General features: G+C 34.8%; 3 protein-coding genes across 4 annotated transcripts; all 3 read right to left on the reverse strand.

The window, feature by feature from the left end:
• Positions 1–2,240: 2,240 nt before the first annotated feature.
• Positions 2,241–12,092, reverse strand: LOC111063398 (protein pellino-like). The gene is made up of 3 exons (XM_039426896.1): positions 11,866–12,092; positions 10,798–10,916; positions 2,241–9,809 (listed from the first exon to the last, which is right to left on the reverse strand). The coding sequence occupies exons 1-3, from the start codon at positions 11,875–11,877 to the stop codon at positions 9,695–9,697; spliced, it is 246 nt and encodes an 81-aa protein (XP_039282830.1). The 5' UTR covers positions 11,878–12,092; the 3' UTR covers positions 2,241–9,694.
• A 737-nt stretch (positions 12,093–12,829) lies between these two features.
• LOC111047706 (protein pellino) lies at positions 12,830–76,205 on the reverse strand. Of its 2 annotated transcripts, none has more exons than XM_039426893.1 (10): positions 76,039–76,205; positions 49,110–49,217; positions 27,980–28,109; positions 26,471–26,572; positions 24,010–24,210; positions 21,262–21,483; positions 18,612–18,710; positions 17,206–17,421; positions 16,153–16,271; positions 12,830–15,155 (listed from the first exon to the last, which is right to left on the reverse strand). In XM_039426893.1, exons 1-10 carry the CDS (start codon positions 76,056–76,058, stop codon positions 15,041–15,043), a joined length of 1,332 nt encoding a protein of 443 aa, XP_039282827.1. In that variant the 5' UTR covers positions 76,059–76,205; the 3' UTR covers positions 12,830–15,040. The 2 variants fall into 2 exon arrangements, with proteins under 2 accessions (XP_039282827.1, XP_039282829.1); XM_039426895.1 differs by lacking the exon at positions 76,039–76,205 and adding an exon at positions 66,445–66,877.
• A 7,556-nt stretch (positions 76,206–83,761) lies between these two features.
• Positions 83,762–211,157, reverse strand: LOC111051644 (protein jagged-1b). Its single transcript, XM_039426897.1, has 20 exons — positions 210,867–211,157; positions 185,162–185,491; positions 136,351–136,405; positions 130,788–131,042; positions 129,184–129,244; positions 127,981–128,114; positions 117,078–117,311; positions 106,289–106,402; positions 104,630–104,836; positions 103,454–103,581; positions 102,344–102,494; positions 100,148–100,306; positions 99,322–99,435; positions 98,494–98,721; positions 96,278–96,490; positions 95,560–95,691; positions 94,662–94,852; positions 91,683–92,036; positions 89,570–89,726; positions 83,762–87,866 (listed from the first exon to the last, which is right to left on the reverse strand). The coding sequence occupies exons 1-20, from the start codon at positions 210,933–210,935 to the stop codon at positions 87,316–87,318; spliced, it is 3,837 nt and encodes a 1,278-aa protein (XP_039282831.1). The 5' UTR covers positions 210,936–211,157; the 3' UTR covers positions 83,762–87,315.
• Between the last annotated feature and the right edge of the window lie 77,201 nt (positions 211,158–288,358).

The raw sequence follows: 288,358 nt of genomic DNA on the forward strand, positions 1-288,358 counted from the left end.
AATGGATCAATAAAAGATAAATATTGCAATAAGTTTTATAATGTTGAGAAAATGGAAATCAGGTAGAAAAAAATGTATTAGTACTGGATGTAAGAAGAGGAGATTTTTAAAACTTGCTACAAGTTGTATTTTTCAACTCAACTTGCTCCTCTCTCACAGGCATGTGCCCATGAGAGGACCCTCCAACTTATCTATTTTATTTTGTTGTTTTTTATCTTGTGTTACTTTCTATTTATAATATTGGTTCCAAACTATTTTATTTCATTGTTATTTTTTCTCATTTCTTCTTATTAATTCAGTTTCTGTTTGTGTAACTAATCGATTTTCACTGAAGCTTGTTTAGGTATAAAGCTGTGAACCTCTATGTGTGGTAATTTTTCTATTGATGTAATAAATAAAAAATATTCCAAATGTTATAATTCATATGTAAGCCTATTTTTTCTGTGGGGGAATAAAGAATTTTAATTCTTGAGAAATTTAATCAGGAAAAAGAACAACTTTCAACAGAATTGATTGAAAAAGAAGTAGGAGGGGTAGGCCTAGGCTACTTGGCGATTATTACTGACCTTGTATATTGCTCCATTAGAATACACTAGATAAGGTGTAATGGATGAGATCTTAGCCACAAGTAAGATTACAACGAAAAATTCACTCATCCTGAAATATCAACAAAGCAAGTAAGAAAAAAACTTCGCGCAGTTCTTATAATGCAAAAACAAAAATAGAATTTATGGGAATTGTCATCATCACTAACTTATAGCTATGAAGATTGAAAAAGATTTCAAATAAGATACAATACTGTAGGTATCCAGTTTCAATGAAGAATTTATTTTTTACTTGATCTTAAATGATCTGTTTCCAAAAAAAAACTTCATGCGCTCATATCTCAAAGTAATAGCCTAACCAGATAAAAAATATAAGACTTTTTTCTGATAACTTGATAGTATCCAAATTGATATAATTTGAAAAATATCACCACATTAAAGTTTTTTTAGCCGTTCGCACAGTCTTAATTCATTGAACTGCATAAATATGAAGTACCGTACGTAGTTGCTTACAGAAGGTGTGCGTACCCAGGAATGGTCACGAAGCTTCCTTCAAAATACCAAAACAAGAAAAATTAGACTGTGTGTACAAAAAAGAATAATCCGATTTTAAATAGCTATATTTATTAGGAAGAAGGGCTTAACAAACAAACTGCATACTAAAATACTCACAAAATATTGGAGTTAACGAAAATCATCATAAAAATGTTCAATATGTCCTCCATTGGTTGCACGGTCGACATCACTAGTCTGTAGCATAATTCATCCCAAACTGAGCGTAAGATGTCTTCTTGTCACTGAGGCTACAGCCGCTGATATTCGGGGTTTCAGTTCATCAATGTCACGAGGTAAGGGAGGAACGTGATTCGTGAACATGTTGTTTAACATATCCCCACAGGAAAAAATCGCATGGTGTTATGTCAGGGTAGACTCCAATATTTTGTGAGTATTTTAGTATGCAATTTGTTAGTGTTAAACCCTTCTTCCTAATAAATATAGCTATATAAAATCGGGTATTTTTTGTACACACTGTATAATCATCAACGTATTAATAATTGAATCATTATTACTTATTTTTATCAATAAACGTTCAATCATGAAAAGTGATGAAATAAATCTGAGGTCTTAAATTTCAAGCCTACTCGATAAAGAGAAAATAACAAGCTAATTTTTAATAACGTAGTGCTTTTGTATGTAGTAAAATTTATATCAATCAATCATAATTTGTAAATCAAAAACATTATTGCTTGAATCAAAAACAGAGAGTGATTGTACTTAAAAACAAAATACACAAACAATTAAACCATTATACCACTCACTCTACACATACGATTGCATGAAAATTGAGGTCAAACTGTTGTCGCTCTTCAACAAAAATACTTTTCAAGTCAAGATTAATCGTCTAACTCTCTTTAGAATCAGCTCCTCTGAACACTAGCGAAAAATATGGGAAGTTATAATAATCACAGCTTTTCAGGATTTGAAGCTAAAATAACTGTTTTTTTAATAACATGAATTAGTATGTCGTAGGTAACTGGGAGAACAAACAAGTGCTACGGTACTCTAGTTCAAGGAAATTGTCATTCTGAATATTTGTCTTTCATTCTACTGCATTATAGGAAAATGCAAAATTTCTTAGTAGTTCACAAATGTTTTCAAGGTTTCCATCAGGAAGAATAAAAGAAAAATACTGAATATGAATAAATAAATGTATGCTGATTTATTTATACTATTACAAGATTCGTTTTCATACATGGATGATAAAACTCTCTCTCATGCACGCACACCATTGTAAATGTACATAGCCTATTGCAATAGAACTCGCTTCAATTATTATTCTACCAAATCTTTAAACCAGCAACATAATAATTGTTACACACTATAACAACAAAACACAATATAATACATGAGCTTGACTCTGTCTCAAATTTCTCATCTATAAAATCAATTCTATGAGCTTTTATTTACAAACATTCAGCTAGTCATGTTTGAAATGTTCGATCTACTTTTTTAAGTAATAAATAAATGTAACTTACGACTCTATAATTGATTTAATAAGTGACACGGATTAATTTGAACCTACTACGGTAATGATAAGAGTTGTATAAAATACATTCATATGAGATCCGTAAAAATCTGTGAGAAATCATTCAACTGATAAAATATTTTCCTATCATTTTCAAACGAGTTTATTGGCAATTTAGTAAAGAGTACTTTATCACACTGGCTAAGTAGCAAAATATGAGTGCTAGGCCTAAGGCTTAGAGGAAAAAATTGAGATTGAATTGTTATAAACGATTTTTTATTGGTTCATAATCAAATAAGTTTTTGAGCAAATTGCACAAAATAAAAAGTTAGTGTAGCTATTGCTTCCTACTTTACATCAGTGTATGAAAGACCAAAGAATATACAGTGTATTTCTGCAATTGATAAAACCTCGAGAATGAAAAGAAATGTAATACGGTAGTTCAATTTTATGAAATAGTTTATTTTATGAAATTGGGATGAAAAGAAGTTTTGGACTGTAGTCTGTTTCTTTGTCCTTAAGTTGATTGTAAATGATAAATAAATGAATTTATGTATCAAATTTGCAGTCATTAAGGAATTTTAGATTCATGTGAGATGATAGATATTAGAAATTCCCACTTTAGTAATTTTCCTCAGAAAATAAAATACGAAATGATGAAATCTTTACATCATAGCCTACCCTCAATTTAAAAGTAAATGATATAAAAAAAATTGCAAAGTTGAAATATTCTCCGATTCTTCAAGGCAAGGTAAGCTGGGTGGCCATGTAGAAAGAAAGACTGAAGAACGAATGCAAAAAGAAATGCCTCGAGTTTAAGAAATTGGAGGCTGTAAGGAGAAGAGGGAGGCAGAGGGTTCAAGGGATGCAGGATGTGGAGAGCGATGGGAGTGAGAGGTTGGAGAAGAAAGGCAGGAGACAGAGAAACTTGGAGGCAAATTGTAGAGGAGGCCAAAGCCCATTTCGGGCTGTAGCGCCAGGAAGTCAAGTAAGTACATTTAACTATAATTTCGAAAAAGAATTCTCTATTTTCTCTACAGAAATGAAAACATTATAAAAAAATGATGTATTAGAAAATTAATCAAATTTATTGCAAAAAATCTACAAAAATGCATTGATTTCACTACTTGTGGGGCAACATTAATTTGCAAGACAATACATTTTTAATAGAATCGTTGACTCTTACAATGGATTGGTCATTTTCAATGTGATTCCGTAGTTTCACAATAAATTGAATTGGACTATTTATTTTCATTGAAATTCTTCGATTGGAAAATTAGTAAGATTTAATATTTTGAATGAAATTATGTAAATGTATTTTGAAACTCAAAACTTTTTGAATGCTCAAGGATCACAGGATTCGGTTTTTTGCAGCCGGTGATGAATAACTAAATGCAAGCCTCTTTAATTAGATTTATAGTTATCGTATAATGCTTATCATTCGACTGAATTTTCTTCTATTTTCATAGAGTTGGACAGTCAAACCACACGGTTTTATTGTATTTGTATTATTCACGTTTTGTATGATTTATTAGTATCTTTAAATGCGAATATCTTTGTAACGCTTTGAGAAATCAAAATGCGGTTTTCACCATTAATTTTCTTGAAATTATAAATAGAAATCATGTATCAGAACACTACCTTCTCATTTAAAAAATGTAATTGGCTTCAATATAGCGAACCAAAATTTTGATGCCAAAGAAAAGTATTACTTTTTTATATAGTATTATTGTGGATGTTGCCCACATGAGCTTTTAGCTTGTACGTGGGTAATGGTTATGTGTGATGAAAAGTCCAAGCCTACTGCGTGATTCGAGCCTAGATCTGACATCACAGAATTTATCTTGAAATATCAAGTCTTAATGGAGACTTATTACAAAAATTGTGATTTTACTTATTGTAAGAAATCAGTTAATGTTGGATTTGCAGTAAAAAAATGAAACATTGTTTAAATGTGATTTCTCAATAGAGTAGCCTATTTTAAAGTGCGGTCAGACTGTCATACTCTACATAGATTTACTGGTACCGCCTACTCTGATAATCTAATGATATTTTTAATTATCGGTATAAATAATGGGTTTGTCTTGAAACACAAAAATTATTCCCAAACACTTTTCAGTGAATCCGAAGGCACTAGGATGTACAAGTTGGTACGTCCTTTCCAAGTAAAAATCAGGAGATTTGCAATAAAATCTATGACCTCAATTTGTACTTGAGTGAAATCTTCATAATCCATACTAATTATACTTCAACAAAACTAACGATTGGTTACAGATTCTTTACAAGCCTAAATATCTCATCATTTGCTACTTGAAAGCACACAAACGCCATATTAATCATTATTTACAATATTAAATTCTTACAAGATTCTACTTCAAGTTTATCCTTTCTTAATGACTGTACACTATAAAACATTAGATTAAGGCATGTCAATACATGCTGTCATTATTGGGAGCATATGAAATGTTGAAAATCAGAGGTAACGCCAGCATACTCATTACTCACACTCAAATTGCAACAAATCTAGAATTTATTACATAATGGAATAAACCTACAAAGAAATATCATTTGTCTAAGGTTACAATATTATAGCCAGCAGTCTTTTCTGTTCATTTTGAATGCTTGAATTTACATTGATTTTAAATCTAATCAACCTTTGTCGTTAAACATAGCCTAGGATAGAATGTAAACGCATAACTCTGAAACATAGGATTAAAATACAACAGCTTATTGACTCACACGAGTTTTCCTACTATTGTACAGAGTATTGTGAAAATTTTGTTAAATTTTTTTAGAATCAGAAATATTGAATGAATTTTAGATTACATATAAGATATATTTGAGAATGCGATTTTCTTCAAATAGTAAACTGAGAATGCATTCCGAGTAAAGTGAGAAATATTCTAGCTTCCAAGGTATGATGATAAAACTCTTAAAAGTGAAATATTTATTTTAGATATTTGATTTCACGAACATACTTTGTTAAAAATGTTGAAATGTGTTCGTTAAGGTGTTTAATAAACTCATGAGACTAGGGCATAATTCGCTTCACTACTTATAATGTAATATCAAATGGTAAAAAGTTCAATGTCAATCTACAATAAGTTCAATAAAGAATCAGACTTCAAAGAAATCAAAGTGATAATTGCTATTTAGTATATTGACAAGCACAATTTATTCTTAGATTCCAAGTTTTAATCAAGCTATGAAATATGCCATGAATTTTGAATTGAAATTGTATCTTACATTTATATCTTAGTCACTGAACTGATAGAAGTCCAAATTTAAGCATTTCTTAGGATACGAACAGAACAGTCAGATCGATATTTAGCTTTCAGTGTTGGTCGCGATAATTTATTATGCTAGCCTAGGGTACGAACAGAAGGGTCAGGTCAATTCAGCTTTCAGTGTAAGTCGGTATCGCGATCGATCTTCATGTAACACAAACACATTGCAAAGCATAGGGATGAACAGTACGGTTACGTCTCGATTTCTGTTTACCACAATGACATTCTAATGTTTTTATCATAATGAGATTTACTTTCTAGAACGTTTACAAAAAACTTTTTCCTCCACCTCCTGTCTAAAGAGCTTACTTTACTCCCTGGAACATAATACTAAAGTGTCACTTTTTCGCTCTCGGGAGGAAAAACCAGGAAAACTCCCTAGACCGTAAAAGTAACTCCATTTAAATAACATGGGAAGCATCTCTATTTTAAAAACGTACATTTGAAATAGTTTAAAAGGTCTAAGCTCAGATGAGGAAGCATATAGAGTAGTCATTAAACCAACTAAATTCAATACCTCAACCAGACATTTGATAAATATATGAAATTTATATTTGTATGCTAAAATTATTACAAGCTTCATATCACTATACTAAAAAAATGTATAATTTTTTATCCATGTTATTCAAAATACCAGCCAACGAATATTCCTCATTAACAAATCAAATTTGAAACGGAAACTTCATCATAGCTGTAGTTGTGGCGGCCATTGTTGTTACAACTTTTGCTGACAGATAGCGCATAGCGCTGTCAGCGGAGAACTGTGTTACAAGCCAGCTGTTTCTGTTTACTTTTTAGATATGTTGTAACACATTGTTTGTTTTTAAAGTACGTTTTTATAAATTTTTTTTTTTGCAGTTTTTATAAAAATGTAGGTGGAGGAAAAATGTTGTGAAAAACGTTTTTTCTCCCTCAGGAAAATTGTTGCCCTCGGCTTCGCCTCGGGCTTCAAACTTTTCCCTCAGAGAGAAAAAACAGTACTTTTCACTCTAGATATACAAATAACTATTGAGATGCATCTATTATAATAAGGTACAGAGCTTTCTGTCCCTTTGATCACCTAATCAATTCCCTTACAAAAATTTTCAATATTAGATCACTGAAAGCAAGACGTGATGTTAGATTACGTGTTTTTCTGTACAATTTGTTGAATAAAAGACTTGATTTTCCTACCTGCTTTCTAAAATTAACATATACCTACATAAACACCATTGCTCGAAGTTCTGGATCTTCATTTCATATTTCTCGTTCCAGAACGGTAAACCATTATAATTTCCCTTCAAATAGAGCTCAAAGATTTTCAATAGTTGTTCGGAGCTCTTAGACATCTTCTGGTTCTCCCCTTCCAAATTCATAATGAGTTCATATGATTTAGACGAGTAATATGTGGTCAATCATTCGTGATTTGTGATTAAATTTTTCAACTATCCTCATATAAGTGGTAGTACATCACACAGACATTCCTTTCGTTTGTCTTTAATACTAGTGATGATTATAATTTACTAAACTATTATTGTGCATTGGTTTATTATTTTTCATCTTTCATATTAAATTCAGTTACTGTTTTTCTTTTATATAATTATTATCAATGTATATTTCTTCTATTTTTCATCTGATTTTATTTTCCAAAATTGGCTCTATATTTCGTGTTATTGAACATTATTGTATTGTGTTAAGGAGGAAAAATGGGCTTCTACCTGTCATCTCCATAAATAAATAAACTTGATCGATAGTGATATCGATCGAAACCGAAATAGACACCGCGACTTACTCATTCTGTTAGTACCCTTAAGGTGCGATATGCAGATTTCAGCTCGCTATCAAAGTTCTATATCTATATCTATTATAATATAATGTCAATGACTACAAATGCTTTCATTATTGCGCAGCTGTTCACTGGCATCATTCTTCACTGCGACTTACTTGTTCTGTTCGCACCTTCAGGGTACAAACTTTCAGTTTAGGTAACGCTCGCGATCGACTTTTGTGTAACACGAACACATTGTAAAGCAAGCTAATAAACAGAACGGTCAAGTCTCCATCGATGTTCAGTTTGATGACATTATTTTCATCATTGCCAGTTGATGATCAATTACATCGATAGAAACTGAAAGCTAAACTGCTACCCAATAGTTCTGTTCGCACCCTTGGAGCTGTTTGCACAGTGAACGCTCAAACTGAATTGAATCAGCTGGTGGTTTTATCTCAAATTGAATTATAACAAATGCGATTTAATATGGATTTAATCCAGTTGGATTAGCAGAACTGGCACTGTGCAAACGGCGTTTATTGGTATGACAGGCCAAACGGTAGGATTCAAGGAGTCACAATTCTTGCTGAACGATAATTTAGTAAAGCTGTTTCCATTCCTTGAGTTTTGTGAGCAACGTCGCCATACTTCATTTATTCCGTCCTCAACTTACTCCTATAGGAAAATTGAGGTCAGAAGAAATGAACTCATTGTATGAGCAGTGATGTCCCGAAAAATCAAAAATTGGAAATTTCATTCCACAAATGGAAACAGCTTTGCAATTATCTTTATGTTTCATTATTTTAATTACTATTCAACAAGAAATATGATTCATTGAATCCTACAGTTTAGCATGCGATACCATTGTAAATTGAGTGTGTAACTGAAGAATGTTGAAGTGAAACATAACCTAGATACATTTGGACTGTTGTATGAATAAGAATTGGAACCGTTTTGGGAGTGAGCCTGTGGTACTATTCTGTAAGTTGTGTAATTCTGAATGATTAAATAAATAAATACCATAGAGAGATGCTTAAATTTGGACTGGTACCGTACAGTAACTAAGATATAAATGTAAGAAATAGTTCAGAGAAATCGTAGATTTCATAGATTCGAAGCTGCTTTTCAAAACAAAATAACTTTTGTACTTTGTAATCTAGAAGTGTTCAATGACTAAGTTTTTAAAGAACACGAATATAAAAATGATTTTACAATGAAACTGATGAAAGCTGCTGCTTTGAAGCTATTCTTATTAAAGTCCACATAGAAGAACATTTTTTTTTCATTTCACATTCAAGTGATAATTTATTACATAAAAATATCTGAAATTCACATCTATACAACATACGAAAGTGGAATTGACCTTCCAGTATTCATGGCAAGAAGAGAAAATATAAAACGTAAATTAGTCAAATGATAAAATAGAAGAGTTAAGTTCCATAATTTATCTTTTAAAAATCATTTTGTTTCCTCTTATTGGAACACAGAAACTTATTATTTTTCTAGTACCAATGAAAAAGAACAATTCTACAGAACCACTAAGTCAAGTTAATATGGGCTGAAAGAATCTACCTCAAATAAGGAATAATTCAGTTTTGATAGAATATTTTGAGACTAAGGTATTTCCAAGCAACGTTAAACATATTTTAAAGAGGAAAACCAAGTATTGTACAAAAGATAAAATTTTTTTGCAGCAGTCATCAAGGTAGAAGTTCATATATGTTTCAAATACTAAAATGATACAAAAAATAATGTTCATATCGATATTAAATGTTATTACTAATTAGTCAATCTGTGATTTAAGTGATCGAACTAGAAATAAATAAGTTGAAATTGAAGAATTGCATAAAGCGAATGAGATAGAGATCACATGAACAATTCATCACAGAATTCAAACACTCGCGTCTTTAGCCAACTCAGACACACACACTAAGCGTTGACCCAACACATACATAAAACCTAATAATCAGACATGTTTCAGCTGTCCAGCGCGGTACCAAAAACAATATTACATACTATATTTACACCATGTTCATTTGTTAGATTTCATAAAATTTCCTAAAGTTTCATTCAGCTCACTAACTATTCAGTTAAATATCAGACGAATATAGCCAGGATATCCTTCCAGAAGCGTGGCACAAAATGGGCAGAATATGTTGAAACCGTTCGTACCATGTGGAATCAGAACACTGGTCCAATATCTGAAAAATTAAAGCTATGTAAATATTGATGCAAAATGAATTAGGTTGGGTTCTATGTCTGATCTCAATTCATAGCAATTCGTGTAGACTAATATGATATAATACGAGGTTAAATGATATAATGTTGAGGTTTTAAACCAAAAATAGAAAGTTGAAGTTCATTTACGAACATAAAATAACCATCACTGAACAGACTCAGAGCATTTCTTTTTGAGTGAAAGAAAACTCGTTCATCATTTTATCCGCCTTGGTTCCAAGACAAAAAATTATCATTATTCATAAAATCTTAATTAATTGTGAATTTTTTATCTGTAAAGTGAGAAAATCTCAAGGGTATTTGGTGACAATACCAATTTATTTTCGTTACATGAGTTCAAAAGTAATTGAACAGCTTTCCTCTATCTTCATTTTTACCATTTACCACACTATACATGCTATTATAATTATAGAAGTGTTAAAATGTACAATATCGAATGGTTCTATTCGTATGTATTAGTGTTCATCGAATTTATTTCAGCTTTTTTCCCTGATTAATTTTAGCATTGTGGAAGTGTTCTAGGTATTTGATAGCACTAAAGATCTGAATTCCCGTTCTATCAATACAAATAATGTACGTTATCAATAATGGTTTTTAATTATTTATGTAATCATAATGTTTTTTTAGGGAATTTCCCATGGAAACGTATCATTTTCATATTATGTTTTTAGGGAATTCCCAAAGAAAACTTATCATTTTCATATAGGAATTAGAATGAAGAGTTAAAAAAATAAATGAAGTCAAATTACCGGGAAAATCCTAATTGATTCGTCGTTACGGAGAAAAGCCTATTCGTTGAAATACTGACCTATCAGGTCCACACAAAAAAACTACTGAGATTATATGGGGAGAAGTTATGGCTCTTCACTTTATATCATTTTTGACGCTTGAGCATTATCATTGAAAATACCAAATCTAGGTCAATAATTTTGCGGTGATAAAAATACTTACTTGACGGTTTTTTCAGTGGCCATGTGACCACAAGGATTGAAAGCGAAGAGCGTTGGAGGGCCTGAATCTACATAAAATGCTGGCTCCAAACCCATCGACAGTTTGGCAACTCTGCCACGCTGTAAACAAAATATAAAAATCAATTTTTATCCTATTATGATACATTACATGCAAGAGTCAATCTGATTCAAGTTTGGCCTACTCTGGTAATATAAAGTTTACCATAGTAGGGGTCAACTGCAATATCAAATTTATTTCAACATATTATTTCCAACGTAGATATGTGGAAAACTTTACCGTAATCGGGATTTAAATAAATATTTTTTATTGTTCTCTGGTACATAGTTTGCATTAGGAGATAAGTTTTCATATCAACCTTATTTATCATATTTTCCACGTAGAAACTTCACCGTAGTCCTGATATTCGATGCACCATGGTTTTGGTGTTTTTACACAACCTGCATCAAAACTGGCTCAATATTATGATCATAGTGACGTTTATTAGTTTTGAGAGTCAGTCATTCTATCTTTTATCTTGCAAGGATATTTTTCTCGGTGATGTCATTTAATGTCAGTACTATTCAAATCGATAAATACACAATGAACAGTTTTCAACTAGAGTTATTATTCATTCAAATCTTGAATCTTTCTCATTTACGAGCTTCCGCCCAAATCTCAAATAATGCTTCAGTAAAAAAATATATTTGTATTACTTTTATTGGTGGAGAGTCGCTTTCGGGGACAATTTGAGCCGTCAATGGGACTTACGACTGCCATACTTCAGCCGGGACCGACACAAATGTGCCCATTCGATAACACGCGAGTGACCAGGCTAAAAACTTCTGCTCGTATTATTTGTTTGAGCCCGTGACCTCTAGGACCTGGTTAAAAAGTTTTGCTCGTATCATTTGTTTGAACCCGGGACCTCTAGGTTGCTACGCAAGCACTAAAGTCAATTCGTAAGGCTTTTGTTGGTATATATTCTATAGACCACTATATTCACTAGACCACGGATCACTCCAATGCTCCAGTAAGATAGGTTGTCTTGCTTATGTAGTGGAGTCTGACCTTCAAGCACATGGGACAGCAACGTTCGTTGGAGTCCTTCTCCTGCCCCCAGCTGTGGTGGCCTTGCACATGGCCACAGTTCAGGTAGACGTAAGGCTGTTGCTTCTCATTGTCAAGGCCGGACTTGCGCGGTATCACCAGGGTATTCAGACCCACAGGACACACGGGACGGCCTGCGTTCACCTTATCTACCAACTCTTCTAAGTAATCTTTCGTCTGAAAACAATATTACGATTATTGAGAAGAGTAAAAAGAATTTATATCAACTAGTAATTGAACTAATTTCCAACTATAGTGAGGCCCACGTTATAATGGCAGTGGAGAAAGATTGATTGAGTACTTTATTTATGTAGATTACAATATGTACTGGCTTATACACTTATATACAATAGCTTACAATACAGCAAAATTATGGATGAATTTACAAAATAGAAATTAAGAAAATAATATTACTGAGCTGTATATAATATGAAAAAAAAAAACAATTTGTAATAACTATAGATAAAATAGATAATATTGTTATTCATCTACATAAACACCATTGCTCGAAGTTCTGGATCTCCATTTCATATTTCTCGTTCCAGAACGGTAAACCATTATAATTTCCCTTCAAATAGAGCTCAAAGAATTTTCAATAGTTGTTCGGAGCTCTTAGACATCTTCTGGTTCTCCCCTTCCAAATTCATAATGAGTTCATATGATTTAGACGAGTAATATGTGGTCAATCATTCGTGATTTGTGATTAAATTTTTCAACTATCCTCATATATGTGGTAGTACATCACACAGATTCCTTTCGTTTGTCTTTAATACTAGTGATGATTATAATTTACTAAACTATTATTGTGCATTGGTTTATTATTTTCATCTTTCATATTAAATTCAGTTACTGTTTTTCTTTTATATAATTATTATCAATTTATATTTCTTCTATTTTTCATCTGATTTTATTTTCCAAAATCAGCTCTATATTTCGTGTTATTGAACATTATTGTATTGTGTTAAGGAGGCAAAATGGGCTTCTACCTGTTATCTCCATGAATAAATAAACTTGATCGATAGTGATATCGATCGAAACCGAAATAGACACCGCGACTTACTCATTCTGTTAGTACCCTTAAGGTGCGATATGCAGATTTCAGCTCGCTATCGACGTTCTATATCTATAATAATATGATGTCAATGACTACAAGTGCTTTCATTATTACACAGCTGTTCAGTGGCATCATTCTTCACTGCGACTTACTTGTTCTGTTCGCACCTTCAGGGTACAAACAGAACAGTCAGGTCGATGTTCAACTTTCAGTTTAGGGAACGCTCGCGATCGACTTTTGTGTAACACGAACACATCGCTTGTAAAGCAAGCTGATAAACAGAACGGTCAAGTCTCCATCGATGTTCAGTTTGATGACATTATTTTCATCATTGCCAGTTGATGATCAATTACATCGATAGAAACTGAAAGACAAACAGCTACTCAATAGTTCTGTTCGCACCGCACAGTGAACTCTCAAACTGAATTGAATCAGCTGGTGGTTTAATCTCAAAATGAATTATATTATAACAAATGAGATTTAATATGGATTTAATCCAGTTGGATTAGCAGAACTGGCACTGTGCAAACGGCGTTTATTGGTATGACAGGCCAAACGGTAGGATTCAAGGAATCACAATTCTTGCTGAACGATAATTTAGTAAAGCTGTTTCCATTCCTTGAATTTTGTGAGCAGCGTCGCCATAGAACAACTTCATTTATTCCGTCCTCAACTTACTCCTATAGGAAAATTGAGGTCAGAAGAAATGAACTCATTGTATGAGCAGTGCTGTCCCGAAAAATCAAAAATTAGAAATTTCATTCCACAAAATAATGGAAACAGCTTTGCAATTATCTTTATGTTTCATTATTTTAATTACTATTCAACAAAAAATATGATTCATTGAATCCTACAGTTTAGCATGCGATAACATTGTAAATTGAGTGTGTAACTGAAGAATGTTGAAGTGAAACATAACCTAGATACATTTGGACTGTTGTATGAATAAGAATTGGAACCGTTTTGGGCGTGAGCCTGTGGTACTTTTCTGTAAGTTGTGTAATTCTGAATGAATAAATAAATAAATACCATAGAGAGATGCTTAAATTTGGACTGGTACCGTACAGTAACTAAGATATAAATGTAAGAAATATTTCAGAGAAATCGTAGATTTCATAGATTCGAAGCTGTTTTTCAAAACAAAATAAATTTTGTACTTTGTAATCTAGAAGTGTTCAATGACTAGGTTTAAAAGAACACGAATATAAAAATGATTTTACAATGAAAGCTGCTGCTTTGAAACTACTCTTATTAAAGTCCACATAGAAGAACATTTTTTTATTTCACATTCAAGTGATAATTTATTACATAAAAATATCTGAAATTCACATCTATACAACATACGAAAGTGGAATTGACCTTCCAGTATTCATGGCAAGAAGAGAAAATATAAAACGTAAATTAGTCAAATGATAAAATAGAAGAGTTAAGTTCCATAATTTATCTTTTAAAAATCATTTTGTTTCCTCTTATTGGAACACAGAAACTTATTATTTTTCTAGTACCAATGAAAAAGAACAATTCTACAGAACCACTAAGTCAAGTTAATATGGGCTGAAAGAATCTACCTCAAATAAGGAATAATTCAGTTTTGATAGAATATTTTGAGACTAAGGTATTTCCAAGCAACGTTAAACATATTTTGAAGAGGAAAACCAAGTATTGTACAAAAGATAAAATTTTTTTGCAGCAGTCATCAAGGTAGAAGTTCATATATGTTTCAAATACTAAAATGATACAAAAAATAATGTTCATATCTATATTAAATGTTATTACTAATTAGTCAATCTGTGATTTAAGTGATCGAACTAGAAATAAATAAGTTGAAATTGAAGAATTGCATAAAGCGAATGAGATAGAGATCACATGAACAATTCATCACAGAATTCAAACACTCGCGTCTTTAGCCAACTCAGACACACACACTAAGCGTTGACCCAACACATACATAAAACCTAATAATCAGACATGTTTCAGCTGTCCAGCGCGGTACCAAAAACAATATCACATACTATATTTACACCATGTTCATTTGTTAGATTTCATAAAATTTCCTAAAGTTTCATTCAGCTCACTAACTATTCAGTTAAATATCAGACGAATATAGCCAGGATATCCTTCCAGAAGCGTGGCACAAAATGGGCAGAATATGTTGAAACCGTTCGTACCATGTGGAATCAGAACACTGGTCCAATATCTGAAAAATTAAAGCTATGTAAATATTGATGCAAAATGAATTAGGTTGGGTTCTATGTCTGATCTCGATTCATAGCAATTCGTGTAGACTAATATGATATAATACGAGGTTAAATGATATAATGTTGAGGTTTTAAACCAAAAATAGAGAGTTGAAGTTCATTTACGAACATAAAATAACCATCACTGAACAGACTCAGAGCATTTCTTTGTGAGTGAAAGAAAACTCGTTCATCATTTTATCCGCCTTGGTTCCAAGACAAAACAAATTATCATTATTCATAAAATCTGAATTAATTGTGAATTTTTTATCTGTAAAGTGAGAAAATCTCAAGGGTATTTGGTGACAATACAAATTTATTTTCGTTACATGAGTTCAAAAGTAATTGAACAGCTTTCCTCTATCTTCATTTTTACCATTTACCAAACTATACATGCTACTATAATTATAGAAGTGTTAAAATGTACAATATCGAATGATTCTATTCGTATGTATTAGTGTTCATCGAATTTATTTCAGCTTTTTTCCCTGATTAATTTTAGCTTTGTGGAAGTGTTCAAGGTATTTGATAGCACTAAAGGTCTGAATTCCCGTTCTATCAATACAAATTATGTACGTTATCAATAATGGTTTTAATTATTTATGTATTAATTATTTATCATAATGTTTTTTTAGGGAATTTCCCATGGAAACGTATCATTTTCATATTATGTTTTTAGGGAATTACCCATGAAAACGTATCATTTTCATATAGGAATTAGAATGAAGAGTTAAAAAAATAAATGAAGCCAAATTACTGGGAAAATCCTAATTGATTCGTTACGGAGAAAAGCCTATTCGTTGAAATACTGACCTATCAGGTCCACACAAAAAAACTACTGAGATTATATGGGGAAAAGTTATGACTCTTCACTTTATATCATTTTTGACGCTTGAGCATTATCATTGAAAATCACCAAATCTAGGTCAATAATTTTTCGGTGATAAAAATACTTACTTGACGGTTTTTTCAGTGGCCATGTGACCACAAGGATTGAAAGCGAAGAGCGTTGGAGGGCCTGAATCAACATAAAATGCTGGCTCCAAGCCCATCGACAGTTTGGCAACTCTGCCACGCTGTAAACAAAATATCATAAAAATCAATTTTTATCCTATTATGATACATTTCATGCAAGAGTCAATCTGATTCAAGTTTGGCCTACTCTGGTAATATAAAGTTTACCATAGTAGGGGTCAACTGCAATATCAACTTTATTTCAACATACTATTTCCCACGTAGATATGTGGAAAACTTTACCGTAATCGGGATTTAAATAAATATTTTTTATTGTTCTCTGGTACATAGTTTGCATTAGGAGATAAGTTTTCATATCAACCTTATTTATCATATTTTCCACGTAGAAACTTCACCGTAGTCCTGATATTCGATGCACCATGGTTTTGGTGTTTTTACACAACCTGCATCTAAACTGGCTCAATATTATGATCACAGTGACGTTTATTAGTTTTGAGAGTCATTCTATCTTTTATCCTGCAAGGATATTTTTCTCGGTGATGTCATTTAATGTCAGTACTATTCAAATCGATAAATACACAATGAACAGTTTTCAACTGGAGTTATTATTCATTCAAGTCTTGAATCTTTCTCATTTACGAGCTTCCGCCCAAATCTCAAATAATACTTCAGTAAAAAAATATATTCGTATTACTTTCATTGGTGGAGAGTCGCTTTCGGGGACAATTTGAGCCCTCAATGGGACTTACGACTGCCATACTTCAGCCGGGACCGACACAAATGTGCCCATCCGATAGCACGCGAGTGACCTGGCTAAAAACTTCTGCTCGTATTATTTGTTTGAGCCCGGGACCTCTACCTCTAGGACCTGGCAAAAAAGTTTTGCTCGTATCATTTGTTTGAACCCGGGACCTCTAGGTTGCTACGCAAACACTCAAGTCAATTCGTAAGGCTTCTATACTATATTCACTAGACCACGGATCACTCCAATGCTCCAGTAAGATAGGTTGTCTTGCTTATGTAGTGGAGTCTGACCTTCAAGCACATGGGACAGCAACGTTCGTTGGAGTCCTTCTCCTGCCCCCAGCTGTGGTGGCCTTGCACATGGCCACAGTTCAGGTAGACGTAGGGCTGTTGCTTCTCATTGTCAAGGCCGGACTTGCGCGGTATCACCAGGGTATTCAGACCCACAGGACACACGGGACGGCCTGCGTTCACCTTATCTACCAACTCTTCTAAGTAATCTTTCGTCTGAAAACAATATTACGATTATTGAGAAGAGTAAAAAGAATTTATATCAACTAGTAATTGAACTAATTTCCAACTATTGTGAGGTCCACGTTATAATGGCAGTGGAGAAAGATAGGAGAACAGGCAGGAGAACTGCCTTGCCACTGCCTTCTATAGAGGATAGCTGATACCAGTATATCTGATGTAATATTATAATATTAACTGTTCATTCTTTGTTTCATTATTAAATTCTATTCAAGAAAATATTTTTTCCAATGATCGAATAATATATTTTCATAATTGAGATAAAATATTTTGTTATTTATATTTCTACATTGTTAAAAAACGATCTGGCAACGTTGCGGAGTTAGAAAAGGATAGCGCTATATGCTTTGTCAAATGATAGGCAATAGCAACAATGTTGAATACTTAGATACTGCCATTATAACGTGGGCCTCACTATAGAACTAGTATTGAAATTCAATGTAATTGGAACTAAAGACGATTCAGTCACGTAAAACTAGGAACTTTCTGTAATAATATTTATACATACTGTATATGTTAAATGAATATGGCTTATTGCTTATTGATGTAGATTGTACATGTTACAACATCATATGCAGTTTATGTACAGTTCCGCTGAATTTTTCTACCAAAGTGGTATTTTGATTATTTTCTAATCATCTTTCTTCCAAATCAATTTGTATCATTAGAGTTATAATGCTCTTAGAGTGAATATACTGTTTTTTGTAGTCGAATCAGCCAAAACAGAAAGACACACTCGGAATTAATGAATATCAAAAAGTGGGTATGTACTAGTATATCAGAATAATAATAGATACCGGTGATTATGAAAGAACAATTGAACATTCTGTATTTATTTTGTTTGGATTTGTATTTTTAAATTAATTAATCTGATAAATTCAAAATTGTAGTAGATATACTTTTTGGACTAAGAATAATGTGTGAATGAAGTTATTATTTTTACATAACTTCTAGACTGTGTATTCCAAATTAAGGTTTAAAGCAGGTTTGGGCGAATGCCTGTTGTTTTTACCTGAATTGTATTTGTAGATGAATAAATAAATAAATAAGATACATCAAAAGTAAAAGACACGTTACGATAGCAAAAAATATTATGAACCAGTATATAGGTTCAGTCATCATAATAAATAATAATCTTGAGCAAAGACACTGATTTTATTACTCACAGGCGATTTTGCTAGACCTTCAGCGGAGCGCCATAGTAATGTAGCTCCACAGAGATCTATCAAGGTTCCGTCCTGAAGAACATTTGTTACATTCGTTTTCTGAAAGAGAAAAACTAATTTCAAATAACCATGCATATTGAAATATTGCAAATTGAAACTTCAAATTTAATTTCACATGGTTACGAGAGTAATAAGCAAATGAAAATCGATTTGATAGAATGTATCCCTCCATAAAGTTTTATTAACTGAGTGAAATATTATGGAACAACTAGTGTTATCCCAGAAATTAAATTAAAGTAAATTTTAATTAGATTAAATTATTTCGTATACAGACTGTAGCTCAACACAAATTATTATTAATTCTTTCAGAGTGGAAAAAATAGAATCTAAGTTAGGAATAAAAAAGGAGGGCCATAGTAAATAATTCGGGTATCAAAGTCTCCTCTTTTCTGTACCTAGAAATAATATTCAAGGCGTGGTCGAATTCTTCAAATAAAATTCTCAAATTTATCAAATAAAAGTCATTCTATTCTATTCTAATATTCAAGAGAGAAATCAACTTCCTTTCTGTTTGACAAAGAAATAAATTCTCAATAATTTTGTTCATTACTTGCTACAAGTAGATAATTAGATAAATAATAATTTTAATAAAGACAATTATTTTCCTTTTGACTGAACTACCAGCGGGCCTGAATTTTGAAGTATATTTACAAAAATTGTAATTTTCAACATTTCAAACAATTTACACAATTAGCACGTGAAATAAGATCAATATTTTTTAGCCCATATACAATGGACTAACATTAAAAATATGAGTATATGCTTTACAAATTGGCAAATTATAAAAAAGCTGATTAGAAATTGTAAAAAAGTATCACAATATACAATATAAAATAACTATAAACTAAATAGAGAGTAGGTAGTATAGGCCTACTTGATGGAAAAGAGAAATGACAATCCTCTCCTAGTTATTAATACTACTGGCAATCAACTTATACTACTTGATTTAATATTTATAAGTTATATGCGATCAAATTAAAAAATAATTTCAGTTTGAAAGGCAATGAATCAACTTATAACAGGTTACTGTAGTCTGTGCAAACCTGAATTTGCAGTACGGAGCTTTATAGCCAATATAACAATAAGAACCCACTGTTGTCGTTGTTAGAACCCACTGTTGGTCGTGTAGAACGACCATATTGAAGCTATCTAGTTTATAGTTGAAGTTTGTTTACTAGTTGTTGAATCAACATAATAAGGAACAGGAAGATTAGATTGATTTTTTATTGAAGTTTTGCTCGTATTGAACAAATATATTAAATTAGCGCGAAAATAGCTTCAATCTGGCGACTCTACAACAACTGGTGTCTAGACCTCCTCTTTCTATAGACCTTGGTCATGCTAATTCTATCAAAAAGGCCTACACTCTATTTTTCGCTCTATCTCTTACCCAATAATTCGCTCACATGCTCACTGGATTCTGTGAAATCTGGCAGCAGAGTACTCCATAAGAATAATAATGCTGCGTTTAAGGTTGGCACAGAATATAGCTGTTATTCTGATCAAAAAAACTATTATGACTAGTTCACATGTTGACCCAGTAAGCTGGCCCAGCCTGGTAACCCAACGTAGGGCAATGAAGGCCAGTGAAGGCCAGTGCTGACTAACACATCCACTGCCCCCTGTGGGTTGGGGGAGCTTTGAGTCGATCATCGTACTCAACAATGTGTTGAAAACCAGAATTAACCCACAGAATCCATGCTTGTCGTAGGAGGCGACTAAAATGGACCTCAAGGCAACTCCAGAAGTTGCCTTGCCTTCAAACCCAAGGGATCCGCCCCATCAGGGCAGTTTCGGAGGGGCAAAAAGATAAACCCAAGAGACCAGAGATGGGTGAAACTCCAGGCATAAATGTGGGTCAAGAGGCTGAGTCGAGGTTGGCCGGGCGCCGGCGCCCTAGAGGCAGTTTGGAGTCCCCTCTCTCAGCGGAAGGACCTACAAAAAAGCCAGGAGTGGAACTCACATAGGTTTGTGGGTGGAGAGGCCAAAACTCACCACTGCTCAAAGAAGGGCGGCCATTCAGGCAAAACTTCTTGGGAGAGGTGAGGCTTTTGACCCTGCAGAATTTCGGAGGGGCAAAAAGAAAAACCCAAGAGACCAGAGATGGGTGAAACTCTAGGCACAAATGTGGGTCAAGAGGCTGAGTCGAAGGTGGCTGGGCGCCGGGCGCCCTAGAGGCAGTTTGGCGTCCCCTCTCTCAGCGGAAGTACCTACAAAATGACCAGGAGTGGAACTCACGTAGGTCTCGAGGACTAATCAGTCTGAAGAGACTGCCAAGCATATCACACTGGATTGCGACAAGGATTGCAAACAGGTGATGAATGGAATGTTAGTATAGGGAAAAACTCCTGGTTCTTGTAAAGGACATAGGTATTGGTTTGCCTAACTAACATACTACTTGGGAATACAAGAAGCTTCGGTTGACGTGTGGGGTTCTTTGAACCTTTGGATCCTTGAATCCGTCCCAACAATAAACAATAAACACATCCACACACTGGCCTAGGTCGACATTGGTCTTCATTGGGCCAACTTGTAGATGCGGCATAAAGTAGCCCTATGAAAAAAAAACAAAATGAATGTTTTCACTGACCGCTTCGCCCTTCTGCTGAGCAGACCTGGACTCGCGCAGCTTGAATATGCCGCCGCCGACAGAGACCTCGTTCCAGTCATGCGCCACTGGCTGGTCGGAGGCGGGGCCTAGTGGTGCGTTCTGCGAGTGAAGCGAGCTCGGACTCGCAGGATGCATTATCAGCACGCCATTCGTCGTCAGGCCATCGATCTCGCCGCTGTCCTGCCATTTCGTCGCCTTCTCCTGAAACATCCAACATCACCAACTAGATCCAAACTTTATACCCAATAATTATTGGTCGTTGATAAGCTTGACATTGTTATCATAGAGAAAATATAGCATAAGAAGATAACCCATCCCCGTGGCATAGGGTGTTCATGTTCCAAATTCACTGTTAACTCAAGCCGATATTCAAATTCAAATTTATTTATTTCCATCTTCATACAACATGCACGATACAGTATAATAAGAATGAACTATTCTAATACACAGCAAGAACAATTTAAAGAGAATAAAAATTTCCACCAGCAAAAGTAGAACTTGCTCGCTGGTGGGAGTCCATCCTAAAACTAGAATTAATAATTATTAAATACTAACAAAAAAAGGAAAAGGAAAAAAACATAAGATCAGGAAAACCTAGAAATGCTATATTCAATACAGAAAGAAAAGAAAAAACCGAAAAAACAACAGTTGCTACGAAATATCTTTGAATAGAGTAATTCATCAAAAACAAGATTAAGACAATATTTTTACATATATCGTACCATATGATAAATTGTGACACTATAAAAAACAATAGAAATACCAGAATATTGTAATCTGCTATGGTTATCTTATTTACTTTAGGCATTGACAGGAACCTTAATTCTTGGAAAAAGTTACCACATATCCATTTATTTAATACTTTACTATTTTAACAATGAGCTAGAAATTCTTCAGGTATCATGTTGATTTTGATTATCTTGGAGCTAACATAAATGAGTTGTCTCCGAACTATACTTAGGTTGCTTTAATATACTTTGTATTTTCTCACTTTTCTGAATGAATAAGATGGCCTGTCAGATTCCTCAAAATGCTGAATATAGTTATTAATTGTATAGTATACATTATTAATGTATTTTATCAGTCCATTGTGCTAGATAGTCCTAGTAGTAGTTTTTTGTGGCTATGTGACGATGGTAGTCTCTCATACTGTGCCGTTCTTACACTCTCACGTGGCCAAAATAGTAATGATAGACAGTAATCGGCTTGAGTTGACAAAAAACCGACTTCAAATTTGGAACATAAACGACGACCTATACCATGGGATTTCTTCTTATGCTAACTTTTCTCAAAACATAGCGACGTCCGCATGATGATATGAAAAATTGATATCTCCTAAATCCTAATGTGTATTCCAAGCGGACATTTTTTTCAATCACTATCGAGGTGCAGTAAAATATTTTAATAAATATATTTGAATATATTTCAAATATAATATTTAAATAAAATATATTAAATATTTTAATAAAAGCTTAGAGTTACTGTTCCTTATTGAATGACAAAACATGGTGTCTATTTTGACTAGAATGTGAATGAAAGATAAGTGTATACAAGTCATACTACATACAACACGTACTACTACGAACAGTATTATTCTTTATTGATTGATACAATAAGTACATTATCAAAATGATAGGGAGAGAAAAATGAGGTAACCTTGTGCTATTCCTCTCCCAAATTTAGATAAGGTTACACATAGTCCGAAATAGGTTACGCTTAAGATCTATACTTGAGAGTTAGGGTAAGATCGAGTTTAAATCGATTATCCTAATTATCAGTTATCCGGACACTGTCAAGCATCAATTAGTCCGGATAATCGATGCTCTACTGTTTTCAAATGTGTAAAAAACATAGTGGGGTAAACGTACAGTATAAGATAAGAGTGTTAAAAAGTAGGGTAGAAGGTAGAAGGAAGCAGAAACATCTAGATGCATGCATTATTTAAACACTCAGCTACCTTATCTGCTTCACCGCACCACTATGTTTTTACCCTCAAGCTATGAGCAAAGCCACCTTTGAAAAGGAGTTTAAATGTTTCTCGTTTCAATGTCAGTAGAAATGATAGGAAATTTTAGTATTGTTGCCACGTTTATTTTTCTACCGCCTTCTATAGTAGATAGTGCTTGTAGAACACTTGACAAAATTTTAAAATTTGGATACTAAATGATCAAGAGTATTACAGTATCTTGATTATTTAAAATGGAAAATTTTCACATTCATTTGCATAAGATAAAATAAATAATGAATTTTGTCTCCATTATAAAAATAATCACGAACGCAAATGTTCGATATTTTCAATGTGTAAAATGTTTAACAGTACCATATACTTGAAAATAAGTTACTGTACAACAAAATAAGCTTTCTTTTTCATTGGCTGGATCGGCATAGCCTAGCATTGCATACTTTTGTAGAAATTTAGAGACGACGCGACAGTCGAGGAATGCGACATTTGAGGACTGATTTTCAGTCCGCAACTGTCGGGGCTGTGCAAAAATTAGAGACCTCAACCATTGCCTGGCGCAGGCGACATTCGAGGACTCTTTATTAGAAGTTTTGGACTGTCGCAGTCCTCAACTGTCGGGGCTGTGCAAAAATAAAGAGTCCTCAACTGTCGGTGTCCTCGTATGACATCGACCCAATTTAGATTGAGATGCAATGGTAGCAGAACAACGTGTACATGTTGTACTCATTCCCAAGTAAGTAAATACTGTATTCAAGTGTACTCACCCCTAAAAATATATTGCAAGATGAATCGAATCCAGCAGCATAGATTCGCACAATATGAGGATTGGCTCGGTCCGCGAGTATCCTACAGGCAAACCTGGATATCGTGCTGGCCAACACCTTGTTTTCAGATCCCTTCTCGCCAAGCCCCGGAACTGTGTCCATTACTACAAAGTCTATTGGACTTTCTGAAGAACGTCCTATCTGTGGTGCGAAAAATACCAATATAAAGATTATTTTTTATGAAAGTTATTCACATATTCAATATTAAATTCATTATTTATTAATTATTCTTAAAAATAACAAGGCTGGTTGTTATTATAGGGTCATGAGGAAGAGGTAAAGAGAGGCGATTTGAGTGGCAAAGCTGAACTATGACTGCAGTGATAGACAACTCATCTAATGAATGCAGGGCAGCTTGGTAGAAAAGTAAACAGAACATAACTCCAATTCATCCAGATACCTTTGCACAGTTTTTGCACAATTTGTGGGGGAAATAAGAAGGGAGATTAGGCGGACTGATGTCTCTTTTGAGTAGTTTTAGTAGTAGTAGTTTGTTTTTGGGTAGTTGCCCTGCATCCAGTGCTAGCTTTAATTGGCTGTAATCATCACTCCTGAGGATGTGAGTAGATTGATAAGGAATCTAAAATCATCTACAGTAGATCTAGGTATTTCTCCAATTCTCTTATGAAGGAAATTGGTGAGTGGGTTGCTAAGCCTTTGTCGGTGAGCATTAATGCCTGCTTCAGGGAAGGAGTATTTCCAGATTTTCTCAAGATTGCACAATTTTTCAAGAAGGGAAACAGAGAGGATTCAGCAGACTACCGGCCAAACAGAGAGGACCCAGCAGACTACCAGCCACTATCACTCATCCCTGTCTTGGCTAAAGTTTTTGAGTGTATAATTTCGGAGCAGCTGAGTTCTTTTCTGGAGAACAAGGGGAACTTCACAGGCTCCCGATATGGTTTTCGTATGGGCAGATCAACAATCAATGCCATTGATGATGCTCTTGTCACGGACATACTTCATGAATTTGAGAAGAGGGGTTTTGCCTGGGGTACCTTTTGTAACTTGAGTCGGGCATTTGATTGTGTCACTCACAAAATACTAATTGAGAAACTGAATTTCTTTTGCAACATAAAGCAGACGGTTGAGGTTCATGGTAAATGGTCACCTACAGTGAGTGTTGAATGTCGAGTCCCTCAGGGCCTCAACATTCTTGGGCCTCTGGTTTTTTGATAGCTGTAAATGACTTGCCTTATAATGTAGATGCCAATACATATATTTATACAGATGACACCACTCTAATAAATACTGGTCGTAAAATTCTGACGGTTGGTGAAGGGGACAATAATGCAATGACACAGGTATCTGATTGGTTTGCAGCTAATGGTTTTCTATTGAACCAAGCCAAAAGACACAGACAGTTTTCTTCAGCTTAAGACCATACATGAGCGACCCCTTGATTTCCAATGAGGCCAAATTTATGGAATTGACGGCGGATATGGAACTGTCGTGGGCTCCTCATATTGATACGGCTTTGGATAGGTTCTCTCGAGTGAAATATCTCTTACTGCGTTTGATGTCGTGTGTTTTTTGAATATGTAAAATCTTCATACTTTGCTCTGTTCCAATCGGTTTTAGGGTATGGTCTGGTGTTCTGGGGTGTTCAGGATTGGAGAGGTATTAACTATGCAGAAGAAAGCAATCACGATAATGAGTAGAATGGCTCACTGTAAGCCAATTTTTGATGAGCTTGGCATTCTTACGGTGGTGAATCTCTATATATTCAGTAGCCTTGTTCACACTCATAAGTGTGGGCAAACGCTTCAATGTAGATCAAACGTTCATGGAATAATCGACATAGGCATGACATCAACATTCCTTTTGTCCGTCTGGAGAGGCTGAGGTTCAGTTATCTTATCAAAGGTAGACGTTTATTTAATAAATTGCCCCTCAAATTTAGAAACATGGGAACCAGAGAATTAAAAAAAAACTCTACATACGTAACTCTTCTTAAACCATTTTTATGATGTTGAAGAGTTTTTTCAGCTGCCTGAATCAAGTTTAGAACCGCTTCAATGCTCTACAACCGCTGAAACCATATAGGCATTATAACTTATTGACAATATCATTCACTAACTTATTGACTTGGACTCTATCATGTGTGTAGGGGTTCTAATCTTTGACGTGATTTTATGCATCATAAGATGTTCTTGGATCAGGAAAGATCTATCTATCTATCTATCCATCTATGTGAAATATTTTTTATCAAGCTATTTTATTTAGTCACCAACACACTACTAAAAAAACCAATAACTAAATAGCCCACACTGGACTAAAAATCAGGTAAACTGGAAATGTATGTATCACATTGAATTGCAGGATATTTTCATTTTTCGAAATTCTTATTCAATTTTCCAGCTTTTCATAAATTAACGAATGTCAAGAAGATGGAAATTACCTGGAACATATCGGTGTTCTCATCTGGCATGTACTCCACGATGATCGCCTGCGTTCTCGATAACGTGTACGAGATGGAATGCTGATTAGAATCGAGTATAGCCTGAAAAAAAACATAAAATTGATTGAGCCAGCTACAAGTGAATGAATGGGCACGAATAGGAAAAATTAGTTTATTTGCTTCAGTTGAAAAATTAGTCTTAACTAGGTGCTATGAAAATAATAAAAGAAAAAACGTTGAGAAATGCTTGTTGTTAAGCCAATTATTTTATTTGATTCAGTTGAAAACTGATAGTTGTTGAATAACGTCTTACAATTACCTCAAAACATTACGTTGGATTTAAACTGAGGAAATAAAAGTATTTTCACTGTTTGTTAGATACTAATATTGCTATATGCCTTCATTTCCTGATGAATTTTGTGAGGAATATTTGAGTTTAGTAAACTAAAAAAATAGATTTTACTGTCGTAGACCAATATAGGTCATTGACAAAGTCATGGTAATACAATTGCAAAATAATAAAGTCAAAGCAATAGTTTAAAGTCACAAAGTAGAATTACATCAAGTAGAATAAAAAACTCTGTCAAACAATGTTTCAAAATGTCTCATTGCCAATGTCTCAAAACCAGCCACTCAAAAAGTAAATTTTTTAAAAATAACAATATTTTCACAACTATTACTCAATAAAATGTATTACTGTGATGTAACAAGTGTTTAAAAACATAAGCTGAACATCTTTACAAACAGATGTTACAGTAACTTTTATCAGCCCTAAATTACAATGCACTTTGACATATCAAGCTTGAATGAACATTAACATGATAACAATAATGGAATGCATGGCGAAATAATTTATGTGAAATAAATAATTCAGCTCGATGGAATGAGTTCAGAGTAAGACTTTCTTATGAGATAGAAATTAAAATAGAATGAAATAACCCACGATATAGGGTTCATGATTTATTAGAAAATTTGAAAAATATTATCGTTTTATTAAATATAAAAACAGTTTAGCGCAACAAGCGCATTGAGTCATCAAGAACAGGAGGCAATGAGGCAATGAAATTATATTAACTTATAAAGGCATAAAAATCGATTGAACAAAACACAGGCTAAAACCTAAGGATCACATTTCAAGTTTAAATTTATTGTTTTCCATAAAAGTGCATTTTTCGATGCAGACAGTCAGATTTGAAAATTACTCAAATTTCAATAATCATGTTACTTTATTTTGATGACCAGTCAAATCTCATGATGAACTATTACATGAACAATTTCATTGTCTGGAATCGAACATGGAATATGAATGTAGAGAGAGGACTGATGTCTGAGTCTACTGAAACCAACGATCAGCATGTTTTAGAGCCCGAGAAGGCTGATGTATGCCTTTAACCAGAGACGAATAATGCAATGGTACTGCATTATTGTTTTTTCTATGCTACAACATTGCGTGAATGTATTACAATCCGATTGTCAGAGCATGATATTACTAATTTTGAATTGTCATACCTGAGAAGAATGTGGTGTTTTGACAACATAATGCTTTGAACGTTTGACTCCGTTGGCAGTTGCTCTTTTATAAAGAACAAACTTGCTTCTTCTGCGACCCCTGTCCCCTGGAGGTAAAGATCCGTTATACCTGGAAAATAAAAAAATATATTATTTATCATAGAATAAAATATATTTTTTCAGTTTGTACAAATTTATAAAGATATAAATGCGCTTGCAAATATGGGCGGTTATATAGATATATTAAATTGTACATTGGAGGAGTGCTCCTCAAATTCATTTTGTTGGACATATTACTTTGGGAATTGCTTTTTTTCTCTAGGGCTAAGTACCCTTTTTAAAATTATTTAGTCACGACATGTTTCGGCTATACAATGCCACTAAATAATTTTAAAAAGGGTACTCAGATTTATATTTTTATTTATGCTTTGGGAATTTATAAATGACCGTGAATTTTACTTCCAGAGGAACAAACCAAGGTTTCTTGTTGCGATAACATTCGTGACAGGGTATAAATAATACATCACTACATGGTATAGGTTTCTTTACAATAAAAAGAATGGAATTGCAGCAATGAAAACCAAGTTAATGGAAATAAAAGTACAGTATCAACTGAATGCCGATCAATCGCATTACCATGGAATAAATCATGGAACGAATTCGTCAACTTCCCACAATTATAATACAGTACTACTCTTATAATAGTTTCATATACGAGGAGAAACTAGGACAATCGATAAAGATCGATAAAAAGGCGGACTCTAGCTCTCTATTTATTCACATGCTGGAACTCGTACCAATCAACTCAAATGTGGAATAAATTTTGAAAGAAGATTGAAGAGAGATATCAATGGCTTGATTCAAAGTTTTCCAAGTAGGTATTCACTATTTAGAGATTCCGGTTTTGAATGTGACAAATTCTACACATTCACGATTGAAGCATCCAATAATTCAAAAATTCTTCAATTTAAATAATTTTCTGAGTGAGAACCAATATGGCTTTATTGAGAAGAAATGTACAGAGGATGCATTGATATATTTTTAAAAACTTTTCACGAAATAGTAAATAAAGCCACCATTGAGAGTAGTAAATTAAATAAAATAAATAATGTCAAGATTTTGAAACCCTGGATGACGGTTGAGCTATGTAAGAGACAGCATCATAGAAATCGGTTGTATAAAAAGTAAAGAAAAATCCACTAAATTTTAGATTGAAAAGAAATTTGACATTTTTGCATTTAAATTGAAACAGGATATGGCAAATAGGAAGAACCAATACTACCATAATTTGTTTGATATGAATAAAAATAACCCACGAAAACAATGGGATACAATTAATAAAGTTTTGGGTACAGCGAATAATAAGAAAAATGCCCTTGATTCAATTAGGACATTTGACAATCCACATTTGACTGTTCAGCAACCGCTTGAAGTGGCTGAGGAGTTTAATAAATTTTTCGTCACAATTGTAGAAAAGCTTATCGATCAAATCGATGACTCTAGCAATATGAACCCTTCTGATTTTAATAAAATGTTTCCTCCACTTTCTGTGCAAAACTCCTTTTTCTTTTTCCCAACTTGTGTAGATGAGGTAAAACGAATAATTTCTCAATTGAATCAAAATAAAGCATCTGGAATTGATGGTATATCAGCGTTTATCGTTAAACTTTCCAGTGAATTCATAAGTCCTGTGCTAGCTCATTTGATCAATCTAAGTTTTGAAAGTGGTGAATTTCCCGCATGCTTGAAGAGGGCGGTAGTCATCCCATTATTTAAAAAAGGTGATTGCATGGATTTGAATAATTATAGGCCTATTTCACTATTATCTGTGTTCTCGAAAATTATAGAAAAAATAGTTAAAGCAAGAATTCAAAAATTCTTCAATTTAAATAATTTTCTGAGTGAGAACCAATATGGCTTTATTGAGAAGAAATGTACAGAGGATGCATTGTTATCTTTCTGTTCAGGAATTTTCAATGGGCTAAACAAAAACTTAAATGTCTTGGGCCTGTTCATTGATATAACTAAAGCTTTTGACTCTGTGGACCATAACATTCTTTTGCATAGATTGAGGGAGGCTGGAATAAGAGGCATTGCTTTAAACTGGTTCAAAAGTTTCTTGGTGGGCAGAAGCCAGTGTGTTCGGGTTAAGAATGTTCTGAGCTCTTATTTGACCATCCCATGTGGGGTACCCCAGGGCTCGGTATTAGGACCAATTTTATTCCTGGTGTATATAAATAAATTATGCGCAAGTAATCTGAGTGGAACAGTTACTTGTTTTGCGGATGATACGGCTCTGCTATATTGTGAAAAAGAAATTGATACGGCAACTTCTAAGATGCAAAGTGACTTAGATTGGATAAAAATTTGGTTCTCAGTGCATAGGTTGGCTCTGAGTACTAAAACCAAATTTGTTCGTTTCTCTTTGAGATCAAAGCCCATCTTGCAGGTTCCCTTACTATTCAAGTGTGGTGTCTGCCTATCTAATCATAATGAATTCTGTACATCTTGTGTAAAGATAGATCAAGTGCAAAATATCAAATATCTTGGTTTAGAGCTTGATGAGAACTGCAATTGGAAGGTTCACATCCAATCACTCAAAAAGCACATGAATATGATGCTTCGTAAATTTTATTTATTGAAATTCATTTGCCCTAGAAAAATTCTGAGATCTGTTTATTTCGCTATTGCAAATAGCAAGCTTCAATATGGGCTAAGCTGTTGGGGGGGTGCATATAAAACTAATTTAAACTCTATACTTATTGCACAAAAAAGATTGATTAGAATGATGACATCATTACATAGGAGAGCTCATTCATTTCCCTACTTCCAGGCCTTGGATATATTGCCTTTAAGGCATTTATATATTTTCAGGGTCTTGAGAATATTCTTTTTAAGAAGTGGTCAGATTACAGGGAATGCCTTAGTTTTCTCAAACAGATTGAGAGACAGAAATTTGGTTGTTCTTGCAAACCCTTCATGTGAAGCCTTCAAACGGTTTTACGATTACAGTGCTCCAAATTCCTTTAATAAGTTACCTCTACATATTACATCCACAGGCTCACTGATAATGTTTTTGTTAGTTTTTAATTATTTTCATTTATATAAATAGAATTAGAAGATAATACTATATTATGTATTTTAGTTTTTATTTTTTCAAAATTATTGTACTGATTTGTTAATGTTAAGTTCATTTACTTTTGTTTGTAAATTGTCAGTGTTATGAATAAATTTCAATTTCAATTTTCCATTGTTTCTATTTTATTGTTTTTCTTCTCACACTCATCAATTTGACAGTTGACACTTCAAATATTCAGATTGCAAATAGTTCAAGCAGAGAAAAATTTTATCAATAATTTATCAATTCAAGAGTACCTATTACAACTAGGAAACAAAAAAGACAGAACAATAAATATTTCAGACAAGTAGGTCTTCTACTTGAGATTAAATACTATTCTGATAAACACAAGGAAGAGCCAAGTCAAGGGCTACGATGAGAGTGCAATAGCAAAATGCAATGAATGACTTTCAAGTGACAATAGAGCAATCAATACAATGCTATAAACCTAAATACAATAAACGACTCGAATGATAAAAGACTGCGATTTTTATCGTATTGAAGTGGTCCTACTGACAATACTATTCCTATACCACTTAACCAGACTAATAGAACCCAGCTCCTTTGTTTTCTTACATAATAGGTTTTCTTACATAATAATATCAATACCTTCTCCAATGCTAGAAGTGCAATAAGATTGCGCACTGAAAAAAATCAACAAACATCTATAAATGAAACACATCACTGTTTTTCTAATATACATCACAACACAAAGCTCATGAAAATTATCATAATGGTTTAGAATAAGAAAAAATATTTCCTGTTTTTTTCTAATGCTTGAGGTTGAGTGGTAGAGAGGACTTAAAAGTCCTAACTCCACCTAATAATGAATTTTTCATTTCATTTCAATGCTTAATTATTCGATAATCAAAATAACTCTTTCTCTTGAACTTGTTCTAATAATACAGTATTCAACTCAAAACAGCATACTAACAAAATACCGTTTTAAATGCCATTGATCAAGGAACAAATCACCAACATTTTAATACACAAAATATAAAAACGAACAGAATTAGTAATTTGAAAGAAAAATGTTGAGATTCACATGAGTGGTTTTTCATTCAAGAAGTAAATCTGTTAGTTAGTCATTTGAGATTTGAGAAAATAAGAGAAGAGGATAATTTTCAACATTAATGAATTTACGTCAATCATTATTACGGAATTTTTACCAATAAAACATTATAAACTTGGCAAATTTAGTAGAGGACAACAATAAGCAAATCCGAAAGTCGATGATCACAAACACTATGAGGAATGATTAGGGTACTTACAGTCGTCAATGATTTTAAAGAAAAACAAGGGAGCAGAGCCACTTTCAACTTGAATACAGTACGGTACTTGCAAATCATGAAATGCGAATCCCTATTCCTGAATCCTATCTGAGCATCCCAACTTGTTCTTCACACAATTTGCATGTGTAATCATTGAAATATTACGGTACAAGTACATTACTGATAACTGATACTACCATTAGAGTACATAATCAGAAGGATAATATTTTACATGTACGGAACTGGTATTGCGATACAAGCTACAGCGATCAAACCAGAAATAAGGTCGGATTATTATTTTTTGAAGAAATAAAGTCCTCGGGTTATTTTGTGTGCGGCCGCCTCACAATCAAGATAGAGATCAAGCATAGCAGCATAGCATAGGCCAGCGGCCGGCAGGGAATCGTGTACTTCTTGTACGTTTCGGTTTTGCTAGAAGTCCAACTCACGCACTGGCAGGGGCGACCATAATGATAACGGTGCTAAGTACGTGGTTGCCGGTCGCTACAAAGCGTTCTTATCCTTTTCCACTTTGCACACGGCCAACGTTTTCTACCCAATTCTTTTTCTATCACAATGTAGAGGGGCCTCCTTACAAGGCGTGACGTTTGGATAAAAAACGTCTCCCTCATGACGTGCAGCAAATGAGTTGATTGATTTACACACAGGATGGAGCAGCAAGCAACGAGCATTGCAAGGCGCTACAATGGTCTGTGGCGCCGTTCTTTCACTCCAAGTCAAAAGTCATGCCTTCTAATGGGATCTATGTTTCATGGCTCAGAATAGAATAGAATATTAACTATGTTTTATTGACTATGTATGGAAGGAACACATACAGAGTCTCACCTCCAAGTTGAACCGTGCATACTTTATGATTCTAAAATTGTCTCATTCGGTGGACAGAAACACTCTCATCACAGTATATTATTATACCTATGTCTATTCCCATCTATGCTATGGAAATATCTTCTGGGGTAATTCAACAGACAGTTCTAAGGTATTTTTAATGCAAAAAAGATTATTAGAGTGATTTTCGAGTTGAGACAAAGAGACTCATGCAAGTCTGTTTTTCAAAATTCTCAGATTCTCACCTTGCCTGCAATCTACATTTATCAGTTATTAATTTTCATCAAGAGTAATATCAATAAATTTCAATTTTGCACAGAGAGACATTACTCCACACGCAATCAGATTTGCTGTTGTATCCAGTCCATAGACATGCGACATATGAGAAGAATCCCTCTTATTCAGGATTAAGATTATATAATAAATTACCTGAGCCCATTCGAGAAATCGAATCTCTAAAGCTCTTCAAGAAATCTGTGAAAAGAATCTTAGTTGATAAAGCGTACTACTCGGTGGCAGAATTCAATTAACCATAAACTCTGCACTCAATGACACAAATTGAAATGCTCACATTTCCTCTATTTTTAGGACTAAGAATAATGATAGACCTAATATAGGATACACTTTGTTATATAATTTTTTATATACTGTTACTGTTTATTTTACCTGTTAGAAATCTTACTTAGTTCTAAGGATACAATTATTTGACAAATCACCTATCAAATGGGAGTATTCCCAATATTATGATGTAATGTGATGGAATAATAAATAAATAAATAAAATTGTAACCGCTTCTGAGGTCTTCAGATATACTATAGAGGTCTTCGTCACAATATACTATAAATGTCATACATACACTATATATCATGTAAAACTTTGACGAAATAAACTCAATTCAATTATGATTGAGGATTAGAAAAATGCTACTCAAAGTATTGATTTGGTGTTGAATATGTTTACTAATGACAGTGGAAAATTATTGCTCAACAAACATAGAACATAAATCAACACACATAAAACCTATTGTATTGAACAATTTCTTCCAGTCGACTGTAAGAAGTAATGAATTGTACTAGATATTTTCTCCAAGTAACTATTAGAGGATGAATACAAATTTATTCAAAAAGTAATACAGTTGATGCAGTTTATCTTGTGCTATTGAAAATCTGCCTTAGAGACATTTAATAATTGGGATACGATATTTCAATTTTCAATAGATTTTCTGAAGACCTTGGTGTAAAGGACTTTGGCTGTGCAAAGGGTAAAAATAAACTTTCTACTGGTGATATTTTTCGAAGTTTTATCATGAAGCTATCAAAATGAAAAAGGTTTCTTAGAAAAACATTTTTTTCCGATCATTACTTTTTGAGATATGAGTGCCTAAAGTTTGAATTTTTGGGACAGAACCTTCCAAGTTCGGTAAGAGATAAATCCATGAGATTCAGAGGATAGATTCTTAATGGTATTGTTGATTTAATAAAACAAAATTTTCTTGTTTTACTAGATCAACAATGCCATGGAGTATGAGATTTATCCTGTAAATCTCATGGATTTATTTTTCTCTTACCGAACTTGTAATGTGCTGTCTCAAAAATTTAAACTTTAGGCGCTTATATCTCAAAAAGTAGTCTAATGATCGGAAAAAAATGTTTTCCTGAGAAACCTTTTTCATTTTGATAGCTTCATGATATACAAATCGAAAAACTTTGTAAAATATCACTAGTAGAAAGTTTATTTTTAGCCTTTGCACAGCCTTAAAAAGACTATCTACACGAATTAATGTACGATATCTCAGTTATTCTTAACACAGTAGACAGTAATAAGCTGTCCTATATCCTGGAGTTTTTCCAGCTTTTGCAATCCAAAATTGACCTGTGGACTGTAGTATTCTAATCAATGACACCTTGAGATTACTTTCATATTGTAACAAGTATACTTGAAATTTTAGAATAATTTATTGTCTGACGCGATGGAAGGAATATCCCGTCGTAATTGACATTATTCGGCAATCGCAGTTCTATGCCTTAGAAACAAGAGTTAAGTAAAGAACATCGCTTTACTTTCAAGTGATAAACGAGCCGTTATACCGGCTAATTGAAAAATAAATATCTGATAGTGAGCACAAACAAGATAAGTGTGACAAATGCGATGAAGCATTTCTAAAGTACCGTTATCTGTTAACAACTCAACTATATTTATATGGCCATCTAATAGTTGCATAATGGGAAGAAAGTGGTTTACACCACTCTATTCGACAATCACTAATGATAATAGAAGATATGATTCAGCAGATTTAGAACAATGAAATCATCAATACAAGGAATCTAGTCCATGAGCATGAACATAATTTACATTCATATGCACGATGCACTAAATCAAGCTACTGGAATATTTTCTAGAATAATTTAGACATTTTTTTCGCTGAGGGTGATGCCCACATGAGTTTCAAGCGTGTGCGTGGGTATACTAGATTTGGCAATACTTCGAGTTTTTGAGATAATTTTCCATTTGTATAATAAAAAATATAGATCCCTCTAGGTTATTGCCTGTCTCAATTCAATCCCTGGGAGATATGTAGCTTTAAAATGACAGATACGCCTAGTGTGGAAGACGCAAATAGATGAAAAATAATAGTGTCTGGGCCTGGGCTAAAAGTGGGACACCTCCTGGAGACTGAAGTCGGCGCACACTTTAGAAATGATGATAACCAGATGAATGATGAAAGCAAGCAATATGAATAAGATGATTCATGAATCTCCTTTATGATCGTAAATCAAACATAAACTTTAATTTCAAAGTCCAAGTACTAACTTTCCAATAACCGCTTTTAATTTAGATATTGACATTCAGAATAAGTAAGAAAGTTCCGGACTTTCGATGTGAAAGAGTGGTCAGGCAGTACTACTCTCCAAGTATTTAATTGACCATTATCGTCAAATAATAATAATATTATCTACAAGCCTACTTGTACTTAAATTTTAATTATTCTGTAGCATTTGGAAATCTCCCAAACTGATTCAAGTGTCATGAATCATCATACAATCAGTACCCAGATAATATTCAGAAAAAAGTATGAGATGGTTTTAACACATACGAGCAATTCTGTGTAAAGTAGCAGATCATTAACGAATGGATTGATACGGAATGATCATGAAAATAGAATGAGAAATGCTGCAATCCCAGAATAAATTAAGCACACCTGATTGGTGATAGCATTAATAATTGATTTTAACACTGAAGTGATCACCTAGAGAAGGAAAACAGTTGTGGTCAATATAACAATATTTTTATTGACTTGATTAATGAACAACCTATGCCTCAGTAATTCCCTTTTCCATATCAGTATTTTTATTTATTCAAATAACGCTTTCTATCTATTTTTCAATCTACAATGATGTACACCTAGTTATGACAAATAATATTGGGAAGAAACAGTGGAACAAATTCATAAGCTTCATAATTTTTCCACGTTTTTTATAGAAATAACATCAATTCGATCTAAATTTTAATGGAACAAATTGATCAACACGAAAACTGGCGAAACGCTAGAAAGTTTGTACTGAGCAATTTCATGTAACAGAGTGATAAAGAGAGCGCATGCGCACCAACAGGTGACACAACACTGGTTTTGAAACAAGCGGTCGCGATCATCATAATCACAATCACAATAATCATAATCACATTTTAGGTTTGTAGGTGTAGGTCGTTGAAAAGGCGGCAGATGTGCAGCCACTGTATCTACTACAGTATATATCTATATAAGACACACTAAGCAGCCACTGTACTATTGTATATACATCTATATAAGACCAAGTTGCACCACCTTCATTGTTCTGACGGATGATAGAATTATGATCGCGGGAAACCTGCATGAGAAAGCGCAGCTCCAACAATTCAAAGTCTCCGTTTTCATTGTCAATAGTTTCTAATGCCATTGGCATATTTTCAGTTTCTTTAGAAAATAAACGGCAGTCCAGTGTTTTCCGTGTGAAAAACATCAATCACGAGCTGCACCCATCCAAACGTCAGTCACGAGATCTTCTCCTACTTCTCCACAAACGACAAACGAGAGTATTATTTTGTGTGTAGGAGACAATCAATGCGACAGCAATCACTTGACGGTCAATGACATTGATTAGAAACTAATTAAGAAAATTGTTTTAGTACAGTATCAGAATGAAGAACTTGTCTTTTGTCAGTTGGACAGGATGAAGAACTGAGTGATTTTCTTTGTCTTTGGACAGGATGAATTCTTGAGAGAAAATATTGGAAAAAACATGAATAACCAACTCTGATTAAAACTATAACACAACTTTGATACGAAAAATTCTCCTTTTCATATGAGAGCATACTAGAATATTGGTAAAATTGTAAAAATAGCTTTTTTCAAAAGTAAGATTGAAAATGTACAACGAATCACGGGATATAGATCTAGAGCAGATCTAAGGTGGATGACAACCTCAACATACCAATTTTTAAAGGAAAGAGAAAATCACCAATTTTATATAGAGAGAGAGAGAGTCAAATAGAACTTATCAAAGAGATTTATTCAAATATTGCAATGTTTCAGCTTGGTAATCGGATGCTTCTGACTTTTGATCAAGTACTCAGAGTGCACATTTTTCTACGACAAATATTAAAGTATGAAAATTCGACTGAGTCACTCGACTCAGACTTACTACTCATTCGACTGAGTAGTAAAACCGTTCCATAATGAAATAAAAACACACATATATTGTCAAATTCTACAGTTTTATTTGGTGTAGGCAGAGAGAATATAGGACTATGGTTTCGTGACCTAGTATGAATTGACAAGTTGAATGCATGATTCTATGTCCATGGATGCTTAAATTCACATAAACATGAATTTGATACATAATTAATTGGATACAATAGATTTACTAGTGAGTTAGAGAAGCGAGGAGTTGGGAGTTTCAATACTCGAGGTCACCGGAAAAAAATAGAGAGGCTTGAAGTAGTTCTATCGACCTACAAGTACACAAAGAGAATGCAAAATACTGCCAAATTACCAACCGTTCCATGGAACGATAATGCTTTTTTCTGAATAACAGAGAAAGTGTACGAAAATCGTTTGTAAAGCCTGTTGTGATCTGAAAAGAGTAGTTGAGGCGGTAAGAAAACGAAAGCAGCTCCTTGTAGTCAAGTATCGGATCCAACTCAATCATAAATTAATTGGAATCGAAAGTATTCAATGAGTAGGAAACCTATACACCAGAACATAATAGCTTGATAGCTTGAATCTCCAGTTATCGGTATTACAATAAATGGGGCGCATCTATAGTCTGAAAAATAGCGTTAAAACGTATCAACCAAGGAAGGCTGATGCTGAGAATGTGATAACATTATCCACGGCTAGCGTTATGATTTTGCAAAAATAATGAATATTCCCATATTTTTAAATTGTGGCAACAGAATCAAGCATTTGAATATGGAATTATATTATTGTCTTGGATAATGTACAATACAATATGAACAATTTAATTCAACAGTGACGTTTTCTTTTACCCAAGATTATTGATTATTATTTATAATTAATAATACCCAAGATTATAACTATGTCATATTATCAAAATTTGGGAGTAGAATAGTTTTGGGCCAAGCCTGTTCTTCAATCCCAATCATATTCATAATAATATGATCTATATTGTAGCCGCAAGTAAATAAATAAATAATTATAAAATATGTTGTAGTAAGAGTAAGGGCTTACTCTCCAAGAACATCTACCGTAATCTAATCTAATCTACCGTAATCTATAATCTAATTGCGAAAAGAAAATGTTTGATGGAAATTACAGTGTATTAGAAGATTTTTCCGGAGTTTAAAAATGTTGTTAGTTGTAATGGTAGCAACAGTATTGTTCATCCTATCATGACAATGAATGCTAGCAGATTCTTTGGAAATGCAGCTCTGTGCAAAACTTTATAGAATTATGAAATTGTCAGATGGAACAAACCAATCAGTTTGGTTTTAGCAGGCTACAGTTTGGGTAGCCTGCACTATACAGGCGCAGGTGTGTTTCACAGCTGTCTATCGACAGATGCAAGAGATGAACAAAGACAATAGAAGATCTATATGGTACAATGCTACATACGTAATAGTACGGATGAAACTGGCGAATTATTTCACAATAAAAATAAATAATATTAAAAAATAGAAATGAATTGAAAGTCGATTGTCGATGCTGTGACAATCCCGAAAGACTTCAGTTCTGACACTCACTCAAGATTATAAACTATTACCAACAATGACACAAAAATAACTGAAACTCACCTTCCTAAGATTATGATAAACTGTTTGTGAGCAACCATCCAATGGAAGAAGTGGTACTTTACAAAGATTCATTAATGTTTGACCTAGCATAAAATTGCAGAATCACTTCCTAGAAATTGCATTTATTCAATCCAGAAGCTGGAAAAATATTGAAGAGTCCAGGAAATTGCCTACCTCGAGAGATTTCAATCAGATGTTTGAAATGGAAGAGATGCATGAAATTGTATTAGTTATTTCTCATTTTTAGATGGTTATCGGATGGGATCCATTGTATTGTGCAAGGTTATTGACAAAATACCGGTATTCAACTCTGATGATAAAACCAGACAAGCAAAACGAAATTATTGCAAAATTACTCTGGATGCATAAAGCTCGGAAGTTTCAAGCCAATCGCTTCCTCTTTTCCTCCTCAAGGAAATTGCTACAATCAAGAAATATGGAAAAGTAGGCCTTATGGGTAACTATCCGCAGTATTTGAAAGTCTGAAGAGTAATAATATGAAATGACGTAGCTGGGAGTTTCAAGCCGCACTTGAATGAGTTCAGATCTATTAAGTCAGTGAGACCTTATAAGATAGACAATCTTCATAAAATCATCGATTTTCTAAGTACTATGTTAGATTGAAGTTTTTTTTAAATTGCCAGATTGACCTAGAAATGTGCAATGGCTTTATTGTCAGGCGATGATCTAATGATAAATCAGATGTTGAATTTACATACTTTAAATAAGGAAACTATAAAGAAAAAAACAGCAAATGGAAACACCGTATAGGAATATTCTTCAACTAAAATAATATGGAGTTTATTATAATACAAAAATTATGTCTTTATCATACAGGAATTTATTCTTAATTTTACTATGTACAGTACATTCTTTACGTTACAAAGCCTGAGATTTGAAAGAGAAAAACATCGTTGTACTTGATTTACAAATATTTATTCTATAAACTCCATCATCCAATATCAACAGCAAATGGAACACCGTATAGGAATATTCTTTAACTAAAATAATATGGAGTTGATTATAATACAAAAATTATGTCTTTATCATACAGGAATTTATCGAGTTATTTTTATAAAATATAAATTATAAAATTCATCATAGTGTAACAATAAAATACAGTTTAGCCCATCCAATTTGTCGACAATGATTTCGAAACGGCAGAACAGATGTAACAAAATAACACACGTGTTGTTCTAGATATTTTTGTTTCGGGGGTATTTTTAGTTTGATCGAAGTGAGGCACAACGCACCGATTACTTCCCTGGAGTCAATGCCTTCCTAATATTCGGTCGACACGCAACGCAAACGCACTGAAGAGTACGCACGAGCAAATAATACGCACCATTCGGCGTCTGCCCTGTCAGACAGAGCAAGTAGATGGAAGTGGACAGAGTGAGAGCGAATGATTGGGGTTTGTTGACTCCTTGCTCGTCATGTCTACTGCACTTATCAGACAGACCTGTACAGACATGAAACATGCGCTGCTCGAGGTTCAGTGACGCTGACGCATCCCTTGTACTGAGAAATTCCTGGTGACCTAATCCAACAGGCACTGAGAAACGTTCCGGAAACAGAAGCAAAACTAACAGGCACATACCTGAAATAACAAGTCATTCCACATGACCTGATACATATGTAAGTATACCGTATATATTAGTCGGTGACCGGCACAAAAGTTCCTAGCACCTATGAGTCTACCATGGACTTCTCCACCAAAATATTTTGACAATAGGGAGACTGATATCCGCAACCACAACGATATTGCTAATTCTGAAATCTAATTCCTACCAAGCGTATATGTGCCTTTATCTTGGAAACAGGACTTCTGGGCTGTTCCGTAGGAGTTAATGATTTCATAATGCTGAGTTGAAATCGAATAGACGATAATATAATTCAATATCTATGGCGTTAAAATAAATGAATAAGTGGATTTATTTATTTCTAAAATTCCTATATCGATGATACCAGTTATAACAACTTTTCTCAAACATGATACAGAGGCTGTTGAGACAAACTTTATTCAAGTCCTGATCATAAGAGTTTTGGACGAGCTCTCACCATATACTGCAAGAGTGAAGAAAATTAGCTTAGAATGGTAAGTAGGTTTAGCAAGGCTGCGTCTATTATTGTGGAGTGACAAAGGTCAATAAGCAATTCAATCGCACACAGTCACTCATTATCAACGAAATTGGAACACTGCTTAAATCATCTTCATCCACCATATCATCAAATGCAAAAAGGAAGACAATAGGAGTATTGTCTTACTATATTCATTAATAATTTTCATTTCGTTCTTATTTCACCACCTACATCACAAGGATGAGGGGCACGTCAAGGAAGTCACTACTTGTCAATCACACTCTTCACTGGAAATTCATTCAGTGAATAGAGTGGATTGTCTAAAAGGTATTTTCAGAGCTTGCTTAAATGGTTAAGGCTCTTATACTTTTCATATCATGTGGCAGGCAATTATAAAAGCGGAGACCCTGTATTTGTGGCTGTCTCTGTGTTTTCAGCAGTCTAATGTATGGGAGGTCGAAATAGTTTTTTCCTATTGTATTATGTTCATGTATAAATGGACAAACAGTATTATATATAATTATAAATGGAATTGAAAAAATTGACAATTCAGAGGAAGTTAATTAGAAATCTAGTGTCTTAAATTGTCAAATCTAACAATTTGAATCTCGTGTTTTCCAACAATACAAGAATTGTGAGTGGATCTACACTTATAACTAACTATAAACCATTCATTGTAGTACATTAAGGTACAGAGAAAAGTTTGCCTGTGGACTAATGCCTGTCTTCTCTTTAAAAAAATTCTGTCACTTTACGGAATAAATGAGTAATGAATATTTATACAGGAGCTTGATAATAACAAATACTGTTGTGGACAACGAAGAATTTATAAACATGGAATGGACAAGAGTGAAGGTAGAAAGAATATTTATGAGGAGTATTCTAGATAAGTATTTAAGACAAAATATTCTAGAGTAGTTTCAAAGGCGAGACTTAATTAGTTTACGTTAAACGGCACTTTGTTAGTCAGACTGACGATTGTATATATACTAATTTATAAGCACACAAGTTTCAGTTCATACGACTGAACCATGTACTGTACACAAGTACAGTACTTAGGACTTATACAAAGCCTCCACACCAGGCTCTGGTCTTGACTCAAATCTTGCTCATTAAAAGATCGGTTTTCTCCGGCAGTGCATTAAAACATCAAGAAACGACCAGGCTTAACAACCATTCACACGATATCGATGTGGGTCCATGTTCGACCCACTTTTAGATGATCTCAAGAGCACATGATCACAGGAGAATATCTTCCAAGAGGATAATGCATGATCGTCTACACGTCTACACACTCCAGAGCTTTCTGCTCTCATGATAATAATTATTTTTAATCACTTCAAATTCTAGAACAGATCAGCAGATCTTCGTTTTCTCAGGATGCTGGTCGCACATGGCATGTAATGTTAAAGTTGAGAACCAATAAAAGAAGCAAATAATGTTGTTCTGTGGGTGGTGAAGGAAATCTTCTAAGCATGAAAACAATAATAAGTTGTGTATTGATCACATGCTAGATTGGCTTTAAATGGGTTTGGAACATACAAAACTATCTGGCTAGAGAGAAATTAGATAAGAAAAGCAAATGATCGAGAGAAAGATACAGTTACGTAATAAGGTGTAGAGTTTCAGAATGTATATTTGAATAAAATGTGCGATAAGTTACTGACAACAAAAATAATCTTGTTTCTCATACTGTTATAGTTAAATATTTTAATTTTGATATTAGATTCAAGTAGAAGGGGTACTCTTAACTTGCATATAACTAAGATAGATATGAAAGGATGCTGAAGGAATTTTCAAAACGGAATACAATGATCATTCAAAGTTGCATTGAGCAGTATCCAGAGTTGCAGCATCACATTTGTGCAATAGCGCTTTACAATAAAATTACAGAATTATTATAAATTACAATATGATTTCACAAGTCTCAAATGATTCACTGTGGAACGATAACAATATACTTCTCACTGGGCTACTAAAATTGAATGCCCGTAAAATTTAATACGAACAATCATTTGGAACACAGCTTCTAGTTTAGCTAGTCATCACTGAAGTGTGATGATCATTCATAGTGAGGACGTAACGAGGCCGACTAAGCGCAAAGCTCATTCACGGTTCGAAGCTACGAAACATTTTCTGTTCAATCTAACAGGAAGAATATTGGATGGTTAACTAAGATAAGAGCTCAACATCAGCATTCAACACCTGAAATACCAAATTCACATAATGGTATTTCAATTTGCACACTTTGAAACATATCGTGAATTTAGAAATGAACAAAGAGTCTCAAAGGTAGTAGAGTAATTCAAAATCCCAGTGGTCGATAAAATTGACTTCAGAAGTTACCTACTCATTTGAATATGTACTAAGATTTTGATAAATCAACAATTACTGAGTTCCACTTGAAGAGAATCACAACTCATAATATTATTATGGGACTATTTTACACCGTACAGCTTCATGAAGATGCGAGATTCTTTATTTTTTATTGATTGATACAATAAGTACATCATCAAAATGATCGGGAGAGAAAAAATAAGGTTGAGCTATTGAAACAGTAACCTTGTGCTATTCCTCTCCCAAATTTAGATAAGATTACACTTAGTCCGAAATAGGTTAAGTCTTGTAGTTGTGTACAATTCTCAAAATTTTCAGTCCTTAATTATTTTCACAACGTAGATTTTTAAATTGAGATCTTGCAATGAAATAATTAGTGGAAATAATTGGGCATGAAGCCCTAGTCCAATGAATGGAATAAAAATCTCACTTCTAAAATAATAGCTAGCATTCAACAATTTTTAGTTTTTAGATGATAATTCAAACTAATTTTTTTCAGATTGATATCTACAAATTTGACTCCTAGTGTCGAGTGAGATTGGACTCTATTGATTAACGGTTTCAGTCGTACTAAATACATACATAAACATTCGCACTATATCCTAATTCTATTTTATAAATAAATATAAGTAGCCCTGAATTCATAAAAAAATACTATAGGCTATTTGTTTATTTGTTTACATCGATCACGATCTGAATAGTGTGACGCATGAAATTGGAACATTTCAAAATCAATATGTTTATGAATTGATGATTAACTGATACTGGATGAAGCAGAGCAGAAGTTGATAAAAACGAAAATGCAGTGACCCAAAAAGGTGGCTCTCACTCGAGTGCAGAATGAGGACACAGGACAGCCATTAGCTACCATTCAACGTTCAACGATCAACGTCAACGAGCACTAAAACAAATGCCATTATTTATGTGCCGTTAGTCCAAGACGCAGAGCAGAGCACGACTCGTTGACGGTTAAAAGCCGCTACACTAAACTATAGTCATAGACCAACCTGTATGTAAAATAGCCTCACATCTAAAAGTGTCATTAACTACAGTTACACAACTTCTAAAGCTCGCTTTGTTCTAAGTAACGCTACTTAAGCTCTTCAATATGTTTTTTCAAAGCATGCATGCTTAAAATTGATGAGACACGGTACAAAACGTCTCAATCATTCATGAAAATCACGAGAAGAAACAAATGAAAAGAGACATTAAACATTAGGAGTCTTCAGGAAAATATTCAAAATGACTAGGTCAGTAATGTTTGAACTAGATAAGATGAATACTACAAAAATAAAGTTGTCCTCTGAATATAATTAATCTTTAAAATGTAGGACTAATTGCTAATAGCAATCTTATTGAAAAGTTTTAACGAGATTGATAGCTTTCAGAAAGCAATGTATACCAATATATGGAAATAGCAATAGGTGTTGAGACAAGTTTTTATTTTTCAAATTATTTCAATTTTCCAAGTTATTAAATATTGTTTTCAAAAAAATGGAATCAAATATATTTGATTGCATTTTTAATATGCAATCAAATATTGATTGCATATTAATAATGCAAACAATATTTAGATTGATTAAAATATTAAATAAGTTTTAAATATTTAAAATGTTTAAATATCAATGTTAGGCTATTGAATAAATATTTAAAAGTTTTTAAATATTGTTTTCAAAAAATGGAATTGCTAGCAATTCAAAATAAAGAAATATTTTCCAGAGATTTAGCTTTGATGAAAATGTAGCACGAAAATGAAGAGATGAAATGATTTCGCAAGATTGATTCCGATAATTTGTTTTACAAGATCAACAACACATCTTAAAATATCTTCATCCTAGTAGAAGGCAGATGCGTACACGTCATGATATAGAATGCCAATAAACTTTTCAACTAGCCTAAATAATTGGCCACGCACGCCAATCCAGCCAAAACCACTTCAACTGTAATAGTCGACGATGAATCAAATGGAAGAAACACAAACGCAATTAGGATGGTTTTCCAACTGACACTCAAAAGCACAATTTCGAACTTCAACAAAATAATTATAACCGTAATGTATATCTATATCAATCAAATCGAGGGATTGAGAGAAACTCAATATTTATGTTAACAGAAGATTGATACAGCCAATTTATTATTATAGCCCTCAGGCTGTGATTTTCTGACAAAAATATTATTTTTTTAACAGTTATTGTGACTGTTCATATGAAGAGTGTATTCTGCAGTGATGCTAGTCACTATTTAGCAGTTTTGAAACTCTCGGGACCGTATTTACTAGTGATTCTCGAAAAAGTTCTTAACCAAGCACGCTTGGTTGTCTTAAAAACACACAAAATATTATATCAAAAATATAACCCTCAATATCATATAGAAACATATTTTCGTAGCAAATTTATTGAACATTTTTTAATAAATTCATTAAATGATATTGCCGCCTACGTGAATACGTGGTTACAGTTGGCCTGTAAGTTATTTGAAAGCAGAATCAAATCATTCATAAGGCACCTTGAGATTCGACTAGTCGACACACCTGCGGCTAACCTCAAGGCTTCACACGCCTTACAAAAAAGAGTAGCAAAAACTTGTTCAAGGGCTTGGTTACATTTTTGCAAGCGATTGAGAAGTAGTAATTACGATGGAAAGCAAGGAAGAAAAAAAGGATGATTGTTAAACTGTACTTCAAAATAGAAAACAATAGTAAAATGATCTGTCATAATAGAATAACTACATAATATAACACTCTGGTTGTCTTGTACATTATGAGAAAAACAATAGTCATCACAAAATTCTATACTTCAGTATGATCAGGGGTGTTCACAGGAGGGGGGAAGCACCCCTTTTCTGTGGAGAGACGCAGCCTGGGTCCTTGAAAGTATTGCGGGAGGGAACGTGTTCAAACCAATTTAAAAAAGGTCAGCTGCAGTGTTTACATTTTAAAATAGCGACTGACGACCTATTTTTCCGAGGATAAAGGAAGAATTATTTGGGGGAGGCTTGTATGAAATTTGGGAAATTTAGTAGAGGGGGCGCGTCCTTGCCTTGGAGGGGGGAGAGTGTTCACCCCTGGCATGAGAATATACCACAAATTATTAGTCAATACCATCAGTAAACATAAATATTTCGAGAATTTAATTATCGTAATAGGTATTTGATTAAACAAAGTTTAATAGCAGTAATGTAATGTAGAGGTTCGGTCACTGTACATGAAATCGAATACAATATTGTGGTTGATACGAGAATATAATCCTGATAGAGTATTCAAGTAAATGTATTTATCTTTGCAAGATAAATATTAATTGTCCAATTATATTAAAATATATTATACATGCAAGATAAATATTAATTGTCCAATTATATTAAAATATATTAACAATATCCCCAGTTTTGAAGTGATCGAGAAACTTCATGTTTTCATAATATTGACTTTGTACAAGACTGGAACTGTACAAAAATAGTAGAATTTTTTGTGAGCACAAAAGAACGTATTCTTTGCGCTGGGAGAAAGTGTTGTTACGATGAACTATACGGATGTAAGAAGACAATAATATCAACTACCGTACAAGGCGGAATCAAACATTTGCTTAACCTTGTTCTACAATTTCTCGCCAAAGAAAAACTGCGAGCATTCGGCACGACTTCAAAGTTCAATCAATAGTTATATGAATATTGAATTCATTCCAATAAATGGAATTGAATTTTATTACTGTATAATAATTGACTCTCCCCTCCTATCAATCACTACACTTCAAATATGATTATGAGTATAAAAGGTTTATTCATTCCATAATCTGAACAGTGCCAGATTAAAAACAGAACATAATTATTTAGTGCCATACATAAAAAACGAATGGTTTTTGTGATAGTATGCACGTCTACCATATGAAATGAAAAGCTCTCTACTACTTCACAGAAATAGAATCATAGATCATCAGAACCCAACTTTCAGATCACGGAGGAACAGGATAGCTCTAGCTAACAAATAGCTGGTACTGAATCAATGACATAGTTTTCACTTTCTCTGCTCTAGCCAACTGCTAGCATGTAGTACACATCCTTCGGACCAAAAGTAAATAATCGAGTTGCGAAATTGCTAGCAAACAGATGAGAGTCACGAAGATAAACATAGGAAATGCGACGGATATTGCCATATGAGGTTGGAATATTGCGAAACAAATCGCTGCATGTTCTATAGAGATGTCGAACAACTTTTACTTGGACCACTCACTTGAAAGGATGTTATCGTCAAGTCTAATTAGAATCTTAATCCGGATCATCAATATTTTGAGTTGCATGGCTTATGCACACCAATGAGCCTTGTGAACACCAATGCAATTCGCATGAGGACAACGTCGACGGTTTCAACCACTCAACCATGGATTGTAAATTCTTCTTATTCCGTCATCATGCGAATCATAATTGTGTGCACAATGCATGGATGAGGTTTTCATTTGTCATTCAATTCATTTTGAACAATTTCTGAAATTGTTTGCAAATACTAGTCCCAAGTAGTCGCTTTCCTTTTTATACCATGATTAGAGTTTTGATAGTTATTCAAGTTAAAAGTTATTTAAAGCGAATAAAAAGTTATTAAAACTATCTAAGGCTCCTAAGCTCGGTTTAAACGGAGAAATGTCAGCTGTTCGTTTAAACCCCTTATGAAACACATTATGATGAATGCAGCCATATCTACAAGTAAACGTGGTTTAGCGTTGAACATAGAGTTAGCATATGACCCTAACTAAGCTAAAAAGTTAGCTTAGCCAAGATTATGAAATGATATATAGCCAAGCTATCAAATGAACCATAGTTATTTATTTATTTTGAATATTTTTTATGCATTTAGTTTTGGTTATATTATGCATTATATTTTTTCCAAGTTGAGCTGAAAAACAGCATGACATTCACGTTTACTTTCAGTATAAGACAGAAGTGCAGAGCCAAGCACATCCAAGATTCTAAATCAATGACAAATTCTAGTCACGCAAAACCGTTGACAGTGACGTGAATCATTGAAAAAGGGGCCTCTACAGACACGAAAGAGGCGTGTACATGAGAAATCATTAATGAGTCAATTCATTAACAAATAAGGGTTCAATACCCTTATGATGATGTTTACTGATAGGGTAAGGTTAAGAAGGGGGTGAGTTAGAATGAGAAAAGAGAAAGTGAGAGAGTTTCAACTCACCCTAAGATGACGAGCTCCCCATATTTGACTAGAGGTGGTTTGGGTTTATCGTGGCTTGAATTGTTGTGGTGATGCTCCTCCAAAAGCGGCGACTGTGAGCCATCCGATCTGAAAAATACATCAAAATCATGAAATAAAAGTTTTCTCACCCTTATAATAATAATATTTTATTCTCAACAGAAGTATAGCAAAACAATGTAATACAGTTGAAAAACGACATAGATATAACAGAAAATATCAGTCATGAAATAAAACTCTAATAACATTTAACAATTCATGAAATTTGCAAAATTATGATAATAATTTTCTCACTCTAACAAGAATTCGACAACATCATATTTTCAAATGTAAGTCGATATTGGTAGTGAAAATAATATGCTTTTCGAAAATATTAATATCAGTTTTTAGATATAAAACCATAGAGATAGCATGGGTACTATATTTCTACAATACTACATTATTTCTTAATCCTTATTCTACAAGTAAAACTAAAACCCATTAGCATTTATGCATTTTTCTATTGGAGAAATTAAGAAACCATGAACCAATAGTGAGCTTATATTATATTATATTATTGTACAGTCTACACTGTAGAAACTTTCAACTACTAAATACATTGGATATAGGAACTATTAAAGTATTTTTAAATACTTTAAAACACTGAAATACTTTGTCACCGCTACTTAATGAAATCAAGATGTTCCCGAAATTCGTGACAAAAATAAGAACTACTATAGCCCAAGCCTAAACAGATGTACTACAATTTTCTTCAATTTGATTCAGAATTCACGGAAATTCATTCCAGAAAGTTTCGATTACTCTTTTGTAGCTTCAAAAAGAAACAAGTTTCCAGGAATTGTGGAACAAATTCCTTTACACGACTAGCTTGTCAGAAGAAAGAAAAAGGGCCAAGCTGACCTGTCACCTTTGTTTATGAAAGCACTCAATGTGTCTGCATTCCCTTCTTGGCCAAAAGAATTCTCAGAAAAGGGCTGGTCCTATAGGCAAGCTAGCCACCACAACGGCTTCAAACATGTTCGGAAGTTGGGTGATGGAGCTCAGTGATTCAGTGAAGGTTATCTGTTAGTTCTACTATGAAAGCCTAAAATGTTCCGTTTGAAGAACACAAGATAGGACTTCAAAATGCATTTCATGATTGTGATACAAGCAGTGGTGAATAAAGAATAACTCTTATAATTGAGCTGTGTTTCCACCAAAGTTGTCAACAAAATGTTGCCCACAAATAGTTTTCTACAAAAATGTTGTCAAATATTTGTATAGAACAAGTTGCTGTTCTCAAATATATAAGGCATTACTTTATGAAAATAAAACTAAAATCGAAAAGAAACATCTTCAACTGCTGATTTTAAAAATTGAGACTAATGAAATAAACACTTGTTGATACCAGTGTTCAGGAAGGTACAGTACTAAGTAGAGAGCTGTGTTTTCATTCATGTTTAAATTTGATTCCCCATAAGAGCGGAGCGAACATGAATTCAAGACCTACATTCTACACGAATTTGGATACAAAGTCATTCACAAAACACGGGCAGGTGACCACAAAATGCCAACATAAAAACAATACAGTATCAGGTTTCTCATTTTGCCTTTGTGCTGATCATCTGATAAACGTATTTTACTTCCTGCCTAATCCTATACTAGAGTTTAAAAAGAGTAAAATGATATTGGGGTTACATAACGTCCGTTCACCTGCTCATGGTATAATAATTGCCAAAAAATGTCAATCATTTTTTATATATCCAATTTATTTTTGTACCAGGAAGATGTACAAAGAAAACGTAGCATTAAACCATAAATTGACCAGTTGCCCATTGAATTACTGCCAGATGAATAATTTGTATCGAGGGACAAGAGAAACACGTTGAAGCGTAATCTTTGTTTTTACTAATTACAGTAACATAGAAAAGCAGCTCGGCGTTATATGAATACATTTTTGGGTGTTTTACGGTTTATGTAAGATGAATGTGAGGTAAAATAATATTATCGGAGTTGGAAATGCATTGAAAGCAAAACAGATTCATCCAACGGGAAGTGGAAAGAAAATATCGCAATGGAATAAAACATTTCATTCAATGGAAAGAATAGAATACATATGCAGATTCCACACATATTGAGGATCGATATCTTTTGTTGGACAACAGCTATGTGAAGAAATTGTTTCAAAGCTTCTAGAACTGGTAGGTAGAGAAATCAATCAATTTCAGTAGCAAAATGTAAACACAAAATGCTAATATATTTGTTTAGTAGTAGTTGTTTAGGAATTAGTTTCAAGACAGCAATAAACAATTCATAAACTTGAAGAACTAATAATGTAATTTTTGCATTCGTCAACTTATAACTCCCCTTCTTTCAAGATATATAATTATTAAAACTCATCTATGAATTCAAATTGTAGTCTATTTTCATTTCCATATTATGTTGCAAGTTGCGACCCAAAATTTGTCACTCTATTTCTCACCCACAACTATTGCTGTAATTGTTTTATTATTATAATCTTGACAGTTAAAATACAGTTTTCATTTTTTGTGTCGTTTTGCGATCATACTTCAAGTATTTACACGATATCAGAGAGTTTTACTTGTATTACTTGTGTTCAAGTAATACACAATCAGAGTTTTTTTTGGAGATAAGTCCCCTCTTGAGATTCAATGAGCATTTCCCATGTTCCAAAATAGACCAATTTTCCGTTGACTGTTGCAGTTGGCGTGACTGATTTCAGCTGCGTCGATTTCGATTGGACGGCGTTTGATCGATGGAGTCGGCAAGCCGTCTCGCATGCGGCTGCATCCTCTCAAGACCTATATTTCGTGCCGATTCGCCGCTATTTCTGACTGCAAATAAATTTCACCAGGCGCTCTCAATGCATTACAGTCGCCATAAATTTAGAATCCCAACAGAAACCTGCAAGGTGGCTGCTTAATCAGCACAGGCTCTCCCAAGTCCACCCATGTCAAAAACGGCCTTCAAATAATATTATAGATTTCCCAACAAAGGAGATTCAAAGCTGTAGACGTGATCATTGTAGTGGTGAAAGAAACGTAATTCGAATTAGTTTGGATTTAGACGTCTCATTTGAAAAAATTGAGAACACGTTTCTAGAATAAAACTCAAAACTAGAGCCGACATTGTTCAAAGTCTGGAAGCCAAACGAAAATCAATATGAGACCCTCTTACTAATTAGAAATGGGAATGGTTTAAACAGTAAATGTAAGGTTTCCCAGGATCCTTTGTGATTTTTACACGTGTTACTCTAATTTAAGTGAGACATGAATAGATGAATACAGTCAATCACAATGAATATCTATGTGAACTCTAAGCATAAGATATTTTTCAAAAAAATTTAAATTGAATAATACACTAATTAAATTAAATAATACACTAGTCAAAAAGATCATTGTAAGGTGATTGTTCTTCATTGAAAACATCATAGAGGAAGCCGAAAAATCCAAAAGACCGTTTTAACAGTGATACTATTTATAAACGGAGAGGACAAGAATAAAAGGTGCTTGTCACAATCTGGCGTACTTTCAAGAACTTGGATTAGAACTGCACTCTACCATAAAAATGGTGAGAGAAGACAGCCTACTAAAGTGAATCGATTAGAACACCACTGAGGCCGATTCAGACAAGTGGTTTTTTGAATGTTAATATAGATTTTTTCAAAATAACTGTTAAGTCTCATATTAGGTTATTTTGCAAACAATATCTGAACAAATAGAGAACGAAAATTTCAGGATGTAAATTTGAAATATCTGTTGTACAGCAAGAACAAAGCAGTAGGATGCACTGCACACATAAAAATTACCCTGATTATTGATTTTGATATGGTTGAGATTAGGTGATAGAAGAACAAATGAATCAATGTCTAGGTTTATTTATTTATTTATTTATTTATTTATTTATTCAAGGTGATACACATACTATAATTAGGAAAGAAAAAACAGGCAATTGCCCAAAACTTCTTCAGTTCCTGGATTTTCACATATTAAAAATAGTCCAAACAATTAGGTTAAGTTCAAATTTTGATTTCTGACAAAGTTTCCGCACCATCCGAGGAAGATAACACAGATATAAAATTGATTTTGAATTTTACAATGTTGATATAAAGCCGAAAAACAATAATCAATCCGAAATTCAATTAAATTAATTGAAATAAATTAAAAAATTTGAAGACAAAAATTAGACATTCACTTTCATTTTGGCTATTGAATTTATCAACGTGATAAATTACATTTTATCGTTTTATTGCTACAATTTATCGTTTGTAGTGATACAAGAATCCGTTACCTTGTCTTTTTTATTAATAGAATAGAATCACAATAACATTAATTTTATCAGATTGTTACAAGACCACATCCTGGCACTTTGTACCTAACTAATCAAAATACCAACACACGACACTAAATCATCACCAAATATGGAGCAATTATTATTATTATTATCATCATTCCATCCATCTAGCTTTGAAAAATTCGGTGATAATTGTGCAAGACTTTTGGTTAAATTAAACTATTAGCAAAACTCAGATGTGGTTGTAAATTGGCATAATCTGAAACTGAAAGCCAAGTTTTCATCCGCTTCCCACTCTTGCAATATAGAATATGCCAATATAACACAATTACAATGCAATACAGGAGATTTAACCGCTACTACATTCAATTATCTGCCGTCAAATTAATAACGACGTGACACAACTTCAGGTCTAGAGCCTTGGCGACCAGAATTATTGCACTGTCATGGTGAAATTGGGGACATATGAAAATGTGGAAACGCGACTACAGTGACATTCACTTCAACCGGTCAGTATTTCCTATTAATAAAATCAATGACTCTCACTCGACTAATGCTGCCTGTCCGCAGTAAATCTCACAAGTCAGTATATCCTGACTGTATCATAATTTGTCATTATTCCCAATGATAACAACAATGCCCCACATTTAACTTATGCTGTCTGTTTCAAGTGGATCTCACATAAATCAGAATACCCAGACTATATTGCAACCTGTCAGTATTCCATATGAATAACAGCAATGTCCCACATTGAAAGAATGCTGTCTGTTTCAAGTGAATGTCACCAAATTCATTGTATCCTGACTATATCTCAATTTGTCAGTATCCCGTATGGATAACATCAATGACTCTTATTTAACCAGTGCTGCCTGTTGAAGCGAATTTCACAGTGGAAAAGTGCCGATAACATCGCACCAGTATTACAAAACGAGAGCAGGTTCACTGTCATGACAGTGGTCGGTAATTACCAGCAGAGGGCCAGGACGACCGGCAATCTGTTACCAGTTCAAAGTAAGCAAAGGTCATTCACACAACAATCGCGATATGCCAGTGGAGGAGAATAAACATGTTCCCGAGAACAAGCCGGTTATGGCGCATCAGCCGTTCACTCTTCACTGTTCACCTGCGAGTATTCCGCTCACATCGCTCCTCCCTGGTGTACTGGACAACGTGTTTTATAGGTTCGCTTCACTATCTAAATACAACACACAACACCCTTTTCCTCATCATAAATCCAATAAATTATACTGGCATCTGGCAATCGAGATGTAGGTTTTGAATCATAGGTCCCCATTCATCTTGAAAGATTGCCAACTGTTGAAAACTATAACAGATTTTGAACAGGATGGAGCTTCACGTTACATTCAATATTGATTGAGTTTCTTATGGATGCTATTACCATAGAGAAAATTATAGCAAACGAAATAGCTTATGAGATATATCTTTTCTCTTTGCTATTACTCTACCAAGTAAGGCGACAAATTGGAGCACATAATTTCCAACCAAAACCGTTATAATCTGAGGTTGAACTGGATGAAATACTATAGCGATGAAAGATTCATTCTTTCTCACCTAATTCTTTCAGATTCTATATTGAATTTTTTTCTTAACTACAAATTGAAGGTAATTGAAATTCTTGTTGAAGAATTCTTATTCAACTACAATCTACATTCTTCAATTCATTCTTTCAATACCAACTCTATCTCAATGGAAATAATATTTTTCCTTGGTAATTATTGTGGTTCTTAGGTATTTTCAATTTATACTAAAGGAGTTCAGGAGTGTAATTGGAAGAGTTCAAGAATTCAAGTAAAATACAAGGGAATCTTGAAAGAAAAGAATTGAGATTTCAGTAACAAAGAGATTCTGGCCAAGAAGTTCGACCATACACAGCACAAAAGCTGTTTTGTGGGAAAGTGGTTTGTAAGTAATAATTGATTGTTAATGAAAAAAGTGTCGCATAGCGGCATACAAGACTGGGAAGAAGATCTGGGGAGAAGCCAGGTAAATGAGTACGGTCGATTTGAATTCTTGATTATTCTCTCCTGCAAGTGGGGGAGGATTACCAATGTCAAGAAAAACTGATAAAATCACTGGAGAACTAACTGTTGTCATGGTTACCAACGATTCAGGTGTCATCAGCTCGAATGTATTCTATTTCTGGATGCAACATCGCCAATCCCGACAAGCTCGAGAAGTAGCCAGGATTCAACTATTCGAAAATTTAGTACCTTCAACTTTTCCACATTCACATCAACGTCAAACTGGTCGGGAAGGACTTGGTTAGTCAAAGGTTGCTCACTAACAAATTGAGCTAACCAGTGTATATACAATGTTCTGAACAAAAGATAATTTTTATATTAGAAATAGCATTTACAGGTTTTATAAAATTTATAAAATTGTCATTTACAATCATTTTTAATGTTTTAAGAAGTTTTAAATCACGACGCGTTTCAAAATACTCACCCGAAATTTACAATGAGAAGAAGTTATAATTATAATACCAAGGTATTTTCCACAGATCATGTTGTATATAATATACTTTCTATTAAACAAACTGAAACCCCGACTTGAATTATTTTTGGGAGCATGCACAGAATGAATTCAATAGGTGGATGAAGAGCAAGTGAGCTGACATTTGAAAATCTGAATGATGACTGAGAAACAGAGGGGAGCAGAATTATGGGGAAATGCCTACGTTTATGTTTTACATGAAGCCAAGTGTAATGTGGATTTCAATTGAGAAGTGAGAGGGTTCACAGAAGAGGGTTGATAGTGACAGATTTTTTGAGAATAATTGGAAGCGTATACCAGAAAGTCATTTCTTTTTTACATTCTCAACTTTCTAGAGGGGAGAATTTTGAAAAATAAGGAACGGGTCTCATTTACACGATATCCGACAACTCAACTGATTAAAAGGATAGTGGGATCTGTCGAAAAGGGAAAATGACAATGAGATCAACATTGGAAATTCTTTACTTTACAAATAACCCAAATCTGAATAGAAATTGGAATGCGTGTAAATTTTACTAATAATTGAGACAATTTTCACCAGCCAGCCAACAATAAATTATTTGTTGAAACGTTCAAACGAATTGATCTAGTCGGAAATTTCATTAACTATAGATTAAGGCTGTTCGTTACACTTTTTTCTATGGATAATATTTATCAATATAATTTTTTAAATCATTATAAGTATGAGAAAAACTGGCAACTGAAATTTCTAAGTGGTCTAATAAGCGCGTTATGGGTTTCTGAGGTGCTAACTCCGTTTTCTTTCCAAATCATAAACGGTTTCGAGTTTACCATTGGAGTTTTTTTTAATACATTCAGTATATCATTGGCCTTGTTCTAATATGCGTTTTCGCGATTAATGCCAAAATAAACAAGTTATCGAATTTAAAAAAATTTTACTTTTTTATTAATGATCGATTTGGGGAATAAAATGTTTTAGTTTAGAAAGATAAATTTTTTGAATTTTTAAGAGAAGTTTTGTTAATATAGTCGAAACCGTTTATGATCTGGAAAGAAAACGGAGTTAGCACTTCAACAACCCATAACTCGCATATTAGACCACTTAAAAATTTCAGTTGCCACTTTTTCTCACTCTTACAATGATTCTAAAAATTATATTGAAAATGATTATCCATTTAAAAAAGTACACCGAACAGCCTTAAAAAAGCCTGAAGGTGTTCTGACCTTTTATTCCACTCAAGCATGAACATTGGACAATCTTAATGCTTTCAATCCTGCTCTGTTTTGTTCTACTCTAATGAGCCGTCTAAGACCGTATTTGTCTCACGCTAGAGGTAATTTCCCTTTTCGTAATGTGCTATGGTATATATACATTCGACGTGTATATACTTAACGTGGTGAGTGCATTAAAATACAGTTTTTGAAATACGAGACTATAGCCGCTACATGTTCCCTATCACTGTATGATAATTCATTTTTGAGGATAAGAACTTATTCAGGGAAAATATTGTTATATTGATCATCTATTTCTATGGATAAAATGGAGAAAATCTACTCTACTAGAATCGAATAAGTCTGCCTATCAATAAAAACTATGCACGTATCTTCGAGTAAAAAACAGTTCACGTCATGTAGATGTATTTTGCATGAAAAACAATTGCTGTTTTCAAAGTCCACTTTTACTCCAGCATCCTGTTCGATATTTTCCATCACGAAGTGAACAATGAGTTTTGCTGTTAATATGCACATCGTGCATGGAACAGGTTGGAATGGCGTTGACGGGCTCTCGGCCAATAGCCATGTCTGACGTCAAATAATAGTTTCGGCTCCACATTGTCGTTGTAGTGTACAAACACTGCAGGTGAAAGGGAAGTTGAAAGAACAGGAGTCATTTAGCCTCAGCCTCCGGCCTCCGATCCGATAAGAACGCGGAGCAAATGTCGCGGTGCGTTTTCTCGACGGATCGTTGGACCACGACCGATTCGGTGGCTGCTGACAGCTTCTGCCATTTTCACCAGCCTCAATTGTTCCGTCAAATTTGTCAGAATGGACTAAAACGCCCTCCACGAATCTCCAAGATCAGCAGCAGTTGAAAATTGAGAAGAAAGTTCACGCAGCTCCACAACAAATAATAACAGTTTTCAGTTCTGATCTACGGGAAATTTCACTCAGCAAACAAATTACGGGTTTCGTTTACCCCGAAGCATATTTTAGTCAGTCATTACATTTTATAGTAATAGGTTATCCTATTATATTAAGCGAGCAATTTCTGAATTTTTATATCTGGTTATTTATATTTATATCTGGTTTTATGTTCAACGGATCTCGAAAACGGTTCCAACGATTTTCACGAGATTTGGAACAAAGTAGGTTTATGATATGGAAATTCGATTGCACTAGGTCTCATCCTTGGGAAAACTCGCTGAACGACATTAAAAGGATAATTCATCCTTGGCTGAAACAGCTGAAACTTTCGTCGTCTGTGGATAGAAAAAAGTGAACGAGTGATTCTGTGGAAAATCAAAATATCGCATCCCCGAAATTCATAAGCTGACGTATAGCTAGCTGTGAAATATAAACACGATCATTTTAGAGAATTGTGTTCTGTTCATCAATAAATAAAAATAACGAGCGAAGCTCGGCGCCTCTATATTATTATTAATGCGGGAGAACGGAAGAATCCCCAAAGTTGTCATTGCTTACAAGCCAGAAGGGAGGAGAAGTATTGGCAGACCAAGAAAAAGGTTGGAGAATGTTTGAAGGCGGAACAGGTATTAGTGCCTAAACCTGTAAGAAGACGACGACGAGGTTATATTATTCGTCATAATTGACGAATGCTTAGGAATCAAGGAATTTCCCTAGTGATCAACTACTGATAACCTCTTAATACAAGTAGTCCAAAAAGGATTTAAAGTGTATAAAGTTTGGCAGAAATAATTATTAATTATTACAATTACACAGTAAAGTGAGTGAGTGAGTTACACTCATAAACATAATTTTTCTTTAGCACAACTCAATATTCATCATCAGTTTCTTGTTTCTCAATAATTGTTGTATAAGTTAAAATTCATCTAGTTATCATCAATTTATCATCAATCACATACAGGATTTTTCTTCATGTTCATTCATTATTAGTATAAAAACATAATAAAATCAAATCAGTTCAATGAACTCTACAATATTGGAAAGAAAAGTAGGCACTGGTCTACCCTTAATCTGAATTTTCCCTTATTATAAATTTAGTTCATCAAATTGTATAATGTATATCCATAACAACAAGTTTTTCATACGGGAAAAATAAACAAAATAAAATATGAGCGTTTAAGTTAGGAGAAGTAAGAAGAAACACAACAAGGAGTTGAGCCACAATCCAAGGGTCCACCATCATCCAATACGATGAATTACACAACTGTGCGTTGCGCAAGTCTGCATAAAAAGCACATACATTCTACAAGCTTAGCATGGCGAAGCTCGTATGATGCATCTGTGTAGAGTTTAGTGAAGAAGGGTGAACTGAACAGCACACTGGCAACCACATAAAACAAAGTAGGGCTCACAGGCTTCCTACTGCAAGCTGCAATACTTCCTTTCTTCGCCAATAGTATCCAACATGATTGTAAGGTTTCAGTGCTAGGCTTTGATCGCCTCTCTCAAGAGTTACAGAACTATTTTTTCTAGCTTCTGCTCCAAACTATTTCAAAGCAACTCAATCCAGTCAACAGGACGAATTATCTAATCAAAAATGAACAATATCGAGCATATCATGCACGGAAATATTACTGCAGCAGGTTCGTATAGGCTGAGCTAGTTATTGAAAAGAACTAGAAGTTTATTTCCCCTGTCAAACAGCATAGAAGTTCAATATAAGTCTCTTATTTCGAAATCAAAGAGAAGGGATATACTATACCTGAACTATTTGATTAGTTCATATTTACTTGAAGGGGTGTATTATTCCCTTTTATCTATAAGATTCAATGACTAATCAGTGTTGAGCTTGAAATCAAAGAATTGAAGTATATGCAATACTACCGAGGCACCGAACAATGTATGTGATTCCTGTCCTTCAAAGTATTATCTTTGTTGTGCTGAGACGATAGATATTGATTATGAATGTCAATTGATAGTGATTTGATATCCATGCAATATATTGATTATTGTGCCAATTCTATACTTTCCTTATTTTATCATAGACGAGATAAATCGGTTAGAGGCAACGACGAATCTGATGGAAAATTCTCAAAATTCAGCTTTTAGAATTTAGTTACAAATATTTCCAGTTTAAATCAGAAGAAATTGGACACATTGTACAGCGAAGCATGTATTTTTCATTTTTTGCACTATTGGAATTTAATTTTCTTCACAATAATAACAAAATATCATTTACTAAAGAATAACAAGGATTTATAGTTGGTAAAAATTATGTGGACTGTGCAACAACGTCTTCTCAAAAAAGAGATAATTCACTCAAATACATGTATAATACAAAAATCGCATTAAATATTCAATTTTTTGGTATCAGGCCTAATCATTTGAAAACAATATTTCGTATCAAATTCATTTCAATTTCCTCCCATACATATAATTTATACAAAATTCCCTTTTCATGAATAAGAACTGACTTGTAGATTCAAAAATACTTTTTATCTTAGTATGATAGTTTCAAGTTTTGTTAAAGTAGGCCTATCTCAGATAGTCAAATTCTAATATTACTCAATATATTGACAGATAATACATTGATTATCAGACTTTTCACAGATTGAGTAGTGAGTAACCTACATTAGTCTACTGCAGGGATGGAAACCCGTTCAATATTTTAGGCTGATCGAATAACAGAGAGTATGGACAGTGGGCCAAACAACAGAGCACAACTCAATTTTAATTAAAACGAATGCAATATCGGCAATTTTATTACAGCGTGGCATCCGCGCTGGACAGGAGTGGATCGATCATGACAATGGCAGCACATGGCTACATCTAGGCCTAACCACCAACAAAGGAAAGCAGCAAAACAAAACAGGAAATAGACGCCACTTCAAACAATACCGACCGCTTCAATAGACAAGTCGGCCTACAAGCAACAAATAAAACGCTAGAGCCACACAGCTGATTACCAAAACTGCCTACAGTTCACTAGAAGTAGGATGATCGCACAATAATACTAAACGCTAAATTTTCCTCCTATGGAAACCCCAACTGATAGACGTGAAGAGGGCATAAGTTCATAGGTCATGTGATCCTCAAGCTCGACACACAGAGAGAGTTGTTACAAAGCAATTTCAATTATATGTGGTTGATATAAAAAGAGTTTCAACAATTTTTATCAAAACCGTTTTTTGGGAGATAGATAAAGGCTAAAAAAGTGCACTATTGATAGTCTGGTGTCGTCCGATGAGTGATCAGGGAAAAAAGCCTTCCTCTGTCACTGTCTCTGATGATTAATGACATCAAAATCCTCCCATTCATAGTGTCTGCCAATCCTTATTGCTATTCTGAACAACTGATCGCTCAGTGGACTGCTAACTCCTGAAATCGCTCATCGGACGTAACCGATAATCTTGCTTGCCTCTGTATCTTTTTTCACATACTGCTTAAGCTGATCATAAATTTGTTCCAAGAGTGAAAAAACCGTATTATATACAAAATAAGATAGATCCGTATAGTAAGTGACGTTCTGCTAAGGAACCCTATACCATAGAGGAAAGAAAAGATGATATAGATATTTTATTATTCGTCTATGCCTATAATGTCTTTACACGTTAAAAAAATACTTGATCAGTAATAACACACGCATTTTCACTATGCTATCGCACGTTCTGAATAGCTGGTTGAAAAATTAGAATTTAGAAGAAGTCAAGGAGAAAAGATCAAAAATAAAGAAAACCAAAATAAATTTTCAATTGTAATTTCTGAATAATCGGAAACTGATAAAATATCAGTATTGACGATTATGACCCCAACTGTTTCTGGCAAGGCAGCCGTTATATGCAGAGAGGCAATAATTCCACGAAGTTTATAATCTCATCTGATAAAGTGAATAGATATGTGACACACTTCAGAGAACTTCTTATGTGACTTATCTCATAGTTGGATTGATCACTGCTTCTAAAATAAGCCAACGCATGACTGCAGGCACCATAATCATCAAGCCCGGATTTATTTGAGCAGTGCAATACTTTCTTGTGATGATTGATTTGCAGCAATTCATCGCCAAAAGTCTTAAGAAATCAATGGGAAATGAGGTCGATGTACGAAAGAACGCAAGAGAAACGAAGATACAGGAAAGGAACTATGGATTCGCAAAGAATTCCCTTAGGCAGGCATTTAATGTTATTGATTGTCAAGAATTGATAAAATAATAATATCATTTTTATATTATAATATAATTGATTAAGTTTACATTAATTGAAAAACTAATATTTTTCATTCAGTTTACACTAGAATGAAACTTAATATGTTTACCTTTTGAAACTAATTTATATTTTCACCTTTTGAAACATAGAGAAAAATGGAACTGAAACTGTTGGAAACAGAGGTGAAGCCACATTTTTAAATTGAATTTTTAAGTTAGAGATTTCCAAGTTATAAATCTCCATTAATATTTTTCATCAATTGAAATGATATTCATATATTTCAGCAATATAATAACTTTTAAGAAAAGCTGTGATATACAAATTTAGAGCATATTGAATTTTCTCCAGGATGGCTAAGGGAAGATTATAGGCAACACTGCAAATTAAGATAAAAGATAACAATTAGAGAATGCCAGGACAAGTGATGAAGCGCAATAAATACTGTAACTTAGGTGCTTGAATGTAGAAACCTATGTGAAGCTAATTTTCAAGAGCTCAATAATTCACCATTTCATAGAGAAATCAACAAGATACAGAACAATTTCTCCAAATCATCTATCATATAGATTCCAACGCGATTCATGATAACAGAAAAACTGGTACCACTTTATTATTTAAAATAATGAAATACTTTTAGGAAGGTTGTGATTCAATAATACTGTATTTAGCAGTTTAATGGTTAACGATGAAATTAAAAATAATGTAAAATTATTTAAGCTATAGAAATAGAAGTGAAGCTTCAAAATGAAATTCATATTTTCAAGCTGGAAGTTGTTAGAAGGAAGGCAGATGATCTGTGATCCAGTAGAAAACCTTTCAATTTTCATGTTTTTGATAAATATGACAAAGATGCAAAACAGACACGGCATAAAACTAGATAAGTACTATCATACATGAGTAGGCTAATGAATAACATCTGATTAAAATAATAAGACGTTGATGTTGTCATACAATCAAATGATTCAATTTCTTTCACCTACGGTAGCTTGGTAGGCCTACTACTAAGTACGAACAAGTGTGTGAGGTGTGAAAGCATTAGGGGTGGGCTACATTCAATGGGCCTTGATGTCACGAACAAGACAAAGATCCGTTAGATTTTCTCAACGGACTGACATTGCCAGCTGTCAATTCATATCAGCGTGAGAACTTCAGAAATAACAAGGTCAAAATTCCATATTTCTCCTAGTGTTTAAAAATAATCGTCAGCGTTTCTAGTTTTGCATTGAAAGCTGACTTCAGTAATAACAGAGGCCAAAGTTAGTTAGCCTCAGTTTGTCAACATGCATTTGACGGGACTAACGGACTGCCATGCAAGTTGAAAACGACAGCATAAAAAGCTGAATCACAGAGCGTTGCAGTCCGTCGAAGGCTGGGAACGTCAGTGAGTAAACGGTTGTTTCCCTGTTTTACAATAACAGGCGTGGCGCTTGTGAGACCGTGCTCCTTCTATAGAGGAAAAACGAAAACGTGGGATCGACTGACAATGCGAGTGAGCAGGCTACAGGCACACAACACACAATCAACGGAAACACAGCCAGGGCCACGAAACCCGATAGCCCATGGCCTCTACCTCTCATATGGAGGCAAATCTATTTTCGAACAAATTTCCGATTTCACATCCAAAACCGACTCGAGCCTAACGTTTTCAATGAGCAAAAATCGATGACGGTCCGTCAATTGAAAAACATGAAATAAAACATTTTGCTGGAAGTGAGCCTAGATGTAATCAGACATCTAATGCCAAATAGGCCTACACAGTTTCACCAAATTAAATAAAATGTATTATTCTTATTGTCCTATGCTTGTATTTTTTGTTTGACACGTGATCACCACGTTGAAACCTGAGATTTTGTCATTCTCCCTTCATTGCCATCCTAACTAGAGAAATAGTAAGTATCTAACACTAGTTTTAAGATTTCCAAGTTAATAATTGATAATATTATTCAGGGTATTTATGCGTGCCACCCCCTAAATATCTGAAATTTTAGTACCAAACCTCCCAAAAAAAACCTCAGAAACCTCATCCTCTCTAAAAAATATCGTTACATTTAACACTGCTGCCCTTTTTGGGACCCCCCAGAATTTCAAGAAGGACGCAGTCTACGTTCTCGCCCTCCTTGCGAATACTCCTGTATTATTGAAAGGAAAACTCCAAAAATGGGTATGGGATTGGGCCTTGATTGCTCTATCCAATATTGAAATTTTCTATTCCTCTCATGGGTAGGCCCTATCTATCGTTCATATTGTTTGAGAAACACAAGTGATACTGATTTGGAATTTTATTCATAACAATAAATAATTCTAATAAGTTCTAATTGTTTTCATTCGAACACAAAATTTGTTTTCATAATAGGCCTACACACAATTAGTTTTTAATCAAACGCATATATTTTCTCGTTTCCAATGAAAATCCTTCCACGTTGTTGTTGATGAGCCAGCAACGTGATAACAAAATAGTGTGATACTGGCAGGTTATGGTGACAATGCGCTGCGCATAGGCAGGGGAACAAGGAGTGAGGAGGACTGACCAAGAGACGGCGAAACGATCCAGATATGAGCCGTCGACGCACAAGGGGGTTGCCATGGTTACCAACATGAGTGGGTGCGACGCGCCATTCTCTACCTCTACACAAATTACTTTCTATTTAATCAAGACATGTCATCGATAAATATAATAATACTGGTCACCCAGACTATATGAAAACAGACATGTCACAACATGCTGTCCAACAATTAATTCCAAAATATTCTAGTCATAATGTGAGTGGACGCCACTATATCACTCTCTTTCTCTCTCTCGAAAATATTACGAAACAAGGAAGCCATATCACTTAAAACTTGAAAGGAGCCTTTCAAGTATACTGATAAGACATTTCCCAAGATAGAAGAACGCAAATTGCCATATTGGACTTTGAAATATGGTTCATGTTTGAGATCATTTCTTCATGCAGTATCTTAAGACAGCGAGATACCAAAATGAAAATTAAATGAAGAATGGATCAAAAATAAGCAAATTGGCTGAAACCAAAAAAATAAATAGCCTACATTACTGAGTAATCACATACATTTTTCAGTACGTTTTGATGTGTACCACCACAATATTTTGAAACATTTGATCTTTGTGCACTGGATTTGATCTTTGCTAGGGATCCCTCTTACCTCATATCATTAATTCATTATTAATAATTAATTTAATATTAACTCAGTCCATTTTTATGGCATCTGTTAGTAGTATTTTGATGTATGTTTAATGTTGTGTTATTTTTTTATAACATACCTTAATCAAGGATTGAACAAATAAATACTTCATTTATCAGATTATTCGATTTATGAGTACGGTAAAGTTATGAATTTTTGCCACACTTTCGACCTAGCTTATACCTATAATGAGATTTACTTAGTCAGTACATGATTTACTTTTAGTAGGCCTATTTGTATTTGGATACTACCAAGTTTTCTAAATGGAACATATTCTAAGAAAAAACTTTTATAGCTTAAATCATTTTTACTTGGTAGGATAAAGTGCCTGAAGTTGAAATCGGGAAGAGATCCATTGCCAAATTTAAGGCAGATTCATAACATTTTGAGGATACATGAATTCTCCGAGATATTGTTCATCTCATAACATATTTTATTTCTGTGTAGGGTCTATTACATAACGGTTTTATTAGACCTACTGCATTTAATTTTGAAAATTAATCTAGGCCTATTGCGGCCTCTTGGAATTTACATTTTTTAAAGAAGAAACTCGTAAATATTTTCAATTCATAAAAATAGATTTTGTTTTTCAAGAGAAATAATTCAAACTTGAATATTTTTAGGGTAGGTAACTTTCAAGTCTTGGAAAACAGTTCGTTGGATTGTAGCAATTAGGCTATTATTAGATTACTATTACACAGTCAGAAACCTGCTACAGAGAATCTGCAAAAACTAAAATATTATAAGTTTAAACGTGCCTGTAAGTTTTGGAATACAGTGGGATTGTAAAAATCTTAATAGACCTAGGCTAAATAGAGAAAACTGCTGGAGAGCATTTTAAGTATCAGTGAGATTTATTCAACCATTGTTTAGAATACATGAAACAATATATTTTACATGCCACATCACATACGATAGAGTTGATATATATTATTTAGTTATTAAATACTTATTTTATGGAGACAAAAGTCGTATGGATGGATAACAGAAAACAAACTCACCTTATAACCATATTTGCAGTTTAGAGTGAAAACTAATCAAACGACTCTTTTCCAACTGAGAATGAATAGACGTGAGGTTCGAACTCAGAACCCTTCAAACTTTTTTGTGTGAAAATCAAAAGCCCAAGAATGTACTTGTTGAAACATGATCACCATCAAGAGTATGGAGTTGGCATCATGCAGCTATTCCGTCTCAATTCTCGGAACACAACAAACAAGAAACAACTCACTAACATACGACGGACATGCAGCTTGGCTGATCACACAGGCAACTTTAGAAATGATGGCTAAATTTGAATAGCACTAAACCGATAAACATCCAACAAATAATATTTCTACAACGGAAAGGCAATACCAGGTTCAAGACCTTTGTATTTTCAATCACTTCGCACACGACCAACAATCGACAATGGCAACAACAATACAACACTGATCCAGCCAGCTGAGTTTGAGCTCAAGCTGATAGCCGAAAATAGAGCGCGCCCTGCATGCAGCGACAAAAATAGTAAGACCATACCAGCGCCATCTAGCAACCATTCAAACAAATAATTTCCCGCCACAATCTGCATTCAAAACTGCATTCACAAGAATATTGATGTGGAATCATTATAGAAATAATTCAGCAAAAAAGAACTGTTTGCACAATTTTATACTGTATAATCTAAAATCGTTGAAAGTTTTCTAAGACTGAGATCACAGAAAATTACTACCTGCAGTAATATTATTATATCCTGAAAAATAAGTATTTTTTTATTTTTCAGTATATTTTATTAAAAATAAAAATATAATTAATATAATATAAGAATAGTTATATTATCATAATATCAATTATATTTTGAATATTGGAAAGGTTTTGTTGGAAAATAAAGAGTTAACTAGTCATAAAACTGAAATAAGAAGTAAAATAATATTGTATTTTGATGAGAATAATTAAAATAAATTGTTATTCAATTAAACGTTATCATTTTTTTAATTATAATGAATCATTATTGTCAGTGAACCCTAAAAAAAGTAAGTGCCTTCAATTTGGTTTCAAATATTATGCATTTGAGCCAGTAATTAGCATTGATGACTCTATTGTGGAGAATGTGACAGAGGCGAGTCTGTTGGGACTGATTGTGGATAAGGATCTCTCATGGAATGCCCATACTGACAGACTGGCGAACAGAATCAGTAGCAGTTTATTTGTTCTGCGAAACAATCATAGTCAAGTGTGTGCCCCCTGAGACAGTAAAAACGTTATATTTCGCACTCATTTATTCACATATTGCATATGGAATTGAGCTCTAGGGTAACACGTCTCTGCAGAACATAAATAAGATATTCATTCTGCAAAAGCGTGCTATTAGGTGTTTAGTGGGATTGGGGTTCAATAATCATTGTCGAGATTATTTTAAAAGGCTGTGCATACTCACTGTACCTTGTTTTTTATTTTTAAAACTCTATTAGGCCTATATGTGGTTAAGAATATGGGCAGTTTAACGACCAACGCACAGGTACATTCACACTTTACCAGAAACAGGAACAACTTCGTTGTTCAGCCTCACAGGCTAACTCTTTTTGAGAAAAAAACTAGCTACATAGGGACAACATTTCTAAACAATTTGTCTAGTAATATAGATTTTAAAAGCATGACTTTCAAAAAAGATCTTTATAAGTTCCTTGTTGAAAGAAGTTTTCATAGTGTAAATGAATTTTTATGTGACAATTATGTGTGATATCATATAGGCTATATCTATATTTTTATTATGTTAAATATTGAAGAGATTTTTTTGTACATGACAATGTTCAATTGTATAGTTGTGATTCATAATGACTGTACTGTATTGAACAAATAAAAATATTATTATTATAGTTATGGGTTGTTGAAGTGCTAAATCCGTTTTCTTTCCATATCCTAAACGGTTTCGACTATATTAACAGAGCTTCTCTTAAAAATTCAAAAAATGTATCTTTCTAAACTAAAACATGTTATTTCCCACATCGTTCATAAATAAAAAAGTAACATTTTTGACGCATATTAGAACAAAGCCAATGATATACTGAATGTATTAAAAAAAACTCCAATGGAAAATTCGAAACCGTTTATGATCTGGAAAGAAAACGGAGTTAGCACTTCAACAACCCATAACTCGCATATTAGACCACTTGAAAATTTCAGTTGCCACTTTTTCTTACTCTTAAAATGATCTTAACAATTATATTGAAAAAGATTATCAAATTTATATAAAAAAGTGTACCGAATAGCCTTAATTGATAGATGAGTAAGAGAATGAAAATAGAAAATAAAAGAGCTCATATAGTGTAACATTCGAGATGCAAACACAAATATTTTTATATTTTAAACAGAAACCCACCAAGTTATCTTATAGTCAATCCAGGTCACAATAGCAAAACTAAACCGAAGAGTACTGTCAAGCACCCTGATATTATCTAAGAGAGAATTACTCAGTTTGGTGGCGTGGAGGTAATATGGAATGATTTATTATATAACTCGCTATAATGAGTAAGGTCCACCTCTGCCAACAACAGGAAACGACACTGTTTGAATTAATAAAAGCGAGTTCAATTAAATTATCCCCGGTTACTGGTGAAGAATTTTTATTCATAAGGGAAGAGATTTCTAGAAATAAAATTCCAGATAATTCAGACTTTCTTAAGTATTGATCTATTTAGGTACACCAATATATTATTCTGAGTACTCGATAATTCAGGAGAAAATACTTTCAAGAATCAGGCAAAGCGTCGGTATTTTCAAGGGACAGTTCATAAGTACACCAATGTGAGTAGAGTCATGCCAAGCCAAAAAGGGTAAAGGAGTGAGGAGAGAATCAGCCCTTCCAATTTCTATCAGACTATTTTCGTTCATTTGTTACGTGAAGTCACAAATCTGAGAAGAGCTCAAGTGGCATGTAACATGTCATGAACATTTTTCTATGCAAAGTGTATGCAATTGTATTAACTCAAATTGTAAAGGCACTGCAACATTCCTCCGTAGTATAGGGACGCTTTTACAAGAGCATTTTTGTAATTGAAGACAAGAATAGCCTATGACTACCACATAACCTTATTCTTTCAGGCAGACAATTGAAGAGCTTGAGTCCCGAATAATATGATCCTTTTTCCAAAAGTGTCAGTCTGTGAGCCGGGTACTGATATAATTATTACAGCTGAACTCTTTCCTCTTGTGCTACAACCATGGCAAACTAGATTTATTTCAGATATCTCCGAATTTTTGAAGACAAAATTTACAGTATACTCAACTAGCTATACTCTGAATAAAATAAGTTGAGATAAGTTGGACAGAATATCCGTGTTGCCAAATTTCAATAATTGCAGACAAGCCCATATGACTGGATATATTCAAACCAACAACACTGCATCGGCTGTGTTGTCAGACTGAATATTTTTCCAATAACTTGGTCTTGTATGAAAGGATTGATTATTGGACAATTTGGCAACACGGACTGCATCGACTGTGTTGTCAAACTGAATATTTTTCCAATCACTTGATCATGTGTCCCGTTTGAGATCTTGCTAGTCCTCCATCGGGCGCCTCCCCAGGTGGCGGATAGGGGAATGCCTCCCAGATATGGGTGGTACCGGTAAAATCAAATAGCCGGGGCGGACCAAAACTAGCAAACCGGCCAACGGTTTCGAAGGCGGATGAGGAGCAATCCCAACGGCGGAGAGGGCGGATGAGCCTAGGGAGTAAACACAAATGAAATCCATGGTAGGTTACACTCTGAAAGCTGCAGCGAAAGCAAGTGCCTAGGAGAAGGCGACTCTAAACAAACGACCCTGGTCCTCCAGGTTGGGGGTTTGACGTTGTGTTAGCTGCTCCACCCAGTAAAAATTCAAGTTTGCTGTGAATCCTTCAAACAAGCCTCGGACGTCGGACGGAATTTCGGAAAATTATGAAGGAAAAAGAAATGGACTAAGGAAAACAAAACGGAAGTATGTATTGAATGTAGCAACATGGAATGTTAGGACAATGATGCAGCCTGGTAAAATGACAGAGATAGCAAATTGGAGTGAAAAGTTTAAGATTGATGTTTTAGCACTACAAGAGACTCGGTGGTGTGGGAATGGAAGAATCGATAAGAAAGGATATTCTCTCTTCTATAGCAGTCCAGACAAGAGAACGGGGCAAGCAGGAACAGGGTTCCTCATAAATGCAAAGGTCAGAAGGAGCTCCACTTCTTTTGAGCCATGTGATGAAAGATTATGTAGAATTAAATTGAAGGGGCGCTTCAGGAATATATCTATTATATCGGCATATGCACCCACAAATGAAGCACCAGATGAAGACAAGAATGCTTTTTACGACAATATGAGCAAACTATGCGAAAGGGTATCAAGGCATGACTTGTTACTTGTAACAGGAGACTTCAATGGAAAATTAGGGAAGGAAGATTTCCTGGCAGGAATAGCAGGAAGGTGCTCAATGCATGATGAGACAAATGAAAATGGAAGATATCTAGCACAGATTGCAGCAGAACAAGATCTTTTCGTTGCAAGTACCAAGTTCCAGCACAAAGAAATACATAAAGGAACATGGAAAGTGACTGGAGCCCAAAATACTAACGAGATGGAGCACATTGTGGTGTCTAAAAGGCAAACGACATCTCTACTGGATGTGAGAACACTGATGTGGGCCCAAACTGGCAGTCAAACCACAAACACACACACAGCTATCATACTGCTACTGGAGGGGAAATCGCTAGTAGGCAATCAGAGTGCACCTACAACAGACAAATGGCACCTGCAAAAGATGGAAGATGAAGGCAAAAGGAAAAGGATATGGATATAGATGTGACATGGTCTGACATGAGTAATGTAATCAAAGATGCGGCAGAAAAAGTAATCGGAAAAAGAAAAAGGTCAAAAATGCTGAATGGTTTGATGATGAATGTCTACAAGCAGTGGAAATTAGAAATCAAGACAAATTGGTTGCAATGCAGAGAAAGACAAGACTTGCCCATGAAAAGTATAAAGAAAGCAGAAGAAAAGCAAAGAAACTCATCAGAGGTAAGAAAAGGGATTTTCTGAAGAAAGAGATGGAGAAAATTGAGAGGCTGAAAAGTCAAAATGAGGTTAGAAAATTTTACGAAGCAGTAAGAAAGTTGAGTAAGGGATTCCAGCCAAGAATCAATATATGCAAGGGTAAGAATGGCTCTCTTCTGACAGAGGAAGGTGAGGTTCTGAACAGATGGGCTGAGTTCTTTGAAGAGATTCTTCAAAGAACTGAATTCTTTGAAAGATTCACCTCGTCATCTTGTGGAGAATTGAAGTGGAAAGTCCAACGCTAGAGGAAGTGGAGCAGGCCGTTAGGAGGCAAAGTAACAATAGGGCTCCCGGTGGTGATGTCGTACCAGCTGAACTATGGAAGTATGGCGGGAAAAAATTGAACAGCATGCTCCATAAATTGATAATGATGATATGGGAAAGAGAGAGACAATGCCCTCAGAATGGAACAATGAACTTATATGCCCAATACTGGAGAAAGGGGACAAACTAGATTGTAAAAATTATCGAGGCATTACATTCTTACATGTGGCATACAAAATCTTCACCTCAGTCCTCCTGCAAAGAATAAAGCGCAGGCCACACCAAACTCGCTCCCGCGGCGGTAGCAAAGTTAAAAAACTCGCTTTCCATGTTATTAAATTGAGCAGGCCACACCGAGTTCGCTCCCGCAGAGGGAGTACCTCAGCGGTAGTTTCACTTGGCCGTGCCAGACGAACTTTTGAAACGTCTGCTGGTGGTACTACCACCGAGGTAGCGAGCTCGATTTGGCATGCACAATTCAATAACATGGAAAGCGAGTTTTAAAAGTTCGCCTTCGGTAGCTGGCCTTCCCCCACTACTAGAGAACCACACTCATCAAAACCAAACTACCGCTAGCGGACGTTTTTTGGTGTGGCCTGAACTACCACCGCGGGAGCGAGCTCGCTACCTCTAGCAGACGTTGGTGTGGCCAGTGCTTAAGTGCGTATGCGGAGAATATTATAGGAGAATACCAGTGCGGCTTTAGACCTGGAAGAAGTACAGCTGATCAGATATTCAATGTGAGACAGACAATGGAAAAAAGTTATGAATTCAACATAGATCTACACATGCTATTTATTGATTAGGCCTATAAGCAAGCATTCGACTCAATAGATAGGAATAAGCTGCTAGATGCACTTGAGAGCTATGGTTTGTCAAAGAAGCTTATAATTCTGACAAAAATGACATTTATGAGAAGTCAAGTTAGAGTTCTAGTGGCAGGAAAGTTGAGCCGAAGTCTTGACATTGTCAAGGGCGTCAAACAGGGAGATGCACTGTCAGCTATTCTCTTTAACTTGGCTTTGAACAAGGTCATGCGGGAGATGGGCCCAAGAGGCACAATAATATATAAATCAAAGCAAATTCATGCCTATGCTGACGATATCTTGTTGGTGACCCGGAATCTGGCTACACTTAAGGAGACGTTTTTAAAGATAGAGCAGGAAGGAAAGCCACTAGGACTTAAGGTGAACGAATCTAAGACCAAGTATATGCTAATGTCAAGTGCGCAGGCCCGAAGAAGAAGAAACGAACCAGTAAGGATAGGACAGTTCTTGTTTGAAAATGTGAGCAGTTTCGTTTACCTAGGCACAGAGCTGAATGTAGAAAATAAAATGTCTGAAGAAATAAACAAACGAATAATCAGTGGTAATAGAGCATATTTTGCAAATGTTAAAATAATCAAGTCCAAGCTGATAAAGCGTGACACTAAAATAAAACTCTATAAAACAGTAATCAGGCCAGTAGTTACATATGGCAGCGATGCATGGACATTCACTGTAGCCGATATATCCGCACTTAGAGTCTTTGAAAGGAAAATCATCCAAAGAATTTTTGGACCAGTTCGGCAAGATGAAACATGGAGAATAAGAAGAAACAGAGAGATAAACAATGTCCTCCAAAACCAGGACATAGTTTGTTTCATCAAATCACGTAGAATCAGCTGGCTGGGACACGTCTGGAGAATGGAGCAGAACAGACTCCAGAGACAACTGTTTGAGGGTGAAATTTTCCAAGTAAGAAGAAGAGGAAGACCCAGGAGAAGGTGGCTGCAGGATGTCGAAGGAGATCTGAATTGAATGGGGATTCGTGGATGGAGAAGGATGGCGGATGACCGGAACGAGTGGAGGCGAGTGACGGAGGAAGCCAAGGCCCACCCAGGGCTGTAGTGCTAAGAATGCTTCCAACAACAACTTGGTCTTGTATGAAAGGATTGATTATTGGAAAATTTGGCAACACGGATATTTCATTAAAGTCTCAACTTATATTTTATTCAAGTCTAAACTTATTTTTCAGATTATAGTATCAAAGCCTTCTCTAGTCCCAGTCAAGGAAAAATGGCAACGTTGCATAAGCAGGATAATCAATAGGTAATTATGAAAAAGTCAATTTGTCAGCCCGAATTGAAAACAGTTGACTCATGGAATGCAAAACTTGCTCATTTCACTCACTTATATTTTGAAACAACAATGTTTCTAGAAATGTTCATTTCAGTTTACTCTTTTTCACTGGATGGTGGGCCTTCAGAGCCTTGACCTCCTTCATAAACCATCTCCATTCGTCTCTATCGGCAGCCTTACGTCTCCATCCCCTGACACCCAGCTTCCTAATGTCGTCCTCCACATCCTCCAGCCAACGCTTTCTCGGACGTCCTCTCAGCCTTCTCCCTCCTGCGTTGTTTCTGAAGACCTTTCTTACAACTCTTGAGTCACTCATCCCCTCAACGTGTCCCAGCCAACTCAAAAGCCTCAGTTTTATCTCGTCAACAATTTGAAATTTCTGGTACAGATCACGGGTGGGGGGGTTACTACATTAGGCTTAAAATTATTGTAACATAGCTCAATTTCTTTGACTGTCCTTTTTTGGTTCTCAAATAAATTCAATAATTCACAAGAGTATTCTCTCCATTTTTCTAGTAATTTATGACTCTTAATTTGCAGGCCTAAGCCTCCTTCTTCATTATTCACTCTGGGAGTGGAATGGATCCTCTCTAAAAAATATCTTTTCTGTAAATGTATCTTGCAATATTTGCTGATTTTCTTCTTCAGCGTTGTCTAGTAGACCAAAGACCAGTAATGCAGCATCGATTTTTCTTTATTGGCAGCTTTTTGGTTTATGTATTGGACGTCTTGTACAGCTCCCGGTTTTCTATACCGTACAGGTACAGTTGCAATTATTTATCCAGGCCTTCTTCCATCTACTCCTTTTTCTTACTATTTTCTTACATTAATGGTCAAACCACCCCTTTTTGTTTCTATCTTCACTTTTGACGCCCTTTTAATGCCCTCAATTTCTTCCAGATTATCCAGCATCAGACCCAATTCCTTTGCTAATTGATTGATCACAATTTTCCCAGTGTCTATTTGTCTTTCTGGTTGTCCTGATTTCTTCTCCTGACGATTAACCTTACCTCAGATACTATTAATCATTTAGTACCCTATTATATCACTATACGTTTGATACACCAACCTGAATCATGGCAGGTTGTACACCTGTATCATATGTACGTGGTTATTTGGGGAATGTGCCAGCAGTGCTGATCCTCCCAAAAAGAGCACTATGTACCATCACTTTTTCTGGGAGTGGGAACCACTGTAAACTACTTTTCAGTGATGTGAGGATCCTTAACAACAATAGGTAAGTGTGAAAATATCCTCAGATTGACTGATGGCATCGGCGTTACGAAAATAGTCTAATTGGACATTCGGTGAGAAATCGGTGTGTGTAAAAACGGCCAATAGTTGCAAAAGTTTTAAATAAGATATAATTAAAATTAATATAAAAAATAAGAGTTGTTCAAGAAAATCTTTGAAAATTTGAAAATCCTCATTCAAAAAATGCGGTGTTTCATGGTTTTGCCCGCCGGTAGTTTGAGTTTAAATTATTATACCTACTAATTACAATTATCACGTATAGGCATACGATATAGTATAGGCCTACACTAGGCTATTTTTTTGTGATATATATCAATTGATATTCAATATTCATTATTCTGGGAAAGAGATGACACAGTGCATCAGTCGGTGTGAATACAAAAATTAGATGAAGGAAACGTTTCAATAGCATAGGTATAAGCTATCATCAGCGTTTCAATTTAACATAAATTACATCATGTACAATAAGCTCATGATAATTATTCAGTTGATTCACATTAGCAGATTTATATAAAACTGAATTATCTGAATTGATGTAGGCCTATTCAAAAGAATAAAGAACCAATTTTTTGAATCCCTCAGTGCCAAGTTCAGATTGCACAGCTGCTCATCTGCGCTTTCCAGAATAGCATACTCTCTTGATTAGCTCTCATTAATGACCAAACATTATAACAATGAAGAATTTACATAAGATAAGAGATGAACCTAAATACAAGAATTTCTACAACAGTTTACTAGATCATTGAATGTTGAGCTCTTAATTTATTTACACCAAAATAGAGTTTGACGTAAGAGGCAAACATAACCTTTGCACTTGTTATGATTGACAAAAAGAATAATAAAATCAATTTTCAACATGAATAATCTGTGTATTTATAATATTACTTACATATGTTTGGGTTTTGGCATAATCTACAATCCCTCTTCAATGAATAACACAGGGTAAACATTGTACACTAAAGAAAACATTTTGATCACAAATCTGACATTTTAAACGAATCAAGTCGGACGCGACTCGGCTGGAATCTGTAATCGAGTCCGAGTCAAGAGACGTTCGATCAAAATCAAAAGTTCCAATAAACTCCACGAGAGTGCAGCACATGCCGAATGGAGACTTATTCACAGTTCACACCGTAACAATGCTCATCTGTTCATTTCCAAGATAAAATTGCTCGAATTAATAGCAGACGTTTCTCAATTTGTTCGACACCCAATTGCCCGTTACTTATTTAACTTGAGCTACTAATTTGAAAGCGTAGCATATTTAATTGTGGTAACACTAATCTTGTAAGTTGATTATCATTGAATACTGAGTCTATTGCAGTATACACAATAAAAATAGGTACTTGGAATAATTTGAGTATTGTGATACCGATATAATGCAATAAACCATTTTTATCAGCCTCAATAGAACATCAAAATTTGGCATGAAGGCCAGTCAATTCAGTATAACACAACAAAAATCAAAATTTATACAACCCAACATACTGAGATGAATACAAAACGGTGCTTTGACATTTTTGTGATCTATCTTATAAAAAATGTTGGGCTACCACCATTTGTGACAAATGAAAAAACATGTTACATTTACCACTCAACTCCCATCACCCACGCACAATCCTAGAGCTCATAAGGGCATCAGACTTGGCAGAAGAGAAAGAAATCAAAATGGACAGTACCGTTATTGTGATACCGATATAATGCAATAAACCATTTTTATTAGCCTCAATAGAACATCAAAATTTGGCATGAAGGTACATAGGTACCTTACGTTTTTTATTCTAAATTTATGGGCTCCACCACTTTCATGATGGGAAAAACAGTTTCAATGGAGATGCATATTATATAGTAAATGGTAATGCTGTTTCTATAATAAAATGATAAGATTTCTGAGTGGCATTGCTGATTTTGTAAACTATAAAACTTTTTATACTAGTAGTTCTGTGAACAGTAGACCTCGCGCCGTTTTAAATCACAGCCTCCTCTTATACTGTCAATCAGAGTAAATCCTGTCTGTATGTCGTTTCGACGAGATATCGGTGTGAAAACGGCTAATGGCTGTTGGGGTTGGTGTATCAAAAATGCTAACATCAAAATCTAATCTCCTTCAAGACATACTGGCAACAGGACAGCCCTAGTTCAAAGCAGAGAAAGTTCGAGAGACAATACTATGTTATTTTAGTTGTTAATTGCATGAGTTTTTGCACGCAATCAATAGTTCATTTATTCACAATGAAGACAACGGGTTTCCCAAATATGTCTCCTTAACAATAAAAATTGTACAGATACAAATGAAAAAAAAATAATACGAAATTATGCAATAATAAATAATACAAACACAATAAATATTCCACCCAATTCAAAAATGAAAAATACTGTAATATTACATTTTTTCTCGATTAAAATCGAATCTTCAATTCGAGATCTATAAAACTTGATAGTAAATATCAGAGTAATCAATGTGCGGACAACTTTTAACTGAGAATCTATCATAAATAATTGTGTTTCACATTCCATGGTATCATCGAAACAGAGTTAACAGATCATTATAAACATAGAGGATAATATATAAATTTAAAATAACAGTTTCGAAATGAAGTTTTATTGAGAACAAATGTAAAATGTAAATTCTAAACTTGTAATTTATAATTTTTTGGAATTTAATATCATTGACGTGTTCATAACATCATCACTGGTTTGAGGTGTGGCTTTGCTCTGTACTTGTTAGCTTCTCTCTGAAAAATGGTGGCTGGCTATGGAAAAGTGTTTTGTGCTCTCTGAATATTTTTCTGTTTGATTGAAATTTATAATGTTTTAATTTGAGATTTGAACAGTTTTATGGTGTTCTAAGTTTGTATAATTTGATTTGTGTGTCGACAAGCCTATAGCCATTGTTTTCAACTATATAAATGGATAAGTATTTTAGCTTGTAATGATGCTAGATGTTTAAGGCCCGATTTCACCAAACACCAAACCAACAGTTTAACAAAATGAAATCTGCTGTTTGGCCGTAAACGACAGAATCGAATTTCACCACACTCGTTTAGGGTCACGTGACTCCGAAAACTCCAGTTCAAACTTACCGGCCAAGTTTGGTCGGTTAGCCTTCGAAAACGGGCGATTATAACCTATAAACAGTTTTATATCGCACTAATTTCGCGTTTTCGTGTATCCTACTGTAATCGTAAAGAGCTGAATGTTAGGTCACACACACTCATGTATTGACATTTCAAATGTTGTTCAATAGTCAGTTGATTATTTTGATATTGTTGGATTTAGTTATAAGTTTGTTAGTTAATTCATTAGGCAGTAGTTTATTAAAATTGTTGAATTCGCTTCCTATTTTTAACCAATCCAACAGTTTCAATAATTTATTTAAAGTAATAAGTCTTCTTGCATTCAATAATATTAAAATGTTTTTCTATTAGATCAATCAGAACTGTTCATATATAGATGCAGAGCCTCCCCAATCGTTTTCCCACTCAACGTTTTCTCCATGAGTTTCTTATTAAGCTACCTAATATATATAAATGACCCAATTAAAACTAATTAACAGATAAAAACGAATAAATTTTCGATTAAAAATAATACCTATAGCTAATTTACAACACCGGAAAAACTATAGAAACAAGAAAAGGCAACTTATACGTATATGTATGACTGTTTGGTTTGCAAGGGCATTTTTCCAAGTGTATTGAAAAACATTAAGGTATTACTTGTACATAAAAAAAGGCGATAAAAAAACTTCTGACCATCAATTATTGTACCTGTGATATCCAAAGTATTCAAGGCCATAATGCAAGACCAGATATCAAGTCATTTTGAAAGCTTTGGTATGTTTACTGAAAAACAATTTGGCTTCAGGCCATGTAATGAAGTTACAAGACTAGTAAATAGTGTTGTTGATTATTTGGATAAGGATCTTTCTGTTAGCTTTAGGTCATATGCTGGTATGTCTTACGATACGCTACTGGCATAACATACTTGGTAGCAAACTTTCTTATTATGGCTGCAATTCTGAATGAATCGATCTCATTATGTCATATTTAAAAGACCGCAACCAGATTGTTTACAGAGATTGTCAGTTCTCTAAGGGCAGGAAGGATCGGTATAGGGTCACTCAACGCTCCATACTTGGAACAATACTCATTAATAGCCTATATTTTAATGACATAATTTGTAACATAGAAGGTACTCATAAAGCAGGATTACTTTTTGCTGATGATTTTAATCTCAAAGTTAGTTGTAAATCCAAAACAGGAGTACAAAATTTTCTAGATGATAGCTCTGTACTCCTTAATGATTCATGTGAATAATGAAATCTCTCATTGAACCTAGAAAAAACTCTAATATTATGTCCACTTACAATAGATATTCAATCACCTATTCAGAAATAGGAATAATATCAGAGCTCAAAAGCTCAGGATCACTACTTTGCAAAATAATCTTGTGTATACATCTGTCTTTAAGTATACATCACTTGTGTATACTTGACAATTCTTTACTACTAGGAATCAAATCATTGTCTCTTGCATTCTTCAGAAGAAAATTGAAAACTACTGAAAGCCTAAATTTTATATAGCATACAAGAATTTTATGTGATTGACTAGACCAAATATTTGCAGACTAGTACTATTATGTATTATCTAGTACCTATTATTGACGTTTGTAAATGCATTGTTAACAATGTCTTTAATAATGAAGATTCTTATTCGTATTGAATGTTAGAACAACAATCTACGAGAGCACAACAAAGTTTTTAGGTTATAAAATTGACGTCAAGTGGGTTCACTGCCTTCACAATACCCCAAAACGACGGTTTCGGAATCTTTGGTCAGTTTGTGCTGGTGAAATCCGTCAGCATTCAAAACTTCTGTTCAGCCAGGAACCACAGTTTCGAAACCGGCGGTTTCAGAAACTTTGGTGAAATTGGGCCTAAGTGTGTAAGGTATTGTTTTGTGGATTTGTGTTGTATATTGCCAAAATTCTTATGAAGATTATAAGTTGATTTGCTCTGAAAACTGGATTTATTATTCATAAGCAATAGATCCATTCATAATTTATCAAGAATCTACCATTTTGGAGCCGATAACTTCCTTTAGGTTAATAGGTGAGAAATGCTATCCAACCTATTAGGATAAATTGGTAGCACAGCAATACAAAGATTTCAAATACTTATAAAAAAAGTAAAAATAAAACAAATTGAGGATTCAAAGTTCCAAAACTTATAAAAATTAAAGAATATAATAACAAATAATGAACAAAAATTTTATCAAAAGAATAAATAACGTTATTTATAACTGAACGACGTCCAAAACCATTTATGCACATCCACACTGATACACCCAAAGTTAGTAGACAGACTGTTTACTAACGTTGTGATACACCAACTATTTATTTGATCAGATTTATTTGACCCAAGATTTAATTATCATATAATGCTTTCCGGAATTTAATGCAAGAAAACAAGAAGACATCTAGGCGCCCAGACAAGCTGTTATAAGTTCTTTGCATCCTATTTAATAGTGCAGAAAAATTGCATTCAATGAGACATGCAATGAGGCATGCAATTTATAGTCTACACAGCTGCTGATTTTTTACCAAGTTACATTGAGATATTGATTACATGCGTCATGACATGCAATTTATAATCCACTCGACAGCTGATTTATGATGAATAATTCTATATTCTGATTTTTACTCTGATATTGGCGTATGAAGGAGGCTCCTTTTTCCTTTTATATTATCCTTGAAATGCAAAATTTCCAAAAACCTCGACGCGCAATTTAAAAATGAACATACCTGTCAATTTTCATGAAAATCTATTACCGCGTTTCGCCGTAAATGCGCAACATATGAACATTTAATAGTACTTTACGTCACAAGTCCGGTAACGATAATTTACCGCATAAGTATGATTGTCTCTGCCCGAAACGTAGTTGAGGGCAGAATTATCATACGAATGCTGTAAGTATATTACCGTTACGTACAATATTTTTTGTCATTTTTATATGAGAAAGAATAATATTGCTCAGAAACAGAAACCATTACCTGCTTATGCTCGAGTTACTGCATTTTATAAACATGACCTAGCCCGTAGCGCCTAGTTCATAACAGACACAGACCCATCGAGCTCAAATAAAATAATAAAGGCCTATATTATAAGATTTCAGATGAGTTCTTATAACTTGAAACTTCATAGATGAGTTCTTAAATTATTTGAGTTATTATATTAACATAGGACTATATTAACTATAAAACTAGGAAACATACTCGACTGTAAAGAAAACATATGGTCTCTTTACCTATAGTATGCTGTAATGAAAATCACAAGTTTTCTTGTTCTGCAAACAGCTGTTTACCGGCTTGATTCAATGCATGGAAAACAGCTGCAGTTGAGTAAGTATGACAAAAACATTTAGGGCCGGTTTCCGAGCTCGGGATTTAGCTAAGTCCTAGACTTTAAACAGCTAGAGTCAGAAAATTGGTTTTCCAAAACGGGGCGTAGTCGCAGTGATTGTCATAGTCACGTTTGAATTAAATTTCGAAAAACTAGAAAATTGAACACAAAAAAAAATAAAGAGAAAATAGTGTAAAGTTTCAGCTATTGTGAATTATTTAGGAATGTCTGATTTCGTCAAGGAAAACGTTTCCAATTATAGAAATGAGAAAATATTACTGTTAAAACTACGATAATGATAACTACGACTACTGTTATAAAAGCTGCGACTACGCCCCGTTTTGGAAAGCCTATTTTCTGACTCCAGCTGTTTAAAGTCTAGGACTTGGCTAAATCCCAAGCTCGGAAACCGGCCCTTAAACATTAAGAGAAATGCCAAACCGTCGACTTGAATCTTGGACCTCACTTCGCTCGGTCAATTACATACGTACACTATTTTTAAATAGAATATGTAAAAAATATAATTTTTAATTGAAATTATTATATTATTGTTGGAATGTCTAAATTAATGAATTTCTCATGATTTGAAGTAATATATTAATTTATAAATTTGAAGAGACTCATTAAGAAGTACAATCAGATTGAGAATCCGACATTTATGAAATATCTTTCAAAATATTCAGAACACTTCTATCCAGAGTTTTATAAAGGATTTCAGAATAGAATGAGATTATTCATTCTATTCGTTGGACATAGTCTTAAGTTATTTATTGAACTAATTTAATTATTGAAGGATTTCCTCTCATTGAAATAGTCCACACATTTTAATGGTCTCAAAATATAAAAAAATTCCTATGAGGAAAATAATTTTTAAAGATTCAATAATTTTGGTAGCAAACTATATACTAATCCCATTATGGTGACCATCTCACTTGTCAGCTTCAACTGGATGGTGAGGTCCAGATGAAGTTCACGGTCCTGGCCATTCAAAAAGAGTCTTCGGGAGTCAGAAGGAGCGACTCAAATAAGACTGACTCGAAAAGTAAAAAGTGGAAAAATCGTCTGTAATTGCTGGCTGGTGAGGGGGCAGGAAAGCTCTACCACTATTATTGTTGTTCACCACCTTCTCTCCTAGTCAGCACCAGTCTGGCTTTCCAATGATCTGGCCTGTAAAAAGTGACCTAGAATGACAGGTACTTTAAAAAACTCCTCAAAACAAAAGTGGGGAGGGAAAATAATGTTATTCATCATAATTGGAATTGTCAAATTTGCCATTTGAGAATTAATAAATTTTTTACATTTTTTAAAATTACTTTCTTAAGGTAGATAAGGTCTTCTTCCAAAAAGAATCTTGAAATATTTCACATACTCTTGAAATATGTGCTGCAGATCTTTATTGCTCGCTTTCCTCATATCCTCCTCATTGCGATGTTTTTTATAGAGCTTTCTCAAATCAAAAGTGTTTACAACTCGACCAATAACCTACTGTGGTTGATTTGAAACACAGAGAATTCGGTATGAAATACATAATATCACAGCGATCAATGAGTTATCTCCAACACCGTTATTCCAATACTTCATTGATGCCTTCATTCCACTTTATTGATCATAATATCTATAATGTCCATCTATCTATAATGTCTTTGCAGGAGAAATACATTTAAAGAAAGTTATTTTCAAGAAATGATAAACGCCTTTATTGCAATCTTTTGAGTTTTGATTATTATGAATGAAAATTTTTTTGCCTTCCCATTTTTATTCTATTGATTTATTTTTTAAATTCCCGTTATTTCGTGTCACTGTCACCCGTTTCTAGACATTATTATGTAATGCATTTGTATTTCAATTACCTAATGGTATTAAATTATATTTGTACTTTGCTAGTACAAAAACCATAAAAACTGCTACCAGAGTAGAGCCCAATACGGTATGTAGTTTTTTTTTAATTTGGTTCTTTTCCATCTATAAAACAACCTCTTACTGCCTTCCTTAAAGATATCTCTTTTAGTCTTTATATCACAGTATTCAACACTCAATTGGTAACTTCTTATTATTATATGTAGTAATTGTTCATTATATTGTTGTACATATTTGTTGTACACATAAATACCAAAACTATCTTCCTCTGGGTTTTGGTAAACAAAAGACCCGAGTATGAATGCTGATGATATAGAACTCATAAAAAGGTGATTACTTTGAATAAAAAACATCATTATTAAAAAGTATCAAATTTATTTCTACACTGGCAAAAATACTTAATGAACAGTTTTGCAAATAATATAGTTTTAGAGATCTCTAATAATTTTACATCACAATAATCAGCATATAAATTAGTCCTATTTTCCATTGGAGGACATATTACATGTGTCTTACGCATATTGAATATCTAATTACTTGACTTTCATATTGAACAATAAAATTGCACTGGAGTTCAACATCACTGAGAACATCTTTACACAATAATTTACCAGGAAACAAGTGCTTGTAAGGGAGCTATATTTGAGTTTATCTTTATAAATACCAAAAAAGTAGAAAAGCGGAAGTAAACACTTATCACAAGTTGTTAAAGTTCCAGTGTGAAATTTGGAAATTATCGTGTTGTGTAATAATTACGATTATCTAGTAACAGGCAGTTGAATAAATGAATTTACTGAATATATTTTGATAGGGATGTATTTATAGGTCTGAACAGTTTTAATAAATTTTTGCTTATTAAAAAATAAAAATTCAATAACTGGGGAAAAATAAATCGAACTGAGTCGAAGCATTATCACAAACTCAAAATACGGTACATCATGGGCAGTTTTATTCTGTTCAATACTGGCATAACGATACCTAGCATATTTCACATTATATGTTACAATATAATCAATTATGCCTGTATAGCTGAATGAGGTGGTTCACTACTAGAAGTTTGGTTCACCACAAGCAAAAGGAATTAAGTACATAATTAGAACACTTAATGAAAAAGCAACATTTTCTATAGAACAAAGAATAATAATTTATCAATATCATATCTTATATCTCTATAATTTACAATAATATCATAGTTTCCTTCAAATTTACATACATACATTTATCTAATTACAGACAGGTCAAAACCAATTTATTTTCCTAATAATATAGTTCTATTATTATGAACAAAAATATTTAAACTATATTTACATGTTTAATACTCAATTTGTTTAAATACACTTTACAATTAAAACATAAAAAGTTTAACACTTTCAACATAAATTAACTGAACTAAACTTAGATCACAAATTAAAATTAACCATGTTGTCAAAAGACAAAAAGAAAACAGAAGGCCTACCTTATAGCTTTATTCTGAAAAAAAATGATGAAGAATCATCTATTCACATTGATTCCATTAATAATGTATTGATGTAACTCAAGAATGACAATCGACATGAATCTTTGTCCATTTTTTATAAAACTCCAACGTTGGAACAGAATGCAAGGCAAGTATGGTAATAATTCACTCTGTAATCCACTATATGATAGTAGAGTACAACTAAATTAAATAAATCTATATTATTTACATTTTTCATAATAACTAAGTAGTTTTGATTAAAATACACACTTGAGTGAATCATACGATTTTTCTTACAATATAATTCATTGCCTGTAAACAAAAATTGCAGATAGCCTGGGCATTAAAATTTACCAGTAGAATGACGGAAAATCCTTATTGAATGAAAATAATTGAAGTTGTTTTAACTACTTACTCATCAAAAATATTTTAAAAAATCGTTTTGATTGTTACAACATTATGTATCTCTTTTGAAATCTAAGTTGTTTTATCAAAGATATTACACCATCAATGGTGTAACAACCGAAACTAGTTCTCTAACTTTTCAATGAAAGAATGAATGTGATAAATTTGTCATTTTCTTCACCACTAAATCACCTTCATTATGACAAACAAAGGAGAATTCTGCCTTAGCAGGATCACAGTTAGTAGATCGATTAAAAATGCTCCTCAACAGAGCAAATGCTTTTTATCAGATAAAAAAATTGATAGTTCATTCAATGCTCTTTATTCATATTGCATTGGAAGATTTTTTCAAGTTGAGATACAGTACATTTTTAACATACCAGTATATTATATTATAATAGTTCAAATATTTGAACATGAAATGCCCAAATCAAAGGAAAAATTATTCTAAATCGATTGAAAATTATTCAAATCCATGGTTTATAAAAACGGTCTATAAAAAAAGGTCTATTTAATAGACATTGTTCAAACCGTATTGAAAATTCATTCTGATATTGGACTTTTTAAATTCAATAGAATTACATAAGATATATAAGTGATAAGAATCTTTATTGACTTAAAAATGGCCTTCCCATTTAAAAATAGTGCTTTATTCATAATAATCTCGAAAACGTTCTTAGCCCAGCACGGTTTAGATGCCTAGCATAAAACTAATATAATATAGTTCTGATTGGATTTTGCTAGACAAACAAACCATGCTTGGCTAAGAATCGTCAATAAATAAAGTCTTAAATGCAGTCCTTAACAGACAGCAAACATTTTCAAAGTTCTGTTTAAAATGATTCGTGATTGTGATTCATTATTGTCCATTGATTATATCACTGATATTATTCTATCTTAATCATTATTCTATAATGTTTGAAAAGGATTGCAGCAGTTCTCACTAGTATAGTTGAGCCTTGGTTATACAGTGTGAATAGCTGACGAGTGGGCAGTAACTGGCCATTTCTCTCACCAGACGGTAACTGGACTAGCCTCTCCCTGTCATTCAATGTGAAAAAAATCAATTACTAATTTACTAATCCAATTTACTGGACAAAAATTAGTTACTGCATCTGTAGGAAAAGGTAATAATGGTTTGAGAGATTCGCGTGACAATAATTCAGCTATTCCGATTACACGGTGCGAGTAAAAATGGTTTATTCACCAGAAAAATGTTCAAATTAGAGCAGTAAAAGGGCAGCCAACCGTTTTCTCGTGACTATGAACCATCTATAGCTGGGGTATAGTTGAGCTGGATTCGCACATATTATCAATATCAGAGTCCGTGTCCTGGTTAGAGAAAAAGTTCTTCTCATGAGTTCTATTGGGATTATTCCCACTCAGACCAGCCGAGCGAGTATAAATGGTCCCATTAGGTCCCCAACTCATGGGAATAATATTTTCACTGAACCAGACTTGGACTCTGTTACTGATGGGTAGGAATCCCCTTTAAGGCGAACGCATACAACAGCAGACAGTATGCAGACAGACAGAGGCAATATCCCTTCTTAGGTGTTCGAATGGAGACGTACGTCTGTCTACATATGTCTGCTCACGTCTACATGCAGACGTGGTTTTACTCTGTCTGCTGCTGAGTGCGTTCGCTCGCCTTTACGATCTTTTCTACCCGCCCGTCAGCTGGCAATGTGTAACCAAGGCATTACAGAAAACTTACATAAATTACACAAAAATTACACTAGGTTGCACAGAAGTCTGTTAAATGGCCACAAGAACCAGTCAGAGAAGGGTTTTTATGAGAAGAAGGCTTCTCTGATTCGTTCTTGAGGAATTTAATCATGATTAACAGGTCTGACAACTTCTAATCCCGATAAAATGCTACAAGAACTAATCAGAGAAGTTTTTTAAAAAAAAAAACATCTCTGATTGGTTCTTGTGGAATTAATCATTATTAAAATTTAACAGGTTTCTGTGCAACTAGGACTAAGTCTTATAAATTTACAACTAATTATAATTATTTTTACAACAGTGTCACGCTCTTAAAAAGCCTACACTAAAACAGTCAACACGTCAGAACTATTGTCATTGACAGGAGGTAACGTCCTCTGCACAGGTGGCAAGACCTTCACATTTATCCTCTTACAAGAGAAGTCTTTACTGCTGGAGCTCGCCTCACACACAGTGTTCTTCTTGATGTCTGTGTTCTGTGTCTTGAGGAGGAGCAGCTGACTGGAGGTCGGACCCCCACCACCCTCACAGATCATCTCTAGCATCTCGGCGCTGGATGCGCTGGACAGAGGCCGCACCACACTGATGCGTGGCGTCAGGTCGCCGAGGCTAGCACTTGACGCGAGCACAGGCTGCGCATGCGCACTCGAAACCGACTCAGTGTCCTTGAGCGGATTGGCGTAGCGACGCAAATTCTCCTCGTTCTGCAGGTTGTTGGACTTTTCGTCGTCGTGATGTCGGTCGACGACGCCCGTCAGACCCAGGTTGTCGGGCGATCGCTGCACGCGCACCCAGTAGGCGGTGGCCGCTATGCCGCATAGCATCAGTATCACCGCCATTATTAGGAACGAGCCCTGCATGTAACTTCCACCTGAAGAAAACAACATCAACAGTGAAAACTATGCATCTACAGTGAAAAATCTACATTAACAGTGAAAAGTCTACATCAACAACGAATAATCAACATCAACTCTGGAAAATCTATATCAACACTGCAAAATCAACATCGACAACTGAAAAACAAACACTTATAAAATTTATAAAATAGAATTATAGTACTATTTAAAATAAATAAAATAATAAAACAAGAATACAAATTGTAACTACTAGTTTTTTATTTTTATAACCTGACGATGGTGTGATCAACGAAACTTGTAGTTACAATTTGTTCTCTTGTTTTATTATTTTATTAATTTTAAAGGGTACCGTACTATAATTCTATTATATAAATACAAGAAAGTAGCCCTGAACTCATACAATTTAACTTATAATTTTTTTATTATATTGTATTTTTTGATCATTAATACCTGAACTATTTGTTTTTTGAATTTATTCGAATGACATCTATGTTTGTGAATTTTAAACATAAGTTTTATGAAATTAATTATACTTAATTTTTGCTCTGACAGATATTGTAAGTGTATACGTATGACTATAAAAATAATTATTGATGATGCTAGCTGCTCTGTAGACTGAGGCATGGATAGATATTAATATTGTTATTTTCCAAGGAACACACCAATAAAAAACAGATAAGAATGGGCGCATTACATCAATGTACGGTACGGTAAAACTAATTTAAGAAAAATAGGAGAATATTATATCCATAATATCAACACTATCAATTCTTCACACATACCGTACAGTTAGTATAAGGAATCTGTTTATTTATCTTACCATGGAATTTATGAGAAAAAGTGGCATTACATAAGTAATTTAATTTAAATTGGAATACATTTTTACGGTGAAGGTCCAAGTAAGTTTTAGACTTGAGCTTGAGTGTGTGTAGGTATTATAGTGGATTGAGACTTCAGTGAATTATTATTTGGTGATCAAAGCTACACATAGTATACATTTTTTAAGAATGTTTCAATTTTTTTAATAGGTACTTAAAACACTGAATTTTTAACATTCATCCCAAGCACTCTGAGACTCATTTATACTGTAAATAAAATTTGGAAAATGATCATGAGCTTTAAAAATGTATGAATTCAGGGCTAATTTCTTGTATTCAAAAAATAGAATTATAGTTACCTCTGAATTTGTATTCTTATTCTATTATTTTATTGATTTCAAAGGGTACTATAATATTCTATTTTATAGATCATGAACTCATAGCAGGATTTATCATACCGATAATACTTGATATAATTTGAATCAATTTGAATTTAAATTTATTAAGCTTGCATGATAGAATTATAAGATCATGAGATGGGTGGTATAATATAGGGCACAGGCACTGAATTTATGGTAATGTTTCAAATTGATCAGTATCTCATCAGTATATTCTATTTCTGTAATTTCTAAAGGACTCCGATCATACAGCTTACCTTGTCAACATAATAATATGTTGTCTTTTCTACTGGTACAGTGCTGCTTTAGTTTGAAAAATGTTGTTTCTATTTTCAGGGTTTGTTTTATTGTCATATAAATAAGTGAAATTAACTTTTAAATTAATAATGTATTATTTTTAAATGCTGATATTTTTGTTGATTCTTTGAGGAAATAGATCTGATTTGATTTTTTTATCATGGAAAAATTCTTTAACATCTGTGAATACAGTATTCAACTTACCTTGTCTCTGCTGGCTAACTAATGCTGTTTCAACCTTCACTTCAACCACAGCCATGAGTGCAGCTGAAGACGTGATTCCCACTTGCTTCCTGCTTATTTGCTCGCCGATAACTCGAACTGCTTCTTTCACGGCATCTTCGTTATTATTCGAGTCAGACTGCAAAAAGACAGGATGTTATTTGCTTTGAAAAGACTGAAATTCATTATCCTAAGATACTATAAAATTGAAAAATAAATGAATGACCTGGGTGATTCAGGTGTGCTAGACCAGCCAGACATCAATTCCGGGACCATTGGATTACAAAACCTTCGTTTAGTCCACGCAGCTACACCCAACTTCCAAAGAGGGGACGCGACAGTCGAGGACTCTGACATTTGAGGATTGATTTCAGTCCTTTACCGTCGCAGTCCTCAACTGTCGGGGCAGTAAAAAAATGTATTCCCTCTTTGACATCGACCCTCCAGAGACATACCCCACATATATCTATACTATAGGATTTATAAACTCCTATGAAATTCTCTCAATAAGATATTATAATAACAGACTCTCAAAGATGACATCATTTCTACTATAAATGTCTAAAAAAATAAGTAGTGTATTATTTCCCCCTATTTATTATTACAGCTTATTATTCATGATTTTTACACTGTATTGAAAGTTAAATTTTATTTATTTATTAGGTTAGCACAAACAATACAATGATCGGGAAAGAAAAAACAGGCTATTGCCCAAAACTTTTTCAATTTCCTAATTTAGTTTCAAATGTTGAGTACGTTATTAAAACCGATGCAGTATCTAATTTCACATCGATAGAATCTTTAGACCTAGGTAGTTATATTATTGATTTTCCAACTGTTAGTGAATGGAGAGGAATGCTGTGTGCATCAAACTACGATCAATTTATTCCCCAATCTCAAGTAATGGTCCAAAATACCTACATTGAAAAATAAGAAAATCTCAGGAAATTATAACAATCCCATAGAAATTATCTACATTGAAGCTAAAAATATTCATTACCATCTTAAAAAGCAGTTTCTTATTTTAAATCCTTATTTCTATGATAAAACTATCCAACAGTCAGGCCTCTTTCAGGTATTAATAGGCCTTTTAGACTTAAAATCAACAGTTGGCACATCACATGATTCGAGTACTTTTTCTTCCCCAGGGGAACTCCTCGTCGGGTCCCAATAACTGATTGCCCGAGGGGAAGAGTTTAGTCCTAGATGAACAATAACTATTCAACAAAGTATTCTAATAGGGCTATTTAAATAAAACTTCTAAATGATGTAGGCATCGAAACTAGATGTTTTTAATTTGTGTTCTTTATAACAAAAGTTATCAAAATGGTACTATAGTGTTATTTGGACAAATTGAGTCGCTCTGAATATATACGTTTTCATTTTAATTTATATAGAAATAATGACACCCTACCCTTTTTTATAGGGCTACTTGAATAGTATATCTAGTCTAACGCTTGTTTTAAATTCATATCTTGCTCTCTTCTTTACATATATTCTCTCTCACCTCAGCTCTGGAAAGTTTCTACTCATATTTTGCTTCAAGAACGTTAGCTATATTATCAACGCGTTTGTCATTTTCTTTGTGTTTTTGTTTTTGGTATTTTTTAATAAATACCTGCGCACAGGTTTTAAACCTATGCAGGTATCATTTTCCATTAAATATTACCCTTAATTATTTATAATAGACATAGTAGTTATCCTGGCAGCTATGTTACTTTCTTTTTAGTAGGCTTATACCTACATTTAACATCAACTTGTAATATATATGCATGCAAATGCAGTAAGTAACTTAACATATTGATTTTCTTTTTCTTTGTTTGTAATGTTTTTTTTTTTGAAATAAATTCCATTCAAAATTTCACTCAGTACAATTAATATAGGAATAAAGTAAATTCGTATGGCTTTTGTTGGTGGGGAGTCCCTTGCGGGAAGGTTATATAAAATAATATAGTCTATATAATATAGGAATAATCACATACTACCTTTTTTTAAACTGATAGAAATAATTACATAGTACCTTTCCGGGGTAGTTTTAATTTCTATATAAATCGAACTATTCAACAACAATTTGGCTGAATAGAGGTCCACTCACAATAGCGACTTCGATGGTGTCGTTAGCACCCGCCTTGAGATCGCAGAGCAGCACAATATGGCTGTCTGGCCGCGATGACATGTGGTTTGCGGCGTGATGTGCGGCCAGCATGAGACGCATGTCGGCACAGAAGCTCTCCACACTGATGCCGGTTCGCGGCTGCAGTTTGCTGCGGTCGAGCAGCAGTGTGAGGCGGGCGCATGCGCCACTCAGCACTATCATGTTGGGCCAACATGTTGCGGGCGCCGGCAGTTGCGGCGGTCCCACCAGCTTGCCGCTGAGGATGTTGCGGCACTCGCCCCACGCCACGCAGCCACCCGTCACGCACCATTCGCGGCCCATCGGCACACACACCTGCTCACACATCAACAATCAGTATTCAATAAAAACATTCTAGTATTTATTATTTATGATTTATATTTTAACCATAGTTGGAAAACGCTTCCCTCCTTTTTTATCATATGCTGGACGATCCAGTCTGCTAGTAATATAATATTCCCAGGATTGAAGTAGCAGTGCCCAATCATTTTTTCGCGATAAATGCATTTAAATCTTCAACTTGGTGCCAACCTAACAAAGTCAACTCAACTTAATGCCAACCTGACAAAATTATTAATTTAGTTGCCAGTTAACAACTGTTTCGAAGAGGTACTCTATCTAGATTATAGTTCTATAGTAACATGTGATATGGAAATTTCAATTATAATTAAGAGATTGGGAGAAGAAGAATATACATGCTAAAAGACGAACTTTAAACCCTTAAAAACAACCCTTAGAGTTAAAATATTGCTAAAAGATTTCTTAGTGCGCCTCTAAAGGGCCAACTGAACATACCTACCAAATTTGAACGTTTTTGGTCCGGTAGATTTTTAGTTATGCGAGTGAGTGAGTGAGTGAGTGAGTGCCATTTCGCTTTTATATATATATAGATTTTCCAATCATTTGAAAATGGCAATAGTAGCCGAAACACATGTCATGACGAAATAATTTAAATAAGGTACTGAGAAAAGTAAGGTACTGAGATTTATATTTTTACTAGCTGGCCCGGCGAACTTCGTACCGCCAAATAGTTTAATGCATCTCATGACAAACTTTAGCTGGATGCACACCTGAGGAGGCGCGATGCGGCATTTTATATATAAATAATTTACCAACTGCACAATAAATAATTTACTAAAAATCAATTAATTTTCTAAACACCAAACACAGCACAATAATTATTCGAAACAAAGCAACCTGAGGCCGCATCGCTAGATGGTTACACACAGAACAGTCATTTTGTTTTTAGTCGGAGCGATTAGAATAAAATACATGGGCGGTTATGGAGCAGCACACACTCTTGTCTACTATCTACCGACGGCTGTTGTATGACGCAATGATTATAACAGCTGATTTCTATTTCTGTGCGTGGCCAGTTCACAAATCTTCTCCCATAAGGATTACATGTAAACTTTGAAGGATCGTGGGAAAAAGTCCTGAGGTCGGATTATAAATTTGATAGGCCATAAACCTGGTCCTGACCATATCGAACACAACTAAAAAAAAATCATCAAATTCGGTGCACATATGAAAAAGTTATTGAATGTCAAAATTTGAGGCTCGGATTTTAATTATATAGATTTAAATGATTGTTCTTATTGTTTTGCTTGAATTTATTAATTGTATCCTCAGTGTGTAAATGATTGAATAAAATAAATTTAAGTGGAAATTGAAATTTTTGTAGGGCCACACGATATTTTCTTCTATTGGAAAATCTAGTACGACGTTAATTATTTTTTATAGACACCAAATGAATAGAAGAAAGAATGAAAAATAATCATAAAATGAATATAATATTTATTTATTAAGCATAAAAAGGTACTAGTAATTCCAATAAGAAAATAGTATCTTTATAACATCAGTAAATAACTTACGGATTTTAAGAAAAATTTCACTTCAATTATATTGAAAAATAATACAAAATCATAATATTCTTCAAAAAATAATTAATAACTATGTTGATGAATAGTTTTAATAATGGTAATTTCAGATGGAGGTATTATTCACAGTTCTTATTATCTGAAATATTGATATCTATTATTTGATTCTATTTGATACTATAATTCTAGTATATAGGATAAAACTATTTTTTCAATCAATTAATGCAATCTCTCATACCTCGTTCAAGTTTACCTATAGTGAGGTCCACGTTATAATGGCAGTGGAGAAAGATAGGACAACAACATTGCCGATCCTCTGTCTTGTCAATGCCTTCTATATACGATAGCTGATACATGCTTATTGATGTGATATTAACTGTTCATTCTTGTTTAAAATAATCAGTATATTTTATGAAGCAAGAAATCATATTTTTTCACTAATTTCATAATAAATTTACATAATAAAGATGAAATATTTTGTCAATTAATTATTAATTCTACAAGAGACGATCTGGCAACAGAGCAAAGCGAGAAAGAGATAGCGCTATCCGCTTTGTTGGATGATAGACAAGGAAAGCAATACCATTGCTAATCAACACTGCCATTATAACGTGGACCTCACTATAGGCTGAAAACTTGACATGTATGACAGGTGAAGCATTGAGTGATGTGTCGGGTTGAATCAATAAATTTGATGATGATGATGATGATGAGATATTGAGGAACAAATCACAATGATATGAATATCGACTTAATGTACCGTACGGTATATTATTTATCGATAACAATTCAAAGGTATCTTCATTAATTATTAATCTCTCTCATTTCGTTAACTACTTCACCTATTCTTAGGATGAAAACATTTTACAGAACAAAGACGCAAGCGTCATGTGAATCCACATTTGTCTTAAATTTGCATTGTATAATTATCTTCAAATGTACAGAGAGCACATAGCCTAATGATTTTGCATGTCTTTATTGAACAAAATAAATAATAAACGGTGGAGCCTGGAAATGTATCAATATGGAGATGAGAAAAATAGATAATATTGTACGGTACCTGATTGTCTTGGCATATTGCTGTAGGTGTGACTTGTCCAAGGCAATTCCCTAGACCGCACCATATTTTCGTACATCGTACTTCGCCTTCATAACAGGAGCAGGTATTGCAATCAAAGGACCATTTGGAGCCACTGGCAAAGTACTGGCCTTGCCATAAGCATACCCCTTGTCTTATCGATACCTCATCAACTGTAAAACAAATAATCAGGAATTATTCTTTTGGAATAATCATTGTTCTTATATTTATTCATACGTTTAGCTTTGTTTTTGAAAACTAGATATAATTGTTATTAAACAACATAACACTACGAGTAGGTACATCATGTAAAAAATATTGTATTGAGATCGCGAATGGAAAATTCGACATATAGTTTTCAACACGAGTTTGTAGGCCTAATTTACATTATTTATATAATTCCAATACCGTATAATGTGCCATAGTCAACGATAGAGACGCGTGGAGGTTGATAGTTGCGGAGGTCAAGGCTCATCATGAGCTGTAGCGCCATACAAGAAAGAAGAAATACCGTATTGTAATCAAAGAATAAATTGTAAAATTGTTCTGAATATTATGAGTTTGTATTTTATTCCTTACAGTGCCTTTTGTATTATATTCAATGATAGAGATGTGTGGAGGTTGATAGTTACAGAGGTCAAGGCTCACCATGGGCTGTAGCGCCATACAAGAAAGAAGAAATACCGTATTGTAATCGAAGAATAAATTTTTAAATTGTTCTGAATATTATGCGTTTGTAGTCTATTCCTTAAAGTGACTTTGGTATTATAAATTTTATAACTTATATTGGCTCTCAATTGAGAACAGTTTTGGACATGATTTGGGTAAATTTTAATCAAATCAATTGACGAAACAAAAATTAACTGGAAAACAATTTTACCTTGTTGACATTGAACTCCTTTCAACCCTGGAGGACAGATACAAGAGTAAGAAGCTATGCCATCAATACACGTGGCACCAGATCCACAAGGGTTTGAAGCACATTCGTTGATGTTTATCCTACAATCTGGACCTGCAAACAAAATAATGATTCTCGTCAAACAAACCACCTAACAATAAAAATAATAAAATAGGTGGAAAAATAAAAACAGATAAATTGACACCGTATCTAAAAATATTGAACAAATAATATTTTTGAAGTATAAAACAGTTGAAGTAGAAAGGTGCTTGAAATTTAATGCACACATCAATTCACAATTGTAACACTAACATACAATGAAATGATTGAATTTGAATGTTAAAATTATGTAAATAATTGCAACAAACTGTTAAACTCATGTTTTGCCAGACAAGAAAAAAAGTGTTTGCGAGTTGGTCATCGGCAAGAAAATTAAATCCTTCATTCTTCGTGGAATAAATAAACGGTATAAATAAATTAAATGAAGTGGTTAAATGAAAATGGGGAAAAAACGTTTCATTTGGCTTCATTATGTTTTTAGATATCAACACCACAATTTAAAAAAGTTTTCGTGCAACAAGTTTTCATGTTATTTACAAGATTTAGAGACATTTATTATTAGATAGATCGCTCTGCCAATTAAATTCATAAAAAATGAGTGAGTAAATAAATTAAATAAATTAAATAAATTGTTTCATACCAGCAAAGCCAACAGCACATTCGCATCGAAACCAGTTGACACCATCAACGCATTTGCCGCCGTTGAAGCAAGGCAACGGGTTGCAGTCATTGATGTCATGCTGACAGTTTGCTCCCTCGAATCCCTCTTTGCAGATGCAAGTGTATGTGTCACCAGTGTTGATGCAAGTCGCTCCATTCTGACAAGGCCTCAGTCTGCACGCTTGCGTTTTCGCTGCAACAATGAATTCAAGTAAATTCATTAAACAAATACAATAATACATGTTGAAACTTTAAATGGTCTATTCATATGAACAATTGAGCATTTATTATTTAAAATAGGGATCTTTTCAAATGCTGTGATATGAAATATCTGTCTGATTGAGAAAAATAATGTCACATAGTGTCCACTCAATTATCGAAGTAAACTCTAATTTAGAGCTTATCCACTTGTTCATATTGCTGATATATTTTTTATAGAGTGAATTTATTCCATAAGTTTTTTAAAATGTATGAATTGAGGGCTACTTTCTTGTATTTATAAAATAGAATTATAGTACCCTTTAAAATTAATAAAATAATAAAACAAGAATACAAATTGTAACGTAACAACTAGTTTCGGTGATCACACCATCGTCAGGTTATGAAAATAAATCAATTAAATAGATAAATGAATTGAATTAAAAATAATTAATTACTTATTAATAAATAATCAAATTTATTTCATTATTTAAATTATCGAATAACCAATAATTGAAAATAAATTAATTGAAGGTGTTATTTAGAATAACAAAACTATTAGTAAACATTTATTGGAAATTTATTTTCATATCAGATGATGGCGCTTCACCGAAACTAGTATTTACGTTACAATTTGTATTCTTGTTTCATTATTTTATTCCATACGATATTTTTCATTATCGATTGATGAATGAGCTTATTTACAAACTAGCCGTCAGACTCGCTTCGCTCGCCATATCCGTCTAGCCAGGGAGCTCCGCCCCCTGGACCCCCGACTGGATCGTCCATGAATGAGATCAGCAGGCTTGCTTCGCTCGCCTGCTTTTTCATTTGAGAATTTTTATCATATGTTAGAACGATCCAGTCGGGGGCCCAGACTAAACGTCTGGCTAAACGGATATGGCGAGCGAAGCGAGCCTGACGGCTAGTAATATAATATTCCCAGGAATAGCTCTGAAGTGCCCAATCAATTTTTCCGCGATAAATGCATTTCAATCTTCAACTTGGTGCCAACCTAACAAAGTCAACTCAACTTAATGCCAACATGACAAAATTATTAATTTAGTTACCAGTTAACAACTGTTTCGAAGAGGTACTCTCTCTAGATTATAGTTCTATAATGTCCATATGGTATGGACATTTTTCAATTATAATTAAGAGAATAAGAAGAATATACATGCTAAAAGACGATCTTTAAATCCTTATGAACCACCCTTAGAGTTAAAATATTGCCAAAAGATTTCTTAGTGCGCCTCTAAAGGGCCAACTGAACATACCTACCAAATTTGAACGTTCTTGGTCCGGTAAATTTTTAGTTCTGCGAGTGAGTGAGTCAGTCAGTCAGTCAGTTAGTGAGTGAGTGCTATTTCCCTTTTATATAATAGATAGCAGTGTCTGAGTACAGATGTAGAATGGGTCATATGGATACATTTCAATGATTCTTAAATAATCTTAGAGCTTTCTGTGATCAAACTGAAGCATAACTGAGGGGGTTTGACCCAAGTTTTCTTTTACTTTCAATAATTCTAAGTAAACATTTGAAAAATTTATAATGAATAATTAAAACAAGGCACAAACGCCAACCTGGGAACGAAAAACTGAGAAACTAGAAAAGATATTGACTTTTATTGAAACATTTTACTCGCCACATTTCTTCTAATTCTCATTAAATTTATCAGTGAGGCTAACAAGTGAGTATTAATATTTCAATGAGTGACAGTATCACGTACCAAATCATATTATAGAATTATTACCGGTATCCAATAACAAATATGGAAGTAACAATGTTTCAATAGCTGAACTTGATTCCAGTTTTCAGTTAGCTTTTTCTTATTTTTTGACAAAAGATAAAATTTCACCAAATTCTAGTAATAGTATGCACTCTGAAGAGTATCACAAGTGAAATTACTCTCACTTTAAAACAATAATGTGGTCAAAGATACATAAGATTTGCTACATTCTGAATGGATGTTGTAGGATTAAATTCGCCAGTCTCACCTATATGGCAAGTTGTTCCTTCCCATTCGAAGGGACAACGGCAAAGGTAGGAATGGCCCAGATCCTGGCATGATCCTCCATTCTGGCAAGTGCCATGGTCGCAGTGACTGTGCCTCAAACTGCACGTCTTCCCCTTCCACCCACCCCGACACTCGCAGCTGAAGTCCGCATCGCCATCTATGCATGTGCCGTTGTTCTGGCAAGGATTCGGCTCGCACTCGTTCTTATCTGAAATTTGATGAAAATATAAATTTACCTCAGAAACTCAGATCAATTTCAGATAGTATTCAGTAGCCTGAATAGGTGATCAGCTCTGATGCAATGAAAATATAACATAAATAGCATAATAATATTATGTTATCTTTTTCCTATGGTGCACACTCATTAAACAACATATAATAGTTAGCGTTATTATTCGTTTCTTTCTTGAACTTTTTCTTGAACTGTGATAGACTAATGGGTTTTCAACAATGCTATGAAGTGCAGCTTTTTCTTCCAGAAATTATTTTATCAGAATTGTTTGTTAGGATAAAAAAGTGATGATTATTCTCAAATATAATCATGTATTTAAAAATAAGAGACACGCAAAGCCTTCAAGTCTTAAAAAGAAAGTAACGTGACCATGCCACCATAAGGATATATTATTGTGCTTCTCTATGATGATAATGATTTCACGTTCGCATGACAAATATTGATACAAAACGTTTTCTTGAATACTTCTGATTGCCTGAAGAGCAATATCAACAGTATTGATTACAAAATCCTCATTCATTTTTTAAATCTCATAGCTATATCTCATAATATTCGAAGAAGTACAGTCTCACTTACTTATCGTGCATGTTTCACCTTCCCAGCCTTCTCGGCAAATACATTGAAAAGAATTAACTTTGTCGACACAGGTTCCTCCATTTTGACATGGATTTAGTTTGCAGTCGTTGATATCTGAAATAAATTGACAGTAACGTTAAAACAACTCTCATATTATCTTAACAAAATAATAAGTTTACTTTTAATAACTTTATAATAAGTTTACTTATTATTCACATATTTTGAACAGTTCAAAAATAAAGTAAAATTATATCCATTTATGAATATATAATATTTAATTGAATGTGTTACTTAAAATACACCTACTTATCACTTTAATAAATTACTGTAATAGATCTTCAGTTTGTGAGACAGAAATATTTATTTATTTATTTATACATTGATACATACAGCATCATTATCAATTATGAATGATTAGGAAAGGAACAACAGGCTTTTTGCCCAAAACTGTTCCTTTCCCAAATTTAGATAGAAATTGTCCAAAAATAGGTGATGTTTACACTTCATGATTTTTGTCCATAGCAATTTTGAGTCAAAAATTGTTTGTTTGTATTTATTCATTGTTTGTTTATATATAAACTAGGAATTTAGAACTTATAAAGTTTAAGATATACCTTATTACAGGCTGATTTCCATTGTTTGTTTTGAACAATTTTCTCCAGGGGACTTTATTTTGACTCCTATATTTTAGTATTGACATGAATATTTACATGATAAAATAATATATTATCAATAATTTGCATCAACGTACATTACATTGTGATTATTCCTCACAGAATTTTAACAATCGAGAATATAGAAGTATTTCGTTAGGAAGTTTACTTACTTTCATGGCAGTATTTTCCGGTGTAGCCCGGGTCACAAACACATTGATAGCTTCCGAGCTGAGTGGCGTAACAGCGGCCATGCTCTCCGCAGGCTCCAGTCGCGAATATCTGCTGAGACATGTTGGAACTAGTTGGGAAGGAGCACGTTGTTTCCACCCCTGCAACAAACACAATCGATAATTAGCTATGAACTGATAGTCATAAGTTAGTGAATCGATAGACTTTCAGAAATGTGTTTTTGAGAGTGCTATTGTTGAATTTTCCAGGAAGTAAGATACACCGTAATGAATTTTGGTAGACGTATAGTAGGCCTACTTTGAATCTCATCAATTGAAACTGATAATTTTATTTATTTAATAAAAGATTCACAAATGATAGAATTCAATATGATTGGCAGAGGACAACAGGCTGAGTTCAACTGTCTCTCTTAGCTACTGTTTTATTATAATTGCGGTTATACTTTCAATGAAAATTATGATTACAAGGAAGAGCGATATGAAAAATAATGTCGGGTAACATTTCTCACAAATTGAAATACCTGTAATCATTGATCTCAATCATTACTTGAGGTTTTGAGAATGAAGAAAACATCATACCGAACTACATCGAGTACGATGACTGGAATCCGGATGATGATAATCATTCATTATTGTAGAATGTTGGACAATTAATTTAGTTAATTGAAAATAATTGTGAACTCCCATTGGAGGCAAACACTTTCTTGCATAGTGAAATGCAAGATATCCTTCTATCGTGAATCAATGTTAGTCTGATTGCACTTATAGATTTAAAAATAATCATAAATGAAAAAAGCAATTCAATAATAAAAAAATAAAGTACTTCAAGTATTCTACTCAAAATTTTCTTGAAAAACTAAAATTTGAATTATAATATTACACACCATACCTAAGTTCATGCAAAATAAAATTTCTAATATTACAATATTCTATGATAATTCTAATAAAAAACGCAAGCCTCAAAATATTACAAACAAAAACAAGTGCATATTTTGAATTGATTGAAAGTGTATTCCAGTTTTCTAATCAGTGAAATGTGTTGCAAATAGAGAATTACCTAAATAAAAACCAAGACAACTATATTAAGCAAACAAAAATGATTGATTAAAGAAATTTCTACTTATTTTTTACATCAATACCTCCTTCATTCAATCCTTCCTGATCACTAGAACATGAAACAAATATTTTCAAGTATACCCTGCTATACCTATAAAGGTAATACATTTTATTCAATCAGGAATATAGCCACGTGGAAAGATTATTATTGATATAGAGAGATTTACTCCAAACAGTCAGCATTGATTGATATCAATAATATGAGGAATGATGACAGTTCCAAGTGACTCTCACAATAATAACTTTTTAGAGCAGACTGAATTAACAAACATAACAATATTTCATTTGATTCAAAAATATGATAGGCATCACAATTTACTTGAATATCTCAATTGTCATTGATTAATTGTGGTATTTTGCATCGTGTTTTTGTTTAGGTCTCCAAATACTATCAATTAAATGTATTTATTTCTAATTAGAAATAAGTGAAATCATTTACAAAGTGACTTATATTCATCAACATCAAGATGATGTTGATTCATCAACATGTTGTTTCAACAACATGATTTAGACTGTTTAGGCCTACTTCAAGTTTTATCTTAACATGTCAGATTGTAGTTTTAACCCCATTGTAATCTCTCCATGAATATATTAGTGCTTTATAAGTTTTCTGAATTGTATTTTGAACTGTTTCTATGTTTCTGAATTTTTTAGTTTTGTTATTCGACATTAAATTTTTAACTCTAAATTTTGACTCCAAGTTTCGTTCTCTGTAAACAGTATTTTTCTTATAAAATTCTCATCATTGTACCGCAATGGCCGCAGATAATAATTGTTATTTATTTTATTTAGCAACTCTTACCTCTATATTATAAAATTTATATATAGAATGAATGTAAACTGGCATTGTCTATGGAAAATTGTTGCTAGTATAATTCTGAAACGATTATTGTATTTAAATGTTGTATTACTCAAAGACAGAATAAAGTTCATTTTCATTTCATTTCATATTCCTATTTCTTTTGATCAATGATGAACTTCCATGTCTCTTATTTGATATTTAATGATAATTTTTGTATTTTCCCATGTAATTATACAATAATCACACTTATGTGAACTTACAATCACAAGGAGGATTATTGCAATGAATTCGAGGCATACTGCAGTTCTTGCCCTGCCAATCTTTGGGACAATGGCAGTAATAGTCTGCTTGGGTGTTAAAGCATGGGGCCTCATTCTCACATGGGTTTGGGTTGCAGTGATCGTGGTCAACCTGGAAATATGAGGTAATTCCATTAGATAACATGCATAATCATAAACGAATTATTGGAAATTAAATAACAGGCTTAGCCCCACAAAATGAAAATAATATTGACATATTTGGTTGAGAACTACCTAATTCAATTCCCAATTAAATCGAAAGTCTTCCATTTGAAACTCTTTTGGCTTATAGGAAAGGTATTTAGAAAGGAATTTAGAATATAGGTAATAGGAGAGGCTATTGAGATTATGTAAAAATGTCAAAAAATGTATTTTTAATATAATGTGAAGAGTCGACATGAAATTACATTAGACCAACAATTCTCAATTATTGAATAGACTTAGAACGTTGTCAAAAATCCACTTTAATTAAATAAAAATTAATATTTTTTACAGGAGCATGCTTTCGTGTGTGCTCACACATCATCAGCTGTAGGTTACAGTAAAGTTACAGGAAGTAGAAAGATTCCAACTTAACAAAAACAAAAGCAAGAGCTACTTGATCTTTCTGACTAATTATCATTCCTATTTTTAATTTATATTTTAATTTTAATTCTAATTTATATTCTTAATTCTAACAATGACTTTTCAACTAATGATAATTAGTCAGAATGATCAAGTAGCTCTTGCTTTTTTTTGTTAAGTTGGAATCTTTCTACTTCCTGTAACTTTACTGTAACCTACAGCTGATGATGTGTGAGTACACACGAAAGCATGCTCCTGTAAAAAATATTAATTTTTAATTTGTATTTAATTAAAGTGGATTTTTGACAACGTTCTGAGTCTATTAAATTTGTGGAAAAGTTCCAAAACATAATATTACTACTAACATTAATACTACAAACTTAATTAAATTCTCAATTAATTCAATTTAGTTTTTGTATATTATTTATATCAACTCTCAGTATTCTCCAAAGGTGGATACATTTTAGGTGATAAATAAATTATTATTGTAGGCTATTGGCTACGTACCTCGCACAGAGTGCCCACAAAGCCTACTGGACAAATGCACCTGAATCCATTCACCTGGTCCACGCATTCTCCGCCATTCAAGCAGGGTCCACTCTCACAGTCATTGATATCTGTGTGGCAATCTCGTCCTGTGAATCCAACAATTTAATAGAAAATTACTTGAAAATTATACGAATGGTAGTTATGGATGCCATTATTATGTTATAAGATAATTTATTATCATCAATATCAATCGATAGTGTTATAATGAACAAGCTTTGATTCTGAATATTGATATGATGAATCAGTGTACCAGATTCATTGGAAATCTGAGGATAAGATATAAGATAAATTAATAAATAAGATTAAGATATAGTTTATTGAATTTATAAGATATAATATAATAAGAGATCATGTAATGGATTTTATAGAATTTATGGATTTCATGAATGGAAAATAATCAAGCATAATAATAATAATGAAGTCAAACAATGCTATAATGTTGAATTGGTAAATAATAATATAGTTTTAAACTGGGAAGAAATTATTTCTCAACAGTTTGGTAAATTAGGTACCAAACAAAACTAGCCTGCAGTATTTGAAATCTTCCTGTCTTTTATCAATATTATTGCTCATTGTTACCTATATTATACAAACTTATTGAAAACAAATAATATCAAAGACAAACTAATATTCAGAAATAATCAATCAAATATTGAAATATTGGTTCCTAACTTATAAAAAATACTATACAATTTTAATTAGGTACTTGTTTCTATCAAGATCAGAACTCGTACAAATTTAATTAATATAGCGCCTTGTAATAATCACGGAATTTTGATTACTTGTTTCTGTATAGATTAGAACTTTGTTCAAATTAAACAAATCCATAGTGTCTTTTGTAATAATTACTGTATTTTAATTATCATCTCTATCATAGTGTATTTTGGGATAATTACTGTATTTTAATTATCATTTCTATCATAGCGTATTTTGTAATAATTACTGTATTTTAATTATCATAAATTGTATAAACTGTGACTCTTCATTCAGAAACAAGTTGTATATACTGAGCACCATTAGTTTGTTTTTTCGGTGACTTATGAATGATAAATCTTCTATTAAATGAGTTTTGTTGAGAACTGTACTAAGGATATTTTAAAATAATATAAAAAAGATATGATGTAGTGCACTGACCAGTGTATCCGGGCTGACAAGCGCAATGGTAGTCGTTGACGAGGTCGATGCATGTGGCTCCATGCTGGCATTGGCCGTGACAGTCGTTGATGTTGATGTCACAGTTCTTGCCCGTCCATCCCTTCTGGCATTTGCATATGTAGTCTCCCACCACATTCTGACAGGAGTCGGCATTGATGCACGGACTGTTCAGGCACTCATTTGCATCTGACAAACACAAATTCACAGCTCAACAACTCCAAATTAATTGTCAGCATATGGATAATAAACTAAATCAACTGTACTGCACCAGCATGTTCGTGCATTCTGAATTTGAATCACACTGCTCAACAACTTCAAATTAATCGTCAGCATTTGGATCATAAACTAAATAAAAAGTGTATTCACCACCATGTTTGTGCATTCTGATTTTGAATCTTGTTGTAAGAAGCTGGTTGATATGAATTTTTACCCAGAGATCCAATTTGAAGCATGTAAAACCGCTTTACAGTCAATCATACAAGGTTTGTGTGTAATTTGGTGCATGGTTGATTTGAGATTTCCAGTTTATGCAGAGAGTTGAGTAAATTGACTATATGATTAGATACTACATATACATTTAGAATATAATAGCTTCCTGAGAAAGGAAGAAACTTGGTGAAAAGAAAGGAGAGATGTTTAATACAAGTAAAAGAACACTTTTCCTTATGTTTGGAGGTTGACGTAAATATCACAGAATCAAGTTGACTATGGCAAACTTCTAGTTTTGCAGTTTCTATAGTAGCTTTTATATGCAAGTTTCTATGGCAAGTTTTGAATTCTGCAGTTTGAAATTTGAATTTTTTTCTGGCAAGTTTCTATAGTAAGTTTTGAATTCTGCAGTTTACTATCTATGTTAAAAACGACAGATGAGGAACAACAATAAGAGTAAAGATTGAACTGCGTTGGTATGCATGATAGAATATTCAAAGAAATATTGTAATAAAACATGACGTATGTTGTACAAGAACAGGGGCGGATACAAGGAGGGCTATCAGGCTCAAGCCCCCAACTCCTCAATATGTTTTTCTTTCAAAAATTTTTGGTAGTGTTCAAACTCTAATTTAGAATATCCATAGGTGTTTTAGTTTTTCTTTCAGATTTGTTTTTCAATTTTACACACTGTATTCATAATTGGGGAGTATTGGAATATTGTTAAAATGTATAATCTTTAACTTCCTTCATGAGTAGTTGTCTACTGTTGGTCTTCTGTTGTACTTATATCAAATATCAATTTACTGAGCAATTATTTGCATGAAGATGAAATAGCTTTTGAAGAAGTCCAGTTAGTTAAGTATCGGTTGTGCGAACTCAATCGATTGAATCAAGCAGGGTGGCTCAGCTAAAATTGTTTCATGTAAAATTGCACGTCTGCAAAATGAATCATCATTCCGTACATTGTAATAATCTGCAGAAGTCTTGCATTCCTCTAGATTGAAAAGTTACTTGGAATAATGAAACGAATAATCAAGCATTTGAAATTATGGCATGACTGAACCAGTTTTGGATCTGGATCTCAACTTTGTATTTCACGGATCATGAATCCTAATATTCATGTTTGATTCTGTTATTATTACGGTAATCGGTTGAACAAACAAAAAATAATTATGAATGTTCTAGAAAAATGTTTAGAATACTCACCAAATTGGCAGTTGGGTCCTTCCCACGCTGATGAACAAGAGCAACTGTAACCATTGACCAGGTCTATGCAAGTGCCTCCGTTCTGACATGGAGATGATTGACACTCATCTATATCTGAAATTTATCAAAATAGTCCAACTTTGTTAATATTAATCTTTATTCGATTCGGTTTCTTTCACCCACCACAGTCACTTATTGGAGAGATTAGTAAGCATCCATTTCGTCCAGTTAGTGATGAAGAGACCCGGACTATCACCGCCAAAGCCAAGTCCTGTAGTACGTATTCAAAACGTCCAACTAAATATTATGCGAACTTCTTATCTCATGTAGCAAACTGGACATGCCTCCATAGTAGCATTTGCGTTGTAGGATATCATTCTATGAGCATTCACGTTACATTTCGAGTACAGTATTATGTTATATTATAAATTTCCAATAATATTGTTGTCTATAAAAATATATCTTTCTCAATTTCTGAGAAATTTGATTCTCCAGCGAACTCCAAAGTTAGTAAATATCAAGGACTTAAAAAACTCTTTATCTCTGTTACGCTCTTTTCTTTTTAGTTCTCTATCTTTTCTTCTACCTACCACCTACACTAGAGTTAGTCAATTTAGTTATCAGAAAGAATCAACGAATCTTCACGTTGGAAAGGAAATGTAACTACATATTTTCCAGTCAAGAAGATTTCAAGTTTACATTTTGAGACAATACACTCCCAATCTTATGCCCAAAACCAATATAATCTTTTCGAAAATCTCCAGCGGTTAGTCACGGAATGCAGTTGAGCAAGCGCACACTCAATCGTTCCAATTTAAATTCCGATAGCCCAAGAATGCTATGTATTTTCAATTTTTTTTCTCATCTCGGTAAAAATAAATAGATTTAAAGTCAGAGGCGATAACATCTAGTGAGGCCAGTGATGCTGGATGGAAGGCAAGTAGTTCATTTATTTTTTCCTTCATCTTCCTCTCCTTCACAATTCTTTCTCACTCAATCTTTCCTTCTTCCTCGTAATATCTTCCCCTACTCTCTGTCATGTTATTTCTTTCTTGTAACCGACCGTGTATCAACGAACTTCAATTATGAAATTTATTAGCTTGCAAAACAACAATAAGTTGAGGATGTCTACTCGCTTAATATGCAGAAACCTCCTGGAGAGCAGAGCGTCTTACTCATTCCACCGGCTTGTTGGCCTAGGCTCTTATGGCTTAGAATAATTAAATTTGAATATATGACCCCGGCCACATTTCTACCGTCTCGGCAACGTATGAATGGATACATGAATAAATAAATCGTAAAACAGTTTTCGGGATAGTCGACGAATAATTGGATGAATAAATTAATCCAGTTATCATTTTAAACTATCACACACGACTCGAACCGACGTCTTGTATACACGAATGACACGAATACAGTTTATAAGTTCATAACAATGAGGAGAAATGTAATGGATGGATGCCTGTGATGAGATTATCATGTTTTGAGTATCAAAACACTACACTCTCTCTACACATTCCAAGTTAATTGAAAAAACGTTATTCTAATTCATAACCCCCCCCCCGTTGGTTCTATCCTCTTACATCAATTTATAAGTTGATTCACATTCAATATTGAATCTGTTGAAATAGGCTGTGCAATTGAGGATTACTAACAGTAAGTTTCAATAGCTCTACTAACAAGTGAGCCTCACTTTCTGATATACAGTCCTGAACATTGAGTCCAGAAGGAATTGCAGTCTCAGCTGTGATATTTTTGTAGTAAAGCCAAATTTTGATCATCCGATAGCAATCAAAGGAGAGTTTATATGATTAATAGATTCTTGTGAAAGATTCATCTTTCATAACAGTCAACCTAGATTTTTGCATGATTTCAAACAAATTATTGGAAATTATTTCAAGCAAGAATAATGGAACGTAAACATCATAGCAGCTGCAAAATATAACCACATTATATGAGTAGAGATTCCAAGGAAGGTGTTTCATAAAATTGAGAATAAAATCTTATTTTCCTCCACCTACTATCTAAAGTGCTTACTTTACTCCCTGAATCATATCATGATACTAAAGTGTCACTCTTTCGCTCCCGGGACGAAAAAACAGAAAAACTCCCTAGGGTGTAAAAATAACTCCATTTAAATGGAGTTTACATGGGAAGCATCTCTATTTTATAAACTTGAATTTGAAATAGGTTGGGTCTAAGCTCAGATGAGAAAACATAATAGAGGTGTCTGTCATTGAGTCAACTGAATTCAATACCTCAACCAGAAATTTGATCAACTCATGAAATATATTTTTGTATGATATTACATACTTAATATTAGTGGACGATAAAAATGTATACATATTTTTAAATATTTCATTCTATTCAAAATACCAGCCAAAAATATTTTTCATCTGCGATTCAAATCTGAAATGCGCGAACTGGAGTCAGCCATTGTTGATAGCTGGCCAGCTGATAATTGTTACAACTTTTGCCGATAGATAGCGCAATCGGCAGTGCTAACCAGACGACCCGTTTTTAGGTTTTAGATTTCAGGTTTTGTTGAAGAAGAAAACATTGTCACCCCAATAACGTGGGTTATTAAAATTATCTGATTTGCAGTTTCTATAAAGAAATGTAGGTGGAGGAAAAATGTTGTGTACATCACGAGTGAAAAATGTTTTTTCTCCCTCAGGGAAATTGTTGCCCTCGGCTTCACCTCGGGCTTCAAACTTTTCCCCTCAGGGAGAAAAAATGGCACTTTCAACTCTAGATATACAAATAACTATTTCAGTTTCGAATAGCTTGTTTCTGAATTGGAAGAGAATTGAAAAATTGAGTGACATAATTTGAAAAATGTTACACTGTACTTATGATGGTTACGTTGATTTCAAGTTCAATTTCAAGAGCAAAGTTGAATAAATGATTGAAGTGAACAACAATAATTGATTTCGTATGCTTAATACCAAAATAGCTACTTAATGATTTAAAAGGTAAAAATTTTAAATCTCTCACAAAAATTGAGAAGAGTAAGTACGGAGCTGAAAAGATCATGAGTTTGCAAACCGTACAATTCATTAACAATGCAACAAATAGGAACAAGAGTAGACTTCAAAAGGTGGAACAAATGAAATAGCGCTGAGAAAAGAAGAGAAAGGTTAGGCATTTTAATGAATATACTGAGTCACGGGACTTATGCGGATACGGTAGCGGAAACCAGAAGCAACGGTTGTATTGCCTGAGGCTCTCTTGAGAAAGAATGGGTGTCTATGGTGCATAGTCTAAACGCTACTCATAGATAAATGTTGGTTGTTTTTTTTTCAAGTTACACCTTGTTGAAAATTATTCGTGAACATTTTGTTCCGCTCATAAAAGATGACTGATGATGTATTTAGCATGTTGGATGGTGCGGTGAGTGTTTAGTGGCGAAGAAAAGCTGGCAGGCATATTTTAATTGAATAGCCGAAGAAAAGTGCGGCCCGGAATTGGGCGAACGCGCGGGTGGAAGGTTGGCCGGGTTAAATGCCAGCCTCAGGCAAAAACAGAAACAGCACCAGCAAACTGTTTTGGAAGCTATTCGGGGGCGGTGGAAGCTCGAAATTAGAAAAGGACGTCCAAACAGGAGGGAGGAGGAAGAGATAAACCATACGTCTACAGGTTGGCAGGAGAGCTGATGAAACAGAGTCAAACAGGTACAGATAGAGTGTTCGCTACATCAAACCTCTTCTTCGGCTTGTCTTGCAGCCACAGCTCGAAAAGCGTACAAACACACACTGAAATAAATCGAATGCTACAGAAAGACAGACGAAACGGGCAGACAGGTAGTACAGGCAGCCTGAGACGGTTCCAAGTTACAGTTCAAGTAAAATGATGATGATGATGATGATGATGATGATGATGATAATGAAGAAGACAAAATGAAAAGGGAGGAGTAGGCGTGGTAGTGGAAGCAGAGGACGAGGATGATTCCTGAGGTGGAGGAAGACTGTAGATGTGAGAGCAAGGAGATGGACAGGAGGGCAGACCGACTTCACTGCAGTAGTGGTAGTGGTATCTCCAGCACACACTCCACCTCCCCTCCCACAATAACTTATCCTACTCTTCTTCTTCTCCTTGGTCTTCTTCAGCAGCTGGAATCCAATTAATTTAAACCACAGCGAAAATAACAGGGTCCAACGCTGGGTCGCCAATTATGTTTTATTAGTCTTATTTCTTCTACGGTCGTGACAGACTCCGCTGTAAATAGCCAGCTATCTCTTTGCGTCTTGCAACCTCGTAGAATAGGCCCCCTCCTCCTCCACCGCTTCACCCCCCTCCTACCATCAGCAACAATCACCGAGCACATCTTGGACTAGAGTCGGGGGTTTAAGCTACTTATTATACTTATGAAGAACCCCTTAATACTAAAGTGTTATTAGTGTACCGGCGAGGAACTATACCGCGTCCAAAGTGAGAGATCGCTCTCCCGCACGCACACACACGCACCCCAATACCTCCTCCTCTATCAATTGACAAACCCCTTCGATCTTCTCCAGCCATGCAACAGCATGTAGACTACCTGCTCCGACAACAGACCATCCACGTACAACGCCCAATTACCGAACACCTTTCCTATACTGTTCAATACTTCAACTTTGGTCTCGCTCTATTGGGAAAATTATAGAAATACAACCTCATGCACATATACGACTAGAAAGACCCTATATTTGAAAGGCACTGATCAACTATTATTAATTTCCAATATTGCTTCGACTGTCACTTAATTTCAACTCTCAGAGTTGGAGAAACACACTATCGTTGAACCACATGTGAATGGATTCAGTGGAGAAGGTAGTATTAGGGTCTCGCCCGGGAATTATGAAAGAAACTGGTTTTGTATGCGTCCTCAGAATACAATATTAATCAAATGCATTATGATAGCTTTTTCAACTCGAAGAAGAGACTCTATTTTGAGTATTCTATAACCAATGTAACGAAAAATGATTGAATTCTCATATTTGAAGAGACTGAATCTTCAAATAATATTCTCAAAATCAATCACTATTATTTCCTACTATTGTTGATGCGATATCATCTATTCTATCTTCAACGCAATATGATTTACTAAACGAGCATGATTTCTGTAGAAAAAATAATAGAGAAAAATGAAAATGAATAATATCAAACTTTAATAGAGCTCTTATGGAAATTAACAGTGTGATTGAAAAGTTTTATGATAAACATGATTTAGTTTCTGGAAGTGTTTAAATTCATAATTCTTGACTCTGGATGAATTCAAGACTAGTGAATGGTGTGTGTGATTATTCTATATACTAATAAATTCGTGAAAGTACGTGGTTGAATATGATAAAAGGATAAGATACACCAATAATAGAACTCATTGTGCATTAGGGTAAGTGTCCCACTACAGTTACGATTTACATCTACGCTATAAATGTTTATCAACTACAATGTTCAATATGCGGTAGTATAGAATCACATGTACAGTAATTACAACGTTTATATGATATTTCTATTATGAATTATGTCTGATTTTCTATCATACAATCATTTTCAGCATCATTTCATTATGATTATGCTGTGAATAAAGTATCTTGATCATTACTCACCGAAATCTCGATTCCACTGCAGTGAACAGAATATAGATTCGATTTTGGTCTAAACTGCGCAAAGGAAGAAGATTAGGGAAGGTTTAGTAGAATGAGAAAGACGCCCGTTCTGATTTCATCTCCCTCACATTCACAGGTATACAAGCTAATTAGTGATCGAAACGCAACGGTTACCAAGATTACCAACTGGTTTGGTGACATCAAACCGATATCTCAGGCACAGAAGGACAAAAACCGAGTAACACTTGGTCAGCTCGGCCGGTCACGTATGACTGTGTGTAGGAGAGAAAAAGAAGAGAAGCTGAAAAAATACGACCAAGATATGGGTCTATTATAAGAGAGAGAGCGCGTTATGGTCGAGCATGCTCTTACCCTAATCAACTTCATCGAGGTGGTCCCAGGAGCTTTGCTTTGGGATCAACTCTTCCGCACTTGAAGAAGAGCCCAGCATGTTGGGAAGGGGCCAATTAAATGCTATGTGAATTACTTCTGATACAACACTGACCACAGACATAATGGCTATTGAGCCGGCATAATCATTGGTCATGCAAGTGTTTAACATTCAAGTTTACACGTGAGTTTGTGTCGAGAATAGTCCATGGAAAATTCAATAAACTCAATACTCTTCAATCGTGTTACAATATTTTTTCAATTCGGTTTACACCAAAAAAATTTCTAAAAGGGTTGAGTAGGAGAGATATCTGAAAAGAACATTTCTCCTTAGTTCCAACAAAGGATATTCAGCGAACAGAAGTTAACAAATAAGAAGAGTTCATTTAGGCCTTACTCACTTTTCCAAGTAATGAAGAATATGCTAAAGAAGCATATAATTGTACACAATTTGAAGGGTTCATCAATCAACTCACTGTTTATAAGTTGATCGATTAACATTGAGCTCACTATTTGGGAAATTAAAGTACATAGTACAACCAACTCAATCAAGTAACCAAGTCGAAAATACTGAAATGCTTACTAACCAAGTAAAATAATAATTTCTCAAGATTGAAATAAATTTGAAATTGCACTTGTTCAAATGCTAATTGATGAATAATTATTATTACACGATAATCCAAATTAAATGCTGTAATTCGGGGCTATTCACAGCATTAAATTGGGATTTTCGTTTAATAATTATATTCTTAAGAGTTATGAGGTTGTCTTATGGAAAGCTTGAAAGTTGAAATTGTGATTTTTCATTTTTGGTTCTTTGTACTGAAGCTGCATGTATTGGTAGCTTCAGAAGCTTTACATTGGCTCCCCATTATTACACATTATTAAATAAGATGTTTGGCTACACATAATAATTATAATACACCATGAAGGTGATGCTGACACTTCAGATAACTAGTAGTTCTGTAAACAGTAGACCTCCCGCAGTATTCTCATCCACAAGTACCTGATTGAAACTATAGACCTTATGGAAATACAGCAATAGACTTCTCCACACATCTGTGTAATCACTTGTCAGCTGATTTATGATGAATAATTCTATAGTATGATTTTTACTTTCCTTGACCTATTACCATAGGTAAGGAAAGTATTGCTTTCCGAAAAAAAATTAAGGTACCCCAGTTTCTAAATTTCTAAACGTTTCAAGGTCCCCTGAGTCCGAAAAAGTGGTTTTTGGGTATTGGTATGTGTGTGTGTGTGTGTGTGTGTGTGTGTGTGTGTGTGTGTGTGTGTGTGTGTGTGTGTTGTGTGTGTGTGTGTGTGTGTGTGTGTATGAGTGTATGTGCGTCTGTGTACACGATATCTCATCTCCCAGTTAACGGAATGACTTGAAATTTTGAACATAAGGTCCTTACACTATAAGGATCCGACACGAACAATTTCGATCAAATGCAATCCAAGATGGCGGCTAAAATGAAGAAAATGTCAAAAACAGGGTTTTTCGCGATTTTCTCGAAAACGGCTCCAACGATTTTGATCAAATTCATACCTGAAATAGTCATTGATAAGCTCTATCAACAGCCACAAGTCTCATATCTGTAAAAATTTCAGGAGCTTTGCCCCCTCTATGCAAAGTTTGATTTTAGATTCTCAATTATTAGCCTTCATATACAATTTAAATAAAAAATTTCAAGTGGAAAAGATTGAGTATGAAAATCTCTGCAATTAATGTCCAGTAACATTTCCACCTAAAATTGAAAATAAGCTTGAAATTCAAGAAAATGTGATTATTAAATTGCAAACTGTTGGTTCTATTAAATCATTCACTACGAAGAGATAGCAGACCTCGTGTGTCTCCAGCGTTATTGACCTATCACCAGCTGTCTCATATCTTTGAATAGTAGACTTGAGATGCGCGAGAACACTAGCGTCAGGTGATCAATTTTCATAACGGCATGGAAAGTTGTGTGAGTGCGCCACACCAGATTTTTACTCTAATATTGGCGTATGAAGAAGGCTCCTTTTTCCTTTTATATTATCCTTGAAATGCAAAATTTCCAAAAACCTCGTATATACGTCGACGCGCAATTAAAAAAGGAAACCTGTCAAATTTCAAGAAAATCTATTACCGCGCTTCGCCGTAAATTAGCAACATATAAACATACAAACATTTGAACATTCAAACATTTAAACATTAAGAGAAATGCCAAACCGTCGACTTGAATCTTTGACCTCACTTCGCTCGGTCAATAAAGGAAGTTATGATAAAAGTTATTACTTCTTCAGATGATATTTTTGTTGATTAATAAATACAAATGTTGAAAGCAATTCAACTTAGCGACCTGACATTTTGTATTGGTAAATAAAATGGTCAAGGTACGCAGCAAAGTTCATGATAATATCAGACCAGATACGATTTGAGAGATCGTTGGACGTCATCACCATCTGAGAACCTCCCAAGTAAACGACGAAGGAATTACCTAGCCGTTTAATTATCATTGGAATTCGATTCGCTTAGGTCTATGGCTGTAATAGCGCATAATTGTTCCACTAAATTTAGTCACGGTATCCTATTAGCAAATCGTAAGCCGACTTCCTTCAGCGCTTCACGATAAATAAAAGTTATGTTATGGCAAATGAAAATTTCAAATCGACACTGGAACAATTTAATTCTATAAGTAGTACAAAATGTTAGACTCGTCGCATGATAAGGCGTAATAACATCACTTATAAGGGAGTGGAGCGATTCGAACCGATAGAGCAGGGAAATGGAAATTGGGCCTATAACTCCGATTTATTCGAAGACAGTCTGATTATTATCCCATATGAGCTTGAATTGCTCCCTTAATGAGTTGAAAGTAATTCTTGTTATGGAATTTATTAGAATCAGAATGGTTTTCTGATTAGCCGAGATTGAACGGAAACGAAATGATTACTTCATTTAGTTAGACATTACTATTGCGATTCAAAGGACGCGGCCTAGAAATGATATCGTAGAGCTTTCACATCTGAATTCATTCCAAGTAAATTTTACACGTTTCTCGGTATGAAATACAAATAATCTGGGGAACTCAGTATTTAGAACTGAGAGAACATAATAATGTTTCTATTTTCTAGAACTCGAGTTGAACGGAGTAGGTACGAAATTAAAATATATTTATTTTCTTGTAATCTCAAATTTTTCATTGGGAAGAGAGAAAAAACCCCTGTGTGAGAGATGGATTGGTGATTGCATCGGATGCACGTGACATTGAAGAGATTAAGTTGATGTTACACAAAAAAGAGGAAATTGAGTGATAAGGAGAAGAATGTATAAAGAAGAGAGTATTTGAGAGGTGAGTAAGGGGAATTTTAAAATGAAACTGTCTAGAACAGAGAGGCTTTCGTCAGAGAACAATGTGGTTTCGCCACACTGATGCACTGATGCTACTTCGGTGTCCTGTCATTCACATCCACCATCACCCACGTCCCCTCTTTTGTACAGGTACACAATATGCTAACGACATCTATTCAAAGTACAAAACACACAGTCATTACGCATTGTCAAAGCACTATGAGCGCGCGAGGGGAAGTAGAAAACAAGAAAAATGCTATGAAATGGAGAAGCAGACGAAAACGTGAAGGATCAGAAGACGGAGATGGAGGTGGAGGAGCAATAGGAGGAGAACGAGGAAGAGGAAGGGAACAGGGTAGAGGAGGAGAGCAGGATGAGGAAGAAGAGGGAGAGAAGGAGAATCAAGAGAAAAGAAATATTTATAGAAGAGGGAGAATCGGTAGAAGGGAAACTAGATTGAAGGAGAACGGAGAGGGAGATGAAGGAAAAGACGATTTAACAACTCATATTCGTATAAACCTCTATGGATTTACTTGAGAATGATTATGATTATTTAACATACAATCGGCAAATCGGCAATCAAACTTTATTTTTCTACTACAACCTCTCTGTCAAATTTGAATAATTAGTGGACCCAGAAGAGTTTCCGTTTATCTATCATCCAATATCAATTTTTCTAAAGTCAGATTTCTTATCGAGTCACCACATTTCTCAAACCCAATCGATATCACAAGTATACATACATTATTAGAGTACATTGTCATGTAGATTATATATGTTTTGATTACGAATACATTATATTTTATGGTTTGTGATAGTGATACAAAAGATTCAGAAAGAAATACAAGTTATATTGATACCAATCACCATCAAAAACTCCAATGACACGTCCTCACACTAGCATGCACAAAAATACACTACACAAAACTTTGAACCCAATACTGAATACCATAACTTTCCTTCTGTTCATGCAGAATAATAAAATTATTGTTTAAAAGTACGGGAGATTTTATGAAAGATTGACCAGGGTATAGTTGTCATGTAATTTTAAGGAGGGAATTAGGCTAAGAAACGATGAATCTCATTTTGAGTATCAAAAGATTTCGGGGAATAAAAAGATAAGAAGTATCAGAGAAAATCTCTTTAGATTCTCGATCATTAAAAGTTTCAGTTTCAATTATTGTGAGATTTATTTTTGCATCGTGTAGTTCTACTTCTGATTCTAATTGATTTGATTCTGATCTATTTATATTTTCAAACTATTGATCCAATCATACAAATTCATTAAACTGATTGGGGGAATAACAGGAGACAAAGCCTAAAACTGTTTCTACCCTATTATTTTATTTTTTAAACTAGGAGTATAGTATGAAGAAATTGAGATTGACTGATGGGTTTGCACCCTTAAATGATAAAGTGGGATAAGGAAATAGAAAAATCAAGAGAAAACATTATTGAAAAAGATGTGACTCACTTATTCTGCAGGTGGACCCCGTCCAGCCGGCGGCACAGACACAGTGGAACTGCCCGGCAGTCTCGAGACAAGCGCCGCCATTGGCACACGGCCCCGTCACACACGGGTTGTCCACTATCTCGCAGTTGAGGCCCGAGAAGCCTTCCGGGCAGTTGCACAGAAAACTGTCAGGAGCTGTGTTCTCACAGGTTCCTCCGTTCTGGCATGGCTCGTTTGTGCCACAGTAGTTCAAATCTGTCAAACATAATGCCATATAAGTATATATATCAAGTAATATCAATTAATTATCAATTAGCATAAGTAATATCAATGATAGAATTATTGATGATTGATAGCATTTGATTTGACATGAAGAACTGGTGAGCTCACAAGATGGGCTCTTAAATAAGATGGGTAAGCTCTTAAATAATTAATTCATCAATGATAATTTGATGTTCGATATAAATAACATTTTGATTTGAAATACTGATGAGCTTACATGATATTATGATCATGAAACACTGAATTGAGCTTCTAGTATCCGTTCTAATATCTATATGACAGTGATTGTTTTGTGATCGTTGCTCTTATTTACCTGCCGATTTACCTGCTGTATTTGTGTAAAATGCTCATGACAATAAAGAATGAATTGAATTCTGGCATGGCTTATTAGTGCTACAGTAGTCAAACATAATGAACAGGTAAGTTGATAAAAATGATAACAAATTTTATACTTCACGAACACAAAACTAATTGAGTGAAAACCATAAACAATTATGTTGAACAGCTCAGAAGCAAACAATATAATATACAGTCGTTTTGGACAATAACATTTTTGAGAATTAAGGCTGATGAATCATTTAGTAAGATTCGATAAGACATGAAGAACTAGTGACCTTACAAAATAATGAAAATATTATCTTCATGAGACACTGATTCAAGTTTTCAGTGTCAATTATTACTACCCCGTTATATTTCAATTTATAATACGTAAAAGGTGAGTTGTAATTGTCAATTGACAACCTTTTCACAGTGCAATGCATAATGATAAAGCTATTACATTGTAAAGAAGTCCATAGAGTGGCCTGTTGGGCACGAAGAAACTATTATCCCATGCTGAATAGAACATAAAAGGCTATTATGCTGGCTGTATTACAGTCTCTCCCACGCAAACGGGTAAAAACTATTGACCCGTTTATAAGGAGCTTGTTGTTGGCGCATCTACTTACCCCAAGCTAAGAAGCTTATGCTGGCTGATTCTGTTATAGCTCAAGTTGTATATTTATTCAGTGCCGCGCTGAACAAAATGCAGACATAATTCAAATGAATTTTAATAGCTGTTCTCTTTGTGTGGCTATCCGATGGTCAACAGCTTATAGTGGTGGATTGTAGCATGAGAATTGTTCCACGCCAAGAGAGAATTATGTAGGTCTACTTGTTGAAATTCCAATAAAATGAAATTTAATAGTATCTTTGTGATTTACAGCTCTCATCTACTTTCATTATTTTTTATGAAGCGAAAGCTCATACTTTATGCTGATCATGTAAAGGTTTACTAGTTGGCATTCATGCATGATAAAGTTTATGTATGATCTTCATTGTTGGTATAAATAACAAAGGTGAAGGAGAATTATGTGAAATTCTATCATCACTGGAAGTGGTAGGTATTGATGAGTTGACTCATGTTTGATAACTGGCTAGTTCTTAACATAATATTCCATTTTCGGAATTTCCCAACTTAATTCGCACATCTATATAATTTCAGGATCATACAGTTCAGCGATGACTAGACTCCGAAAACTCATTAGGCTTCAACTTGATTCTTCGATTCCCAGTCAATCTGCAAATTACTTTCTAATTTTTGGTTTTGCCTCTTACAATATAAATATTGCATTCTATCTTGCTCTCATTTGTTCCAAGATATCCCACTGCTGCATTGAGATCACTGTTATATACGTGTACACTGTGTTTTGTACTATTGTTTTTGGATAGTAGCTATCATAGAATTTCCTTGAAGCTTTTCTCCATGTTGTCAAAATTTGCGAATGAGTAATTCTCCAGGGTACTTGTGAGCATGAATTTTCGTTGAATATCATATATTATAGTTGTATGTTTTCATTGTATGAACAGTAAGTAAAATATTGGAGCTCCCATTTATTTCAAGCTATTATGGTTGGGGAAATATAATGATATAATTGAAAATCAACAATGGATTAACACAGCACAGATAAGCCCAATGCTATTGATTATTACAAATAAGTGATAATACAATGATAAATGTTGATGTTTTCCTTTCATGAAATTCACAAGTTAACTTTATCCCTTTAATCACGTTATCAAATTTTTTATGAATAGATGATTCACGAATAAAGGATATTCTGTGAGTTTTACACATAAAATACTCAGTGCAACAATTGAATTGTAATTATAATGAGAATGGTGATGTTCACCAAATAGGGATGTTCATCTCTCTTTGAAATGTACATGTGTATAAAGAGAAACTGTCAGACCAATAATAATTCCGATAAAGAAAGAAGAAATAATCAGTTATTTTCTCGATTACGGAACAAAAGCCAACATGAAATGAAACGATGGCCGCCCAGCTCAGAACACGTTCAAATGTTGTTTCTTTGTTGCACTGCAATCACGTGCCACATATTTCCAGCTTTGACTCATAAGTTTTTTTCTAGCTGGTGATCCGCCCACGCTGAGCAGCCCGATTGCCTTCCGAAATTGAAATTTTCAGGCCGGATTTCGATGTTGTTTTTGTGAAAAACGGGTGAGCAACCAGGGACAACATCGCATCTCATCATCTACACATAATAACAGGTTGTGCACGTTACTGGTGCAGGATAGATTCTTTTAATTTCCAAGAGTTAATTACAAAGTGAGGGGGCTGCGGAGATGCGAATAAACGCGCGCGCCTCTATAAAGAAGGAGGAAAGGGCGGACCAGGACCAGAGACCAGCTAAGGGCGGAACCAGAGGCACACAATTTATTGCCACTGCCACAGACTCCCCACCCCCCCTACAAACCTCCCCCCTGCCCCTCAATCTCATTAACTGCATTGGCAAATAACACTGTAAATCTTCATGACCATCGAACAGCAATTTTTTAGTTTTAAAATAACTAGAATTCCATTAAACTTCAATTATCTGTGGTTGAGAAACTGAAAATTGTGGAATTCCATAGATCACACATTTCAAATTTAATCAAATGCTATCTTCAAATTATGAAATTCGATAAATCAAACAACATTTCAAAGTTTATCAGTCGAACAATATTTGAAATGTTATCAGTGACTTTGGTTAACTTTCAGAGGTAACTTGAATTCTGTTGAAGTCGTTTTATAAGTCCATCATTGGTTTCTATTCATCAATAATTCTTATCGAAGTTCATTCTATTTAGTTCAAGTCTACTCTACATTCCATGCACTTTAAGTGTGCTCGATCCTGTACAGGAAAAATTGCAGCAAGTTAATGTAAGGTTCCAGGTACATGGAATCATTGGTATGTCTTCTCATTGGATGTTCAAGATAAGGACATACTTTATTATAAATTGAGGTTCAAATATCTGAAACCAGTAATGAACTGATCAACTGAATGAGGAGCAATCAATTAGGTACTTAGTTTTAATGTATAGAGATTAATGAAATTTGAAACAAGTACAAGATGGAACCGTAAGAATCCGTTCTCAATCACATTTCGACAGTGGAACAGAGATCCAATGTAGGATTATTGATTCGGTAAGAACACGAATAATCACTGTTATCACGAAATATAACGGTTACCGTATTGTATATAAATAGAGCAACCCTAATCAGTAGTGTAGTAGTTTGGTTGGTGATAGGGTGATGTGATGCCAGTTCGTTACTCTATCCAGGGAGATCAGTTGAGAGTTGAGTTGGATTGCTGTGCGGTGCACTCATCTGATAATGGCTGCAGCTCGTCTAGACGTGACTGACTATGTTTCCGTGGCGATTTCATTAATCCGGACGCCAATTTCATTAATCTGCACGCCAATTTCAAAAAAGCAACCACCGTCCAACGTGATTATTCATTATTGGATTACTGTGATCTGGTCTACGTGACTCAGCCAATCACCTCTTGATAGGAGCTCCGTGTTCGTTGCCCTCTTGCTGTTCTTGGGAAAGCGGCTAAACATAAGCATGTAATTACAGGAACACAGCAAAACTTACTTCGAACCTTACGCAACATTCTTGTGCAGAAAAAGGCGACATCCATGGTAAATATTTTGCGAGTATAAGTTTAGTTTTGACTCATATCTTGAAATAATGTAGATTTATAGGGATGATGTAGACAATGTAAATGATGTAGATTTATAGGGATGATGTAGACAATGTAAATAATGTAGATTTATGGGTCTTAATTTATCTTGGTTTCAGATCATCTCGGCTTCTCGATATAACCTGAAAGGTTCTGTTTAATTATGTTTCAAAGGTAAAAGGGTAGATTAGGGGGTTAGGTTTTTGCTTTTATCTAAATATTGTCAATATGCTGGTACATTAGTTAAGTTATTTTATTTTCATTTTAATGTATTGTTTTCCAAATTGTATGCTCAATGAAATTGTATGTTATGAGGGCAATAAAGGGTTTCAGTTCCTGGTGCCCCCAAATATGTAAATTTTCAAATAAATAAATAATAAATTATTCGAAATATATTACACATATCTAGTGATCAACTGAATATCGAGATGAAATGAAATCCGGGCTGATGTTATTGTCACTTGATTTTAATCCATAACTATAGCTTACGCGTACTATGACGAATATCCTTACGAAAGGGGAGAGGGGTGAAAAGAAATGCATGGAAGCGGAGAAAGTGCTCTCATTGTTTTATTAGCAAGCATGGAATGCCTATTTTGTTGTCAACTAACTTATGCTCCTTAAATTGAAGATAGAAAAATCAGTTAACAGCCAACTTACAACAAAGCCAGGAGCATGAGAAAATCAACAGACAGGAAGCAGAACAGTATTTGTAATAGCCCTTCCATGATCATATAATTCATTTCGAGTGTAAAAACAGAAGGATGCGTTTCTAGAAATTATTTCAAACCTGGAAAAAGGAACGTCCATTCGTTTGCCAAAACACGAAATTACTCTTCACTATGTTAATTTCTGTTTATGTCCAATCTCACTCAACAAGCAATGGCTGATATAAAAGTATTTGGTTGGTGGAAGGGACGAGTTTCCGTTCGTTTCTCAACCATGCTAATTAATGCAGCCAGAATTCCTGAGTAATGGACGTCGGTCGCATGAGTGGACTCTTCACTTATGCCGTCTTCAATTTTCGGTCGTTCCACAACTGAACCAACTCCGCCCAAACTTATACACTCGGAGCTCTGCTTTACAAAGTAATACCACATTACACCCAATGAATTAGAAAACGTCTCTAACAGAGAAAACTTCTATACTCTAAATGGTTTATTCTGAGGTACAAAACAACGCCATTCAGATGAAAGCATTGAGCAAGTGATTCTTATTTTTAAATATTTTGAGAATAATTGAATAATGAAGGGGTAGTTGCGATCAGTTGCTGTCTGACTCCTTCAACAAATAAGTGGATTTATCACTATTTACAGTTACATTATAATTATTTCACTGAACTTATTTAAAGTACAATATCGTAATATTAAATGAGATTCAATGCAAGAGAGCATCGATTACTCGGAGTTCTAGATCAATTGAAAGTGTCCGGATAACTTAAAATTATCAAGATAATCTATTTTTATTAAATTTTATCCTTGCTCTAAAGAGGGGAAGGAATTAAAACTTTTCATTAGAGCCTATAGTATTTAGTAGTTCGTGTTATTTGTAATATAAATTGCTTCCAGTCTTCTTTTATTCAAATTCTAGCTAAAATACACACCATGTTGTGTAATGCAATTGGGTTTTAAATTTCATTATATTATTACCCAGCAGACGTTCAGATAAACGGTCATCCGGATAACCGATCGGATAAATAATTCTTCACTATATCAAGTCCAAATAAAGATTTTAAGCAGAAGGAATTTATTTTATCATTTGATTACAATTGTGAGTGATTATAATAATTATTTAATTCCGATTGTTTTATTGATTCGTAGTATATACATTATTTTCTAGAAATAGATAAGTTGATAATAATAGGATGTTACTCTTTAAAATATTGCTTGAAAAATTGTGACTTGTGTTATATTGATACATTTTTACAATGATTCTTCAGAGATTATGGAATTGATAATTATCACAAGAGTATTAGGATCCTCATTGCTATTAAAATTTACAAAGCGACAGATTTGCCAAACTAAAAGAAACCATGTGAAACGAGAGACATTCACACGAAACAAATACAGCTTGAATTGTATGACGAGTGATTGATCGCATTTGCTTCTGCAGACAGCACGTGTACTCCACTTGATCGTTTGTTACTCCTTATTGTTAAAAAAGTAAATTGAAGAGGGTGATCAAGTGCAGCATTGTGGTTGCGCTAAGGCTAACCACACTGCTCGAAAATAGGCCAACCGCTAACCCTCTCCACTCCACATCCCATGTCATGTGTGCGGTATCTCACAGGGCTACTTCAGTGGGCCCCCTCTTTCAAGTTATTCATCCCCTTCAAAAACCCCGTCCCTAGAGATGTATTGAAACATTTATCCTTGTCAACGAACTTCATTAATGATCCATTCTTCTACAGAGAGCTTTCCGTTGTAAGCTATATTTTTTGGAAGAGTTAATACAGACGCTTCTGATGTCACAAATTCAAATTGTTGTGATAAAATGTCAAGATATTATTCGAATTAGGCATTCTAATAACGTTTTCAATATGATGAATCAAATGAATTATTTGAAAAAAGAACAAATAGGCTTTCTTGTTTTCCTAGCATTTACATTGTTTTATAATAAATTTATTGATATATGAATTTCAAAATTTTAGCTCATAGTCATATTATTTTGGACTAAATTATTTGTGAATTGGAAAATTGCCATCATGCTAGCTCTGGAATTCAGAGTTTATAACATTTCGATTTAGGGTTTATAGAGCGAATTTGGGCTAATTCCTGAATTTAATTCTTTTTATGGATGAAATAATCAATCAATCAATTACCCTATGAAATACGAAGCCCAGATCGGCCAGATCCAACACTCATGAGAATATGTATTTCCAAAGTTCATAGAATGAATGGGAAAATAGCATCATTGTCAGGGTATTCTTACTGGATGAGTCCATAAAACTTCTGAGTGAATTCAATACTTCCAAGTCAGAAATTTATTATAGAAGTGAACTTTCTTTCTTATTTTAATTTAGAATAGAATTAAAAATAGAACATTTAAAAAATGCCTTATGTTAATGGAGGTTATTAGCTTACATCTCTTAAAGTCATTTATTGCATGTATTGACATTTTCATATAATATGTATTGCATGTATATTAATATATTCATATAATACGTATTGCATATATTACGCAAAATGCTCTACAAAGTTATCAACGGTGTATTGGAGGGACTCAACATACAAGACACAGTAGTTAGACCATGTGGATTACAAGGAGATCGATTTTTCATGTATCATTTCATACGAATAGGGAGTAGCGATGATCTATATCAGTTTTTTAGTAGGTCGCGAAATAAAACGAGATAAGCGGATGAAGGGAGCGTCGAAAGCAAGAGGGTGGCGAGTGGCGTGCCTTGTGTTATCCAAGATGCGCACCCCTAAAAAGCCATAATGAAATCTAAAAAGGCTCATCCACTCGACCATCTGCAGGAGTCGCTTTTCGAAATGGGATCGTATTATACAATCTTTTGTCATCTCATTTAGCGCATGCTGTGAAGGATCATCACCCACAAAATAAAAAATTCATAATGGATCTATCTAACATCAAGCAACGTATCGACTATGAGAAAGATACGGCATAGCTGGACAACCTTTCACGTTGCTTTCATCATAAAATAATCATACAGTCAATGTACCTAGAATGTATTCTGGGAGCCTTGCATACAGTTTTTATATTCCTGATAAACTTAATAGTATTATTTGAGAGAAAGACAGAATTTTTTTAGTTTGTATCTTACTGATATAAGTGGATCAATGCTCGTGATTTGAATAGGATAGACAGACTAGAGTTGTTATTACAAGTAGTGATATGACGACTATTGCAGCTTTCACATTTATCTTCCATTTTCTCAGAAAGTCATCAATAGAAAACATATAAATTGCTTTCAAATATCTATACGAATGATGTAAAACATAGTTACGTTCCTATGTATGTATATTAATGCATAATACAAAGCAATCTACTTCATTTAGAAGATGTTAACTGTTTCAGTGCAGTTTATTGTAGTCTACCTAAAATTTCGGATTCAGTCATCAAGAGAGTGGTATATTTATTTATTGGATAGAGCAAACAATACAATAGTCGGAAAAGGAAAAACAGGCTATTGCCCAAAACTTTTTCAATTTCCTAATTTTTGTCTTGTATTGGATAATACTGAAGAGTTAATTTGAATAATGAGATTGATACAATTATTATAATTTGAAATAATATTTAAACGGTGATCAGTTGGAATTTATGTTGCAGTTACCCAAAATTTATAAGAAATGTTATAATCACCATACGAATGATAATATTATTGTAATAGGATATTGTATATAATTATTATAAATATAATATATATTATTGTATTCATTTGAATATGAACTGGAAGGTGAAGAATTGATACAATTTTTTCATTATAATATTGGCTCATCAAATTTTCTAGTTAGATAATAATCGAAAGAATGTTTGGAATATGTTTTGGATGAAGCGCCCATTGAGTAGTGTGGAGTGCTTCAGAAGCCGCCTGACGCTCGCGTGACCGAAGCCATTACATTGTTGTTCCATCATTGGACACTTATCCTAATAAAACGGCTAGGAATGGAGATGATGGGGATTTCGGCGTCTTGTATAAGTAAGATCTATTTCTTCCCTTCTCACTCTTACGTCAATTCAAATTCCATTCTTTCCTCATCAAAGCATAACCTTGGCAAAATAAAAGAAATACTCAGTTCGGGGAAAAAGGAAAGAATTTCAAACACTGATATGAGACAAAAAACATTGTCTTATTGTCAAATGTTATTTTTATCACCTTGTTTGTTTTCAAACAATATTGAGTAGGAATAAATAATATCAATAGGGAAAATCTGATTCACCCCTATCTTCAAGTATTTTAAAATACCATAGTGGAAATAAAGCGTAAGCTTATACTTATTTTGAATCGTCTGTGATTCGTGGATTCTATTGAAAAGTTCTGACTTTTCAACAGAGGTTGAAAATTAGATTTGGAAATACTTTTTACCTTTTTCTTAAACAAAATATATTAGTTAGGCATGTCATATGTTCGTAGAAATGGGACAGATTACTAATGCTTTCTTGGAACTTGGAACAATATAAGTCAAGAAATCAACTATCCAAGAATGATTGAGAGTCCAGAATAATATGATGTGGGGTAGATGGGTTAAGCATTGAGCAAGTCTCCTAATTAAGAGTTTCGCTATGTGATGAACTACAAACATTTGAAGGATAGGTGAACGATATAAGAGAGAGAATTCAGAGTTCAGTGCGACTGAAAAAATTAAGTAAAGATCTAATTGCAAGGTCAAAGCAGACTATATGCTATGACGGTTGCCTTATGACATAACTGGAACGAACAATTAGCACACTAATTCAGCTTGTTATCTGAACAGTTTCCCAAAGACCTGTAAATTATAAGAGGTCCGCCCGCTAATTGGCAACTGACAGTGGTTGAAGAAATGCTTGGTGGGAAATTGCAAAAGTAAAAGCTTTTTTTAATTATGAAATTCCACGTTCGCTCGTAATTTTTTGCCAGTTAAAATGGAAAACCTTCCTGCCAAAGGTACAAAGTGTCATTGGAGCTGTGGAGGTAACGAAAAATTGCTTCAAACTGCTCGAAAGAAAAAGACCAAGACGGTTTGGAGTGACAGAGAGAAATAGCTGATGATGATGGAGCTGTCTCTCTTCCAATAATGTAATAATTTTTAAGTGGATAGTTTAGTCTGTTTTTTGCACCATTCTGTTCAAAGTTACTAACGAACCCATTTAATTTATTTAATTGTTCATCTCCAACAACCCGGTTCATAGCACGACGTTTTTCTTCTCCAGATATTTGTCTTCTCTCGCATAGCCTGATTTCCTCTACCTTCACCTATCTATGCATTTTCCTCATTATTTGAGGTGAGTTCACTGAATCGCAATTATACCAGTGCATTAAAGCAGAAACCTATAACACAAGTATCGGTATTTTATCTTCTAACGGTATCTTTCTCGATGATTAAAGCATTACATTCAATATGTATGTATGGGTAACAATCCATAATACAAACTGGAATATGGATTTGGCATTATATGTAAGAACATGTATCTTATATAATGGTAAATCACAGTTTCACTTTTTCACCATTTTTCATCATCCCATGTTTCTCTTTCCATAGGTCTAAAGTTCGTCTAAAATTCAAGTTCAAATGATCTTTATATTTCTGTTATACAATGAATAATAAAGATTAGATGAAAAATAAATAATAACATATAAGTCAAGTCTCGAAAACCACAATAATGTTTTGAAAATCATAATCGCCTTCAATCAAATACATCAATTCAATATCAGGAAGAAAATACGTTGTTCAATCGATTTTGAAAAAAATAAATTCTGAAATCTTTCAGAAACATTTTTCCTTCACTTAACCTCTACATTATAAGTGTTTAAAAATGCTGAAGAATTATAGCCTCTCTTGAACCAATATGCATTCAAAATTCGGGAATGGAATAGTAAGGGCTATAAGCCTGTTTTTCCGTTTCCAATCATTTTATATTTGATTTGTTGTGTCATTTTCAAATAAATAATGGAATAAGTATGTATATGATCCTACCTTGATCACAGAGTATGCCACCCCAATTCGTCTCACAGATGCACTGCCACGGTATTTCTTTACAGTAGCCATGTTTGCAGCCAGGGTATGGCTCACATTCGTCACACAGCTTTCCTCGCCAACCTCGTCTACACCTGTTACAAATTCAAGATTTTCAATTTTCAAGTTCCATTACACATAAAACGGCTACAACATTTTTATAAAGACTAGATTACTTATTTGTAATGTATTTTGAGAAGAACATTATTATCATTAACACAGGAGTGATCTGTGGTCTAGTGGATAGAGAGCTTGCGTAGCAGCATAGAGATCCCGGGTTCGAACCCACTCACAACCAAAAGTTTTTTAACCAGATCACTCCCGTGTTATCGGATGGGCACGTTAAACTGTCGGTCCCGGCTGAAGTATGACAGTCGTAAGGCCCATTGACGGCTCAAATTATATATTCAGGCGGTGGGACCTTCCCGCAAGGGACTCCCCACCAACATAGCCATACGAATTCACTTTATCATTAACACAGAAACAGAATCTCAACATTTTCCACCTATTTTACTTCCGAATTCTAGCGACCCAAGATACAGGTACATCCATGTAGAGCTGTAGAGCATTATTTGGTTTTCGAATAAAGAAAAAAGGTAAACACATTAGTCGAGTAGAGACACTCACATTCTTGTCAACCTCATTTTGGTATTCAGAGTTTGTGAATGTCTTAAATTGTGCTTGACAACTGTTGACAGTCTCGTCTGGTAGATTATTTGTGTTTGACGGACTGAAGAATTTCTTTGGACGATCATCTGGTGTTTGAACTGCCAGCCGACGTACGCCGTCCTAATCAAACACTTCAACGTGTTCTTCTCTCCTCCAATGTTTTCTCGAATTTGTTTGGGCAGTTGTCATTTTTCTCTATTTATCTTCTATCTTCTATTGAATATAATGCAAGTCCTTCCTCCTTCCTATGTTAGCTGCATTATATTGCATGCCTTACGTGAAAATTCCACTTTTCAATGATCATCAATGCATGTTTTTCAATCTCATAATTAATTGACATTACTCGTACACTAAAATATTGCGAGAAATTATATTTGATGAAACTGAAAGATCCTCAATGATTTCCTCCTTAATACTGTACTATTTAATCAATGGGTGATTAACAATATTGAATTATATATAGATAATATACTAAATTTTAGATCAGAAACTTACTCGCATTCGCCAGGTTGACTGCAATGCCCATGCTCCGGATGACAACCTGCTCGACAAATTGCTGAAAAATAAAATTTATTGAGAAATTATGAAAAATATTGCTGAGATTGAAATTCAACAGACAAGTCAAACTGAAGGGTAGATATTGCTTCTTTTTTTAGCAAAGGTTTGTACGTTGAAGATAACTGGGAATAAAAATTTGTATTGCATTTGATAGTTTTTCCATGACTTACAATATTATAGAATTACAAATATGACGAGAGTTGAATACTGTATAGTGAAATGAGAGAGAACAATAATTGTCAGTGATAAGAATATATTCTTTTTTGAAAGAATAAACATGTAGCCTATAGGCTATATAGAATATAAATATCAAATAGAAATGGAGAAAACTTTTTTTGTAATACTATTTATAAGAATAAGTGAATGAATGTGCTATTTGAATCATTTTGAATTTAATCTCTATCAAATATTCCATTCTATGAGATGCGTGATGTGTTCTTATGTGAAGCATATTTATACCATCTTCCACAACTAGAAGCTCTCAATTTCAGAGTGCGCGCATAGTGAGGAAGAAAGAAATGGAGGTAGAGATAGAGATAGAGATAGAGGTAGATAGAATAGAGGTAGAGATAGAGGTCCTCATAATATGGAGTTCTCCATAAAGCCTGGTTTTAATTAGTAGAGTTAGTGGTAGAGTTCCCTGGGCAATTACTAACTATCTTGTGAACTCTCTCAATGAAAACGTTCATGGTAGAGTAGAGTTATGGTAGAGTACTAGTACTAGTTTTTAGTGGAGTAGAGTGGGATTGCACCGTGGGATAGTACTCCACCACTTGCCTTCCCCCCACCATCGCTTCTCACCCTACTTTACGTAGTGGTAAAGTAGCTAATGAAAAGAGTCTCGAACTAGTAGAGTAGAGTCGGGTAGAAAATTGTAGAGTAGTTTTTAAGGTGAGTTCTGTTCACTGGACAACACACTTCACCTATTCAATTGTAGTGAAAACAGTTACTCGACCAAGTAGAGTAGAGTTAGCTCGGTAAAGCTATAGTGAGGTCCACGTTATAATGACAGTATTAACTTTGATGTTGCTATCCTTGTCTATCATTCGACAAAGCAGGTAGTACTATCCTTTTCTAGCTCCATAACGATGCCAAATCTGTTTTTGTCGTTGTAGAAATATGATTAATTAAGGCAGATGATAGGCAACGCTGTTCTTCTATCTCTATCCACTGCCATTATAACCTGGACCTCACTATAGTATGCCAGTTAATGACCACTAACTCTACTAGTGAAAATCAGGCTTGAGACATATCGAGTAGGGTTAACTCGCTGCTTTTACTTAGGATTTTCTTTTCTTTTGAAGCTCCAGAACCACACGTTAGAACAATAATTTTCCAATACCGCGCGATTGACCGCTTGTAACATGAATTTGGTTGTCTGCAAATACGGTTACGTGAGGCCTCTTTGATGCCTCTTTACTTTACTCTCTATTGAGCCTGTTTATTATTGTTCATGATGAGATAAACGAACAAATCAATAAATAATAAAAATGGGAAATATTCTACAAATAGCCAGTTTATATGTGTGTGCGATTACTCACGTGTCTGACAGTTGTCACCCTTCCAGCCGTGAATGCACTCCTTGTCGCCGTTAGGACTGCACTTGTAATGGCCGAAGTTGTCGTCGCGCGGCCGACAGAACGTCTGGCAAGTGGCGTTGTAGTAGTTTGCCGCGCACTGCACGCGCACGCGATAAGTGATGCGCGCCACTCCACCCTCGTGGTTGAGCGTGTGCCACTCAGCCGACGGCAGGATGATGCCAGAGTAGGACGCCTCCTCTATCAGCACGTTGCTCTCTGAAATCAAACAATCAATCATTAAACCATACAAAAATGTATGCAGCAATCAATGCATGAAACGATAAGATGATATACTTGAAAGTATGCAGGTATGCATTGAACTTTATTCAGAAATTATAAGTTGTGTACAGACTGACGCGCTGCGCTACTCACAAACGAAACGCAAGAGGTACGCAAGATGAACGCAGAATGCGAATTTACGATTCGCGTGCAACAAAATGGCCAGACTCTCAGCGACAAAAATGGATCGTGGCAAGATCGCGCTCTGATCATGATCACCGTATTTGTTTGAGAAACGCGCGTTTGTCGCGCAGCGCGTCAGTCCGTATTATACGCAGCTATAGTAAGGTCTACGTTATGACAGTATTTGATTTACATTGGTGTTACTATCCTTGTTTTTCAATTAGACAAAGCAGATAGCGTTATCCCTTTGTAGCTCGAAAATGTTGCCAAATCGTTTCTGTTGTATAATAATAAATTAAAATAATATTTAATCTCATTTATGAAAATGTATTTTTTAATCATTGGAAATATATTTTCTTGACAAATAAAATGTAATTGATCTTTTGTAACAAGAAATTACAGTTAATCAAATTTGATTTGATTTAATATTACATCGGATACTTGCATACCGGAATCAGCTATCTTTTAAAGAAAGCAGTGAATCGGCAACACTACTGTCATTTCTTTCTCCACTTTCACTATAACGAGGACCTTACTATATAGACAAGCATACACCTTTCATTACCAGAGTTCTAGAACAATCTCTCTTATTCATGCCATTGGTCAGTTTGAATTCAAATGGTTGATTGTTTGGAATTCACTTGGGGATGCATTCTTTCAAGAACCCCTTTATATTTCGAAACAGAGTTCCGGACTACTGGGTTTATGTAGAGGCTATTGGGTTGAAGCTAATGATTGGGAATCCCCCGCTTACTATTCAAAATCCCAGAACAGAGCTAATGACTGGCAATGTTGACTCGAGAACGTTCCTTTTTTCAAACAGAAATATCAATGTCTTCCCCAGTTGTATTCATGAAAGTAAACGGTATTCACATACCATTAAACAGTGAGTCTCATACACAAATTCATTACTGTATTCATCGTGAATCACAGAAAATCCAAATAGTAATATCCATTTCAGTATGTCCGTATAAACCAAATTTCTCATCAACACACAATGAAATTGTCTCATGTTTTTAGATTTTTATTGAAGATTATTATACGAGTATTATAAAGGTAATTTATTTTAGCAGTTGATTTTCAACATGGCAAAGTCTTGACTCCGCCTGATATAGAGTATTCCCGTTTCATTTCAATTGTTTATTATACAAATAAGTAGTTTGTATACCTAACTATATTATAGTAATAAGTAAACTATATTTTAGTTAAGAAGACAGTTTTTTAATCTTAGAGGTAAAGGTAATTTATTTTAGCAGATGATTTTCAACATGGCAAAGTCTTGACTCCGCCTGATATAGAGTATTCCCGTTTCATTTCAATTGTTTATTATACAAATAAGTAGTTTGTATGCCTAACTATATTATAGTAATAAGTAAACTATATTGTAGTTAAGAAGACAGTTTTTTAATCTTAGAGGAATTCTCTTCTATCATTGACATTGTAACATATTGATTTTTAATTAAAACAATACAAATTAATATATAACTTCAACCCTTTCAGCTAACAAAAACGTTTTAAAGAATAAATTCCTTGGTATGTCTTGAATTCGTGCTCAGCGGAGTAGGAGTTCTGTTCTGTAATATTGTGGATACGAGCAAGGAGGATACAAAGCAAATAAAAGTGGTGGTGATACTTCACAGATGAAATGGCCGAGTAAGGAGCATTAGCAGAGGCTAGTGAAGACGAAATGATCATCGCAGAGGTAAGAGAGTGGTTCAAAAAAAGTTGTCTAAAAGGAAAATATAGAATCGGATGCTGCAGTCGTTATCATCCTTCCGAACAATGAATGCCTTTTCTGTAGTACACGGGTTTGCATCATTACAACTCCACTAATATTGATGGACGCTGCTACTCCACAGTCTCTTCAACTCGCTTCACTATTCTTCTATTGCACTTCATTCTGTCCGGCTCTAGATACAATTTATCGACCAAATAGCATAAGAATAAGGAAGGTGCGAGAGAGACGCGCTGATCGCTGATGAGCGAAAGAGTGAGAAGGGAAAACTTTTTCTAGAAACAACATCGTTTGACGAACGTCTTTTTGGTTGGTTGCTGAGCGCAAGCATGTGTCGTATTGTTTGCGTGGCTGTGGTCTCCGTCGGTATTTACAACCGATTCTACTCGGAAACAACCACCAACCACTATTTATCTATCGAACAAGCTTAGTAAAGTTTGAAGCACCTGGTAGGAGCTTCTCCTGAACGGCGTGTATTGTCACTTATCGAGCGCTATGCGAGGACTTGACGATCTATTAGCTGATATTTATTGAACGATTAAGCTATTGCTCGCTTCAACAGGACTAGAAACTAAAATATGGTCTGATGCGGTGAGAAAGTATGGTCGTGAATTCGTCAAATGGCCAATAAAGTTTGTGTCTGGGAGTCTGGAGTTTTGATTGCTCACTCTATCTTCTAAATTATTCCCAGTTATTTCTAATGCTATTTCAAACAACAGTGATAGAAGAAGGTTAATGATAGAAGTGAGTTAACGTGAGGACTATTTCAGCAGGGATATTTTCATGAGGAATAAATCGTATACTCTTCAGGGAAAATAGTCAGCCACGAATTACCCTATTCAATTGATCCAAAAATGTCGATATCAATATGTCAATAAGATTGTATACTAGATATTTTTGAATACTTTTGGCAGAATTCCAATGCTTTATTATAGTCCACCTAACATAGTAAGCTCTCTTCTTATAAGTGATATCCGAAGCAAAAATATCTCGCTAACTTGAAGATATGCAAAATTTCTCAATCAAGATTGAAAATTGTCTTGCATGTGAATCGAATCATGACCTACCCAACCAATTAAACCTTCTAAGGCCACACAAGAGGCACATTTTATTTCTTTATTTTTTCGATTCCTTATACTTTCAATTGGCCTTTACTTCTTGTCGATTCGGTTTTGCTGAATCTGTATCATTACGATAAGCGAAACCAATGAACAAACTGACTGGTTTGACGGACTTGTAGGAAAATCACACGCAAGTCGCTGGGAGAGGAGACTGAAGCCGCCGACCGAGGATAAGGACGGGTCTGGATCCCGTTTATGATCAGAATTGCAGGTATTCACCTCCTCCTGTCTACAGCGCCTGCGCTTCTCAGTCGACGCATTAGTTTGTTGCAGGGATGACATGTTTAACATGTCACAAGATTTAATGAGCTCATAAATAAGCCGTCCTGATATCTTTGCTGCCAGTAGAATGAATAAGAGCAGGCAAGAAGAGCATTCAGAATAACAACGGCAATCGTATACAGCTGGCATAATCGTTTGATGCCCAGCAAAAGAAGCAGAGGCATCTTGGTAATCATCGGATTTTGAACTTCATTCAGTCGCTAAGAAAAACAGAAAACTTTTCTTCATGTTTCACCTCATTAGGCCGGTCGGAGGGAATATTATGCTCGCTGAATTCCATCGGCTTCAACTTGGTTGTTTGATGATACGCACTAATGATGAACGATGCCATAGACAAGATATTTCACCAATTCGGCAGAATTATCAGATATCTCACATTCCAATCGAGCTGTATTGGCGAGTTGAAACGCTGTATATCCAGTCATACGTCTAGTTGGATGTCCTTCTGAATCTTCAACTCCAACAAAATTGCAATATCATAGGATTGAAAACTATGCCTATGCTGATGGTACTTTGACGTCTTTCCACGTCTTCATGGTTATCGTGGTTTCTCCACGTGAATCATTTATAAGAAAGATGATTACATAACATGAATCAGATATAGATCTAAGTAGTAGAAATAGAGTAGGTTTTATACTCTATACTTTATGGTTAAGTTTCTAAATGAAATAAAATCTAATGATCCATTTACAATTTAATTCATAAGAGAAGTAGGACGGAAAATTATTGATAGAATGTAATAGAATTAATCCAAATTGGTAGACTATGTTTTTCCGTGTTATATCATGTAATCTGAGTATTCCGCATATTGATAGCTTGGAAAGATGGGAAATTATTAATTAAATCATGTACGAGAGAAATCAAACTGATACGAATTGTATTGTAGTAGACTACTTCGTAATATAGTATTATTGTGAATATATAGTTTGATTTCGAGGATGTTTCCTTCAAAATGTTTGTAAGAACATTATATCAATAATTGAAACCAACGTCCCAAGGTTGCGGTCTAGGGTAAAAGTGGAAAATCAATTTCACGCCGAATCGCAATATCGTGCACTAAAAGTGATGTTTGAAGATTCACATTCAGATTTCGACTTCGGACTTTGAACATTTCTCAAATATGAAGACGTGCTAGTGGAGTGAGCAGCATCATTGGTAATTGAATTTCAGAATCGAATCTTACGGCTCATTGACTGTTCAGTATATCTTATCGAATAAATTGGATTTTTTGGATGAAGTAACAAGCTATAAGCTCGATGGAAATATTTAACTTCATATTTATGAGTCGACATCCTTCAAAACCGGTCCGAGACGTCAAAATGAGCCGTTTCTCTGTTAATTCCGTATAATCTGGACTGACTATACAGTAGAGATTCGTCATTATTAAAAAGAGCGTTTCAATAATTATTATATTATCAATTTTATAGACGTTGCTACAGTATTGTAATACTGGACTAATCGATTAAGATACAATTTTAAATCCAAGAAACAAAACGAAAATAAAGAAAGACATTAAATCAATAATAGCATGTCCAATAAAGTGTTTTAATACGATAATTACATATAGAAATGAACCTTGAAACAAGTTTTGAAATGATTTTCTCACAGCGCAATGATATAGTCTGGCAGCAGACTAATTACATTTCGTCTGGATTTCATGATCTCTCATAATATCCCAGCTTAGAGACGGCGTGAGTCAATGCTATTTCACTGCAATAAAACAGTAGGCCAGGTAACACAATTTTAAACGCTGGAAGTTATTAAATTTCAACACTCAGATTTGACCTTTTTATGTTTTTAATAACTTAAACATTATTGAGTGATGTGAACTGATTAGTACTATTAGAATTTGTTCACTCGATCAATGTGAATAGAGGCATATCTTTTAATGTAGTGGATCTGGTTCATTCGATTAAAAAACCATAAATATATCACTTCTTACGCATGTTTGATTGAATTCGAATAAGAAGATTATAGCTCTTACCTGAAGTGGACGTATTCACAAAATCCAAGGCTTGTAAAATCAAGGTGAATGATCTCTGTAAAAAAAAGATAATTAATTAGTTTTTTTTCATTAAATCGATGAAAATGGTATTTTTATCATTTGTAATGAAGATGAAAATGAAAATATACTGATGTAATATTCTGTCAATAATTCTTAATGTAATTTTTATTAGTTACAGTTCACTGTCCAATGAACAAGCTAAGACAAGCTATCAAATTGTTACGGTACTTATCACTAGAAATTCCACATTAATCATTTTTGTAATGAATTTACTCATTACTAGGAAACCAACATCGAATTTAAAATTCTAATTAATCAAACACATCTCCTGCAGATGAACCGATGTGAATGAATAGCATTCAATTTGGATGAATCAGGGCAGACTTTTCAGGTCTCACCCAATTAATCTCAGATCCCGACTCTAACCTTCCCTCTACATTCTGTCAATGGACCAAGAAGTATAAGAAACTGCCCAATCTGAATCATTGCTGGCTGGAATCACACTCTCGGACACTGGTGTGAGCGTATGGGTATGTGCGCGTGCATGCGTGCGCTTCGGTAGGTGCGTAAGGTAAAGGCGAGGCCACCGTTGTTATTAGAAGCTAGACCCACATCCCAGATAATTATTGGGTTTAGAACCTCTAATTTCGCTGTAAATGCCAAACGCCCCTCATCCCAAACAACTGATACTAATCACACAGTTCTCTGTTTTCGGTCTTGAGCTTTCCTGGTGCCGTAATACATTACAGACCACATTCCCATAGCTAACTGCGTTCTGCTGCTCAGCCCTATCCTGCACTTCACCCTGACTGCGCATGCGCATGCACTCGCTGCTCGTATTTATTAGACTGTAATCTTTATTACGGTCTGTTCAGATACCGACGCTCTCATCCAACAATCAACATTTTATTCACGTCCACTGAATACACGCTCAACAGCCATGAGAAGGAGCATGATACCTCTTGATACCTCACCAACAACTTTTTCAAATTTACTTTGTTCTCAACTGGCCGGTGTGAAGTTCAATTGAAACTTAGGAGAAAGGATTCCACCCCTTATTCTGAAAAATCATTGAATAATAGTTATCCCTTGACGATTTCTATGAATTTTTCCGATTGGACGCCTAGTGAGATCGAACTCTCAAAACAAATAAATGAATTAGATGTTCTGTAAGACTTGTACAAGAGTGGAAATATATTACATTAGATGATCTAATTTATGCGAGATGCAAATGATGAAAGACATCTGTTCTGCAAAAAGTTCAGGAGAAACAAGTGAACTGTTTTCATCAGTTCTATAATTCTTGTTGAGTGCAAACTTGAATTTCATGGTGCATAGCAAATGACAATATTTTCCACAAAAGTGTTCTGAGAATTTGTAATATTATGTTAGTATTCTGTTAAGATCTCTCTGAGAAACCATTGTTCGATTAGTGAGGATATGTTTATAATATATGTAGCATAAATATACAGTGATGAAAGATAAAATAAAAGCTAAATAGAGCCTCCTAAAGCCCTGATCGATTAATAGACATACTTAGAGATGATTAGTTTCAAATTAATGAGAACACAAATAACTAGTAACAAGTCAAGCGAAAGTCATGTGCAAGATAAATATAACTTGAAAATAAAAAAGGTGGGGACCACGAAATAGATAGGTAACAATGTGTTTAATTATTATTGAATGAACATACAGTATAATATTAATTGTGAAACAGATTTCATTCATATGATAGGTAATAATTGGTATTCAATCACGCATAGGCTGATTGTTTTCACAAAATACTTAGCGGCGTTAAAAATTCAATCAATAATGAATAATCTTTATAAAATGAAAAATTATTCTGTGAGAGAAAAAGAAGAAAGGCCATTAAGAGCTACACATCCTGAGTACGTAGTGCAGATTTAAACGAGATCTCTCAATCTTTGAAAGGCAGATACTACAGACAATCATATCTAATACGATCTGAGATCCAATAGAGATATCATTAGGAGTTAAAGAGCTGAAACGATGATCCAAGGGTTTGAGACACGACTTTGTAGTGGTCAATTATTCAGATTGGGGTCCTTGGGGCATAAGGGGCTGATCGGCGTGTGAGCTGAGGTGTCGGTAAATAAACAAACGGACGAATAAATCATAGTGAGGGGGCGTCGAAACGGTGTTCCTAATGGTAGCGATATTACCGTCAAACAACGCATAATTCCATCCGATTAGGGTAGTGCGCCCGCGGCGACATCGCTCGCTCCCTGTGCTGGGTGCTCAACCTCAACACTGCCACCAACTATCGTTCCAGACAGGATACTCATTCTGATACACAATCAGTTTCGAACAATGCATTATTTACAAGAGTAAAGATCTCAATGAAAATATCACTATTAAATAATTAGACTTGGAGTAGAGTATTCTGAAAGGGTGAGTGGTAGGGAGCAGGTAGGCCCTTCTATTCATCATTTCACTTCATTTTCATTTAATTATCTTTCTGAGTTGTGACTCAGTGAAGCAGCAAACCATCAATCAGCAACCAACAATCAACAACCAACAACTATTTATTTCAGTGGAGCAGCAAGCCAACAACTATTTATAATGCTAGAAGTCTCCATATCGTTATACCATAGCAAAGTTCCTAACAAAGTACACAAAATGATCTTAGTAGATTTGTTGTAATGTTATAACATTAGTGTCATTTGCATTGTATTGTTGTGAACGTCAGGAGAGAAACATGGAATAACTGAATTTATCCAATATTGCATTGTGAGATGTTAGTTTGGCTCAATCGTTTCCTAATCTTCAAGTGAATAAAGTATTTTGCAATAAGATACTATCATTTCATTTGGATGAATGAAATACAAATAAGATATTATAAACTACTCAAATTCAATTTTCAGAGTATAATAGAATCTAACCTCAAACCTCATAGTACTGCGTTTATCACAAAACCTGGTGGATAGTTTTGGAACTACTTGGGCAATATCCATGGTGCTGAACGTTTTAACAAATAGTTTATGAAACAGAATCAGTTTATGCTTCTAGAATTGAATAAAGTATTCTGCAGTAATATACTATCATTTTATTTGGATGAATGAAATAGAGGTAAGATATCTTCTTCTTCTATATAATAAGAGAGAGTGGGGTTGTGTTTGTTCGCATCAAAACATGTCAACTTGTGGATTGCATACCGGAAAAACGGGAATGATTTAGATATCCAAATTTTGAACATAGATTCTAAAAATATCAATCTCGTGCACCTGGAAGCCCAAATTTCTATTTTCCTTCTAGATTTTTCAGAATATTAATGTTCAAATTCATCTATGCTACCGTAGGCTAATTGAAGTTCCATAGCCCAAAGTGTGTAGGCTATTTTTATCAGCAGGTTATAAGACTACCATTTACTAACGTCTAAGTAGCGCAGCGGTAAGAAGCTTGCTTACGGAGCGATGGTACCTCGGTTCAAATCCCCCGATGCTTCCCATTTTTTTGTTCTTAATTTTTTCCCTCGAAACGTATTATTATCAATTATTTTTTGAAGGAATTTGTTTTCATTACTATTGAACTTGGATTTTATCAAATAATTATTTTCAATGTAAAATTTTGCCACCAGTACAAATGAATTGGACATAGTCTTCATGCTGTAGGCCTATAATTTATTGAATTTCATAAGAAAAACATGAATAGATCACAATAAAATGAGTAATAATTTTTATTCTTCAGTTATAATGTAGGCTACTATCAGACACGAATTCCCAGTGAAACGAGTATTTTAGGTATTTTTTTGGAATTGGGAAAACAAGAGGCTGCCTGATTCAAATTGAGGAGGGTCCTAATAGAACTAAAATTTATTGATGTATGGAAAAATCAATATGATTCTGTGAGGTTTCCAAGTATTATGTATTCTTCAGTTTTCTATACTTTAATAACTAGATACTAATAACTATACTAATAGCTAGAGCTATGACCTTCCACTTTTGTTTTCGGAACTGCTTAATAAACAATTATTCTCATATATATTGTTTATTTCTCTGTGTGGCGAAAAATAGCGTTCGCACCACGGGCAAAAATGTTTTTCCGGCTCTCAATCTTTTCTAGTCCTCGGCCTACGGCCTCGGACTTGAAAACCGATTTCGAGCCGGAAAAGTCTCATTTTCGGCCCTAGGTGCGAAATATACTATGACAGTTCTTTGTGTAATCGAACTGCTTCGCTTCTTAGCTGCCAAACTGACCTTGACCTTGGCCGATCCGAGGCTCGGTTAACACGGAACCTCGGTTGACCGAGACTCGGTTAATCGAGACTCTAGTGTAATATAAAACTGTAAATATAGCACAATGACTAATCCTTAATAACAGCAACAATGAGCAGAAAAAGTTACATGTGTGACAGACACAATTTGAGTGTAGAAACTAAGGAAACTTAGAAGAGGCGAAATTATGAATAACGATTTTTGAGACGAATAACCTGATATTATGTAATATCATAATATCAGAATAACTAACAGTTTGGAAACTTCAAACGTTTATTCCTTACCTCTTCGCTGATCCGCTTCAATAGTGAATTTCCAATACAAAAACAATCGAACATAGAATCTTTATCAATCAAGGACTAGATACTGTATAATATGAACATACTGTATAATACTGTATATAATTCATGAACAGTATTAATTTCTGGACATGGATTATTAGATTATAGGATGGTTTCCAAATAGTTTCATAAATCCACTTATGTATAGGTATTGCCTCTGTAAATAATGGTCTACACGATTTCTACACTTCTCAAAACTGGCATTGGCCGTCACGGAGAAAATAAAGATATATTCTGCTTTTTTGTTATCGGAAATCCATTAATTGGAAGTTTCTATTACATTATCCTTGACTTATGTTGTTACTTCTATCAAAAGTGTAGAATTGATTTGTATTTCTTTAACAAGAGCTTTGAAAGTACTCTTCAAATTGTTGTTAGGATTGATAGAGAAAATGTTGATAAGTCGGCTTTCTAGTATTGATATCCTTTAATTGGTGAGAACAGTTCAAATAATAATAATGTAAAGGCGTTGATAATTTTCTCCATTTATGGCGGTTGAATCGCTATTGTTCTATGATGAGGGACGACCGACAGCTAGAGAGTGGCATTGCCTGCAAAAGTGGTTATCGCTGCCTATTAACAGAATAGAGATATTCAGATTGTAACGTCACGAGATGTCCAAAGATACATGCACCGTTCGCTTCAGATTTCTGTTTTTCTGCCATTATTCACTGGCAGAGCAGCAGGCAAATAATACAGTAATTGAAATACAGTTACAGAGAGCATTGGATTGAAATGCCGTTGACATAAAGGAAGCGGACTGAGCTTCTTCTCTGGTCGGAGTCAGAGCTGGAACTGGCAATTTCTACGCTGCTTGTCCCGTCAACAGGTACAAGGGAGCCTTCCAGCCTGCAGTCGGAGTCTGGCTTGTTAAAGGTCAATGCTACTCTTCCGACCAATCATCACAACTGACTGGAATTGAGATGAGTTGGTGTATCGAAGATTTTCAGAAATTTGTGAGCAGCAAGAGAGTGACTGCTATTTGGGGCTCGTTATAGTTTCGATCATTGTTCGAACAAACTTACAATGGAAAGTTTTCTTATCACAGAAAGAGCATTGTATTCGGTAGGCCTGATCAACAAGGAAACATAAAAAAACATAATCCTGCTCGTTTGAAATGAGATCGGAAAGATTTAAAAAAAATAAGATTTGGAATAATCCAGCCTATCAGAAGTTTGGCATCAACTAGAAGTAGAATCTTATAGTAAAATCTAGTAGAAACTGATTTCGTAGAGAATAGTCAGTTAAAAAAGTTCACACCACTTCCGCACTCTTCAGTTTATGAGTGAAGTTTTCAGATAACTGATTTCAACACTCGTGGAATGTTGATCGGAGCTAAAATACTAGACAAATTGCTAGCTCTTTGATTCGATTAAAACTTCCAAGACGCTCAAGATTTGGTCCTGAGATTATTATCTGGAATGGGGAAAGCGTGAAATGGAGTTTGAAAATAGTCAGATAATAAGTTAGAAAGCAATCGATGGCCAACAAAACAATCTTAGACGGAAACGAAGCTGCGTGGAAGTTCTTCCCATCAATTATTGGACATTAATTATTGCCGGTAAAATCACCAGTTACCGTTTTCTGCTTGTGGTATAGTAGCCGAGCGGTGAACAAGATGATGGAACGGTAATGAAAATAGAAGAAAGCCCAGCTCTAACAAGCCACTTGAATCATCTACCCGTTAAATTATACTTTACGATCCTGGGATACACTGTACTACAATCAAAGTCTCCACAGGATGAGAGGGGCTTAATCCCGCAATGGACCGTGCTATTTCAAGCATCACTGCTTCAAGACTCAACTAGCGAAATATTAACTATAGCCGTTCCTGATGAAGTTATTCACTTCAAGACTTTCATATCCAGAAATAATAATGAAATATATGAACCTCTAACTCAAACATTTGAAGTTTCGTGGAACACTTCCTGAAAGATACACTGTTGATTACCAGGTTCGAACGGGAGTAAAACTGTCTAATAAGAACGCTCAGATCAATGAGTTCGTTTGTTCGAACAACATAAATTTCTGCATGAAAATAGAGACATAAAGTTTATGAATAATATACTGATGGTGACCAGTTCTGTTAATGAGATGAACAGTAGAACAACTAGAAGAATTATGAACAATAATTTTTAAATGAGAAACACTAGCAGACAGACTGCATATTAGTACTAGATGTGTTTGAGTTCCTTAACATAAACTTACCGGTACATAAAAGTTTCTCACAACTTCATCTCCACTCCACAATCCGGCCAACATAGAACACAGGAGTCATCATGTTATCATAGTTCATTAAACAGAACATTTCGACATTTTCGTTGATAATTACATGTAGTTTGTAGAACTAGGTATCAATATAGTATAACTTATTATACCTTTCACGAGACATCCAACAATTAGACATGAGATATGAAAAATGATTCAACCCAAATTTTATGAAGTAAGAAACCACTCAATACATTTGAATTGATCATAATTTTTTTGTCAGTCACAGAAAATGAATTGCAATCAGGGTGTTCATCAACTATCGAAGAAGCAGAGTGCTTAACAGCTTCATTATCATCATCACAGATACAAGCCTGTGTTCATACTCTTGATGTGTCAAGATTCTGGCGTCTGTGGTATTATCTATGGATTCGTAAGTTGATTTGGATTCCCATAGAATTAGCACGACTGCTGTGCTGTCCTCACGTTACTGTAACTACTTGCAGGTTGAATTTTGCACACTCCATGCTGACTTGAACACTGAGCGTTCTCGATAATAATTTGTGAATGGTGGATGGTGGATGGTGGATGGTGGATGTGATGTAGTGGCGTATTTATCGATTGTTGCGTGTGATGCACGGCACGACATGCAGATTCGTCTGCTGCTGGTAGGTTACCAGTCGTCCAGTGTATATCAATTGGTATGTGTAAGTTGTCTTCATAAATTATACGGACTGCCGTTTTTCCATAAAGCAACGACAGGCGAGACGGGATCGGTGCATATTTTGCAGCGAATATATTTTTGAAGTTAGATTGAGAGGAACATGGACTCAGCCGACTGTTAACACATTCTCATACGCGCGCGCGTCTGCACGCACACAATCTTCATGTTGAGAATATTAATTGCTGAAATACACCGGGTGGTGCACAGTGCACATAACCTGTTCTAAACCGAAGATTATTTCCAGTCTGGTATTGGCTTCACATGAGTGCTCTTCGACATACTGCATACTCGTACACACTCACCAACACATACCTGAAAACTTGTGTGTCTATATAGTAAAGTCCAGCTTGACAAGGTATTGGAAACAATTCAACTTATAAAGGAATGTAGATAGAATTTTTAATTTTGAAAAATTTTCCCAACATCTGAAACTTTCTTCTTTTATTTTCGCACACAAATGTATTTTTCTCTCTTCATCCGGTTTCGCTTCTCACCGCGATTATTGAATTGAATTTTTTGAGTCACACGAAATAAGACATTATTTTCAAGAGTGAAGACTAATAAATACATCATGTGAAGAATGCTGTTCAGAGTGACAGCAACACCATTCGATTCCATTAGTTTAATGGAGACGATTCGGGAAAAATGTAGATCGATGAAGAAAACCATTTTATTCTAGTCCGGTTGTTGAGACAAAACATGATCTACTGCTCAGTGCTTTGGCTTTTTTTGCTTCCTTATTAGTCTAGTTCTCATATGAACGGAGCACGATGCACTGCAACAAATCACCGTTCTCAATCGCGCACGTAGGATAAATAAAACGATATGACATATTAAGTGAGTTGTCTGCCCACATGGATATTCTATTATGGTGACATTATCTTTTATCTACGGTATTCAGCTATGAAACTTCAAAACCTGTTGGAAATAGAATATAAGTACTGTATTCTGTATTATTGCTCCTTCTTGAGTGCATTATCGCCACATCATTAATAAAAGAAGAAGAACCGTTTAAGATGATCTCCTACAACCACTTCCAGTACACTTCCAATCAATGATGTGCAATCAACTACAACATTTGCTTCATTATATATCAAAAATATTCTCCTCTATCAATGAATTCCAAAAAAATCATAAGAAAGGGAAAATGGAGACATTTATAACGGCACATTTCGCTATACACCTGAATGAATATTGAATTCTGCAGTATTTGAATGAAAAAGACTGAGAAATTGTCAAAAAATTACTGATTTATTGATAATTAGAAAGACCGGTTTCGGTTATTACACCATTGTCAATCTCTGATATAGTAATTCGGAGTTTATCAGAGATTGACAATGGTGCAATAACCGAAACCGGTCTTTCTAATTATCAATAAATCAGTGATTTTTTGACAATTTCTCAGTCTTTTTCATTCAATATGAATAATTACCACAATATCAACTTCTCAACTACACAAAAATCTGCAGTATTTAATTTCCCTACCATTCCTTTGAACATGGGCAACTTGCGGTATTTATTTATTTACTTATTCATTAATGTAGTATGAAATTTCCCTATAATTCCTTCAAGCATGGGTAAATTTCAGTAATTATTTATTTTTTAATTAATGATAGAAATACATAATTATAGCTTATCCATAATACAAAATCATACACAAATACATATTAACTGAAGCCTAAATCAAATCACTGAAGAGCCTAGAATTTTCAAATTCTCTAATTATTCATGGAACAAACAGATTCTTGTGTACTTAAGAAATATTTAATGTAACTTATAAGTAATATTCCAGTGAGTTGATGATTTGATTTGATTTAGATTTGATTTTATTGTCTGTATGGCCAACTTGAAATACTATACAGGTTTTTCTCTTGAGCCATTGGGGTTTAAAAGGTATACTATTGCTCACACAAATATAGTGACTAGAGTACTATAATACACGTGCCTCTTCCATTCTTTACTACTGTAAGCAGGTTATGGTGAGTTTTTCCAACACTCCTTCTCATGCAGATAGTTCTCTTGATTTATAGAATTATAAAAAGCGACTGAAAGTGAATTACGTTGGTCGGTGTGTCGAACAGACGTGCACAATAATTGACGCGGTTCTGCTTGGGGATAGCTTTTTCTGTGTTGTGCGCCGAACGGCAATAAATTCAATCAACTGCCACCAAGCCATCTATTTCTCGTTTCCTCGATTAATTGTTGTCGATGATTTTCAGAAGAAACGTCGATGATAGACCTTACTCAGCCCGCTGATTCCCACTTTGGTTTTCTCACACGGCAAGAAACGTCGGCGCCGACTCGCTTTTTCAGCGTCGTCGTCCAGAAAAATGGAATTTATCACAGAACAGGTTTCAACACGTTTAGGGTTGAGCGAATAAGCATCATATAAGCGTTCATCTACGCCTCCCAGCCCTGCAATTTGACTATTGACAGAATTTATTTCTTTTTTCTTGGAGAAAAACACTATGCTGAATAATTGAAGCAATCCGAGAAAATACATCTGAGAGAAAAATGTGAATTATCAGCTAATATTATTTATTTTGTTTTTTTTATTCATTTATTGTATAAAACACTATAATCATAATACAATTATGACATTGGAGGAAAAACTAGGCTGAGCCAGTACTATTTCTCTCCAAAAATTTTATAAAACTTCACAAAATTGGATTGGCGACATGTTGTCAAACATAAAAAGGTGACATCAAGAAAAAATTGATCATTTCATCAAGTAATAATAATTACTCATTGAGTATCTCTTTTCTAATAAATCTCTTTTTTAATAGTTTTCAAGTAGCTACTAGAATAGCTTTATCATTACTAATAAAAAATCAAGTTAAATATGTTAGAAATTCAACAAAGACAATGATTTGCCATAGATATTCAACTTACTGAATTCCACTGGAAAAGATGTATCTATTAGCAAACTACCATAAATTGTTTCTTCTATGATACTAATAGTTGCTTTTTAGTAGTAAAATTCGACCTGATAAGAGCAAGTTGTTCTTAGAACAAGTCCTGGTAAGAGCAAACTTGGTCGACAGAGCAAGTTCGACAGAGTTTGCGCTTCATCAACTCAATACGTAAAACTAGTATGGATTCTTTGTATGGAATCAAGAAATTAAATGTAATTAATTATATGGTCAAATTAATATAGAGTTGGGGATATGCTATATCAATGTTGGAAGGAAAAATATTGGAAGAATGCAGGAAAAATAATGGTTTTCCGATAAGACAAATTGCCGAATTATATTCATAAAACTGAGGCTTGTTAGGATTCATACAAGAAATTCTTCAGATCTTCAATGGAGACTTAGGTCACGACTCACGTCTACCAATAAACATTGATTCCAGCAATTGTGGAGATACGTTATTGCCTTAAGAGATAACCTCAAAAGGTGAACTGCATTGCAGATCACAGTACAGTTTTTAATTGTATGCTTTCACCTAGCGATCCCCAACAGCACTTATACTTTTTTAAGGGAGAGATTTATCGAGGATAACAAGCTGCAACATGCTAATAACGATTCCTGAAACACTAATTTGATTCCATCATCACACTCCAGCTGATAAATCATCGTTTTGCACCAGTCGACGATTGCTCTCATGTATTAAAATTTCTCTGTCAAATCCTAGTGGTTCGGTCCTGAGTTCACGGAACTGATAAGCCTCGAAATTGCTTATTAAGGGCGAGACAGCTCAGCCAATCAGGTTCCAGCTTCAGTGTTAAATGCTATCACACATACATAATTACTCGCACGCCCATGAGCGTCAGCGAGCGATTGCTCTCACAATTTTAAAAAATTGAAACGAATGCGAAACAAGTATAGAGATAAATAATTGCTCCACTCCAATTCAGCGCTAAAAGTGCTCACAACAAGTCCAATGAATGATTCCCTTGCCACTATCTATAAATTAACTTACGAAACATTTCTCAACGTCTTCAAATAACTGTAATTATTTTGGAAACCTGATTTATTGCTTTTAGAATGGCTAAACTGTTGAATATGATTTTTTTACATCGATAAATCTGCATGAGAAATCAAACATCTAGTAGGGATATGTATCAAGACTAAAGTATCGGAGAAATTCAATGGCTAACCATCATGATCCATTGCTTGATGAGCATCATGAATTATGAGAAATTTACTGACAAGATGATGGTGAATATCTTCGAAGCCGAAGCCCTCATTTTCAATGTATACATTAGATTCATTCACAAAACTCCACTCATCACATCTCCATTCAGATGAGTGTTGTGGGCTCAATTAGGCAGCAATGAGATATCATGTTGAACAGGAGCATCAGGTGCGAATAACAATAATTCAAAGGTGTGAATCGATTTTTCACCCGCAGGGTGACAGATTAAAACAAATGAATGGTTAGCAGCGTAAAGACATTAGCTCGGTCTCTGACACTTACAGGTGGCTAGGTTGTTACATATTGTGTGAAGCCAGATTGAAATTAATCGAGTTCTAGTACCAATGGAAGCAACGAAATGGTGCTCGGCGATCATTTGTCATTTGTAGCCGGCGAAGAAAGAAGCTAGAAGATAGGATCGTGTGCATACGAATAGAGAGAGCCAAGTGACGAGGATAGAATGAATGAGAGAGCTCACACCGAGTACTCAAGACTCCACATTGGGAAAGCTCATTTATCATACTGTTTGTAATTATAATGCTATTATTATACCGTTTGTATTACTGAGCACCTTACATTGGAACACTGAGAACTATCATCCTGTTCGAGTGTAGCTATCCCCTTCTGATAACTTCCATTTGGATATTTTTATTGGCAGAAAATTGCAGTTTACAGTTATTTATTATTTTCTGCTCTTCTACATGGATTGCTGCTTCGCCATTAGATGCCTCATTACAAATACAATCTTCATCAAACTAATTGCTGTTACAATTAATAACTACTGTCATTGAATAATTGAGAAATGAACTTCTCTTAAATTATCAGCAATGCACAAATATCAGTTATTCTGTTGTCTATAAGTTATTCTCTGCCTAGGTTTTGATGAAAATTAATTTGAAAACTTAATTCAGTTTGCTCTTTAATACATCAAATTCCTTCAAATGGTTCGGGTGTAGAATATAAATTATACAATAAATATTCTAATGGAATTGAAAAGTAGCAAGCAAGCTCGAGATCTGAAACTCTGGGCTCTGGCCTATAGTTAGCTATAGATTATATTTCACTTCCCATAAATCCAATGTAAAATGGATCAACACTCTATATCCTTCATAGTGACATAGAACTAACTAGTTTTTGAATTTCTTAAAAATATGACACTTGAATACGTTTCTCTAAGCATACAAGTTCAATCATTCTCTCAGATTTGATGATCAGATTAGTAAATAATTTCATTCAAACTGAAGGTGAATACCGGTGATAAATACTGCATTAATAAGACAGCTCGTTATGTAATTGTTCCAGAGGTAAAAAGGATCAAATAGCTGAAACGTTTTAGTATAGTAAAGTTAACAAGCTAAAAGCTCCTCGCCATCTCGAAAATATCTCCATAGGTTGACAGATACGAAGACACCATTAAGTGAATTAGCTGATGAACAGATTCCTCAACCTTATAAGGGACTTAAACGGGAAGCAGGATTTTTCGGCGACTGAATCATTCTAATTAGGAGTTTTACCATGAGTTATCCTCCTGGTACATATCAGGGAAAAATACGCAGCTTATTTGGAAGTAAAAAAATTAGCTATCTGATTCAAGCTTGAGACAAAATTAATTATTCAGTTATTCAGAAGAGCATGTCAAAACAATCTATTTTGATAATCTCTCCATGTGGATGAACAAATCACTGATTAATTGATAGGTATTCTGAGAATAGGGAAATTCCCGTTCCTCACACATATTATATTATGAATTTACAGAGCAATTAAGCAATAATGAGCCCATTACGAAGGGTTACTGAGTCATATCAAATGTTCGTAAATAAATTCTGGGCTATTGAAAATCAATCATTATAAATACAGATATTTTGAAGTTTCTTTCATCATCACAATGGTAAACTACGGTATCATTGGATTGAGAAGTATAGCTTATTGCATTTTCATATCTTCTCATATATTTTTCCTATAGGGAAATTATAGTTATGAAATTTGATTTTTAGTTGAAGTGTCACATACTAAAATTTGAAGTCGAAGAGTTCTATTAGAGAACAAAAACTTTTGAAAGTTGACAATTAAAATAATATTGATGTAATCGGAAAACTAATTTGTCAATTCAATTGGAATGGAATTTTCTCGATCATAGGTGACTCTACTCCTAATTTGAAATGTTCAAGAAAGCCCTGGTAAAACTTTGGTGCTCATCTCAACATTATCATTTAGAAATTTCGATTTCAGTTTTACTGATCAGTATACGAATATTCATGTAATTATAAATGAATTTTCATTTGCGATTTTGAATGTTGGTGTCAGTCACATCCAATAAAGTATTCGTTTTATCAAAAAATGTGTCCATGATGTAGGCATCCTTGAAAATAATAAACTGCTTTCCTTCAAATCTTCAGCACTTACAATCAATCACCTCCATAATGTGCAATTCATCTTAACTAAGCATGTCGATTTCGTGAAGGCGATCCATTGGAATATTCTATAGTTTCGTTGAAAAGCGAAAACTCACTGATCTTGTTATGATTTTGGATAATATTATGTAGGTAAATCCATGTAAAGTAACACACACGAGCAGGTCGCTTTGTTTGCCATTTCCATACGCAATCTAATCGGCGTCATCTAGGTCTACTTGCAATTGCAAACTGCAGTCGGCGACAAGCTCTGTCAATAAGAAACGCTCTACGCGGGAGGATCAGGATTATAAACATGCTTCTAATTGACGTAAATATGAAAGAGAAAGTGATAACTTATTGGGTCGTCAGGTACTGTTAGTACAGTCAACATAGGCCTCCTATCAACATCTAGCGGACGGATAATTGACAGAGACCGGAGAATTATTGACACTGGAACTTTGTCAACGATTTCCCTACCAGTTTATGACCGATGGACCCAAGCTCCTGCGAACGCTGCAACCTATAGCCGCATTCGAAGCCATAAATATCTGTGTGAAACTAGTGTTTGTTCTACTTTTGACGTCTCACCTCGGCAAGTCATCGATAAAAACATAGGCAATGAACTTAAAACTAAGCACGAAAAACATTATGACACATAATTTCTCGCTAATGATGTCTTCAAGTAAGGTGAACCTTGTCAATGCGATTGTAATTCACCTAATCAACCCGATTGTGCGCGCGTGTGCATGTGTGAGTGGTTTGTGGACGCTTATTAGGCTTACGTGAGAGCAAAGAAATAGTTGCCTCTACAACGATCAGGTCCCTAATCAAAGTGTCCACATAGAAATAGCTATTACGACCAGTGTCATATCAAGCGGATTTCTTGGAAGCTGAGAGTCAATAGAGAGGGTGGCGAAGTGAGCATGGATAGGGTAAGTGAAATGTCGACGGGGGAAAAAGGAGAAAAGGTATAAAAAGGGTGATCGAATTGGAAAAAAATTGTAACCTACACAGAGCCTGATTGATTGTTACGCTTCAACCTCTTAAGATTTTTTACGAAACAATCCTCGGGTAATGAAGTTGATAGTGGAAAAGAAAAGATCCGACGGAACTGAACGCTTATTCCTTACTTTTTTACTGGGAAGCTTGTTAAGAAGAGAAATATGAAATGCAATCCAATCATTTAGTATAAAAGTGAACCTCGATGTTCAAATTCCTAATGAGGGAAAATGGGGTTCTTACTGGTTTCCTCACGTTTGTTAGTTTTCCGTTTGGCAAAACATAATAAAATTTGATAGAACCACAAAAAATCAGAGAAAATTGTTTGACTAACAACTTGAAAATCACCAATGCTTTGAAATTTTTGGCACAATGCTTTGGAAATTCTACTTATACAGTATGGGTAGATTACTATAAAAATAATTTTGAGCAAATACAAAATTTTTTTAAATTGAAAAATCACTTCTGTGGGGTATTGAAATATATCAATAAATCAGGAAATTATTGTTTTAACTTGAAACCTTTTCTGGAGCGATTTCAGGGCAGAAGAGTGGAAGTCCTTTTGAAAATTGCTCTGTAATCTCTATGTACTATATTGTCATTGTTTTCACTATCCTTTCCACTCATCCTCAACTCTCAAAACCTCAAACCTCTTCAGATTTGTAGTATAGAATAATCATTCATCAGTTTGTTTAATAGAACATACCTGTTCAAGCTCGTCCTGCTCGATTCTGCAAGTATGAAGTAATTTCTACAAAGCAGCAAAGAAGATTTATGTTTATTGTGGCAAGCGCCTTTGTGAACTTGACGTATGTATCAATAACGGCGACATTTGCGTTGAGATGAGTGAGTATAAATAATATTGTTGGGGTTGGGGGATGGGGGATAGGAGGCCCCACATGGTGGACGGACAGGCGAGTCTTTGAGTTACAATGCCGCGGTCAGTTCCCATCAAACTGGATACGTAAATAAAAGGATAAGCGCGCAAGTTACATTATGAACGTCGCCGCTACACGTTCAACTCACTAGTGATTTATTGCGTTTTTGCCGAGCAAGTGCACCAGTGTTTATTGCCTGGTAGACTTGAGGTGAAATACTGCACTGGTCCGAGCAGCAGATCAACTCAGCCCACACAATCCACGTTTGACTGCACATTTCAAGATGCAGAGAAAGAGAGAGAGGATGATGGAGAGCGCTTCCTTAAACGGCTCTCTGCCCCACAAGACACATGGGACAGCCCTTTCCAGGCTTGCACGAATAAATCCACAATTGTGGGTCAGTAATGTTCTTGAAATGTCAATTTTACTTATCGCGAATCTCTACACTTTTACCTCAGCTGGACAGTGACAGTCAACTCTCAAGCAAGAACAACAGACAAAGAGGTATCTCAACAGAATAAAATTACCCATTTACCGATAAAGACCTTCGTTTGCATTCATTTTATATTTCAATCCAATGTACGATTGCAAATAAAGCAAATGAGTAGCGAGCATTATTATGCTAAACTTATTAGCGTATATACTCGTAGCGTGATCATTGAAAACATTTAACTATGTTGATGGAGATCTTTGCTCTGATATGGTCGTTGGATTGAATAATAATAATATGGGGTATACAGTATACTATCGAAATTATGATCACTTCTTTCCACGATTCAAGGTGGAGAGAGAGAGATGAGGAGAAGGTGTTTCTTCTGTTTCTTGTTTGTTAAATTGAAACGATATCATACCTATTACATGGAAAACTGAGTATTACATTATTTTGAAGATCAATCTATAACCATGTCTGTTTTACCTGAAAATAGCTCATAATTCTACCGAGAACTCGTTCATTCTAAAGAAGCATTAGAGAGAATAAGGGTACTAGCTATCTTGTGAAATCTCCCAATGAAAACGTTCATGGTAGAGTAGAGTCATCGTAGAGTAGAGTTATGTTAGAGTACTAGTTTTTAGTAGTCTAAAACAGTAGAGTGGGATAGCACCGTAGGATAGTACTCTACCACTTGCCTTCCCCCACCACCGCTTTTCATTCTACTCTACCACTACTATGCTAATGATAACAGTCTCGAGCTAGTAGAGTAGAGTTGAGTAGAGTAGAGTAGTTTTTAAGGTTAGTTCTGTTCACTAGACAACACACATTACCTACTATTCTCAACAGTTACTCGACAAGTAAGTAGAGTAGAGTTAGCTCGGTAGAGTTAGTATGCCAGTTACTCGACCACTAACTCTACTAGTGAAAACCAGGCTTAAAAGAGCTTGGATCAATTCAATATATAATCCTCACACCCCAATTTATTCCTAGTGGTTAATTAAATTACTGAAAGCTAAATTGAGATTATTAAATCACCTTCAAATTCTGAGGCATCTCCTCTTAGGCATCTCCTCTTAGGGAGTCTGGGAATTGTTTGAATTGATCAGTTTTCACTTTCCCAACAAATAACGATGATTTATTTCGATTTTGGCGTTCTCTTTCTTGAAACCATACGACCTTCACGAAAGTCTTAACACCACGAGCAGTCAATGTAATACACATTCTTCTTTCACCTCATTAAAATTAAGAACAATTTACCGTGTGGTCCTGATTTTGTTGCACATCGCAACAGACAAATCGTGATCGTCGCGTTCAAGATTGATCAGCTATTGCATCTGAGCCGCCGTCAGAACAGAGGAGCTGCCGTTGACTGACGGTTACTGATGGGGTGAAGGGGGGTCCACGCTTCACGAGCGAAAGCCACAGAAATCGACACGGATGCGCCCCCGTCACCCCCCCCGTCACCCCGCCTAACCAACATCTTTCCCAAGAACAATAGAACAACAGGGAGGTTGTTGAAATACGATCGACCATAGCAATGAATGATGTAAACACCGTCTCTTTGTTAAAGCTCTCACCTTCGACATGAACTGGATGCCAACCGTGTTCTGCCCGACAACTATCATCATCCGACACTGTTCTCTGTTTACTTATAAAATACTGCACGGGATGCTGTGGAATAATGATCACATCTGAGAAGATTCAAAAACTAATGCTATGATGATAAATGAAATGGAAAACTCTGATGTCTTTTAGAATTTAATTCATGAGTAGTATTTTCATTTTCTGATACAAGGACCTATTTTTCCCTATAAATATTTCCCTTACAATATTGTCAAATTTCTCCTTAATGCATTGATTTAGCAATAAGAATTTTCTAGAGAATTGATTCAAACATAATTTATGGAAGATGATCTTCATCAGCTATCCATACATTTTAATCTTATACTGCTGCTGGTTAGACCACATTTCTGGATATCACAAAAATACTGCATTGGTTCTGTGCAATAATTATAATAATATCGAGTGACCTGGCTGGCTCAGGTCTGGTGTCAGAGTAATAAATAATAATAATATTATAATTAATATCGGGGCACCGAGCTTCACTCGTTATTTTTATTTATTGATAAATAGAACACAATTCTCTAAAATGATCGTGTTTATATTTCACAGCTGGCTATATGTCATCTTATGAATTTCGATGATGCGATATTTTGATTTTTTACATAATCACTCGCTCACTCACTTTTTTACTATCCACAGCTGTTTCAGCCAAGGCTGAATTATCCTTTCAATGTCGTTCAGCGAGTTTTTCGAAGGATGAGACCTAGTGCAATCGAATTTTTATATCATAAGCTACTATGATCCAAATTTCGTGAAAGTCGTTAGAGCCGTTTTCGAGATCCGTTTAACATAAATAACTAGATATAAATATAAATAACCAGAAAGTTAACCAGATATAAAAATACAGAAATTGCTCGCTTAATATAATAGGATTATGTTCGGTGTAGAAATATTGATTCATGTAGGTATTGGTCACGATTTAATCATGAAATAGTTCAGAATATTGGAAATAGTCCAAACCAAACTAGAATTGTACTATAAATAATATTAGTGTGTAAAATATGTTGTTGAAGCTTTTTAACTTTTTAGCTGTTGAGGCTCTATCCAGCTGATATCAAGCACTATACTGGCTCCAATAAATGCTTTTCCTTGAGCAAACCCATTTGAAACCATAGCGAACAACTCCCTGCAAGATTACCAACTACTGACTGCAACATAGTATTTTGCAAATATGTTGAATATCAAGTTCGCAGGTAGTTTACAATTTTCAGTGTTATTTTCCTGGGGAATTCAGCTTCTGATAAGAACAAGTGGACTAGAGCTATTTAGGAACCAACTTGGAAGTTGAACCACATTCTTCAACTATCATGTGGGATGGACTTATTATTTTAATTTTATAAGTTATTGAAAATGCATCTAATCACATTGCTTGAGAGTTATAAAAAAACCGTCTGAATTGGATGAGGGATCTCTTTGTTTAGAAAATATAAGAAACACTGATTTTACTTGAGAATACTGCTGTTTACTTGAATAACAGAGATTTAAAAAATCGAGATCTCCTAGTTTTGCATGATCCCTTCAAGATCATCCAAGTAGATCATCCTTCATGAGTAGCCGTATTCCATCGTAGAAAACGGTAAAAAATCTTCCATGGATAGATGCGAATAAAATAATGAAAAACATAAAGATTAAAGGGGAAGTTCAAGTAGTAACTCTAGTAAGCTGGTAGTAGTACTGCATTACAATGAAAGTCTGGTGACAACAAACTTCACGAAATGAATAGATAAGCAAAGACACATTGTATAGGATACAGCCAGGATAGTAAAGAAGGAAACATTGTAAGTGTTCAATGGATCATATGGAATTAATTAACCAGAAGATTTTTATTTCTTCAGATAAAGTATCCAGGTCTTTCCAGGTATTGCCTACCCCATTGATACCCTAGATATGCCTGAATAACAGTACGTGTACAAATCCCGTAGAAGCATTCACAGTTGTGAACTTTGACAGGTTAGACTTAATTATAAGCTGCGTTATCTTACCTATTTCACGGTGAAGTCCAGCAATGTTATCTTGCTTTCCTCACTTCACGAGCCTATAGATCTACCAAAAAGATTGAAATTTACCACGGCTCGTAATTTGAAAAACTGCAAGTGCGTAAAGCTAATTGTCTGAGAAGAGATTCTCGTCTCATAAGCACAGACAAGTGTTTAAACATCTCCTAAGTTGGTTGATACGCTTCCAAGGTTCTGAAAACCAGCGTGACGGAGTCAGCACAGCTAACGTTAATGGACGTGTAAAGATAATTGCAGAATGTGTTTATGATCTTTGCATGATGCACGTAGGTACTCAATTGATGAACATATTCCACCTGCATACCTGAAGGAATTGGTACTCATTATATCCGACAACATTTGTTTCTCTATTCTTTCCACGTCTCTGTTCTCTAATCGATAATCTCCACTCCAACTACAATAAATTCAAGTTTTATTTAAACCCTAGAATATCAAAAATAAGATTACAAATTGAATGGTAGTCATGAGTATGGAAGCTATGAGTAATTGAACATTTGACCAATTCATAATAATTTAGTTAACCTTATATTTATTGGTTTATCAATATGTTTTTGTAAATCTTCAGTTAGTTGCTGGAAGTAGTAGTGCTGGTGAGAACTACCTATCATATTAATTTAAACCTTTATTCAACAAGAAAGTTTGATTATTATCTTTTCCAGTTTATTTATTATTGTTTCAGCTTGAGAAATTCTTCTGAGCTCTATATTTTCTATTTCATTCTTTTCATGTTGTCAACCAACACAGAACACAAGTCCTCCACATACTCGTTCGAAACATTTAAAAAAAGTAATTTGAAAATATCTATAAAGCCATTGTCTTGTGGTCAGAAAAGACTTAGCTGCTTCAAACCTCAGCTGATAACGAGTCGATAAATCTAAATTTTGAAAGGGAAAAGACACATAGGTTCGAACCACTCCCAAGACAAGCGACGTGCAATTAGCATGGTTATTTTATTCAGTGCTCGGTGAGATGTGAGGCTGTGGTCGGCACTGACCAATGTGAGCCTCCTGTGGACAATCGATTACCACGTTCTGGGATAAGGATGCGCCTCCTATCTTGTGTCCTTAGTCTCAGGTCTCCAGCTGTGCAGTGCAGCATCACTATCTCCAAACCGATGAGCAATGTCTTCCAACAGTGCCTGGCAATAATTCCATCTTTCTTACTTCCTCACTTCGATATAATACGCAGTCTTCGTTCCCACCGACCTCTCCATCCTCTCCTACTCTCTCCCTCTGTTCGTTAACCTGCAAGCACACTGTTTATGCATTTGTCCCTCTGCTCGCGATACAACCTGCTGGGACGACGGCAACTCCTAAATTACAGTTGTTACTAATAAATTTATGACTGATGGAAAAACGCGCATCCCTTTCCAACAACGCTAATGACCGGTAGGAGTGGCGTGGAAAATGATTGGTGGCTAACGGCTAATTGCGCGACTGGTCATTCTTCGATGGAGAACATTGGAAACTAAATCAATCAATTAGGGGAACACCTGCAAAAAGAATTGGAATCGTGAAGCGGTAATTAGTAGTGAGCATACCGGGTTCTTAATCAAGTGTTGCTTCACAAATGAGGGTTTGGACAACTGCTTTGATTTGAATTGAGGCTGGTGATCAACTTAGAGATGAATTGCACTGATTACCATTCTCATGAAACATAATTCAAAAGTATCAATGAAAGTTCAAGATTATTTCAATGAATTTCAACCTCATTTTTCTCGAACGCATAATAAATTCAGCTGAGTAGCCATCAAATCACAATGATTTAGCTCATTCATCGATTAGAGGTAGTGTATAGTTATTAAAATAGTGGAAGTAATAGCCTAGTAAAAGTATTCTAATATATATTATGTTGGATCGAGGTAAATTCATCATTATTGATGACGAAAATCTCATGATTCATAAACATAGATCAATTATTGAAAGTTCACAGAAATCTTGAATCGTGCCATATAAGAATTTCACAATTTTTAATGGAATAATCAGGTTAGAGTTTTTATTGTATTTTGTATCTTTAAAATATATTCTGTGGCATATTGTATTTCATGGAATTATGAATGAGAATAGGCAAGATGACTGAGAATCCGATAGTCTGATCCAGTTAAACCTATGACGTACTTTTCTACGGTTGTAATTCATAAACTCGAATACTTAGAATTTCAACTAGCCCAATGGAAATGTCAACGATCTATTCCTGAATATTTTTGAATTTCCTTAGTATCATATTATGAAGTGAACAAATATAGTGCACATAAAACAAACACTCCAGACTTGTTGGAAATTGGGATTTCCAAGAATTGAAAATCAGCCACGCGTCAGTGATGATTTACGGGGAGCAGATGGGGTCAAGTACAATAGGAAATCAAGTGTAGCAAGTGGACGATGGTCTCGTCTCGCCCAATATTTACATCTGGTTAGCAAGCGAATCATACATGTGGTAAAGTGTTATTGTATGCGAGGCATGTGTACAGCATGGTGCAAAAATTATGAACTAGTTATAATTTGCGGCAGATGGACCCATAGTTAGCCAGACCCTTCCTATGGTGTTGGAGTGTTAAAGCGAAAACATTTGTTATAGTATGGGCTCATAATTTACGTATCGCTTGGGGTTTGATGTCAACTCTACTTGGCACCAGAGGGTTGACACCCTCCCGCGGGTGCTATGTAAGGGAGGAGAGCAAGGGGGTGAGGACCTCGACGTCAATCATACCACATCTACTTCCCGGATGTATTTGCACTTCTGCAGCTCGCATCTGCCACTAAACGGTCAGAAATCACTAACGGAAGGAAGAGGAGGAGACAGTTCATGCAAAACAGAATCATGCCACCTATTAAATAATGCTTCGATTATAATTATCATGGAACGATGCAAACGCAGATTAAAGTTCATTGAAGTTTTTCGGAGTCTTAAATGAATCAAGTTAGAACATCTTTTATTTTTATACTCCTGAAATTAGAAAAGCTATCTTATGAAAAGATACACTTTCATAAATGGAAAAAATACTATTGAATAACAAAACTGAGAGGTTTAATGGGCAGCTACCCTATCATGGGTTGGTGGAGGAATAATACGATATGATAACGAAACTGTTGTTTTATCACTCATAACTGAATAACTGAATTTTCTTTACAGGACCAAAATATAATTTCAAACCCCTAACCGTTCTATTCTTTTATACTATTTTCTTTATATATTTTTAGCTGTGCTAGACTTTTTAAATATTTCTTCAGCTCGTATGATTTTATAAGATTAAGTTCGTAGTAAAGTTCATAAGATTTAATTCTATTTTATTTTGAAATATAGCAGAAAGGAAATATATCTGATTTGAGCTGTACTACTCTTAAGTGTAGCCCACTTGTTTGAGAGCGTGGATATCGACGAACGGTCATCACACCTGGAATCCTCCAAACTGTGCAGCATTCGAAGGCATCGTGAAGGAGAAGAAGAAAGAAAAAGCCCTAAAAAACGAGGCTATTGGCGGCTGACGTTCTATTCGATTGTCCATCCGAGAAAAAGAAGGAACACCCGAACAATAGCGGCCTACCCGAAGTTATGTTATTACCGGTATTACTATTATTATTTCTATCATCATCATCTTCGTCATCTGGAAAGTCCATTGCTGGTTGACAATTTCATCCGACGCTAACACGTGTCTTTGGTGCGGACGTGATCGCACCGGCTTTGTCAGTGCCGAGATGGATTGTTCCGGATGCTTTTCAACAACCGAATGCTCTGCTCTGCTCTGTGCCTCCACGGATTGTCAGCAGCAATCATCAACGCACTCCTTCCATCTATCATTGGCAATCGTAACATGTCAACGAAAGTTCTGTCAACTCGTGTAGCTCTGTAGCATCGAAAAATCACTAACTTTTGTAGAGCAAACTCTAATGTAAGTCGACAAATGAAAATTCGTATATTGGGCAAGTAATGGAAACCGAAAAGCGATGGGTCAACTTGATGAATAAGGAATCGCTAATATCATGAGCTATCGTGTTGTTCTGAATAATGTTAAATATTACAATAAATAAATAAATAAATAAATAAATAAATAAATAAATAAATAAATAAATAAATAAATAAATAAATAAATAAATAAATAATAAATAAATAAATAAATAAATAAATAAATAAATAAATAAATAAATAAATAAATAAATAAATAAATAAATAAATAAATAATAAATAAATAAATAAATAAATAAATAAATAATAAATAATAAATAAATAAATAAATAAAAAATAAATAAATAAATAAATAATAAATAAATAAATAAATAAATAAATAAATAAATAAATAGGATATTGCGTCTTAAAGACACTTCAAGGAATACAGTGTATTCCTAATGTATGTCATACATTCAGGATAGACTCGATATTGAAAATCTGTCAAATATATAAACAGATTTCTGCTCATTTCCAAGCCATACTTATTCGAATCAAAATGTTGATAATAAGCTTTTTCGCTAATGACAGAACAGTCAATGTTTCCAAATATGAGAATTGCATTTTGGTAATCTGAATTCGCATATTGATATATCTTGAAGAGTGGACAAGATTATATTCTAGAATGACAATTATAACTATAGACAACTATATATTCTAGATTGACAACTATTGCCTTCTGAAAGGGTGGGCAGAAAATGTGCTCGGAACGATGTAGATTTATGAGTAGATTACAATCAACATTCGTAGATTAGAGTATTATATGCATTGTTTATAGTATTACAATAAAGTATATAGTAGTATAAAGTATATAGTTTATAGTATTACAATTGTATTACCTTCATTGTTCGCATCAGACGCCGCCTCATCGTTGATTTTTTTCATATTTCTACTCTTTAGTTAATTGTTTTCGAGTTTCCAAAGTCACATACTTCTCATCCTCATCAATTGACTTAATATCAGATAATTTGAGTTGAAATTCTATTGGTGAAAAGGAATTTTAACAATGGCTTCCCGCCATCTCAATTTCCGAAGATGATGCTTTCTAAAACACTGTCTGGCCCGGTAGCTGAGCCACTAGGCAGACCTATTATGCATCATTTGTTTCAATTTTTATATTCCTATGTTCAACTAAGGATGAAAATCCAGTTTTTCTAAGACAATAATAAATGAAAAGAACGGTTATCTATTGCGGACGGGAGTTGCTGTTTTCAAAGAGTCTTACTAGGTATCTAGTGGTTGACTAGGTATTATCCAGGTAAGTATGCTAGTTATGGCGAGTTAATTTTCTCCGGTTACCGTCTGCGACCAAGATAATAATACACGGAGTTTTTGTATAAACGCAGATACGAGGATAGGATAATCACAGCACGAGTTAGAAGCTGCAGGAAGTTGGGGAAATTGGCAACAAGGCAAGGCGAACCAACAAGTACATTACCACTAGCAGCATCAACTACCGCGTCAAGCTGCAAATGCATTTCTTCCTTTCCCTCTTCCCAGCTATGTTATTGTGTCATTTTTGGCTATTCATTTTCAGCTGCAACGCTTACAAAACTGTGATGCGTTCAATTACTCATGCTGGTGTGGATCATATTTTGTAAAATCCAAAGTATTCTGCCATCGCATTCAATAGAGCGATTGCCTTATTCTTCATCCAATCCTTTATGCAAATCAATTGTCATCTATCTAAGAGAATGTGAAAACTAATCAATTCTCATAAAATGATAACCCAGTACAAATATAGGTTATTTTGTAGTGAGAAGAGTAAAACTCTCAATTCAAATATATTATTTTTGTTCGTACAAACAATATTCTTCCTTAAACTAATTCCGCATTCTATCATGCAATAGCATCCTTCTAATGCTATGGAACTTGGCATATCAAGAATCAAACACGAATCGAAATGAGGCTAATAAAACCAAGTGATTATGATGATTTCTTATTATTGAATGTTTTTGCGTTCCAACACAAAAAGAAGGAACCGCATTGTAATACAATTAAGATAATGTTCTACTTCAAATTTTCTGTGATCTCGTAACTTCCGGGCTCTTCTCTCTTGTATATTCCATAATAAACATTCTCTGGATTCCGAATTATTTCCTATTCAAATAGAATAAATCCACATGGTTAAGATTGGCAGTATGACTGATCATGTTTTAGTTGAAAATAATACTCATGACTGATGTTTTTTGAAGCCTGAATATCCGGTAACGGAGACGTAAAGCACCAAAACTAAGATTAGTAACGACTAGAAAAATGAGAGCCAGTGAAAAATACAGTTTAATTCATCACGAGTTTTGAAAAGCAGAAGAAGTCTAGTGGACCATCTGGGTGGGACGGTGAGAGGGGGGAAGACGACAGATACCTGTTGGAGTTGAACTGTTGTTTATCATGCAAATGACCCTTCGGTCACAGTAGACACTAAATTATACAGCGAGTTGCCTGCCATTCAAAGTTGTCTTTGTGAGTAACCACTCTGTGAGGAGCTTCATCTCGTTCTGTGTCAGTCCGCCCATCTTTCACACTGCACTTTTCCATTTTTATTTATGTCCTTAAAGTCCGCTTATCCCCTTCAAATTTGGTGTCAACTCATCTTTTCCTTATTCTGTTAAAGCACTTTATTTGTATTTACATTCTTCATTCAGAACGACAAGCTTCGACCCGTATTCACGACTTATTCAATCACATCATGTCGCACACTTGAGAGCCGCCGGCACAGAATAAATCACTGATCGATTCAAGTCAGTAGTAAATTATGAAAGTTGATTATTGAAAGTTGATACTCTCCTACTTGCAAATAAAATTACCTGTAATCGATTAGAGTGTTCCTGCATGAAATGTTTCTATTGGCATGTGAAATTACGATAGGATGATTATTATAAGATGAGGTTTAAATAGGTCTATATCAAATTTTGATGAGGGAATTCAATTTGACCATATAAAATTGGAAACTGGAAGAGGAAAGTAGGCCGAACCGTAGATTTAAAACTTATTTATTCATCGTCTTATCTTCTTTAGCGCTACTTTTGAATATAAATAAAAATATAAATTTAAATCTGAGTACCCTTTTGAAATTATTTCATCACGATATGCTACGGCTACTAATTACTTAGAAATGCTTCTACTTAACTTGAAAATGGCATTAGTAGCCGAAACATGAAATTGAATAATTTAAAAAGGGTACTCAGATTTATATTTATATTTTTATTTATTTGAAAAATAATGGTTCAGTTGACTAACCTGAAGAACTCACAAAACTGAACGTCATATCATATTATTATTATTGGTTATTCTATTCTACCATCGGATCTCAAATAAGTGATGGACTATGGATTTGGCAGAGACCAAAGTCGGTGACTAAAATGTAATAGGCTACATAAAATGTTATTAATCTTATCAATATTACACGACTGATTTTATTTTTTTCTTATTTATTTTATTCTAGAGTTCCTTTTTTTACAAATCCTCTTTCTTTACAAGTCTTCTTCCAGAAGTTTCACTTCTTCTGCAGGTATAGTACAGTACTACTGTCTCTAAAAATACTGTCTCGAGTATCCATGTCAATAATACTGCCTAGAGAAATGTGTAAGTCCAACGCTCATTTATTCCACCTCCATCAGAAACGTAACGTTACTTCACTCTTCATATTATTATCGGCAACATATTACGTTACGCTTCAGATTATTAGTGCTGATCACTTACGGTTTTTTTTTCAATGTTTGCACTTCATATCGCTGCGGATTTACGAACAGCGGGGTCTTTATTCCATACGATCTATTGTTACTATCTACTGTTATTTGTATCTATAAATAACTACTGTTATATAATAAATACTGTTATCTTACTATATCTATAAATAACTATCTACTGTTATTTGAAGGCGTTTGTAGCAATGTGTGATGATCTAGGGCTCAATTATTTCCCCTCAAATCTAACAATAATATAATCTCATAAGAAATGCTAGTCAAATAGTTACAATTTTCAAAAAATGTCCGAGTCTAAGCTGGAGTAGAGCGTTTGAACGGGCGGTGATGAATTGTGACATGACGCAAGTGATGGGAAGGAGGAGATGGTGTGACAGACTGACAGCAGCTCGTATCATGGACGCCGGCCGGCTGGCAAAGCATCAGCATCACTGGCTGTGCATAAATGAATGAGTGAGTATCAACCAAGGTGATAGAATACGAACTAAGAAAGAGAGACCCAACCATTGAGTACTAGAGCAAGCGAGACATACGAGGAGAGAGAAGGGTCTGCTCCATATAATAGGCTCGTTAATTCAACAGCCTTCTGTATGGCGTGCATTCAATTCTATTCTATTCTCACTTTAGCCACAGCCATCTGAATCGATGATCGTTGTGGTTGAACGAAGCCAAGTCCCCTTAACTTCATCAGATAGACTCTGCTCTCTGCTGCACTGTAGAGGGTGCACATAATATAGACCCTCTCGACTTCCAATACGGTTCCACACATTCCACCCTATGACCTGCTACCATTGTATGCTAAATGCATACCGAATACCTGTGTTGACTGCTTGTAATTTATGTGGTTACACTACACTTGTAATCGAACATCGTCAGGTGACCCTGAACTAAGTAGATGTTGACATGTTGATGACTATTGCATTGAGAGGAATAATTAATTAATCAATCATGCTAGAATATTCTTTCGAGGAGTTCCATGATGGTATAAAAAAACAATACTGTATTTATCCAAACAAGGAATTTTTTTGATAGTCATACTTGCATGTAATACGCATTCAATATTGATAATAACTTATCAAATGATCAGAAATATTGTTCATGCAATAAAACTTTTTCAATTCATAATCAGTCAATGACTTCCATGGAGGCATTGAAAATAATAACGTGCCTAATTTATCACAAAACAAAAAATCTGGTGTGGCGCACTCACACAACTTTCCTAGCCGTTATGAAAATTGATCACGTGACGCTAGTGTTCCCGCGCATCTCAAGTCTACTATTCAAAGATTTGAGCCAGCTGGTGACAGGGCAATAACGCTGGAGACACACGAGGTCTGCTATCTCTTCATAGTGAATCATTTAATAGAATCAACAGTTGCCAACAGTTTGCAATATTGGATAATCACATTTTCTCAAATTTCGAACTTATTTTTAATTTTAGGTGAAAATGTTACTGAACATTAATTGTAGAGATTCTCATGCTCAATCTTTTCCACTCAAAATTTCTTGTTTAAATTGTATCTGAAGCCTGATAATTGAGAATCTAAAATCAAACTTTGCATAAATGGGGCGGAGCTCCTAAAATTTTTACAGATTTGGGACTTGTGGCAGTTGATAGAGCTTATCGATGACTATTTTAGGTATAACTTTAATCAAAATCGTTCGAGCCGTTTTAGAGAAAATCGCGAAAAACCCTGTTTTTGACAACATTTTCGCCATTTTAGCCGCCATCTTGAATAGCATTTGATCGTAATTGTTCTTGTCGGATCCTTATATTGTAAGGACCTTACATTCCAAATTTCAAGTCATTCCGTTGAATGGGAGATGAGTTATCGTGTACACAGACGCACATACACTCATACACACACACACACACACACACACACCACACACACACACACACACACACACACCACACACACACACACACCACACACACACACACACACACACACACACACATATATATATATATATATATACAGACCAATACAAAAAAACCACTTTTTTGGACTGAGGGAACCTTGAAACGTATAGAAATTTGGAAATTGGGGTACCTTAATTTTTTTCGGAAAGCAATTAAAAGTTCGAATCTCCTTGTGTAATCTTCTTGTTGTATGATGTCCATAATTGTGTCATTTTTGCTGAGAATGGTGGCCAAATAAACTTGATACTAGATGAGCAACTAGCTGAGCAAAATTACAGTTTTGTGGGGATTTCAAACGACCAAGAGTAATTCTCAACGGGAAAAGTTTAATCAACCACACCTTCAGTTGAATCATCAATAGGAGTTATTGTACAGTCCATAGGGAAGTTGAAGCGTCATCTGAATAGTCAATAGGAAACTTATTGCTTTGATCTCTGTTTGATCAAATAGTATCAAATGCCAAGATGTATCACGTTTGATTGTTTTTATCTAACAAAGAGTTGAATCTCTTGATATTTTGTTGTTCGTTCGAGATTCCTTGCTGTCGACATAATCCCAGAAGAAGATTGGTTAGCATGTAGAGCAGCGCTGAAGGGGATGACGCGGGAAGAGATACGACCAAGTGGAGAACTTGTTCGCGGGCTGGCTCGTAAGTTTTTCGAAGGTTGGCGCTGTCGAGCTGGACATTTATCGGCGACAACGATCGCTGTACGAAATGAGTGATGCAGATCGTGATCGGAGCACATTAAGATCGATCACGCTGGCTGTCGGCGCAGCGGGAGGGCACCCGGTTGACGTGGGAGGCCGAAGATGACATGCGAGTCTGTGTGTTTGTGTGTGTGTGATGATTCGAGAGATTCGCTAATGAATGGACAAACAGTAACGGTTCAGCGACCCAATGACGGACGCCATGAATGAACGATTGATTTGGAAGAAGGCTCTGTTGCGGCTGGACGTTCTCAAGGGTCCAACAAAACACTAGAGTTCCGTTCCGCTTCCAACGAATAGAGCCTAGAATAATAGACAGTCACTCTACCCTGATTTTAGACAAAGCCGCCGTCTAATGTAGGGGATATGCAGTTTTAAGCCCTCCAGCTTAACCCCTAATCCTGCGGAAACTTCACCTTTGCGGTGTCAGCTGTAAACCTTGTTTTGTCGATTGTCAGAATTAAGTTCTTCTGCTAATTTAATTATTGAGCTAATGCCGCGTCTCTTGTCCAGAGTGATTAAAAGCCCATTCATCGTTAGGATCGATGACGTTCCGACAACATATGGGCCACATCTCAGCGCGCATCTCTGTCTCTGATTACGCCACAAAGACTCGAAGCCTCATCACTCCCACTCGCGCAGAATAGAAGCAGTCCTATCTCAATCTATCTATCTTCTTCTCTCTCCAGCCGCCACTCATCATAATGATCACCAACATCATCCTTTTCAAATCGAATCGAGCGTCGGTTTGTCTGTGTTTTGGGTCATAGACCCCTTCATCAACATCCACTCCCTTGTACGTTACACTGGAAACGAATTTACAAACACACAACACAACAGCACTGAGCACTGCAGTTTACCTGGCCTCTGCCTCATCATTCTACTTCGTCATACCCATCATCTCTGCCCTTAATATATTACCTTCTACTATACTCTATTATCTACACGCCTCCAGTGATCGCCCACATTATTCTTCCCATTCACTACTGTGTGTATTTACTTTTGAAACTTACTTTCCATTCGTGCTTTGTCACATGGCCTACGAGTCAGTAACATTGTAATCTAAACATGGTACACAGTAGCAACAGCAACATAGAGAGCAGCAAAAAAGCTTTGAACTGTGAACTATTCACTTGTATGAACGGTAAATCTCCAATGATAAAATATTTTATTGTGTGAATACAAGTTTGCTGAATACAATGGATAAATAAATATTGTATTTATTATGAAGCCCTACCAACCTTATGTATTAGCCTTATTATAGAAAGTAAACACATATGAAATTGTATCACTTTAGACAGTTTGATTAATTTTTAAGAATTGATGATAGTTATGGTTCATTCATTGATGCCTGACTCATCACGTCATGAGTGAAAAACGATGATTGCTTGGAATTGACTTCTGAGGTCTGACTCGAGTTATTTAGATGCCCAAATCAATTGTTTACAGATAATTAAGGCCAGTTCAGTTAATCTCTCCTCAGTGGTTCGGAACTCGCCTAGAAACTGTATTCATTTCTCTCCGCTAAGAACCTTGGGCTCATGTAAATATCGATTTCAAAAAGATTACGAATTCTTACAGTATTTCATCAATGATACAATCAATGGGGTATGAAGTACAAGCTGGAGCTAAAATTCTGGAGAGCAATACATTATTTATTGATCTACATACATAACGCTGAGATGGAGGATGACCACTTATCGTTTCATGACCAATTAAACAATTACAATTTTCATCCATCAGAAGGTTAACTAGCCGTGATTAGTTTCATTCTTTAGGTTGATTTTCAACATCACTTTTCATTCATGCAGTTTATATTAAGAATAGATTGATTCGTTTGCAAATTACTTGATATCATAATTATAATATTGATGATTTTGAAATAAATTAATTTGATAGATTAAATTCTGGAATAGAATCGAAAGAAGCATATTGAATTTGGGCCAACTTTCTTCACGTTTAGGAGTATCCATCTTCTTTAATAGTGTAATTATTAATTCGATTACTCAAGTTTACTGATTCATGGGTAGGAGCAATATTGGAAGCCATACTAAAAACCAAAAACCGTTTGTTGAAAGTATTTCCTGAATGCTCATCAGATAATAATAGTTGTGAAAACTCCTAAGTGTAGCTGACCTTTCCAACCTTTTCAACCTATACAGCTCCGTTTCGTGTTTGAAATCATAAATGGAGTAGCATATAAAATAAATTGAGTTTCCAGATTATTTCTTCAAGTGCTCTCACCTTTAACTGATAGTATGCAACCAAGGCAATGCATCTCAACAAGCGAATCCAAACTCAAATTTATGACGATTAAAATAATTGATAATATATTTTGATGAGTGGAAGTCATTCACGTGAGGAGCGATTATGTAAATTGAAGCTGGGCACGAATGACTTCCTTTTCTCATTTTAGTACACCTCACGATCTCACCAATAACATCTTTATTCGCATTATTAAAATAGGTCCACTACGATAGGATGTAATGGCTCCAGAATGTATAGCCAACAATTTCATTAATAGTGTAATTACATTTAATACGAAGCATCTCAGGCTGAATAAGGAAGAATGCTCTTAAAATTCTAGCACGCACACTATTCAGTGATATAGTCTAGTAATAGATTTGCGTTGTTATAGTTATAGATTCATAGTTTGTTGAAACTGACTTGAGAGAGATAAAAGTGTCCATATACAGAATGTCCCGCGAAAGGAGTAACAGCTGAATACCATAGATTGTACATCAAATTAGCAACAAAAAATGTTCAGTGAAATTTTCTTATATAGACCTTAGTTTTTGAGATGTCTTTTTTTGTTTTTGATAGACTTTCCGATATTTTTGAAATACATCAATAACTTGAAAACTATCTGTCCTAATTTTATTTAAAGGATATGATTGGAGAGAAGAAGACATTTCCAATGAGATAAATACAATTTTCCTTTGCATGACGTTTTTTGAACTTTTTATGAGCGTTCAGACTGTTTGAGAATTGGCTTTGAACTCGAAGAATGTACTTTTTCAACTTTGTACTTTTTCAAAAACGTGTAACAAAGGAATAAATTAAATGTATCTTATTTAACATTTCTTCCTTTTTCTAACCATATCCCATATCTAAGAATTGACTTTGACTGATAGGCTGTTAGTAATTGACGCTTTCCAAAAAAATATAGGAAGATCGATATATCTCAAAAACTAAGTTTGATATAAAAAAGTTCACTGGACATGTTTTGTTGCAAATTTCATGTACAATCTATGGTCTTCGGCTGTCACGCCTTTCGTGAGACACCTTGTATATAGCTTCTTCTAATAGTAAACTATTATAATTTTCAGCTGAATGTTGCGATATGGTAGCTCTGAATGTATGAGATGCGCGTAAATTTCAAAAAAAAAAAAATGGAATAATCTCACGATTTTCACACTATACTTATTTCTACATTTATTAATGAATAACATGTGAAAAAACAATACGATCAGTTCAGAACTAAATTCTTTTGCGATTAAGATGTGTTATGTGATTTCATTTTGAGGATGATGCTCATATAAATGATAAATCCAAGATTTCTATAATTGAAGATATGGTCATGAATAGAAAAGGTTGGACACACAGTTTTAACCTCCAATTGAAAATGTTGTTAAAAGGGAAATTATGTAATTAAATTTGAAATTGTGAGATGGAATGAAAAGTTAATATACTCATACAGATGTTGATAAATAAAAAACATTTGAACTCATACATTCTTCCATACAAGAACTCATTCATTCTCATACAGATGTTGATAAATAAAAAAACATTTCAACTTGAAAATGACCTAAGTTAGGGTCGAAACCAGTTTTTGAACTTTTTTAAAGTTTTTAAAAAAATAAAGGGTACTTCAAGATTTTTATATTGTTTTTATCAATTAAAAAGTAGCCCATATGAATAAAGTGTTTTTAAATGTTAATAAATTGACCTACATCCAATGTATTATTCAAATGATTCAACTGAAGTTAAGAGTTCCGTATCTGTAATAAACTCTTTGATACGCTCCAATTATTGAAACACGGATGCTAATCGCAAGAAGGGACTACTATCTACTCCATTATAGAACAGTATGACGATGACGTTAAAAGTTTTTATTGATCTGCGAAAGTAAACAGTGCTATTATAAAAGTAGATTATCATCATTAGACCAGTCACTACGATGGACCAGACCAGAATCTTCTTGGTTCAGATTATATCCTACTCAGCAATAAATGTAAATGAAGAGATGAATGTTTAATTGATGGAGAGATCTAGGACAAGGATGGAGAGAGAGGTAGTTATAGTGGTTCGTAATCCATTCAAATTATTTCTATATGAATCACCAGGACACGAATGCGTCTCATAGAAAAAATACTCAGGTGTAACATCATTATTGACTTGATCTACGATTTCAATTTATAAAAATCTTCTACAAAATCTAATCGGAGAGCTATTGATATGAGAACCTGTGAAAATAAAATTTATTGTAATTTTTTACAAGCCACAGTGCCTGAATACTTCTTTCATGATAATCAACAGAGATTTCACTGGATTCGTTGGAAAGAGATGTGAGAAGAAAAATGAGATGGAATGAAATTCGGGAATAGGTGTGTGCGGTCTCTGGTCCAGTATCCGTCTCATTTGGACGAATTTGACGGCGTCTTGTTAATTTCTTCTTGAAAAATAGCCTTCCTTCTTTTAATTGGTTGTTATTCCGGCCACGTCTGCTTCCATCACATTCCGGTTGAACACACTGTCAAGGTTATTCGGCAGATTCCAACCGGCCGGCTTGCTAGTCCAAGCTTTTACTATTGGCCAACCTGATTCATCGAGTTACTCATACGCTGAGAAATCATGGGAAAGCAATCATGTGATACAATCGTAGGAAGTGGATGCTGCGAATGATGCTTATTGGTGCTTGCCATGAAATCCATGAACTCCACTTGTCAAAGATTAATTCGTTTTAGAAACTTTCGATAGAACATTCAAGCTTCAATATTGCGATTGAGCTGATTCTGTGACTTCCAACAATAGTTATGCTAAGAAATATTGATATCATTGAGATCGATTTATACATGAAAAGTTGTTGCAAAAGCTCACCAATAATTCTGCGGATGGATTATATTTGCTCTTTCAAGTGGTGGACTCGAGAGTATAGAACGATAGAATATGAAGGGTAGAGTATCTATAATTTATGAAAAGAGTTCAGAAAGTAAAGAATGTATAGTGCACTGTATATAATTTATTAAAGATTGTAATCACATCAGTAATATACTTACCATTACATCTTTGGAATGGGCTAATAAAAAATTTATTCGACTAGTTCCACACACAAAAAGGTCTTTTATTCAGTTTTAGAGATAGAAACCCTCAACGAAAAATCCTCGCGTTGCAAGAGGTGTGTTCTGTTTGACTAGCTTGATACATATCTATATCGCGACATTCTTGTCTTATAGTGTGGTAGTTCACATAATTCAGCGAATAACTAGTTTCATCCAAAATTTAATGGAGGAAAGTAAATAAGGTATCGATTGATTCGATTAAGAACTGGTTAATTGAAACTTTGATAACAAATACTTGAAAAAAGAGGCGAAAATATTATCTGTGGTGATATGGTGCTTTATGCGATATACGGAGCTTCACTGATTGATAGTTGTTGATCTAATCGGTAATATTGATATAATATGAATATAATGCCGAAAAACGTTCTTACTCTAAAGATGTAAACAATCCTTTAAGGTAAGGTTGATGATGCGTTTTAAAGGGAGTGAATAACGCGTCTAAATCAATGTATATCACCTGCGAGACATGTGTCAGAACAAATCTCAAAATTCAATCAGTTCTATTGTAACTTCAATACTTGAAATAAAAAATCCACTTCACAGAAAGAAAGATAGTGAGTGCTATAAACCCAATTTACGGGAGTCTTGTTGAGTCATATTGTTTGGAGAACGTGTTCTTGAGAAATAACGAATTTTGACCAGTACCAATGTCATTAATCGAGTACAGAGTACATTGGAAGTTTTTGTCGTTTCAACTAATTTACAAAGCAAGAGGAACATTGTCAAGCAATCATTCAAGTTAGGATACATGTGTAGCCCGCATGTTATGCACGAGTAGAAACAAGCCCAACAGAGAGAAGCCTACTGTGTTGCTATGTTGTTGAGAACAAGACACAGGAATGTATTACATTGTAGCCATTTACAGTTGACAAACATTGAAGACTTTTTCCTCTATTCTATGGCGTAAGTATTCATTGGAAGGAAAAAATGAATTCTTTGGATAGGATAGGAGCACTTGAAATCAAGCAGCACCACCATCAACGATGATTCCTTTAATAAAATAATGTCCAAGAGGACAGTAACCTCACTCAACAATATAAGGAGTTATGTACTGTAAATCATTGGCTATTGGGGGATTCTTCTATGATAAACTTCAAGAGGGCAGTAACCTCAACAATATTAGGAATCATGTACTGTATATGATATGATAAACTACTCCACGTAAAACTAAGGTAAATCTTCCTTACTGATAAAAGATATATATATATATATAATAATAATATCGAGTGACCTGGCTGGCTCAGGTCTGGTGTCAGAGTTTTCAGGTCGCAACTGATCAATTTCAGGGCCTCTGACATGACCTAACGACTGCTTTTTAGGCAGCCGGGACCGACGGCTTAACGTGTCCATCCGAAACACGGGAGTGGCCCGAGAATAAATATCTTGCCCGGGCCGGGATTTGAACCCGGGCCTCTGAATCATAAAGCCAGCATCTGATCCACACGGCTACGGCCAACCCGATAAAGATAAAAGATATAAAATATATATCAAAGCTGTGAATAGTAATGGTTGTTGTTTGACTATTATTCAAGTATTTCATTCTCATGATTGAGCCATTGTAATATTCTTACACTACATATTTTTGTAAATTAACTCTCGATGGATTTTAAACAATCGAGTCTCAGAGAAATATACTCCACGTCCTGTCTCATAGTGATAGTCCAGTCTCAAACCATAATTATTTCCAGAAAAAAATCCTACAGATATATTGTCTCATAACAGAGAAAGATAAATTCTGATAGATATTGTCCTATTCCACAACTATCCCAAGAAAAGTATAAATTATTCAATTTCAACAAACAACAAACTGCCTTTTAGACTCTTGAAACGTCTCCAAATACATTACTACTACGTATGGTACTTTAAGGTAAATGACGTCAAAAAGGTTTTAAGTGTAAATGACAATACTATGTAACTCAGGCAATAATGGTGCTTTCTTTCAAATTCCCACAGAGAAGCCGGAAGGCCGTTGGAATTAGAAGCCAAAACTGAAGGTGGGTTCACAGAAGTTATGACTTCCGAACTGAACATTAAAAGTGAGCTTTCCTGGTTGTGAATTTCCATTCAAAAGAGGGAAAACGGCGTAAAGAGAAACAAAATACGAGAAAGAGCTAATTGAGATGAAGTGGGATTAATTCTGGCTGCCAGACAGGTATTACAGACTACAACATAATACAACGATTGTTTCCCAGATAAGAACCATTTAGATGAGGAGTGTTGATTGCTGTGGAACCGTTGTTGATATGAGAGCATTACTGGCTTCTGCTTGTAATAGGAGACTATTTCAGGTGCCTTTATCAGTGCAGCTAGTATTCACTGTGTTGTCCATCACCTAGGTCCAGTTTTCTCAACTTGAAAATTATCTAAAATGAAAATTTTCTCAGAAATGTCATTCTTTCTTAACATGTGAAACTATTCCAATTGTGATCATAACAGTTTAATACTGATCGGATCTTTGAGTTCATGAATTATAATATGGGCTCGAATCGAAAGGTAAATAAATCTGATGGGTCTGTTCACTATGTTCTCCATTCCTCCTTTTAGTTTTGAAGTGTCTCAATATAATATGCCTAGTTGAAGAGTCTTCATCTTTCAGCTTGTAGAAAAACAGTGTATTATCACATGAATATAAGTTACTTGTTAAAGGTAGAACTTGGAATGAATAAAGATAACAATATGTATATGAGTATCTGCTTCTAACAAAAATGAGTACGATAGTTGGGGTTGATATGATGACGTGAAACAACAGCTTGAGATATTTAAGATTCACTTATAGATAGATCACGTTTAAAATTGAGTTCAAGTATAATATCATTAGATTTTAGTTTTCTTTTCCACAGCCTGTGAAATGATTTTTGTTGGAAAAGGAGTAACAGGGCGGTGTCTTGTGAGAAAGTATGATTCTATTGTAGATTTGGAACGACCTACTTATTAAAGAGGGTGGAAATAAAACCAACAAGACAAGTGGAACATGGGAAGGCAGCAGGTAACCTACCATGAACTCCTCAAATAATGTATGCGTAATTGAAATGTCGCAACGGTGTGAAAATGTACAGCTATGTTGTAATACAGCTTTAGAACTACTAATTGGTCCATATTTACAGGCAGTTCCGTTTCGAAGATGAGATAAAATTTAAATGCATGCATGTTGGACGAGCGTCTATTTCGCTCAAGTGGCCATTGACAAATGTGTATTTGTGCATTTGGTCAGCCAGACAACAGAAACCAATGCATGCAAGAGGTGATAATGGTAAGATGGGATAGATAGATAAACACCGGAGAAAGTCAGGCAACACATGCTGGGAATACATGTAAAAGGTCCAGTTTTATTTCGAATGCACGTTAGATTGTTCATGCCGATTCAGAACCCAACAACAGCTTGGTAAGTGACCGCAATATTAAATCTGCAAACAAAGAAAACAGCACCTTCAAAGACGATTCTATCAGCTCTTCTAAACAAAAGTTAAAGTTTCACCTTGTCCTGGTATTTATTCGACTCGCCTTCTCCAACAGAAAATGCTCACGACTCGAGAAATATACTGAAATACCGATATTATTTGCAAAATAAGAATTGTACTCTCATGATACACGAGAGAGCTCGATATTGTTGTTGGTTAGGTACCGTTGTAGCGGCAGAAAATTATAAGAACAGGACAGTTGGAAAAGAATTGGGCTACATTGAATGAATGAATTCGTAGGAATTCCTACTTCGTAGGAATGAATATCAATTTCTAGAACACAACAACATTCTTTATTTCTAAAACATAATTTTAATTTCTACGTATTTCACTCGACCGATGATTACTAATGAATACGTAATAAATACGGAAGTATACGAATAGTAGGGAATAGTATGAAAAATACTCATGATTCAATATAAGGTGATCAAAACATTGAAAGTGAAGGATTCAGAAAGAAGCATAAAAAATAAAAGAATGGTCAATATCAATGGAAAATCTCGATGGATGATGGAAACTTGGCTTAGAGATTCTCAGAAATCTCCCAGGAGCTCGCATGATCCAGATGAAACACCAAGATGATGGGTTGATAGTAGAAATAGCAGAGAGAATAATTGGGATATAAATTTGAAAAGGTTCATTGGTGATGACGCAATCAATCAAGAGCTATCTATAGTGTGCATTGGAACTATACCTGATGTTGTTGTAATCATTTACATCTCAGCCTATCAGAGTAGATGAGGAATTGTCTCATCCTTCAGCTAAGAGATCTGTGGCCGATGGCTATCTTAATCGATAGGTCTTCTAAGCAGGTAGGGAGATCAAATGTCAGTCTGGTAGGACTAGGGGGGGGGAAGGGTCGATGAAAATGAGAAGGGTCAAAGCTGTTTTAGGCTGTCGGTGTTTTATTTATGTTTACGCTTCATCTTTGCTCTGCCCGGCCGGATCTATTACCGACGATATTAATCTGATAAACTGGCTACGCTTTTTTCAAAATACAAGTCATTCAGCTTAGCTGGCGTGTGATACGTTCCATGCTGATGATGATGAAGCTGATCAGGGATTGAAGAAGTTTTATTGAGTAGACGTCACTGATTAGACGTGCAGGACGAACTCAATCAATATCAGATTAATAACAAATCAATGGAATGCATCTTGTAATCCAATTTTGATCAGTATCGAAAATAATGATCTCACTTCAAAACTTACTTCATTTTTCATTCTTTTTTCGGATCCTTATCCAAGGCAGTCATTCTTATGACTTGTTATAAAATTGTTGATTAATTTATCTTGCAGATTTTGAAAAAATATAGAATAGATATTCTGTTTTAAAATGTAGACACTGTAATTGCGGTTCAAAAGCTTAAGTGAACTTGATATTTTCAAAATTAATAATTTGTAGCTCATAATTAAAGTAACACAGGTAATAAGAATAACGTTTGTTGAAATTTTGAGGAGCAGTTTCAAGCTGAGAGCTTGATTTTCCATATCAACCTGAAAGATATAAATTAAATTTAAATGAAAGAGACAACTATTTAAACACGTTCCCGATTGCCAGTCATTTCTGAAAACTATCAAAGATTTTACCATTGCATTATTACTGTTGATATGGCAACCTAGTAGTGATGATGATGATTTTCTAAATCAATTCTTCAAGCAACTCTAAACTATTCCAGAAAAATAGGTCTACTCTCAAGCCATTACCGTTATTGAATTATTTAAGAAACATTTGTTCCAACTCCAACAAGGTCTACTGTACTCAATACTCATAACTGGAACCTCCAATTAAAGAGACAATAAACACACTAAATATTCTCTAAGCACTTGTTTGAAACTGCTCACAGAACGATGACAGTGGTGAGAGATTTGACACAGGTAGCAATGAGACACCTCACTTCACCGAATCTTTCAGTGTATACTAGCATGTGGCTTAGTAATTCATCCCGATATGAAGTGAACCGAAACCAATCGGATGTGCTTTGTCGGGTACGCATCTCTCACTCATCCTCTTCCTCTGGGATTACTTTAATGTTTGTCCCGACGCCGATGCCTCTGCCAGGGAGTAGGGAAGCGTCACGACAAAGCGTGTCAAGCCCTTTTGGGAACTTGGTCACTGACGGAAGTGGCCTGTTGGCCTGTCCGGCATGCTAATGCAGGTCGCTCTGTGTTTGCTCCTGGAGTCCAGTGGATGCAGAACTTGTGAACTATCAACGAAGCAGCAGCTTCAACCTCCGACCACATATCTCTCCCCCCACCTCCCACCCGTCTCCGCAAGTAACAAACGTCATGCCTCTCTACCGAGAAAGGGGAAATATCCCGCTGTGAATTCTGCCGTAAATCACGATCGCCCTTTTATTATCTCTCATTGCTTCGAGTTCTTCTACTTATTTTTCAATCCTTCCCCTCTCCATCCTCTTCGCCGCCTCCCAAAACCGACCGTCATACAACATGACTACCAACACTCACAAACAAAATAACAACTAATAACAATATAAATTAGAAATACTTTCCGCCCGCTCAAAAACGAAACCGCTTTTCAAGACGAATCGGTCGGAATGAATTATAATGATTATCATTCCGTCTCCATACCAGTTTTTTATTTTCAATTCGGCATCGTTACTGTAGAGTGCTTGGTTAATTCATCATTTTTCTAGTGTAATTAAATTTTGAAAACAAGTTTGTCGATGATATTTCAGCAACAGTTTTGCCATAAATCATATTTGTCCACTTGTTTGCCGATTGGAATAACTTATGGGAAATATCCGATAGCTTCGAAACCCGCAATTTCTGTCTGCGAATAAAACAGGCATTACATTACAGTCTATGATAGCTTCTTCATTTATTTTCTTATTGGCTTGAACACGCTATATTTTGAAATTTATTATTCAATAATTGATCATATAATAATGAAAAACTTTCATTTTTGAACACGCTATATTTCAAAACTTCTTACTCAATTATTTACTCATAATTTTAGTTTTACATTAATTTAATACTTATAATTCATTCATGTACAGTGCTTTTTGTTTTATACAATGGGTCTTGTTAGACTCAGTGGAAATTGTCATATTGTTGACCGAGCGAAGTGAGGTCTAAGATTCAAGTCGACAGTTTGGCATTTCTCTTAATGTTTAAATGTTTATATGTTGCGCATTTACGGCGAAACGCGGTAATAGATTTTCATGAAATTTGACAGGTATGTTCCTTTTTTAATTGCGCGTCGACGTATATACAAGGTTTTTGGAAATTTTGCATTTCAAGAATAATATAAAAGGAAAAAGGAGCCTCCTTAATACGCCAATATTAGAGTAAAAATCAGACTATAGAATTATTCATCATACATCAGCTGACAAGTGATTACACAGATGTGTGGAGAAGCCAGTCTATTGCTGTATTTCCATAGGGTATATAGTTTCAATCAGGTACTTGTGGATGAGAATACTGCGTGAATTCTACTGTTCACAGAACTACAAGTATAAATAAATAAATTATTGATTATAAAGGCAAATCTGGAAAAACTTTAATTTTTCATAAAAAGTCGGGAAGATTATTTGAAAATATGGAATATGAATGAAATAAATGATAAAGTAATAATTAAAATTCTATATATGAATTAATAATAAAAGTGTATTGCTTTAAGGCTTGTTTTGATAAAAACTTTAATAAATGTTAGCCTACTAGTTATTTCTATAATAATTGAATTATATAATATGATCATGCTATAAAATTATACAACTTCATGTAAAAACACTTCATTCACATGGGCTACTTATTAAATTAATAAAACAATCTAAAAATCTTGAAGCACCCTAAAGTTTTTTAAAAAATAAAGGGTGCTTCAAGATTTTTATATTGTTTTAATAACTTCATGTAAATATAATCGCCTGAAACCTGAAAACTCTAATCGAACCATTCAGAACATTTATGAATTGAGAGTCTTTTCTGAACAGGAGTTGTGCTTTGAGGGTCGTAGTGAACGTATCTGAATTGCAGAAGCTGCCGTTTCATAACCTTAATGTATACGACAAAACCAACAATGTAGGAATGTGACAAAACAAATGAACACATCCATACTGAGAGATAGCGAGAGCGGAACTTGCATTAGTACCAATTCCAGTCACGTAGCTTTATTATCGTTTTGGAAGAGACATAAGAGTTTATAATAACGTTATCTGATGTTTGTTCACACAGACTACTCGGAATACATACCTGAATGTTCTGCATCGTTCAGAACAGCTAGAATATGTTTACTCTCCTTGTAACAACCTATTTTTGATATGAGGTGTGAATTTCTCTGTACAGTAGCCTTGAAGATATGTAATAACTTGTAGAAGTGAACACTCATATACTTATTAGAACCCTATAAACCTTCTGAAGATTGTTATCGCCTCCAAGATGATTCTGCCTACTCTCTTATATCTATTTGCATAAGATTTGAATTATATTTGGTAATTTTTCTAGAAAAAAAAACTTGAAGATATATTTATTTCATTGACAATCATGAATCATAATTATAATATATAATATGATTGGGAGAAGAAAACAGGCATAGCCATAATATCGTATATTATATGATATATAATATTACATAATATTGCATTGGAAGATGAAAGATTCACATCCATAATATTGAATTTTGCATTGGATTTCGCAATATCTCCGTTGCTTCAAAACGGTAATTTGAAAATCATGTTGGCATTTCAGTTATGATAAGGATTCATGACTTATGTAGGAGCGAAATCACAATTAAACCCACTCATTCCCAAAAAATTGAGTTACTTGGGAAATACATGTAGTACAACTCAATATTATAGAATGCGTAAATGTATGAGAAGGTGCCTAATCAAGTGATGGAGAAAGAAGGAAACACAAATTTATTGTTGATAAAATTGAAGAAGATCTGCTAGACAGGGAGATTGGAGTCACAGTGTCTCCTTATCGATCTCAATCTTTATCTTTACCTCGACGTTTCATTCTTTCTTCAGTTTATCGATATCTTTTCTCTCTTATTGATACGGCTTCATTGTGTTTGCGTGTGAGGGTGTGCGTGCGTGTGTGCGTATGCTGTGCGATGGACAGCGACAAGTCGCTATAACAAGGTAAAAGAAGACAGAAGAAGAAGACGAAACAAAACCAACCTAGGACTGCATATTTTATAATGAGGATAGCTGGCTAAGAATTCGAACATGTCATGTTTTTCACGTGTCTCCTCGGTCCTGGAATGGCAGCTTTGATCGTAGACTAGCAACTCACTGAAGTGGAGATGTGGAGAATTAACTCTAGCAGGGGCGAGGTGTCTGTCCCTGTCTTCAACTACCTCTTCTCTTTCATCTTTTTCATTATCATCTCTTCTTCAATTTACTTCTCTTGTCCACTATCTCTCACTCTCCTCTCTCTCTCTTGTCTTATCTTATCCTCTATCATCATTCTTGCTTACCTCTTTCATCAGGTTATCTTTATCTCACTCTCTTCTTCTTCTTCTTCTTCTTCTTCTTCTTCTTCTTTCTTCTTCTTCTTCTTCTTCTTCTAATTCTACCCTAATATAATGAGCCTCTTCTCTCATTCTCCCCACTACTATTCCTCTCTGTTTCATCACCATTCTCTATTTGTTTCTGGTATATTTATACTCAATTTGAAAACTTTGTAGTTACAAGTACGCCTTGTAGTTGTAAACCATAGTCAACCGCACGAGAATAGTCCGATGAAAGTAGATGCAACGGTGCCAAATAAGAGTTGTTCAACGTTATCTTCGGTTGTTTATTGATGAGAGTTGATTGAAATTCTTGTAATACAAGTGTCAAATTCGCAACGTCCAATGGTGGGGGGGGGAGACTTACCTGCTCCAATTTCTATCGGACTATTTTGGTGCGGTTCAATATGGCGCTTTGTGTAGTTTTCTCAGAATATTAAAATAACAAAATTTCGAAAATCTCTATTGACACGTGTATTGTGACTCATTGGGATAATTCAATAAAATGATCAGGTGTTCACTCTGTAGGGTTTTGTTCGAGTGATTTTAGTTATAGTTCAAGGAACAGGGTGTGTCAGAGATGTGAGAAATATTATCTTACATAAAAAAATTACCTATTGCTATGAATATGAGGTGAGGCAATGATTGGCAACCTGTCATCTGATAAACACTTTTGTTATCCACAAATATTTATAACAGATCATTGTGTTTCAGTAGAGGAGAGCAGTGCAGCTGAACAATCACTTAATCAAAGATTGACACTGAGTGACTGTGGTGTGTTCAGTAAATTCATTACAGACACTTCAAAGACATGCTACAATGTTGGGTAACCACGGCAATTCTACAAGATAGTAACAGTGACACCAACTGTGAATTCGTGTGTGGGGTTGTCTATTTAGAAGGCTGTGTCATGCTAGGATTGCCTCTGCAAAATGATCTCCAAGTCACGATCTTTTTCCTAAGCTGTAGATCAGGAAATGAATTATCGACTTCGGACCCTTACAGCTAATCCCGTTCGTTAATTTACTGATGCGCGTCAATCATTTAACCATTGTTATGTCAGTAATGAGTTTTCTGACAGCTGCACCATGTTTTATCTGATTTTGCTCACGACATCTACTTCAAAATTTCGAGTGAAGAGCAACCTTGCACTCAGTTCACAGTTGAACTTGTAACATGGGAATGTAACTCCAGATAATGTTACACCTCCTCCATTGTTGTACAATGACTCGATAAGATTTAGATCGATCAATCAAATATTTTGTAACCGTGTTATGTGAGATATTTGATTAGGCTGGCACGAGTTGGCTAATTCTTGTCTGATTGTATCAGACAGAACTAAATCTATTCAAAAATGTTGTAAGTTCCACTGTATATTCATCTTTGTTTGTTGATTCATCATCCATTACTGGTCGAGTAGTTTCTTAGTTATTATCACTTGGAATTGAATATGATCTGATTCATCATGAACTGATAGTCTGCAGTTAAAATTCGAATAGAGCATACATATTCATAGTTTTGAAATCGATATATTTCTGTAGATTTCAATTATGTTGACACATTCAGCTCAATTCTAATAACAAAATCGCCCAAATCTACGTGACTAGAACATAGCCGTGAAGGTGTTCCTAATTTTCCGCTTATTGCAAATGTTTGTTGATATGTACCGACTCCGGTCCCAGTTCCTCCAGATTATCAAGTATGTTAAAGCAGACAGAATCAAACATAACTCAATCCACTATATTCCACTTGGAATCTATGGCGTGAGCATACAAATTACTGATTGCTTTAAGCCCAAGGTCCAGGTCCTTCACCTTCTTGAGTTAGCTCCATAACCATCAAATGTAACTACTAATTCACTCTTCAACTAGGAACTAATCTCAAACCAAGTATATTTTCCAGAGAATTCAAGATGTTTAGATGCGAAATACATATTTTAGCAACTTGAGGGAAATTGCAAGCATTTGTGTGAAGAGTTACGAGTACAGGATGCAGAAAAGGAGAAGAGCCGTAAAAGAATCTGAAAACGAGAAGAAAAAAGATGAAAAAGACTAGCAAAGATTTTCACGGTCCTTGCAAGACGAGAGGGCGGTGGCGACGGCAGAGTTAGTTTGCTCCTAACAGCGGACGGAAATTGTAAATCTTTAAAAGGAGCAGAGGAATTAAAGCTGAGGTAGCCTATAATATTGGACGCTGATGGTCTGCAGCAGAACAGAGATGGAAGAGGAGAAGAAGGAGAAGGAAGAGAGGAGATAGAGAATAAACGCGAGAGAATCTCGATGGTGTGCGTGCGTGTGTGAGCTATGCGCGAAGCAACAGGTGTACCTTGGCCGTGAGAATGTACAACGACTTCTCTATAATACTCTTCGGCTGCATCTTCTGTTGGCGAGCAGAGGAGAAGAAGACTCTGTGGCGTTGCAGAAACCGCATGCAGGCCGAGGCAGAGCAGAGGCACACGGCGAACGCCGGTGTGTTTTAATCAAAATAATAACACATACACTGGCACACAAACACACACAGCGAAAAGTCTAATATCGCGCCACAGTGTACCTTCTCCAGTAACCGTCTCTATCTAACTTATAGATCTTGGACCGCCTGGCCATAATCACAGCACGTCTTTCTTCGGACTCGAATAAGAAGAATAGACCTCTTCCAAGTTCACGCTGTACACATACAGTTCTCCGATTTGTATTGGTGAGTGTGTTAATGTTTATATCTAATCGCGCAGTTGTAAACCGCTCTATACTGCACCCTGTGCGTGAGCAGGGCGGGTGCGTGCGCATGTGCGTGTGTCAGCACACGCAACAGAAGGACACGGAAGCTCGTGGCACCAACTTCAGATATTTCGCTCTCTTCTGCTTCTGAATGGAAAGAATGCTGTTACATCAAGCTTTGTAAAGCTGGAGAAGTGGAAGGAGAAAAAGCAATCTTGTTCATTTTCAAGTCAGCTGTAAGCAGGGTGAAAATTGCCATCATGATAGCCAACCTCCGCCATGGAGACGGCACATGAAGAAGAAGAGTTCATTTGATAACGGAAATAGTATTTGGAGTCTTGTTGGCATTATGCAGTCACACGGAATAGATTTCAATAGGAAATCCATATTTTTTCAATTAAAGCTCCAGTAAATCATTCAGGGGTCCAATAATTTTAAATCCATAATTTTTTCAATTAAAGCTCCAGTAAAACATTCACAGATCCAATAATTATTCCAACATAATAATAATTTTAACCTCTCTAATATTTCAAGTGATTGTCTTGTCACGTCAGATATTATAGGATTGAAGATTGAGTGAGTCTGATGCTGTTTTAAGGTGGACTCCATAGAAGATATAACAGTCAAGTGATCGTCAATTAACATATTATAGAAATAGACATTAGGTGGATGTGAAGCTGTTTTTCAAGAAGGACTTCATAGACAGAATAGAAATATCTTACAAAATTCGAATAAAGTATAAAAATATAAAAAAGGGAGAAAATTAGTCAAAGATTGAATGGTAATTAGAAAACAGCAAAAAAGCATAGAGAGATTGTGACTATGAAGAATAAGCAAAAAATAAGGCCACAGAAAGACGAAGAAAATAAAGCTGAAAAGGTTTCAATAACAAGGATAAATGATGAAGCACTTCCTTTCGGACTGATTTGCATCCAAATATGATAATCAAAGATAACAGATTCAGGATTTGATAAGTTTTGCAAAGTTGAAATTGGCCTAGAATATAAAGTCTATATATAAAGGTTGGAGAATATTATTTCATTAAGTATAATATAATGAAATACAATAATACAGTCTATTAAAGTACCTACATACAGTAATAAAATACATGATAATAAAAACAATATAACAACTTGTAGTACCCTTTATTAAAAACTTCAAAATACTTTAACGACTAGTTTCGACCATCATTTTCAAGCTAAAATGTAGAAAATAAACAAGTTAATAATAGATAATATGAACATATGCTTATTTTAAAATATTCTATATTGAGATAAACATATTATGTTCATATTTTCTAGTATCAACTTGTTTATTCTTTACATTTTAACTTGAAAATGACCTAAGTTAGGATCGAAACTAGTCGTTGAGATATTTAAAAGTTTTTGATAAAGGGTACTACAAGTTGTTATATTGTTTTTATTAATTTGAATAAAGTAGCCCATATAAGTGAAGTGATTTTATAAAGTACATAATCTATCGATCTAAAAGTTTATATGGGAAGATTGGAGAGAGAAGAGAATATAGTTGACTCACCGTCCATCGGAAGGAGAAGGGCAGAACGAGCTTGCCGTTGTTGCTGTCGGGGTCGGTGAGCGTGAAGGAGTTGCCTCCCAACACGGGACTGCTAGTGTTGCCGAATGAACACGACCCGGTCGACGTGACATTGCTCTGGTACTCTTTGAGGCAGACGCGGAACAGAGTACTGCAGCGACCCGTGCAGAGGCCTTTGGCGGCCAGGCCCCGCGAAACCACCCCCAGACCCGCCCCCGCGCCCTGCCCGCAGCAGCCGCCGTTCATGGTTTCGCCGCGGTAGTTCACCATCTCCAGGATCTGCAGCTCGAAGTTCCCCGAGCATTCTGCAGCCTGTAACACAATCATTAATCTCGTTATTTTAAAAAAAACAAGTCACATAATATTTTACCACTTTAATTATATTAATATTTCCTCACACACATGGAAGAAAAAAGGAGATGACACAGTCACACATAGAACTCAAAAATAATATGAGTTCAATATTAAGATCAAGGGAGAATGTACACGTTGAAAAAAGTTACATTATAAAATGGAAAAATGAATGAAGAAAATTGTAGAAAAGAAGTGGATTGTTTTTGCGAGAATGATTACTGATAGGCCTGCGTTATCGAATAGGCACGTTAGATTGTCAGTCCCGACTAAATAAGAACCATTGATAGCAGCTACAGGCTAGTAGGGTTTAAATTCATCATGTTGATTTCATAAAACGTGGGCGAGAAATATCCTCAATCTTCACTCACTCCTCATTTCAGTAATTCAATGTATGCCAGATTCTTTCCTATAGTATAACATTCCATGTTTGTATGATTTCATGGAGATTCATAACTTTCACTATTTGGTTAATGATGTGGTTGAAATTATTAAGTTGTCGTAGTAGTGGTGATGGTTACCTCCGTAAACAAATCCGTAGTGCATTCGTGTGACGTCAGCACAGGTAGGGCTCCTAGAACAATAAAAACACTAGCTGATAAAGATCAGCTGAAATCAACGAATTTTTATTGGTGTAAGTGCCCTATTGTGCTGTGCCCTCAACCCTGTAGCCTGGTGTAAGTGCCCTACCTGTGCTGACGTCGTCACACGAATGCACTACGGCTTTGTTCACTGAGGTGCTGGATCAATACACATCTGGAGTTTTTGATTTTCTGTGAGCTTGAAAAGCATTAAGATAAGTTTTCAAGCTGAGCTTATTGCATTTTAATCAGCTTAGAATTCTTTCAGATAACTTTTTAATCTGCTCTTATTGTATCACTTTGTGAGCTCACGATTCATTGAGATCAAGTTTCTATTTGTTTAATGTTGTACAATTGATTTCTGTGGAGGACGAGTATGTTTGTGGAGAGCATCATACTCTCGCAGCTCGAAGGAAATATAGAGGTTCTTTGGTTTCACTTTCGATTTTGTTGATAAAAGTTGTGACTGCAGTCACACATTCAAGGTGCACGACCGGAAGAATAATAGTCTTGTAAATTCTCACCTTCATTCTGTTTGTAAAGCAGCGTGATCTCACGTTTCAGTTCAAAGTAGAACTTGCATGTTGCATGCATGTTCCACTATCTTTCATTCCACGGAGTTTATTTGAACATCAAGCAATACAAGTCAAACTTGTTGCAGATCTGCATCGACATTGGAACGTTCAATGATTTATTCCAATGAATCATTCGAGAACTCAATGAAACTGTTTTATTTAGCTCATTTGAATGCAGCATTGGAGAGGTGCTATGTTTTAAGCTAAAATTTCTGCAAAAAAAGTTTAGATTTCTTGTTCGGAGGATGGCAATAACCTCAAAAGTTTGGAGCTCAAACCCTCTGACAAGTATGGGATACAATATCTATTTTATATTGGTATTTCATCTCAGAATCATATTAAAAGAAACAAAAGTTAGTCTGGGGTTGTAAATAATAATAACGTTTCACAGAACACTTGACATCCACACAGCTTTAGGCTAGCTTCACACGCTTTCGGTTTCATTCGGTTCGGTACGTTTTCGGTTCGGTTCGGTTCGTTACCGAAAACGAATGAGGCTTTCATACATGTCAGGTTTTAATTCGTACGGTCCTAATTAGGTATTTTCTTCTCAAACACAGCTGTGTTTGGATTTTCACAGTTCATACTGGTACATTTAAATATAACAGCTTGTGTTAAATTGTGATATGTTATTCCTTGAACAAGAAAATTTTAAAATTAATTAAAAATTGTGAATTATTTGAATAGTTACTTTTTGATTATGTTAATTTTGGATGTTCAGAGAGATGATTTGAAAATTTGTTCTTGTTTTGACACATGGTATATAAACTTCATCTCTCCTCTCCATTGATGAAATCATGTAATATTCGTGGAAAGAAAATGAAAATACTCCCTGAGTTTTTAATTTATATCTTTCATATTTTTTAGCAAACTATTCATTGAGAAAAAAATGGTCCTGTGAACTAACAGGAATGAATTGAACATATGATTTTGACTTGGAAAATTTTGAAACAGATAATCACTATATCAGTTTAAAATAAAAACAAAAAATCTGGTGTGGCGCACTCACACAACTTTCCTTGCCGTTATGAAAATTGATCACCTGACGCTAGTGTTCCCGCGCATCTCAAGTCCACTATTCAAAGATTTGAGCCAGCTGGTGACAGGGCAATAACGCTGGAGACACACAATCATGAGGTCTGATATCTCTTCATAGTGAATGATTTAATAGAATCAACAATAATTTGCAATTGAATAATCACATTTTCTCGAATGTAAAGCTTATTTTCAATTTTAGGTGAAAATGTTACTGAACATTAATTCTAGAGATTTTCATGCTCAATCTACTCCACTTGATTTTTTTTGTTTCTGAAGCCTGATAATTGGGAATCTATCTTCATTAATGGGACGAAGCTCCTGAAATTTTTACAGATATGGGACTTGTGGCAGTTGATAGAGCTTATCGATGACTATTTTAGGTATGAATTTGATCAAAATCTTTGGAGCCGTTTCCGAGAAAATCACTAAAATTTTCGCCATTTTAGCCGCCATCTTGAATTGCATTTGATCGAAATTGTTCGTGTCGGATCCTTATAGTGAAAGGACCTTAAGTTCCAAATTTCAAGTCATTCCGTTAATTGGGAGATGAGATATCGTGTACACAGACGCACATACACACACACACACACACACACACACACACACACACACACACACACACACTTACAGACCAATACCCAAAAACCAGTTTTTTTGACTCGGGGACCTTGAACCGTATAGAAATTTAGAAATTGGGGTACCTTAATTTTTTTTGGAAAGCAATACTTTCCTTACCTATGGTAATAGGGCAAGGAAAGTAAAAAGGCAAGCGTGTGTAAAAGACTTTGTTTTTTCCCGTTTCCCTAGCAACGAATTCGAATATGATGAAACCTATTCGTGTCGAGGGGGCGTTCGGTGCTATGCGGTTGCTATTCGGTACCGAATTGAAACCGAATCATCGTTTCACACTTATCGGAATATGCCGAAAACGAACCGAAAACGAAACGAACCGAACCGAACCGAAAGTGTGTGAAAGTAGCCGGCGCTAGCAACGAATTGAAACCTGATGGAATTTATTAGAGTCAAGTGGGCGTTCGGTTCTATGCGGTTTCTATTCGGTACCGAATTCAAACCGAATTACCGTTTCACACTTATCGGAATTTGCCGAAAACGAAACGAACCGAATGAGTGTGAAACTAGCCTTACAAGTAATCACGTTCATACATCGGCACTAGCAATATAAACTAGTAGTTCTGTGAACAGTGGACCTCACGAAGTATTCTCATCCACAAGTACCTGATTGAAACTATAGACCTTATGGAAATACAGCAATAGACTGGCTTCTCCACACATCTGTGTAATCACTTGTCAGCTGATTTATGATGAATAATTCTATAGTCTGATTTTTACTCTCATTTTGGCGTATGAAGGAGGCTCCTTTTTCCCTTTATATTATCCTTGAAATGCAAAATGTCCAAAAACCATGTATATACGTCGACGCGCAATTAAAAAAGGAACATACCTGTAAAATTTCATGAAAATCTATTACCGCGTTTCGCCGTAAATGCGCAACATATAAACATTTAAACATTAAGAGAAATGCCAAACCGTCGACTTGAATCTTAGACCTCACTTCGCTCGGTCAATAAAAGAATAAATGATTGTAGTATGTGGATTGCAAATAATATTGTATTTGCCTTAGTCGCTACTTCAAGATTCACTACAAACTTTCAAAATTTTTCGTTAATAACATTGATGGTTTCATTCAACCAATGCTGACACTATAAAGTGAATTCCACTTTGAAAAGAAATCTAACTAGTAGTCAAATCTCTCAGTTGATGATCGAAATCATTGAGTTGTATTTATGCCTCCCACTCAATCAATGGCGACAGTATAAAGTGATTTCCACCATAGAAAGAAAATAATTGAATATTATTGAAATTGGTATTTATCTAGAAAACTATTGAGATCTACAGTGAATCATATAAATTGAAACATTATGAAAAACCATTAACCATATGAGAAGCCATCATCGAATGGCATAGTAGGATGTTTTGGTTCATTCAATTTGATAGGACTTTGCAGTGCACATTGAAGTACAATCCACAAAACATTTGTTACTGGATGTTTCTTGGACAACAGTTGGAATCATAGCTATTCTACAAGAATACATATCAGGCAGAGAGTTAGTTGGTGTTGATCCCTAGTCGCGTCGAGTCACATTGTCAGTGGCAACCAATGAAATGGAACCGCGTTATCAGGAACAACACGGATATGAAGCAGAACAAACAGGCGGGCAGAGCAGCAGCTCTCATGGCTATTTGTAGAGGATCAGACCGAGTTGGCTCGAGGCGACTCTGCAAGTGACAGGTAATTAGACCCAGAATAGTTGCTGCTGAAGATAACCGAGATAATATCTCGGCAACACGGTCATGCGACGCATAGGGGCACACATACACACCATCAGGCGATCTCTACTAACTTGGAAAGACGCCTACACACTGTATTGAATGCTGGAGAAAATTCCACTATCTCAATCAATACTATTCATCACCGTCTCCTGACTCTGGCACGACACTTTCGTGGAAGTAGTCAGCGATTCGTCTCCACACACTATCATCAATCTCATTTGGAGAGATTTGTGACTTCAATAGTTGAGAGCAACAGCTGAAAGGATTAAGAATATAGTTTTTTTCTCATTAAGCTCTTGTGTGTATATTTTAACATACAGTTGCGGAAACACTGAGATCAATGCGATTGATTTTTTTTTGTATCGTGTCTGACTAGCCTACTAACTAAATAAGTCTCTGATTTGTGCGAAAGGTGAGTGAAGATACAGGAAGGGACGAATGTACAGGGAATCAAACTCTTGACCAATGGCAGACTGAAATTGAAGCGCTCCAATAGGCTTTGACGGTTCATCAATGTAAATCTTAAATCTTTCTTAATCATCTGAGCACTGATCATTGAACAACATTATCTTCAGTAAAACTCTGGAAAAATAAAATTTCATAAGAATGGGAGAAATAATGTAAAGAGAAGAATAGAACTGAAGTGTAGGCTTCAGTATTACCTTGAGAGTATCATTATATCATGCAAGAGTGCAAAACCAAAAATGCACAAAAACATGAGTATAGTTCTGGCTTCAGAATTCAGATAGGTAACAGTTCGAAGAATAAGTTTTTTGATTGGAAAATGTAGAAGATAATGACATCATTATTGATTAATTAATAATTAAATTATATATTGCTTTCCAAAAAAATTCAATGTACCCTAATTTCAAGATTTCTATACGTTTCAGGGTTCCCTGAGTCTAAAAACATGATTTTCCTTCTCTGTTTTCCAGTCGGTGGGTTGCACAATCATTCTTCAGTTCATGTTGCAAATAAAGGCTTTTAGAATAATATTTTTCTACTTAAAAAATAAATAAAGTACAGAATTACTTCCAACTTTATATGAGTTTAGTGGTTGAACGTGATTTGCCACTTGGCCGTCTCTAATAATGTACAGCATTTCTCTCCACAGGTTCATCTTGCCTGACGATCAAACCACGATAGTTGGCTCTGAATCTAAGCCGTTGAAATAAATAATCTTATTTAAAATATGTTTACATTAGCTAGCCACCAGTTTCTCAGTTTTCCTAATGCAATCGCTAAATAAGGAGCTTAGAAATCAAGTTTCGGAATTAGTGGTAGAGGAATAGAGGCGCGCAAGAAACAGGGAAGTGGAAAATCGTTAGCAGCAATAAATTGCACGAGAGGAAGTTTTGCAGGACGCGTGGGTCGAGAGATGCGCGGTGAGTTTAACAGGTGAACAAGAAAGAAGGAGTGAGATGGAGTGAGAAATGAGGGGTGTGTGAGAGAGAGAGAGAAAGAGTGGGTGAGGAGAAGGATGCTGCTGATTAACGTGGCCAGGTCGGTGCTGAACGGGAGGCAAAAGCTCGGATATAAGAGGAAAGAAGAGGGAATTATAAAGGTAATAATGTTATCAGGCAGCTCCGGCAGCAGTTGGGTCTCTTCATTGCAACCTGTTCTCTCTGTCTCCAGCATCCAGCATCCAGCTAACGGTCGGTCGTTAGTTCCGATGCAAATGAAATTCACAGATCTGTTCCGCTCGGTTGCCATGACAACTCGACAATAATTATTCACCGACAATATTGCTTCCATAAATCAAACTGCCTTGAGTTCAATGTTATGATATATTTCTAGCATTTGCTGCCAGCAATTTGACCACCCTGATAAATAGATGAATTGATTAATAGATGTTTCCGTAATAGTGGATTCTGAATGTCACAAAACTATTACCAAGAATAGTGGAGGTATACTGGTGGAACAAGAGTAGAACAGTACTGTATTTTATAAAGCTTAGTTTAATTTTCTTATTGAATTGAAACTCTCTCAATAATTGCTTGCAGTCATCGAATGTTAGAATGAATAGATATTTGAAAAATATATGATGCTCATTTATAATTTCTTCCATTCACGTACCATTCTTGTATCAGACTAGTTACTTTTCTTTCACAGCTTCCATGCCGTTGAACTTTGATTTTGTGGGCTTTTACCTCTCTAGAGATGCTTTAATGAAAAGACTTGTCAATTTGTCAATTAGAATCAATTAATAGTTGGAGTTAGCTTTAATTCGTTAAAAATAAACAATATCCGGTGGTCTAGTTTGTGGATATGTCTTGATACTTGAATTATTCTATAAATGTATATTTACATTACACCACTAAATTACAACTCCAACGAATATCAAGTCATCAATGATCCAATGTCCAGTTCATGTTAGCACGTTTTGTGTCATCTATCCATTCAATCAAAAAACTACTCAATTAAGTCAGAATGAATTATCATAATACGAGCTTTTCAAATTTTAATGAAGAAAGATATTGAGTGGTCTGAGTCTGACGAGAATCTGATCTTGGTTTAGGAAACAATTTTATGCAGATGTCGGTTGTTCTTCGATTCATTGACAATAACTCTATTCATAAACCAATTTAGACTATCTGTTTTGGACATTTGGTCGATTAGATTAGCATTTAAAACTCATTCAAAGTCAACAAAGGATGTTATAAATTGAAGTAATTAAAAAAGTAATCTGACCACAGTGACATTAGAGTGTAGAGTAGATTCACGTTCAGGAATGTGAGATTTGGGAGTTAAAAAATACTGTGAGAAGGGTGAGGAAAAAACGAAAATTTAGAAAACGATCCAAATGAACCGGAGTTGATTTGAAGCTCCATTAGCTCCAGTAATGGGAGGTGGAGAGATATGCAAAGGAAGAGCGCACACAAACACACACACAAACAGGGAAGGACTGAGAAGATAAATTTATTCTGTGGCTAGAGCGAAGTGCTCGAAACGAATTACACAGGCTGGCGACAATTAACAGTGACCAAATGTATCTGCCTTTGTAAGTCTAGTGTTGACGTTAGCTCGTTTCGCCAGGTTCGTGTCGACGCTTCCAAAGGACTTTCAAAGGATTCGATGAGGACTTAAAGGATGCAAACGACTGGCTAGTACTTGCAAATACCTGCGAAACAAAAACACAGCGCAGTCTTCGTACAAGCTCAGAATGCGTACAAGTACTAAGTCACACCGTCGACTTGGCAATTTTAACACAGCAACGGGTGTTCACCCTCTCCTTCTCTCTCACCCGTTCTTGTTAATTAATTAGGCGGAAACACATTTCTCTTCAGCGACAAGTTGTTGACTGTCTTTGTCGCACTCGCACTTGTACGTGCTTCAAGTCCCAACCGCAAACTAACTGACTATGGCCAAGTTTTACTAAGGAAAATGACTACATTACCCCTTCATAGCACTCTCATGAACTTTGATGAACATGGAAATGGGAAATAAAATTTTCCCTGTTTTCATACTTATTGACTAGAAATAAAAATCCTTTGAGAGGGAGGTATTGAAGAAAAGTGAAAATCTTTAGAAAATAATTGGTTTCATACGTTCTCAACAAGTATTCAAATACTTGAAATACGTAATAAGTGATGAGAAAAAATTTTGAAAGTTGATATGATATTGAGTGTACTGATCCAAACTGTTGAATGCACCGATCACATTAACTAGTTAGTACCATGAAATAGAGAAGATATACAATTAAAATAGAATACAAATACCAAATAAAATAGTACCATCAAAACACATAGATTTTTCTTCTAAGATCGCACCTTTTTATAACAATTGAATTTTCTGATGTAAATAAACTCGTAAAACAGAGTCATGGGTTGAAAAAAAATCGCAGTGATTCAATTGAGATAGAGGAAAAAACGGGATAAAATTCTTCATCAATAGAAAACTTACAGGCATCAAGCTATCAAAGAATTTATCCTACAGCAAAAGGTGATATTGGATAATGATGGAACGAAAATAAACGAACATGAGTAAAACTTACACAGTTCGTTGTCCACATTCATCAAACAAACCTTATTTCTCTTCACTAATGAACAGACCCGCTTTAAAACCCATAAACATCTAGAAAGTTTCTCGATTTGGTTTTGCTGCACCATGCAAAAGTTTACAACGTATTTCCACTCCACACCCTGCACATGCAAACTGCAAAGTTGTGAGGACTTTGCTTTTTTGCACGATCTTAAGGACTGCTTATGACTTGGCCGCACCACCACGAAACACGTTTGTTGCACATTTGAAGCACAAAAGGATGCGTGAAATCGGCTGAAATTCCTATTTGCATCTATGATTTTGAAATATGTGGTCTCCTCCCTAATGCACGAGACCATCAAGCTGGCAAAGGCTAAATTACCTCCTCTTCAGAGAAGGAATAGGCTAGCATCACCATAATATTGTTTGAATTTAACTTCTCGATTATGTACTATTTATATCAAAGAATGTCGATCATAATGGGAGAATTACGTCAGATCACTTTGAGGAAAGGGTATTTCAATCATCAAAATCATGGAGCAGTTGTTTGAGTGCGTGAACATGGTTTTGATGGAATACAAGTTGATTTATCATAATAAGAAATGATACTACAGATAGTATACTTGTAGGCTGTAGGATCACAAAAAGATTTACTAAGACTTGTCAAGTAACTTGACCCCAAAAGTTGAATAGAACAAGAGCTCGATTTCTAAAACGAGGTTCTAATAACAGCTCAGATTGGCTGAATAACGTGCAATCAGAACTATTATTAATTGAATCAGTGCTATGATCAATGCTTGAAGTAAGTTCCTCTAACAGATATGAACACCACAATTACTTTTGTAATTCATGAACTTAGTAAGAAGACTATGTTAACTAACAAGAAATAGAAAATGAAACATCTAATTATATAAACTTTTTAAATGGTTCAATATATTCATCCCTTATCCCCATAAATACCCACCTATTATCCACATACTTTGTATAAATCTTAAGGGATTATTTAAAGGATAACATAGTTTGAACTTGACCATCAGTGAAATAGATCACAAACATTTCATTTGGGTAATTTAAAATTGAAGATTTTTTGAGAAATAAGTTCAAATTGTTGGATTTTGCAACTTGTTAAATGAGATTCAGGCGACTACATTTCTGAATTTCTGAACATAACTGTAAATGATAAAGATTGTCGCATTGGAAATTCTTTACCACGTCACTCATTCATGTGCCGATAAGTAAACGCATTTCGATCAAACGGAACACTTGGAAGTACTTTGTATTAGTTTGCGCTCGCGCGGGAACCTGAGCGTGGGCGAGTGAGCCTGTGGTCGAGGGCGTGATTCGACATATATTACACGGTCGGTAGCCCACAGAACACAGAACAGATGCAGTCCTGTGCATGCACTGTTATAACAACCCATTCAAAAAGCAGCATTAAATCAGATTCAAGTAGTTCGACAGTACAATAAACAAAAACAGGCTTTTCTTTCTTGTACACACACATTAACTCCTATGTCCACAGCATGGACCACCTTCTGATAAACATGATTATCCCCCTCATTCCTCCCCCCGTTGGCTCTTCCAATCGGTTTCAACAGCAGTCATAGATTTTTCTTAACGATTATTGAATGTTCATAGAGTCGGGCATGTGTTGAATTGGGATCTGTAGGAACAGTACTTTAATTCATTCCTCCACTAAATCGAGTATATCAGAAAGTAATCTTGACCATGTCTATGATTTCTGATGACACCATTACTGTATAGAACGGTAGTTACTGGGAAATTTTAGTGATTACATTCAAAACATACAACATATAAACGAAATTAATGAAACTATGAATGGAAATAGAACAATAATTTATCGATATCCCTTTGGAATGACGATGTGTATATGAGTATGGAACGCTTACTAATGATACACATCCGTTCTACAATTGGCTAACAAGTTAATCTATAAAAGATAGTTCCAAATCTTAAGACACATTTGAATTCACATTGATAAGCAGGTTTCATTATAGACTGTTTGTATCCATTCAGTGATTTGAATGAGATATTCTATAGTACAGAACAGTACTTTCAATTGAGCTGACACGGCGTTCGGCAGGCAATCTGCGAAACAAACTCGAGCTTCATTATGGATAGTTTGTGAAATTAGGCGGCCTGAAGATGTCAAAAGGCAGGGCATAATGGGGTAATTACACATGGTATGCTGTTTAAAATACTATTACAGGAAGTAGTTAATAATTATTCTCACGTAGAATTGTGTTTTATATAAAACTAATTCATTGAATAACAGCCTACAACATGCAAAGTACTGAATTTCGAATGACGAAGAATTGAAAGTGAGAAGACTAATTTCGTATTTAGAGAAAAATATTTCTGATTTCCAATCGACAGTTAGTCTGATGTACAGATCTCGCATTAAATTTTAGATCTTGATTCCAGTGTTATATAAATCTAGATAAAGATCGCATTGCATTTCCTTTTCGACCGTTTACACGCTGAATAGCAAATGCACGAATGTAAGTAGTCATTTTGAAATCAAGTTTGAAAAGGGCATTTTAATCCAATAAAAAGTAAGAACTTATCTATTTAACCACGTATGCGCTCTATACGCAACTCAAAGTATACATTCCAACTCTCTTTGGACAAAAAATCAGGATTATCATTGTAATTTCCTCAAATTTTCTTTACCAAATTATAAGGTTTTAGTGTTAATGTGTTGTTTGGAGTATGATTATAATCCAGAATTTGTAGAGCTACAACTGTGATATGGATTGTAATAATAATATTATTAGCCATGCAATTCAGACTACTAATTGTTATAATGGTGAATGATGTACAATGTGTTGAACACTAGTTATACATAGTTGAATTGCACCAGTAATTTCTACATCGATGGAGCATTAATTATGACTACATTCGAATACCGTTCAAGTACTCGTACAGTGGTACGCTGCAGACGGGGAGTGAGGGCTGGTTCATTTGCAAAGTAATGATCACAGGAGCTCGTATGCAGGCTGATAACTTTATTGAACAAGACACAAGTGCAGACTTGAATGGGAAGGGCCCCTTCTCTTTCTGATTCCCCTATTGATGAAGGAACCAGGGAAGAAACAGAGACTAGCTGAGGACGAAGAAGGGAGAATGAAAAAGTGAACCGATCTGGACACTAGGCTCATTTTAATTCAATATTTATTATTCATGAGAAACAAACATTGCAATTTGAACGAAGCGATGTTGCATAGATTGTACTACAGCAACATTATCAGTCCGTACCTAACAAGCCATTTTCTTGCAATAAATCAGGCAGTATTTCTTGTTGAAGTAGAGAATCAGGCTGTACCACCTGGGAAAGGGAATTGGTCCCAAAAATAGGTAAATTATATTCCAAAAAAGTATTCAAAATTTAAAGCTGAAACAGAAAGGAACGAAATAAGCAGCTAGCTGTTCCAATTTAATCCAACTAGTTCAAAAATTTTGAAACTTTAAAATGGACTTTTTAAAATGAACTTTATTCCGAAGTGAAAAGTGTAAATTTAAAGTATTGTGCTTACTATAACCTTAGTGTCCGGTTTCCCATTAGGGAACTTTGGACTACATACGGCGAGGTGGAACTACCCTTGGGTCTCCTCACCATTCAAAGCCATACGCTAATAATAATAGTTCAAAAATTAATCACATAAATCAAACATTTTGTAGAACTTACCGTGCTAAATGATTTGTGAGTAGTTTTCCAGAAGGTGGATAATTCGCATGGTAATAGGAATTCAATACTATAACTATTAGGCATGAATAGAATGTATACTATAGAATATAAATTCTCAGATATTTAAATAATCAATAGACAATCCTTTGACTGCGATGCTTTCTGACTGCGACTGATGTATGTATATTTATATTTGAATTTACATGTTTTGTATAATAGTACCTTGTCAAGCAGCCTCTTTGAGGTTCGCTTAAGGTAGCTTATTTATTCAATAAACGTTTTTTCTATCCTATTCTATTTAAATAAAATTTCTAATCATCTTTTATGCTTATGTTAAATTAAATGACATCTTTTGGTACTCGTTGCTAGCACACAAACTTAGGTTTTACTGGCAACGCCAATTAAAAACTTAAGTTTAAATTTTATTGTTATTCTGTATAAGTATGAAGTATTTGTTCTATTTATTTATCTTTATGATTGGAAAATACATGATTATGATTTGATTTGACACTACTTGATAGTAAGTATTCAACTGAAAAAAGTGTAAGAAGCTTTATCTTAATATGAATAAGGCGTTTAGCATTAACTATCTCGGTGTAAATGCTAGATGATTTATTATATAAGTAACAACTTTTAATAACTAGACAACCGCCCTTGGTTGATGCAAACGTCTGCGTCAAATGGCAGGCAAAGAGGTAAGCACGTAAATTGGTAAGCATGAGTGGTAAGCAGAAAGTGAAGTCTTCGTCCCCCTCCCCCCTCGCCAACAACCTTTGCTAATCTATCCGCCGATGAAGATAAATTCTCCAACGAACAAAGAGCCATAAATTTAATCACAAAATGCGTTGCAAATGATGCGCTTATGGCTGCTATGCCATGAAGATTAGGCACAGCATTTCGCAGACCAGCAAACGATACGCTGTATTCTGTGTTGTCCTGGAAGTTGAAAGCAGAAAATTCTGTGATAAAACTGATGGAGATTTTATGAATATCTCCCAATCATCAGGATTGAATAGAATGCGGAATAGCTGGTGAGGAACTGTAGCTAGAAATTCATCAAGTCACTCAATCAATGTTCCGGAGCATTATTTTCTGATGAACGTTCCAAAGCCAGACATTGATAGTTCTGCCATTAGTACAGAAGAAATGAGGAACTTCCTTCCCTTTTGCATGACTCTTGCATGTGAGAAACTCATGATTCAACGATCAAGGAAAATAATTGGATAGTATGCTTTTTAGGCTTATTATATTCAATTCTCATTATATTATATTGAGGCTTATCATATTCAGTCATAATTCGCAATTATGACTCAACATTTTCCCTATATATTCAATATTCCCTATTAGCTTCATTCAGACTAATTTCTCTCCGACTGAAAGATAGGTACAGTTAAGGAAATTCTACGCCAGTGTAACTCCCAAATCCATCAACAAAGGTGCGAACAGAACGAGTAAATCGCGGTCGATGCCATCATGCCAATAAAAAAAATGGCATCTTAAAAGCATTGAAGTCATTCATGTAGAAGGTTGATCGCAGAAACATACATATCAACTTGACCGTATTGTTCACACCCTTTAGGCTAGCTACACACACATCAAGTTTTTTTGAGGAACATTCAGACAAACGTTTTTTTGTCGTTCGTATGAATTCTATTAGATTGAACATAATGATGTTAAACAGATGATGTCAAGTTCCGTTAAGTTTGCTAGAATTCATAAGAACGGCAAAAATCGAACGTCCAAAAATCGATTTGTGTGCAATTGGCTTCTTAATATTTTACAAAGTCTATACAACTTTACAGTTTAGGGAATAATTCAAGTTCTGAGTACCCTTATTTGAGATGAATAATGAGAAACTCCTCCCACTTACAGTTTGAGAACTACTTATCTAGTAGAAATAATGCAGCACTATTATTTAATAAATAAGTGATTGAATTTTTGTTATAACCTACTTTACAATAAACGTGATAAAACCATGGGTTGTGAAATTTCCAAGTTAATATGATAAAGAATGATTCCAATTGAGGGTAGGCCTATATTACTGTACAGCTTCCCACGACGGTTACAATAACGTTCATTACCCACATTCCTCAGTGGGTCGTCGACTTGTTCGAAATTCACTCCCAAAAACGACTACAATAATGGTCAGTACACAATGCGTGTAGGAACATACATCTACATTCACACAAACGTATGCAGGTGTATGTTGTATAATGTGTAAGTCCTAGAACAGAACAGAGCTAAGTGAACAAGAGAGGAGCTGCTTGTTGAAGACACTTCCGGTCCCATAAAGAGTTGGAAGATATGATTTTGCGTCCGAACTACGTCTTTCCTCAACATTCTGAAACAATTGTTATTATAGCTCACATCATTTCCCATCACGCAACCCGCTAAACTGAGAGATCGCCTAACAGAAATGCACTAAACAATAAAAGACTACTTGGACTATAATAAAAATTCAATCAGACTGAAATCTCAAATTTATAGCATGTGGAGAAATTATAGTGTGAGCATCGGTTATAAATGCTGGTTCAAGCTTCCATTGTTGGATAGCATTGGATGGGTTAGTGAACTTTGTCCAAGAACTAGTGAATTATCATGAATGATATACAATGCCGCTTTTATCAATGTCTGTACTGTGAGTCAGAGCTACAAAATTAGATTGAATTTGATGACAGGATGATTGAGGTTTAGACATAATTCAGTTGACCGAAAAGCGTGAAAATGAATCAAGCTAGATGTAGCCTATCATTTATTGGGAGATAATTATGTAAAAAAATAAATATTCTGCTCTGAGGGCCTTCTCCAAGTATTATTGGGAGATGATAGTGTGAGAATGAATATCCTTTTCAAAGGGCTATATTTATCAATATCGTTTCAACTGCGTCTAGCTTATCAGTGGTTTGAACACTTGCAAAGTTGAAAAAATCCAAAATTTGCAAATTTATTTCATCAGAAATATTCATATCGAAGAGGGTTTCAGTAAAAGGCTTCGGGAATACAATAATAATTATTATTAGTTCATTTTTGAGCAATTCAGGAAAGTTGAGATAATCCAGTTACTAACCTTTTCAACTAAACAAAGATATAACGGAATATAATTGCATCAACACAGGAATTTTCATTATAATTTATTGATCTCAATAAACCGCCAGAGATTTCACTTGTGAATATTTTTCCCTCTCAAAATCATGATATCAGAATTTTATGTCTTTTTTGTCACTTTCGATAAAATATAACCGAGTCTGAGAGGAGAATGTTGAAAATGAAAGAATTTTCATTAACGAACTTGTCTTTTAGTTTTCATTCTATCAGCGCGGTATTTTATTAGCTGGGAGAATTTTATGACTTCATTTATTATGGACATGCACCCAGATAATACAGCCCGATCATTCCATGTTCACCCACCCAGTCAATTTAACGCCGCCGCATCTTCCTCTCTGTTGCTCCAATCTATACTTCGGACTTCTCTCCTTCACCTTCTTCTTCATCAATGCAGCATATTTTTCTTTGATCCCGTCTTCCATCCAACTCCTCCCTCTTATGAGTAGCAACGAAGACGGCCACGAATAAGAAGAGGAAAAAACCGGATAGTTTGTTGCACCACTCGCTGACGAAGTTTTCTGTCGCTGAACAAAGAAGAACTTCGTGGGAGATAATGATTCCTCTCAATCACTCCCTCTCTCTTCTTCACCAACCTCATCCTCCTCTTTAATTAACACGAATTACTTGCTTGGAAAGACCATAAAATCTAATTAAAATAATTAACACCCTTAATAAAAAATACTGAGCCTGGAAAATCTGAAAACATTACCCCCTCGATACAAAGCCTGCAACTAATGTTCTGGACAAGTCAGCGGTTGTTCGATAACTATTCATTACTCTGCCATCAAGAAGTGATCCGGTATTTTTAAATTAGTTCCAAAACACAAGTGGACACAAGCTCGTAACTTTCACTGGTAACAGTCGAAAACTCGAAATCCATTGAAGGAAGACCATTGAGTTCCCACGCGTTTTCTCGAGAGCTCTGGTTTATTTGGATTTACTTGGCAAAAATGCCAGGTCGGGAATCCTGAATTATATGGGTGCGACCTGAATAACTTCTCAATCATCTATCAAAATGCATAAATACCTCACATTATCACAGAATTAAAATAATTGCTCCTTTCAATACTTCATAGGAATGCAAATGTCCACAGATGTGGAGAGATCAAACATAAAATAAGAACTTTTTGTCTAAAAACAAAACTAGTCATTATTCTTATTTCAATTCAACATATTAATGATCGCATAATCAATCGACTGAAAAATATCGCTCTCAGAAGATTGTCTATACATAATTCTCCATTCTGTTCTGTGAATGAGTTATTCCAAATTTGTATTGAATAATCATTGTACGTAGGTCAAATTAATTAAACTTCATTCACTTCAAAACACACATATTCCATCCGTTATAAATAAGTCTTGAATCAAACTCTCTCTTTTTGTAGACGATACAGCACGAATAACAGTCTGTTATATCAATAACAGACATAATAACAGTGAATGTTTGATAAAAGAGGCAGAGATGTGTCTTGCTTAATTAGATTGATGGTTTGCTCGGGATGGTCTTAATTTAAACAACAAGAAAACTAAAATAATCTCTTTCAGTAGAGAGTATGAAATTTTCAGAATAAACTCAAATACTGTTGGAGAGTGGCGCGTTTTATATGGGGATGGAAATATTCAATGTACTCCCAACTCACGTTAGAAAAGTTAAGGGTTTGAAGGAGTTCAGAAGAACACTTGGAGAATTTTTATTGAATTATGTATGTCCTTACAAATAAGCAGACTTCCTTGGAAGGTGATTTTTTCTTCAAGTATGTTAAATTATCTTGTCTGTTGTATTTGTGTAGATGCAGTTACTGCATGAGCGCTGCTTTCTTGATGCAGTTCCATAATATGACGAATTAGAAACGAAAGAAAGACGTCTCTGATGATATGTTGACTGTATAATAGATGCAACATATGGAGAGATTGAGCGTTGGGAATATAAGTAGTATTACTGGACATTGTTGATTAATTAAGTACAGAATTTTTCATGCTTGAAGTAAAGAGAGTGACTGAACTTGGATTGCAAGAGTTGTTTGCATTGATTCGTCCTCTCAATATTCTATTCGTAATACAATCACAACTTGCAGTCTACACTCCGGTGATGGCAAGTCTCAAAGAAGAAGCAGGAATTATGCGACTAACGAGAATTTTGTCCAACTTGAGCTTGGCAACAATAAAGAACTCCATCGAATTGATTAACGCATTAGGAGCTTTATATTTCTGGAATTAGAAATGTAATTTTTTGCAACTTCACAATCATGGAAGACCGGAACGTTCTTCGTGGACTTGTCAAGTCCATAAACAGTTTCTATTGCTTGCGAAAAGCGCAACATGCCAATAATAGAGACAGTTGAGATTTAAGTTTATGAAAAGAGCGTGCAACGAATGAATAATAAGTTATTTATTAAGCCATTTCTCATAAGTGGATGACATGACATGTGCCATATTTGGATTTAGCTACTAATCAAATCAATATGTTTTTTGACATAAATGTTATATTAATTGAATCTAGATAACGAACGTTTTCAACGAGAGAATAGATTTCAATGTTTTGATTTTTTGGATCGGCCTCTACTGCGATTTGAATAGAAAACAATGAAATATATCGTATCCTCTCTCCGATATCCATAAGAATTAATGCGAGATTGAATTTTTGATTTGGCATACGATGAATAGTGTGATCTTCAACAATTTTGTCTTCAATAATACCATTATAACTTGATAATATCCATAGAGATCGTTTTAGCAATTAATGAGTATTTTTTCTTTTACAATGCATGCATGTTGAGAATTATTAATGATGTTAGAAATATTGATCAGACATCAAAACATGAATACTCAAGAGTGATAGTTTAGAGAGAATTTACCATGAACAGTATGAAGGAGGAAGAATTGAATTAAATCCCTTATGAATTTTATAAAAATGAGTGTAGTTAGAGAATCAGGAAACAAATGATAATTATCATCAAGCTGAAGATTCCAAGAATTGGAAAAAATTTGAAATAGGTGACACTCTCTTGAGGCGAGAGTCTGAGAGGAATAGTTTATTCCACTTGAAGAAAGTAATAATACCACTAATATCCCACTGATCTGTAATATTTTAACTATCAACTATCGTAATGTAATGTTGGAGGTCGAAAATTCACAACGGACTTTTATTGTTTGAGTTTAATATTGGAAGCAATGGTAATCTTAGAATTGTTATCTTGAATAATCTTGGAGCATTGTTCTAAGAGTCGAAACTGTGAAGCTTCTGAGTTCGAGTATTTACTGTAATAATATTATTGTTTAGGCTGATATTCAATTGACTTAATCAATCCTACATCCTACAATTATAGAGTATCAAATTTCTTGTTACGTATTTCTTGCAATGATAATACAGCATGAATCCTGGAGAAATCATCACGAGAACTCTAACAAACTCTCTAATAGATTTATTATATTTCATACAATTTATTCCAATTTATTAATTCAACATACGCATGAAAGACGAAAATGATTCATCGCCGCACTCCATTACAACAAGCCTACTTGGATGGATCAATGATATAACTTGGCAAATAACATTTAGTTGTGTTTCTAAAAGCAGTCGTTAGGTCATTTCAGAGGCCCTGAAATTGATTAGTTGCGACCTGAAAACTCTGACACCAGACCTGAGCCAGCTAGGTCACTCGATATTATTATTATAATTATATTTGTGTTTCTAAATTTTGAATTCATATCAGTAACTCATTAGGGGATAATTAGGCCTACAGGGAACAGTATTTTCAATGAGTATCCATTGTATCACTGTCAATAAATGCACTTCTTGTACGGCAGAAGATAATATGGATATGTGAATATGCTTATGTGGATAGCGGCAAAGAAATGGTTTTTATAAAGAGAGTGGTTATTTGTTGACAACCAGATAGATAATATAGATAGACAGCATTCGTGGATAATATGATATTTCTCCAAATAATGAACACAATACTTGAATTTGAAAGATCCATATTAATCTTCGAAATATCTATGTGTGAAAAAGTCGACTGCAGCAGCAAGACCTACGTTTTAATAATTCATCATTCTACCAATACTCATTGGATTCAATCAATCGTTTTTATTTTTTTAGACTATCAACATACTAGTGGTTCTGTGAACAGTAGACCTCACGCAGTATTCTCATCCACAAGTACCTGATTGAAACTATAGACCTTATGGAAATACAGCAATAGACTGGCTTCTCCACACATCTGTGTAATCACTTGTCAGCTGATTTATGATGAATAATTGTATAGTCTGATGTTTACTCTAATATTGGCGTATGAAGGCTCCTTTTTCCTTTCATATTATCCTTGAAATGCAAAATTTCCAAAAACCTTGTATATACGTCGACGCGCAATTAAAAAAGAACATACCTGTCAAATTTCATGAAAATCTATTACCGCGTTTCGCCGTAAATGCGCAACATATAAACATAGCTGAGTGAAAATTTTCAACAGGTTATCACTGAAAGTACGGAATTATGATCTTGATAGTTATAAGAGAGCAATAAAAGGATGGTTGAAGAATAAAGCATTTTATTCAATCGAGGAAATGCTGGTCTGTAACTGTTATCCATAGCTGATATATTCAAGTAGCCTATTTCTATTTTTATTTGTAATATTACAATATATAACGTGTACTTGTATACAAAGTATCAATGTTAATGTATCCTTATGAAGTGACTTTTGTCAATGCAATTATTTTCTTTGTGACAATAAAACATTCTTGATTTAAACATTCAAACATTTGAACATTAGAAAGAAATGCCAAACCGTCGACTTGAAACTTAGACCTCACTTCGCTCTGTCAATTATTAATAATGATATAATTGTGGATTATACGTTACTGAAATCACATGTAATATCGGGGCACCGAGCTTCGCTCGTTATTTATTTATTGACTTTTGATAAACCGAACACAATTCTTCAAAATGATTGGGGAAGTACTAACAGACACAGCCCAAAACTGTTTCTTTCCCGAATTTTGATTTATACACTATAAACAGTCCATAAAGTAGGTTATTATGTTCCATACACTTGAATTCAGTTTCAATTTTCTGTTCAAAAATTTGAAAACAAAAAATTATAATTTAGATTATATACAAATATACGAAATTATTAAGTGTGCAACTAATCACTTGAAATTGTCAAATAATGATCAACTTTGAAAATTATGATATACTCTAGTTTAGGAGGATTATCATGTCATGTCAACAAATCAGATTATGTTGATCAAGTTGATTTAATTGTCTAGCTAGATAAAATTTCTCGCTGATTGATTATGATTACACAACTGGAAATATAATTCTGTCTTTCTCCCACACAGGCACACGCATCTTCTGTTATCGAGAGACGACGAAATTATCATCTGTTTTCCAAGGATGAATTATCCTTTTAATGTCGTTCAGCTAGTTTTTCCAAGAATGAGACCTAGTGCAATCGAATTTTTATATCATAAACCTACCATGTTCCAAATTCCGTGAAAATCGTTAGAGCCGTTTTCGAGATCCGTTGAACATAAATAACCAGATATAAATATACAGAAATTGCTCGCTTAATAAATAGGATATTCCATGTTAAGAGTTGACCGATAAACATAATTAACGATTAGCTACAAGAAGATTCATATTTAAGAATGAGCTTTTGCTACATATTGTGCAATATGATACATAATATCAATTGTATAAGTTTGTTGTTTCTGTACGGAGAAGGCAATAAATAATAAAGAAAAGGACAATATGAAGTTTCAAAGAATATAATCAAATAAGGGGTTCTAGGAATAGTATTTATCATGCTAAGAAGATATGACTATATGCACTCAGGCTGAAGCTTTTGTAGGGGTTTCCCCTATGGAACAAAGAACAGGTGAAGATACAAATAGATGAAGAATTGAAAAGAAGACTTGCGATTCAGCCTTGATTATGAAAAATCAGGGAATGAGAATGACCCTACAGGTCTGGAGAGGAAAATCGTTTGGTAGTAAGTTTTGGCAGGAATCTATGTGCTTAGAACTTCAGAACAAGAATGATAACCAGTTCACAGCCTACGAGAATTACAGGATTTTAAAAAAACATCATAGGATATCAATTCACCAATAATAGAATAACATAATTTTCCTATATCATGAGTATTGAAGTTTGATTTGCATGTAATGAGTCATGGGAAATTAACTTTTTTCCTCTTATTTATTATCACTTTGTGATGAATAAAACGCCTATGATGAGAATGAGCTGTGAGTGTGTTGGCAGCCTCAGATTATATCCGTAACCTTTCAGCATTCTGCTTTAACGGTGAATTTGTTAGCTATGCATGAATGAGTGTGATTGGAATTCTACGCAGGAAGTCACGACGACCAGCAGGATGTTGTTCAAGTGACACTTAAGTACCACATCAGTATCTGCACCACAACAGTATTACTCAAAAACCTGACAACAAGGTTTATATAAACAAGATTACAACTAAGATACAACCCTACTTTTCACAACTAAATTTAGGAAGAGAAGAAGCTTTGGGCTAGCGCCTGTCCTTTCTTTTCAATATTATGCTTTTGATTCAATAGATGAATATATTGAAATTTCAAATTTTGTAACCAAATATTGCTTCTAGTTGCCAAACATGTGAATGACAAACAGGCTCCGGAAGGAAGATTGTGGATGTAGAAGCTTCAAATTAATTAAACCTCAATCCAATTTATATTACTTTTACTTGGAGATGTTGTACGGGGTTTCATTCATAAGTGCGATATCTCAAAAGTGCGAGTAATTAAATTTCTTTTTATTATATAGAAATATTGATAAATTTAATACATTACAAATTATATTAACATATTGCAATTTGAAAGCCAAAAAAATAATCGTCGTAACCTTTCCCTTCACCTTTGAACAGAAAGATATGTTATATCCATACACTAGACAAATTTGAAACTCGCAATAAATTCTGCGGCACTCCCGTTTACCACAACAGCAAACTGTAATATTATTATTCTATGATTTCATTGCTTTAATAAATGGAATAAAATCTCAAAGACTTGATTAATAATGCCTGTAATTTCTCAGATTGCTTCCAAAACATCAAATTATTGTATATTACAAGAATTCTCAATTTCCTGAATATTAGTTCCTTCCAAAAATATTTATCGACTTCTTTGCAGCCTCTTGATGAATCATGTTTGTTTAATGAATAATATAATTGAAAAATTTCATCACATAAGTTAAATGTTATTGTGTCAAGCGAGGCACATAGATCGTCTCTGAGTTTGAGGTGAAAACCCCAGAGTAGTACGGCACCTTAAAAGTAACACCAGAACAAAACCAAGAACAAAAATAAATATTATCAAGTGGTAGCTGTTACCTACGAAAAATCCCAGTCATTTTGAGAACTCTACTAACTTTTTTGAATACCTGCTGGTGTAAGCTATAAAATTATCTGGTAGAACATGATTATTTCTGCTTACCGGTTGAAAAAATCAAATGAACAAAGAAATTGAAAGCGAATCGTAAGAGCACGTAGAGTTAAGCGTTAATTGTAACTTCAATGATTCGTCTAGTAACCTTGATTGTTATCATCTAATTAAAATAAGATGTGCGTCAAAATTGAAGAAACTCAAGAGAATGATGAAAACATCATAGCGGACTGGAAGATTGATCTATTCCTCTAAGATGAGATAATGATAAAAAATTCATAGCAGCAATGAACATGAAGAAATTTTTCCTCAATAGAAAAGTTTGATAAATATTGCTGCGCATTACAAGAAATCATGGTAGCCTAAGAACACGAATCAGGTTCACATACTTTGCAGGTTTTGAACAACCATACACAAAATAACTTGAAATGATAAACATTTTCAAAAATTCCAAGCTTGGAGACTGTATTGAGGTAGTCAGAGGTTGGAGGGTTGCAACAATACCTCAACAAACAATACTAACTGACCTTTGTTTCCATTATCACAGACACTGCACAGGTCATAACATGTCTGGAAAAATTGGAAAACCCCACGCTAATTGAGGCGCCCCGGCATTAGGGACCTTTTAATGCTTTTCAAAAACATTCTTCAGAAAACCATTAACTTTGAGTGAATACATTTTTGGGTATGAACAGAACGTTCAGGCTTCTAGTGGATTCAGTAGTTTATTATTAGAGGATAATAATAATACTAATATTATTATAATATAATATTATTATATTAATATATAAATATTATTATATAATTATTTATATCCACTAAAAAATAATTATGTGAATTCGGCCACATAATACGAGCGTTATAGCTTGTGAGGATCATCTCAGTCGTGGAAGCCGTGAAATACCATGATTGGAATTCCACGATATATAAGCGAATTGTTCTCGTTTTCATGATTTCTGACTTTTTCCCTATTCAATGATTTCATTAAATTGCAGTGAATGAAACTATGTGAACATAATATGAGTTTGAAGCGTCACCCTCGATATATTGTTTATTTTAATGGTGTTTGGTTTAAATTGAAGGAGAAAACAACAATAGTTGTTCATTTATTCACTCCCAATTAATTTCTTAGTAGAGTTTTTCTGTCAACACTGATCACTGATTTTGTTCTGCATTCAGTTAATTCTTTATAAGAATCCTTTACCATCAAAAAGAGTGGAATCAATAGTGTGAGTATTGTAAAACCAATAATTATGGTTCAATCATCATATGAATAAACCTGAGCGTTCATGGTGTGATTTTATCAATAATCTATTATCAGTTGATGCATTTTATATGTATATAAAATTCATTGACAAATAATTATATCCTAGGATGAAAATCATTAAATATTTCGGAACTGTAGGATCGTGAAATTCTACAATATAGGAATAGCCAATAGCTCCAGTCTGAGAGCCTACTGAATAACGATTTATATAATAATTCTAAAAAGTTTAGTTTCAAATCCAAGTTGAAATCTTCCACATGATTGAGAATCACTTGCAGCATATCTTCATTCAAGAAAGTCCTGGATTGAGTTCTTTATTTAAGCACCGCATATATCCTTGTGACCTGATATTTTTGTCCTCTACAAATGCCCTATTCCTATTCTTCAATCTATATTAGTGTTCCACAGATAGAAATATTATCAGTATTGAAGTGTTGTAGTTATAAGATATAAACCTTATTCAACTTATGATGAATGAGAGATACAGAGAAGTCTTTCATGACGCAAACATGATCGTTGGAAAAGTTTGAATTCTGTTTGCTAAAACGATACACCGCACAACTTGATCCCCCTAAGCTTGTGTTTCCCTTCGCGCCCGCTGATATAAGTCCATAGCCACCCATATCTCACCCCTAGGGGTTGGTTGTATGGCCGTTATCACAGCCACAGTCAACTGTCAAAACCGCCGGTAGCATGAGTTAAACTGTTATTGTATTCTTTGCATCGGATTGATTTGTTGCTGTATGAATATCGGCTCCCAAGCATCAATCGCACAAAACGTTTTCCAACTCAACTGATATTATAGAGTTTCGCGGAGGAGAGCTTTAGAACTCCTGTAGCCAATATTGTTGTGCTTCAACAAGAAGCTTCCTCCAATCCACAGTTCATTTGATTCTTACTAGGAGTAAAAATTAAATTATAATATTTGTTACGAACCAGGAAGGTATTTTAAAGCGCGTAGGTATCAAAGAGAGCGATTGCTTTGCTCCTCAGTAGGCTGAGGAGCCTACCAGTCAAATTGTTTTGTTCTCCTGTCAACAGTGTTTTTGATAATGGAAGACTAGTTCTCTCCAAGTAACACTTGCAATTTTACCCTAACTACACACTTTAAACATAGAAGTTTGGTGATTAACTATGTAATTCTATTACAATATTGCCTTAAAATCTGGGTTGCATCCTTAATGAAACACTCGTTATAGAGAGATTGAATGATTATACTAGGTCTATCAAAAGAATGTTTGCTGATAACTTCAGTAGTTTAGCGGGGTCAATCGAGGCTTAGGATACAGATTGGTGGTAAAAGAGAGCCGATTACCTGGTTGGTGAGAACCGCGAACAGCAAGCAGATGACGGCGACAACCCGCTGCTGTTGGGTGAGGGCCATGGCGCTTCACATAGATAAGAAGTAACGGGTAACTAGATCACCGCACACAACACACACAATCCAAAATCGAGAATCCAGTGATAAAACACGCGTAACCCGAGTATTCACACAGAACGCATGACCGGCACACAGACGTACAGATGCAGTTAAAAGTACACACGAGCTTGGCTGTCACTAACCGACTGGATAACTGGAGGCAAACTGCCCTCGGGGCGAAACCAGTCCGACTCACCAGTAGTTCACTACCGAACCGCCTAGAGCTCGCTGCAATCAAACTAGTCGGAAGCCTCCCTCCCATCCCCACCAAATACCTCGTCCTCCACCATAATAACCCCTCCGGCTCGAATCCTATAATGTTGTGAGCGCGGTATCATAATCACCATCATCATCATCGTCGTCTTCCTACCTCGGTGGCGGTTATAAAATCGAAACTCTGGCTCTGGCTGTACCGATGCTGCACGCTGCACGGGGATGAATGGCATTGATTTTTTCTTCCAGCTAGCCTCCTGCTGTTTTCAACGTTTAGCAGCCGATGCAACTAGATTGATCGCCTTTGTTTTCGTTCCTAATGAGCGAAGGTGTGTTGTGAGTGTGTGTGTAACTTGAAACATGTAAACTGTGTTGGTATTCAAGTTCACATTCATAAAAACTAATCTCACACTTATTTGATAATAAAATTATTATAGATCACTTTCTTGATGATATTGGTTAGGGTTAGGATCGTTCTGTTGTGTCTCACTTGACGACAAAAATATCAAATTATTTCAAACTGAATAAGACTGCAGTTGAAAAAATGATTCATCTAAAAAAGATAAATTTTATGTCCAATTGGGACAAATATTACTACTACATCTGGAAATAGGAAAGAGCAACAATTTTCCTTTTCATATTATAAGAATCTCTATGAATAACAGAGTTCAAAACCAATATCTTGTCTAAATCCATAGATGTTCGTTTGAGAAGCACCTTGTCTTTGTACAGGATAAGAATAAGCTACTTATTCTGCAGAAGGTTTGAAGTATTTAAGAGGTTTGCAATATAAGAGGTTTAAAAACCTCAATATAAAGAGGTTTGTAATATTTATAAATATTGAAGGCAAGATTAATTATGGAAATTTCATTTTCAATAGAAAATCACACTCTGGAAAATAAAGTATGACAGTAGATGGACTTCATAAAAAAGATTAAGAAGTTGTGTTTTTACCAAATAATATAGCTACTGTTTCCGAACAATTTTTGACATGACCTGTTCAAAAATAATAGATGTGGCAGGCAAGACCGTCTTATCCCACTGAGAAAAAGCGTCTTTCCAGTTTCCATCGGTTCACCAGCGTCTGCTTTCCTTTTCTTCTGTCTTTCCTGAGTCCTGACCCTGTTTCAACAGGCACCTGCTTGAAGTCTGTTTTGCTATGAGCTGAAAATTCGTTTTCCAGTAGTGTGTAGCCTACTTGAAACTGTAGGTTTACTCATCTCTCATCATCATTACTCTTACCATTACAAGTAAGTAAAGAATTTATGTAGGGATCATTCCCACCACAGAAAAAGAAAACAATTTTTAACTAATTTAATAATGCTGTATCCTCCCTCTCTGTATTGTTCCTTCAGTGTATATAAATATATTATAATGTATTTTTATCCTATATCCATCCATCTAAAAGTGTAGTGGACTATTAAAATGGATTATTATTTAGCTATGATTGGTATAGGTACAAGCGATGATAAGATAATCGTGAAGAATTCACTGTGCAGTGAAAGTTGTGGGAAAAATTCTTGAATTTTCAAGGCATTACAAGATCCAAAATGATGAGCATACGGTACAATCTGTAATCACACTGCAGACTGACCAAATTGAAACGTCCCACAGCAGAAACAAGAGACAGCGTTAACCATTCTTAGTTTTTGATAAATCGCTGGCTGCAAATCACAAAAAGCAGGCAGAAATAAAAGGATGTCACGAGGATTATTCGTGGATTTATTTGCTGGGATGATGTATGTGTTTTACAGTACTTGATGGCAGAGCAAAGCGAAGGAAGACCGAGCATAAATATTATTGTCGTAAGTAAATTATTATTGGGGAAGCGGCGAGCTGGAACAAACTATAAATGGACAAATGTCATCACGAAGTTGTCATGCCCTATGCTGAGTGCTCATAAATTCACCTTGTGCCAACATGAAGTAGGCTAGGGCAACTGGGCAACTATCCTGCTGTCATCCACCTCCCGCTTGGTGCAATACTCTACTCTCTAGCTAGCACACGTTCATCATACAATACACCTATTCACCGCTATCATTCTACAGTTAGTATAGAACTTATTGGGCGTTTAAAATTTTCATGGGAAAAGTTCTTGAACGTATCTTTCATTATCATTATAATCTATCTATACTGTAGATATGATCCTTTCTGTGATCAGGAACATAATGATATCAATAAATATAAAGAAAATAAATAAAAATCTCAGTACCCTTTTTTTAAAATATTTTATCACGACATGTTTCGGTCATTTATGCCATTTTCAAGTGATATGAAAAAAACCCCATTTTTGATAGAATCATGCGAATTTAAACCCAAAATTTACAGTCCTAGTTCATAAAAACATATGAATACACTAACATATGATCAAAATAAGAATCTTCCATTAGTATTTATTTATTTAATTCACATCACTTGAAAATGGCATAAATGGCCGAAACATGTCGTGATAAAATATTTTAAAAAAAGGGTACTGAGATTTTTATTTATTTTCTTTATATTGATATCAATAATATTATTCATGTCTTCATCAGTTGACGATAAGTTCTTGATGGAAACTTCTCTTGCTATAACATTATTTACTTCAATTTTCTTGATATTTTCAAATGATGGTTTTCTTAATGCATATGAGCGAATGAAGAAATTGAATCATATCTCCTTTGAAAAGGATTGCTGCAATCTATTGATCTTTCTATTAGATTAATTCAAAGAATTTTATGATTTGACACCTAGTGAGATCGGACTCACGACTTGAATATATTGCTTGAATAATGATCATATTGCTTGGAACTGCAGTACCATTATCCTTTCTATAATGATTCTTGAAATGAAGGGGGATTCTCTACCATCCTTCGAGCTTCTTGTATGCTAGCAAATTCGTCTAAAATAATAATTTACCTTGAAATTAGAGAATTTGTTCTATGGTGCAGATTTAATGATGGACACTCCAGAATGCTTCATATTCACTCAAAGGAATGTTCAATTTATTTATCCATCCACGAACAAGAGCCAGAATAGTTCCCATTACTTGATTAGATATTGATTGATTGATTTACTTCTGGCTGAATCATTTTACCCCATATCTTATAATTATAAAGATAATTCTTTTTTTATGCAGTATTTTCTTATGAGTAACTTCATTAACTTTACAATTCTAGTGAAGAGAAGAATATAGATGATATCCATTACTTTGTAAAAACTGATAATTTTCTTTCCGATTCTTCAAGCACACTTTTATATAAATCAGTGTAAATCTTTTTGTCCTCCGTTCAATGTGTTATCATTAATAGAAACAGCAGCTACGGCCATTTTATCCTCAGCTGAGTGTTTCTGTACAAATCGAACCAAATCTACATAGTTTGCTTTAAATGTCACAAAGAAGTGTTTTATTTATTGCACGGATGCGATCGAATTCTCTGAGCTTGGAAATGAAATGGAAGTGATAAGAAAAGCCAGCTGAAAGGTGTTTCGATAAGACTGTTCACTTGAGAAAATATGGAGCTGGTCGGTGTCTCTTGTGGGCTGATTATAAGAAATCGAGTCTCTAATGAGCCAGCCTGTGAAGTGGAAATCCAGGTATGCAATTGAATTAATATTTCAAGTTCTAGAGGCAAATCAATTCGAATTCAATGTCAGTTACTAAATTTACTTGGGAAGAGCCGCATCTTATAATCACATCGCTCTACTCCAGTGTTGCATTTCACCTTACAGAGTTTCACGACATTAATGTTTTTCGAATAAGCAATTATATCAATTCAGTCAAAGAGTGATCAAGATTGATACTAATTCCAGTGACGCAAAACTCATCGTGAGCTAACAAGGGCTTGATACAATAAACATGACAAACCAGTGATTACATGCCAACTTTAAGTTCGAGATCCCATCTGTACCTCAACTTATGATGTTCAACAAAGTTGCATCTCAGTCAATAGGCACTCAAGATGGAAGATGTAGTCTTGGAAATAATAGTTTTTTACAACATTGCATTCCAAAGTTTCTCAAAATTCTATAGTAGGCATCAACTGGTTCGAATATCCTGAGGTACCCTAGAATATAAATTGAGGTAACTGAGATAAAAATATATACATTTAGTAACTGTAATTGAATTCGAATAGAGTTTTTTCTCTAAATATTTGGGTCTGTTCCCATCTTCACGAACCAGTAAACCCCTGTAAATGAGAATAATAATAATTTATCAACATCAGATTAGAGTCTAAGGAAATCAATCATCAACTTTAAAGGATGCTTGGTTACAGCTATTTCTTTAAGAAATTCAATTCCACTCAAACAAAGGGAACCTATGGTATCTCAATCTGTGTAGCTATTTTATTCATACAACTCATAATTTTTCAATGAGTGGTATATTATGATGTGATAATGATTGTGGGAAAGCAGAGGTGAGTATTGTGCAGTGAGTTGGTGTACAATACCGTGAGATTTCGTGAGTGGAAACTGTACGCTTTCATGTATATGGAATGGGGTTCTACGATGCAGGGTCCGTCTAGTTCACCCGATGCCGGACTGATAGCAAGAGTAGCATCACCATCGCCCATCAACCGTCGCGAGGGTCTACTGCTTCTTCGGGTTCTTCTTCGCGCTCCACAATCCTTAATCGTCTATCTCCCACTCTCCTACCCTCTCACTCTTTTTTAGTCTTAGCCGAGCTTTTCTTTCTCTCACACAGTGTTCACGCCACTGCTGACCTCTGCTATTACGCCCCTTGTTTGTTGCCAATTTACGGTCAAAGCTGCCACGGCCCTTTGTATCGGATCACGACTGCAAAGGTTAAGTCTCGGGTCTGTTGTCTTGCACCTTAATAGCCGCACTCAATTTAGCCATCCCTCAATCGCATCGCATCTAATCTACTATCAAGCTGAAAAATATACAAAATCCGATACCGTTTCAAGTCAGTTATTCTGGATTTTAGAGTTCGATGGAGATCAACGTGATAATGATATACATGATTTTCACAGTTGATGTAATTTGATATGATTGGGTAAATTTTGTTGGAAAGAAAAGAATTCCCATGAATGATGATATCCGACCCCAAAAAACATGAAATGGGAGAATATTTTTTTGAAAGAACAATTGCTTAGCATCTATAACTGATTAGTAGTGATCCGTTACACTTCAGACCAGAACAGACGTCTGTGAGTACACATGACAGTAAACATGTCACATTGAGACCGCGCTACCAATATGCTGCGTTGTTACTCACTTAGTTCACCATTAAAAAAAACTGTGAGAAATCAGCTCGGAAATATCAGAACATAGCCAAACCATATTGCTGATGGTGGTGTGATTTGATAGCTCAAGTCAAATTACAATTCACTGCCTAACAAGAAAATTGAGTAGCTTACATATTGATATGTAAGCTACTCAATTTTATATGATTGATTATTACTAATATATGATTCTATATATACTTGTAATTACCACTTGGGACTGGGAAGAGAAAAATTAAAGAAATTGAAAAGTAAAATCTTGAGAAAACAGTGTTCTACCTTATTTTCTCTGAGGATGAGCTCTAGGGCGTGAGTAATGAGACAAATGATAATGAAAGATGAGATGACATTCATTGATGTTGAATCGATGTCAGTGGTAATCGCCCAGAGATCAATAACACCTTGAATTTTTATTTGGGCTGTGAGAAAGCAGGCGTTGAAAGGGAGAGACGCATACTCGTGTATGCTACTTCATGATGGTACTGTATTGCATTTTGCATATAGGTTCAGTACTGTATTGCATGCACGTGGGTTCAGTACTGTATTGCATTTTTCTGATGTTCCAAGAGAAGCAATTATATATTATCCAATACAAAGAAGGAACGATATGAGCCATTACCTCATGAGGCGCCTAGACTTATCACACAGCACTGAACATGGTAATAAATGAAGAATGCCTGAAAGAGTAAGACTCATAAGTTGTGTAGCCCATACTGAAATTGTATCGCCATTTAACTTATAATTTGTTGCGCCATCAATCAAACGTGATCGATAAACCCAAGATAGTAAACTGTTTTAGGGAGCAGGGAGGAGATAATATTCTATTCATCATTGCTACACAATAGACGAACGTAAAATTTTTAATAATCGGAACATGCTGGGAATAATAATGCTTGTGTAGTTGTACAGCTATACCCATATACTACTCATAATAGCTACTTTCATTCTATTCCCATCATACAAACTACTATTGGTGCACCATAAAGATCGGCATAAATGTCCGACGGAGATAACGTTGTACAACAGTGAAGCATGGTAGTCAGTTGCGTGAAAAATATCGTCAATAATGATTGCATGAATGTGTATGGGAGAGTTTATTAATCTCATGAATCATAGTAGACGACATGAATTTAAATTCCAATAGCCATGTGCAAAATGTTATGATCTGACAAAAATTCAAACATGATTTCAATATTGAATAACAAAGTACTTTATCAACAAATTTTAGAGAATCCAATACTCAGTTTCACAATATTGCTTTTTTATTTTGAAAAAAAATAAGTTGATTGATGAATCTTTTCTAATATATTATTGATTTGAAACCCATCTTTCATATAGCTACTGTTGTGTGGAACTAGAATCACAGAGTAGCTCCTTATTCACTATCCTTCCCTTAATTCACCTATTAAAGCACAATAAAAGGGCAAATTATGTGTTGTAATAAAATAAAAGAGTACTTGACAACTTTTATTATGTTTCATTGTTTCAATAGCTCCTCATTGTACATGCTGAAGCTTCTTTATTGCTTATACTTAGAGCTTGCTATTACCTGTTTCAATCATAGAGTAGCTAGATATACAACAAATCTAGAGTCTAAAGTAACTTATAACCGGTATAGTAGTTGATCTATGCTAAAACGAAACAATAATAATCATACAGCTACTTGGAAGCCAGCAAGCTGCTCCTCCACCCTCTAAGGCTAATTTGAAAAGATAATAGTTGTTGAATAGATTGAAGTCATCCATCGTGTGCCAAATAAACAATGGAAAACATTTCATAGTTATTGAAAGATTCAATAGTTATCTTGACGAGGTTGATGGTCTTGAGATATTGACTCTTTGGTCTTCCCAATCCATTGGGAAACATATCCAATAATCCAATGGAAATATTCATCATATTAGCCTGGAAAAATTACTTGAGTAATTACTCATGGAATAGCTCCTAGGTGTGTTATGTTTGTGAACTTCAAGCAATATATTTCTGAAGAAATACAACTGAACCACTTTCCATTATGAGGACTAATAATAATTGATTGTGATATAATTAATGATTCTGAAAATAGTTATGTACCTTATCTCTTTCTGGATGGAATCCTACTGATACCCAGATTCGCCCACAACTTATTAATTTTCTTGAAAACCTTTAATGATTATGAATAAACATGGTATAATATTCTGAAGAACCAATAACATGACTCGATAAACAAAATTGCCTTCAATTGCAGTTGAAACTATTGCAGATTATTTAGTTTTGTAGCATTCAGTCAACCAATCTTCAAGCAACAGCATCATGCTGTTTGAAATGAATGATAATACTTGTTTTAGCATGACCATCTCATTATTGTAATACGTTAAACTATTGAATCAGATTAGGTGAGTCGGAATAGCCAGAGGGCACTGGATGCGCGCGGAAGAACACCTTCTCCACCGACAACGGTGCTTGCTTCAAGTTGAATGCTTCTGCTGGAGCATTATTATAATACACTGGGCGGAACAGGAAGCCTGTTCAGGTAGCTTTTAAGCCTTTGGCAATGTGAAATTACACTTGTTGCCTATCAATGGCCTGTGCTCCAATCTATTCTTCAATGATACTCTCCTAACTCATTTCTCTTAACTGATTCCAATGCCAGATTATTCGTGTCATCTGACCGTTATATGGAGCAAGCGGGCCTACGATGCAACGTTTACCACATCAAATAGTTTACGGGTTCCAAACTCGAAAATATATAGAAAAGTATTTGCAAACATATAGCTATACTTCTCATGAAGAACACATTATTTCCTGTGTTAATTTATCAATAATTGATGATTTATTATAAATTATCTTTGAAAACTTGTAGCTGAGAGATTTTTTTTAGGTGCTCAAATTCTGAATTGTAAAATTACTAGGAAAACAATACAAAAAATATAAGAAGTACATTAATACATCTTTATCCGAATAAAATGTTCACATTAAATTGAGCAAGTTGATCTGATCTCTGATTCAATCAAGTACAGTATTCTATTCAGAGCCCCATTTCCATTGTTCTATCACTATTTAATATTCAGTTGTCAACTAGGAATCTGATTCTTCAACCATGATCTGTAGACCTGCAACCAACTCTCAATAGAAATCAATTTTCCCTATAAAGTGTCTAGCAAATTAGAGTCATATTTACGAATATTTATCAAAGTAGATAAAATAATTTTATTCTGATTTTCCTTTTGATATCGAAAATAATTAATGCAATGAAGTATTTATCGAAGTGAAGACATTGCCAAACTAGCCCTGATTTTATTGAAGATGATTGAACAGTGCTAACAATATTGTGAACCGGTTTCGTCGAAAATTCGATACAACATTAATTTTATCTGATGTGATAATGGAGGAAAGCTGAGCAGTGAGCACTGAGCGTCGAGCATCCTCCCAAATGAGCGTTCAGAATGATATAGCCTTGTGCATGCATATTTGAGCCGAGACTCCAAATAAGAATAAAACTTCGATCTCGGAAAGGTTATTTGTGGTAGACCAACGAGCAACCTGTCCCATGCATTGCAAGTCTGGCCAATGACCGTCAAAAGGGAAACCAGATTTGGGTCTTTGATCATGAAATGTTGCTAAGGTTAGGACTCCACGCCTCACACCAAAGGAATGCTGCAGGATGTGTACAGTGCACGTACAAGTATTTTCCCAGCACAACCAATTCTCTAATTATCATTCGAATCCTGATGGAATTACAGGGCGGAGTGATTGAATTGATTTTTTCCATATTCATAACTGAGTACACTAATTAATAATGGCATCTCTTTATAAGTCTGAAAACATTGAGAATAATATGAACGAACATTGGAAATCTGAATAATTGAGGAATGTTTAAAGGATCAATTAATTATAAATCGCTCATTTTTTCTCAATTATAGATAATTAAACTGTAATGAGAAAATTTCAATTTAATCATGGCTCTTCTACATCCCGAAGCAAGATTGACCGTAGCTTGGAAACAGCTCATTGCTCATAAAATATCTGATAATTTTTTAAAAATAAGTATTTTCCAATTATCAGTGATGGTTTAGTGAAATATTTTTATTTAATTTGGGTTTGAACTCATCTTAATATTTTAAATTCCCAGTTTATTTATATTTTGGACTCAAAATTGGACAAAACTTATGGAGTGATAAAACATAACCTATTTTTGGACAATTTCTATCTAAATTTGGGAAAGGAACAGTTTTGGGCTGTTGTTCCTTTCCCAATTATTCATAAGTTGAGAATGATATTGTATAACTCAATGTATAAATAAATAAGTAAATAAATTACATCAATTCCACATGGATATCTAATCAATTTTCCCATATTTTCAATTCTCCTATCGTTCACAACTTTATAATGCTATTGCCCAATTGCACGTAGCCCCACATCCTTATGACATTTTGTTAAGAAAAATCTGTCTAATTTAAATAAAAAATATTTCTGCACATTTACATTACACTAGACATAAGGATGATATAACTAGACCTACAGTTAGATTGACTAAAACTTTGAAAAGTCATAAGTATGTAAAAACTCGCATGTTTAATTTACTACCAGATAATGTTAAGCAGTTACCAGTGAAAACGTTTTGTATTGCTGTTGATAAATGGCTCAAGTATGAAGCTTTCTATTCTGTTAATGAGTACCTGGATTATTTCGATGTGTATGTGTAAATTTGATCGTTTGATATAGCCTACCTTGTGATATTTGACCTAATATTGACGAAGCCTATTGCTTACATTTTGTAATATTGTTTTATGGCCAATAAAATTCTTGATTCTTGACATTTCCTGTTCCAAATCTATTTCAATCAGTCATCGTCAATAATACAGCGTCAAAAATTAACTTTTCAATCGAGACTGAGACTGATTTTTTTCAATCGCATATCCTCCTTCTTGCATAATATTCTTTGTTCAGTTTTCAAATCAAATTTGTTCTTTTCTCAAACATGCCATTGTTATTTTTTATGTGGTAATGAAGCCACCATAAACACGTTGATTGAGGCACGCTTATGTCGGTTTGTAGACGATGAGGGAAAATGAACGAACACAGGCCGTAAGTAAATGGGGTTTAATTTGGGGTTTGTGACGGTGGCAGTGTGTGAGTTGGTTCCCATGCAGTTGCATCAGGCATTGGATCGCCATAGTCGAGTAGAGCTCGTGACCAAAGAGTTATTAGTAGACCACTACTCCCTCAATAATTTCCACTAGTCACGCTGCCCACTGATCTGTTTTTAGTTGTTCAAATCACTCTTTTCGAATGCCTTATGCTGTTGATGCTGGTCGCACCTTGCCCAATCCCAAAATACAACCACCATCTTGGAAAATGGACTTTCAGGCCACACACCTGCCTTCTTATACTTTTTTCCAACTAAGAATAATGTAGTATTTTTAGATTTTATAGTCATTCACCAAGGTTCCATCTCTTCAAATTTTCGGTAATCCTTTTTCTATTTGAGATTGAAAACTTTTTGTAATATCCATTGGTCTACTGACTCAATAAGAATGAATTCAAATCTCAATTTGAAGCACACACTGTAGAAAGAAGTCTGCGTGAAGATTCTACCACTATTTATTTGTTAGGAGAAGGATGACTGTTGAATTTACGTAATCTGGAGCTTCTTCAATATGGGAGGTCAAATTATTTTGAAATCCACTCATGCAATCATCATCAAAGTGGACAAATTCAGTTATCAGAAACGTTTTCTATCACCATCAGCCACTATGATGTATCAATAGCAGTAATCATCAAGTGATACTGCTGAGTTGAAAAATGTTTCTCTCCAAAATTAAAGTAAATTCGTATGGCTTTTGTTGGTGGGGAGTCCCTTCCGGGAAGGTCCCACCGCCTGAATGTATAATTTAAGCCGTCAATGGGACCGACAATTCAACGTGCCCATCCGATAACACGGGAGTGATCTTGTTAAAAAACTTTCATTCTCTTCAAATATCCAATGAAACAAACTAAATCGATATCACTTGTCTGTATAATGGTATTCTAAGCTACAAAGAACAAAAATTAATTTAAAAGTAATTTTGAGCATGCTTTTCATATTAAGGGCCGTTTGCACAGTATAGATTGCTAAAATCAATTAAGTTATTCGAGTTTAAGTTAATCTGTTTCAGTTTTCTCAGTGAATTTATTAGAAATCTCTCAAAAGCAAAATATCTCAGTTTTGTGTTATTAAAAACATGTTTTTTCATCAAAGACCACTGTTAGAAATTGTCTTATTTTCTATCAAGTGGTTTATTTAATCAAATACTAAATTGGCACTTGCTTTAGGCCTATTCAAGCAGAACCGTTAAAAAAATTCTCTATCATACCAGAAATTTAAATGATTCGTTTTTTGCCCAATTTTTCTCAGTTCCAAAATTTTTTCGCAGTCATCTTTATTAATCGCATTAAAAACTTCTATCAATTCCTCCATTATAGTTATTTTTACATTCAAATAATGATTCACTATAACCTAAATAATTATTATCGTCTAAAGAAGCATTAAAAACAACCGTCGAAAAATACTGTTTCCCCATCGAATCTTACATAATTATGTCTAGTTAATCCAAATTATTTGGTTTAAACCTCCTGCTTTGGAGGTTTAAACTTTCCCAGAGTTTAAACACAATACAGAGTTTAAACTGATACTGTGCAAACGGAATTTTAGTTTAAACCAAAAAAATCCAGATTTGTAGTATTGGGGTTGAATAATCTTGAAATCCCAATTTAGAAATATCCACTACTACTTCGGCCTATTTTTATTGAATAAATTGAAATTGTTTCCATATTTTTATATTTTAAAAGGTTCATTATATTTCATAATTGCTCCGAATAACTCAATCAATTAATAGGCTTGAGGTAAGACATGTGGTGGTGATGGAATATGCAGGAAAATTTGGCAATATATATATTATTGATCAACTCATCACTATTTTTATAGTCCTCATAAGACCGGTCGACACGATACGGCAACGACTTATATGCGTTATCTCTCCTTCACATAAAATGGAGCACGTCTAGTTCTCAGCACATCATCATACGGCACGATCCGACACATACACGACAAACTGATAAGCTTTTTCTCTACTGCACTTCCGAGATGTGACGTCACACTCAATTGCCAAATTAAGGAAGGGAATAGGTAGTGAATATAATTTGATATTTTATTTCATTTCGAATTACCTTAATTTTTTAATAATTTGGATAATATTATCATCTGAAGTATATTTTTGTTTTTGGCCGATCAATCTATCAGCTGTATGGAAGGAGCGCTCTATGTTATCGGAAATAGGAGATAATGAACTCAGAGATTGGCGCATATTTTCAAAATTCTTTTGATTGATGCTGTTTCTATTTTTATTGGAAAATATGCCGTGACAGTAGGTTTAAACTTTAGCTGAAACTTTACCTCAAACCTACACTGTGCAAACGACCCTAAGACAGTTAAATATAAAACCTCCTGAAACCGTCATAGGAGCCACCTATCGGGATCTTTCTCTCGATAAGAGTATTTTCCATACTTAAGCAATCCTCATTTCATTCAATATGAGAATAAATAGCATAATAATGGGATTTTCTTAGCGTGTAGTGTCCTCCCTCATGTGATAACCTACATCGTTACATGTACTGCTTCGTCTTGACTAAAGATCCCAAATCGAATTAAGTGCATTTTGAATCTATCCAGTTGTTGGAGTTATTTGAGGCTTGGAATCGTGACCTCTACGTAGATGTGCACGGCTCATACAGTTTGTAGCTGCAACAAGATCGAAAGATCATTCACGACTGAGAAATAATCTGAAAAACGATAAATCAGCAACAAACAGTGCAGTTTTGTAGTGAAGAAGCGGGCAATGATAAACAGCTTGGCCCAGATACTGTTCGTAGCAGAGGCAAAGGCGCGTGGGACAGACCACAGACAGATAAGCCAAAGTAAATCCCGCCTATAAGGACAATCTGCAAAGCACACCAAGTAAAGATAGAACAGCGTGTCGTGTTTCTCAAACGCATGTGACAGATAAGAATGCTTTGCTTCCTTCATGGATCAAACACCAAGTTATAGAATAACTATTATATTGTAGTACTACAGATGTGTGACACAATAGAGGTAACCGTATGGTATCAGGAGAGAAGCAGACAGTGGGATACTGTTACGGTAAAGTACATTTTTCTTCAAGCATTGAAAGAAACAACAATGCTTGAAGATGCTATCTGTTTGTTGGAAATTGGGCAAAAACAGAGGAAGTTTTGTTTTAAACGTAGGCTTTGCAATAGAGATTTTAAGATGAGTTTTTCATATTTTCATGAAGTCTCTTAGAATAAATTTCTCTCAATCGAAACAAATTAGTGAGACTTGAATAATTTCAGATGAAGTGATCATCTTGGACAAGAAGAAAGGATTTGAGAAAGGTCGTTATAATGTTCAATCCCTGATCAAGCTCTAGACTATAATCCAACTTGAAGAATCATACTCATATTGGACGTTTATTATATATTGCGAGAGATTTGTAGTTATTCCTAAACTTACTATTAATGCAATTTTTGTTAAAACGTAAGCCTTCATAATCATTCATAATATATTATGAGGATAGTTTTTGGAAAATTGAAAAAATGAGACAAGAAAACTTTCAACGAGCTAATAAACTAGTAAAATTCATTTAAGATTAAATGCGCCAGCAACCTACTATTATATTGTTTTGCGGTTTATCAGAGAGCACATAAAATGGAGCTGGTAAGTTTATATTAATGAGACTTGTGTTTGAACAGCAGGGGAAACTACAACTTATTCAACTTCTACAATACAAGAATTGTATTAATTCTAGAATTCTCTTCATATTCTATCCATATTCGTGGTTAAACGGTAGAGTGGACATTACTGTCCAAACTTCGTCACATCAATAAATAAAAAGTCATTCTATTCTATTCGTGATACCTGACAGCATACACAATAACTCCTCCGGAGTATGGGAGCACTGATTAAAGATACTGTTTATGATTATTACCTAGATTATTGTTTATTGCTACCTATGGATTGTTTCACTATGAAATTGATTTCGGTACCACTTCGTATGCAGAGGAAAGGAAATAATGTATAGAAGGCTACACTTGCGATGGGGAAACCTCATGTACTTGTCTTTGGAGAATCGTAATTGAGAACAAAGAAAGTCTTCCATAACCGTTGATGAAGCGTGAAAGTGCAAATTTCTGAGAAAGGTTCTGTTAGGAAATCTTGGAGGAGAGGAGGGTGAATCAAGATTGATGATATTGGGATGAATCTTACATTATTCTGATACCTTTTCAGTATTGTTTGAACCTTTCATGACTGGACTATTTTGAAATCTAGAGCCAAGTAACAGGACATTGATTTAGACTCTAGCTGTTCCATGTGAAAGAATTAGCGGCTAATGATTACAATCACTGGTAAAAGTAGTATCAACAACTCAACACTTATTGGGAAGGGCAGTGTATTGTATTCGTGGCGAGAACTGTAAAATATAAAGGCAATTATGTCGCTCGATTAAAAAAGGAGTTGGACATTAATGAAACTGTCAATCTGGTAGCGGAAGAGATGCAGAGAATGGCAAGACGGGTAGTTAGTCGGTGATTGATGTTTTTCGCGTCTCTGCAGTGCTAGCGAATTCAAATGCATCGGGGCTGTTAATTAGCCGAACGCAAGGGTAATGGGCAAGCGTATGAGAGCGAGTGAGATAGCCAATCACAGCCAACTAACTAGTAGTAGTGCGGAGACCTTTCTGAGCGTGGGAGTGTGAAGAAAAATTACGTTTGTGATCGGTTGTTCAGGTAGTTTTTCCAGTATAACAGCTTGCTGATAGAGGTGATGATGGGTATTTGGGAAGATCATTTCTCATAGAAGCAAATTTAGGATAAAGATAGGATCAGGAAAACTGCAGTCACTGAATGGCACATAAGGTTTTTGATTCTCTCTTTGGAAAACATTACTTCTTACTACTGGACGAACAATTACAGGGAAAATCCATGAATTACTGCGTGTTTCTCAAGACTTTTACTTCGTGGGGCGCAGTGCTTTGATGTAATTAGTGGAACATTCTCGACGTTTATAACAGGGAGATAGAGACCAATGAGTAGCATCAGAATGCAACCTACATAAATTAAATCACAACTATAGAACATTAATTTTTCATTCGTCTCATTGAAATTGAAATATTTACTCTCCAATTATCTTATACATTCAATTCAATAGGAAATTTCTATGTAACTTTTGATATGGCACGTACAGACCTATTCGCTACAAACACGCGCTTTCCACTTTTCATCTGCTGATGCTATTCTTATTATATAATAAGCTACAGATACAGATATGATAAGCATAGCGTCAGATGATTAAAAGTGGAACGAGCATGTTTGTGGCGCATCAGTCAGAACGCACCTTTATAGTAAGAGCCGCATTGCAATGTAGAAATTGATAAAAATTTAATCTAGACAGGCTATCATGGGAGCGTAATAAAAACAGGGAAAATTCATTGATTTTTGGAAGCAATCGGAAGTAGTAGGAGAGGTTTTTGTGTATGAGGCAAAAACTGGATTGAAATGATGCTTTAATTAATCTGCTAATTTAGTCTGCCAGCTTCTTAAGCTTTTTATAATTTGATTCTGGTCAAGAAATTCAGAACTACGGTGTATAGTATCCACCCATTGATCGAGGGGAGAATGAAACCTTCACTCCATAATTATATGTAATATAATATTGGATAGCACAAAAAACTAATGAGAGGTGAAAACGCTTCCAAGAAACAAAAGATCACAATCTATGGAGAGGTGTTCTGGTTTTGTTGGGCTGTTGAGTGCAGGTCAATCCACAATGGGTCACGTCCACCCGATTCCCATTGTTTCGATTCGAGAAATTAATTAGTTTCGATAGGGAAACCGGTCGATCTGATTTTCAAAAAGAGAAGTCTATTAGTTGAACCTTACTAGAATACTTATTGTGTTTACGTGCTTACAATACTCTCAAACAAACTTAGAACCAGAGAGAATAGAATGGTAATATATAGAATGCTACATTCTATATTCTCTGCTCAGCCCACGCTACAAAACGTATTATGAAAATACATTGGATTACATTCGTAGCTTCGTAGTTGATAAGTGAAGATTCAAAATATGTATTAAGGGACCAATGTTACCGTGACTGAGGTTGAATGTGAATTAATTACAGTTTCAATCATCTCCATTTTAGTCAATTTTCTAGAACCTAAAGAAGTTTAATTTATAACATTGAGGAAATATTCTATTGTTAGACATTACGCTGGATTTCATAGACGTAGAATTAGTAATTAGAGTGAGCACAGTTCTTTCTTACTTTGTACTCTAAATTCCTTCCCAGTACATGCCTTGAGATGTGCTGGTTTGCTGGAAATGACCTATACATGCGAATTCCACCATTCTTCACTCCTCTCTCATACATACTAGTCCGATGTATGTCATCGTCCAGGTTTTGTCTGCTTTTAGTTTTATACGAGTGTAATATCTCACCTTTGCTGAATTAATCTCTATTTCTATCAATAAAGCACAGGTCTTTAAGAATATTCAAGATCATATCAAATCAAAATATATAAATCTTCAAAATGAGTCCTACTACAACTTGTAAGAATGTACTTTCCTAGCATTACTTTAATAATTAATTTGATTGTATAGGAAAACATATTTTGGTATTAATCCATAATTTAAAGAATAATAAATTGATGTTGTCAATATAATAATACTGACATCAATCTTGATGTTGTCAATATAGTAATACTGATATCATCAATATCTTATTCTCTCAATTACTCAAATTTCCTATTCTTGAATCCTGAATATTTGTATTGAAATATAGATATTAATAAGCTGTTTGTAAGTCAGGACAGGCATTAACCTAATCCTTGTACGTAAGATGATGATGATGATATTTGTATTGCCTTGGTGAAAGTACCCACCCAAAACATAACTCCGAATAAAAAAGGGAATAGAATACAACAGAGAGTTGTAAACAATTTCAAGAGCTCTACTATCTAAACTTTTCTACTTCTACTAAGCTTTTTAAACCCTACAAGATTCTTAGTATGAAGAATGTTGAGCTCAAATTTGTTAATCTTGAACAATTAATGACTCGCTGACGTCATTCAGCACTCACCTTTGGTAGGCTAACTAGAGAAAGAAATCTTGCCTCTTCCTGTCCAATTAAAAACCCAGCAAACCTTTTTTGAACTTATATTTTTCATAGTTTTGTAGGCAACTCTATCTGAAAATTCTTCTCCACCAACCAATAATGTAATTGCAATGCAGAAAATAGTCGTAGAACCGTGTAATGTGATAGTTGCTAGCGGTTCTCCACAAGTTATCTCAAAAGTTCAATAGTATAAGATCTAAAGGAGATATTATGCAGTTGTAAATAGTTGGTAAGTAACAATAGCGCTGCGGACAAAACAACAACTGCGGAGTGGTGGAAGTGTCGAGAAGACGCAGTTAGACTCTTGTACTGTATTACAATGGCACTTGGCTAAGGTCGCAAAGGCCCGCTTGCTGGCTCTCCACTTGCACTGGTCTCTTTGGGTTATTCTGTAATCTTATTGTACTCTATACAGAGATAATAACTGTATTAATTAGCATAGCGCGCCTCAGGTACATGCACACGGCGGCATATTTCACACGAAGATGTTCACTTGCATACAAATACACACTCGGCGAGAGGAGAGAGGAGAGAGCACATACATCAGGCCGGTATTCCTGTTTTCACAGCTTATGCTGTTTTGTGCTCCAATGGACACGGATTCTATTCAATAAACGCGCTATAAGTGATTACACCAAATGGGTTTATTATCATTAATCATGTATCTGTATTGATGTATTTTATTCTATATCTATTCCGCCATAATAACAATAATTAAAATCCAATAGAATTTGGGAAACAACTCTATAGAAGTGACAAACTTCAAGACACAAATAAAGACACATATTATGAAATAATATAATGTACTCTCTGTAGAATTTCAGTCATGAGCATACCATGATAGAAACAAAAACTGATTTACAGTAGTGCATGAGTTTGATTAACTCTTAGATTCTTCTGAAAAGGAGTCGATCAAATAAAATCATATCATCAATTCTGAAGTGTAAAAAATATTGTATGATAATAAATAAATAAGTAATAATGTTAATCAAACATTGTAAATTCGAAATGGTGAATTGACTAACGTTTCTCACTCTTTTTCCAACAGTATGAAACAGTTCAAACTTTGAGTTGTGAATAAACGATGAAATTTATTTCAAGTGTTTGATTTTCAACATAATATTATATCGGAATTATCAGAATCTATTATTATAGAGGCTATCTAGAACTAGAGTTCGAGAAATAATATTTGTTGAAATAATAATTGTTCACATAGATTCATGAAAGAGTTCAATATGAGTTGTCAAGCACTTCCATGGAAATGAAGGCCTGCCAAGTTGAAACGCATGATTTCAAGATGTATCGTGGAATCGTGGGTGTATGATTGGGGTAAGCTGTGCAGATTATTGAAAAAGATAGCCACTGTGACTGTGAGAGAACTGGTGTAAGATAAGGAATCAATGTAAACTTATGAGCATCCTATATAAGGTTGCATGTAAACAGTGCAATATGCGTAGCGTAGAGACTTTCACTTGGGTTAAGAATTTTACGGCCGCGTATAAATGCTCAAAATGGACAGTTAAATAGAATAAATGAAACTGAGTCGGTTTGTTACGTAGATGGCGAGTCTTGAAACAAAGGCTGGATGTTAGTAGAATAGACATGCAAACAATATTGCAACGGGAGAAAGAGAGGCAGAGTGATGCTGTCAGGATAGTGATAAGGGATCTTTGGTCTGCCAATGCTGATCTGTTGTTTGTTGGAAGGGAGGGGGTTGGCTTGAAGTACTCGGCACACTTTCTAGACGGAAAGTCTCGTTACCGTTCCCAGGCCTCGGAATAATTGACCGTCTCTTGGTTGGACTGCCTGCCGAGTCGAGGGCGGGCGGAGGCTGATGCAGTCGTGACCGGGTGACTGACGGTCGGACGGTGTCAGTCATTTGCTCCAGCCACAACAGAGGTTGGACCGCCTTGACCCACCCGCCCGTCTTCCGGCGAAAGTAAAACGCTCTGCCAAAACTATGGAAACCGATACAGTGCGCCGGGAGAAATCTGGTGCAATTACCCAAGTTAGCCATCAGCTGTGTGATGGCTACCTGCTAGCACAGAGGAAAGACCACTTGATACTAGGAAGCTTTTGGATCGCGCTTGAATCTAATCAAACAGATAAGATAAGAGACATGCGCCTGCAACTCCTGATTGACAAGTGACCACTTGCGATGACGTCTCTGAACATCATTAATCCATGAGTTGAAAGCTAACCTGAAGTTGTGGATCCTCTTATATTCCATCAGCATCCCTCCTCAGTAGTGCATCCCTTCCCCATGCACTAATCTGGAAATTGTGTGGAAACTGGAGGAATCCTGGAATTGAAATCAGCATCATCATCAGCTGCTATTCTTAGAGCTATGATACCTGAAACTCAAACGTAGCCTGAAATGAATTCGAGGAATATCTAAGGTTCGAATATTACAATAAGTTTTTGTGACACCGATGTTAAATTTATCAATATGGATTTCCTGAATTCTCATTAATCCTATTATATTAAGCGAGCATTTTCTGTATTTTTATATCTGGTTATTTATATTTATATCTGGTTATATTTATGTTGAACGGATCTCGAAAACTGCTCTAACGATTTTCACGAAATTTGGAACATACCTAGTAGGTTTATGATATAAAAAGTCGATTGCACTAGGTCTCATCCTTGGGAAAACTCGCTGAACGACATTAAAAGGATAATTCATCCTTGGCTGAAACAGCTGAGACTTTCGTCGTCTGTGGATATTAAAAAATGAGCGAGTGATTCTGAGGAAAATCAAAATATCGCATCCCCGAAATTCATAAGCTGACCTTAGACCAGTTATAGAATAGACACAGCCCATTGTATACTCAGACTGAAAGTCGATGAAGCCAACATCTACTGCCATATCCCCCATCGTGACGTCAGCATCGGATAGAAAACTTCTGTAGAGTTTGTTTACATTGTTTTCTGTTTCTATTTCAGCGGGAGTTTACCATTTTCATAAATAATAATTTACTTCCATCTGAAATAGACACAATCAGCTATGGAAAACAGTAAACAAACTCTTCAGGAAAGTTTTCTATACGATGCTGATGTCATGATGGGGCGATATGGCAGTAGATGTTGGCTTCAGAGGCTAGACGTCTATTCTATGAGTGGTCTAAGAAGCTGAAGTATAGCCAGCTGTAAAATATAAACACGATCATTTGAGATCAATGAATAAAAATCTGGTGTGGCGCACTCACACAACTTTCCTTGCCGATAAAAAATGTATCACCTGACGCAAGTGTACACGCGCATTCCAAGTCTACTATTCAAAGATCTGCCAGCTGGTGACAGGACAATAACGCTGGAGACACACGTAGTCTGCTATCTCTTCATAGTGACTGATTTAATAGAATCAACAGTTGCCAACAGTTTGCTTTATTGGATAAACACATTTTCTCGAATTTCGAGCTTATTTCCAATTTTAGGTGAAAATGTCACTGAACATTAATTGTAGAGATTATCATGCTCAATCTTTTCCACTTGAAATTTTTTGTTTGAATTGTATCTGAAGCCTGATAATCGGGAATCTAAAATCACACTTTGCATTGATATGGCGGAGCTCCTGAAATTTTCACAGATATGAGACTTGTGGCAGTTGATAGAGCTTATCAATGACTATTTTAGGTATAAATTTGATTAAAATCGTTGGAGCCGTTTTCGATAAAATCGCGAAAAACCCTGTTTTTGACAACATTTTCGCCATTCTAGCCGCCATCTTTGATTGGATTTGTTCGAAATTGTTCGTGTCGGATCCTTATAGGGGAAGGACCTTAAGTTCCAAATTTCAAGTCATTCCGTTAATTGTGAGATGAGATATCGTGTACACAGACGCACATACACTCATACACACACACACACACACACACACACACACACACACACACACACACACACACACACACACACACACACACACACACATACAGACCAATACCCAAAAACCACTTTTTTGGACTCAGGGGACCTTGAAACGTATATAAATTTAGAAAAACGGGTACCTTAATTTTTTTCGGAAAGCAATACTTTCCTTACCTATGGTAATAGGGCAAGGAAATTAAAAATAAGGAGCGAAGCTCGGTGCCCCGATATTGTTAATGTTTCTATAATAATTTACTTTCTCATTACAGCGCTAAGTCGAAGACTCTTGAATAATATTCATTCTCAATTTGTTGTTGTTGATGGGATTGGGAGTCATGGTATTTGGAAATTGAATATGAGATATGGCTTTGACTTTTTATGTTACTCAATTATCAGAAGCCAAGTCATGTTTTCAGATGATTGTAGAACGAAGTTGCGATTCGAGCTCTTCACATATTCAGAAGCAGAGGAATTTCTGGAGATCCCAGTAACAATTCATTGATCAAACTATGCAAAACCCATTGAAAAGTTTTGTGGGAGGAACAACAGTCACAGCCCAAAACTGTTTCTCCATACATTTAATTTTCATACAGTAATATTTTGACTTGTATAGTATGACTTCGTTTTATAAGAAAAGGAAATTGATTTAATGAGCTTTCGAAAGCCAATAATAATTGAAGATGAAATAAAAAAATTATTATTATGAGCTCATTGTGATCAGTGTTCGATAAATGAAAGGTTATGATAATACATTTTCTTCTGTTGCATTTGATAATTAGTTCCTTATTAGTTGATGCCTAAAACCTCCATCGCGCCACCTAATTGCTCCAAAAGTGGAAATATTATATTTTTATGGGCTTATTTCCGAATGAGTTTCTTCTTGAGTGGATCTTTATCTGAATAGTTCACTTTAATATTGATTGGTTGTTGGCTTCGAGTGGAAAACAAGTTGGGCCAATCGATCTGAACCAATTATATGGCTTAATGCGCCTAAACAGCAGGTGCCTTTACTGGTGGTCCTTCATTTCTAACGGGCTAATTTTTATTAATCGGACGACTCATCCCGTTTTCATGGAATGCCATCGAGCGGATGTCAGTGACAACTGCTTATCTGTTAGAATGCTCGTTAAGGATACATAGATTGAATCATAAAACCCACATCATTTACGAGCTTCACAATCCTTAATCTACGCATGTTCCAGGAATCTGATAGTGAGTTTAAGATAGAAGCTCCCAAAAGCCAAGTTGGAGCTTAGAAGCAGTAATATACACACGGTTTCAATTGTCAAAATAATGAGCTGAACAGATTATGATTCTATAAGAAACTCTTAATTAATTCTTTATAGAATTGATTTTATTGCTCTGTCAAATTTCAATTGGATCTATTAATTGCAAAAATAAAGTGTTTCTGTAATTTGGAAGTTTCTATTAATATTTGTTGAATGACTGATAGTAGATATTTAGAGAGTCAATCCATAAATAAGTTCTGTACGATTCACTGTATAGATCTTTTGATTTAGTCAGAAATATTTGTGAATAGATTTATTATATTATACAATAGGATAAAACTTTATTTGCACTTTAAAATATAACACCAGAGAATGAAAATGATTCAACTCAAATATTTTAAGATGAAAGAATAGAAAAGATACAAATGAGAAAAAAATCTCAGAGTATTTTCCTCTCTGCACACAAAATAAAAATAAATTTCTTTAAATTTAGCCCAAGGGATATAGAATACATTGTATTCTAGGTACATTGGCTTAGCCGAAGCTGTCAGCCGGGAAATATTTGTGAAAGTTCATATTTAGAATGATTTTTATATTAGGAGTGTGACTTTTCACTGCTTCTTCGAAAAGTTCATAGCTCATCCCACTTCTATCGGGGAAAGATTGTGAGACAGTACTTTACTTTCGTGATTGTGATTGTAATTTCCACAGTGATCGAGATTTTCTACAGTACTAATTGTGAGCCAATAAAATACTATTTGAATTCACGTACTCTACAATAATATCCCTTACTCCATCCCTGCATTGAAGTAATTTCAAATAGTATATTTCATATTTTTGTAATAATTTTAGGAGGATAACATTTCTATATTTTCCTGTGAACATGAGTAAGTCGATTTAGATTTAGATTTAGATTAGATTTAGTTCATTGTAGTCTGCATGACACATGGGATACTGAAAGAAGAGTGATGTTTTGCACAGGAAACCGCACGTCAGTTATCTGCCAGGCTGTGCAGTGTGCAGTGCTCGCTGTTCTGTGTTCTTCCAAACTTATTACTTAAAAATAATGATTATTGCTCTGTCAAGGTCAAGCTGTCTTCCTCCTCCCCTCCCCATTTATCGAAATCCTACCTGCAACCTGTCTTTCCTCTGACTCGAAGATCAGCCGGGTACCGGGTAACGGACGTTCAGAAACATTTAAGCATAATTTGCCCCGTCTCTATCACAGCATTAAAAAGCCAGGAACACCCAGCTACCCAATAACGTAATAATTCGCGATAATTACACGTACACCGAGGCAAAGTCTCGACGTTGGCGTATCGTAAAGTGTTGTTTTCTCAGACCGACAGCGATCGGCCATAAAAAGTGCAATTGGACTAACTGAAAAACGCTAACGCTAAAATACAGTCCAGTTTATTGTCAGGAAACGATAGATAGCTGCTGTTGTGGTTCTGCTTAACGCGTCTTCATTATAGTAATTGCGTACCCATCTTACACCGTAATTCCATTTGCTAATGGACCCTTTATTTTATATTAACTCGCAAATTCAATTAGTAAACCCTTTATGTTTCTCCAGTTGGTTGTAGAAGTTTAACTAGAATATTGATAATATGAATACATTGCATTGAATATGTTCAATGCAAGAAACGATTTGAGTGAAATTAAATCTTATAAGAGGATGCTGGGAACTGGGAAGGGCGAATTTCAAATTTAAGAGTATTCTCTCTTCATAGCAGGATTCAGATTTTCATGCTGTAAAAAGTGAGTCTTCCAGAAAACTATGCAAATGCTTAGGTAAACAGTGAGTTTATCACTGTAGAGCTGCAGATTTATAAAATTTTGCAATATTGATGTGAAGTCATGACCATTTAGTAATCATGGGTAACTGGACTGGTGCAATAATATAAGGGTAAGTTTTGAATGTATCCACCAAACGATATCTTGAAGGCACGACGCATCAAGCATGTCCTGCAACAGACCTTGAACTGGAAGAGAGCATTGAAAACTGAATGACTGCCTTTTCCCAAGATTTATTATACAATTGAAAAAAACAGTTTGATTTGTCACATCCACATGTGGATGTTTTTTAAATTTTGAGAAAATCTACAGTATTAATTCTAATTCAACAAATTTTATTTATTATTTATACAGTGTTTTCAAAATCATTACAATCTGTCAACTCCGAATGGGAGCACGGCTCAACTCAAGAAGTACAGAAAAACTTTTCGACATGTTGAATGTATAAACACGAAATGCATGCCTTTTTTCCAATAACCTACTAGTTTTATGAATTTATTCTTGCAAATGACATTACTTTATATTTTTGTCTCAGATCTCCTTTCAATAAGGAGAAAAAGAATGCTGGTGGTAAATGGTGATTCATTTTATCGATTATGATTTAGCGAAGTATCCTATATTTTAGGATTACAACTCGAGCTTTACAAATATAGCTTTGATTGTTATTCATGGACCTGTGTATGTTGGCATCATTTATCTCTTTATGGACTCTCAAGATAATTAGTTACGGAATCTTTACAAACCTAAACTTTATTAGATAATAAAGCCTGACGTACACTTCGTTCTAGTACTAATTATCTTATGAAATTGGAACACTAGTTCTAATACTAATTGTCATTATAACGAGTTGAACTCTGTAAAATTCACTTTGAAATATCTCTCACGATAGTAAATTCTAATCATAAACTTCACTGAATGTGGATGGTAAAATATTCTTATGGTTTCCTCTCATGTTAATTTTCGCAATAGGATCTCACTTATCTTTGGGTTACTCATCTTTCTGTGAACGCCGGATGGGAACACATATAATTATTATCAATGTCATCTTGAAAAGTGAATATAGATTTCGCTGATAATTTTGTAGTTTGGAGGAAGAGATTGATCTCAATTTTTTTCGCGTGCAAGTTGTCACGTGGTAAATTAATACCACCAAATATTTTAAAATGAACTAATGAAATATAATAGAACTATAAAATTGGAAAGAAGGTTAGACCTAGTCAAAGGGTAAAACAACTCAAATCAAGTATTATTAGCGATTAGGAGTAATAGCATTATCAACAAATGATAAGAAAACATGTATAATTGTGATTTAATAATTATGAGAACCCATTGGTAAGATCAAAAAGTTATAAAGCGGCTTACTTATTATTGGCGGATTATAAAAAAAAATAAAATGCATGAACATTGAGGTTAGAGTTACTTGTTTACATTTTGAAAAGAATTAGTCGATCTTGGATAAATCGATAATTATTAGAATCAATACTGAGCGAATCAGCTGATTATTCGATCAACCCATATGACAGGTTGAATTATATAAAATTTACTCATAAAGGATATGTTATGTATACTAAAGGAAGTCGATGTGTAGAAATACAGACACCCATTATTTTTGTATAAATATTTATTATAATCTAAGAAAGCATGATAAATCAAGAGTATACAAAACTCATATAAAGACTGAATGTAGTAACATCGCATGTTAGGATTTATTTATGAAATCAATTTAAGATAAACACTCCATACATTTTGTAAAGTATTAAATCTGGGTAGATAAAAAGCCCTAACAGAAACAGTAATAGGTCTGAAAATAAAGTAACTGGCTAATATCGCCAAATAGATAATAACTAAGATTAGATAGCATCAGCTTGTTCTGGCTAAATGGTACAAAAACCTAAAAAGGATTTGAAGGAATTTTATTGCTCATAAATAGATTATTATATAAAATATTTGAAGATTGAGGTTATGTACATGTATTCACGGATCGGTGACCTAGAGATCGATCAAACCGAGAAACGTAGAATCTGACCAAAACCCCTTGGCAGAGCTTTATTGCAATCAGATGGTGTGCAATGTGAAAAAACATCTGATCACGTGGCTAATTATTAGGTAGCATGGAATTAATATTAATGTATAGAATATTAGCTAGCATGTAAAGAGCATAAATAAAAACAAAATAAAAATAATTTAATGTATTCAGGAAATAAGAGGTACCAGGCGCATGAATACCGAATAAAATTTGCATGCACCAATAGTAAAACGGCAGTTAATAGGCGGCAACTGTAGGCCAATTCAAAAATATTTCTATATATTTATATAAATGTACTAGATTTTGTGTTAAAACTTTGTATAGTCTATGTTATCGATATGGCTCGAATGCAAAGAAATTATTAATCATACAATCTAAGCATATTTTGGCATTTTTTGTAAGATCTATTTGAACCTAATGGCGGAGGACTAAGATATTTAAATTTTATGCTAATTTGAAAGTCGGAAATAGGATCTGTAAAACACGAGAAAGGAGAACCGGCACTCGCCAACCAAATGCCACCAGAAGAGGATCCCAAATATTTTAGAGCGTAGTACCTTGATAATGATTTTGTAAAAGTCAAAGTTAAAGTAAATTATTAAATTTCTTAAAAGACTTCGTGATGCTATTGTGAAGCAGAAGTCACTTTCATTTTTTAAATAAATTTATAACCCCTTGGAAGAGACGATTCCGGCTACCATATTCCCGGACCACATGGAGTTGGATCGACATCGGCGGATTACAAGAAGATTTTCGACACGTGAGTGATAAATTTGAATTAGTGATGGGCGCCCTAGTGCTTCGAATTAATCTGATGATCAAAGCTAGCTCGCCGAAAGGGTTTTTATTATAAATTAAGAAATTAATAAGAGTAATACTTGCGCAAGTAAAATTAGTATTAAAGGTATTTTGTTAAAAGAAAAAAGATAGATCAATATTTCAGAAATTTCTATTAAATCAAAGAAGTACAAAATCTAGGCTATTAAAACATATGCATATGATATTTAATTTTTGCAATATAATTTGCGATAGCTTATTTTAGCTCTAATTCACTAGATGAATGGCTCTACCTATTCCGTCAGGTGCCGAATCTTGCACCCTGAGATAAAAATATATATTCGATACAAAGAAATCTACTAAGTACTAGAGATTTTAATATATATATATTTGGATTATTAGTGGCTAATTTATCAGCTGATCTTAAAGCACACATTTTTAATTGAATTGTCCAAGTCGACAAGTATTAGCAAGCGCATATCGCAGCTACATGCAACAGAATGCATATGATTTTAAGATAAAGGCACATGGTAATGATTTGTGCCGTAAATCTAGAATATAAAGTTTAGCCTGTGATATTTTTATTGATTTCAATTATTGTTCTATTTTTATATTATATTTTTTATCGCTCTATATATATTTTTTGCCTCGATTTATTTTTTGCATTATTTGTGTAATATATGTATGAAACGTTTATGGTGTGCAATTTATTTATTATTCCTCTACACTATTGTATAAGTATCATATTATATATATTTATTTTTTATTGAATTACAAGAGTTATAGGAGAAGCCATACCTAGGCCTAGAAAGATTTAAGACTGAATACTATTAGAAAACCACGACCTAATTATATAATTATATCAAATCTCATGCTTTACCGACTGATGCCAAGCAGGAGGCTAATCGTTATTTAAATATAAAGAATAACGTGACATAAAGACATGCCGTACCAACGTGGGACTGATGATGAGAGCCAAGCTCATTGAATAATTATTTGAAATTAAGTCAATAACCATATTGAAAATTATAGATAACTTATACGAGTTTTGAGGAAAACTGGTGAAGTGAAATTTGTATTACTTTTTGGGGAATCAATAGCTTTAAATAAAGAGAAATTATATGTTTTAAAGAAAATTTTATATTATTAGTACTGAAAAAAATACATGTTTATAGAGAGAGATTATATTTTATAAGCCTAAACTGCTATTACTTTCTAGTCAAAATATATTATGTGTTTAAGCCGGTTGGAAAATAAGTCACAGCCTGTGAACTAGCCAAGAATAAATTAAAACAAAACATTGGGGGTGCTAGAGCATTATAAAAAACTTAAGTATAAATACCTTGTCTTTGAGTATCCAAACACTTTACACATCACTGTTTCACTGTAAGTCCCGGTTTGTGTCTCTTTTTTAAGCATTTTCGCTTATCATTTTTATCACTTTTTAATTAGCATTTATCATATTTGACATAATGAATCACACTCCCGCAAACTCTGAAGTTTCATATATGTACGGCGGTTGCACAGATCCCACTTTGTCGACTCCAAGCACATCAAACCCCACCACGGTAGATGCCAATATGCCACGAGAAAGGGAACCAGGAAGTGTCGGGTCGATAGTCTTCGATCCACCAGGTCTGCAACCTCTATCATCCACTCGAATCGACGCCGCTGACACACCATTGAATCAACGGATAGCAGAGATCAACTTTGAAGGGGGCGAGGAGCAGCCTGCAGAACCCGCATCGCTGGAGGCCAAGTCACACCTGAGCAAACAAAGTATATTTTCAATCACAGAGTTAGATCCGCTTCAAAAGGTAATAATGGAACAAACTAGCAGTACTTTCAATATTATGTTACAAAAAACAATGGATAATATGATGCAGGAGATTAAAAAAGAGATTGCTACAGTAAAAGAGGAAAATAAACAAACAGTGGAACAGGGCATGAAAGAGACCGCAGGCGCTATAAAATCAGTAGAACAACGGTTGGATAATATTGAAACTAAAGTAGAGAATCATAGGGAAGAATTAAAAGCAATGATAAACGAAAGTCAGGATAAAGTTACGGCAGGATTATCGGAAAGGTTGGATACGGTTACATGTGAACTCAATGAAAGGATAGATAACCTAACCATACAAATCACTACACCCATTCAGGATATAACCAATAACATTAAGGCCGATTGCCACCAAGAAATCCACAAACAAATTACCGTTGCCAATCAAACATTAACAACTACAGTTGACAAAAATATTAACAGTATTAAAGAAATACAAAACAAACAGATTAATATGTCCACAAAAATGAACCAACTGCAAGGTAGCATCAATCAAAATACTGAAACCTGTAAAGCTTTAAACGGAACTCTACTAATTCAAAAATCCACTCTGACTCAATTAAATCAAGAAATAAACGCAAATAAAATCACACATAATAGTCAATGGCAGATAACACAGGAAAAAATAATAGCATTAGAAAATCATATTCAACAACGACCTCAAGGGATTCAAACAGACAACCTCAATGTACATAGTATATTACAAGGACTGGGAAAATTTGATAATACTGATCGCCATTTGCAACCTCAACCATTCATTGATCAGATAAAATTAGTACAAACTCTCGCACCTACCTCTTGGAATTTTTGGCGTCTTCGTTTGACTAGTCTATTGATTGGCGAACCCCTGATGTTCTTTCGGAGTAGAGCCCATGAATTTACATCATTGGATGAGTTTGTAGCTGTCTTCCTGGAACAGTATTGGAGCAGAAGTAAACAGTTGGACGTGCTAGCGGACATTATATCATGCGATTTCAACCCTAACTTAGACGGTGCATGTACCACTTTCGTCACTGCCCTACAGTTTAAAAATTCTCAATTGAGCGAGCCCATTAATGAATCGGCATTAGCAAGTATTATTTTAAAAAAGCTACCGTATCAAGTTAGAATGGCACTCGCCACACAACCCATTACTGATTGCAAACAGCTGATAAATCATTTATATGGCATACAGTCTGTGATGGCCATATCAAACCACCGTTCAGACCAGAGATACGCACCAAATCAACATAACTCAAAATTTAATCAGTATAACAGCCAAAATTATGAACCGGTATCATATGATCGCTACCGATCTGCTCCTCAATTTGAACGCCGCTATGAGCACAGGCAAAATGGTAACTGGAATAATGAAAAATTTCAAAATCGCACAACCAACCACTATGCCCAGCAGAGCAATCGTAAGAATCACTATGATGGCCGTGATCGATTAAACTCACATAATAATCACACACAAAACAATTACAACAGAAATTATAAACCGCCACCTCAACAAGTAAGTACAAATTATACATTAGCACATGCAATAGGATTGAATCAACAAAAAACCCGGAACCCAGCACCCAACGACCCGCCACCAGATATACAGAAAACTACAGCTAAAAAATTACGAATATATGATACCCCCGATATAACGCCTGCAAGCTCCAATGAAACAAACAAAGGGAAAGCAAGATATTTCAACATCACATACCACCTTTAGAAATGATTTACCGGAAATATTATTAGAAGAACAAAAGCCAATACCAGATAAACCACCACCAAAAACCAGCCGCAAACATCAACCCATATTAAGTATCCTGTTCCCCAACGAAGAGCAACCCGCCACCGAAGAGTCACTGCTAAATATAAACAGCCACCAGGATCATGCTATAATTAAGGAGTTGATGAATATAGAACAAACTGAAAATGTAACAGATCCGCGCACCGAACCTACAACCGCTTATCAAGGGACACCACCGAAGCAAACCAAGGACCCCATGGAAGAACGAGAGGATGGCATCCAGGACAAAAGGAGCGACCACCGCAAGGCCCGGAGACGGAGGCGCCCGAAAGACACCCGACCGGCATCAGGACGAGGAGGACGGACTACATGACCGAAGGAGCATGCATCGTAAGGCTCGGAGGCGGAAGAAGCGACGAAGGAGGAACCGCGCGCGCGCATACCGGCCGCATGCACGCTTCAAGAGGCAAAGACGAACACCGGACCGGCACCGAGGAGGACAGGAGCGGACCGACGGCGTGCATCCGCGGCACATACGTTTTAAAAGCTATGATCAGCGATGTGACAGGAATAATAGGCCAAAGAAATATGACAAAAATGGAGCTACGAAAACAAATATGGAATCATGCATGGATAATAATGGAATGGATTACTTGTGGATATTGATGGACGGAAAGTGGTTAATAAAATCAAGAGCAATAAGGAATTATATTAAGAAAGTGAAAGTACCTGGATATTATATGATAAGAGATTATACTATTAAAGAGAAAATAAATGTTTTGATATGGTGTGTAATGTTTGTAATAATGGCTGTGATATGGATAAAAGAATGTGTTGCAGATATGAGGGAAAATATTGTATTGTTGGTATTGAAAGAATCTATTATTGATAATTGGAAATTTAATATTATAAAAATGTTTATTGTTGCAAGCCTAATGAGTTATAATGAGCCGAAATTAAGAATATTAGATGAAAATAATGAAAGGAAGGATGAGTTAAGAGTACAGATTGATTGGAAAAAGAATGGATTAAAAGGAATTATCATAAATGAAGCTTGGAATTATTTAAAGGAATACACCAGATACAAGGGCTTTAAATTTGAGAAAGATAGATTAATAATAGGACAGCCTCAACAATCAACAAATGGATAGCAGATAACCCAACCAGCCTACAGTATAGCTACAAGCAGAAGCCAAAAGATACGGGAAAGCCACAAAATTTCTACATGAAATATCATCGAATTTGAAATAAATACGATAAGTAATCAAGGAAAACACCACTATCAAGCCAATTACTGACCTTCCTTAATAAATTTAATCTTGGCATAGAACCGCATGGCAACAATCCAGTATTTTATTCCTTCCAGCCGTTAGAAGCCTGCAATAAGAAAAAGAATAATTTTTAAATGTGTAATTAATTAGCTACATCCACTAAAAAAGGACACAAGCGGGGATAGTATATTTAAAATTTGTAAATTACCTTTAAAGAGAAAAAATGTAGCAGTTAGGTTAATTATGAAATTCGACAGCAAATTCTGTAGAACCAGTGACCAGCTGGGCAAGGCCACCTGAATCAAATATGTAATGCCTGCAAACATATGATTATGAAAAAGTATGGTTACCCCAAAATTATTATTTATTATTGTTATTTATTATTGTTATTTATTATATTTATTAATGTCGGTATATTTATTTATATGTTTTATATTTATTACTTTTAATTATGCCACGTTTGTTACCTGAAAAGACCTAAAGTGAATACAAGCTACCAAAAAACCAAAGAGCCATTAGCAAAGGAAAAATATTGTACCTGATGTATAAAAAATTATTTATATTAAGACCTAAGAAATACTATAAGATATAAGCCCAGAAGTTTTGTGAATCGAAATTATTGTCTAAAAGGAATCATTTATGAGAATTATGAAATGTGTGTAGTTAGGTTGGCGGCCCTGCAAGCGGCGAATTTAAAAATTACTATGTTTTAAGTGTTGTCAGGAGGAGTGCGTTTAGAAGTTTATATTTATGATATTTTATGTGTGTTGAGGAGGAGAATTTGTTATTGTATTTGATAAAGGTATAAAGGAGATGCAGCAAATATGTCTGCGAACTGTGATAGAAGTATGAGAGTATAATTTATAAATAAAGTATAGTGTATATCGATGTATTGAAGGGTGGGTTTTCATTAAAAACATTGTGATTCTCAAATATTTTGAATTCAAACCCAGGGGCGCGTGTAAAGTATTAAATCTGGGTAGATAAAAAGCCCTAACAGAAACAGTAATAGGTCTGAAAATAAAGTAACTGGCTAATATCGCCAAATAGATAATAACTAAGATTAGATAGCATCAGCTTGTTCTGGCTAAATGGTACAAAAACCTAAAAAGGATTTGAAGGAATTTTATTGCTCATAAATAGATTATTATATAAAATATTTGAAGATTGAGGTTATGTACATGTATTCACGGATCGGTGACCTAGAGATCGATCAAACCGAGAAACGTAGAATCTGACCAAAACCCCTTGGCAGAGCTTTATTGCAATCAGATGGTGTGCAATGTGAAAAAACACTGATCACGTGGCTAATTATTAGGTAGCATGGAATTAATATTAATGTATAGAATATTAGCTAGCATGTAAAGAGCATAAATAAAAAACAAAATAAAAATAATTTAATGTATTCAGGAAATAAGAGGTACCAGGCGCATGAATACCGAATAAAATTTGCATGCACCAATAGTAAAACGGCAGTTAATAGGCGGCAACTGTAGGCCAATTCAAAAATATTTCTATATATTTATATAAATGTACTAGATTTTGTGTTAAAACTTTGTATAGTCTATGTTATCGATATGGCTCGAATGCAAAGAAATTATTAATCATACAATCTAAGCAATATTTTGGCATTTTTTGTAAGATCTATTTGAACCTAATGGCGGAGGACTAAGATATTTAAATTTTATGCTAATTTGAAAGTCGGAAATAGGATCTGTAAAACACGAGAAAGGAGAACCGGCACTCGCCAACCAAATGCCACCAGAAGAGGATCCCAAATATTTTAGAGCGTAGTACCTTGATAATGATTTTGTAAAAGTCAAAGTTAAAGTAAATTATTAAATTTCTTAAAAGACTTCGTGATGCTATTGTGAAGCAGAAGTCACTTTCATTTTTTAAATAAATTTATAACCCCTTGGAAGAGACGATTCCGGCTACCATATTCCCGGACCACATGGAGTTGGATCGACATCGGCGGCTTACAAGAAGATTTTCGACACGTGAGTGATAAATTTGAATTAGTGATGGGTGCCCTAGTGCTTCGAATTAATCTGATGATCAAAGCTAGCTCGCCGAAAGGGTTTTTATTATAAATTAAGAAATTAATAAGAGTAATACTTGCGCAAGTAAAATTAGTATTAAAGGTATTTTGTTAAAAGAAAAAGATAGATCAATATTTCAGAAATTTCTATTAAATCAAAGAAGTACAAAATCTAGGCTATTAAAACATATGCATATGATATTTAATTTTTGCAATATAATTTGCGATAGCTTATTTTTAGCTCTAATTCACTAGATGAATGGCTCTACCTATTCCGTCAGGTGCCGAATCTTGCACCCTGAGATAAAAATATATATTCGATACAAAGAAATCTACTAAGTACTAGAGATTTTAATATATATATTTGGATTATTAGTGGCTAATTTATCAAGCTGATCTTAAAGCACACATTTTTAATTGAATTGTCCAAGTCGACAAGTATTAGCAAGCGCATATCGCAGCTACATGCAACAGAATGCATATGATTTTAAGATAAAGGCACATGGTAATGATTCGTGCCATAAATCTAGAATATAAAGTTTAGCCTGTGATATTTTATTGATTTCAATTATTGTTCTATTTTTATATTATATTTTTTATCGCTCTATATATATTTTTTGCCTCGATTTATTTTTTGCATTATTTGTGTAATATATGTATGAAACGTTTATGGTGTGCAATTTATTTATTATTCCTCTACACTATTGTATAAGTATCATATTTATATATATTTATTTTTTATTGAATTACAAGAGTTATAGGAGAAGCCATACCTAGGCCTAGAAAGATTTAAGACTGAATACTATTAGAAAACCATGACCTAATTATATATTATATCAAATCTCATGCTTTACCGACTGATGCCAAGCAGGAGGCTAATCGTTATTTAAATATAAAGAATAACGTGACATAAAGACATGCCGTACCAACGTGGGACTGATGATGAGAGCCAAGCTCATTGAATAATTATTTGAAATTAAGTCAATAACCATATTGAAAATTATAGATAACTTATACGAGTTTTGAGGAAAACTGGTGAAGTGAAATTGTATTACTTTTTGGGGAATCAATAGCTTTAAATAAAGAGAAATTATATCTTTTTAAAGAAAATTTTATATTATTAGTACTGAAAAAAATACATGTTTATAGAGAGAGATTATATTTTATAAGCCTAAACTGCTATTACTTTCTAGTCAAAATATATTATGTGTTTAAGCCGGTTGGAAAATAAGTCACAGCCTGTAAACTAGCCAAGAATAAATTAAAACAAAACATTGGGGGCGCTAGAGCATTATAAAAAACTTAAGTATAAATACCTTGTCTTTGAGTATCCAAACACTTTACACATCACTGTTTCACTGTAAGTCCCGGTTTGTGTCTCTTTTTTAAGCATTTTCGCTTATCATTTTTATCACTTTTTAATTAGCATTTATCATATTTGACATAATGAATCACACTCCCGCAAACTCTGAAGTTTCATATATGTACGGCGGTTGCACAGATCCCACTTTGTCGACTCCAAGCACATCAAACCCCACCACGGTAGATGCCAATATGCCACGAGAAAGGGAACCAGGAAGTGTCGGGTCGATAGTCTTCGATCCACCAGGTCTGCAACCTCTATCATCCACTCGAATCGACGCCGCTGACACACCATTGAATCAACGGATAGCAGAGATCAACTTTGAAGGGGGCGAGGAGCAGCCTGCAGAACCCGCATCGCCGGAGGCCGAGTCACATCTGAGCAAACAAAGTATATTTTCAATCACAGAGTTAGATCCGCTTCAAAAGGTAATAATGGAACAAACTGGCAGTACTTTCAATATTATGTTACAAAAAACAATGGATAATATGATGCAGGAGATTAAAAAAGAGATTGCTACAGTAAAAGAGGAAAATAAACAAACAGTGGAACAGGGCATGAAAGAGACCGCAGGCGCTATAAAATCAGTAGAACAACGGTTGGATAATATTGAAACTAAAGTAGAGAATCATAGGGAAGAATTAAAAGCAATGATAACTCTACAAAACGAAAGTCAGGATAAAGTTACGGCAGGATTATCGGAAAGGTTGGATACGGTTACATGTGAACTCAATGAAAGGATAGATAACCTAACCATACAAATCACTACACCCATTCAGGATATAACCAATAACATTAAGGCCGATTGCCACCAAGAAATCCACAAACAAATTACCGTTGCCAATCAAACATTAACAACTACAGTTGACAAAAATATTAACAGTATTAAAGAAATACAAAACAAACAGATTAATATGTCCACAAAAATGAACCAACTGCAAGGTAGCATCAATCAAAATACTGAAACCTGTAAAGCTTTAAACGGAACTCTACTAATTCAAAAATCCACTCTGACTCAATTAAATCATTATCGAGATAGAGTCATAACGAGATAGAGTCAAAAGTAGAGGAAAATAATAATAAGATAGCGAAAATAGTCAAGGAGCAGAGTAACGTGCAGACAGGCATAGCGAATTTAGCGGAAGAGGGGGCAAAATCACGTGAGAGATACGGCATGTTGGAGAATGCTATAGGCGGACAGCAATTGAAGCTAACCGGATTATAAGATGAAATGAATGCAAATAAGAAAATTATGAATGATAAATGGATCGCAAATGGAGAACGAGTCTCCAGAATAGAGACACGTATGGAAAATATCCCAGTCAGTCGAGTGCAGTATACACCGAATGAAGTAGTAAACGGCACTCAACTTTTTCAAAGTCTTGGAAAATTTGATAATTCCCATCGCCATATGCAACCCAGACCATTCATAGATCAAATAAAAGCTATTCAGGAATTGATACCCACCTCTTGGTTAGTATGGCGCTTCCAACTGTCCAGTCTATTACTCGGTGAGCCGCTGATGTTTTTCCAGAGCCGGATGCGAGATATCAATAGCTTGGAGGACTTCATCTCCCAATTCCTGCAGCAGTATTGGAGTAAACGTAAGCAGATGGACGCACTATCAGAGATTATATCATGCACATATGATAATAGAGGCAGACAATCATATACTGAATTTGTAGCTAAGATGATGACTGTGTAAGAATTCGCAACTAGACGAATCTTTGGCAGATACATCATTAGCAAATATATTAACAAAAAAGCTTCCTTACAATGTTCGCATGACACTAGCAGTATCCTCGATTTCCAGTTGCAAAGAATTAATGGAACATTTACACTGTATCCGATCTGTTACTTCTGAATCCAGTCAGGTAAACGACCGTACAGGAGATTTCAATCATTCTCCTCATCATAATAGCAACAGCTTCAGAAAAAATTATAATGGTGAGAATCAAATGTCAAATGTCGGAGCAAACACTCGATATCAAAAATACCCTGAAAATACTAGCAGAGGTCAATCGTTTGAAAACAGTTCTAGAAATGAATCTCATTATTACAATAATAAACAACAGGATAGAGGAGCATATTATGATGGCAGAGATCGTTTAAATGGAAATAATTACAAGCGAGATGGAGGTCACAAGAACCAAGGTGAAACACATCAAAATCATAACCGGACAAATACATCTTACACAGTAGCACATACAACCAGGACAACACAAAATCAACATGCAAATGACCCACCACCAGACACACAGGAGCCCATACAAGACAGCCTACCACACAAAACCGCCGCCCGCCATGCACTTAAAACGCCCTGTAAACATCAATCCCTCTTGAGCCTTATATTTCCCACTGAAGAACCATCACCGCAGGAAGAGCAACCCGCCACCGAGGAACACCAGGTTACAGTAGAGGAATTATGTAATATGGAGCCCACATGCGATCAACCCGTTTTGAACGCCACACCCGCGCATCAAGGGACCACCACCAAGCATCCGCGCACCGAGCCTACACCCGCGCATCAATCGACCCCACCGAGGCAGACACCGGACGACCGACTGCATGACCGACTACAGGAGAAAAGAGGCATGCACCGCAAGGCCCGGAGGCGGAAAGTCAGGCGGAAGAAAAAGAAGTACCGCGCGCGACGATGGAAGCCGCATGCACGTTTCAAACGCCCGAGGAGGACACCGGACCGAAACCAGGATGGAGGACCGGAGATCGACGGCATGCATCCGCGGCACATTCGCTTTAAAGCAGAAGAGCAGCGATGTGACCGGCAAAATGGACATAATAAATGGAATGAAACTGGAGCTACTGGAAGGACTAATATGGATTCATACAGGGATAAAAACGGAACTGAAAGGAAAACTATGATTGAAACATGCATGGATGATAATAATAAAGTGGACTACGTATTGAGCTTGCTGAAGGATAAACAGTGTTTAAGAAGAGTAAAAGAAATAAAAAATTATAATAAGAGAGTGAAAGTACCTGACTATTACATGTTGAGAGATTATATTGTTAAAGAAATGATAAATGTTCTGATATATTGTATACTATTTGTTATGGCTGTGATATGGATAAAGGACTACGTTGTAGGTATGATAGAAAATATTATGTTGTTGTTATTAAAAGAATCTATCATTGAGGATGGGAAAGGTAATATTATAAAAATAGTTATTGTTGTGAGCCTACTAATTTATAACGAACTGAAACCGAGAATATTAGATGAAAATAAGAGGAAAGATGAATTAAGACTACAGGATGAATCGGAAAAGAACAGATTAAAAGAAACTACCAATAATGAAACAAAGAATTGTTTGAAAAGGTATACAAGATACCGGGGTTTTATATTTATGAAGGATAAATCATCATCAGGACAGCCTCATCTATAACTAACAACCGGACAGCAACAAACCAAATTTAACTTGGTGGGAAAATATTTCTAATCTCAAGCCGTATTATCGAGACAATAAGCGATAAGAAAGTAAACAATAATATTTGGATTCATGGACCTATCTGTCAACAAATACGTACCAAACAAACACCAGGCAACACACTTATTTCGCAGACGAGTATTCATTTCGACCAGCATACCTGAAAATAAAGAAAGAACAAATTTAGAAACCATTTTTAACACCATTCTTACTAATGAAACAAGTGAATAAATAACTTCCAATTTAAAAACCAGCTTACCGTTGTATATCTTAAAGAGGCATCAAAATGACGACAGGTGAATAAAGAGAAGCCACTCAAACATCCAAGGATCAGCTGTTTACTACGAGGACCAGAATGATCAGTGCCTATTAAATCATCTAAGTTGATACCCCGAATAAGAGAAGATCAAGTGTCATATAAATGTGAATTGCATGTAGAGATATTATAAAAATATTATATTATTATTATTTATGTATAAACTAATTAAGAAAATCAATAAATTATCCGCCAAATGATCAAACCGCATAGTTACCACCAAAAGCATTAAGCCAAAGTCTCAATGTATTAGATGAATAAGAAGTTCTTGTTGATAAAACCTACCAAAGATTATCCTTAAAAATATCCATTATATGAAAGCAAAGCCCAAATTCTGCAAGAGAATGAAATGAAAATGTACAAGTCACTGTTCTATGTTGAGGAAAAAAAAAATATTATATTCTGCAAGTCGGAGAATTACCAGTTTGTTAGGTTGGCAATGATTTTGCACCAACGTTCAAATGTGCTTCTGGCCTGAGGGCAGAGCGTGGATTAGAAAAAAGATTTATATTATGTATGGAGGAGGAGATAGTTTTATTTGTGTATTGTGTATAGAAGGAGATTGGCCAATGTAAGGCGTATGTATTCGAATTGAATTTATTTATTGTGTATATGTTGTTGAATTGTTAGGAGGTAGAACTCTCAGTAGATTTATTAACAGACTTCGTAACATGTATGATTTCTGATCCAAAACCAACTGGATCATAAAATTTATATTATCTTCTCGAATTGTCGTTTTAAATCAGAAATCAGAGGGCGTATTGTGTCACGTGGTAAATTAATACCACCAAATATTTTAAAATGAACTAATGAAATATAATAGAACTATAAAATTGGAAAGAAGGTTAGACCTAGTCAAAGGATAAAACAACTCAAATCAAGTATTATTAGCGATTAGGAGTAATAGCATTATCAACAAATGATAAGAAAACATGTATAATTGTGATTTAATAATTATGAGAACCCATTGGTAAGATCAAAAAGTTATAAAGCGGCTTACTTATTATTGGCGGATTATAAAAAAAAAATAAAATGCATGAACATTGAGGTTAGAGTTACTTGTTTACATTTTGAAAAGAATTAGTCGATCTTGGATAAATCGATAATTATTAGAATCAATACTGAGCGAATCAGCTGATTATTCGATCAACCCATATGACAGGTTGAATTATATAAAATTTACTCATAAAGGATATGTTATGTATACTAAAGGAAGTCGATGTGTAGAAATACAGACACCCATTATTTTTGTATAAATATTTATTATAATCTAAGAAAGCATGATAAATCAAGAGTATACAAAACTCATATAAAGACTGAATGTAGTAACATCGCATGTTAGGATTTATTTATGAAATCAATTTAAGATAAACACTCCATACATTTGTATAAGAATTCTTTTTTATTTAATTTTTTCTATTATAAAGCCGAGGAAGCCCTGATTCCCAAGGCAACCAATTGTATTGAGTCTATTAAATTGAAGGCCAATCAGAGAGTAGCTTACAGAATTATTCATGGAAGAGACAAATTTTTCTGAAAACCTCCTTCTTCTGGCTTAAGATCCCGACCGGAGAGGATGCACATGGAGTTTAGGGTTTTTTCTTCTTCCTTTAAAATTTTAAAACTATTAAGCCAGACCCTTTTTAATGTAAAGTATTTGTATTAAATGTTCAATTATATGTGAACTCAGTGCTGTCAAAGAGTTCGTAATTTGTAAAGATTCCCATAAAAATAGCTAATTCGAAAGAAACTTATAAAAGTCTGGATCACGCGCTAGCCCAGCAGAGACGAAAGGAGCCTACCTAATTAATTATTGGAAATAATTAATTCAATCCACGAGACCAGCTAGAACTTCAGTTCAGTGAGTGATAAGTCAAACCAAACGAGCTCGTTTTTTCTACGTTCAGTGGGGTAATTATTATTAAAAAAAAAAAGCGCTATTCCAATTAATTTGAATTAAAATAAAAAGTCACCACGTGTTGAACAATATCACATAGTTCATAAGAACATTTTATAAATTTATTTGATATATGTAGGAAGCTTACTTCCATGCACAGCCCGAATTCATTAAATCCCTGAGATCTCATGTTTGAATATTAATTTATTAATCATAAATTTGTTAATTGAACAAAGTACATCATATCAAACCTATAGACCGAACAGGTTTTTATTTGCAGAATTTCGTATTGATTGGAAGTTCAAGTACCAGTATTAAATATAATATATTTATGAATTTGAAACTCACTATTGTGAATATTAGTAAAGCCTGTGATAATTATTCAGATTTTTGAAATAGATTATTTAAGTGAATTATAGTTATATCGAATATTTTATGCACATCTTTTTTATGGGAATATATTTTGTGTTTTATGTCAGCATACAAACTTATAGAATTTTTTATTATATCCTAACTCATCTTGTGTTATATAGTTTGAGCTGTTTTGGTACCAACAAATATTTAGCAGCACTTAAAATTATAGAATCAAGTAATATTAATCTTATTCAGAGCACTCAATATTTATCATCCTTTGATGATATTCATCTCATCTACCAGAACAAGTATATTAAGAAATTATATTAATAAGGTTCCAGTTATATCATATAAGGATCCAGAGAGCTTCAAGAACTGGCATTGTAAGTTCTAAGGAATTTTGGAAGGGTATATTGGTATAAGCAACTATAGTTGGTCCTTATTATTCTCTAGTGATACATGGTTACTGATAATCAGTCATCAAATATTCTTTTATTTTCCGTACTGGTATTCTTCAAGAACTTCACAGAAGCAGCGGTAAGAATTACCAATCACCGGTCACTGAACCTTATGGTGATTATTTGTATTTATAAAATTCATGTTTCTACCACTGAGCTAGAGCTGAGGTTTGAACCCAGTAATTTTGCGAGCCGGACGGCCTTAATTTTTTGTGAATTTATTCGCAAAAGAGGGAACTTAGAGACTGCTCTTATAAATATCAGAAACATCGTATTATCTGTGAAGGATTTACAATCCACAACTTCACACAATGGCTTCATAACGTGGGACTCTATCATAAGAGATAACCCCTCAGGAAGCACCATTTCATAAAGTTCACAATAATTCAAGTATTTGAAACAACAGTACATGTAATCCATGAAATTCTATTTTGAATAGTATCTCTTCTTCTTAAGGTGCCTGTCCGTTTCGAACGTTGGCGATCATATTGGCTATGAAGACTTTGTTAGTTGCGCTCCGAAACAATTGAATAGAGGTTTTTCCAAACCAGGCTCTCAGGTTGGCCAGCCAGGATATTCTTTTTCGACTTGGGGCTCTCCTGCCTTCTATTTTGCCCTGCAGTATGCTTTGCAATAGCTCATATCTGCCCTTATTGCGCATTATGTGGGCCAAGTATTGCAACTTCCTAAATTTTATGATGTTAACCAGTTCTGGGGCCATATTCATCCTCCTCAACACCTCCTGATTGGTAATCCTATCAGTCCATGGTATCCTCAGGATTCTCCTATACAGCCATAACTCAAATGCTTGGAGCTTTGCTACTGTGTTTTGCTTTAGAGTCCATGATTCAACACCATACAACAGTACTGAGTACATATAGCACTTCAGTAATCGAATCTTCGTATGCAAGGTGAGGTCATGACTCTTGAAAACAGACCCCATTGTTATGAAAGCACTTTTGGCTTTTGCAATCCGACACCGGATCTCCTGAGAATTATCCCATGACTCATTAATCATAGTTCCAAGGTAGGTGTATTGTGCGACCCTATCAATTTTCGTCTGATCAATGTACAGCTCCGCTTCTTGGATGTCATCTTTACTAATGATCATGAGCATTGTTTTGGCTGAGTTTATATCAAGTCCATAGGTTTTACTCGTTTCTGCAATCCCATCCATCAGCTTTTGCAGGCCCTCTATGGAATCAGAGAACACAATGGTATCATCAGCATAGCGTAAATTGTTAAGCTTCTCTCCATTGATTGAGATACCTTCATTCATATATTCAAGTGCTTCTCTGAAAATGTGCTCTGAATATAGGTTGAAAATTATAGGTGATAGTATGCAACCCTGTCTAACTCCTCGCAGGATCTTCACCTGTTCTGTATGTTCTCTATCTACTCGGAGAACGGCTGATTGATTCCAATATAAGTTGGCTATATTTGTTAGGTCTTTTCCATCAATCCCAGTTCTTCTCAAGACATCCATCATTTTGAACACGGTCGAAGGCCTTCTTGTAATCAATCAGATATGCAAAAACATTACAACCCACATCTCTGCATCTCTGAAACAGAACCTGCACACCAAACAGAGCTTCACTTGTTCCCACAGCCTTTACAAAACCAAATTGATTGGGTGAAATTTGCTCTTCACATATGTTATAAATTCTTTTGTGAATGACTATTGAAAACACTTTAAGCATGTGACTCATCAAACTTAATGTTCGGCAGTCTCCACAGGCTTTTGCACTTGACTTCTTTGGAATTGCAATCAACTCTGACTCCAACCATTGATTTGGGATTTTTCCTGTTGAGTAAATGTGGTTGAAAATTTTGGTTATTGTCTTTATATTTCCTTCATCCATTAACTTCAACAATTCAATGGATATTTCATCCGGTCCCGTTGCCTTTCTATCCTTCATCTGCTTCATAGCCGCCTTCACCTCTTCCAATAGAATTTTCGGTCCAGTGTCATCTTCAAAGACAGGCTGCTGTGCTCTGAGGTCATGGAATAAATCCTTTAAATATTGCTCCCACACCTTCTTCCTCTCATCCTTATCAATCACCAAATTGCCGTGTACATCCGCTAATCGACCACTTTTGTTAAAACAGAACTTCCTAGCCACTTCCTTTACTTTACGATTGAAGCATTGAAGCTATCATAGCGACTTTGATATAGCTCTATCTCCTTACACTGTTCAACCTTTTCTCTCTCCTTGGCCTCCCTGATCTTTCTTCTAATGATAGTATGGATCCTTCTATACTCAACAAGATTGTCTTTGTGACTCTTCCGAATAGTATCTCACTCCGTCATATCACAAACTATAATGCAACTCAATTCAATCAACTACTGATTCTTTTGCACTATTCTACTAATCTGAGACTCCACATTTCTCTCTTTTCTCTGTTATAGTTGGACTTAATTTTCACTTCTATGCCATACACCCATGTTACAAAGTGGTGCACTCATCACGGTCATTAACAGATGCATCTTTGATATCTTTCAGGATCCGTGAATCTTATTTCTATTCTATCTATATTGTAGGACTCTTTGGTTACTCTCGCCTTTAAGACGTATTCTATTGAGATAATGATACAGTTACTTCTGCTCTTCTGACGTGCATTGCACAATGAGCTACCGGATCGCGCAACATGAGTTGAGTACAACCACCCACATGTCTCTAAATATTATTGACATCTCACTCCAATTATGGCACCAACCAGTGATTCGGTAGCACAGGAATCATCGTGAGGATGGGAGTTTGTCGAGAAGTGGAGGTTGCGTGTGAGAGTCACCTTGTCTCCAACTAGGTTCGTCCGCCAATCCATCTGTCTGCTAATGAAATGAGATTGAAAGAAGGGACTCGGCGCAGAATTTGTGTAGGCTGTCAGTCAGTCAGTGAGTCACGACCGACGGACGGGGGGCCCAATTTGTATCCATGTCCAATGCAGTCGTGTATCGCTCCAGAATGCTGGCCTCCGTAAGTCGCACTATCACAGGAGTGACATTTGAATGAGTAGAACTGCTGTTGTTGTCTACTGGAGACGAACCGATCACTCTGTCCGTCTCGATTCCCTTCTGTTTGTAGGACCCTCCTTGTTCGGGCTCCCGATCAACTACCAGATTGCCAGCACTAACTAGCGCACCCATGGCTGGATGTTTGTTCGCATTCCCGCCAAGACACGCAGCACCGACTGGCATCAGAATACTAATTCATTTTCGCAGCATCTGATGCCAAGGGTGTAATGAGCGAGCAGTGTTTCCGCACGACGCGACACCAACTGCAAAACACGTCGGAACAGTTAGCAATAGCAGTTGAAGTAGTTGTTATACCAGAACCAGAAACTTTATTGATATAGTGGATTATCCTGATCTCAAAAACCTGATAACTTTTTCAATAAAACGCACATTTCCTACAGAATGAGTCTTGGATCAATATGTGATGCCGTAAACAAATTCGATCAAGTACTTTTGTGAACCAATCAGAATCGTAAAGCCATTTAATGCTGGACTGTGGAGGTTTTTAACAATTTATTTTTTCCCCTTTTTGGAAATAAATAATTATTATTGGTAAATGATCTACATTCGAGTAGAATCTACATGTTGTTTCAATGTCAAGACAGTTTTTTCTCTAGTAACTGAACTCACTGTTTTGCTTATCATTTTATTTTTCGACTTCTTATCTTCTTCAAGGTTTGAACTAGTCGAAAAGTCAACTCTTGTAGAAGATCGAATAGCACAAAAATATGCTCTATAGACTTTTTTGAACATCTTCAACCTTTGAATAGCTACAGAAAGTAACAGCAAGTAATCGAATAGATCCTATATCACTATTGAATGATTTCAGTTCGAGAAATCTATCCTTCACTCTTCTTTAAAGACTCCTACTATATATTGCAATTGCATCCCACATAGCCTTACACAACTTGTGATGTTTATTCATGTAGGCATGTAGGTCTGTGGGGGACACTTCAAAAGGAACTCTAGTATATCAATCGCTTTCCAGCCATCAATCTCAACCATTGATGGCTTGTGATGTGCGCCTCTACTGTTTTGAATGCGGCCATTTATCCATCACTGGATATCCATCCTCTTTTCATCAACGTTTTTGCTTCAATGCCCATTCACCTGATGTATTCAAATGTGTAGTTCACTATCTGAGTGAAAGTTCACCGTATTTTTCCGATTCTTGTTGCAATACATTATCTGATATTCCTTAGTATGAAGATTTCTATTTCCAAATAAAAATCTAACTTCAACCTCGAAGTGACGCTTTTTTAATAATTTTCAAAGGTATTCACGCTTTGCATGCTTTTGAAGTCATCTTCGTCGAACTATACTAAAAAAAAACAGAACAAATACTTTAACATGTTCCGTCAACATGATCTTTGAAAAGCGACACCCAAAAAACGATATTTCAATCTATTTCCGTTGCTGCATCTTTTTCTACGCCGGATCTAGAGCTAGCAAAAAGTACACACCGTAACGAAGTATAATGTTTTCACTTTTTCTGAAGTGTAGAGTGATTTCACGCCCGCACTTTTTTCGACATGTCTTAAACAAACATAGTGACTCTTTCATCATTCCCCGACTCAGGGGTTGTTGAAAAATCGTCGAATTACCTTGAGTAGGGGTGGAAGGCCGAAGACCCATTGGTGGTTGCAAGCTGTGCTGGATGCATCTGCCGTCTCCCGTGTAAACGATTAAACGTGTTAACGTTTGCTTTTCGCTTCGACTGAAATGTGATCGATGACACACGCCGCCAGAACTGACTGGTTAGATGGAGGGAAGAAGGCAATAAGAAGGAAAACATAGTTTGCAAGACAGAAAGGGAAGAGTGACTAAAAAATGATTCAAGAGAGAGGGTAGGTAGATGCAAAAAGATTAAGAAAGTTGAGATATTCATCATGTAATATAGATACAAAGAAAGATGAAACAATAGATTTGATAAAAATTAGATATAAGCTTGAGCTGAAGCTTATTGTAGCTGGTAATAATAATTTTTACTGCCAGCATTCCTTATGAATAAGATAAATGCTTCTCATTCAACCAATGCCGGCCGTTGGAAGTAGGCCTCACCATAGTAGAACTATTGAGGAAGTAAATACTATTATTATAATTAGTATTACTTATTTTGTCTGTGGTAGAACTCAAATAATTTTGTACAGTGCATGATCTTCTCTTTCGAAAAGGGTCTTTTAGTCCAGTCAAGGAAGGGTTATAGAGGGAAAAGTTTAGAAGACAATTTTCGACCCCGCAGTTCTGTTTAGGGTAGTAAGGAGGTAAACATATCAAAAGTCCCCACCCCTACCTCTTGTGCTAAGGGGGTAGGGTGGTTCAGAGGTACTATTTTTTTGGTTTCTCGCATATAACACGAAAACTATGTATCTTATGGACATAACTGTTTCATACAGAATTAAAGCTTACATAATTTCCTACAATATTCATTTCTGAACATTTTTGTATATCTGCTATAGTTTCCGAGATATCCGCTCTTAAAGGTGTGACATTTTTGGAAAAAACACGTATGCCTCCAATTTTTTTTATTTTTGCTCTTATAATTTTTTAAAAATCGATGTGAAAATCCATGCTGATTATGAACTTTTGGAGCATCAAATTCTCTTCAATTTGATGTATAATTTTACACTTTTACGCATTTCCCTACAACTGTTGCAGCAGCTTTAGTGTTGAGTGTGAAAACTCCAGTTTTGCAACAATAGACCAATTGACAAAGGATTTGAAGGGAATGTTTTGAACACAATTTTTGACTTTGCAGATTTGTTGAGATTAGTTAGGAGGAGAACATATCAAAAGTCCCCATTCCTAACTCATGTGCTAAACAGGGTGAGGGTGGTTTAAAAGTTGCATTTTTAAGCTTTTTGCTTCCACTCTCATATCTTTAAAACAATGCGTGAACCGACATAAATAACTATTCCAAAATAATGAATATTATAGTAAATTATGTAAGCTTTAATTTTGTATATAATACTTATGTCCTTAAGATACATAGTTTTCGTGTTATATGCGAGAAACCAAAAAAATAGTAACTTTGAACCACCCCCACCCCCTTAGCACAAGGGGTAGGGGTGGGGACTTTTGATATGTTTACCTCCTCACTACCCTAAACAGAACTGCGGGGTCAAAAATTGTCTTCCAAACTTTTCCCTCTATACCCTCTTTTGAGCATTCATTGCCTGGACTATTTCTAACAAAAATTATCATTCAAAGACTTCACTCGGAGATGTAGCTCATCACAATCGAAAAGAAAATCACTCAATCAATCTAAACCATGCGTAAAACATGTACAAAAGATAACTAAAAAACAAAATGTATAAAGGGAACTAAATGTATAGAAGTCACTAAGGCGAAGCGAAAGAGCTCCCATGTACTTTTTTTAGCCGTTACAACAAGCATATAATTTACAATACCTACGTTACTTAACAGAGGAATATATATATTTTTTTATTGAATTGAATATCTTGGTGAGTAACATTGCTGTGAAAAGACGGTGAAGTAGTTGAGCTCAAACCTCAATATCAATACAATAAACACTACTTTTCGAATTTACTCCAATTTTAGTTTATTTCAGAATTGGTATCAACATTATTTGATATGTTTTGTTTAGTATCTCCGAGAGAGCTGACGTCGAAGTGAACTTGAATTCGAATTCAAGACGCATTTCCTCTGCGAACATTTAGTTAAACCTCTAAAAAGGTATTGCGATTGTGATTTGCATCTTATAATTTGAAGCAATTATCCACATGAACTGCCTGACTCCTAAGATTCAAATTATAGGTCAGTGCTCACTGTGTAGCAACAGAGCAATCACTTGCTGGTGAAGTAATTGCGTTATATGGTTGTTGTTTCTCACTTATTCTTGGTTGCCAGAACACTTTAAACTCAGTAAACGACCATGAGATCTCATTCTGGCTTCCTTACTCATTCAATTATGCAGACAGAAATCGATACTATTCCAGTCTTCTCAGAGGTCTCTTCAAGAAGTTGTTTCCAATACATTCTTGAGCCTATTATGAGAAATCAAGATTGGAATGGTTCCCGTGATAGTTATAATGCTTATTGAAAACCAGAGAGTATAGAATGTGATATAGAACCCAATGTTAAAAAGCAGAAACAACTCTTTCATGAGAAAATGTGGTAACCACAAAGGAAATACGTCCCTAATCTAAAATTAATAATTTAACTTTCATCAATATTATAAAATTCGTTTGACGAAAAAAACGTCTACAGTGCTTTCTATTGTGATATTCTATGCGTAATTTTCAATTTTTATCATTTTTAACATTCAAGTTTTGGTCTGATGTGAGTAAACGCAACACTCAACACCTGTCATCGACTCACTCAAACGACTGCAGGATAAATATTATTACTTCAAAATAACAGAAACTTTAGTGAGTGAAATATGACGAAAATAAACACCAGCATATCTTGTTCAAGAGGATTGTCATCTTCATGGTTGGGCCGTAAAATTGTCAAAAATTAACCTCGTAGCATTAAAACATTATGAGAGTTTGCAATCTTCACAGTGAAAATGGATTGTTCAGTAATATCCATTGGCTCTTCAGCTTTTCTTTCATTTGAATCAAACAATATAGTCTTTTTACACAAGAAAATATAGAAAATTGAGCAAAAATAGAAAAAGGAAAACAAAATGTTGATGCCAAGTCTATACAATCTCACAAAGAGATGGTGTAAATAGAATCCAGACGCATACAGCATTTCAGAAGTTCTATCTCAGTTTTTTGTTGGGCTCACGCAAAGTCTGATGAAAATCTTAAAATGACCGTGTTTTTTTTATTAAATTTGGAATAAGGTTTGGACTGCAGGTAGGCGGAGAAGTAGTCGATAAACTACCGTTGCATCGTTTAGCAGGTCATAATTTAATCTTCCATCCCAGCTTACTCTCAAAACTACCTGCTCTAATTGGATGAAGGATGAAACATTTTGCGCGGTTGAAGTGTTGATATAGTCTAGACAATGATTTACTTTTTTAGTTTAAAATGCTCTCTTGAATGAAAGGGGATGCGCGTATGATACACTGTGGTACAAGCCCAACTCTAATTTTCAGCCTCGACAGCGTGCAATATTCAAAGTATCTAGATCAGTCTTGACATCTGAAAAGTAAAATACCTCTGAAATATCAGAATCCCAATATTTAGAAGCTCGCCAATTCATAAGAGGTCTTGTAAGCTGTATAGAATATAATTTTTCTGATATCCCGTGGAGAAAATCGGAGGTATGTTGTGTCATATTAATTAGTGGAACATCCCAGAGTGTTTCTCATGCAATTAATGTCATAAGGTGCGTACAGACTTTCGATCTGCTCCGCAATCGAACGTCACTCCAGCAGATCGATTGATGAATGATGATCGACCGGGGAGCAAGAGTGGAACGCGAGAAGAGCTAACAAATATCTCCCGTAACGTTCATGATGGGAGCGATCGCGGAGCGTGTTGGAGGCGCGTATATCTGTATGCACCTATACCCGTTCATCCATAAACTAGTAACAGCCAGTTAAACTAATGTTTGGTTGAAATTTAGGCATTTTCGGTACTCTATAAATAATTATGTATATTTCCTATTCTTGTCTCCCAAAACATTCCTCTAGTTTTTTTTCTAATAGGATATTCTGAGAAAATCCTCTAATTTCAAGAAAGTACCTATTGAGAGATGGTTCCCAACGTTTTCAAGAATGTGATACATCCCTCCATGAACATTATGGTTGTGATCGAGAAGGATAAACTTATTTTTAAGGGAGGCTAATCTGTAAATTTTTAGCCTACAAACTAATTGCTTTTCGTCTCATTTTTGCCTTCCAAAAGGTGGATATGAAATGGAAGTTCAGATAGAATTAGTTATTGCAAGTTTAGGGCTATTTAGTTGTTTAGTGTCAAGAAAGTGATGCATCCCATCAAGAACATCATGATTATGATCGAGGGCACAATCAGTTTTAAAGGAAGGCTAATCTGTAAATTATTCTTAGCCTACAAACTGATCACTTTTCATCTCATTTTTGTCTCTCAAAAGGTGGATATGGAATGGAATTTCAGATAGAATAAGTTATTGCAAGTATGAGTTATTTAGTTATATTCAAACCTGTAGAAATTGAATGATCAAATTATAGTCAGCCTGGAAGAATCAAAGTCGAAATTGAACCGTGTAATGAAGATTATTAGCGAACTGGTTGAAAAACGTGACAGCTTCTGAGCTCATAGAAAAAGACAGATGAGAGAGTTGCCAATGGCTGACGATTTATGGGCTCCACTGGTCAGAAAATTCCTCAGCGCTCCAACGTTTTCCGGCAGCATAATTAAACGTGGTATGGCCCAACTATCAAATTAACTCACGTGGGCCGTACTCGATATACCAGTTTACTAGTCTTCAATTTATCCTTTTGTTGATGGTCAGATATGGGAAGAGACCATCGAAAAATTAAGTGGAGGAGCACTGATCTGTGAGAGTGTGTGTGAGAAGTAGAACTGGATGTATGGAGGAATACAGAAAAAGAAAGTGTGATGAAGACCAAAATCATGAGCTACTGAAGTTTCTTTTTTATTAATATTGAGCGAGTTGATTTTAAAGATAAACCAATTCACGTTTGCCACGAATAGCAAACTGTGAAATGTTAAACTGTGATATCAAATGAGCTGACTATTCTCACGATTCACTCAAATATTAGAGAATTTTATATGGGGCAAAATAATTTGATGGGCTTTGTAATGTGCTGAAAATAGCGAAAAACAATCTATTCAACGAATTCTTCACGCTCCTTATAATACACTGTTGATAAAATTTTTCAGAAATTCATTCTTCAAATTCTTCGTCTGCTGTATTGCGCGTCGGAATGAGACATGCAGTTGGTTTGCATGGACATCCCTACTAACTCAGACCTATGCAAGCTGCATACTTATAACGTTATAAATTTGCAATATGTACGTTGTGACACATGGCATGGGAGTTTTCTCACGTATTGCACTCAACTCATATCTGCTCAAGTAATAAAACTTATGTATTTGTATCTCCATTACTTTTTGAGATAATTTATGGAAAAATATTGCCAAACGTTCAATGGACCTCATTAAAATCGCACTGGACAGTACAGTCCAAGCAAGTTGTTTATTATTGTGTAAGTTCCTCACATAATCAAGAAAGTAATTTTCACACTAGGAGCTACTACTTTCTTTAATTAAAAGACAGGTATTTTGAATATGCTTTCATCCCTGCTGTTCGATTCAGAATAATGTTGTTCCATTTCTGGAAGTATTTGCTGATAATAAGCCATTTAAATTCAGTATATTTAATATTTATCAAACTGGCAGTTTGAATGGCCGTAGTCACGATTCAAAAATACATCGGATAATTCTTTAATTTGAAAAATGTTGGCCAACTCGTGATCTTCAATTATATTTTGCTTCAATGAGCATACAGTGAATGTTCATAAAGTTCATGAAAATATTTCATTCTCATCCTTATATTTTGTATCCCCTATTCATCAATTTTCTTCCAGGTACTCTCTTAAATATAATCTAGAGACACAAACTTCATTCAAACATTTAATCAAACTGAACAAATAATGATATAATACTCACAGAATAATTTCCCAATACAAAAACAATTATTCAAATTGATACAAAGATGGTGATAATGATTAAGGTTGAATCAACCTACAGTTTTTGATAAATCAAGAGCACATTACCTATCCAATCTGAGTGATTAAAATGTGACGCCATGTGTAATATGGGTGAATATCTATTATGCTTTTAATGTCGCTAAGCTAACCGCTGGATCCTCTACCAGAGATTCTACTCTTGATATTTATATTTATATGATAAAATCAAATGGAAATATCCTTTATTAGAAGGATTCGGGTTTGCAATAGCTGTTCAGACTGTACATACTATACTGTATATATAATCTATATTAGAACTATTCAATTATATTATCTGTACTTCAATTCAAGTATGTTAACATTCCAAGTTGCCGTAATTGGAACAAACTTGGAAAAGGCCTCATCCATTCAAAATCGTATAAGGCAGTTGTTATCAAGATGGTACCTCCCAACAAAACTTATGATAGACTCTTCAGACTTTGTCACGTTATTCTTTATATTTAAATAACGATTAGCCTCCTGCTTGGCATCAGTCGGTAAAGCATGAGATTTGATATAATTAGGTCGTGGTTTTCTAATAGTATTCAGTCTTAAAAAATCTTGATAGGCCTAGATATGGGCTTCTCCAATAACTCTTGTAATTCAATAAATAATAAATATATATATAAATGATACTTATACTATAGAGTTGAGGAATAAAAAATAAATTGCACACCATGAAAGTTTCATACATATATTACATAAATAATGCAAAGATCAGTCGAGGCAAAAAATATATATAGAGCGATAAAAAGAAAATATAATATAAAAATAGAACAATAATTGAAATCAATAAATATATCACAGGCTAACTTTATATTCTAGATTTATGGCACGAATCATTACCATGTGCCTTTATCTTAAAATCATATGCATTCTGTTGCATGTAGTTGCGATATGCGCTTGCTAATACTTGTCGACTTGGATAATTCAATCAAAAAATGTGTGCTCTAAGATCAGCTTGATAAATTAGCCACTAATAATCCAAATATATATATATATATTAAAATCTCTAGTATTTAGTAGATTTATTTGTATCGAATATATATTTTTATCTCAGGGTGCAAGATTCGGCACCTGACGGAATAGGTAGAGCCATTCATCTAGTGAATTAGAACTATAATAAATTATCGCAAATTGTATTGCAAAAATTAAATATTATATGCATATGTTTTAATAGCCTAGATTTCGTACTTCTTTGATTTAATAGAATTTCTAAAATATTGATCTATATTTTGCTTTCAAATAAATATCTTAATACTAATTTTACTTGCGCAAGTATTACTCTTATTAATTTCTCAATTTATAATAAAACCCTTTCGGCGAGCTAGCTTTGATCATCAGATTAATTCGAAGCACTAGGGCGCCCATCACTAATTCAAATTTAATCACTCACGTGTCGAAAATCTTCTTGTAAGCCGCCGATGTCGATCCAACTCCATGTGGTCCGGGAATATGGTAGCCGGAATCGTCTCCTCCAAGGGGTTATAAATTTAATTAAAAATGAAAAATGACTTCTACTTCACAATAGCATCACGAAGTCTTTTAAGAAATTTAATAATTTACTTTAACTTTAACTTTTACAAAATCATTAGTAAGGTACTTCGCTCTAAAATATTTGGGGTCCTCTTATGGTGGCATTTGGCTGGCGAGTGCTGGTTCTTCCTTCTCAAGTTTTACAGATCCTCTTTCCGACTTTCAAATTAGCATAAAATTTAAATATCTTAGTCCTCCGCCATTTAGGTTCAAATAGATCTTACAAAAAATACCAAAATATTGCTTAGATTATATGATTAATAATTTCTTTGCATTCGAGCCATATCGATAACATAGATTATACAAAATTTTAACACGAAAACTAGTACATTTATATAAATATATAGAAATATTTTTGAACTGGCCTACAGTTGCCGCCTATTAACTGCCGTTTTACTATTGGTGCATGCAAATTTTATTCGGTATTCATGCGCCTGGTAACTCTTATTTCCTGAATACATTAAATTATTTTATTTGGTTTTTATTTATGCTCTTTGCATGCTAGTTAATATTCTATACATTAATATTAATTCCATGCTACCTAATAATTAGCCACGTGGACGGGTGTTTTTTCATATTGCACACCATCTGATTGCAATAAAGCTCTGCCAAGGGGTTTTGGTCAGATTCTACGTTCCTCGGTTTGATCGATCTCTAGGTCACCGATCCGTGAATACATGTACATAACCTCAATCTTCAAATATTTTATATAATAATCTATTTTGAGCAATAAACTCCCTTCAAATCCTTTTTAGGTTCTTGTACCATTTAGCCAGAACAAGCTGGTGCTATCTAATCTTAGTTATTATCTATTTGGCGATATTAGCCGGTTACTTATTTTCAGACCTATTACGGTTTCTGTTAGGGCTTTTTATCTGCCCAGATTTAATATGTTACAACTTTAATAAGATTCTTTCAGCATTTTACACCGTATCGTGTACACACATCAATGGAAACCATGATCGTTGTGATAATTGAGCAAATAAAATCACATTGAAGAAATCGCATTGAGGCTGATTCAAGTCGACCAAAGAGCAGCAGCGATGGAAAATGGGATATTTGCATTTTAATGAGCTTCACATTGGTAACAGTGTTGGAATGAGAGATCAAGGATACAAATGAACAATGGGGGAGTAGCCAAGTAGTTCTCACTAAGACGATCGATATTTATCTGTATTGGGAATGAACAGTTCTAATTTAATTTTATCATCAGGATAAAACGTCGCAAGCGGCTTACTTGGTTTTCATTGTTCATTATCTCTTGAAATAGCTCACTTTTAGAAACTGCTGGCTCAATTGAGAGTGTAAGGTTGGAAACTCCTTAGAAGAAATAACCTGGCAAATTTATTATCGATGTATTTTTTAGAAATTTTTGTCAGTTAAATTTTTTATTGCCGCAACCTTCGAATCACAATCAACACCCAGGAACCTATTTTTGACCGAGCGAAGTGAGGTCTAAGATTCAAGTCGACGGTTTTGCGTTTCTCTTTATGTTTATATGTTTAAATGTTTGTATGTTCCGCATTTACAGCGAAACGCAGCAATAGATTTTCATGAACTTTGACTGGTATGTTTCTTTTTGAATTTCGCGTCGACGTATATATAAGGTTTTTTGATTAATATTAATATATCAATGTAACTTGGTAAAAATCAGCTGTCGTGTGGACTATTAATAGCAAGCGATGAGGCATGCAATTGATAACTCCAGATAGCATAGTATTTTCTCCTGACTTTCCTCTGCTTTCAACTCGGTAAGCTTTTAATGATAGTAGCATAGTTGTTTACAGCAAATTATTAGCATTGTCGGTACAACAACCCAAACAGCCATTAGTTTTTTACACACCAATATCTCGCCGACACGACAGGACAGGACATAATTTACTTTGATTGACAGTATAAGAGGAGGCTGTGGTTTATAACTGCGCGAGGTCTACTGTTCACAGAACTAATAGTAGAAGAAAAAGGGTGTATTTTGTGATATTTGAAAAATCATAGGTCTACTGTAGCCTGTTTTGGAAACATGTATTGAGTTTTATGTATGGAGGAAAAATTGAATATCATAAATTTGAACAGTTGAAGATTGAACCTGAGGATCGCAGAAGTGGATTTCTGCTTCTTGGAAGTATGCTCAAAATGGCATGCTCAAGATTCAAGTTGTGTGCACTTTCATTGTGAAAGAAGTGGACTATATGGTGAGTGTGGGTTCCTGAGACAGTCTACTGTTGCTTACTTCTCATTACAAGGTAACTCTACTCCTCGTGATCCTCTTTCTCATTGAGCATTGAGTTAACTTCACTGTGTCGCAACTTTGACCTTTCCACTGGTTTTCTGGACAGAATCAGCTCCCAAGCTCTCTGGTGTCCAGCTTTTCTTGCTCCACCTATCAGCCTCCTTCTCTTGTCAGCCACCTCTCCCTTTTGCCAAGCCATTCATCCCCCCTTCGTGCTCTGTTCAGCCTTGGCAACTCTGTATCACCGTAAATTTGCCGCGAATTGTAACGGAATACCAAGTCTCGACCGTTCATAAAGTTGGATTTACAGTAAATAACATACAAAAGCAGCCCCTTATTCCTGTAACCTCCTGCTACGATAGGATTGATGTTGAGTGAGATTATTTTATTGCCTACCAGTACTAGTTGGACTTGGCTATCACGCTCTCCACTGTGAACTATACAGCAACTTATTACCATTCAACTAGAAACTACGTACCAACTTGATCTTACCCTCATTACATGCATGCGAATGTGAGAGGAGGAAGCTATTAGACCGTTTTGGAAGATATAATGAATTTCAACCATTTTTCCCTTTATTGAAGTTCTTGGTTGCATTGGATGCAGTCCAATCATTTTATTTATCCACATAAAAGTTATGCATGAACCATAATATTAATTCATTAATACAAAATTCTTATCATGTATGGATGACTGCACTAATGTTCATATTATGAAAAAAGTATAATATAATTATTATTGAACGAAAATCCTAAATAAATGCATTCTCTATTTAATTCCATCTGAAAAAAGTATAGTTTTACAGGACAAAGTTATCAATCAGTCACTTTTTCCAGTGAATTTTCAATGATTTTTTTTCAGTGATAGAAGAAAAGATTCAAGAAGTGGTCCCGTCTGTGAACAACTATATAGTGACAAGCCTCGGTTAGATAGTGCGAATTCAAAACGAAGATTCAATCGGAAGAAAAAGCTATAATTATACAACCTTAGGATAATCATGTCCTTAGAAATTTCATATCGACATTATAATTCAACTCACCTTCACTAAATCACAATCCGTGAAAATTAACCAACAACAAGAGCTTCAACTATTTGATTTTTTGCTGAGCTTGATGCCCTTCAAGCTAGGGTGAGTTACGAACCACTGGGAAGCGAGTGGTTTTAAACGCTCTTCAAGTGGTCAACCTCACAACGGGTGAAGCAGGCTCAATTCCCTGAAAATTGATTGATTTCTATTGAATTAAGTGTTTACTGTATGCAGATTCAATGCATCTTGAGGAAAGTTTAAAATACAAATTGTTTTATGTTCTAGTGAATTTATCGACTAGATAAATCATTCAACATAAAATATTCAACCAACTCCACAATCCATCTAGCATGAGAAATTTCTCGTCGTTAAAGCTTTCCTCTTTTCTGTACTGACCTGCTGCTTGCCTTTAATTCATTCTCTGTTTATTGAGAAGGGGCCGAAAGAGAGCAGCAGCAGTGCAGCACACATGCATAACAATTCCTGTTGCTGTATGCTCTATGTACGAACGAACATTAAAGTTTCAATTATTTTGTCCGCCTTCGTCGGCGTATTATTTATCCTCTCACGAATAACAAATAGATGAGTCTCAGCAGGGGTCGACCCGCTATCAATTTCTCGGCGGATAATATTTTTGTTTTTCATATCCCGCACGACGAGATCTTGATTTGAATAGTGAGAAAAGGGAATCCAGTTGCTACAGTGGAAAGTAGGATGGGAGCAAATCAGAAATAATAGTCTAAAATAAATAACTGAATAATGAGAAAAAAATAACGATATATCAATAGAAAGGTGACAAATGCCCGACTCGCGACGTTGAACCTGTTCATGTGAAGAAAGTGGGAATAATGAAGAGAGTTCGACACTCTTCGCATAATATAGTCCAGTCAACGAAAGATTATAGCGGGGAAAAGGTCACATGTACCAATCGTAGCGTCGTAGGGAGATGCGTAAAATAATGACATAATACATGAAATTAAAGAGAATATCATGTTCTAGGAAAAATATTATGCTCAAAAAAGATAAAAAAGTCTGAGCTGGAACGGGTTTTTTAAAAAAATGTGACACATTCGAGAGCTCATACCTAGAAAACTAAAAGAAATTTTGAATAATGTCACAAATGAAACTTTAAGGCTTATTTCTAAGCTTTAATTTTGTATTATAATAAAATTTCCGAACGACGCATATTGTTCGAGATATGTGCAAAAACCAAAGTACCATATACTTTCAAACCACCTCCACCCCTTTGGACAGGGGGAAGGAGTGAGGAATTTTTAAATGTTTACCCCCTTACTATCCTTAATAGAGCTGCGGGGTCGAAAATTGTGTTCCAAACTTTTCCCTCTATACCTTTTTTTGAGCATATACGTTGCCTCTACTGGACTAATACACTCATACAGGACTTATTTTATTACACATTTTCAGTTTTATAGGAACAGAGCTAGTTTAAACATGATTTGTCCAAAATGAATATAAAATTTAGTCATACATACTCATAAATCAATGGGATATAAGTTTCGGCTCAAACCACTTTCAATCTCGAACGCGAATCTCGAGCTAGTTATTGGTAAGTAAGGAGTGTGAAAACAAGACTAACAAGCATTTCAAAGACCACATCTTCATGGGTACTAGATTACCAATTTTGTCAAAGAGCAGTTGCATTTCATTTCATTTCCTATCATCAATTGACCTCCAATTGAAGGAGTATGTGGATTTGGGATTCGTCAATAAAATTATACTTATCAATATAATGTCAGTTACTATGTAAGGTTAACCTCTCCATATTCTTGCGCATAATGAGTTCTTAACTCCTCAGCTGTGTACACGCATAATCTCCAGTACTATACAGCATTACATAGGTTCATCTATTCATAATTAAAAACAAGAGAGGAAAATTGACAAGCCATATTATCGATAAAAAGATGCTCTCCCAAATAGTATTTGGAAAGAAGAATCTTCCGAATTACCAGAAAATTCCTATCGCAAAAAAGGGAATTTGACTTAAAAATGTTTAAATCTTTAGAATCAATCTTCGAAATGTTGGAATTAACGGGTAATTCATGGATCCATGAACATTCTCCCTTATCTTCTATCATGCTGAGAAAGCATTCTCATAAGAAATTACCATATAATATTGAAAATTAAACATTTTGAATTGAAGATACATCTCAGAAAGATGGTACTTAGTACAAAGTACTTAAAATAAGGCAATTTTTTGTAAAGAATTTGATTGTGTACCTGAATAAAAATAGAAATCTGTTCACAGCTCATGTAAAAAAGTACAGTTTTCGTTCGCCTACCATTTTTCCTGTACCACGAACGGAACCAACTATGTGTAGGACGCAATTTGATCATATATGCCATAAATTAATCAATTGTATACCGGGAAATTTTCTCATGAACAGGATGTCAAAGTCATCTTTGCAAGTAATAGAGGATTGGATAAAATTGCAGGGTGAGTTGAATAATATATTGTAGTAATTGAAAACTTCTGTACCTATATAATATATACTTTTCAATTTTTCTTTTCTTTCTCTTTCGCCTTTCATCCTTCTTCCTCTTCCCTTCTTCTTCTTCTCTAGCTCTCTAACATTTATCTTTTTGTGAACATAAAAGTGTTTCACATTTTTCCTTACAAACTCTATCAGTGTTGTACTATGTACCTATGCCAGCGCACAACCCTAGGTTTGGCTGGCTTTGTCAGATTGAAAACGAGTTATTTCTAATTTAAGAGTTTATGTGTTATTGGAATCTCATTATGTATTTCTTGCTTGTCTATGATTCATAGTCTACATTGTATTGTTTTCAATTTCACAAAATAAATTTGATCTGATTATGACTTGAATGTACGTAGCTTGGGAAAGTTGAGTTTTGTCAGATTGAAAACGAGTTATTCATAATTTAAGAGTTCATGTGTTATTGGAATCTTATTATGTATTTCTTGCTTGTCTATGATTCATAGTCTACATTGTATTGTTTCCAATTTTATGAAATAAAATTCATTTGATTATGATTTGAATGTACGTAGCATGGGAAAGTTGAGTGTTTGAGGTTACCCAAACTGGGAAGATGTGAGAGCACAGTAGGAATAGAAAGACCAAACATATTTGGGAAAAAATCTCAGGACGGATTTATGAAATTCATTTTGTTTGATGAGATAATATTGGACAATTTTCAGGTGCCAGATGTTGACTTTGTGGAGAAGGGAATGCCGAAGTGGACTACAAGTCGGTAATAGCAGTGATTTAGGTGTTAAGCTGTTATTAAGTGTGGCGGGGCTAAGAGGGGGGGGGTTTACGACCACGACAGTCTGACGACCGACAGAAGAGGCGACTTTGATGTGGGTGTTGACAACGGCTAACCAACAAAAAGACTCTGTTTCGGAAGCTGCTCTCTCACACACAAACTAATCGCTCTATTTCGTTCTCTGTCTGTAGCAGGCTTCGCGCGTCATTAGACGACGACTTTGTCTAAAGCCAGTCGACGAAAAGTTCCGAATCATCGCTGCTAACGACCGGACAGGGCGCGTGACTGACTGACTGTACAGTCGTCCCGGGAAATACCACGCGATCATCACTGAAAAAATATATAAAAAATTTCAGCGCATTCCAAAGGCTCTTTTTCATATCTTGCAATCTCTATCTATACCTCCAACAACAGTATCATTGTACGAGTAGATTCATACTAATCGGAAATTCAATTGGAATTGTTTCTCGAAAAATTTGCAGATAAAGGAAATTCAAAAATTGAGTGTTTCATTTCTCAGGCTAATAATTTAACATTATACTTTCTGCTACTACCCATAACACCTATGAAGTGATAGTGCATAGTATGATGATGCATAGACGGTTCACGTAGCCATCGTGAATACCATATGTAATAGGATAAATATTACCATTTGTACCTTATTTCTTTTTATGATTTTTTATAAGTTTTCTATATATTATATTTTAAGATTTTGCATTTTCTTGTAAAGGAGACATGTTTGGGGAAACCCGTTGTCTCCATTGTAAATGAATAAATAAATAAATACAGGAGTGACAAAAATGGAAGCGTGAACATATAAAATGAAATATCACATAATTTGAAAAAAATCCCTTTTTATATGTAGATGTTTTTCCTAGTTTCCAAGAGAGCCCACTAGAACCAAAAAGGGCAATCTCCATTTTAGTACATTTTTCAGTAGAAGCAAATGTTCTGTTTTCTTATTTGTAATAGAGTATAAGGGCTGATTTTTTTTTATTGTTTTGTTGTAATGTTTTATTAACAATTACAACAACATTTCAATGAATATGACAGTAGTATTTTAGATTTTTAGTGAATAAGATTGGAGATTGCTCTTTCTGGTACCAAATATTTTTTTATAGTGGATATTGTCTTTTTTGGTCCCAACATACTTGGATATTGTCCTTTTTGCTCAAATGTACACAACATATAGCTGAAAACCACAATATCAAACATCATTAAAATCACAAAAAACAGTATTCTCTTGGTCAACCCATTTTATACTATTATCAAGCTGAGAAGAAGGAGTGTTGCACACTGAATAATATTATTTCACAGTATCAAGTAGTAGTACAACTAGTATTATTCTTACAGTATCAAATTAATATAAGTTCTAGACAGGTTACAGTACCTTTGCATTTCAACAATGGGTTTTTCCACTTATCTGGCTGGTGACTTCTCTTCCAAGCTTTTGATGGAGACACAAGGATCACTACATGAGTTTCACTCTTGGCTCTAAGTTTCTACCCTTGATAATAATAATTCAACACAATTATTGAAACACTGAAAGCCTATAATAACTCCATATTCAATGAAAATATAGCGATTTGATAGCTGAGATCAGACAACAATGAACAATGAATGCATGTAAAACAAAACATAACCTCGAACTTGAACAGCTGGAGCAGTGGTCACATGACAGCTTCCTTCCTGCTGGTTGGCTGGAATGGAGTTTGTCTCTTATGATTCCAACACTCGGTGGAGATTGTCTCTTTTTGAAAAAAACACGATTTTTGAACCCAATTTTAACATGGACCTTGTATCTTTTCGTAGTATCTGTGTTGAGCATTGGATATAACGCCTTTCTATACATAGAATGGAACAAAAACATGAAAATGCAAAAATGGTGGAGATTGCTCTTTTTGGTCCCAATAGGCTCAAGAGTTCGATTCCCTAAGATGTGGAAATATTTCTGCTATAGTGACCGTTGAATTGTTGAAACGCCCCTGAAATCGATGAACTTTCCACTAAAAAAATCCATGTTGACCTTTACACTTTAATTTCCATTCAATAACTAACTACATAGACGAGATTTTCTGTAATTTTCTGTTTTTTATAGGTTGATAAATTATTTTATATTTGAGCCTCTCCAACCACTTTTGAATTACAACTATTTCTGCACTAGAATTGGAGTGGTTCTTCAAGTTCTTATTGGAAGAGGAGTGAATTATCCAGCCTATGACTCGAGGAGCGGTTGACTTCGTGAAGTTGGCATCTAATCATTCAGATAAATTGAAAGACTGTCCATACAACTCCCGATAGACGGATGACTACTTCAGGAGCAGACACCGCTAAATACGATTCAGCTTTAGATCGTTTTCCGGTGGTTTGGAATTTCTCTCTAGAATTAGATGAATAGATTAATTCCACTCATCTCTCATCATCCTTTCTGCTTCTAGTTACCCAAGCACAAGCCTGGAGCTTATTTAGCCATCACCCTTATGAAATAGAGCAAGATTTTATATGCGTGTACTCGTATACATAGGCCTACTTGTTTCATTTAATTCACTTGCATTACACACATGTATTTTACTAACTTGTATTATTATGATACTTGTATTGTGGGTGTATTGGAGAATTGACTCGAAATAACTCTATAACACGTATCACAGCTTGAATATACAATGATATGATAAGGTCCACGTTATAATGACAGTGAAGAAAGATAGGAGAACACCGTTACCGATTCTCAGTCTTGTCAATGCCTTCTATAGACGGTAGCTGATACAGGTTTCATTCTCTTTTAAAATAATCAATTATATTTTATTACGCAAGAAAATATATTTTTCAGTAATTTCATAATACATTTTCATAATTAAGATGAAATATTTTGTTAATAAATTATTAATTATACATTGTTGAAAGAAAATCTGGCAACAGAGCAAAGCGAGAAAGAGATAGCGCTATCCGCTTTGTTGAATGATAGACAAGGACAATTAATTGTTAATCAAACACTGTCATTATAACGTGGACCTCACTATATTGCTTGAACTGCAATGTTAGAGTGAAGCAGTAAGTTTGGTTAACTGTAGTGCAGTGGTGGAGAAAGTTTTGAGAAGTTGCATCTCGATTGCATCCGTCAGAATAATTCGAGATTTTCCATGGGAACAAATAGGTAATAATTCTTATTTGGTTGGCAGTGTACCGTAATTAGTAAATAGCGGCGACCTCAAAAGTTTGAACCGTATCATTCGTTGAAGCGAAGGTTGTTCAACGTCGAAAAGTCGTGAGAAGGAGTGGGCACTGGCTCAGGTATTGGTTGTTCTCCATTTTCCGACGGTATATGATGAGAATATCCACGATCGACAATTGAAATATCCGCTATGGCAGCAGGGACCAATGAGCAGCGAATCCATTTCAAATGGGCGTGGTCTGATTACCTTAAATGTCAGCGCTATGGACGGCTGCATTATGGCAATACCTGTTCAATTAAGTGACCAGATAAGGCTGAATGTTAAAGAGCATACCAATAAGATCTGTAGCTACCAGCTATGACTGCGAGAATAAGGGCAATGGAGAGAATTACCCCCATGAAGCTTTAGTGGAACTATATTGCAGGAATTAGCATGGAAGAAGTCATTAGCTAATAATACTCTTATACAACATTGAGTAAAGTTTATGAAATTAGAATTTTCATGAGGAATATTACTAAATGAAAAGAGTCCACCTCCATGAAGACATGGTGACTGTTATTATTATTATTAGAACAGAGTGTTTTATAGTCTACAAACATTTGAATATCCTGATTATCTGGAGTGCAGTTTTTGTGAAGATTCCTCATCTAATGACCAGAAGAGTTTCTAGAGTAGAGAGATAATGATGGCGACATAAATAGAACTCCATGACTTTTCTCAAAGGCATATAATATAAGAAGTAGGTTCTATTTTTTTATTCCTTATGCTTCAGTTTCTTTAGAGTTTATTCCGCCTGATACTGAATCACCATTCACTATCATTTTCTTCCATCATACTTCTTTTCATGTTTATACTTTTACTACTTTATTAATTTATCATGCAATTGATTATGTGAGTGAAAAAAATTAATTCTTTTTCTCCATTCTCTATATTATTACATGAAGTGATACTTTCAATCGTATCATTCGAGAGTAAAGAAAATACTTATTTTCTGCTACCTCTGAGGCTCTGATATTGGATGTGTGGGATACATTGTTCAAAACTAAGGTAATCACTAAATTTGGCGAGAACATAAAAATTAGCCCACCATAAAATACAAAAATCATATTTCTCATTCGATTTAGACTAATTCTGCCTCTATTTTCAAGTAATTTTTGTGTGGGATACATTGTTCAAAACTAAGGTAATAACTGAATTTGGCGAGAAAACGAAAAATTAGCCTACCACAAAATCATATTTTTCTCATTCCATATAGACTAATTCTGTCTCTATTTTCAAGTAATTTTTGCTCAGAAAATTATGGAAATATAAAATGAACCCCGTTTTATGCATCAATAGTGAAAAACTCCTGTGTACGATATAGTACGAGCTGTTGACTCATACAAAGAGTTGAAATGCATTTAAGTCATAATAGAAAAGTGGTAACATAACCTGTATGAGGGCGATACAATTAGAAAGCGTGAATTTATTTTACAACCTCACTAATGACAAATCATTAATTGCAGTGATATTATAATTGAAAAGAGAATTGCTTAATAATTACAATCATTGAATAGCATGTCATTCAGTACGCCTATTCCACTCGAGCAAGTTTCACATCCAATACCATTATGCTGTTAGATATTTCACTGTGTATATTATTCAGCTTCCTTGCTGTTCGACTGAACAGGTGATGTAACTAATAAGCTGGATCCCTAATGGAAAATACGTTCGCGAATCTCCTTTAACCGTTATTATCGCATTGAAAGTATAATTAAAATTGTGAATCAACAATCCAGTTTTGAATTAATTCGATTCATATGGAAACATTGCATGGTGTGTATTTACCGTGTTTAAATATACATTAGTTGCGAGCTCTAATGTGTGAATTACTCAATAATCGTAATAGCAATTTTGAATTACTGTAGGGATATCGTAGCAGACTTGTTCACCTATCCTTTATCCTTTGAACCGCACATTGATGTCTCTCATTAGAATATGAACCTTCCACTTCTCAGTATCGACTATCACCTATTCAATTATTAAATTGTTAAATATATAAACCATTGAATGATTGTCAACGAATCAAGATACTTAGCCTAAATAAATCCTTTCTCAGAGTTGAATGCTGTGTTTGAGGTGGCTGTATCTTATATAATTATGTTCTACATCTACAAGTGAAGTACTGATAATGCCTTGCTGGCTCAGCTCAGGTCCGGTTTCAAAGCTTTCAGGTCGCTCATGATCGATTTCAGGGTCTCTGACATGACTCAACTTTTAAGCAGCCGGGACCATCCGAAACACGTCAGTTACCCGAGAAAAAAATCTTGCCCGCGCCGGGGTTTCGAACCCGGCCTCTTGTTTACGAAGGTAGCGTCGACTACCGCCACTCCAGTATTTATTTTTAAGTAGTGTAAATTAATGCTAATAAATCGAAGAGTGCTCAACTAATGCTCTACGATCTATAGATTTGATCAAAATTAATTAAGAAGACTAACATTATTATAAGCGAGTAGTAAGAGTATGAAGAATTCCACAATATTGACTCTGAGATGAATTCAAGAAGCTATTTTAACAAGATTCATTAAACGTAATCTTCTTGTACATCAATGTGAACCATAAAAATTACTTCAACGAGTTTTCTTTGTGAGTGACGATTATTCAAGTTGCTATTCCTCGGATACAAGGAATGGCGTTGCAAAAACAACTGTAACTTTAAAAGCGTTCTATCTCATACAATTCATACTTCTTCAGCTAGCGATCCGACAGAAAATTTCATTACAGTATAAATTTATAATTGTCATTACCTGTTTCTAGAGATGAAAGAACATTGGAATATCGGTACTTTTAATGAGCTAGAACTTTTCTTGTTATAATGACCCAAGACTATTCATCCTAATACTTACAAAACTAATGGTAGCCCTAACCTGTGTAAAGCACGTTTGATTATCCAATATTTTCATCCGAAATGCTCTAAAACGGAGTTCAGCAACTGCTTATTTATGCAGTTAGTAATCTACAGGCAGATGACATGGATTTCACTTTTTCAACCACATGAGCTGAATGGAACGACTAGTCTAATCTAAATTTGATTATATTTTCTAAGAACGGGTCTGCAACCACCCGTTGCAGGCCCGAATGGACCTCGCCATTCATGTTTAGAGCCACTCTAAAGGCACTACTCTGCAAGACATGGACCTGCTTGTGCGCTAACCAACAATATGTTCCATTAGTACTTGAGTTCTGCGGAAATGCTTTCGGCGGAGACACATGAGCTGGAAGGAGAGAGAAAATGGAAGATAGAGGCGTGAGAGAAGGAAGAGACTAGATGTAGGGTCACCGAGGTCAGCGCAATAAAGAGCCTCTACTAATATAGATAACACTGAGTGCTATTAATGTTATCTTTGTGCGAGTTAGCATCTTCCAAGAGAAATAAAAATGGGGAAAGCTCCTCTGGCACGCGACAATGAGAGCATGCAGCACTTTCCGGCCAGATTTCTGGTGCATCGATGACAAACGACGGACCCACTTAGCCTCTTGACCTGGAACTGAGTCTCCCCTTCTGCTTGGGGTGGCCAACAAATTAGTGTGTCACCTGTCATTTGCTTGAGTGGGCCACGTGCTTGCACCGGAAGGCTTCAGGAAATCAACGAAGAGGCAGTATTTTAAAACTTGTCTCCAGCAAGGACAGAGTTGCAAGGAATAAACTGATTGTGTTTTATATAGTTCAATCTTTTAATGTATTATAGAATGCATGGAATATGAGACGATTCCGGGAATTGTTTCAGTCTGGGTACATGTCAGAGTCAACCGTTTTCGAGATAAAGGGAGAAACCAAAAGTGCCTCCTCACTCCGTTTCTCCTCCTCCCACCAGAGTATATTCATCCCCTAGCTTAGAGTACTTAAAATTATTATGGTAACCTCCTCATATCAAACAAAATCTAGCATTTGAGATCTTTTTATATTTTATATTCTCTACACCCCCTCAGTGAGATCTAATTGACCTGACCAGCAGTATCTAGGACAAATACGATTATTTGCAATATAATTAAACGTCTGTAAGGTGCCTTCTAGTCCAGGCAACAAATGCTCAAAAAAAAGTATAAAAGGAAAAGTTTGGAAATTTATCTAGCTTCATTTTTGTTCAGTTACTCATGTCGCTGGAATGGACTGTTTCCAAGATACATGCGTGTAAGCCAGAAATAAAAAAACGGAACTATTAAACAACCCTCATCTCTTAAGCACAAGAAGTAGTGATGAGAACTTTTGATACATTTACCTTCTAACTAGTCCAAACAAAGCTGCGAAGTCAAATATTGTGTTCCGAACGTTCCCTCCAAATTTCCCTGTCAATTGATCTATTGTTGGTAAACTGAAGATTTTACACTCAACACTATAACGGCTGCAACAATCGTAGGGAGATGCGTAAAATGACGATTTGATACATTGAAGAGAATATGATGCTCTATGAGCTCATGATTAGCATAGATTTTCTCAATCAATCGGTCAAAAGATATAGGCTAAAAAGATAAAAAATCGGAGCCAGAAGGGTTTTCCTTAAAAATGTGACACATTCAAGAGCTCATAGATAGAAAACTAGAAGAAATATGGGAAAATATTTCAAATGAAACTTGTAGGCTAATTTGTAAGCTTCTATTCTGTATTCGACAAAAATTTCCGAAAGACGCATATTGTTCGAGATATGTGCAAAAAAACAAAATATGGTACTTTAAAACCACCCTCACTCCCTTAGCACAGGGGGTAGGAGTGAGGACTTTTGATATGTTTACCCCCTAAGAAGAGCTGTGGGGTCAAGAATTGTGTTCCAAACTTTCCCTTCTATAATCTTTTGTTGACTGGATTACTTGTATAATGATAGCATAATGTATCCGCATCGTAGCGTACAAAGCAGCATTTATGCTAATCTAATTAATTTAATTTGATCAGTGACATTCAGAAGTAACTTGAATGCTTCAGAAATGTTTAGTGATTTAAGTAAAAATTCAAAACAATGTTCAGTGTCTTCTAATGGATCGATTACTTTTCGCTGAATGGCCGAGTTGCACTGAAGTATTCAGGTCAAAATGAGATCCAAGGGACCTTAAGCATTACAAAGTCATTGCAAAAACGATCAATTGATCAGAAGTAGTTTCCACAATTCATTTCAATCACAAAATCAAACTTTATAGGATGATGATAACTGTCTATATAAATGATACGAAAGTATATTCTTCTAGAGAATGATCTTTAAGTATATCTCAGAACTTCTCTCAGGTATCCCAATTAAAAACTTTCGAAGGAAATCGCTGTTGGAGAGTTTATAATGGTTGAAAATTTGAGAGGCAATCCATGATTAGAAAGATATCGTAAACAATCATATTCTCTAAAGTTGAACAGAGATTTGCTTGGGAGATACTTCGATGGACCAATAATAGAAAAGATCGTGAGGTCAAAAATCCTCTATCGTGGGATTTGGCACACTTTGAAACCAAAATAAACTTGGCCAGAAAATGAAGCGGCTGACCTATTCAAAAAGTATGCAGTTGACGGGTGATCCATTTTTTGAATGCTGCATTTCGAATGAGCAGACGCCATAAATATTCCCACCAACACAGATACCGGTTTGGCAAATAATATCGGTCGATTTCTCCAATCGATACCTAACAACACGAGTTTACTGCTTTGTATTTTCTACGTAATTATGACAGATAAGTGAACGGATAATGGGCTATGTTAGCCGTTGGAATGAATAGTAACATATTACTGGCTGTATCATTATTGTATTATGACAGAAAGTAATACGAGGGAATCCAGTTTACCATGTATTGCTGTATTTCCACCCCCAGTACAGTTCAAACGTGACTTGTAAGCCATGGGAGTTTCTTGGCGGGTAAATGAGAGCTGTTTTTCAACTTCATTTTCCGTTTTCTGTGGCATCCGTATATGGCTTAAATTTGGTCAGCGTAGTACCCATAAACTCAGCGGCACTGTAACTGGAAAGGATGAATAATAGATCACGAAGCACTTGAAACAATTTGTGCGAATCGAATTGTAGCAGATGGTGTCGAAGCTGTTTCTTGATAAATGTTGGTAAGCTACTTGGCAATTCCATTACTTACTTGTTGCGCTCCATTCCAACATTCTCTTGTACAAGTCTGTATACAACTGTGGAAACGAAAAGTAGCTAGCATTGCGAAGCAGTAGATGAAAAGAGTGATGTTGATTTTTGTAATCTGTAGAAAGAATGGAATCTCCTTAGTTCAGGATGAGGATAAAGAATAAAATTGATCAACAGCTTCCACTCCTAGAATGTGTGTAGGATTTCTATTCTAAGTATAATAGAATATTTTAGTGTGCAGTTGGTCTTGCAAGTCCAGGCAAAACATTGTAATAAATAAATAACAAACAATAATCAAGATTTTCAACTTTATTTGGACTGAATGCTGGATCTTCAATCCATTCCATTTTTAGTCCATTGTGGAATACATTTGGCAATGAATCACGACGTGGAATGCACAGAGAAAATTATATTATTGAAAGAGATAACTATCCAAAGCACTGTTTTTGTGGATAACATAAAATAATAAAGCAATGATAGCGATAAAACTAGAGAAGGGAAATAACGGGAGAAACTTTCAAGAACTAAACACCATTCAAGAGAAAATCAACAAAAAGTGAAAGGGAAGAAGAGTGGACCAAAACTGAAGTACGGTGGAAATTTCAGAAGATAATCATGAGTACAGGGAAATTTCGTTAATACATTTAGAAAAGTCAGAGATGAGAAGTAAGCTACTGATTGATACTCTCCTGAGAGACGTGAATTATTGTCATTCCACCTGAGGAATTTTGGCAGATAACTTTTCTACATTCAGCAAGATAAACAAATATAACTTCGATGATAAAGAGTAATAAGCATAATAAGCATAGTTATCCCCTATAAGGATTCACATTCTAAATTATTGACCGAACTTAATACAATGTGAAATGTTCATGGCCTGATATTTTTTTTTAATTTATGTTAAATGCTAGGATACAATCATTTAAGTGGATGGATCTCATTATCTTGGTCTTCGATAGATTTGTGATAATAATTCATTATCCATAATATTCTACAGACAGAAGAAAACAGAGCTAAAGCTTGGCAATTCATTCAAGCTCCCAATGCTAACTGAAATTGGAAGAAGATTATTCCTGTTTTTCTCTTCTTTGATGGCACTGACGCTGAATCCCTTCACTTCAAACTTGCATACCAAAATTCAAGAAAGCTACATGATAATGTAAGCTGAACGATACATATAGGCTTTAATCATAATAATTTGAGCCGAACGATACATGTAGGCTTTAATATCTAGCATGAAACATGTAAGATTTTTGTATATACGTTACATTATGATATCCAATATAAGCTCTAATTCCATCAATTAAATTACATTATTCTGTTTTAAATGCAGATTAATCTGAATTTTTCCGTTTTTCTGCGGACTTATCGTTTGGTCATGCTCATGCCTCTGGTTGCTCGATGTTCAATAGGTTCAATTACTAATTCTTCGCCACCATTCCACCATTGTGAGCAGGAAATAGGCAGGAATATAGGCTGCTATTGTACTAGACATTTCAGGAGATTATTTCCAATATTTTGTGGGAGAATGAACACTATGTACTATGTGCAGCAGGCTACTCAATGAAATTCTATCATTGCAAACAGGATTAATGTTTTTGATATGAGGAAATAATCATCCACGTTTGTATCTCTTCAAAATAGAACATTTTTTTCGATTACGAATCAAATTTCAGGATAGATTTGGAAGTATGGCTTCTATTTTACTCGGACCTCAAAGGCATCAAAGATAACCAACTTATTTTTCGTACGAATGTCCCAATTTTCAAGATAATTGAAACATGAACTATTCGAGCATTCAGAACAAGTTCCATTTCCTTGCTTCTCATCACTGTCCTACACATGAACCCATATCTACTATATCTTTCAAATAGGTAAAAGTCTAGCCACGATCACTCATCACGATTGACTACCACTCTATCAATCTTGATGATGCTGATGAGCTCTGGTCAACGTCTTGTTGTTTTAATAATAGGCTGGGATCAATCGCTGCGGGCGTTTTGCTGATACTGGCCAAGGAAAGCATGCTAAATGTCATGTTTGTGCGCTGAGCGTTCGTTGAGCGTGTGATACGCCGCATTATAACACTGCTAACCAGATCCGCGCTTCCGGCATTCAAGATTGGTTCAAAGTTCAAAAGATCGCTCGAATGCCAGTTAGCTCAGGGGGCGGATTCCAGATTCTACTTGTTCTGCACAAACATGATGATGCTTCTTGACCCGAGAAAAAGCTACCTTACTGAGTCGATGCTGGCTGCCATGCCGTCTCGATTTCTCATGCTCAATTTCCAACATACCAGGTAAATGGAAATCTATGGAATAGTTCACAATAGAGAAACTATCAGGATCGTGTGACTCTGTACCCGTTCCACTATCTTTACTTTAGAAAAAATAGCATAGAAAAAGTATGACTCGATTGAATCGGTGCAAAACACAGAATAATAATACAAAGATGAAGGATAGAAAACAAGAATAGAAAGAGTACGTTCAGGCCTTCGTCCAGATCTGGTAAGCTCTTCAATGCCTGTATCATGAACTTTTCACATATAGAAATCAACCTTTGTTTTCAAGAGCTGAATGCGACAAGCAAAATATATTGTTGCCAACCGCTACCCCAATACTAAAAGAACTATTGGTTACTTTTAAAGGCTAATATTATTGAATAATTTCATCAATATAGTTTTGAATAGTAGCCTACTGAAGAGGATTATGGATATAGATTAGCATTTGCTGTCAAGTTAGGAGAGGCATAGTCAAAGACTAATATTGTTCTGTAACTTTTCTACAACTTGGTTGCTCATAGTTGGCTCATAGTTGATTTATCAATCAAATAACATTTTGGTTAAAAATCAGTTTGGTTTTGCATGAATCAATCATATTCCCGACATGAAATACATGGGATGGCAATTAAGTGAACGATTTTCCAAAACAATATTTCGATCTCCCGTAATGCTTATTAGTTTTCACTATTTTACTGAAAATATATGCATTATTATTAATTAATATGTTAAAAGAAAATCACAGCTTCTATTGTGCATCATTGGAGGCACTGAAGTACTTGATCTAAATGAAACATTGTGAAGCATCGGTGTTACAAGAAGTATGTAGTTTGTTAGGTGTTTTGGGATGCTTGGACGGGGCCAGCCCCCCGGGCGTTAGTCGTGACCTGCCCGCGGGCCAAGGTCATCTTCTCCTCCTCCTCTTTATTTTTCTCTTCTTTTTCCTTCTCGCTCGATCGACGCGCCGGCTCGCGGCTGCTACTCTCTCTCTTTCTCCTTCCCACTAAACGAAAAATAATTAAAATCCCGGATAACAATCCGAAAGAACGAACGAGAACTGGTTTAGCTGGCTGGTGCGATCCTTCTCATCCATCTCTTCCTCCTCATTCGGATGCTCTCTCTTTGATTTTACTCCCTCACGGCGCAGCGATCGCCGCGGGACGAGATGATCTCCAGGCTTCAGCTTCACATGGCTGGCGGCACAAGGCACTACCTGCCTGTCTGTCTGTCTGCTCTCTGCTTATTCCCATATACAGCCACTACAAACACCACAATTCGGTTGCTTCACTGCCATTCACTACGAAAATATCTCAGAGTCTCTTTCAACAAATATAGCTGAATACAACATCTCTGGACTTGTCAATATATATATATATATATATTGAATCAATAATTTCACCCGAACAACAAATTAATCATCGGGAAAATCATCATTCTCTAAACGCCATGATTGATCTGAAGTTATGAAGATGAATTATTTCAGTGACTCACTTTGACAAAATCAAATGGAACGAAACGTAACAAATTATCCTGACTATAAGTTTGATTTTTTGTCCTTCAAAATTATTTCTTATTTTTGTGAATATTTCCTATTTTTGTGATAATAATATGAAATATTTCTTCCATGTTTGCTTTTGAAGCATCCAAATTTAAAAATCCTCTTTGTGGAAATAGTTAAGGACTGAATATTTTGGTAAGTGAACAACTACAAGACTCAACCTATTTCGGACTATGTGTAACCTTATCTACATTTGGGAGAGGAATAGCACAAGGTTACCTTATTTCTTCTCTCATAAATTTTTTTCTCTCAATTATGAATCAATAAAGAATAAAGAGTTTGAGTTTGAAATATTAAAAGTATCCAAGATAATACGAAAAATCAATCTAATAGAACAAACAAATATTTTCGAGAAAATCATTATCTTCTAAATGCTATGATTGATCTGAGGTTGTGAAGATGAATTATTTCAATGACGCACATTGACAAAACCAAATGGAACCGAATGTAGTAAAGTATCCGGACTATCAATAATATCTAAGATAATACGAAAAATTTATCATATCCAATATACATCAGCTCATTCTACATAATAATACACAATCTCCGAACGAATATGTCCACTTAACAATGTTTTTAGCGCTTCTAATATCTCATAAAGGCTGAAAAATAAGCACCTTTACATCCCTCAATATTCTAAAGTAAGATTCCTATAACATAGATTCCATTCCTATAAGATCCAAAAAAATCTTTCAATTAAAAATTTGTTCATTTTGATATCAGTCAAAAACCTACAGCGCCAAGTGCTTCTTGCTTTGTTCAAATTTGCCACCACGCTCATCAATACTCTATAGGATTCACTCCAAGACTTTTAGCATTAATTCAATGAGGGATATCAATCAAATACACATAAAACATGCACATGAAGGCCATGTAAGCTTTGTCACAATTTGTGATTTTGTACAATCAGTATAATAATGTGAGAAGTACCTGTCTTCAGTGTGTAGAATTTCATCATTTTCCGAGAATTCTTCCAATAGACTACCATAAGGCTATAATATTTTGTCAAAAGATGCAGACTGACGAAGTAGTGATTCCACATTTTTCCATTGAAACTCTCATACCAACCATTAAAATATGAAACGAACTATTCCATAACTAAAGTATTCGTTGTCAAAAAGAAATTATCAACTGAATTCATCCACTAAAATCTAATGAGAATAATATTTCTTTGGATAATATCCATTAATATAGAATTTATATCCATAAAAATAAATAGAATAAATGAATGAATAAATACAGTTCAAACTCATTACAATTTCGGTTTGAGAATTTCAATTTTCAGAAAGGGATAAAATATACTACAATTTTTAATTTTTTTTATTCATTTGAGTTATAAAAAACCTAAACTTAGAAACTTAACAAGTTATCCTAACTTATCGTTTTCCAACTCACAAGTTATTCACAACACTATTGTTTTTCAACTCACAAGCAAATATTAATGTTGTTATACAATTCAATTCAATGAAATCAGATGAACTTCGAAGTATCGAGTTTAAGTGTTGACAAAATTTAATAAGATATTACATAATATATAAATTCGAATAGAATAATACGGATTAACTGTGATAGAATTTATTATTATGTGTATGGCTAGTTGCCTAACACGGAAATCACAGGGGCACTAAGATGATGTTTGAAGATTCTCTCAAATGGAAAGAATTGATTTTAAAAACATTGGGAATAAAATAAGTGGTAGCATTGTTATTTTTTGTAGGTTTGACTAATCTGAATTATTCTTATCCTGCTATTTTTATCGAATTGGATTCTTATCATTCTGAAGTTCTGATGAGATATTCGATTTGATAGAATGTCTTTTATGACTGGAAAGTCATGAAAGTCTGTTGTTGATTGACTACAAATATAATAGTTTGAGCAATATTCTCATTTCTCATGTATTATTATGATAAATTATAGGCTAAATAATGATCATAGGTTGGAATAGAGTGATTATTTCTTCGTATGACGATTTATGAATTGATGCATGACAATTGTGGGAAATGTCAACTTCCATGATTGAGCTTGAAGATCGATGCGATTAAGAAGAAGGATATATAAAATAATTGAATAAAGTGAGTTCAATTCAGCAATCGTTTGCTTGAGTCAGATTAAGCCATTGTTCCATATTTGGTCAGGAGTCCCGGATTCTACAGTAAAGTTAAGAACGGGCTCACACCTTGAAATATTGGAGTTTAACATACTATTGTTTCCTTACTAACAGATGGAGAATACAAATGAACATCCTAATTATTATTGAAATTGAAGTTTCAAATACACTAGTAATAATACCGTATATTATTAGACTTGAAATATCAAGTTTAGTTTGAAAAAATAATGTGAGTGAAAGGAGAATAATCCAGAAAGTGTTATATCCAGTTAATTGAGGAAGGCTACAAGTTCATGAAATTTAAATAGCTAATACATGTCATACATATTGGTGTTTGCCAAGTAATTATACCAGAGATTGACGATCTAGGACGAAAACTAACTTTGAAAAAGAATAATTAGTTAGAAAAACATTCCTGTAAATCATTATTTCATTAGCTGAGAGCGTAAGTTGATTAGTGTTGTCCATCTTAGGCTCATTATCCATTGACGAAAAATATCCTCATTGTTAGTTTTCTAACAGTAAGTTGTGATTGGCTGCTGTGGCTACTTTTTCCTATACATGGTGTTGAGTATCCTGTAGTGAATCTCCTTATTGGTGTCACTCAATGTAATTATTTCTTTTTCACGATTGTGGTTGCGATAAAACAAAATGTTCAAACTGTGAAAACAACTTTTGTTTTGAAGAAACACCACGAATGTGAAATTTTAACTCCAGGCAATATTCGTTCTTTCACAACACTTTTCTCCATGATTCAAGGAATTGAAGATAAGAATGAATGAGCTGCTTCCCAAATCCAAAATTTGGGAGTATAAACGTTTTTGTAGCAAAGTTCAAGCCAAAAAATTCCAATAACTTCCCAAGTTCCAGGGTTATTTTCCCTACTACGTTTGCGTCAGACAATACACATTGCATGATATTGAAGTTTGAATGTGATAGTTTTAGACATTGGAAAAATCGTGAAGAATCTATTTGGTTGATAATAAGTTATTTATATTTCAAAATACAAACTGACATTAAAACGCAATAACTTGAATAATATTACAAATGGTGAGACAAAAAATAAATTTAGAAATAATTCTTATACAAGTCATATAACTATAGCAGAGTACACATGTCAAGAGAGTCGATGTGAACAGAGAGGGTTATTAGCTGGCCCTGATAGCTGTTAAGAAAGTGGCGGAAGGTCAATAACAAAAATCACTTCTGCATCAAGTGTGAAACTATCCAGATTCCAAAATATTTCCGAGTGTGAAAATTGAGACGTAAAGGGAAGCCGCTATCAAAATCATATTGGTTGAACGAACATTCTCACCTTCTAATCCTAATCCATTATCATGCAAGTTCAGATTTCTCTTGAAATACGAAAAAAGTGAATGTTCATTGTGATTGGAAACAACCAAAAATGGCAAGCAAAAACAAACGGCTGACTTCAAA

This window comes from Nilaparvata lugens, chromosome 4, assembly GCF_014356525.2.
Source record: "Nilaparvata lugens isolate BPH chromosome 4, ASM1435652v1, whole genome shotgun sequence".
Classification (NCBI taxonomy): Eukaryota; Metazoa; Arthropoda; class Insecta; order Hemiptera; family Delphacidae; genus Nilaparvata; species Nilaparvata lugens.

Bases quoted from the DNA above. Each gene is read 5' to 3' on its own strand.
- LOC111063398 (XM_039426896.1), bottom strand. The intron at 9,810-10,797 runs GTAAGTATTTTT...TTAATTTTTCAG, and splicing joins GCCACTGAAAAAACCGTCAA to ATATTGGACCAGTGTTCTGA.
- LOC111047706 (XM_039426893.1), bottom strand. From the start codon at position 76,058: ATGCCAAAACCCAAACATAT. The intron at 26,573-27,979 runs GTATGACAATTC...GTTTTTTTTCAG, and splicing joins AAACACCACATTCTTCTCAG to GCTATACTCGATTCTAATCA. The intron at 15,156-16,152 runs GTAAGTATTTTT...TTAATTTTTCAG, and splicing joins GCCACTGAAAAAACCGTCAA to ATATTGGACCAGTGTTCTGA.
- LOC111051644 (XM_039426897.1), bottom strand. From the start codon at position 210,935: ATGGCCCTCACCCAACAGCAGCGGGTTGTCGCCGTCATCTGCTTGCTG. The intron at 129,245-130,787 runs GTGAGTAATCGC...TTTATTTTTCAG, and splicing joins GGGTGACAACTGTCAGACAC to CAATTTGTCGAGCAGGTTGT. The intron at 94,853-95,559 runs GTAAAATTGTTT...TTTGTTTTACAG, and splicing joins AGGAGTTCAATGTCAACAAG to TTGATGAGGTATCGATAAGA.